We start from the raw sequence: 288,358 nt of genomic DNA, 5'->3' as shown, positions 1-288,358 counted from the left end.
ACAAAAGATCTGTAGATGATATGTTGTTCCTGGAACTTCTGAACCATAGCGAAATTTGTAGTTTGCAGATCTCATGATAAGATAATCAGAGTCGAAGAGCCAGAAAGTCAGAGGGTCAGCGAGTTGGATAGTCAGCGAGTCAGAGAGTCATTGAGTTGGAGAACCAGAGAGTAGAGAGCAAGAGAGTCAAAGAGTCGAAGAATTAAAGAGTCAGAAAGTAAGATAGTCAAAGAATCACAAATTCAGAGAGTCAGGCAGTACGAAAATCAGACAGCTATGGAGATTGGAAAATCAGAGAGTCAGAAAGTTAAAAAGTAATAAAATTAGAAAGTCAGATAGTCAGACAGTCAGAGATTCAGAGAGTTGCAGAGATAGGGATTCTAAGAATCAGCGAGTCAGAAAGTCAGAAAGTCGAAGAGCCAGAAAGTCAAAGAAACAGAAAGTCATAGAGACAGAAAGTCGTATATAAAGAAAGTCAGAGAGAAAAAAAAAAGAATCACGGAATTAGAGAGTCATAAAGTCAGAGAGTCAGTAAGACTGAGTGCCAGAAAGTAATAAGTAAAGGAAGCATGGAATCAGGGAATCAAAGAGTAAGAAATTCAAGGAATCAGAGAATCAGTAAATCATATAGTTAGATACTTGAAGGTCGAAAAGTAAGAGAAACAGGTGGTAAGAGTCAAATCAAAGTCAAAGTTTAAAAGATAGTCAAAAGCAGAACCAAAGACAGAGATTGAGTTAAAATCAGATTTTGATTCTGATTCTGATTCTGATTCTGATTCTGATTCTGATTCTGATTCTGATTCTGATTCTGATTCTGATTCTGATTCTGATTCTGATTCTGATTCTGATTCTGATTCTGATTCTGATTGATTCTGATTCTGATTCTGATTCTGATTCTGATTCTGATTCTGATTCTGATTCTGATTCTGATTCTGATTCTGATTCTGATTCTGATTCTGATTCTGATTCTGATTCTGATTCTGATTCTGATTCTGATTCTGATTCTGATTCTGATTCTGATTCTGATTCTGATTCTGATTCTGATTCTGATTCTGATTCTGATTCTGATTCTGATTCTGATTCTGATTCTGATTCTGATTCTGATTCTGATTCTGATTCTGATTCTGATTCTGATTCTGATTCTGATTCTGATTCTGATTCTGATTCTGATTCTGATTCTGATTCTGATTCTGATTCTGATTCTGATTCTGATTCTGATTCTGATTCTGATTCTGATTCTGATTCTGATTCTGATTCTGATTCTGATTCTGATTCTGATTCTGATTCTGATTCTGATTCTGATTCTGATTCTGATTCTGATTCTGATTCTGATTCTGATTCTGATTCTGATTCTGATTCTGATTCTGATTCTGATTCTGATTCTGATTCTGATTCTGATTCTGATTCTGATTCTGATTCTGATTCTGATTCTGATTCTGATTCTGATTCTGATTCTGATTCTGATTCTGATTCTGATTCTGATTCTGATTCTGATTCTGATTCTGATTCTGATTCTGATTCTGATTCTGATTCTGATTCTGATTCTGATTCTGATTCTGATTCTGATTCTGATTCTGATTCTGATTCTGATTCTGATTCTGATTCTGATTCTGATTCTGATTCTGATTCTGATTCTGATTCTGATTCTGATTCTGATTCTGATTCTGATTCTGATTCTGATTCTGATTCTGATTCTGATTCTGATTCTGATTCTGATTCTGATTCTGATTCTGATTCTGATTCTGATTCTGATTCTGATTCTGATTCTGATTCTGATTCTGATTCTGATTCTGATTCTGATTCTGATTCTGATTCTGATTCTGATTCTGATTCTGATTCTGATTCTGATTCTGATTCTGATTCTGATTCTGATTCTGATTCTGATTCTGATTCTGATTCTGATTCTGATTCTGATTCTGATTCTGATTCTGATTCTGATTCTGATTCTGATTCTGATTCTGATTCTGATTCTGATTCTGATTCTGATTCTGATTCTGATTCTGATTCTGATTCTGATTCTGATTCTGATTCTGATTCTGATTCTGATTCTGATTCTGATTCTGATTCTGATTCTGATTCTGATTCTGATTCTGATTCTGATTCTGATTCTGATTCTGATTCTGATTCTGATTCTGATTCTGATTCTGATTCTGATTCTGATTCTGATTCTGATTCTGATTCTGATTCTGATTCTGATTCTGATTCTGATTCTGATTCTGATTCTGATTCTGATTCTGATTCTGATTCTGATTCTGATTCTGATTCTGATTCTGATTCTGATTCTGATTCTGATTCTGATTCTGATTCTGATTCTGATTCTGATTCTGATTCTGATTCTGATTCTGATTCTGATTCTGATTCTGATTCTGATTCTGATTCTGATTCTGATTCTGATTCTGATTCTGATTCTGATTCTGATTCTGATTCTGATTCTGATTCTGATTCTGATTCTGATTCTGATTCTGATTCTGATTCTGATTCTGATTCTGATTCTGATTCTGATTCTGATTCTGATTCTGATTCTGATTCTGATTCTGATTCTGATTCTGATTCTGATTCTGATTCTGATTCTGATTCTGATTCTGATTCTGATTCTGATTCTGATTCTGATTCTGATTCTGATTCTGATTCTGATTCTGATTCTGATTCTGATTCTGATTCTGATTCTGATTCTGATTCTGATTCTGATTCTGATTCTGATTCTGATTCTGATTCTGATTCTGATTCTGATTCTGATTCTGATTCTGATTCTGATTCTGATTCTGATTCTGATTCTGATTCTGATTCTGATTCTGATTCTGATTCTGATTCTGATTCTGATTCTGATTCTGATTCTGATTCTGATTCTGATTCTGATTCTGATTCTGATTCTGATTCTGATTCTGATTCTGATTCTGATTCTGATTCTGATTCTGATTCTGATTCTGATTCTGATTCTGATTCTGATTCTGATTCTGATTCTGATTCTGATTCTGATTCTGATTCTGATTCTGATTCTGATTCTGATTCTGATTCTGATTCTGATTCTGATTCTGATTCTGATTCTGATTCTGATTCTGATTCTGATTCTGATTCTGATTCTGATTCTGATTCTGATTCTGATTCTGATTCTGATTCTGATTCTGATTCTGATTCTGATTCTGATTCTGATTCTGATTCTGATTCTGATTCTGATTCTGATTCTGATTCTGATTCTGATCTGATTCTGATTCTGATTCTGATTCTGATTCTGATTCTGATTCTGATTCTGATTCTGATTCTGATTCTGATTCTGATTCTGATTCTGATTCTGATTCTGATTCTGATTCTGATTCTGATTCTGATTCTGATTCTGATTCTGATTCTGATTCTGATTCTGATTCTGATTCTGATTCTGATTCTGATTCTGATTCTGATTCTGATTCTGATTCTGATTCTGATTCTGATTCTGATTCTGATTCTGATTCTGATTCTGATTCTGATTCTGATTCTGATTCTGATTCTGATTCTGATTCTGATTCTGATTCTGATTCTGATTCTGATTCTGATTCTGATTCTGATTCTGATTCTGATTCTGATTCTGATTCTGATTCTGATTCTGATTCTGATTCTGATTCTGATTCTGATTCTGATTCTGATTCTGATTCTGATTCTGATTCTGATTCTGATTCTGATTCTGATTCTGATTCTGATTCTGATTCTGATTCTGATGATTCTGATTCTGATTCTGATTCTGATCCGGATCCGGATTCGGATTCGGATTCGGAATAGGATTCGGATTCGGATTCTTATTCGGATTCGGATTCGGATTCGGATTCGGATTCTGATTCGGATTCGGATTCGGATTCGAATTTGGATTCGGATTCGGATTCGGATTCGGATTCGGATTCGGATTCGGATTCGGATTCGGTTTCGGATTCGGATTCGGATTCGGATTCGGATTCGGATTCAGACTTAGATTCAGATTCAAATATCAGAATCAGATGGACACTGACTTTGTCTTAACAGACGAAACATTTGACCCATACAATTCATATCCTGAACGCGCTTCCGAACCACTGGGAAACCACCAAAGAAATCGTGCCAATGTGACACTCAAGCTAGAACTGTATTTAATCGCTCCGGAAATTTAGCGCTGTATTCTAAAGTCAAGGAATCCACTCCACAGATGCACACATACAAACATACTCGTGCAGCCATATTGGGTCCCGGAAAGTTTATGTGCCACGACGAGTGTGATAAATTGTCATAAAAATATGAAGTGACAGGTAATTTCGGCGTACTTTTCTGTTTCTGTTGGCCTTTTCAAACGCCCCATTTCGGTTCAGCTATACGCCATCAAGTTGTTGCGAGTGGTATAAAATACTGCATTAGGAAAGGGCAACTGTAGTTATTCTTGGCCCCAAAGGTTGGTGCTTGATCTACAGTATAGGACAAAACATTTGTAATATTTTAGAATTTACATACAAAATGGATATTTCACTTATTTATAAACTTTTTACGAAAAATCATAAGAGATTTGTCTCTAAATAGAAAAGCCTTCTATTTACTTAAAAAAACTTGCAGAACGTAGCATTAATGCATGTCTTTATTTTATTGAATTATTTCAATTTGTCAAAAAAAACGCTTTAGCCAAAACGTTATTGCTTTTGAACTCTTCGTTGGAAGAATTACTCAAAAATATAAATTGAAATTCATGTTCTGTCTGAAAAAAATGTGAAAGTCTGTTCATGAATAACTAGGAGCTATTCCTCTAAATGTGACAAATTTGTATGACAAATCAAAAAAGTCGCAAACATATTGTCCATTACTTTATATAATACGACTAAAAGTAGCAAAATTCAGTTGATTTGATTTCGAAAAAAAAAAATATGCCTACAAGATGAAAACAGGCATAGCTACCCTTTGTTGTGTGCACTCATGTGTGTGCGTTAACCTACGCGTGTCACTGAGACAAGGGGAATGGAAAAGGACATTTCACGGGCGTAGGAGTTTTAGCATGAGTTGGCACTTGGTAGCAGCGAATATTTAATTTTATTCCATATTTTACGAATTTTTATGGTTGTTCCAGTGCTTTTTATGGCGTTAGTGCCTGGCAATGTCGTTATTTTAATGGAAATGCGCTCGCGTGATTGGAGTGTCCCTACACTGTTGGGGGCTGGAGGAGAGGTCCTCTTCTATATCGTTTCTTACCACCAAACGGAAGGTGATTACCTTAAGTGCCTATGTGCGTTTTTTCGGAGCGCCATAAAGTGAAGTGAAACGATATCCTCTAGCTCGGAGAAATGGATGTGGATTCGGTTTCGGGTAATTATTTTGTCGCTGTTTGAACATAAATGCCAAGCGGAACGTTTAATATGTTATACTTTATACGTGAAGACGTATCAAATCAGCTGGATTTGAAGCTTTTCAAAATTCCATTGTTAAATAAATTTCATATAGACGTTTTTAATTTGTATTTATTGTTGAAATTGGTCGAAAATCGACCTTACAATGCATGTTTTATATGAAGAATCCATCACTTTAAAAACAAATTCTCGTGACGAAGTGAATCAATAGTGTTGAGAATAGAACTGATATAACAATTTACAGGAAATTCTTTGAAAACCTCTTAGCGAACTGAACTCAACTCTCAGAGAACAATTTTAATGTGGACTTGCTATTTAAATTACTATTTCATTTTGGAGAATTTCTGAAAGTAAATGTGTTTGAAACATTAAGTGGATATCCTTCCTTGATTTCAGCGTTATAAATAACAAATATAACAAATAATAAACTAAAATTGCCAAGTTTGCGATTCCGTCACAGGCCGTAGCGACGGAAAAATGAAAGAGAATTTGCTGAATAGCTGCGCGTTTACCGCTACGGCTACCCTAATAGAGGTACATAACAGAAATATAATGAAATTTTATCAGAATATGATGTGCATATCTTATTATGGTATAATTATGTTATATATATTATAAATATATCATATTGTGTTATATTTATTTTGAATATATTTCTTTGTATTTATTTTTAACAATTTTATAATAAAATTAAATTCACATATGTGCAGTTTAATCAAATTGAAATATATAGCTTTTATTTGGGAATAATAAAAAAAATCTCTTGGGTTTGTAAAACCAGCCAAGCCAATAAAATGCTATGATCTTAATTTAATTATTGACTAACTACAAGTGATTAAAAAGAGACTTGTTGCGACTTGAAATTGCTTGTTTTATATAAAAAAAATACATTTTTCTTCCTATTGCACCATATATGAAGTTTTATTAGAATGTTTATATATGTACTAGGAGCAAGATTGCTTGTAGCGATAAGTTCAATTGTGATGAAGAAGCGTTTTCTTTGGACTTATTCGAATGCAGTTGTGTCATCGGTGAAATCAGGCGTTATAAACCATTAGTGGCTCATCGTGTCGGAGAGAAACCTAGTAAAACAAGTCCGGAAGATTGGCGATGGGTACCCTCGAAACACAATCCTGCAGATGATGTTATCAGATGGGGAGAAGCGACACAACTAAGTTCCAACAATCGATGGTTTTGTGGTCCTGAATTTCTGTATTAAACAGAAGACAACTGGCCAGTACAGAAGTGGGATTCGTTAGAAATTGAGGAAGAATTACGAGCTAATGTGCTATTTCATGCCATAGTTTTGCCAAATGTGGTGTTACCAAGGGTGGAACACATTGCCAAGTGGAAAATGCTTGTTTGGATTGTGGCAAAAAATATCGTTTCGTTTCGAACTGTCGACGAAAAATCGATAAACAACCGAATGAAGTCTTGCCTATAACAAAAAAGGGGCTTGCAAATACTCCAGAAAAACAAGTTCCTTTAAGTCAGGAGGAGTATCTGTTAGCAGAAAATTTAATTTGGCGTGTAACGCAGGGTGAAGCCTTCGCAGACGAGGTGAAGACGTTAATCAAGAATCAAGATTCATCTGTTAACCAATTTGGAGCAATTGAGAAGAGCAATCTGGAGTAGTGTGAATGGAAGGTAGAACAACAGCAGCTAACTACGCAACTTTTGATGTGTGGTTTCCAGTAATTTTACCGAAAGAACATATCATTGCCCGAAAATTGGTGGAGTTTTACCACCAACAGTGTGCCCACGGTAGCCGAGAAATGATGGTGAATGAAATCCTTCAGTGATTCTACATTCCAGGGCTGAGATCATTAGTTGGAAGTGTTACAATAGACTGCATATGGTGCAAGGTTCAAAAGGCGAAACCAGTTGTTCCTAGAATGGCTCCACTTCCACCATAACGGATGGCTGTGAGAGAACATCCATTTTCTTACGTTGGCGTAGATTATTTTGGGCCGGTGGAGGTAGCTGTTGGGCGCAGACGTGAGAAACGTTGGGTGGCATTATTTACGTGTATGACAATACGTGCCGTATACGGTACACCTACAAGTAGTCTACAGCCTGACAACACAGTCATGTAAAATGGCAATTCGCAGATTCGTGAAACGACGTGGAAGCCCGATTGAGATCTTTTCAGACAACGGGACCAATTTTGTTGGAGCGAGCAAAGACTTAGCAGAACAAATCCGAGCTATCAACTCAGAATGCGCTGATACATTCAATGGAGCGCAAGAGCAAAATGGACGTTCAACCCACCTTCGGGTGGTGTTTGGGAGCGCATGGTACGGTCAGTAAAAGAGGCGATGCAAGTACTTGCGTATGGAGAAAGATTGACAGATGAAATTCTGTAGACAACTCTTGTAGAAGCAGAAAACCTAATTAACTATCGTCCGTTAACATATGGGTCTACGAACGTACAGGAAGACAAGGAAGCCATTACACCGAATCAATTCTTGACAAGTTGTCCTTTGGGTGGATTGCATGCCTTCGAGAAGTTCAACAGAGCTAGCTGATCGACTACGGAACAGTTATAGCCAAGTATTTGGCAGACGAATTGTGGGAACGTTGATAACGGGAGTATCTACCCACAATGAACCGGAGAACGAAGTGGTATAAGCAGTGTTGTGAAATACTCAATTTCTCACAACTCACGCTTGAGATTTTTCATGTGTGAGTTGTCAATCATACAACTCAGCAGTCAAAAAATCATGGATGAGTTGGTTCACCTTTTTGACTCATTGTCTCGTATTTCCACAGTTTACTCACACACGGCAATTATTTCTTGTTAATCTGGTAAAATTATGTTAATACTTTCTAACGTAAACAACAACATTCGGGTTTCACGAATTTTTGCCGGGTTTTGCGACTGAATCATTTTTTACGGTTTGAGTTGATTGAGTTGATTTTGCAACAAAATCTCAAGCGTGAGATTTGCGAAGCAGATCTCTAATGAGTTTGCTCTCACGGGAGAGCGTATTGATTGAGATTTTGAGTGTGAGTCTATCAACACTGGGTATAAGGAAAGCAAATCTTCGGCTGTTGGAGATTTGGTATATGTTGCAGATTCGGAGAAGCGAAGGGCCTGGAAACGTGGAGTAATTGAAGAAGTTTTTGCTGGAGACGATGGAAGAATACGGTCGGCGATAGTGCGTACTAGTGATCCTTTATAGAGAGATAAGCGGAAGTAAAATGGAATGATTTGGCAACAGACCAGCAGTGCTGATTTTGCTCGGCGTCGAGAATAATATTGTAACACGGACATGACTTCCTCATTGCTATAAAGTGTATTTTGTTTCGTTATAGATCTTTGAGCTACATATCAAAACTAATAAACAGCCGAAAAAAACAAAAACTAGAAATCGCATTGACAAAAATTTAAAAAAGTAAAAAATTTCATTTGTATTTTTGCTTCATGCAAAATTATTTTTACCGAAATAATTTTAAGGGGATTACATTACTCCTCAAGAAAAGTTCAAAACAAACATAACGCATGTTCGTTTGGCTCACACTTTGACAGCTCTCGCTGCTCGATTGGCTCACACTTTGACAGAAATGTCAGCTTCCGCGAATCTCTCTTATAGGCCTTTTCATGTGACAGATCCGTCTATGCATTTGTTTACATCGGTGGAGGACCGGTGCTAACACGGGCCTGTCATTTTCATAGAAGAAATGTCAAAGTGCTTCCTGATCAGCTGATTTGAGACGTCATTTGAATAGGCCTATAAAGGATTTCTAGTGCGTACCAAAACAGGGCAGAAGAAGCGAGCAGTAGCAAAATTAGCAGTTTTGGAGATCGGAGCCTAGGAGTGATAAGCACAGTAGTGACTACCATCAACTACAGGGCTTACGGGTCGGGGAGATGTTACGCCGGGATAGGAAGGGTTCACTCCGTGCACGCGACCATGAAAACGTTGGTTTAACTGAGAGCGTGACGGAGATTATAAACAGATGGAATGACTGTCAAACCGTAGGGCGCTGACATATTAGTTGAATGCTAGTTGGAAGAGTTGAAACTGAAGTGTAAGAATATTGAATTTATATAAGATATATTGGAAATATTAGATAAATAGGATTGTTCCTGAAATTTATTTACGTGTTGAATGTTTTACGTGAGCAGTGTTGCCAGTTTCAAAGCAATTGTATTTTATTTAAACTTATTTCTACCTTTCTGAAAACCTGATTTCGCAAATTTGCTGTGAATTTATGACTTCGACTTTGTGAATGGGTAAATTGAAAGCAACAACTACCTGATCTATCTTCAATATTTAATTAAATTCTAATATAACACGCCTGAACTCGACCAGACAAAAGTGTTCGCCAAAAATTGACTTTAAGCCGGATATTTTTTTTTTGAAACTTTCAGGGAATAAACTAAAACATATGGATTACATTTCGGCATAACTACTTTATTCAATGTCCTTTCCTTCGCTGAAAGCCCGGACCTTTCCCTTAAGACCCCTCATTACAATTTGTGCACTGGTGGAACCAACCTTTTTGGTCATCCATGTTTTCTTGAATTTCAGCTAGTTTTTAAACACCTTGGACGATTTTCGTACCTTGGCCTTCATTACAGCCCAAAATCTTTCCACCGGACGAATTTCTGGTGAATTTGGGGGGGTTGGCGGTTTTTGGTAGAAAACCAACATTATTATCTCTGTACCAATCCAACGTCGATTGCGGATCGCGCGTGATGGCATGATGCCAAATCCGGCCAAAATAATGTCTCGCCTCCGTGAGACCGCAAGAAGATGCATCTGGAACCACTCGGTGCGGTAAATTTCGCTGTTGATCGGGCACCATTGTAATCTACGGTTTACTCAATTTACCGCAATGGCATATGGCCTGCCAGAGCAAGTATTTTTTGGCGAATTTTTCATTTTTTTTTCTTCCTTATGTCTTCCTTTCTTCAAACCATGATTTGGCAACGTAAAACACCAGCCCCGGATCTGCTTTGATATAGGTTTCGTCATCCATAACCCCACATTTCGGATTCGTTAACTACTCTCGATACAGCTTCCTTGCGCGGAATTTGGCCGCCGTGTTTTGTTAATTACACCGGTTCGGTGACTCCCGGAACTTGAATACACGGAGCCCAGCTCATTTCATGGTTTGCTGAACGAATCAGGCGGTACACTTGGTCTGCAGAGCCGCGTTGTGAATTAAAAGGTTCGGATTACGCTTAAAATAATCCAACACCTTCCGGGCCTCACAAGGTCAGCTGTCTTCGATTTTCTTCCACTTCCAGCCCGTCGCTCGGACATGTGGGACTCGTAAAAAGATGTTAACACTTCAGTCGTCGCGCTGTTGTATTTTGTACAACACTGGTTGAAAAACCTCGCTCTTCGTTCCCAACAGCAGCCTGGTGGTTCTGACGGTGGCAAACCGCGCGACGACTGGAAGGTTAACACCCGAGACACAGTTGTACGGGTGATTCCCAGTTATCTTCCGATCCATCTCATGCGCGCAGTCGGATTTTCCATGACTCCAAAATTCTCCGGCGATTTTTTTGTTTTGTTTTGCAGCCATCTCAATAATCAATAATTCAAGCGTGTGCTAGATTAAGGGCGTAAGTCGCATGATCGATTTCTCTTCATCGATTCTCTCTCTTCTGTGAATGAAGGTGACAAGATGCAGGTTTGTCAGCATTTTTTCACCTCAGGACGCAAGATTGCATCGCTGCCTAGCGTCCTGAAGTGAAAAAATGCTAACAAACCCGCTTCTTGTCACCTTTATTCACAGAAGAAAGAATCGATGAAGAGAAATCGATCATGCGACTTACGCCCTTATTCTAGCACACGCTTCAATTTTGGACATGTAAACAATACACTCCAATCTAGTAATACCCAGATTTTTATTAATTTTTTCCCAAGGACAAAAAAGTCACACACGGATAAATAAGGAGCATTTTTTATCGAGTACAGGCCTTATACAGGGTATAGGAGTATCATAATCATGACTCACTATTAGTGAGTAGCTTGATTAATAGCTAATAATTTCTAGTATTTTTAAACAGAATCGTGCTCCCATTTTTACCGATTTTTTTGTGGGAAGTCGTATAGATTTCTGGTAGCAAGATATCGAAAGTTCTTTGGAAATTCACTGAAAATCACTAAAACATTGTTGGTAAATTTCTTGGGAGATCTAAGTAGTTTTCTTATTGGGATCATGGATAGACTTATGACGTATTCCTGTTTAGTGGATTCCTGGAGATACTAATACTGATTCATGATGAATCCTTGTTTGGAATACTAGCTTGGCTACTCCTTGATCCATGTGCTTATGACGATGTTCTGTACAGATTTCAATGTTTCAACAGTGAATTATTCAAATCATTATCCGTGGTTTTTTTTTGTGAGATCTTCAATAGATTTATGACGAAGTCCCTTATGTATTCTTGGCCAGATTTTTGTTTAACCCTTGGCAAAATCTTTTCTGTATATATGGGAAAATACTTTGTTGAAATTATGTCCTGTTGTCATGCTTCATAGGAGAGCATGTCTAACACATCATTTCGAAGGTATTTTCAGAAGATTTTGTGGAACAATGATGTAATTTTAGATACAAAACGGATTTTCTTTTTTCAAACAATTCATGAATTTAAAAGGGTTTACGGCATTGACAGTTTCAAAATAAATACAACAAAGTCTTTTTACACGGTTTTTTTTTTTTGCACGTTTTATTTTTACACGGCTTTTCGACACGCCTTTCGGAATTTACAGGGTATTTTTTTTTGCACGGAATTCGGAATTATCACGGTTTTTTAACTTATTTACACGGATTTTGGAATTAACACGGCTTTTTCTCTTATTTACACGGATTTCAGAATTAACACGGTACTTTTTCCACGGATTTCAGAATTAACACTGTTTATTTTTACTCAGATTCCGGAATTAGCATGGTTTTTTTACGTGGGATTTTTTTGCACGGCACGGGGAACCGTGGTAAAAAAGACCTTAGTGTACAAGAATACGATGAATCCATAAGTTCTTAGTGATTGTTCAACAAAAAAAAATAACTCGATGGAGAAAATATGTTTTGGAAACTCCTAAAAGTTTCTAGGAAGAAATTTGATTATGATCGTTCAGAGTTTTCAACAAAAATCGTATTTATCGTTTGTCAAAAATGCTTTCGAATTTAAAACAATATTAAAAAAGCATTAAAATTAATTCTTATATAACTTAAATATGGTCCTCTGAACTTTATTATTTTAATAAGGAAATGTTTCTGATTAAAAGTTTTCAAACCGTATAGGCCTGAATGAAAGCAAAAAATGTAAAACCCTCACCGCTCAGCGAATTCTTGATGGATTCAAATGATTTTTTGTCAGTATACTGGCACATATATCTAGTTTTTAAAAGTGGACAGAGGATCGCGCAAATTTTCCTGTGTTCAGAAAATGTGATGGTCTGGGGGTGTTTTTCATGGAGTGGAGTAGGAAGCCCCGTGAAAACCGACGGAATAATGACGGCAGATTCCTACATCAACATCTTGCGGGAAAATCTGAAGGTTTCGCTGATCCACACGGGCCTTGAAGAGAAATTCATATTTCTCTAGAACAATGACCCGAAGCATACTGCCAAGAAGACCAAGTCTTTCTTCCGGTCTTGTCAGATTAAACCGCTGGAATGGCCTCCACAAAGCCCAGACCTCAACCCCATCGAGAATTTGTTGGCGATTCTCGATACCAGGGTTGGCAAAATAATTATTTTGAAGCCTTGGAGCGCGCCTGGGAAGAACTAGAACCACAACACCTACAAAACCTGGTGAAAAGCATGCCGAAGCGCCTTCAGCAAGTCCTTAAGGCCAAAGGAGGACACATTAACTATTAAATTGCTTTTTATTTTTCTTAAATCATCTTTTCTGGGGCCGAGAAGGACGTTGTCACTTTATTTTGTCACTATTTTTTTTGTCAATACAAATTGATTTTCTTTTTCTTTGAGTAAAATTCTTTTTTTTTATCAAAATTTCGTAAGTGTTACTTTAAAAGAATATCAAAAATAAAATATCAAAAGAAATTTAAGTGTGTTAACTTTAATTTGAACCAAATCAATGAGAGAAATTCGAAAACTGGTAAGGTGGGCACTTTATTTTGCCTATCAGTGTATGGTTGAACTGCATAAAGTTTTATACCGGTGAAAAAAAACGTATAAATTTGAAGACATTGCTTCAAAAGACATGTAGTTTGAAATCAAATATTTTGAAAACAAAATCAAACATCAAAATTTTCTATTGAAAATTTGAAAAATATCGAACAAAAGGATCACGATGTGAACCGATTCAAAAATTTTAGACATCCGGGAAAATCAGGGAATTGGAAACTGATTTTAGTAGATCTATTTTTCATGCTTGGTGGATTAGATCACTAAATAGTTTGATAAATCATACTTTAAATTTTATGTTAACATTAATGAAATCAGTGCACTGTAGTTTTTGATACAATTTTGGCAACCTGTAGCTCAAAATTGTAACGTGATTTGATCTTTGAGGCACGCAAAAATGTTTTTTCTGTTACGCTATGGTGTACTTGTCAGCTTGTGTTTCACCCAAAAAGGGTCCTAAAGCCCTGTCCCAATTTTAGTACCAAACGCTTAAGTTTAGGCCAAAAACACATGTTTACTCAATTTTCTAATGTTTTCCGTTGGTTTAAGCCCAAAAAAACATTTTTTCAGATTTTGTCACATTCTTTGGCTTAAACTCAAATTTTGGATGTATTTTGTTTTCCGTGTCCCTTACGAAATGTCAGATAGGAACAACCCCAGTGGTCGAACTAAAACCCCTGTGGTGTTTTTGTCGACTAAGCGAACGTCAAACATGATCAAAAGTGTCAAGGTTCATTTATGGACCAAATTTTTAAATTAAAGTTTAAACATGTTATAGCCATTATTTGAGCGGGAAAAAATGCTAAAGTAGATACAGTAACATGCTTTTTCGTGTTATTAAATAAAAACAAGATCTCATTAAAAATTTTAGGACCCAATTGGGAAACATTTTTTGCTAATAGCAGATATAACTAGAATCAGAAAGACACTGCAGCACAGATTAAATAGTGGAAGCAGTGCCGCAAACATTCGACACTTTGCGTGATGTTCGTTTTGTTGCCATGGTCAGCAGTCACAACACGAGCTTTCGAATGAACGTCGTTAAACACAAAAAAAGTGTCAATTGAATGTCGTCTGACACGATGACATTTGCATAAATCATAAGTTTTGCATAGATTTCATACATCGGATCATAAACAACATGAACAGTTTGTTCTTGCCTGTTATGTTGAATGTGACCCACATACAGTGAAAGCAGAACAGGAACAAACAAAACCGAAACGTTTCCTAACGAAGCTATCGTGGTCAGTGCCATTCAATTGACATTTTCCTTTTCGACATTCGTTTGATCGCTCGTGTTGAGAATGTTCATGGGAAGCGATGCCGAATATCAGCGAAAACGTGTCGACTCAACTCAGCGAAAACGTGTCGATTGCCTTACAACACTGAGTGAAAGTGAAGAACTTTTCGTCGTTAGAACACAATTCAATTGTTCTTATTATATATGAGAATTGGAACATCGCTAGTTGCAATCACGCTTGAACTTTTCCATTACCTGATTAGAGTAATTAATTATCGGTTTGCTGTTTACAAAACCATAGCATATTAGCATTTTGAATCAGAATAAAAACTAAATGCGTCGAGAACCATCTATTTTATAATTAATTTAATGGACAGCTATGGGAAGCAGTAAAGTGCATCTGTCTGACTAAAGTGTTGAATGTTGCAATTCGCAGAAGAGAAAAAACGGTAGGGTATAGAACTACTTGGGCATCTCCTTGATTTGTTTGTCTGAAACTAATGCACCAGATACACCTTTATTCAAAGAATCCCATTTGGACCCCATAGCTTCTAGGAAACCTCTATGACAAAGTGTATCAAGAGTGCCGGAAATAGGACACGTCTTTCTACTAGAAGTACGTTCACTATTTTAATTAGCGCAAAAATGCTTCGAAGCTATCGCCGGTGACGTTGACAACGTTCGTTGTGCCTCGATGATATCCTCTATGTTATGGTTCGTTGCAGGATGTGATAAATCGTAAAAACACATCCATTATTTTTTCTGGTTTCCCATTGTTGTTTCTCCGTATAGAAAAAGTGTTGGAATCAAACAAGTTGAATGATGTCAATAGCGACAAATGGGTTGTTTGGTGAAAACAATGTCAGTTCATCCTGATGTATAACTACTTACTTCTAAAAAAATCGAATTGTAGAAAAAAAATGAAAGAATTTCGACACGGACTTAGACATAGAAATGATTCACAAACATCAAGTCTATTGTTTAGAACATACCATGAAAATGGATTCCGGTAACAAGTGAATTAATCTGCCCGTCTCTCTTTCTCCCTTTGTAGTTGTGCCGACTGTCATCCCTCCTGTATGACGTGCAACGGATCGTCCGAGTCGCAGTGCATCCTGTGCCGAGCTGGCCGGTTTGCTCACGAGGGCCGGTGCCTCAATGCCTGCCCGGATGGGTTCTTTGGGGACAAAAAACGGCACGAGTGCATGCCGTGTCCGATTGGGTGCTCGACGTGCAGCAGCGGCTCCATCTGTACGGCCTGCCGGGACAACTGGACCATGAACAAGAAGGCCAAATGCATCGCCAACGGGAGCAATAACTGTGACGAATGTGAGTATCAATGTGGGGGAACGGGATGAGGTACGGGATCAAGGTACCTTCCACGATGATGGGTTCGTGTTTGATTGGTGATGGGTTATGATGGTTCTTTTTTGAAGGCAATGACCGGCAATTTGTTGAACATGGTCTCTATAGATCCAGAGGGATTCTAATTGTAAAAAATGACGAGAATTTGAAACTTATATTTGTGGAAAACCTGCTCTCTTGTCGTTTTCATTCAGTTCGTACAGTACATATTTTTTACCTTCCTGAAAACTTCGCCTATCTAGAAAGGTGATTGATACTGAGGGATCCAAACTTCAGATTACACGCAGGCTTTTTCTTTTCGCGGAGAGGTCTGTGTCATCTACAGGCAAGGTTTTTCGACATCCCTGAGTTAGCTCAGTAAAGCCATATGTTAAAATATTGTACTATTTGATCCCAGAATACTGCCTTGATGGCACCAGCTCTTACAGGACATCTCTCTGACTTAAAGTTCTGATAAATATCCTGAAAACTTTGAATTATTCTAACAATGTTTGTTGGAAAATCAAAGTTTTTGAATGGATAATGGAAATTTCCTTGACTTCCCTGGGCATAGAGTATCATCGTACCTGCCACACGATAAACGAATGCTAAAAAGGCAACTTTGGTAAAGAAAGCTCTCAGTTAATAACTGTGGAAGTGCTCATACTAACACTTAGCTGAGAAGCAGGCTCTGTCCCAGTTAGGACGTTAATGCCAAGAAGAAGAGAAGTGCTCATTCAACACTATGCTGAGAAGCAGGATCTGTCCCAGTAGGGACGTAATGCCAAGAATAATAAGAAGAAGAACCATCGAATCACCTTTCACTCTCCATGAATTCTTTCCCAGTCGCATTCGTTAATCCAATAAACACGAATACAACTTCCTATCCTCCATACAGCGGAATACTACGAGAACGGTCACTGTCACTCGTGCCACTCGACGTGCGAAACCTGCACAGGTCCAACGGAGCACGAGTGTCTAACCTGCGCATCGCCGTTGCTGCTGCAGAACCAACGCTGCGTCAACGAGTGCGACGAGGGCTACTACATGGAGGTGGGCGTCTGTGCCAAGTGTTTGCACACCTGTACCCAGTGTGTGTCGCGCATGAACTGCACTTCCTGCCAGAAGGGACTGCAGCTGCAGAGTGGCGAGTGCCGAACGACCTGTGCCGACGGGTGGGTTTCAGTGAAGCTTCTACACGAGTTTGTTAGATAGATTGACACTTTTCTTCGCTCTTACAGATATTACAGCGATCGTGGAACCTGCGCCAAGTGCTACCTGAGCTGCAACACGTGCAGCGGACCGCGCCGGGATCAGTGCGTGACGTGTCCCGAAGGTTGGCAGCTTGCTGGAGGCGAGTGCCATCCCGAGTGCCCCGAAGGATTCTTCAAGACCAAATTCGGCTGCCAAAAGTGCCATCACTATTGCAAAACCTGTAACGGTAAGCTGGATGACCACGGTTTTGAGTTGCTTCATCATATGTAATTGATGATTTCTGTTATAGCCGCTGGCCCACTGGCCTGTACTTCCTGTCCGTCGCACTTCATGCTCGACGGAGGCCTCTGTATCGAGTGTCTCGGATCACAGTTCTACGATCCACCAACGCAGACGTGCAAGACCTGTCACGATAGCTGCCGGTCTTGTAGCGGTCCCGGTCAGTATTCGTGTGTAACGTGCGCCTTCCCGCTGCATCTGGATCGTCTCAACAACCAGTGTGTGCCTTGCTGTGCCAGCGATGCCTCGCCCGAAGATCAAAGCTGCTGCCATTGCGACAAAGAAACCGGTAGGAGTAGATGCTGCTCAAAATAGTGACCTAGTCGTAAAAAGATGTTTGTGTTTTTGTTCAAATTTGTACAGGTGGCTGCATCAATTCATCGCCGGCTGGAAAACGGCGTATCGGTGCCGAACAGCAGTTGCTTCAGTTTGGTGAGGAAGCAGCAAATAGCGCAAGCGATAGCAACGCTGCCGAAACCAGCGATTCAAGTCTACGGCGGTTCCTACAGGGAGCATCGCCCTCGGCCGTCACCGTCGTAGCCGTCTCCGGTTGTTTGCTGATCGTGACATTGTTCGCCATCATTTTCACCGTACTACAGGTGGGTACTCATTGCTGTACAGTTCTATTTAGCAAGTAGCCTGGCCGCATCAATAATATAATTGGATATTACAGTAATGATGCCATTGTTCTCTCTTATGAGCACAATTCCAAATTTTTATTATTGTCGAATACCAGTTTTGATATTTACAAGTTTTGTAAACAAGTGAACGGAAATCACGGATGCTCTCACAAGGCCAAGAAAGGCTGTAATATCCAAACTGGATAGGTATGACATACTTAGGTTATATTACTGGGGTCGGTAAAATTTTACTGGGTTTTGGAACTACCGAAAAAGTCAGTAAAATGAAAACTGTCGCCACGCGTAATTGAAAAGCTAATTTCACCATGTTTTATTTTTTATCGATATATGATATAAAAAGAAAGCTCTCTACAAAATTTCAGTGAAAAATCTCTGTTTTTCGATTTCTGACAATTTTTTTTAGTTTACTGACTCTTTCAGTAATTCAAAAACCTTGTTATTTTTACCGAACAGATTGAGTGTGGAGACTAAACGAAAGCATCAAGAATTCCAAATCGTTTTTAGAAACATTAATGGACCCGCAGAAACCTCGCAGTGATTTTGAAAGGATTTCAAAGAGTTTTCAGAAGTTCCTAAATAGTTTCTAGCAGATTCAAAGAGTTCAAGAGGAGCTTCCGAGGTTTAAAGGTGTTCATAAGCGGTTTCAATAAGTTATATATGTTTTTCGGTTCTCAAAAGTTACTTACAACTTTTTAGACCATCCAAATCGGATTTTAGGATTATTCAGGAGTTCCAAAGAAGTTCTTTTGGCTTCCAGTGGTACCCAGAAGTTTTCCTAGAAAAACCACTGAAAACCCCTTGAAAAAACATGTTACACTCTGATAAATCATGATAGAGTCTATGAGAATCGCTTGAAATCTGACTGGAAGGCTTTGAGAACCTAAACCAACGTTTTGAGAATCACAGGCCACCTCTGAAAGCCCCTCGGGGTACTTATATTCTTAACTCAAGCTTCGGACTTCAGCCTATGGAAGAATTATTCCACTCCAAAGAGAATAGCATCCTTTGAACCCTACAGCATTCGCATCGAATACATCGCAATGCGTAAAATCCATTACCCAAACTGCAACCGCAAGCCAATCCTTGCTGCAAAATTTAATCATCTTACAACGTTCCATTTAAACGATTAAATTCCCAACAAATCACAGCATTTGGCAACGCAATCAGCCCCACCAGCAAGCCAATGATGTTGTGCTTGCCCGGATTTGGAATTTACTCAATCATTGAAAAACCCCCGCCAGAAGGCATGGGTACGGTACGGAATCATCTCCTTTCGTTAGAAATCATCCTTCCTAGTTGAGTTGGTACTTGTTAGTTGGGAGTAGTCGATCCGGATACCATCGAGCGACTTCCTCGGCCCATGACAAACAAAATGTCGCCAAACGGCGCGGCGGCGATGGAATCCACGGTAAACCAATTCACGACCACAAATCAATCTGGAAATCCCTTCATCGCAAAACCGTAAAGCGGGGTAACATTGATGAGCATAGCCGATCCCGTAAAAAATTGGCTCACCTTTTTTTGTAGAAACAAAAATATAAACGATCTGCAACTTTTGAAGATAATTTAGGTCGGGTTCAAGAAAATATCAAATATTTTTCTAAACTGCAAAAAGAATTTTTGAAAAAAATGTACAAGACATTTCAGGATATCCGGAGGAGTTCTAAAAACGAAATTTTTTAATGATAAGTGTATTTGTTGCAGATTTTTTTGGCAGTTTGTAGATATAAGTCAAATTTAGGTTGAATTCCTGGCAGAACAAGATGTTTCAGGCTTACCATTTATTATAGTTTTCTAGTTACTTTAAAATGTCCACCATCAACTTATTCATTATCTCAGAAAATGGGTTTTTCTTTTAATCGTAGACATCTAGAAATTGATGAGAATTTTTAAAAGTTGTAATAGATATTGAGATCTTTATGATCACTGATGCATCAAAACTTAACACTTCAGATATGTTGCGATCGCGAAACACTTTGTTTTGGACTCGTTTGGATTACTCCCGGATGCCGAGAATCCGTGGAATAAAAAAAATATAAAAATCATGGTAAATTTGACATTTTCTTGAGTTCAACTAAAAATTTAACTTGTGCCAAATAATATTGTGGAAAAATGTTCGCCTTAGAAATTTATCTTGTTTTAGAATTTTCTAGAGTTCGTTTCTAGAGTTCATATTTAACCTTACGATCGATATCTATATAAATAAAAATGGAATGGCGTTTGTATGTCACGCAATGTCTTGAATACGGGTGACTAGACATACATAACTCTTTCACTGTTGCATTCGGCCAGAGATTCGACGTGTTTGTAAGAAGAAAAAGTTTTTGAAAGTCTCCGAAACAGTGGGAAAAACGGAAGAATACTAATCTGTCATTTTCTTCAGAAGACTTCATGACGTGTTTCAACAGCCTATTTGACGGCAAGACAATGTTTGCCGGGACCACTAGATCTGAAAAATGTCTGGAGCCCACTTCTGGCAAAGACATTACCAAAAATCGTTCAAATGGATCTAGTTAAGATTCTGCCAAAATTAGATAAGAAACTCAAAGCATGATGCTAAGGATCTGCTAAGTCATATTATTTTAGAATTTTTCGAAGAATTCGTTAAGGTATTTATTTTGGAATAGCTCCACACATTTCCCAAGAATTCTTCTTGCGATTCCTGTTCGTATTCATATGAACGTTTTTCTTTATATTCCTTAAGAAATATCTTCAAATCAAGGGTTTGTTCTGGTTCACGCAATGCAAAATGTAGCACGCAAAATGTGGCTAAAGGTTTTCCGTCTCCAGTTCCGTTCCCTGGCTTAAAAACGAACGGCTTAAGCGCCACCTCCGAAGAGGACCTTCTGTCGAGTTATGAAACCCAACTTCAGGGCGGGTTTGTTTTATAAGAGTTCAAACAGCAATTTAGGAAACAAAACATGATACTCAAATATGGTGAATCGAAATTTCTCAGATATAGAGGTCGTCTTAAGCGATTTTCAAAAAAAGGTAATGCTGACACACAAAGACACCACTCACGAGTATCATCACTGGAAGAACTCACTAATTCAAATTTCCCTGTCCGCTACTGAAACGTGAGTGCATAGACTGTATCCTAGGCAGTCCATCTTGGCGTAGAGGAAGACGGGGTAAGAGCGCCCGCCGGGGTAAGACGGACCACCCCCAGTTTGGCATGAAAATGGCGGTTTTCTTGAATGTTCAGCAAGCACTTTGCATAAACACAAGATTTCTAACATTCAAAAGCATTTAGGGTATCAGAAGGCCGGCTCCAAAGGCACGTTCCCCACCAGTTGGGAGATTTGTGCCATCGCCATATTTGAGCCTATTTCATCATCTACCCGATGGGAGAGGAAAGGGAAGGGAAAGATGGGAGGAAATAGGAGTGGGGTCCCTTGAAGAGGGAAGATCGCATAAGCGAAATGAGAGCATGTAGCTCCATACCACAATGGGTTCGAACAGCGCCCTAAAAAGGGCACTGCAAAACGCATGAGCGTAAAGAGAGCCTATAGCTTATTACCACAGCGGGTTAAGAATAACAGGATGTCCTGAAGATTCAGGCTTCTGAATTCAGTTTCACTTAATAAGTGTTTACCAAGTAATTGGAATCGCATTTGCGCAAAAACTGGACAGTTACATATCAGGTGATACGAAGTTCCATAATCGGAGTCACAACTATCACACACAAATGAGTCAGCACGCTGAATATTTGCCATGTGATAGTTGAGTCGGCAGTGGCCTGTCAACGCTCTGACCAAGAGACTGCAATTCTGCTTTTACAGATTTGTTAAATACTTCGCCACCTTTGGAGATGGCTCAGTAATATACAATTTTGTTTGACGACACGACTCCAAACTATTCCAATATTGCTTGTGCTGAGTTGCCGCCCAAGAGTTTATCTGAAGTTTCACCCAGCACTTCGAAATTGGAATAGCCGGCTCAGGGCCAATGAAGTTATGCGATGCTCCATCGCGAGCTAGCTCATCAGCCAATTCATTTCCAGCGATGGAAGAATGGCCAGGTACCCATACAAGGTTTACAGAGTTGACTGAATTCAGTTCCTCAATTTGAGTTCGACATGCGATAACAAGCTTCGACCTTGAGTTGGCCGAAGCGAGAGCTTTTATAGCAGCCTGACTATCTGAACAGAAGTATATGACTTTACCCATTACGCGCTGTTGAAGTGCTGATTGCACTCCACACATAAGCGCAAATATTTCCGCCTGAAAAACGGTGCAGTTTCTACCAAGTGAGTAAAACTGATTCAGCCTTAGCTCACGAGAATATACTCCTGCACCAGCTTTACCTTCAAGAAGGGAGCCATCAGTGTAACATACTATATTGTTTGATATACTTCTTTCCAAATAGCCAGACGTCCACTCTTCCCGTGAAGGGAATTGTGTGGTAAATGTCCTGTAAGGAAAGTTACAAGCAATTGTGAGATCACTTGGAGCAAGGACAATTTTGTCCCAATTCACCAAAAGTGGAAACAACGAAGTGTGTGTAGATCTACGATTTACTGGATTTTTCTCCAGTAGATCCAGTACCCATAAACGGTAAGAGCAAGAAAGTGCTTCTTGTTTAAGATATATGTGTAGTGGCGCAACGTCGAAAAGGGCCTCGAGCGCTGCTGTGGGAGTTGTAGAGAACGCACCAGACATCGCCATCAAGCACATCCTTTGGAGATGGCCCAATTTTGATTGGATTGTTCTCACTTCGCCCTTTTGCCACCACACAAGACATCCATATGCCAATATTGGTCGAACAACTGTTGTGTAAATCCATTTGATATATTTGGGTTTGAGGCCCCAAGTTTTACCAAAGGTTCGCCGGCATTGACCGAAGGCCATGCAAGCTTTTTTGACTCTGAAATCAATGTGAGGTGTCCATGAAAGTTTGGAATCTAAAATGACTCCGACATACTTTACTTGATCAGTCATATTAATCTCAGTGCCAAAAAGACGTAAAGGTCGAATTCCATCGCGGTTTCGTCTTTCCGTAAAAAGAACAATAGATGTTTTATTCGGGTTAACCGAAAGGCCATATTGGCGACACCAACTCTCGACTACCTGAAGAGCACTTTGCATCAGGTCGAATAGGGTGCTTATGCACATACCAACTATCAGAGCTAGATAGTCGTCGGCAAATCCATAAGTTGGAAAACCGCAATTATTGAGTTGCCTCAATAGCGTATCTGCTACGAGATTCCACAAAAGTGGTGACAAGACTCCCCCTTGGGGGCATCCGCAAACACTCAATTTTCGAATCGCTGCTTGACGCAATGTCGAGAAGAGATGTCGGTTTTTGAGCATTTGATGAATCCAATTGGTAATCATTGTAGGTAGCCCATGGTTTCGTGCGGCTTCCAATATGGCATCGAAAGACACGTTATCAAAGGCACCCTCAATATCCAAGAAAACACCCAAGCAGGATTGCTTCTGAGCGAATGCTTTCTCGATATCGTATACAACTTTGTGTAAAAGAGTCACAGTGGACTTTCCAGATTGGTAAGCATGTTGATTCACATGAAGAGGCATGTTTGCCAAATAAACATCACGGATGTGATGATCGATAATGCGTTCCAGACATTTCAGAAGAAAAGAGGTCAGACTGATTGGTCTAAAACTCTTCGCTTCCTCATACGACGCACGGCCTCCTTTCGGGATAAACTTTACAGTAATATCACGCCAGGATCTGGGAATATACCCGGTAGCAAAACTGCTTACAAGTAGCTTTTTCAAAACATGTTTGATAGACTCAAATCCCTTTTGGAGCAGAACAGGATAAATCCCATCCGCTCCTGGAGATTTGAAAGGAGCAAAACTATTAAGTGCCCATTGAATCGATTCAGTAGTTACGATACTGCGAGCCGAGGCCAGAGACTCGTAACTACATGAAAAGACATTTGGTTCATCCGTAGATGCTATGTCCACACATCCGGGGAAGTGTGTATTGAATAAACATTCTAAAACTTCTTCATCGGAAGAAGTAAAGTCACCATTAGGTAAGCGAATTTCGTTCACTTAGAAATCCTTAGATTTTGCAAGAATTTTGTTCAACCGACTGACTTCACTCAAACTGGAAACATTTGCACAAAGGTTTTTCCAGCCGGATCGTTCAGCAGAACGAAGAGCCTTCTTGTAAGCCTTGCGAGCCGACTTGAACGACTCTGATCCAGCTGAACGGCGTCTGTTCCAACTCCTTCTACATTGTTTCCTGAGTCTAGTCAGATCGGAATTCCACCATGGGGTCCCTCTTGTAGTCTTTACAGACCGCAGAGGACATGCTTCTTCAAAAGCTTCCATAATGTAGGATGTTGTAGTATCAACGGCATCATCCAGATCACTTGGATTTTCAATGGACGGAGAATATCCATGAAATTTGGTCGCAACCAATTCAATATAGAGTTCCCAGTTTGTTGACCGGGGATTCCTAAAACGCAAAGTCTGCGCAGTTACATTTGAATGTTCAAAGAAGATGTAGCGATGATCAGATAATGATTCCTCATCTGATACATGCCAATTCGTCAACTCGTGACTGATTCTATTCGAGCAGAGCGTTATGTCTAACACTTCTTCTCTATTAGAAACCATGAAGGTTGGGCGATTGCCTATGTTAAGTAATCCAAGGTCTGTACTACTTAAGTATTCCATCAGACTGGAGCCTCTCAAATTGATATCCGAGCTGCCCCAGATGATGTGATGAGCATTGGCATCACTGCCCACAATCAGCGGAAGGCCTTTTGTTACGCAGTGTACGACAACTCGTTTGAAGTCATCCGTTGGGGATGGTTCATCATGTGGTAAATATACCGAACAATGACGTATTTCCTGTTGAGGTCACCAACAGAAACATCGATTGTGACAGCACATACATCTCTGGTAGTTAACTCAGAAATGAGTGTAGCAACGATTGCTTTATTAACGAGCACGCATGCGCGGGGCATGAAGCGCGAGTTTGCCATTTCAAGCTTGCTAAAAGTAGCAAAAACTGGGTCCACAAGGTTACCTAGATAGAAGTTCCCTCTACGAAAGTAGGGTTCTTGAACTAGCGCCACTTGGGCTGCACCATTTTGCATGAGTCTGCAAAGATTGATCGTTGCTGTTCTTTTATGCTGAAGATTGATCTGAGCTAACCTAACCGTAGCCACTACCCAAACTAGGCAGGATTAAGCTTTTTGCAATCTCAGCACGAAAAAGACCAGCAACGAAAAAACCAGATCGGTATCTATTTAAAGTCGCCAAAGGCGAAAGAGCACAGAATACACTGTGTAAAACGCATAATGCGAATCCATATAGGTGATAATTTAAATTAAATGTCAACATATTCATAATCCCACCCTTATTAAGCCTCAAGATAGAGACTGAAGAAGGGCAGCCGATTATCTCGGAGAAACACAAGGTCACCTGCACCATTGCTCCGGGTAGCACAGGAAGGACTCAATACTGTGGAGGGCGCCCTGGTACCCCACAGGCTCCGTTTGCGGTTAGGTTTTATTTAGACCCCCCTAACCATTCATTCTTAGGCACGGTACGCATCACACCATAAATTAGGGGTCACCTGTGAGGTGGACTTTTACCACCGGAACAGGCAGTCCGTAGTGTTAATTCTTAGCCAGTTGAAACAACCGCTACCGACACTACGCGGCTATCTAGGCTGCTCGGGAAAAGGAGGTTAATATTGATGATTAACTCCTGACGTGCCCAAGCAGCCAAAAAGAAGCACGCAAAATGTGGCTAAAGGTTTTCCGTCTCCAGTTCCGTTCCCTGGCTTAAAAACGAACGGCTTAAGCGCCACCTCCGAAGAGGACCTTCTGTCGAGTTATGAAACCCAATTTCAGGGCGGGTTTGTTTTATAAGAGTTCAAACAGCAATTTAGGAAACAAAACATGATACTCAAATATGGTGAATCGAAATTTCTCAGATATAGAGGTCGTCTTAAACGATTTTCAAAAAAAGGTAATGCTGACACACAAAGACACCACTCACGAGTATCATCACTGGAAGAACTCACTAATTCAAATTTCCCTGTCCGCTACTGAAACGTGAGTGCATAGACTGTATCCTAGGCAGTCCATCTTGGCGTAGAGGAAGACGGGGTAAGAGCGCCCGCCGGGGTAAGACGGACCACCCCCAGTTTGGCATGAAAATGGCGGTTTTCTTGAATGTTCAGCAAGCACTTTGCATAAACACAAGATTTCTAACATTCCAAAGCATTTAGGGTAATACCAACATTATTTTTTCAATGACAAATATCAAAAACAAAGTTTTTGCTCGTAGAATTTGAATTTGATCTAATTTTAACAGATGCTCACTTAAGGATTTCGGCAGGGATTTTTTTTTTGTTAAAACATAACAAATTACCCGTCTATGCTCTAACATAAATGTGAAATATGCTTCAGTGAAGTGAAATATGAATTGTAAATATTAAGCTTTGAAATAAGGTCCTACTTGTGAAAATTGCGCAAGCGGGGTAAAACCGACCACTGTTGATGTGGTAATATCGCCACTCCTAATTTATATCAAATAAAATGTCTAAACCATTTTATTTGTTGTAACTAAGTTGTACATTACTATTCAAGTAAAATAAAATCAATTTTGTTAAAAATACAAACCAAATCCGCATACTTTTCCAAAATATGGGCGTCTAAAGGTAATGATAAGTATATATCTAAGTTTTTTTAACTAATTATCCTTATGAAGAATTCATAAAGCAATATACTTTTTAGAATAACAGGGAACTGATGTATTTTTTCGTAAAATTGTGATCGAAAATTAAGGTGGTCACTTTTACCCCGGACGAGACTCGCTAAGACGGTCTTCTTTTTCTGTGATTGCTGAGTTTTTTTCTTATTCCACTTTGTGTTTATACCAATTATGCGCAAGACGTTCAAACCCTCACATGAACCTTTCAGCAAAAAATGATTGAGTTTACATCACATCGAATCATACATAGCCGTTTGAGTGAAATTTCGTGCCAGCAAACGTAGTAGACATTAGAAATAATTAATCTTCTGCTAAGATTTATCATCAACTTTAGAAAAAAACTGCTCCGCTGACTGAGGTTTTTAATAACAGTTTACTTTGAACACAATACTTTTCACTTTTTCAGCCATAAAAATGGTGGGCTGTATTTGACGTTTCGTGAGAGGGGAATCTGGGCTGCATATGTACATATATACGTTGATATTTTTCCCTTGGCGAGTCTCTCTCAGGTATTACCCTGTCGCTAAAAATAATCGTGATAAGAAATCACTTTTTCAAGCTTCAAGAAATAATTAATTTTTTACAAATACAACATCTGCGATATTTTTTGATCATCCCCAAGGCTAATAAAACGACATGCTGCGTCGAAAAAGGATTTATTGATTCTTGATTTTGACATGTGAATTTAATTGCTTAGGCGGGCGGTCTTACTCCGTCTTCCCCTACAAGAAAAAAAAACAGGTTGAACGACGCGAAACGTATGAAATCTCGAAGATCAAAAAACTGTTACATAATTTGTGAAAGTAAACAGCGAAAAAATTTGAACGTTTATTCAAATTTTATAACCGAGATTTTATTCATGTCATATATCCTAGCTTTCCTCAATGTATGTACACGGAAAAAATGAAGTACTCAAATGTAAGTTCATTCCACTCAACTCGGGGGGTTCGTGCGTTTTCTTTATTTTGAGTTGGTGGGGTAGAAGTTGTTTTCATTTGCAGCCATGCAAAAAATACCTTCTGAATAAGTTTCTTTCACTCAACCAGATCAAATAACTCAACTTTCAGTACTATACCACTTACTCAAATTTGAGGTAACGCTTCGATAAGGTTCGATTTTTTTGGTTGTTTTGCTCTTCGCACTCTGATAACAAGGAGCGAATGAAACAGAGAGAAAAGTAGCTCAAAAGTAAGTTAAAATATACTCAAATATGAATTTTTTGTTTTCTCCGTGTACTTCTATCGACATTCATAGATCATTTTCTACTTCTCTTCACGCAGCGAACTGGAATTTTGATATGCATACATCTTCCCTTATGAAAGGTGGTATAATTATTGTAATACGCTCAGGCCTATTGATGGCAAAATACTTGGTTCGATTCCAGGTTGCTGCGTAAACATTTTTTATTTTCAAATTCTGGTTTCAAAAGGCTAATTTATGAAATTCATCACGATTTCTTAAGGCAAATTTTCGGTAGGTGTATTTCGATAGTCCATTTGCCTCAGTGTTCGAGCTCGATTAGTTGTGTGCAAGGTACGTGCATTGTACACGGAGAAATATTTTTACCTAATTTTTGAGTTTACTTTACCCAAAATTAAGTATATCGATTATAGTTTCAACCCAAAATATCTCGGTTTTCTCTTTCTCCCACACGAATGTTGTCGAAAATAGAGAGAGCTGCATCTACCCAATGGGGGTACTTTGGCCCAATAAGCCAAATTTGGGTAAATGCAAGGTTTCTTATGTTTGGGTCGAAAAAACTCAATTTTGCGTTAAATCAACCCAAAATTGAGTATATTTTTCTAATGGAATTAAAGCCAAACTACCTAGTGGGGACCTTGGAAATTTAGCCAAAATTGAGTTATTGGGCTCAACTACGGAATTGCGTTGAAACAACCCAAAATTGAGATGAATTCCGTCTCCGTGTACTCTGTATCCAGAGTGCACCCGCCTTGGTTGTGTGGAGTACTTAACGCATACGCATGTGCCTATGCTATAAATCGTTTGTTTTTTACTGTGCGCCCTGTTTTCAAGTTACACGTATGAGAGAGCGAGACAGCACCAGCAGAAGCGACGACAATGAATGCACTGGCAAAGCAGAAGTGCCGGACGAATAATGCGACGACAAAGCTGAACTCCAGTTGTAGCGCATTGACGATAGTGGTATTGCGACTACCACTCCAAATACGGCGACGAAATGCGACTTTTTGGGTTTACCAGATAATAATGTGTCGCACGCAAGTAATCGCATGCGTTGGAGCCGGTTGGTGCACGGTGGGGATCGTCGATGACTTAACCTTAACACATTGCCTGTCTACGTGCCAATAGAAAATGGCGATGGCTGCTCTGTCGGAACGGTTCGTTCCCTTCCGGCCTTCTCCTCAAACCAGGACTTTTTAACGCTGAGGCTTGGGGTCGAGAGTAGCTTTTAGCGAGTTGATGCGCTGTGCCGAGTTTGATCGGAGATCGCTTGACGCAGATCCTGGATAAATATCAGTCGAATGTTTTTTTCTATTCACAATCGCACACACAAACTACCGCACTTAGCCTTTTGGCGGTAGGTTAACGACCTTCTTCTTCTTTCTGGCATTACGTCCCAACTGGGACAGAGCCTGCTTCTCAGCTTAGTGTTCTTATGAGCACTTCCACAGTTATTAACTGAGAGCTTACTGTGCCAATGACAATTTTTGCATGCGTATATCGTGTGGCAGGTACGAAGATACTCTATGCCCTGGGAATCGAGAAAATTTCCTTTACGGAAAAATCCTCGACCAGCGGAATTCGAACCCACAACCCTCAGCATGGTCATGCTGAATAGCTGCGCGTTTACCGCTACGGCTATCTGGGCCCCAGGTTAACGACCTATACTTGTCGAATTAAACACACCGTGACACTAAAAGAATTAACATGCACTCTTGTCTCTTCCTCCGATCTATTTTTAACGATTGTAAACGTTCGGGCTTGAACTTTGAACCTTGGGCTTATTCGTGTTTCATGGTGTAGTGTGTGAGGCGACAGGACTTCTTTCATGAACTCCTCCAATAATTTATGTGGAATAGGTAACTCTAGAAAGGATTTCTCTCAACACGCCTTTATGAATTTATCTATGGAGTCAGTTTTTTTTGCGAAACATAAGGAATTGATGTCTCAATAGTTTTAGGAATGCTAATATGGAACATATTGGGAAGTTATACCTCCAAGTATTCGTCTTCACCTTGGATACCTCCTGGGTGGATTCGTCTAAAATAACACTTTTTGCAATTCCGTTGCAAATTAGTTTATTTTTATCAAAAGAATGGACAACATAACGGCCTACTTTTCCTACGGAAAGAAACAGTGCTGAAAAGTGCTACTTTTCAGCACCAATATCAGTATCGAAAAGTAGCACTTAGTTATCAAAATGACGTCGGGTTGCATTCATACGTTATTTAATCATACTTTATTGTTCTGAATGCTCAATGACTTAGTCAACTAGGTTCTGATTCCACATCCGTATGATGAACCGAATATACTCGGATTCGAATTGTAGATTCGGATTTATAATCAGAAGCTGGTTGACTGTGAGGGATTCTGAGTTGAAATAGGATGCATCTTTATGGGGCAGTAGAATATGTAAGCTCACAAAAAACGTAAGAGGTTGTTTCCGAGATACAACCGCCAAGTTGACGTTGGATAACGTTAGCTTCTTCTATTTCCTGGCTTGAGACCCTCATAAACTTATGAAGGATTTCTACTGATAAAAATCCAATCAATTTACATACTATTTGTTGCATGTCAATTCTAACCTATTATGGACATTGTGTGTTATTATTTGGTTGGTTCGGTTAACACTTTAACACCGATAGAATCGGTCGATGGAAGAAGAAGCAGCATGAGCGGTAACTCTTGTTTCCCAAATAAATATTCCAGTTGATCGTTAGGTCCACGCATGATCCACAAAGATTGGTTGTTTTAGTGGGTTCCGAAGCCAGTTTGAGGTTGAGGTACTTCTCCATGAAGTCCGCGAGCTCCATGTTCTCCTCTTTGCTCAAATCGATGTTAAAGTTGTCAGTCACGATGATTGGCATGATCTTTTGATACTCGAAGAAGTTCCGCACCATGAAAACTTCTTCTGCTTCGTCGTGGTATCCGGGGAAATCTAGAGGCAAATATGCGATTCCAGAGCTCGGCCGTCATGGTCCTGCAGGAAGCGAGTGGCCTAACTGATCGGTTTGTTTGAGAATACCAACCTGTGCGTGATCCTCGCAAAGCGTGTCAGCATCATGCCGAAGGACATCCAGCTGACTCGTCGTATCCGTGGAGAACGCGCTTTAATTGAATTGCAGCACAATTTCAAACAAAATAGCCCTTTTCAGGGTCACAACAATGCATTCGACGTAAAAGAGTTACCCAGACAACCAAAATGTACGTATAAAGAAATCACCAGGAGGCTTTGTATGTGCAAAATTTCACTTATAAGATGTCGCGAAAAGGCCTTCTACGTACAAAAGTGGAGGCGATATACGTGCATATATAATGTGATGAATAACAGCATACAGTATTGGACAAAACATTTGCAACTTTTTCGATTTTCCATACAAAATGACCAACTTTGAGTGCGTCGAGAAAGTCCGAACAGTGCATCGAGAACGCCCGAGAAGTCGTCAGTTTTTTTTCCCTCTCGGGTGACGCGTTCTTTTCTGCTGGGCAGTGCATCAAGAACGCCCGAGAAGTCGTCAGTTTTTTTCCCTCTCGGGTGACGCGTTCTTTTCTGCTGGGCAGTGCGTCGAGAAAGCCCGAGAAGTCGTCAGTTTTTTTCCCTCTCGGGTGACGCGTTCTTTTCTGCCGGGCAGTGCGTCGAGAAAGTCCGAACAGTGCATCGAGAACGCCCGAGAAGTCGTCAGTTTTTTTTTCCCTCTCGGGTGACGCGTTCTTTTCTGCTGGGCAGTGCGTCGAGAAAGCCCGAGAAGTCGTCAGTTTTTTTCCCTCACGGGTGACGCGTTCTTTTCTGCTGGGCAGTGCATCGAGAACGCCCGAGAAGTCGTCAGTTTTTTTCCCTCTCGGGTGACGCGTTCTTTTCTGCCGGGCAGTGCGTCGAGAAAGTCCGAACAGTGCATCGAGAACGCCCGAGAAGTCGTCAGTTTTTTTTCCCTCTCGGGTGACGCGTTCTTTTCTGCTGGGCAGTGCGTCGAGAAAGCCCGAGAAGTCGTCAGTTTTTTCCCTCTAGGATGACGCGTTCTTTTCTGCCGGACAGTGCGTCGAGAAAGTCCGAGAAGTCGTCAGTTTTTTTTCCTCTCAGGTGACGCGTTTTTTTTCTGAGTGCTTTTATATGGCCGAGCACACGAGTGAAGCTGAAAGTGAATTGTGGCTGCTCAATCAAGGATGAAGGATCAATCGGTGAGCTCGTTTCATGCTTTTTTTTTTAAGTCTATAAAATATGTATGACCGCACATTTAATCGTTACATAAATATGATTTTTCAACAAACTATGAATGGTTCGTCACTGTAAGTGTCGGCATCAACTCTTATTCATAACTTTATTGTGTTATATTTTTTGTATTAAAACACTTACCTTTATTTTTATACATAAAAAAATGCTTTGAATGGTTTGGTCTGTGCTAGAAGTGTAGACTTGCAAAACGTTCATTTTATTTAAAAAACTTTGAATGGTTCGCCACTGTAAGTGTCGGCATAAGAATATTATGTGATGGTCTAGCCAATCGATATTTTTTTTTTCAATTTGAGTAAAATATCCTGTAGGAATGTTGCTTTTAGCTATTTGTTCAACAAACTTTGAATGGTTCGTCACTTCAAGTAACGGCATTATTTTCTCATACTTGAAAATTTTTCATGTCAATCGAAAATTTTATATTTCTAAGCATGTTTATATCTCACAAATAATCGTTTATCATGGTCTAATCGCTTATCAAAGTGAATCCTGTGACCCAACGATCCTCCCCATTAACAAACATCCCTCCCAGTAACCTTTGCGGAGATGCAGAGGCAAACACGGTCTCCTAATAGCAAAGGTTACACACTAACATTCCTTCCCCCAATCCCACCTGACTGCAAGGACGTGGCCGGCGCCGTTATTGACCCTGTATAAATAGAAGCACTGAATTATGCACACTGAAGAAGATTATGGCCAATCCCAGCCGAACTTCTAGTTGATTCTTTGTGCATTTTCACTGACTTCGGTTAATCACGGAATAGCAACCATTGATATGTGTAGTCAGTCTAAGCTAAGCTAAGCTAAGCTTTCCATACAAAATGACCAACTTTGGTAAGCTAGATCTCAGTTATTTATCGTCCGATTTGAATGAAATTTTCACAGAACATCAGATATAACTTGAATATTAACATATATTTTGGAATGATTTTTCCAATCACGGGTTTATAAATTATAACGGTTTATCTAAAGTGTAATTTTCGACGAAAAATTCAAAACTATTTATCTCAAAATCTGATAGCCCTACACAAAAACTGTCTTCAGCAAACTTGTTCACCTCGTTAAAATCTACAACTTTGCTGAAGATACCATGAAGCTATTCCTTCAATATGTTTAGTTATGTCAATTATAAAAAATCGTCAAAAAATTGACTTTAGTCAAACCGTTACTGCTTTTGAACTTGTGATTGGAAAAATTACTCAAAAATATATGTTAAAATTCAAGTCATGTCTGATGTTCTGTCAAAATTTCATTCAAATCGGTCTTTAAATAACTGAGATATAGCTTACCAAAGTTGGTCATTTTGTATGGAAAATCGAAAAAGTTGCAAATGTTTTGTCCAATACTGTACAATGCGAGTGTATAAATTTTATACAGAACTAACCTGTGATCTTATGCGACGTAACTAATGATAACAAATGTTGATTTGACAGCTGCTACGGATTGATGCGACGTACTATGTACGATTGTACGTGACGAAACAAAATGTATAAATGCGAGGAAGCTTGTCAATCTGACGATTTTCTCCACCATGTTTTGCGGGTTTGATATAATTTGTATGAATTAACGAGTTATAACATGAACTTGTATGCGATTTCTGGTTGTCTGGGTACAACCAGAGACATTTTATCTATTACTATTAATTGATTAAATAATTTATTTATTTATCAATTATAATTTTGGATGATTAGTTTTCAACGGAGATAAATGGCAAACAAAGTTTAACCTAGGTTCCCGTCGCTCGGGTCAGGCGGCATTTTTGCAGTCTTCTTTGTGTGCATTTACATGTAGATAGCGATGACGACAACGACATTATTCAAAATAAGTAAAGTTTGTAAGGATGCTTAAAATATATCTCCGAGCCTGATTTCATCTTCTAAACTCGTACCAATTAGCTTATACGGTTGAAACAATTATAATTCGGTTAGATTTCAGAGATTTTATCTAGGAAATTGCCTACATTTAGGCGTTTTCATTGCAATTCTTGAAATTAACTATTCATTATTTCTTTAAATATTGCATTATTAAGAATTTTGCAAGCATATTCGGATTCAGGGAGCTCATATTTATTATGTAGGGTCGTTTCAAAAATTAACAATAATCGCATTGATAAGAGATCAATTTCACCGCGAAATAAGATTCCACGTTTTTTTATTTAGAGGATGATTTTGAGCACTAAAAACACACTTGTTAGAAAATTTTGGTACAGGAGCCAAGGAGGCTGACCGTCGTACTTGTATTACTGCATTCAGTTGTTTGGCATTTTCAACATTATTGAAAACAGACAAGACAAATCATGAAAAATGATCAGTTTCACCCGAAATTACGGTACCTACATGTAAACTTCAAAACGTCAAAACCTTATAACAGCACGAATAATTTGCTTTTCTATGAAAAATAAGACATGCCTCGATGTTTATTGGAGTAGATTCGTAGAAAGATTTCCAATCGATTGGTGCAAGAATCTTGAAAATGTATGCGGGCGTTAGTAAGTCATTAGCAGTCAAAATCTAACAACTTTTCGTGACGCGAGCAATTTTTCGTTTTTCGAAATTGTACCCCAGTATGTTGCCGTAAGACGTTATCCAACGTCAAAAAAAAAAGGACCAATGCTACCCCGAATCACGGTACATCCCAATTCCACGCTTGCAGCTGGCATTGAGTGCCTATACAGAAGACTACGACCGCCTACCGTTTGCGATTCCGCAACAGATTTCCCAGAAATGAATATCAATCAAAACAACAACCGACAACGACGGCGACTACGACGACGAATACTCCCCGATGTCGTTCGTTGGCGTGGGCTTGGTGTGAACCGGCCAACTCCCTCGAGGACTGACTTTTTCGGTTTTGATTAACCAACCAACCAGCGGAAACGCAAGCTAGCAGCAGTGGTGTGAGATTGACCCAGTTGAACTCTTCTACGGATCGGTGCTTTTTGCCACATGCGATGGCAAAAGGAGGGCTGGATCCGTGGAAAGGATTCGCCGGCAGGCCTACAACTCACGACCCACGTCGACGACGGCCACTATGCGGTATCAGAGGATAGGTAACACGATGGATGGCGGCTGTTGAACCGTTCGTGTTGGAAAATTCAGACCAATACGAAAGCAATGAAATTCTGAACGAAAGGACGGATTAATTATCCGCAAGCCGCGAGCGTTGATGAAGCTGATGATGGTTGTGGTTGCTGTGGGTACCTCATAAATTTAGGTGAAATAGATGTGGGGCGAAAGGACCTGCAAGGTATATTCGCTTAAAATCATTTGACATATCAATGTTATAGAACACATATGTCAGATTGAATTATGAAGGGTCTGTAAGAAATAGTTATAAAACTTTTCACACAGATTCGTAGTCTGTAAAGAAATTTGCACAAAAAAAAACACTGTACTTATGCAATAATTCAACCTGGAATGTCTACATGTTCAAGAAATTGACATGTACTTGTATGTACTTTCTTAAATTGAATTGAATAGTTTTTGAAATGAGGCAGTAAACGCGCAGCTATTCAGCAAGATCAAGCTAACGGTTTTGGGTTCAAATCACGTCTTTCGAGTAGGAAATTTTCTCGACTTCCAAGGGCAAAGAGCTACTTCATACACTAAGCCAAGCTAAGCTCCCAGTTGGGACGTAACACCAGAAAGAAGAAGATGAATTTTAATTGCTTGGGTTAATTACCAATTATTGTACGGTTGTTCGTCACGAAAGGAGAACTACCGCGCCAACTATTTTTGAACAGCAAATAGAAGCCGCCCTTTGTTCGTTGATAGCATTTATTGAAAAGTGTGTAATGACGTTGTGCGAAACTTCAGGAATTTCTAAATAGATTCTATCAGGATATTTTTTCCGTAGATTCCACCAGGAATTCCTCTAGACATTTTAAAAGAGATTACTCAAGAAATAACTTTCAAGAAATTAATACAAGAATTTCATCAAAAATTCTACCAAGAATTTCCACCAGGAATTACTCCTATCTCAAATCTTTCAGTGATTCTTTTAGTGATTTCCCTAGGAATCTGTGAAGGAATGATTCCTCCGGAAAATACTTCACCGTTTTTCTCTACAAATTTCTTCAAAAATACCTGCATATTTATTCCAGGAACTCTCACAATGATTCTACCCAGAATTTTCCAAAGAGTCATCAAGAAGTTCATCCAGGAATTCCACCGAGAATACCTTCAAGGATTCCACCAGGAAGCCTTCATGGATTCCACGAGAAATACTGCAAAAGAATTCATCAATACTTTCTACAGAAGAATTCCTGGTAGAATCCCTGGCAGAACTTCAAATAGAATCCCAGAAGGTGTTCATGATGGAATCTCAGGAGGATTTTATAATGAAATCTAAGACTATTTTCTAACGGAATCCATGGAAGGACTACTGATGAAATCCCTCCAGAAACCAATTAAATCTATTGAAGAACACCTGTTGAAATCCCTAGAGAAACTTCTTATGGAATCCTTGGAAGAACTTGTGATGTATTCCTTGGAAGAATTCCTGATGGAATCATTAGAGGAACTCCTGATAGAATTCCTGTAGAAATTTCATGTAGAATCTCTTAAGGAACTCCTAATGAAAATCATGGAGGAACTCCTGCTATAATCCCTTGAGGTTCTTCTGATGTAATCCCTAGAGGAACTTCTGAATGAACCCCTGTAGGAATTCCTGGTAGAACTACTGATGGAATCTATGAAAAACATATTGATGTAATCCCTAGAAGAACTTTTGTCTTTGTAGGAATGCCTAGTTGAATCTCTATAGGAACTCCTGATGAAATCCCTTGGGAACTACTGATGAAATCCCAGCAAGAACTCCTGATGAAATCCCTACAGAAACTTTTGATACAATCCCTGAAGAAATTCCAGGTGAAATATCTAAAAAAATGCTAATTAAATCCCTAAAGAAACGTCTGATGAAACCCCTAAATAAACTTCTGATGTAATCCCTGGAAGAGCTCCTGAGGTTATCCCTAGCAAAACTCTGGAGGAGTTTCAAATGGAATATCCGAAGAAACTTCTGATATAATGAAATGTCTGTAGAAACTTCTGTTGAAATTTCTGAAGAAATTAATGATAAGGTTCCTGAAGAAATTTCTGACGGAATCCCTAGAGGAACTCCTCTCTCCTCCCTCCTCAGATGCATTCCTGATATAATCTCTGGAAGAATTCCAGGTGGAATCTCTGAAGAAACTTCTATTCCATCCCTATAGAAACTCGATGAAATCCCTGGAGGAATTCCTGATAAAATTGCTGAGGGCACTCCAGATAGAATCTCTAGAGAAATTCCTTATCACTTACCTACAAAAAAATCCTTATGGAATTCCTTGAGGAACTCCTGATGTAGCTCTTGATGGAACCCTTGGAGGAATTCCTAAAGATATTCATGAAGGAGCTCCTAATAGAATCGTTGGAGCTACAGCTGATGAATCCCTAGAGGAACTCCTTGTTATATTCTTAGTTAAAATATTGATAGAATTCCTCGAGGAACTCCTGATATAATCTCTAGAGGAGCTGCTGATAGAATATCATGAGGAATTCCAAGGGAATCTTCAGAAGAAACTCTTGATAAAAACCCTGGAGGAACTCCTGATGAAATCCCCAGAAGAACTCTGATGAAAGCCCTCTAGGTACTCCCTGGAGGAAATTCTGAAGATATTCTCTTGGAGGAATTTCTAAAGATATTCTCGAAGAGTAGAATCATTGGAGGAACTCCTGATGAAATTCCTAGAAGTCCCAATGGAATCCCTAGAGGAACTCCTGATAGAATCCATGGAGGAACTCCAGGTGGAATCTCTGAAATAACCTCTGATGGTGTGTAGCATGCATGTACATAGATCGTATGATTGTGTGTATTTCGCCGAATATAGAGACTTCTGCTTTATCGACTGCGAGCTTCGAGCGTGGTCATCGCACAAGATAACATGGACCAATAGGTATTCAAATAAGTATTCTTTGAGTGCATACGTAGGCTGTGACTAGCATCGCACCACAAAAAAAGATCCTCTCTGTTTTCGGACTTGACAGTGTGGTCACGAGCAAGTAATATCACTGCTTAAAATCAATCATTGGTTCTGGCCGATCTCTTCTCCTATAACACAGAAATGCATAGATGGAATCCTTGGAGAAGCTTCTGATGGAATTGCTAGAGGAACTTCTGATGGAATCTCTGGATGAATTCCAGATTCCCTAGAACAATATCTGATAAATTGTCCAGAAGAACTCCCGATGGAATCCCTAGAGGAACTTCGGATAGAATTCATAGATGGGCTCCTGATAGAGCTCCTGAACGAATCTTTCGTGGAACTCATGATTGAATCTTTTGAAGTACCCCTAATGGAATTCATGGAGGAATTTTTGATGGAGTTCCTGTTGGAATCCTCACAATAACTTCTGATGGAAACTTTTGAGTTCTCCTGATGGAATCCCTGGAAGAACTTTTTCGGGAATCCGTAGGCAAACTCCTGATGAGGAGCTCCTGGTGGAATCCCATGGGAAATTCCAGCAGAACTTTCGGAAGTAATTTCTAAGGGAGTTTTTATAGGAATTGCTTGAAAAATCACTGGACAAAATCTTGATTAAATTTCTGGATGAACACCTAGTGGAATTATGAAGGAATTACCGATGAAATCCATGAAGAAAGTTTGGTAAAATTCATAATGAAATTTCTGCAGCTTTACCTGGAGGAATTCCAGGGAAATTCCTGATAGGTTCCTTGTAGGAATTCCTGGTACAATCCCTGGAGGAATACCTTATTGAACTGTCAAATTGGCAACATGCTGAATCTGCTGATGATGGATGGATTTTAATGGAATTTGTACTAAGTGTTACGTCTGTTTGTCTGTGAATATAGTGTACAATTTCATCTTTAAAAACTAGCACATGGCATCTGATAATCTGTTCAGCAATCAATAAAACCAGATGTTTTGATTATCAAAATTATTTGAAATATTGAGGGGAATCCGAATCGCGGTCTTATATGCGAGAGTCACGATCATAAGCGACTCAGTTTACGTTCTGTGCAGAATCGGAATAATTTACGTCCGTCAATATGAGTAATAGCGGTTTGACTAAAGTGAGTTTCAGCCAAACTTCTTTTTACGCTCCCTGTTTTTGCGCCCCCTCCATTTACGCTCCAAAAATTCCAACTTACGCTCCTGCCTGCCACTTTTAATCTGAACACTTTTTAATCTGTACCCCGCTAATTTGCACATCGTTCAAATTAAAAATTATTCAAACGTCATTTAGCTCATGGAACGGAGTGAAGTGAGATGGAACGCCGTGGAACGGAATGCAGAATCAAAACAAAATAGTGAAAGAGGTAACCAGAAACACGTTTCTAGGGTGACTAGATGTTCAAATTACAAATAAACCCCGATGGTTTGCATGAGGTACCGTTCAAATTAGCGGGGGTGCACGGTAGTAATGCGTATTTTTGGAACGGGGCCAATGAGTAGATGACGAAAATCGATGTCTGACGCCATTTTGGAATCCAAGATCACGACTTCCGGTTTGTGAAAATCACTTGAAACCCACTAAATAACGGTATTTTTGGAACGTGACCGATGGGTAGATGAAGGTAATCGATGTCTGACGTCATTTTGAATCTTGAATTTTAAATTTTGAGTCACCATCTCGAATTTCAGAACGGCGTCAGACATTGATTTAAGGCATATACTCTTTTGTGCCGTTCCAAAAATACCCATATTGCATGGGTTTCGAGAGTAGAAGCATTAACCTAAGAATGCTAATGTCGCTGCTGTTCGTGTTACCAACATCTAGTTTGCCACGAATTGACAGCCTGAGTACCGGGCATCAAAGTGTCAAATCAATTATAAAAACATAAACAACAACAAGGCATTGAACAAACAATGAAAAACCATAATTAAAGGTAATTTTAATTAAAATCTGTTTTGTGACATCAGCGCTACTAGCGTTCTACTACTAATATTTCTATTGTTTCGAGTGATTCTCACAAACCGGAAGTCGCCATCTTAAATTCCAAAATAACGTCGGACATCGATTTCCGTCATGTACTCATCTGTCGCATTTCAAAAATACCCATATTGCATGGGTTTAAAGTGATTTTCACGAAGCAGAAGTCGCCATCAGGCGCCATGGCGTCAGACTATGGTTTACGTCATCCCTATTGAGAAGTACCACGGATAAACAAACCCAACCTCTTCGCAAAACTTCTCGAGAAAAAAAGAAAAGCTTCATTACCGGTACGCTTCTAATTCTTTTCACGCTCAAAATTCAAACTTACGCTCCCTCTTTTTACGCTCAGAATTCCAACTCACGCTCCCTCCTTTTGCGCTCTCCCAGTTACGGGCGTAAAAAGAGGTTTAGCTGTATTCGAATAATTTCAATAAGTGACTTGACTCAAAAAATATAAGTATGGACCGATGCACGATTTCACTAGTTTGACGTTTGAGCGGTGCCGAATTCACTCGTTGCCATGGTCACTTAAATAACACGGCACCGCTCAAACGTCAGATAGTGAACTCGTGCATCGGTCCATTGTCCAATGGACCAATGCACGGGTTCACTAATTTGACGTTTGAGCGGTGCCGAATTCACTCGTTGCCACGGTTACATAAATAACACGGCACCGCTTAAACGTCAAATAGTGAACTCGTGCATCGGTCCATGGACCAATGCACGAGTTCACTCGTTGACGTTTGAGCGGTGCCTTGTTATTTATGTGACCATGGAAACGAATGAATTTGGCACTGCTCAAACGTCAAATTCGTGAACTGGTGCATTGATCCATACAGTATGGCATACAAGAAGATCTTCCATACACGGAGAAAATGAAGTACTCAAAAGTGAGTTCATTCCACTCCATTCGGGGGGTTCGTGCGATAACCTAAATTTGAGTTGATGGGGTAGAAGTTGTTTTCATTTGCAGCCATGCGAAAAAATACTTATTATTATTTTTGTTTCAGTAGAAAGTCTTCATAGTCCTTCGTCATCCTTCATCGTAAAATGGTCCGAGAATCGGTTGAATTTCTTATACTAAGGGTTCATTCACAAATTTCATAACGCCGGAAATGGTCATTTTCGACACCCACCCATCCCCTTGTAACAGTTTTTGCATGAATGTTCTACAAATTTTGTGTGAGCTGTAACATTTTTAGGACACCCATCCACCCCTTTCAGCGTTATGAAATTTGTGAATAGGCCCTAATCCAAAGAGAAAGCTGATGAAGTAAAATCGATCACTACAGATATGCCTGTTTGATATTCAACGCGAGAGTTGTACGTGGTACATGGACGGCCCCATTTCAGCTTTATAATAACAGCTGAACCCTATGTTGATTGAGAAAAATCGCAATATGTCTACTGTTTGAAGGCTGACTACCTTCTGTGCTCCATAACAATTTGAGGTCATATTACACTTCATATTTGAAGTTCTAGGTAGCGTGACGATAATTGTGAAACCTAAGAAGCAATTCCATAAAATACATAATAGCATCCAAGCTCTTTTTTGACCTCATTCCTTAACAACAGTGCTACTATAAAATGAACATTTCTGCCCTTTACTCAAGACAATTTTCTCTCATTCTATTTCGTTCCATGTCGCACTGGTTACATCTTGGACCTCGAATGTCGTCGTCTCTTGCGGCCATCCTTTCGGAACCACAAATCACGTTCTTCAACCTCGGCGAAATGCACCGTCACAAAATTAAAAATCCATGCCAAACCCACATCATTCGTAATCGTAATCGTGCCGTGTGCGCCAAACCGCATTGGGATCGATTCGTACTGCAGAAACGGAACCGTAACGTTTACACCGGCGTCCGGTACAACAAACTATCCAGCGGAAGTGGCGGAGGAAGTGGTTCCCGAACCACAAAGATATCAATACCAGCCGATGGTGATGATTTATTAGAACCAATTGTAAATAATTCCGAAGACGTGGACGACGAGGAGGACGATGATGATGAGAATGGGAAGGGCCAGGGCGAGAAGGGCGACCACGTGTACCACGACGATGACCACGAACTGCACGATGGTGCAATGGTTACCAGCAGCAGTACCAGAAACAGCGGAGCAGGCCACAGCAGGCAGAACCGGTTTGTGGCCACAGGACATCACGGGGCATCACGGCGAGGGACAAGGCCACAGCCGGACTCGATACGGTTTGCAAGGACTTGAAAATGGAAAACGCGAACGTAGTTCCCTCCCCCCAACTGCGGAGATGAGGGAAAACGGTAAACTGTGTGCTATAATAGGCGATAACAAATTATTATAAATATTTACTTAAGTGAGGTCGGAAGCGGAAGCAACGGGGCTTGAAGCCGTCTCAATAGCTGGGATTGGGCAGCCGTCCGTTCTTCCTTAGATTCGCCTCAGATTTGTTATACTGGAAGCCTTGGTTGGGGGAATTGAGGGAAGAATGAGAAACAAGTGCGAGTGGAAACAAGATGCGATCGAAAATAAAATTTGGAGAAAAAACACAAACGAAATGATGTTCATGATGTTGATGACGATGGCTGACGGAATGATGACGATGAGGCAATTGGGGGCGATAAAGTAAGTGTGTTTGTGGATATGTGGGAGTGTGGGTATTTGGGGTAAACAATCTTTTGATTTGGAAATAAAGGAAAATTAAGAACTTTTTTGTTACTTTTTATACACTATTATTGCCGTAGTCGATAGGAATTCGGGCAAAATGGCGATTACGCGTCTTGGAAGAGAAAGGGAGATTTAGATGTACAGTGTTAAGGCACTTTTCAAATTCCGATGACATAAAAATGGAGCAGTTAGACGACGAAAGCATGAGGGAAGCTGAGGAAAAGCTGCTTATTGGAGATGAAAAGAAAGGTTGTTGTTAGACAGGGGAACAAACAGAGCGATTGGTGACCATTGCATTGGCTTCAGCTTATGTCTTCAAAATAATAGTCTTGTTAATGGCGACAACAGTAAAATAAGAAACATCATACGCCTGTGAAATGCGAGCAAAAGAAATGAGTGTTCCGAATTATTCTCCCTCCATTACTTCATTGCGTTATTCCATCTTTAAGACAGAACCTGCTCCTCTCGACTATGTTTTGTCCCTTTTCCAGATAATTATGTTTTGCGGATTTTTCTCGCAAAGCACAATTATTGTAAAATCGAAACACTGTGAGCTCTTTCATTGCCATATGTTTAAAATATCACAGATAACACACGTCGTTTTCAAAACATCGGATCATCGAGAAACAGAGTGAACAGTGGGAGGTAAGTGGTACAGAATTACATCCATTGTGAAAATATTTATGCTAGAATTGGACTGATCTAAATGCATAAAATCGATCGTGATTTTACAATTTTTTGTTTTTATGATTAGATATAAAGATATTGTCAACAAAATTTCAACAAAACCAATACTTCGTTGATCTCTATCATATAAAATAACGTAAACATAGCATTAAACTAGTTTGAAGATTAAAAATTTGAAATGATTCACTGAGGTAAAATTGATCATTAAAAACAGACTTAAGATCCTTAGCTACTTTTTGGGTTCACTGATTCAAAAAACGACGTCAAACGATAACGATTTTATGCATTGTTATGCAGATTGATTTCAAGAACTAATTCAGTAGTTCACACTTAAGCTTACAAAAAAAATCATATTCTTTATGTTGCAAACCCATCTATTCCGGGATAAATAGCGCCGCCTGGAAGAGTTGGAGTGCGAAGAGATGGAGCAGTTGTATCGTTCTCAAGAAACACGTATCAGGTATCAGAAGGCCGGCTCCAAAGGCACGTTCCCCACCAGTTGGGAGATTTGTGCCATCGCCATATTTGAGCTTATTTCATCATCTACCCGATGGGAGAGGAAAGGGAAGGGAAAGATGGGAGGAAATAGGAGTGGGGTCCCTTGAAGAGGGAAGATCGCATTAGCGAAATGAGAGCATGTAGCTCCATACCACAATGGGTTCGAACAGCGCCCTGAAAAGGGCACTGCAAAACGCATGAGACACATTCCACGCACATCAAAAATTCAAACTCTGAAATATTTCCAAAGCTATGCAGAACATAAAAGACAATATATTGGATTGTATAAAAAACATAAATATGATTAAAAATACAATGAAAAACATACCTGAAAAGTTATATAAAGTTTATATAATTTATTGGTGAGAAATTGAGACATTAAACAACTTTTTCATAATAGCCCTGTATCATAGTTTATCAAGTGTAATATGATTGTCTTATCCGTTAACTAGAAGGGTATTAGATGACATTGTTATGTGCGGGTTTAATTTTTTCAAACGAATTATTGGTTCTTTGAAAACGTATTTTTTCAAATAGTCACATTATTATGGTGTCGCGTTACGAAAATAGCCTTATTTTTGACATTGTAAAATAAATACTTCTTATAGAACTCTTATATTTTGGATTCTCTTCCTACTCGTCAAGAGACGTGTTTCCATAAAAAAAGATTTAAAATCGGACCATTCTTCGAAAAGTTACACTAGGTGCAAAGTTTTGGTGTCGCGTTACGTTAATTTTTTCCGTAAATTTTCAGGATGAAACTACAAATTTCAAAATGCTCGTTCTTAGCAATGCTACAACCGATTTTCGAAATTTTTGATTTTTAGTAGATGGAAATAGGTATACTAGCATCCAGCGTTGGTGCCACCCCACTAAAACCCTCCCCGTTTTTGTAAAATGTAGGTATGTCTGTTTTCTCTTGTTTTTCAATTAAAATCTGATCAAGTAGCTCTGGTTTTTAATGGCTAGTGACCTAAATCTTATCAGACAGGTGCCGTTTAGTACAGGAATAGTCTCTTACATGTTGTGGAATACTTGGCTTCGATGGTAAACAACGTGGTTCTCCAGCGGATATTCCGGAATATCCGTAAAAATGGTCAATTCATGAAAATAATCCAAGACAGATTTTTTTTTGCGAACTCACCAGAACTCCTTATTATAAAACCCAATAGATTATTTGAATTGTTCATGGACCTAGGTGGTCACAATAATGACCTCCGGAAGATCCGGAACATCCGTAAACATGGTCATTTCGTGAAAATCATCCTGAATCACTGCGCTTTTTTTCAAAACATATCAGAAATCAATTACTAAACATAACGGATGATTGAGATTGTTCTTGAATATAGGTTGCCTCTCGTAAAAATGAACTTAGACACGTAGTTTTTTTTTTTCAAATCTTCTGGATGCCTTGTAATGACATTTATCTATGTTGACATTCATCCTCTACGTTGTATGATAATTAATTTGATTAATTTTGCAATAAACTTCGGTGATCAAGGTGGTGTTTAATTTCAATACAAATTATACTTCTTCTTCTTCCTGGCGTTACGTCCTCACTGGGACAGAGCCTGCTTCTCAGTTTAGTGTTCTTATGATACTTCCACAGTTGTTAACTGAGAGCTTTCTTTGCTAAAGTTGTAATTTTCACATTCGTATATCGTGTGACACGTACGATTATACTCTATGCACAGGGATGTCAAGTAAATTTCCTTTACGAAAAGATCCTGGACCGACCGGGAATCGAACACAGACATGTCTTTGCTTTGTAGCCGCGGACTCTAACCACTCGGCTAAGAAATGCCCCCAATTATACGTGTATTACAAATTTTATTTGTTCTATAATTATGATTTTTTACGTGTTAAAAAAACCGCGCAGTGGTCTAGGATGATTTTAACGACCAGTTTTGTGGATTTTACGAAGGGAGTTGTAGTGGCCCATGGCAGCCCTGATTGGATGATTTTATAAATTGATATTTTTTATGAATATTAACCAACCAAAACCAGACCTAAAACCAGAGCTTTGTGCAAAAAAAAAGAAACATAGGGGAAGTGTACCAGTTATGGCTATAGTAGTTCCCTATTTGGCCATATGTAAATTTTAATAACTATCACATTTTAAATTTTTTGAGTGTTTTTACATCAAGATATATGTTAAATCTATCTACTACAACACACAAACATTTTCAAAATTTGAAGACATTAAAGTAATCACGTATGGCGAAATAGGGACTCACTATGTCCATAACTGGTACACCTACCCTATTTATCTCTCACTAAGACGTTGAAGGTTTCAGAAGAATTGCGCCAACGCTTAAATCTGGTACAACTATTTCCTTTCAATGAAAGCTCAAACAATCGGTTGAATAATTGAGGAACTGAATTTTATGAGTTAAAATGTATTCACAGTTTTGCCTAATAATCTGATTCAATAACTCTTCTGTGCGGTAGAATTCCATGATATTCAGATCACTATTTTGAGACCATAAACATCCTTAACAATTTTGCTAAAACATGATCCTCAAAACACTACATGGCTACGTTGAAATATTATTGGCCCAATATCTGGTTCAATTACACCCCTGTGCCACAAAATTCTGTATCCTTCAGACCACCATTAGTAAATCATAAACACTTGCATACGCTATGTCTGAACCAGCAGATTATAAAAATCGAATGTACATCGGATATTCTCATCATCTTCAAAAACAGATCAAAGGAACGGTTAAAAAATTTAACCCAAAAAAAGTCCAATTACCCCACTGTACAGCAGCTCTACATATTTTTCGTCCCATCATTGGGAAGCTTTTATGGTCGTATACAAATTTCTGAAACAATATTCTCAAAATAATTCATTAAATCTTTTTAATAATTTTTTTCATTGAATTTCGGATAGTTCCAACAACCATAAATGTCTGCTTATCAACTTTGCCGAAAGCATAGTTTTAAAAGTACATCGTTGAAAGGTTTACATAATTTTATTTTACAATTAAATTCAATCATTCTAACATGTATCAAAGTTCAAGATTATTCGCGCCGCCATCCGAAAGCACTATACCGGAAACATTCTTAAAAATCACAGAAATATCTTAACATTGTTGCAAAGAATTAAGTCAAATTTATATGGTGACCACAAGCGCCATCTACGCTTTTACAAAGCACGACATTCTCAAAAGGTTTCACAGAAACATTAAATTAATTTTAACCAGTGTCGGATCAAATTACCCCACTGTGAGGCAGAATGTCGAATGTATTAAACAAATAACAATACTTGATATACATTTTTTGTGAAACCCGAAAGTAACATTACAATCGGTAAAAATAAAAAATGCTTTTTGCGTAACGCGACACCATTTGCAGAACCCTGTTGGAAGATAAACGTAACGCGGCGCTCATAAAATGAAATCAATGATTTCTGCAATTATTCAATATTTCCATTCAGTTTGAAGTCACACTCTGATTCTTATCAATACATAGAAGGATTGCCTAGAACAAAGCCGGATTGTAAAAATTATAGCAGAGCAGATATAGGTGATTATAGAGTGATGTTTAAAAAAGTGCATTTCAGCGATGGTGTCGCGTTACGAAATGCAACTGCTTTTAATTGCCATATATGCGGTGTTATGTTTCAAAATGAATGTCACAACATCAAGTACATTTAATATGCATGATATAAAACCTGTTTTATCACATGGTCACAATGCATATTTCCGAGAACATGCCTAATTTGATAATGAAAGTCGGTTCCTCGTGGTGTCGCGTTACGCTGGAATGTGTCTGTAGGGACGATGGAAATTGGCGATTTCGCGGAAGCCGCGAATTGCGGCCTTTGCCGCAAAATTTAGGGCATCCCGCGAAATGCCGCGAAATAAGATAAATTTGGAGATATTTTATGAAAATCACAGTGAATTCCAGTTTTTAATTATAAGATTGGTTTTTTCATCTTGAAGTCCAAGTTCCACCAAATTTTATAACCGTTTACCACTTATTATCTTAATTCGTAAAATAAAAAAAATCAATGAAATTCCGCGAAATTTTTAAGTGTAAAACTATTTTTAATGAAAATGTGTAATTTTGTGTAAAATATGAGCAAAAGTAAGCGTCGCGAAATTTTGTATTTATCGCCTTGGTAGCACGCGAAATTTTAAGAATTTTGCCGCGAATTTCCATTGTCCCTAGTTATTTGGCATATAGCTCTCATTAGGACAACAGCTAAAAAGAACAATTCAATGCAAACATTTCTACCCAGCGTTAGGTTTTGAAGTATCCGTAGTGGATTGAAAGAACTTAACTTTAGGTCAACTCGAAAGAACCCAAATTTGGCTTATTTCACTGACACTCGACGCTGGGTTATTACGTCTCTCTCTGTTTTTGACATCATTGCTGATGCGAGAAAGGCAAAACAACCCAACTAAATGCAGTTTACCCAAATTTGAGTTTAGAGAACTTATTTTTAAACATAGAAGATCACCAGTACTTATACACTGAGGGTGTCTATTAGCCCCAAGCATCTAGCGATATTGTTTGTATCGAAACTTATCGAGTAGCCGTATTCTGCAAAATAGCGTACTTTAACGATATCTAATAGTTCTTAGGACATTCTAAAACTATAAAATCAAAACTGCAAAAAATATTTCGAAAAACCGAGGGACTACTGGTACTAGAGACCGAATACCCCTGCATCTCCACAGTTGTCATGAAGAAGAGATTGTGTAATTGGAAGAGGTGGTAAGGATATGAGATTCACTTTCGGATAGCGATGCGATTCATGATGCACTTACTCGATACTTGATGGCTTTAATGTTAAGAAATTCATTTAACTTAATTGCCGGAGCTAGGGAAGGTCATTTGTGACAGTAATACTTGATGAGCCACAATCCATAACGTTGAATCTACGCCGAAAGGATAATACTTCTCCACTGGACTCGGAAATGGATTTCCATCCTTCCTTGGTGGGCACCTACTTGCAAAGTCTTCAACATATCTGCTGCAACAAAGGTGAACGCAAATTCCACAACATTTTTGTCTGGCTGTCTCACAACATGTCCTTCCCAACGTATCCTTCTAGCTTTTGCTACCTTCAGAAAAATATGTTCAGCGCAGAGTTCAGTGAGCTCATCGTGCATTCTGACCAGAGAGAAAGGAAGACGAATTTTGTTGCCTTTATCTCGCCAACTGTAGACCCGTACATATTATTTCATTTACGCTAGTACACGTGGGAATGTATAGTTTTGAAGGTAGTGATTCATGGCAAAAGCTTGCTTTGATCAACAATGCCAATGAACCAGGAATAGGGAAAAGAAGGCCATAATGGTGGAACATTGGACGCGAAGGAACCTGACTCTTGTCCATGTTCAGTAAGTAGTGAATCAAAAGGGCCTTGAATTGAATCAGCAGAAACCCCCACATTTCTGTTCATCATTTGGTGAGCGTTGCACATTTTCTATTTGTCCAACCTGGGATTTCAAATCTCCAAAGACGATCTTGATACTACTTCACAGCGATGATTACAGTTCCATAAATTGGTGACATATTTTCGGAGAATCATTTAAAAGGCGTGTTACTAATTATATTATTGATACCCAGTCTCGCGTGTTTACCATAAAACTAATTATCCAGATAATTAGGATGATCAAACCATGAAGAAGGCATATGAATTATCAACAGATAACGCAATTATAATTTCGAAAACATTATTTATCTTTTTATTCACTTGAAAAAAAAAAATCTTGCTTTGAAGATAAAATGTGGGAAATTAATTACTTTGCGGGATGTGTTCTAAATCATTTTCTTGGTAAATTTATACTACATTATCGAAGAGTTTTCGAACTGTTTAGCATAATGCTTCTTTGAATGGTGAATCCAATCGCCACTAACTTGAGAGCACGGAAATTAATCGCACTGTTTGGTCCATGAACAACCTGTTTATTCGCTAAAGCAAAGTATGTAACTTAAGACACGATGTAAAAATGTATATAAATGTAAAATTGTTAAAGTAAACTGTAACATACGGAATTTAAAAGGCACAAGAGTGCAATTTCAAATGGAATTCTAATCAAAATTTACTTGCTTTTTCCACCAGTGTTTAACACAAATTTTCCTACTATCGGCTTCAATTGATGAAAAAAGCTTATTTTCTTTTATTTTGTAGAAATACAAATGATATTTGACCTGATTTGTATTTGTCAATATTTTTGAAACAACTCATTTGGTAGAAACCAAATACACAGTTAATTTCCTTATATAGGCACTATAATTGGAGTATACCCCATTAGGCATAAAGACGTTTGGCATAAGGACGTTAGGCATAAGTATGTTAAGCATAATGGACGTTAGGCATAAAGACATTAGGCATAATGGATGTTAGGCATAAAATACGTTAGACATAATGGACGTTTGGCATAAAATTACTTGCGTGTGTGCCATTCAAAACTCTTGTCATTTCGAAAATTGTTTGGGTCCATTTGGGGGTGGGTGGGTGTTCTCAAGATGTGACAGCTCATAAGTGAACATTCCATAATTAATTGGTTAGTTATAAATTACTATTTTCGGTGTTTTGAAATATGACAATTATTCCATTATCGTAAGATATGGAATAAGATTGTTGTCATGGTCATTGTTATCATTCTAAAGTCTAGCTAAATACATTATTGTAAGTATGCATTCATGTTTGCGATGTGCAAGTGTTATTAATTTCTAGAAATGTTCGTTTTGGTGAGTATATGCCATATTTTGTTATATTTCTCTTACATAATTGCGTTAATTCTAAAGAAGATTTCCATATAATTTTAGTACTTGATTAACTTGAAGACAACAATCTAGAGTTAAGTCAATAATTCATATTATGAACTTCAACAATAATATTCTGGTAGTGTGACACCAAGAAGAGCGCTACATTCCAACTCCGAGTCTGATCATCAATTTAATGTAGTGAAAACAGTTCCTTTGCCTCTTTTGCCAACAATTTTCGATATTTTCAAACAATTTTGAACAACCACATATATAAGCACCTTGAACATATATGAAATTCATCGAGTTTGAAAAGAAAAATTTGATTTCAAAGTCAATTTATCAGTCAAGTTCAAATTTAACATAGCATAGTACTCAGAACTTAGCATAACGTGCATTTTTTATGGAAATATTTACATCCACAATTCCAAAAACTATTAGAACAGCCAGAATCCACAAAACAGCATATTTTTGGAAGAAGGTGATTTTTAAACAGCCTTCTCTTCCAGATATTAAATTAAACGTATAATTATAAAGAAGAGCCTATGATTCAAAGAAGGGATAATTTATGATGGAAGTATTAAGAGTAATAATGACATTAATTACTGAATAAGTATGTCTCGAAAGAACAGTTTAATTATAAAAGAAAAAAAAATGCTGATTAAAACATTAGCAGCACTAACTCCAGTTATTTTGGCGACAGTATAACTATGAAGAACAGCCTTCAATTTAAAGAAGGGATAATCTCTGATGAAAAAATTGCCAATAATATGTGTACAACCAAACTCAAAAGATGAGCAGCAGTTACAGTGTCGTTCTTATTCTTGGCATTACGCCCCAACCCAAGTTCTTAGTTAAAAGTTCTAGGAGCACTTCCACAGTTAGGGGTCATGTACAAATTATGTAATGCTCCAAGGGGAAGAGGGGGTCAAGCCAAGAGTGACAAGCCTTACAAAATTTTCGAAGGACTCATACAAATAACGTGACAAAAGGGGTGAGGGGATCGAAAAAGTCGAAATTTAAAGTGACATAATTTGTGTACCATCTCTTATTAAGCAAAAGTTTGCTTTGGCAAAGTAATAATTTTTCATTCTTATTTGTGCACGATTATTCATGGCCAAGGACCATGGATCTATTTGGAACCGAACTAAAATACCTTCAGCATGGCTTGACTCTATGGTACCAGAAGTTACCACATGCTAATCATTTAATCAAGTGTTGTCCTAGAAATTGACCTCGAAGGATTCACAACTATGGGACGACTGCAAGACAATCACATTTTAAAGGACACACTGTTATCATTGGAGCCCTCTACAATTACCAAAAAAGTCAGCTCACATTTTTTTACCAATTTCAGTTTTCATTTTGGAAATTATGCCTATCGTCCATTATGCCTAATGACCATTATGCCAAACATCCATTATGCCAAACGTCCATTATGCCTATCGTATTTATGCCTATCGTACTTATGCCTAACGTCCTTATGCCTAACGTATTTATGCCTAACGTCGTGCACCCCTATAATTGCGTTCACGCAAATTCGTATTGTTTGAGAAGCTCAATGGGACGAAACTTATTAAATCTAGGATAAAAATGCACTCCCTTTGCAGCCAGCAGAAACTGATTCGATAGAAGTCATGTTTCCTATGTTGATCAAACTACTACTACTAAATGTGCTGTATACATACTAAACATACCACATAAGGACGAATTCTGGGTGATACGGTGTTAAATAGTTAATTGTTTATAATTTGTATGCATAAAACGGAACATAGGATACAACGGTTCGCCTTAGGATGGACCGAAAAACGAGAGACAGAATGAAACACGTGAATTTGAATCGTGCTTTAAATGTTAAGCGTAACTCGAGAAAATGACCTATGGCAAGGAAATCTAAAATAAAAGCGCTGATCCAGAGAAGAGGAACAATTGAAAAAACGAAAAACTGAAAATAAAAAAAAACGGTTAAGCAAAATACTATTTTGTACAAAAAAAAGTCAATAAAAACATTCAATACAAATGATACTACCGTTAACTGTAATGGAAGGAAAGAACGCCCCCAAATCGATGGCACTTAAATTGGGAATTAAGCGGAATGAGCCACCGAGCAATCTTGTACCAATAAATCGTTTTCCGCCACTCTACCGACAGGGGGAGCACACAATGGGATTAGACTGTCTTGAGGGTATGTGATATGCATTTTTTATGTCGATACTGAACTTTCGACATTAATGAAGACGAAATGAAATGAAATATGAAAATGTTTCGTGAAACTCGATACGAAATCCGAATATTCGAATATATTGCGAAACGAAACGAACTTATGATTTTACTTCTCAAAATCTTTTTGGAAAACAAATGTTTGGTTTCTTCTATATAAGGATTGCGAAATCAAGTTTGACTTAGTTTCTACAAATTTGTTGCCTAGAAATCTCTGCTAATACTAATACGTAGAGTGTCCATCCCGGGACATCCCGGGACAAGAAATCCCGGGATTTGACAAATTTCGGGATTTCCCGTTTTCCGGGATTTTATTTCTGGCATCCCGGGAATCCCGGGATTCCCGAAATGTGCGTAGAATTTGATGAAAACCACTAAATTTCAATGAAAAACAATGTCATTTTTCCTTACTATCAACCTTATTTGATAAAGTAGCATAATGGGAAAGAGAATAAACGAACTATTATTTTCATGAAAAGATTAATTTACCAACTGGTCAGTGTTCAGACAGACCGGACTAAATGATATTTTGGCCTTGTAAAGATATGCCAGGAACTCCGCCGATTCTGATTTTCCCGATGCTATTTTGATACATATGTTTTATCAAACAGATAAGTTCCATTATTATAGCAAAAATATATATTGTTATTCTGGATGCTTGGGGTACGTTTTCCTGAAATCATTTAAAAACCGACCAAGTAAGAAACACATATTTTTATTTGTCTAGTTGCAAAGTTTTAATGCTTTTCTTTCCAACATTAGCCGTTTTTATAAGCCTAAGCTGAGATAAAAAAAAATGGAAGTACACCTAAACCGCCGTAAATCGCATGTCAGTATCATCTGTAAGAAGTAGGCATTGCGAAAATTGACTGAGAAGTTTTTAATCTCATTTTCCATACAAATATTCAAAAAATTCCGGGAGATTGGAACATGTTTCGATCTCAATGAAACTTTTCCAAATCTTTCCTAGAAAAATATAAAGATGACCAAATAACGATTCATGTTTGTGTAACACGATGCGAAAATCTACAGTGGTACTAACATGCGTTTACTTTTCATTATGGGACAATTCGACTTGGTGTTTTTCCTAATTTTACTGAACAAAAAGTGATTTCTCGTTAGTGCAGTTCAAAGATCATAAGAAGATATAATGAAAACTATAGTGAAATATCAACTCAATTTTGACCAAAATGCAGATAGGACGGACTTGCGATTCACAGCAGTGAACTTCAGTCAATAATTTTCAGTAATTAATTTTTAGCATGATCTACAATACCTTCAATGATCTTTAATCGCTTCTTTTGTTTTATAGTTTTTATGACTTTTCAAATGTTTGAAGCAAATTGCTTTAAAATTGTGACTTTTGTTTTGTTTTTATCATACTTCCATTCATATGTGTTATGAAGAATTCGAAAAAATCCATAGAAAATCCGTAATTAGTCAAGCTAAGTTTTAATTTTTGTTAGATTATTTCATCAGAATAAGAAAGTCTTATCTGAAATGTGGTTTGCTATAATTAACATATTATTTTGAAAAGTTACATTATCTGTTTATTTCATTGAAAAAATATTTTATTGTTAAATTTGTACTTCCATTTCAACCGAAATGTTAGTTTTATTGAAAATTTGAAAAATCCCGGGATCCCGGGATTTCCCGGGACGAGCATAGATATTTGTCCCGAATCCCGGGACGAGCAAATTGGCCGGGAAATGGACACTCTACTAATACGGGATATGTAAAGTTTCGAATAATATTACGAATTTGATATTATTCTCAAAAGAAAACCAAGCTTTCCCAAAATCTTTTTATAGATTTACAAAACATTCCTAAGGGTTTTCAGGCTCTTTTCTGAAATAATAACCTTGGATATATCCTTGCGATGTACAGGGAAACTATTGGAAGTTACTATGAGACGTTTCAAGAGATGTTGGAAAAATCCTGTGATGGTTTATCGGATTTCTGCGAAACACGTGAACTTCGTTTGGAAACCCTGGAATATTCTTGATCCCTTGGTAGCCACTGGGAATTCACAAAAATCCCATAGGTATCTTTGAAAATCCCTGTAAAAAGTCCTTTGAATCTTTTGGAAATTTTCTTGGAAACCCCTAGGAACTTCTGTGAACACTCCATGAATACCAGGGGTAACTGCTGGTATGCCTAGAAAACCTCTTAAGTACAGTTAAGTTGCTGGGCACTCCTTGGTAGTAGCCTCTAAGAATCGGTTAGGAACCACTGACAAAATTTATGAGGCCCACCCTGGGAAGCCCCAAGAAACTAAAAATCTCTTAAGCTTTCCTGAAATTCTCCAGGGATCTCCTGAAAATCCTTTGGGAACTTTTTTGAAACCGTGATGGACCAAATATAGGTCTTTATGTTTTTTTTAATCCCTCGAGAAGACTATGTGGAATGAAAATCAATTAGAACCTTTCCCAAACAACCAGAAGTCACATGAAAACTCACTTAATGACTCATTTATTCATACAAATTACATCAAACCCGCAAAACAAACTGCATGAAATCAGAACTAATCAGATTGATTAGTTTCCTCGCATAAAACGCTTTTTTCTGAGTTCATCTGTACATTTTGTGTCGTCCCGTACACTCGTACAATACAAAGTAAGTTGAATCATTCCGTAGCAGCTGTTAAATCAACATTTGCTATCATAAATTATGTCGTATAAGATCACAGGTTAGTTCGGAAGAAAATTTATACAGTCGCATTATATGCTATTATTCATCACATAACCCAAGTAACCAGTAAGCACGATAATGCGGCACGGTAACAGCATTATATGCGCATATAGGGTAATCATTTGATGCATGGCAGTTTTATATACGCATATAATGCTATTATAATGCCAGAAGAGGCGAAATAGCGTGCCATTACAGTGCCAAGATATAACCGTGCTTCTCTGCACCACTAATGCTGATATAAGACCACGTGAGAAACGTCAGTTGTTTTCGCCAGGTTTTTAGGGCGAATATTTTGTGCTTTCGCGTACGCAGCCAGAGAGCTTTCACGTATGCGGCCAAGCAACTGGTACACGAGGTAAATAAATGAATGAATAAAAACGGAAACCTCTAATAGTATGCAAAAAATGTAATAAAATGATACAGATAGTACTTCTCCGTATCGGACATATTCGTTTTGGTAGTTTTCATCCTTTTGAGGACTTGCAATTGCCACATTTTGATACTCGTTTTAAGATGATGAAATTCCTCATTTTACGTCTTGAACCTGCGACACCCGTATTGTTGAGTTGTTGTCCTGCTCCTTTGCTCCTACGGCCAAATAAGATGAATAGTAATGGAAAGAAAAGTGGCCAATTTAAACCATCACTTTTCCCCTTCATAAAACCTGCAATTGAAGTAGTGAGAAGATTTATGTTTGACTCCCTCTTACACACAAAGCACGTGGTATATCTGTCAAAACACTGGATGGCATTTAAACATGCCCTGTATTCGAATATAAAGCCAATATAGTGCTTATTTAATGCCTGTATGCATCAGGCATAGAAGCATTAATGATGCTGTAATAGGGTTTTTATGCAGCGGAAGTGCTGTTATAAGGTGTGTAAGCATTTGTGGTGCTATTATAATGCATGTACGCATCTATGATGCTGATTAAGGGCTTATTATTAGTGCTAATGGTTACTTGGGAATGTATGCACGTATATCGCCTCCACTATTGTACGTAGCAGGCCTTTTCGCGACATCTTATAAGTGGAATTTTGCACATGCAAGGCCTCCAAGTGATTTCGTTATACGTACATTTTGGTTGTCTGGGTTGGAAGATAAATCATATAGTTTCGAAGGATATTAGACGAAGCCGTCCGAAATATCGCATACCCTTATTTGACTGGAGGAATCTTCCCCAGCGCAAAACCGGAAACGAGCAAGACCAAATTATCTCTATACGAAACGGTTTGTTCTCCTTCAAGCATATCGACAGTGTTGGAATGTTTTCAGTAATACGAGAGCATCACAGAGGGCAAATCAGATGGTTCTCGCTGTTTGGCTGTTTTTAGCAGGAAGTCTGCCAGTCTGCCAGTGAGGGTTGTTTTCCCAGAAATTAATGTACTTAACACGACGAGCGGGGATTATAAATTTAACGGAACCGTGATTCCTTTCGCTCTGAAATCAAGCAACAACGTGCTGGGTTTATTGCTTCTTTGGGGGGCATGGTGATGCTTCAACAGAAGTGCAATTATTTGCTGCTTTATATTGGATTAAAGCGCGATACCGGTTATAAATGGATCAGTTTATAATTATTGGTATTAGATAATATCAACCAAAACTCTTATGGGAAATTCAATTACTGTAAAAAAGTTTAAAATTGATCAGTGGAGTTTTAAGTTTTCTTCTGATACACCATCTTGATTGGATTGGATGATTTCTCAATCTTTCAACTTTGTCCGGTATTGGGTGCTGTCCGATACTGGAGGATATCCCCTCATCAAACACGGGAAACACATTTTTTTAACTTTCCATTATTTTGAGTAGATACACTCGACATCAAAATATCAATTTTAACGTGAAAATAGTAAAACACAACAATCTACGTGACACATTTTGAAAAGGTTTTATTCCGTTTTTTTACGAGGGCGATGCGTACCGCATAAAAAGCCTCGGTGGTTCTTGACGAATCATAAAATAATAAGACTTTTTATTAGTTGTTTTTTATATATATGTAGGGTCAGGCGGGGCAAGATGAGCACCCTAAGGATAAGTGCGATTTAAGCCTACTTAAACGTTATTATTTTGGTAAAATTGGTAACCATCCTTATCTTTTACATTATTACTTTGACCTCCAACCATTAAAAGTTTTAAAAAGTGATAAATAGTTTTCTAAATAACACTTTAAAAAATAGCTTTTTTATCATCGGTCAAAAAAACTGCGGGGCAAGATGGGCACCCCATAAAAAGATGCAATTTACTAAAGAAAACTATTATTTTTCAATGCTTGCAATATCCCAAGATATTATCTTTAATATCTGATAATATTTATCTTCAACTAGCTTAGTTTTTGAAACTTTTATCAGAAAATAAATAACTTTTCATAAATTGCTGAGATTTTACTTAAAAAACGATTAAATTTGTTGTTTGCTTGTATTTTTTTTAGAAAAATTGTTTTGTGCAAAGTAGATACCGGTTTTTACCGTGCATAAGTGTAAAAGGCATGCAATTATTCGGTTATATAAAATTTATTATTATGTTGGATTTAAACTACTTCATATTTAGTTTTTGAGTAAATATGGAATGGTTTGAACAAAACAGTCAAACCTCTTATAACGATTTTAATGAAAAATAAAAATTTAGGTAATTTTTAAATTTTTTTGGTTTTCATTGTAAATGAAGATTTGAATACTCTTAAAAATGAGTACGCACACTACTAGCAACATAGTTGCCCCACCAACAACGTTTCTTCAAGATACAAAATTAAATCATGACGAAAACTATACGCACGGTGAATGGTGCACTAGGTGCACGGTAAATGGTGACATAGAACGGTACGAGGCGACCTTAACATGACATTTTCAAACAAAATTTTTGAGTAACTTTTTGTTACGCATCACTAGTTTTAGATTTTTCCCTGAATTATTATATAATAGCACGCTACGTAGTGATATTCTAGTGCGCTCCAAATTATTTGGAAAAATTATATGAAATTTTTCTTAAATGCACGGTGAATGGTAGCTTGACGGTACTTAATTTTGAACATGGTGCTCATCTTGCCCCAAGGGTGTAAATTTATTAATATAATCAAAACAATTGAAATATTTTTTAAATTTGATAAAAATTTTTGTTCCTGATTATCTACAGAAGATTATTCTATAACTATACGGCCAAAAACGTATGAATTAATTTGTTTACGCAACAAAAATATCACTTTTAAATGAACAAATCTTATATGAAAATGTAAATTTTTGGACTTCTATGTATTTTGGACATTATTTACGTTGTGCTGTTGATTTTTTAGCTAAAATTTATGGCCATCATATCAATTTAATGATATTCATCAGAACCCTAAATAATGTATTGAAAAAAAAATCGGTAGGAACGACACAAACTAGGGGTGCCCATCTTGCCCCGGGTGCTCATCTTGCCCCACATTCCCCTATGTACCGCGTAATCCAAAGCCTCATGAAAAATGAAAGCCACGTCAAAAAATACCTAACGGATGAAAATAATGAATATTTGTAAGAGATTATATTTTTTTTCTTGAAAATATCGAGTTATGGAGATAAACTTGCTTAGGAAACAGATAGTATTGAGTTAGAGACGAACCGACTTACATAGGGTCAAAGTACGGTAGATTTATTGGTTAGAGCATTAAATTGAGTTAGATGAAATTTCGGGTTAAAGAATATCGTGAAACGAAAAGTTAACTGTAATACAATTTTCATCGAATTCAATTTTTATTTTTCATTTTATGCAATAATGTTTCTTAACATACTAATTGAAATTATAATAAAGTGTATGTGAACATCAAGTATAAGATTCATCTTTCAAACTTCTTTGAAATCAATTTTCTTGATAAGATCCTGGTTCAGACGAATCTATTCAGCTGAAGTATCCTCTCCAAGCAACGTGCGTAGCTTCGTCAGAACCAGGGCCAATGCGCTGAATGATAGCTCAACACTCACTTGAGTGCATAGAATACCTAAGAATACAGATCTGGATTGGAGGGATTCATCTGCACCCAATAATCCAGGATTCCATCCGACTACGATACTTCTGAGCTTAGCTTCAAACGAGGACCACGGGACAAATTTATCAAATCATCGCGAATATCACTATTTATTACAGAATCACATTGCTCATCAAGCGATGCTAAATAAGCTTCAAATGAGTTTCACCGGATTTTTTGTAATCTTAGCTAATCTAAGCGCTTGCACAGCCAATATAGAAAAACATCCTGGAAATACTAGAATATCCTCTAATATTTTCCTGTCAACATTAATATTTGCAGCATATCGAAAATATAATACAAATATTAAAACGGCCAGGCCCACTGTGCAGACTTGGGATTGAAGGTAATTGCAAAATTCACGGCGATCAGATTATCCACGAATGAATAACTTGATAGACGAGAATTTTTCAATTTTACGAAGGAAGAAACGGCGACAACCGTACCAACCGTTTCATTTAGGGGAAGATAGGTCAAATCGTTGGGAGTGGCGTTGCTAAGAAAGTTAATGCACACTCCATTGTTGTAGTTTTCCTGGGATGGGACAAAGGTATTTCTTCCTTATGTCCTGGCTTTACAGCCTAGGCTTAAGCGCCGTTACTCCCTCTCCTGTTATGTCACCCATCCTATAAAATCCCAGAATCTACTCATTTTATTTGGTGTTGAAACGAAGTGTTCTATCCGGGGTACCTATACATTTTTCATAGGCAAATAACTCCCGATAGAATTTTTCCTTCTCGATTTGAAGATTTCTGATTATCGTTACTATTTAGGTGTCTTTTATCCCATGTAACTATGGGATGGTAAATACAAAGATCTCACCAAGTATTCTGTTATGCTTGGACAGCATTGATGTTACGGATTCACTTCACTTAATCCAGGAGTACTAGTAGCTGTCCTGCTTTTTCCTGAATTCCAGTTACCGGCACAATATCAACCTGTTGGCCCCATTTCAATTACAACACTTTTTCATTTGCAAATGAACACAATTTCAATAATTACAAGTTACACTAAATCATAATATTCAGAACTAAATACAGGAAAAATCTTCAGCCTAATGTCAGCCAAAACACCAAATTGTTCATTTTACGCTCGCGTGAAAATTCGTGACAGGAGAAAAAATGAGACCTGCCGCAAGTATAGCTTACTGCGATCTCTCACCGGATGGTCATTTTTGTAATCTAACAAGGGAAGGTCACGATGGTGTTACACGGGGTTTTCAACCGGACTATTTTTGTTAGATTCTACATGTCAAAATATGAAAAACCCCAAAGCCTTTCGGGTGATGGACCAGTGGTGTAGCCAGGAGGGGCTCTGAAAGGGGCAAATTTGTACGTATATTATATTATAAAGCTAATTGGCAATTTGACAAAAATATTTTTTTAGTATCTATTGTGATGGCAGAGAACAGAATTGACATTAATGTATGTTTAAAATGTTTTTTTCCATGCCATTGGCGTAACTAACATGGACTATGGACACCAAAACAAATTTGGTTTTATTAGAATAGTATACAAATACTAAACCCATCCCGATTGCGCCTATGGCATAGAAAATACATTTCAAACATACATTAATGTCAATTCTGTTCTCTGCCATCACAATAGATACTAAAAAAATATTTTTGTCAAATTTCCAATTAGCTTAATAATATAATATACGTACAAAATTGCCCCTTTCAGAGCCCCTCCTGGCTACACCACTGGTCCATCACCCGAAAGGCTTTGGGGTTTTTCTTATTTCGGCATGTAGAATCTAACAAAAATGGTCCGATTGAAAACCCCGTGTAACACCATCGTGACCTTCCCTTGTAAGTCAGAAATTTCCTTACAGCGTTAAACGCCCAGAAGTATGCAACGCCCTATAAATGTTCCGTAATTCAATCAATTTCGTTTCGTTCGATTTAAGCTCCATTATCAAAGTACCCCCAAAACAGAAAACCGACTTTCGATTGTATGAAAAATGATATATCCATTCAGAATAAATCTTATGGCAATCTATCAACCGCATTCGATAGTTAGGATTCCAGTACTTGTTTTAAAAGTATAAATAAGGCTGATACAAATATTAATTTTCTTTTATGTCCGAGACCACTTGGAAAATACGAGGGGGGATAAAAATAAATAAGGAACAAAAAAATTAAAAAGAAAATATAAGTTATTTTAAAAAAAATTATTTATAACGATAGTTGTTAAACTTTTTTTAATCGTCATCTGGATAATTATTTTACCTGGTTTTTACTCTAAAAAATAAAAAAAAAAACAAGCTGATGTCCAAAAAATGATGAATCTTTTTTTTCTCCCCTTCATAATTTTCGAATTTTTAAACCCCCCCCCCCCCCTTTACATAAAAGAAAATTAATATTTGTATCAGCCTTATAATTCTTTGAAACAGCATGCATAAATATTCAAGGTTTCTTCGATAAAACTATCTAATAAACTATCTAATTGTAACATTAAACTGATACTTACCACGGCGATTTCTTTTCTATCTTTGCTTATAAAAGGGCTGTTTTTAAATTTATTCCTCTGGTCTAAATATGTTGCTGCAAGAAACAACGGTTTGTTCATTAGCTTTCTTTCTCCGTTCATCCATTTTCTGCGCAATTATCAATGCCAAAGTATCCTTTGAGTTTTTTAGCTCACAAGTACATTTCTCCCAAATTAAATAAAAATCTTCGAATGTTGTCTGTAAACCTTCCAGTTTCAAGGCTGCTTCAGCTACTGGAGAACACACGGTACAGAAGCGCTCTATAAATTCCCACAAGTTGTCATCTATAATGATTCCCTTTTCTCTCTCTGAAAATGATTTTATGAATGATGATTTTCTAATAACAACCTTTCAAGCATCAAATAGGTACTGTTCCATCGGGTTACACAATCCAGTTTTGGTACTTTCTTCTTACTGACCTTGAACACTCTTTTGTATGGACTTTTTCTAAAGGTTTGAACAGCTCTACAAAACGGGTTTTAAATTTGCCACCTTGTAAGAATCATTCACGGCCAGTTGCAAAGTGTGTTCCGCATATAGTACTCCCTGTGATATTGGCTTTGAAATTTCTATCTTGTTCTCTGTTCTTTCTTCTATATTATTTACGTTTTCGTTATCGTCATCGAGCTCAATATCCATATCGTCATCCTGAGATCTTGTACATCCACCGTATGTTCTGCTATTCTCATCAACGAATCAAAATAATTTAATGCGTCGTACTGTACAAGTTTGAGCCGATTGATTGTAGCAATCATATTGCTCGTGGTCACCGATAAAATTCTTCTCACATCAATGCCATAGGGTTGGAGAATTTTCAGAATTTTGTCTATCAGATTTGTAGCCCTATGGTTATCATGCATTTCAATCATTCCAAGGGATCCAATTAATATTCGATTATTCCTTAAATATTTAATGTTTACATATATGAATTCCTTTTACATTCTTGTAGCCAAATGCATCTTCAAAAGCTCTTCGTTTGATACTATCTGCCTGTGATACATTTTTGATTTTCTGAAAATCATCTGAATTTATTTATTTACTTTTAACTACTAATTAAGAAAGAGGGAAAAACCTCTTTGAGTGATTTTATTTAAAAACTTTCTCAAAAGGGCGTAAAACCTCTTTATCTTTTCAAATACGTTATAAAAAGGAAAAAGTAAAAAAAAACTTTAGTTTTAAACTATTAATTTCACCCCGAAATGGGATTCCTTGATTTTTTTTTTACGTAGAACTACGTCTTTCTTCTCTATACAGGAGGGAAATTGGAATTTCAAAACCAAGAGCGTTATGTTGGCATGAAATATTTTAAACGTTCATAACTACTTGCTGGTTTAACGAAATTCCTTGATAAGCACCTCAATCGAAAGACAATACATCAAAGGTTCATGTCATTCACTCACTGAATCCCACATACCTGTCTAAAAAGTCTACTAACTGTTTTAAAAGAGAACGTTGATTTCAAGCAATTCTATAAATAGGGGTGGTAGAGAAAAGTTGACGTAATTTGTTTTTCACTCTTCGATTGGATCGCATCTCAGCAGGCGTAAAAGAATTTTGACCGGGCGTGCTTTTCAGGCACAGACATCGATAGCGAATGACTCCCCCGTTTGTCTTGCTTTGCTCAAATCAAACTGTCGAGCGAGCGAGAGAAGATGCCGTCCGAAGCCAAAGCCATCACCGCTGCCGCCGTCAAGAAGAAGAAGAGGTCCACAGGAGAATTTGCGGTCGAACTGTGAACACGGTCGGGCGAGTCATTCTCGCTTTGCGGTTCACCGCTTGTTTGCGTTCACCCAATCATCGCCGCCGCAAATTTCATCGGCCGAGGAGCTGTTGAGCCATGCTTCAAGAATTCGACTCGTGATAAAATCAGCATTGGTGGTCAAGAAGCAATCCCGTTAGGAATAAATACCAGAAGCCCCCTGAGCAGTGTTGCCACAAGTACAGATTTATCTGGAAAGGTACAGATTTCTTGATAGTTTTTGGTACAGATTCTGTACGGTACAGATTACAGATTTTTACGAAAAAGTACAGGTTGGTACAGATTTTTGGAATTGGTAATTTTGAGACACAAAATCCAAAAGATACACGAAATTTGTAACTAATTTACACAAAACCTTAATTGAAAGATACAATTTCCATAAAATTGAATAATAATTATATAACTAGTGAAATTATTTCAATAAAAACTATGTTAAATTTCCAAGTTCATTAGGATTTTTATTGGATGTGGTACAGATTTTGGGTACAGATATTTAGAATCTTTGGTACAGATAAAAAAGATTTTTGAGCCTTCGGTACAGATAGAAATGTGGCAACACTGCCCCTGAGTTGCTGGTCCGAGGAGCTGCTTATCAAGCGTTGGACAAGTGAAATCGCTCAAGATTTCAAGAGTGAGCAACGTTTCCAGATTTCGAGTTAAGCCCGGTAATCAACTACTCGTTGCTGTTGTGCGCCATCCACGCCACGAAACATAGAGAAACATAACTTGCTCAAATTAATACATTTGAGTTGAGGATTTCCCGTTTGACCTTGACAATCAACTGATATCATCCCACAGTGTTATTTATCTGTAAGAGCATCGAAGCTAAGAAAGCCATCGGCCCTTTTCAGGGCCATCAAATTAGTGGAAAAGAGTTAAAAGAGAAATATATCCGACTTTATTTATGACTTCTTGTATTCCAAAATCAATTTCACAACTTCACATAAAATTTCATTTGTCCTGAATAATTTATGACTCAAAAATTTGAGACTGTACTCGCGGACGGTGCTGCAGTGCCGTTGCACATAAAAAGGAACTTTTGTGATCAGAAATATTTTAATAATTTTTCTCCATCTAAGTTTTCGCCTGTATGAAAAGCTACGCTAGAAATGCGCACAATCATCAACCATCATCATCGCGAAAACTGACGACGATTATTGAATTCTCCCAGGTCTCCTGTCATTTGACCAGCTTCGTAAAATGGCTCATTGTAAAACGCCCGAATTTGTGCTAGTGTCATTTTCATTTCGCACGTTTCTTAAATGCTGTTATAAAGATCTAATCTCAATAACTACAGCCATATGTGTTGTTATAATGTTCCTTTCTCTGTGAGAGACTGCAGTCGAAAATTTTCGAATATTATTTGAAAATTTGTTGTAGTGCTCTATAACTTATATCGTACAGCTCAATGAAACATTTCGTTGAAATATTTCAGAGCGTTACTAACAGACAAACAACTCTGGGATTTTATAATGATATGATAGATAGATAGATAAGATCACCATAGCTGTAATGCATCTGCGAGGTAAATAAATGATGTGAGCTGTGAGCTTGTAGTAGCCAAGTGGATATTCTGGATTATGAGGCATATAAAAGAAGGTTATGAAGCGTATGCTGCAAATCATGTCATCTGTATCGGATACCGTAAGCAAGATTCAATAATCACGGAAGTTACTGATTACAGGACATATCAAAATGAACTCTGAAATGATCTTGCCAAACTGGAAAAGCTAACTGCAAGCAAACATTGTTGCATATTTTCTCTACATAGAAAAGTAAGTACCATTGAGGGATGAATTCAAACGTCTTTGTATAACTGATCAATTTTAAATCCTTCACAGACAATCAAAACCTTTCCTATACAGATGTGAAACGAGCATACCAAACCGAGAAAAACGATGCCTTGAAGTCCGAAGCGATTCAAGGATCTATGCTGCGTTACTCAAGCATTCGTTGTTGGTCTTCCTTGTTCTGTTTCAGACACACCAACCGAGAAGGAAATGTTGTTCATGTCGTTCAACATAAGTTCTATCAACTAAAAATATATGTATGATATTACTCAAAATATAAACTAAAATTATCAAAATGTGTTTCAGTGTCGAAACAATTAGTAATTTCCAAACACATTAAAGCACGGTTTTTTAACGAGTCTAAAACGTATCCTAATCGAGTTTTGCTATATGCAGTCGAATGTGACGAATCGAATATATACATCACTCACGAAGAACTCACACAATGCTTGAACCTGAGCTTGTCCATAATGTGTACTCAGTAGACTGGCCCTTAAACAAAAAAGTTGTAAAACTCTAAGGGGCACCCCCTAGATATGTGCCTTAGGGTAAGAAAAAAGGTCTCTCAAAATTTCAACTCAATTGGTTGCGCCACCAGCAGGCGCATTCAATTCGAAGTTTGTATGGGATTTTCGTTTCAAATATATTGAAAATAGACCCTTGGTCACTGTTTTGTTCTGTATACTGAATGATCGTGTCCAATTGGGCCCAGAATGACAAATACACTAGCTGATACCTTAATGAACATAATTGCACAAGTTTGTATCTGGATTTAAGCTCATTTTCATTAACATTTCAGTTGTTGAAAGTTAGGCTTAGATCAGATCCCGTACAGTCACATATATGTATGCGTCTTGCGCAGCAGCTCGCCCAGCGTCATAGGTGGCTATGATGCGCCTAGTAGTAACCATCATGCAATGTTGAAGGAATGCAGAGTTGTATTGCAGATCTACTTCAGATAGTTAAAACACCAACTTTGTCACTTTTAATCATGATACAACCTTCTACAATATTGTTCGCTGTGGTATCAAGTAGTGTTTTTGACATTCTGGATTCAATTGAACGCGATCAACGGTTTTCCTGAACCAAACAGTAGATGATGTACTGTTTCTCATATGCTTGAGCTGGGAAACCCATATTAACTTCAATTGAAATGCGCCAGCTCATGGAACGATCAAATGAGCTGAAATTTTCAGGAAGTCTTCCTCTAACCCTAAGGAATAATTCTGGGGGGTGCCCCGTGGAATTATACAACTTTTTTCTTCCATACTTTTTTTCTTCCATACTTCCATACAACATTTTTCTTCCATACTGAGCTGGGCCAGTCTAGTACTCAGGTATGGGACTAACCATTGACCACGTGGTAATTTTTTTCCCCCAAATTTCAATAACCACCTCCACCCCCCGTGGTCATTTGTCCATACAAAAAAATATAAATTTGTATGGACCGTGCTCTTTGGCCAGACACACCCCATCTCCCATAAATGACCACGTGGATTATGGACGACCCTTATGCATCATGAGTTCAACTAAATAATGGAAAAAATAATAAAAATAACTAATTTTTTTGAAAGAATCATCGACGAGACCGGGCTATTTATGTTAGATTCTACAAGTCCGAATATAAAACAAAACCTTTCGGGTGAGGGATCAGTGATGTAGCCAAGGGGGGATCCTAAAAGGGCAATTATATAAGTACCGTAAAACGGGGTACATCTGATAGTTTTTTTTTCGAAGAAAACTTGAATATTAATGTATGCTGGTCAATTTTGAATTTTTATTTTTAAAACAAGTACTGGCATCCTAGCTATCGATTGCAGTTGATAGATTTTCGAAAGATTTATTCAGAATGGATACATAATTTTTCATATAATCGGAAGTCGATTTTCTGTTTTGGATAATGGAGCATAATTCAAACAAAATTGAATGAATTACGGAACATTTGTAGGGCATTGCATACCTCTAAGCGTTTATTGTTATATGGAAATTTCTGACTTAGATTAAAAACATGGTCACAGTTTGTAAAAATGGTTCTTGCTAAGAGATTTGAAATCATTTTCAAGTTCTATTATAACTAGACTATCAAATATAAGTGACCAACTATTCAAAACTACATCAAATAGTGATTGTAGAACAGGTTGTTCGTAAACGTTTCGAAATTGCTAAAATTACATCAATTTTTAATATTCGTATATTAAGTCTCTAATGTTCTCGATTCAAATGAAAGTAGCTCTGACAGGAAGTGTCATACTAATATTCTGTACTTCTGCATTCGTTTTGCTTAACTGATTAACAGATATTATCCTATTTCGTTTTGTATGTGGTGGGTCCCGCACTATCAAAGTTACCCCGTTTTACGGTATATACAGTTAACTCTCCCTTACTCGATATTCCATATCTCGATATCGAGTTATAGAACCATAGTAAAAGTTGGTTTTCATGGCTAACTCGATGGTCCCTCAGATCGCAGTTGCACTGGTTTTGTGTTCTATAACTCGATACCTCCCTAACTCGATGGTCCCTTCAATATCGAGTAAGGGAGAGTTGACTGTAATATTTGGATTGTTGAAAATTCGACAAGAAGAGTATATATTTAGTTCACGTATTTATTGTAAAGGTAACGAAGAAAATTGACATTGGTGTATGTTTATAATGAATATTTATTTATTAATTTAATCAAATTCAGTGTTAATATTCTGCTCACTTCTTGATTTTCTATGTCTTCCATACAGGGCTAGCAGCAGGTTTCTTTTTAGAGATGCAATGTCTCTAAACAAGTCTCTATTTTTAATTAAAGGGCTTCAAAACCACTCTTTTTATTTATGCAGAAGATGGATAGTAACCCTTCGTTGATCCATAACTGTGGGGCGATTGCAAACGGATAAGAAACTGAGACTTTTCACCTTCATCACTCATTTCATCAGTTCCTGCAAGGATTTTCCTACCGATAATAAAGCAGCAAATTCTCAACTCCAAGATAAACCCACTGCTTAATGTTTTAACTAAAGTTCGTTCGGAACAGAATTGCAGAAAATATTGCACGACTATTAATCACCAGTGCGACCGTGCTCCACTATCTATTCAAAACTGGGAAAATACGACGACCGGAATGAAGTCTCGTTCATCAGTCGAGTCGAGAAGTCCAGAAGACGGAGCATACCTCTACGTTCCGAGATGCGATTTCTCTTCGTCCTACGTGGTGTGGGATGCTCAGAGCAAAGCAAAGTCAAACCGCACAGCATTAGGGTGGCCCATTTCTGTATGAGAAAAATCAAACTGTGAAAATCTTAAGGTAATTGTTTTTTTGGACCCCCAGAAGCAATTATGAAAGTTTGAGCGAAATCCGTCAATTCGGGTTTTGGGATCAAAATGAGCTAATTTGAAAAGCCCAACTTAAGGTTTTTGTAGTTCGATCGTTGTGGACCACCCTAGCACAGCATCCTTTCGTTTCCACCCAGATTCTGATTGCTTTCTTCAGTTTCAAACTGAAAGCCCAGAAGCATTCCCCAACGTGAACCGAGCCCTGAGGGCGCGGGGGTGACGCTGTCAAGCGCTAAACTTGATGTGCACTTTGTCAGGACACCATCGTCGTCGTTTTCGTCGTCGTCGTTGGATTCCTTTCACCCTGAAAAGGAGTCCCCAGGCTGCTTTATTATTGTATTATTTATTCATGCTCACTTTTCAGCTTAACTAATAATTCATTTCCCCGAAGCATGATTTCCTCCTGTGGCGATCCGCCATGTCCGATTGCTCGTTTCCTTCGGGTGGTTGGGTGTTTTTGCGAGTCCCTGCTCAATTTGTCCTCGCGCTCACCAGGGGAGTCATTTCCGTTTTTCGTCGTGTTCGCAATAATTGACAATTGTTGAAAGATTCCGGGGGAGTTTCGGCTGAATTAACCCGTAGAGTGCCAGGACGATCTTTCAATGAATTGTCAGCAATAATTTTATTACCATGTCCCCTTAGTTACGGATCAATAAGTCTCCAACCTATTAAATTCAATTAAACAACATAGGCATCATAATTGTTATTTTAAATTTATCCAGAATCACATAAAAATTAAAAAGTCTATCAGTTTTTGAAAACACTATCATAAATCAGTACAAAATCAATAGATTTTCAGCTCAATGTATTCGTATTGCAGTGATTTGGCGAAAGCTAACAGTGCGTCACATCTTATTGCAAACAATAGCAGAGTTGGAGCTGGAAACAAGGGTAAACCTTTCATGGATAGTAGAAGAAGGTATTAGAAATGGATCAATAAATAAATAATTATTCAGATAGTTCACACTCTGAGAAACCCGGCTTTGATCATTCAACCATGGTACACACTCAATCACGATTTGCTTGTTCGATATTTTTTTTACTTTACTGGGTACGAATTGTAAATAATAAAAAATACCGAACTTTCAGCTTTTTGATTGAAAGCTTGTGAGGTTCAGTAATAATTTTTATTTTACTTGACACTACGGTAGCTGTCAGACCCAATTTTGCAACATTACCGAACAGGTCGAAAAGTCAGTAAAAACAATTACCGACTTAATTAACTCATTACGCGTGGTAAAGATGGACAAATTATGGGTGGAATTATGAAAAAAAAATCCACGTGCTCGGCTGGGATTTGAACCCAGAACTCTTGTATGCTAGACGAGCGCTTTACCAACTAAGCTACCGAGCCAATTGGTGACGTAATAACTGAGTTGCTTACAAGTATAGAATTCAAATCTCTACAGACCACGCGGACCCCTTTCATAACCCATATCCATCCATCTCATGTTAAATACACACGCGAGAAGAGCGAGTGCGATTTATTTAGTGTTGAAACTGTTTGCCTATCGTACCTACATCGCTTCCACAACAACTGTATTGTGGAAGAGTAAAGATGTGGGAAGGCTATCAACGTGTCGTTCTCACTCAAGTGACGACATGACTACTACATAGAGGAATTCTAAACTTGTAACCAACTCAGTTATTGGGTCACCAAGAGGTTCGGTAGCTTAGTTGGTAAAGCGCTCGTCTAGCATACAAGAGTCCTGGGTTCAAATTCCAGCCGAGCACGTGGATTTTTTTCATAATTTCACCCATAATTTGTCCATCTTTACCAAGAGTAATGAGTTAATTAATTTAATAACCATGCGGATTGGATTACCGAACAGCTCAATATAAGCGTCAATTTAATTACCGACTATTCAGTAGCTAGTTGATAATTTTTACTGGCTTGTCGTCAAAATTAAATCAAAACAAACTGATGCACATGCGGGAATGTGTCAAATGAGAATCTCCTGCTGTAAAATTATCTGGCGCCAGAAGACACGTCTATGGTAACCAAACTTTTCCTGTACCTATTTTGCGCTTTCTCGTGGTAAGTAGTCGAAATTTAGTGACCAACTCAATTATAAATAATCATGATCAACAATGTTGTAAGAAACAAAAACTCAATTGAACGATTTCGGAAAATAGTGAAAAAAGCCACGTATTTTTGGCTGCCAAAATAACGGTGAAAAAATGTACGGAGAAAAATGGACATCAAAATTTTAGGAAACCACCAACTTGTACCAAGTTTTTGCAAACGAAAACCGTCCAGGGTATTTACGGGTTAAATGATTCACCACGATGCTCATCATTTCAGACAGAAGCAATTTATTACACAACTATATAGTCTATTCCACCACGGATGCAATTAACCATTTCTCGATTACTTTTTCAAATCGACGTAAGTAAGTTTTATACGGGTTTGAGAAAATTAATTAGGAAAAATCACAATCTATCTTCTAAAACTGTTTTAAAATGAATCACCTTTTTAACATTTTTTTGCCGTGTACTTCGCTCAAATTTTGCATACACTCAGCTCATGTTCAAAAACTAGGTAGTTTCTATTATTTCCCACAAAAATAATTATAAGAAAATGATAAGCCGTTTCATTCAGTTACTTTCGACGTTTTTCTACCAGTGTAAAATCGGCTCAAGTAGTGTTTTGTTTTGATTCGTGGTTAAGTCACTTTGTCTCTCCATACAGCGGGGCGGCGAAAGTAGTGGTTAGGTTGCGAAAGTTGAAAATGTTACTTTCGTCGTTTTGTAAATCCGGAAATTAAACGTTCTAAAAGTGAAAAGTTGAGTTGGTACAGAGCGGTACGTATAGATTTCCGCCTGCTTAACACGTAGGATCGATAAAGTAAGTTTGTATACTTTGTTGACTTGAGTCTGTATGAATAAGTTTTCGAGATTTGACACTTTAGCACTTACTTCATTCCCACGCAATGAATTTCCCATCGTTCATCGCCAGCAGTGATCCAAATTGATCAGCCGGGCACCTTCCGATGGTTCCGCCAGGTAGAATCGAGCCCGGTATTTCCCCCCGACTTTGCGCGAATAAATCGTGTCGATTTCCTTGACGGCATCCTCGACGGCACTCTTGTTAAGTAATGTCACGGTACAACCCCCGAATCCACCTCCGGTCATTCGAGTTCCTAGCACACCGGGAGCGCCCAACGTGGCCTCCACCAGGATGTCCAGCTCGTGACAGGAAACGTTGAAATCGTCCCGTAAAGATTTGTGCGATTCGTTCATTAGTTTTCCCATCTTTTGTGTCGGTCCCCGGGCCCCGGAAAGTGACATCGCGCAGTCAGTCACGGACGGCGTGCAGAGCCATTTCCGGAAGTTACAAATGGGGGTCCATTTGTTTTTGTGTTTCGCCGGTTGTCGTTGCGGCACAGGTGTATGTGTATGAATTTGCGGAACATTGTGTGCAGTCATCCATTGTGAGGGTAATGGAGTCGGGGTTGTTTAAAGGTTGCGCACATTGGTTGACGTTGATTGAATGGCGAGAACATGAAAATAAAAAAGAGATGTTGATGATTTATTCGATTTTTGTCAAAGCATTTGAATAATGACTGGGATCGAAATCAGTACATTAAAGGATTGGATATGACAGGGCCCAGATAGCTGTAGCGGTAAACGCGCAGTTATTCTGCATAACCTTGCTGAGGGTCGTGGGTTCGAATCCCGCTGGTCGAGGATCTTTTCGGGTTGGAAATTTTCTCGATTCCCAGGGCATAGAGAGTATCTTCGTACCTCTGCCACACGATATACACATGCAAAAATGGTCAATCGGCAAAGAAAGCTCTCAGTTAATAACTGTTCAAGTGCTCATAAGAACACTAATCTGAGAAGCAGGCTTTGTCCCAGTTGGGACGTAACGCCAGAAAGAAGAAGAAGAAGATATGATAATTATAGGGGAAGGCGGGGTAAAACCTTTGTGATAATTTATCACGATTATTTTTAGCGGCGATTAAACTGCCCACCTACGGGGTAAAAGCGACCGCCACGAGTTTTGTGCATAATTTTGCGAAAAAATATTCACTGTGATTCTAAGAAGTATGATGTTTTATGAATTCTACATTGTTTAACCTAGAAGTTGAATCATTTTACCTCACGTTTACCTCGTTTCGCATTTTTTTCAATTCAGCTGGTGAACATTAGATTCGGTGGAAATATATTTTTCAAACTGATAAAAGTTTTTTTTTTCTTCCTTTCAGAGATTATATCTTAAGACGATTTGTGGAGTTTTTTTTTACTTTTTCTCGATTTGTGCGCGTTTTGCTCAAGAGGGCTTTATGATGGCTCCAGCAATCGAATTGGTTTCGTGCGACTCCTTGTTTTTATCTCCTCACGCTAAACTTGCTCCGCTCAAATATAAGTGCCGAGCGCACAAAATCGGCCTCTTTTCGTGCAGCACATATTCTCTGCAAAGGGGCTATACACAGTTTTGTGCAAACGGTGGTAAACAAAACTGAATAAGTGAATAGCGCACAGAGGAGGAACGCTTGGAATGCGGAATTCACTTCCATGTTTGTTTTGCTTCTGCAAACATTGAGGCCCAAGTAAAAATGGTGCAAAAGTCAAAACTGAAAAAGCAGTTTTCTCTTTTTAAACAGACAAATCGAAGAAAATAAAAACACACAGCTCTTTTATTTGCCAAATAAAATGGCTGTGCATTTTTATTTTCATTATTTTGCTGTGGGTATTGCGTTCAAATCCAGGCATGCAATGAATCATGCCACGTGTATGAGAGGATTGAATCCTAGGATTCAATCCTTGATCGATTGTTAGCCGGGTGAATGAATCGAGTAAGCATTGATACCGTTTTGACTCGAAATCCGGACACTTAAGAGCCAGTTCGCGAGAGCCGCAACCCCATCTTGTATCGATGTTCTCCGATCAGGCTGAAATTTTCAGGGATTGTTATTCTATATAAAAGAGGATGTTTTGCAAAATATTAGATTTTTATATTAGGGGGAAGTGGGACAAAATGACCCCCAATGATTTCATGTCACTAAACATGCAAAATCACAAAAACTGATATAACTTTAGTAAAAGTGCACGGATTATGTTGAAATTTGGCATGATTACTCTACGCCATATATACTTTAAGATAAGCATGGTATATGAATTTTGAAAGAACTTCAAATCGAGAAAAACAAGTTTTTCATAAAAATTTCAGTGATTTTCATACCGATTTTTTTCTTACCAACCGAACTAGGTCAAAAAACTAAATATGGCGTTTTGTAGGGCAACTCATGGGCTTTCATTTGAGGTATGATCTAGACATGCCGTTTCAAAAAATTTCGAAAAAATTTTTTTTTTCGGGCTAGTGCCTTGAATCTGAGCCATTTTGCGAGTACCGCAACCTCCTTGCCCAGAGCGGTTGTATTGATGTTCTCCGATCGAGCTGAAATTTACAGGAGTTGATTTCCTATATAGAAGAATATATTTCGCAAAATTTCAGATTTTTATATTAGGGGTAAGTGGTATAAAATAACCACTAATGATTTTTTCTCAAATACAATATCAATTAAACTGCTTATAGCAATAGTAAAAATGCACGAATTTGTATAAAATTTTGCGTAAAGTAACGTTCTATGAACTTCAAAATGAACATGGTATTTTGATATAAAAAAATGTTTAAAATCGGAAAAAGCTGTTTGTTTTACAAAATTAGTTTTTTATTCAAATCGACTTATTTTTTGTCAACCGAACTAGGTTAATAAAACTGAATACAGTAATTTCTCGATTATATCACGGATCCAAAAAATTTTGGCGTGATATATTGAAACGTGATATAATGAAAATGTTGTTTCTGCCATATAATTTTCATCGAAATTTGAGCTCAAAGTTCTGCAACTAGAGCGAATGAGATGAAAAGCACGTAAGAGATGGATCAAAAAGATATTTGTTGGTTGTTTGGAATTATTTATCAATGTAAAATGTATGAAATTCATACAATTATTGTGGCGTGATAAAATCGAACAGAAAACCATGTTAAAATCTAGAGTGATATAATGAAGCGATATTAAAACGAGCAGTGATAAAATCGAGAAACTACTTTATGAAGTTTTGTAGCACAACTCAAGAGCTTTCATTCACAGTGTACCGTGGTGAATCAAAGTTCGGACGGACACTCTGATATTGCGCATTTCTTCACCACTGGACTATCGCAGAAGTTTTTATAAGTGCGGAAACGCCAATAAAAGTGGGGGGACTTATTCCTTGTAAATCAGAGAATAAGTGCTCTGAAGACACCAACGTGATTCGATGCATTCCCGCACTTTTATTCACTTTTCGCACTTATGAGGCCGCACTTCGCAGTCCAGTGGTGAAAGAAATACACAATAATATTTACCAATAAAATGCTTAATTGAAGGTTAATATGTTTATTTCAATTCTTTCCTTGATATGAACATGAATAAAATACATAATATATATATATATATATATATATATAACAAAATAATACATAATAAAATGATCAATTTAAACGCATATATAATTCAGTTACCATTGACAATTAACTTACAAAAACAAAAAAGTTACTCCAGACGAACTTCTATTCTCCGTGTTTTTTTTCTTTCTTTATTAACGAGATTTTTAGCCCTGGGCTAGTTTCATCTCGGGACCAGCGGCTTTACTTCTCTTCCGAAGGAAGTCGTCACTGAAATTTTTAGTGACTATCTCGGGGATGGGATTCGGTCCCAGGTCCTCAACGCGAGAGGCGTGTGTTCTAACCACTACACCAGGTCCGTCCCTCCTTCTCCGTGGTGAACTTATATTAGTGATAGTGTCGATGAATACTCCTACAACGTATATACAAATTTATTGAATGAAAAATATGATTTTTATATAGTGATTGTAACATAATAATATACAAAGTTATAGTTCAAAAGTTTAGTCACACCACATTGCAAAAATATGCTGTAAATAATAATAATAAGTCGAGTCTAGTACACGACACTGAAGACGGCCTTACAGTTGAGGTCTAAATACGCGTATCTCTCAAAAGAAACAAACTATAGTGGAATTAAATGGTATAGTAATAAATTATGTTATTCATCTACTTGTAAATACACTGTATACGAGCACTCGACACTGAAGAAGTCTGTAAGTCGCAGACGAAATAGACCCAGTGAACCACGTATCGTATAAGGATGTGCGCCAAAAATCTCATATTCATACGTCAAAAATCAGAATCGCACAATATGTCAAATCAAAACGAATAAATGTTAACACAAATTGTATATAATTCTCCACTACGATTCATTGTCGACAAACTTTGTTGACTACAAACCATGCCGTAAATAGTATAATCTAGAATCGTATCAAGTTGTATAAACTGACAGATCATATATCAATGCAGATTAGCATCAAATGAAATCGCAATAACTTAGCAAAATTTGCCACCCGACGTTGGTATCTTCTGGCGGTGGGCTTCAAAGAACAACAAAGCGGGTGTGCTGTATAGCAAACTTCCTTTCATATTGGCAAATAATCACACCTTATTCATGTAGCGGTCTGTGGTGTAGTGGTATGGAATCGGTTTAGGGATCCAAAGGTCCGGTGTTCGAGTCTCACTGGAAACTTTTTTTTTTATTTTTATCGGAATTTTGTGGCAACGTATTGCTGACCATGGAAAGTCTGAAAAAGTCATGGGAAGTGCGTATATGGCCTCCACTTTGGTGTGTATAAAGCGTTTTCATGCATTTTATACGAGTGATTTGATTCATATATAATGATGTATAGCAAAATATATACCAACCGAAATGTTGACTGGGGACCTATCTGTCAAGATAAGCAACATATTAGAGTTTAAAGGTATTTGCTCGCCTTACTAGTGATTTTAGTATTTTATTTTTTCTTTTGCAAAAAGTGTAGTCTTAAAGTTCAATTAGTAGTTTTTTTCTCTTAATCAGGTAACCAAGTTACAATTAGCACAATTTATAGTTTTAAGGGCAAATGACTCTCGGGTTAAAGTCCCCCTCATCAAGCAACAACAACAAAAATTTATACCTTGTCAACTATCTCATAATAATCTATAGTTTTGCAAGATGTGTTTATTACTATTCAAAAAGAAACCTATTTGGCAGAACTATACTTTTCATAAGGAAAAAGTGAGTCAAAATGACCCCCAATATTTTTGTGTCGGAAAATACACAAAATCACAAGAACTACTGTAACGTATAAACGGATTTTACTGAAAAATATGTTTACTATTGTAATAATACACCATTTTCGTGAAAAATGCAATTTTTAACAATCTTCCTCTCTCTTTCACTCTTTCGTGAAATTTTTAAACATCAAGGCTAGTAAAAGTCAAAATTCCATTCAAGATATAAACAGTACAGTGCCTCATAGCAGCCATATGTGCAGTCAGTCTAAACTAAGCTAAACTCAATTATTTATAAAATGATCTCTAGCAGACATATCATCATATAAGGTACACACTCATGTAGCCCTCCCAATCGATCCTATCAAAACATTACCCAAAAAAAAATGCATTAGTTGATTCCCAACCAAACAGCGTGAGATAAAACAACGTTTATTACTAAACCGCCGAGGCTGCTAACGAAAACATTAGCATAATGCCTTATTGTTATCCACATAATCACTTTTACAAGGAAGTAACATTTCTTTCAGATGTGGCAGCGGCAACACGGTATGATATAATCGGTATTACCACTACCGATAAGAGGCTTCCATACGCTGCTCATACCGTCCGGATTATTATTCACCACGGTACACCGCAAATAAAAGCCCCTGCAAAATTTCATATTTAATTTTTTGACCTAGTTAGGTTGACAAAAAATAAGTCGATTTGAAAAAAATCTTATTGTACAAAATAAAACGTTTTTTTTTTATTCAAACACCACGTTTATTTTCAAGTTCTATAACGTAAAGTAAACAAATCCGTACATTTTTACTATAGCTATAAGCAGTTTAATTGATTTTATATTTAAAAAAAAATCATTAGTGGTTATTTTATACCACTTACCCCTAATATAAAAATCTGAAATTTTGCGCAATCTATTCTTCTATATAGGAAATCAACTCCTGTAAATTTCAGCTCGATCGGAGAACATCAATACAACCGCTCTGGGCAAGGAGGTTGCGGTACTCGCAAAATGGCCCAAGTTCAAGACACTAGCCCGAAAAAAAAAAAATTTCGAAATTTTTTGAAACGGCATGTCTGAATCATACCTCAAATGAAAGCCCATGAGTTGCCCTACAAAACGTCATATTTAGTTTTTTGACCTAGTTCGGTTGGTAAGAAAAAAATCGGTATGAAAATCACTGAAATTTTTATGAAAAACTTGTTTTTCTCGATTTGAAGTTCTTTCAAAATTCATATACCATGCTTATCTTAAAGTATATATGGCGTAGAGTAATCATGCCAAATTTCCACATAATCCGTGCACTTTTACTAAAGTTATATCAGTTTTTGTGATTTTGCATGTTTAGTGACATGAAATCATTGGGGGTCATTTTGTCCCACTTCCCCCTAATATAAAAATCTAATATTTTGCAAAACATCCTCTTTTATATAGAATAACGATCCCTGAAAATTTCAGCCTGATCGGAGAACATCAATACAACTTCCCTTGGAAAGGGGGTTGCGGCTCTCGCGAACTGGCTCTTAAGCACCGGGTTAACTTCAAGCACCATTTTTATAATTCATAATTTATATTTCCTTTATTTTTTGTGGTTTATCATGAAGTTAAATGTTTATTCTATTGCATGATGCAATAAAAATAGTGATTTGTTGCACAAAAAACGTTTAAATATGCGAAAACATGAGATGTGTCTTGATTCGAAATCCGGACACTAATAATAGGTTGCTTCGAAATCCGGACACTTTTGATTCGAATCCCGGACACCTCTTTTTGACTAAATATTCGCATATTTCAATAAACAACTCTAAATTCCATAATTATGAACAGTTTACTATATGTAATCACAAAAGTCTCGAGTCGGAAAAACGCTGAAGCTGCCAGAAAGGTACACAAAGTTTTGGCAAAAATTACTTCACTCACCTTATGCTAGCGCCTGTATTCGCAATGCATTACCCCACCTATAGTTTGATTCATGGTCACACTCTTGATTTAATGCATCAGATACAAAAGTAACACAATTTGTTCTTTGTAATGTTCAGAAATTAATGGTTAACTAGACACAACAGCTCCCAATGAACTAGATTAAACTTAGTTTTCTTCAAATATTCGTGTGCGTCCGGCTTTCGAAGCAGTCAAATAATATGCCTCTTAATCCGGACACTGAGAATTTTCCACATAAAACCATTAATCCGAGCATTTTTGGTCATTTCCACTTCACAGCAATAGGGCACAATAGTTAGCTCTTCACTTAAAACGCGATTTCGCACAATAACACTGTTTTCAATTCAATTTATATCGAATCTTCCTTCAACGGCAACTGTAAGATGCAATCTAGCAAGGACTGAAATGTGTAGAGTGTCGAAACGCATTTTGTTTTTATTTTTATTTTTAATATACTGCAGCCTACTGCGATATATTAACAACTATAACATACAATTAAAGTTGAAGAACAGTTTTGTAAAAAAAAGAAAATAGAAAAATTTGAATTCATATTATTTAAAATGTAAAAACAGTCATAGTGTCCGGCTTTCGAAGCGTCCGGCAATTCGAAGCAAAACGGTATTTCATTCCATATCGGTTGACTTTTGACACTTGGAATGTGGCTGAAAGATTTTATCATGCACAGCTGCTTCCAGTGAATGGTATCTGGAAACCAACGACAATTTTAGTTAATGTTCTGCCCTTATGTAATGACGTCTCATGTACACAAGACTTCCATCTCCTAAATAGAAAATATGAGTCAGGTGTTATCAGGAGTTTAAGATTGAATTTCCACATGTCTGTAAGTCAAGTAATACAAATTTGCAGTGGTATGATAGGTACTATTAATGCTCTATTTTTACTTGTTGAATTTAATTGTCCTGCTTACTATTTCATCTCCCGTTCGATATCCAGGTTTTATTTGTCCCAATCCTCTATGAAACGTCAAATATGCCTAACGAAGAGCATTTTCCCTTCATTCGATTGCCTATGAGCATAATGATAGAGAATCAATCATGGGATTGAATCCTAGCATAAATCACGCAAGCTGAGATTAGAAAAATCGGGATTCAAAACGATCCCGCGCATTGAGATGTTTTCAAAGCATGCTTGTTGAAATCTGGGAGCAGAAGGATGCTCTTAGTAAGAAAGTTACATTGCATACTTAGTTTCTTTTTTTATTTCAGTTTTTTTATCTGAACTATCATTTGAAAAGGGCTAACTTTTTTTACCAGTTTTTTAATATTGCAATCGAAAAATGGCAATTCCTACAAAAAAGTGTTGTGTGGGTAACTTGTAGTCAATTGCCTCAATTTTTGATTAAAAATACTAAAAGAATCTTTTGTATCATTTTCAAATAAAGGTAAACAAGGTTTTAAGGTCAGAATTCAATTAAGCTCAATAAGTGTGTAAATTTTGTACAATTATCTTACATTAAATAATTTAGAATTCTGTATGAAAATGACTTCGTAACATTATAATCGGAATTTGGCAGCACTCTCTAAGAATGCAAAAAAAAAATGAATTTAGAACTTTATAGAAAATATTATTCCTTCCCAAGCAGCACATATTGTTACAAGTAGCTTACAGCAACGGCCACTTCACATATTCAATAATTACAATATGATACATTTGAAACATGGAAAAATACTGCTATGTAACCGAAAAAGCGCAAAAAGTCGAGCCTTATGTAACTTGTTTGTTCGTTACATAAGAAGTTTACAAGCGACTGCACTTCCGAATAACTGTTTGAGAACAGCCAATCTAAAATGATGACAACTATGAAAAAGCTGTTAGAGAGGCTGCAAATTGTAAATTCAACAATTTTAATTAATCACTGGAAAAATATTCATGAAAACAATAACTATAGTCATAAAATAGTAAAGTTCTTATATCAAAATTCACAATACGTATGGAAACTTTTGACATGTAGTGTTGACCACTGTCAGCAAGTTACTCGTTTGTTACACATTAGTTACCCAGAAATCTTATGTTATTTTGAAACTGATGTGTAACTATACTGAAACTGCCAATAAATTACACTGCTGTCAATAGGGGAAGGGGTATTGAAATGAACATCTAAACAATATCGTCTTGCTTTTAATAAAAAGTATGAAAATTAAATGCGCCGTCCAAGAAAGCACATGGTTTGTGACGTGCTCAAATGGCTCAAATAACTCGAAAGAAGGCAAATTCAAGCGTGTGCTATAATAAGGGTGCAAGTCGCATGATCGATTTCTCTTCATCGATACTCTCTTCTGTGAATAAAGGTGACAAAATGCGATAAGGAAAATAGCGATTTAGATGTGAAAAACATGCTTTTTTATTATAATCGGATATACAAATATGTTCTCTATCAAATAGTAAAAACAACATCCATCCATTTGAGTATTTCTAGGGTTAATAAATCAATTAAAAAAAACCGTGCTTATGGGTCATCCATAAACCACGTGGTCATTTATTGGGGGAAGGGAGAGATTCTGCCCAATGACCACGGTCCATACAAATTGTAAATTTTGTGTATGGACAAATGACTACTAGGGGAAAGGTGGGTCTTAAATTGAGAAAAAATAACCGCGTTGCTAATGGTAGCCCCTTGTGCATTTCTGTGCTGTCACTTCAATAGGGATTAACTAACATAGGTATTCTACTAAACAGCTCGAAGATTTATTAAAATCATGGGAGAAATTCTATGGAATAACTGCAAACTCCCGAATTCCTGATTAATATTTCAGCAGAATCTTGATGTTTAAAATGTTTGATCTAACTTCAAAACAGGCGCGAGAATGTTGCCAACATTGTAATTGTTTAACCCGTATAGGCCTGAGTGAAAGCAAAACTAAAACCCCTACCACTCAGCGAATACTTAACGAATTCAAATATTTTTTTGTCAGTATACTGGCCCACATATCTAGTTTCTGGAAGTGGCCAGACGAACTCGGGAATACTCCTGTAGCCGGAGTTATTGCGGTGGTTTACTGGGTCAAGTCGGGTAGAAAAAGACGATTTTTTGGCACATGCAAAGTTATCTTTGTTTATTTCCAATGACAATCATTTTAATTTGCAGAAATCAGTAAGATCGGATATTCTACATAATAAATAAATAGTTTTGCACCGTTTAGAGTGTACCAGACGCGACTACTCGGATTTAATTCCCTGGAAAACTGGCTCTAGATTTGTTAGGTATTAAACCGTTTCAAATCTCTATATGTGTAGATCGAACATAATAGTTCACTAAAATGCGTTCCCATAAGCTTGACACATATGTTAAGATACAAATTTGAGGCATATTGGGGACCCGAAAATGGTCATTTATAGGATCAATCAAATGCAGTTGACATAATTATTCAATTTAATCGATTATCAGAAGGTTCACGCTGATGCGTTTTTCTTAAAACTCATTAATATGGTGGCCACATAATAGCCGGTTCTGGAAATTATCAGTGACTTGAAAATTGCCTACCTCCAGGGGTACAGAAGAACAGAACCCTTGTCACTCGAACTGACCCAGTGATCCACCGCAATAACTCCGGCCCCATGAACATTTCCGAAATCCTTTGGCCACTTTTAGAAACTAGATATGTGTGCCAGTATACTAACAAAAAATAATTCAAATCCGTTGAGTACTCGCTAAGCGGTGAGATTTTTAGTAATCTTTCTTTCATTCAGGCCTATACGGGTTAAACATTATGTCCAGGAGCAGGTTCTGTCTCAGTGACGATGTAATGCCAAGAAGAAAAAGATATTCGCGGAATTCCTGGTGTTTGACGCATGTACAAGCAAAAGTTTTTCATTATTTCAAAATGTTCAATAATAAGCTGACGTGGAATATTTGACAAATTTTGGCAGAAATTTCAAATACGTTTAATCATTAAATTTTAATGCTTACAGCATCATTATTTCCTTTGTGAAGTTAAAAAATTTTTTTTTACACGGAAAGTTCAATTTTCTGCTTCTTCTTGCCAATTGACCATTTTTGCATTGTGGCAAAAATAGCCAATTGGCAGTTTGATTCCTGCTGGGTTTGATTCCAGGTCGGTTCAGGATCTTTTCTTCTTCTTCTCTCGTACATCTCATTGACTTCCCTGGGCATAGGTGTATAATCGTACCTGCTACAAAATATACTATGGCGAAAATGGCAACTTATTCTTTGCCTAAGTTGCCATTTATCAGTTAATAACTATGGAAGTGCTCAATCAACACTAAGCTGAGAAGCAGGCTCTTTTCTAGTAAGAACGTAATGCCAAGAAGAAGATGAAGAATACGACGATTCTATCCCTACTCTACGTATGAATCTCCAGCTCCGTATGTTTACTAATACTCGTTATTTTCAGAACTATTATTATACATTCATTATAAGACAAATCTTATAGTACTGTTGAATTCCCGTCCTTCGGATAAAACTACAACTAAGCTCAATTAACATCCTGTTCCCGCAGTGCCACATTCATTTCCAAACAAGACGCTTCCATTTTACAATCCCACCCAGCACACAGTATTTATAGTATAACAAACTCACCCGCTCGAAATCGTTCGCTCGAAGCGCGTCAGCTGCGGCGGTTGTGCGCTTGATCTCGGTGATGACGTGGCGGGCCCTTTTCAGCAACACCTCGTCGGCACCCTTCAGTGCTGTTTAGGAGCCGGGTGGTTTGTTGCCACAGGAAATTCCGTGAGGTTTGCCGCATAATTGTGCCCCGTGGTGTGGAGTCATCCGCCCGTCACCAAGTGAATAGGTGCGCGAGTGTGTGTCGGTTCGCATCCACGTCACGGAGCCACCAGGTGCAGAGGCGAAGGATACCAGGCAGCAGCAGGAGCAGCAGGAGCAGCGTTCCACAGGATGTTGACATGAGGTGCAAATTTATTTGGCATCGCAGTGTTAATGAGCATCACCGCAACAGAAGAAGCGTAGGAGATTTTTCCATGTTGGGAAAAACAGTAGTAGGAAAAGTTCGTCATTAGTGGGGAAAGTACTTATAAAGGGCTGTTTCGGTGGATAAAAAATGGAGCAGTACGGTGTGTACTTGTTAGTTGCAACATTGTGTACGCTTATTATGGCGCCTATTTGGGTGTCCCAGAAAACGAAATCAATGTTAGAAAAATCACGGTTCCCTAGAGTGACAGATATGCTTATATGTGAAAAAAATCAACTTTCTAAATAACGGTTTAGAGTTCCGCCACACCGATTTATGACCATCTTCTAAAAATGTTCAATAATTATAATATTATGATATAAATAAAATGGAATGGTGTTTGTATGGCACGAATTGGATTAAGGACGGTTCAATAGAATCGCATATTTCTTTCACTGTTGCATTCGTCCAAGATTCCGATGTGTTTGTGTTAGTAAAAAGTTCAGATAATGCACTTGTAACATTTGCGATTCCGACTGAATTCCTTATGAATTCAACTTGAATCTTTGTGAATGTGACTGGAATTCATTCGAATCAATCGCATTAAACTGGAAACCGACTGGAATACTCGTGAACTAGACTGAATTTTTTTTCAATCTGACTGGAATTCTTGCAAGTCTGATCCTTGCGAATCCAACTGGAATTTTTGTAAAACCGACTGCAGTCTTTGCGAATCGGACTGAAATGCTTGAGAATCTGACTGGAATCCTTTTGAAAACCACTGGAATCCTTAAAAATCTTACTAAAATACTTGCGAATCCGACAGGAATCCTTGAAAACCCGATTGGAATTCCTGAGAACTCGGCTGAAATCCTAGCAAATCCAATTGAAATTCTTGTGAATATTACTGGAATCCTTGCGATTCCGACTAGAATCCATGAGAATCCGACTGGATTGCTTGCGTATCCTAATGAAATCCATCCTTGCGAATATGATTAAAATCCCATTTCATCTAGAGATTTCCGTCTTAGAATCCTTTCCTTGATATCCTGAAAAGATTCCAGTAGGATTCCTAAAGATTTCAGGTCAGAATCACAAGAATGCCAGTGAACATTCCAGTTGGAATCTAAGCATTCCAGACGGAATCCCAAGGATTCCAGTTGAATTTGCAAAGATTTCATTAGGATTCGCATAATATCCGAAATAGTCGTAATCTCATGGCTTCTCGTCGGATTTGCAAAGATTACAGTCGAATGCGCAAGGATTCCAGTAGAATTTGCAAGGATTCCAGTCAGATTTCCAAAGATCTCATCTTCCTTGACCTTGTAAAAAGTTTCAAAATAATAGGTTATCGTTAATAAACATACAAATACAAATACAAAGATTTAGAGCGGAATCCCAAGGATTTCAGTTGAAACATCAAATATTCTAGTAGGAATTCCAGAATTTACGTATACGATATGTTTGTTCGAATTCTAAGAATTTCAGTGGAAATATAGGGTATTCCAGAGGAAAATAGTTATTTAAATAAAACTATAATACAAGAATCTCACTGAAATCAAGAATATCAACCAAAAACCAACCATTCTTTGAAATCGAAAATTTCAAGAACTTCTACCGGATTTCCAATATTTTTGAAAGCGGCGCTGTCTTTTTACTACCGTACTACAGCTTAGTCAAGCACCGTTTAAGTTGCTCTAACACAAAAATCTTCACAACACATTTTTTGACAGTGTTTAAGACAGACAATGCTAATATACTACAGGTTAATCAAGAAATAAAATCGCGTGACATGGTGATCAATTTGACCCTACTGAAGAATGTCACCGGCATTGGTTTAGGGACAAAATGTCGAAAGACAAAACGTCGAAACCTTAAACGTCGAAAGCAGTCATTTTTTTAGCGAAGTTTTATTAATAACTAACGTTGCTGAGGAAAAAAATGATTGCAAAGCAAGCGTTGGAAACAACGAAATTAAATTTTCCATCGAAGTTATAAGCGTGAAATAAATATTGAGGAAAATGTCATTACTGACGAAATAAGGAGCAGAGAAAGAAAAAGTTTGAGAAGAAAATTGAAATTGATGCCTGAGATATGTTGACCTTGACAATGTGTGAAAATGAAGATATGTTCAAATAGGGGGTCATGCACAAATAACGTCACGCTCCAAGGGGTGGGAGGGGGTCATGCCAAGCGTGACAAGCCTTACAAAATTTTCGTAGGACTCATACAAAACCCGTGACAAAGGGGGGGGGGAGGTGTCAAACAAGTTGGAATTTACCGTGACATAATTTGTGTACCATCCCTAGGTAAGGTAACCTATGACCTATGACTAATCTAATTTATTGCAGAAGTCTTGATAAGGCAACCGCAAAAATAAAACCAAGTCTGCTAATGCATACGACTGATAGCAGAATGAAAGAGAGGACTATCTTCCTTTCGACGTACTTCTGGATTCATATAACGGCAGATAAAGAATCCCAACAGCAAAAAAAACAAGCGTGTTCACCTCAATAAGCTTAAATGTTTCTTATTAATTTGTTGATTTATTTTCAGTCAAATAACTTCTTGAAAATTGATGCAGCAATTGTTTTTAGGTGAAATGGATTTCTACTGGTAAGGCTATCTGTTGGTAAATAGTGATTCATTTATTCTTATAAAACTCATACATTTTTTTAACAAACTAGTAACAATAATTTCATCAAATTTACAACTATTATTTATTCTTCAAAATTTTACTGATTCCTTTGTCGAACAATTGACTAAATTTATTAATTAACTTTCGAGAACAGATATGCTCCAACGGGACATCCAGCATTTTTTTTCTATTAGTACTACACGGTGTGCTGAAACACACATATTATCGAACATGCATGAACCTCCGATCTTTTTTCACTAAAAGTTAGCTTTGATAGTCATAAAACGCTTGCGGAATATTAAAAAATCTTTCATCGGCAAAAAATTGAAAAAAGTCGATTTTTGTATTTTTACTCTTCTTTCATATATGAGTTCATAGGAGAATATTAGAGTTCCACTAATTTTGATGCATTGCAACAGCTCAAAGACTTTTTTGATATAGGTACCTTGATAACGAATTGATTACAGACGTTTCAAATTGAGCATAATTTTTACCTACATTCACACAATGTGACCAGCCCATGGTAGTATGCCGTTTATTAACGAATTCGCATTTTTACATAATTTTTTTAAGGTAAACATAATACAACTTATCAAATTTCCATTAATGTTTCCAATTCTACTGAATAATTGAAATCATTGGAGTTCGTTATTGAACATGAAGCTTTTTAAAGATAGCAGACAATTATATAATGACATACAATCATTAAAATAAACAGCCATACAGTTATATAGGGCAATGTACTGTTTCAATTTTGTATGTTATTTCATTCTAGCTGGTCTTGTTATTGTTTTGATTGAAAGATGGAGGAAGATTTTACGCAAACCTGTATACGGTGTGTCTACATCCAGAACTAGAACGCATACAAATATTGTAAAATATCGTTACATATTACATATTATCGTTACATATAAAACCTCACATCATTAACATATCCTTAGTCATATTCACCTCCTTAAAACTAAATACATAACATAAAACGGGGTAATTTTGATAGTTTTTTGAGAGAAAATCTAAATATGTTATTTTTTAATTTGTAAAAGAAGCACCGGTATGTTAGTTACCGATTGCACATGAAAGATAGCATAACGGTTCCATCTGAATGAATCTATAATTTTTCATTTATCAATGGGGTAATATTGATTATGAGTAGATAAGCACATGAAAATCCACAACAATCTATTTGTTATTTCAACTACTAACTATATAACAAATGATTCCAAATTGTAAATCTGTTTTTCGCTATGAGGTTTGATACTGGATTCATGTTCTACTATAGCTAGGCCATCAAGTATACGCACCGAACTCATTATAATTTATCAAATAGTGATCGTAAAACAGATTGTTTGTGAGCGTGAGAGTGCTAGAATCTCATCATTTTTTAATATTCGAATATAAAGCCTCAAATACTCTCGATTGGCACGAAAAAAGCTCCAAGATGAAGTGTCACACTGATACTCCTTACTTTCGCATTCGTTTTCCTTAACTGAATAACATAATGTTTGAGATTTCGTTTTGTACGTTGCGGATCCCGCACTATCAAAGTTACCCGCATTATCTAAGATACCTCGTTTCACGATACTAAAATGTATGTGTCCATGTTGGTTATTAAAATTGTTGTGTCTATTCGAAAAATGTGCCCTCTATAAGTGCAAAGTCGTGAATAAAAGTGCGTGATAACGTCGGATCGATTTGTTATCTTCGCCACATTTAATTTTTATTACAAACAATTGGAGTGATGACATAATGTCGATCCGAAGTAATCCAGCCCTTTTATTCAAAATCAGACACTTCAAACCCCAAATATAATGTGCGCATTACTTATGAGTAGATAAGTGATTGCACAAAACTTGTTTCACGATGAGATTGAGACCACATTAAGGCTATATAAGCCATTTACTGTTAATCATGTTATAGTGAACCCTCTTTCAAGACTTTAGCGCGTATAAGCACATGAATACAGCCTATACTGCCATGTGTATCCATTTCTTGGAATTCCTATTCTTATTGAAAAACTATGCCGCATACTTAAAATATTACTGATTAGATTCAGAAAGAAGAATACAAAGCGTTCGTATGAGCTTTATAAAATACGGCATACTACCATGGGCTGGTCATATTGTGTGAGTGTATGTAGAAAATGATGCTTAATTTAAAACATCTAAGTATTCATTCATGTTAAAGATATGTCAAATTGGACTTTAAGCCGTTAAAAGTCATCATATTAGTGTAAATCTAATATTCTCCTATGAACCCATGTATGGGCAAGGGCCAAAAATACAAAAATCGACTTTATTCAAATTTTTGCCGATGAAAGATTTTTTAATATGCCGCAAGCTTATTTTGACTACCAAGGCTAACTTTTAGTGAAAAAAGATCGGAGGTTCATGCAAGTTCGATAATATGTGTGTTTCAGCACACCGTGATACTATTGAAATGATTTTTTTTTGTATGAAGAATATATAAAGTTCTATCGATTAAGCATAAACAACCAGGGATTGAATTCTGAGAAATTAAGAGAATCGCTCCCGTATCGCTCTCTGTAACTATCATAATATGCAGCACATCATGAGAGACAGTTTATCATATACTGCTACAACTTTGATCAGATTGGGGGGTTAGCAGTGCATGATAAACACCGTCTAAACAAGCTCCAAACCTGGGGGGATTGTTTATCGTGTAATTAAAGTAAAAAACCAACCCCAGCTTTCTTTCGCTGCTCCTATTTATCAGACATGTTACAACTTGCGATATATTGCCGATCATGGGCCGCAACAGATGGGATGATTTTCTTCGCTTGCTTTGATCGTGCTTCAAAATCAAATGAGAGCAAATTCTGTAATGGCTGGTACCAACTTAAGCATTAATAGATAAGTAAATGGAAACTGAATTTAGTACGATATCATTAAATTTCATGCCTTTTGCCTGATAATTTGATAAAATTACTAAAACATCTCTGACAAGTTGAGGCTATATTGATTTTTTCTATTATCACTTCAAAGACCTGCTCAAAATTACGGTATAGCGGTGATAACATAGGAAAAAAATGTATTTTTCGCTGCCTTGACAGTTCAAAATATTGTTTAATATTTGGATTCGATGTTTTATCCTTCCGACGTTTTAGCATTCGACATTTTGGCATTCGAAATTTTGGCTTTCGGCATTTTGTCTTTCGACGTTTTGTCACCCAACCGAGGAAAATCAATACCAATAATAACTATGAGTAATGATTGCACAAAACCAGAAAAAAAGTCGAAATACTGGATGATATCAAACGGGTAAAAACATCCATTATTGGAATTCCATTCCATTTGTTATCAATGATAAGCGAAAAATAATATTTTTTTATCATTGTATCCGTGACAGAAATGTTTGACAACAGGTTGATAACAAAATATGTTATCACACATCTTTTCCATAAAATTTTCATAAAGCGTGCTATAATAAACAAAGTAGACTTTTCGTAATATAACATTTTCTAAAATAGTTTAAAGCGTAATTTCAATCCAGAAATGCGATTTTACACATTAAGTTATCAACTTGATTTCAATGCTAACAGAATTGACTGTTACTTTGTTATTCGGCGAACATATTTGAGTTCTTATTTTTGTTATGTTGATTGTTAATTCAGTCAAGATTATAAGAAAATCAATTATCAATTGATTATAGCCGGGTAACAAGATTTCTTATCATTTTGTTGTTTACCATTGCTCGGGTATAGTGCGGCTTATTTTTCGGAAGTTCATAAAATCAAAATTCGTGTGCTCTTTTGAAATCAAATCACATGAAAAGCGAAACCTGAAATTTTAAGTCAAACATATTACGATTAAGAGTTGGCCCAAATGACTTGAAGGTGCAATTTTAAGTTATAAAATATAGCCTTCAGTAAAGTTGTCATAACTGTGTTATTTTCTAACCAATTTTAAAGCTCTTAGCATCATTCTTTTCAAACTAAAATTTACAAAGAGTCTTACAAGCGAAGGTCACGTTGGTAAGTATTACACGGGCTTTTCAACCGGGCTATTTTTGTTAGATTCTACATGCCGAAATATGAAAAACCCCAAAGCCTTTCAGGTGATGGATTAGTGGTGTAGCCAGAAGGGGCTCAGAAAGGGTCGATTTTGTACGTGATCAGTACGCTGATCAATTGTACATATGTGTAAATAATTGTAAATAGTCTTAGATTTACGTAACCCTGAACTCCACCACAAACTGAAATCAAATCCATTGAATTAGTATACAAACTGTCACCACAAACATCATAACCACTGTAATAGGAGCAATTTGCAAATCCCATACCCAATTCGCAAAGAAGAATGAAACCCCACACCCAATCCAATAAAGAACAGTACAAAATAGACACCCAAAGCGACCGGTAGCGTGTATTATTTCCCTCGTCCGTTCTTCCTTGCAATAAATTGAAGTACAGTGCAGTGCAATTAAACCACAATTTCTCTCTCGATTCCGAAAACATATCTTCGGCTGTGGCCAACGGTGGCAATCATCAACCCATTCTCGAGAAGAGATCGCGCACTAATTATTTGCGGCAATCAGTGAAATTTAGTGCAAACTGTAGATCCGTTTTCGGTGGATAACCGCCACTTGAAGTACGCGGTGAAGTGCTGTGGTAGTGAAGTTCACGTTCCCGTGATTTGGTGCGCCGCTATTGGACATAGCGGGTAGTAAAATCTCCGGTGGCCGGCAATTAGAGCTCCACGCTCGATCAGAAGGTCAACAGTGAGAGTTGAAACAGTGTGGCCGTTTCAAGGTGGCCGGAATGATCAGTATGCTGATCAAATGTATATAATTGTAAATAGTTATAAATAGTTCTAGAGTTAAGATCTTTGAATTCAAAAACGACCCTGAATTTGAAACAATCAACCCGTCACCATAATTGTATGACCCACTGTAAAGGCAAATTGTTAACACACTACACACCACCGTACCCATTAAATCATATGCAAATTGTTACGTAACATACCCAATACTCAGCATCAAGAAATAGTACAAAATAGACTAGCAAAACGATCGGTAGCATTTTCTTCCCGTCCGTTCTTCGAGCAATAAAAAGTAGTGCAGTGTAACTACAATCAAATCTCTATCTCGAATCCGAAATAATATCTTCGGCTGTGGCCAACGGTGGCAAAAATCAACCCTTTACGAGTAGAGATCGCGCGCGTAATTCCCGGTAACCAGGTGTCGTGCACCAAAGTGAAATTTAGTGCAAATTGTGGGACCGATTTTGGTGGATAACCGCCACTTTAACTACGCGGTGAAGTGCTGTGATAGTGAAGTTCACGTTCCCGTGTTTTTGTGCACCGCTTTTAGCGATAGCGGGTAGAAAAACCTCCGGTGGCCGGCAATCTTGAGCTCCACGCTCGAACAGTACGAATATAATATTATTGAGTCAATTGGAAATTTGTCAAAAAGTTTTTTCTCAGTATTTATTACGATATTAATGAACAGAATTGACATCAATGTATGTATTTGTAATGTATTTTTAAGACATTGGCGTAACTTACATGGAATATGAAGTTTATATGGGAATTACTATGGGAAAAGCAAGCAGTTCATACAATCGGTCATAGTGTTTGCCCATGTGCTCTTGGGGATTAGAACTACGTTGATACTGTGAGATACAATAGTCAGCTACAACTTTGCCGAAGACCGTTATTAAATCGGACGCCCCAGTAATTAGTTATTGATTTTTGAATGAGTTGTAAAACTTTGGCTATAATTATTGGACTGTTCTGCGGGCATCACTGGATATATGCAGTAAAACATAGTAGCCATGATTTGTGCGTGCTATCTTTAGCGCCAAGTGCAGCAATGTTGCCTGTTCAGAAGTTAAATGAGCACTGCTGAAGAATTTGTGACTGGACATAAATCAATAACTAATTACTGAGGCGTCCGATTTGAAAACGGTCTTCAGCAAAGTCTGCTTCTCAGATTAGTGTTCTTATGAGCACTTCCACAGTTATTAACTGAGAGCTTTCTTTGCCGATTGACCATTTTTGCATGTGTATATCGTGTGGCAGGTACGAAGATACTCTATGCCCTGGGAATCGAGAAAATTTCCAACCCGAAAAGATCCTCGACCAGCGGGATTCGAACCCACGACCCTCAGCATGGTCATGCTGAATAGCTGCGCGTTTACCGCTACGGCTATCTGGGGCCCACAAAGCAAAGTTGTAGCTGATGAATGTATCTCACAGTATCAATGTAGCTCTAATCCTCAAGAGCACATGGGCAAAAACTATGACGGATTGAATGAATTGCTTGCTTTTCCCATAGTAATTCCCATTTAAACTTCAATGGACTTGTGCAGTCTCAGTTTTCATCCAAATGAGTTCAAATTTTGGGTGGCCACTCAGAATTTGATCTAGAATCGAATGAGCAGTGTGGAGCAAAAACGATTTTTTGAACCACTCTAATGAGTATTCATAAAGAGGGAAATTTTGAGAAAACTACTTTTAACTAAGGCTGGTTTTGATTTAAGAAAAATTTGGTATTCTAAAAATTTAAATTTAATTTTGAAGGATGATCCTATAGCTTCAAGATTGGTTAAAAAATGACAAGGTAATGGAGACCTTGCTGAAATTCATATTTTATAACTTGAAAATTCTCTGTCAAGTCGCTTGCGCGGCCTCTAATTCTTAACATTTTTGGATCAAAATTTCAGGTCTCTCTTTTTGAGTGATTTGTATCCAGAAAAGCACACGAATTTTTGTTTTGGAGAACTTAAAAAAAGTCACACCCTACTGCATAACAACAAGATGATTTATTTTAATAGTAAATGTATAACGAAACATTGCAAAATTTTTCGGTATTATATAACAAGTCCAATCTTGACCTGATTTTATTGCAAAAATAGTTTGTAAACATCTAATTCTGTTATTGTAGCATAATATGGTTTTCATCAGCTCTCTATACGTATCCATTAGCCTGGGACACGGTTGTATGAAAAATTTAGATTCTCGCTCCAGTCCACTTTTTGGATTGCATTTAGGTCCCATAATAACTGTGCGAAATTTCAGCTCGATCGGATAAACTATATTTTACGCCTGCCGTTCAAAGTCTGTATGGGATTTACTATGGGAAAACTTACTTTTGCAAAGAAAAATCGCCAGAGCCCACCCATTGACCTCTATAAAAACTCTGAACACAGATCTCGATAGGTACTTCTACGATGAACAACATTGCCGAAGACCGCAAAGCAATCCGATGCTTGTGAAAAAAGTTATTAAGCATAGACTATTCCGAAATTTTGCCAGATTTTGTTATTATTGTTATTCCTTTACGGGTTAACCAACGTCACGTTGCCAATAGGTTTTCATTGAATAATTTTTTTAACAAGTGTCTGATTGTTTCGCGGTCTTCGGCAATATTCTTCATCGTAAAAATACTTATCGAGGTCTGTGTTCAGAATTTTTATAGAGTTCAATGGGCGACCTCTGGCGATTTTTCTTTGCAAAAGTAAGTTTTCCTATAGTAAATCCCATACAAACTTTGAACGGCTGGCGCTAAAATATAGTTTATCCGATCGAGCTGACATTTTGCACAGTTGTTATGGGGCCTAAATGCAATCCAAAAAGTGGACTGGAGCAAGAATCAATATTTTGTCCCACACTAGTATCCATATGTTGAAAAGCAAGAAAAATAGGTCGAGGTATTCTAACATATTTCGGTAAGAGATTGTTATAGGCTTGCTATTTTCATCAGGTTAGGTTGCCTCAAGTGATTATTTTCCATTCACATTTCTCCAGTTGTTACTCGAAATTCCAAAAAATCCTGAAATCCTTATTCTAGAGTTTTTTTTAAGACTTCGTATAAGGATTTTTCCAGGAAACCTTACAATTTCTTTTATAATTTCTTCAGCATTGCAACCACTTATTACTCGTGCATATTTTCAAAAATTTCTCGAGAAATTCCTTAAGTTAAATCTCTATTTGCCTTCAAAATATCTCTTAAAGTTTTACATCACATTAAACAATTACTTCATAGATTACGTCGATCATTCCGATACAATTTGTTAAACAAATCCAAGGAAGTATCTTTGGAAATATTCTTGAAGTGATTTTCCTGAAATTTCTAACGTCTTACAGCAATCCTGAACAATAATTTTGGAGGGGATTCTAATAAATCTCGAAATTACTGGTTGAATTTTTCCAAGATGTCTTCAGGCTTTCATTCAAACATCAGCAATTATTAAAATTGAGAAAAAAGCAGTCTTGTTAAAATTTAGAAATATATTTATGACAATCATGGCCCTGCATTTCAGATGATAAGGGCAATCAATTGATAAATTTTCATGAACATTGTTTTTATTGTGAGCGAAAATGGTTTAGAACATTTGTCAAGCGAACAATTTCCACAAACATTTCCGGAGAAAAAAAAACTCTAGGTCAAGTTCTTGAAGATATCTTGTGTCTTAATATTTTTAAGGAAATGCATAAAAAGTCCGTTAAAGAATCAACTAAGGAGCTCCTGAACAAATCATCGGAGTAATACATGAAGAGAAATTTGGGCATATGGTAAATGTTCCAATAGTGGAGGTACTAAGCTCGGTTTAACTTCATTTAACCGCTAAAACTTCAAGAAGTGTCATAATTATTAGAGTAGTTCATAAATTCCACACCACTCGATTCTAGAACAAACTCTGAGTGTCCTCCCAAAATTTGAGCTCATTCGGATGAGAACTGAGACTGCACAAGCCCTTCAAAATTTATATGGGAATTCCTATGGGAAAAGCAAGCAATTCATTCAATCGGTCATAGTGTTTGCCCATGTGCTCATGGGTTTCGTTGATACTGTGAGATAACAACAGCTATAACTTTGCCGAAGACTGTTTTCAAGTCGGACGCCTCAATAATTAGTTATTGATTTTTGTATCAGTTGTAAAACTTTGGCTATATTAATTGGGCTGTTCTGCAGGCATCACTGGATATATGCAGTAAAATATAGTAGCCACGATTTGTGCATGCTATCTTTTGCGCCAGATGCAGCAGGTTAATTAGGCACTGTTAATGAATTTGTGAGTGAATATAAATCAATAACTAATTACTAAAACGGCTATAGCACTATAACCGGTTGAATGAATTGCTTGCTTTTCCCATAGCGATTCCCATACAAACTTTGAAGGGCTTGTGTAGTTTCAGTTTTTATCCGAATGAGCTCAAATTTTGAGAGGATACTCAGAATTTGATCTAAAATCGAATGAGCGGAGTGGAGCAAAAACGATTTTTTGATCCACTCTAATAAATATTCATATTACTGTTGTAACGGGAAGTAATGCCCATTAACTTAATGAGAAATTTCATCGCAGTAACCAATGACCGTGTCAGTGAAAAATATACCTCCACTATTGGTACACTGTTCCTTTAGTTGCGGTATTCGTTGTTTAGTAATGGGATCCTCCATTATAGGAACACTTTACCACAACTATTGGTACATGTGAGAATAGTTTCATCAATTTTGAAGCAATTTGAACTGTTTTCCACGATTTCGTGTATCAACAAGCCAACACGTAGATTGGTAGTGTCGGTTCTGTGACTGTTTCAATGAAATCAGTATAAATGGCACTACCGCAACTATAGGAACACCCACAACTAATGGACACTTACCCTCTACCTGATATAACTTTTCATGAAATTCCTGGAGAAGTTATGAAAAACTGCGTTCAGCAATAATATTTGATGTACGAGGACTTAACAAAACTAATTCCTGTTTGATTTCATTCTGTTTGTTGATTCATGTTCAGTCTCTGTTGTTTGCTATTTGGTTATTTTTGTATTTTTGTGGGCATGAAGTCTCCCAAATTTTCTTTTTTATCATTGAATGCCCCCCGGCGGTAGTTTTCATATTTTGACGTTTTGAGCAAAAGTTTCGAAGAAAATATTATTTTTCATTTTGATGTTGCCGAAGCTCCAAACTATTTTCTTATAAAAAATCATTTGTAGTACAAAAGTGCATATCTTACATTCGAAGGTTGTGCTTCATGACTTTTCGAACATTGATTTTTTTTTTCTGGGACGCCCTAGCGGCCACACAATGTCCTATAAATATTCGTGGGAACTAAAAAGCTATAATTCTGCATTTGGCGTTTGCATTTCACAGAAGTTTGAAAATATACAATACACACAGATTACTTTTATTGCAGTCAACGACTCTCCAATTAGAGGAAACACAATGAGCAAAAAAAAAATTATACTGCGAAAAATGCAATGTAACGAAATACTTCCAGAAGAGCTCTTAATAATGCATCAAACCATACATTCTTTAATTGCATTCGTGAAATAATAACATTTGCGCAATCATACAATATGTGACCTACGTACCTTCAAGGCTCTTCTCTGTGGCATCTCGATAGCTCTTGAGTCCCATCAGTTCCAGTGCTTGTTGACATTGCTTACGTCGGACGGGATATTCGCTGGATGAAAGTTCATGTTTGACGTTGGAGTTGCAAATAAGTACTGCTAGGCCTGCTACTTCGAATGGAATCAGCTCTGTGGTTAGATATCTATGTTGAAGAAATAATAGAATTAAATGAAACACGCTATTGATTATTGTCGACTGCACATTTGTTAAGTAGTTCATATCTTGATACTATTTCACCTAAATAATAGTTTAGGCAACCACACGTCGTTACTTTTAAAAGATTTCATTACTCGTTGATATGCTAGTTCAATTCAAGGAGACAGAAGAGCGAAAAGAAACAGAAGAGATAGAAGATACAGAAGAGACAGGAGAGGTTGAAGAGATGTAAGAGACAGAAGAGACGGACTAGATCATATTTTGACGTTGTAAGATATTTCAAAAACTGCATAAATGTTGCTTTTGATACTATTTCGCTACAGATGTCTCATTAAATTTAATAATTTCAATATTACGGTAAATACTTTGCTGTTCAGAATGCATGGAGTAGTTCTTCTTCTTCTTTCTGGCGTTACGTCCCAACTGGGACAAAGCCTGCTTCTCAGATAAGTGTTCTTATGAGCATGGAGTAGTTACGTGTTCTTAAAATCATTGAAAAAAACATCGATTCGGGCTGATTGAACACCGACCATATGGCCTCAGAATTTATAATGCATATTGCATAAGAACTATCAAACTCCCAGTCGATGGATAATCTTTTGTTTTATACACACCTGATGAATTCCTTCAGCAAGGGCAATAAACCCTAAAGAAGATAGGGTCTTAGAAACCTGTTCAGCGTTCTGCATTCAACCACCACCAGTAAAGTTTCGTCAAGAATATGTGTAATCATGTGTAGTATAGTTCTTTACTACTTCACACATAAGACATTTGAATTTACCCTACCTAGAAGCAATCGAAGTGCGAGAGGGTATAAGGCAAGCTGATCCGCCGGCAGCTTAGTTTGTTGTTCTCGGATCGTTCCTTGTTTCATCAAAAGTGCCCCCAGTCTTAACACTCCTGTACTCGGTTAGTTCGTTGCTAATCGTCTTGCATTGGCTGGCAACAAACTACAGGCATAACAACAGAACATTGTTCCGAGTCTCACTAATCCGTTTGGTAGCGGAAGCCGAAGGCAACTAACTTCCTCTCGGTTGGCTCCTGTGCTCGCGCCAACAAAGAAAGTCACATGAATAATTTGTAACCGTTGAGACGAGAGGTTAACTTGCTACCTTCATATAGTAGGTGTACCCGAAAAGGATGCAATATCGAAATCAATAAATATTAAAACTGACTATCGGAAAATTACTCGCAATAAATCTTGCAATAAGTTTACTGATAGAGTCTTCATGGAACCATTCTAAAAACAAGTCCAACGGCGGGATCTAATTTGAAAAAAGCTGTCCAGGATATTTCAACACCCCGATAATCACATTTGTTTTTTTTTTTTTCCTAGAAACTCTTCTACAATTGAATTGATCTTAATCGAGTCAAGACAAAATCTGCAAAATAAAGTAGAAAAAATTTTTTTTAGTTGAGAAGAATAAAAATTATTCAAAAATTGAAAAAAATTCTAAAGCCAATTCCGGTGCTGAAACAGGAAAATAAAATATTGCTATTATTGCATAAAATCTCAAAAACTTGCTATGGAGTTGGAAAGCGCAGGTAATTTAAATTCAGGACACAACTGGAAATGAAGCAGTTGCATTTAAGAGAATGTTTTTGACAGTTCGTGGAAAACTAATTTGGCAGAAATAAGATCAATTTGTCAAAAAAAAAAAAAAAAACACTAAAACATAAAATAAGCCGCTGGAAATGATGGAATTTGCAGCTAAATCTTGAATTTTTTGGTCGGGTAAATGAGTTGCCTTTGTTTTCACTTACTCTCGTTGTCGCTCGTCACTGTCTTCGGTGTTGAGCTTTCCCCTTACAAGGAGACCACTGCTGATAATCTAAAAGAGCAGCAGCAGCAAACGTACAATTGCAAACACAGGTGCCACTAAACTCAGCTCCTCCGTATTGATGTTAATTTCCTTGTAAGATTCTTTGAAGAGACAGATACTGGGATGAGCTGCCAGCAGGGCGAAGACATGTGACAAATTGCTTTCGGTTTGCCTGACTGGTAAAAAATCTGTCTGCAGCTTTGTGGATGGTTGGGTCTTAACCACGCCACCGACCGAGCAAACAGACGACCTTCTTCGGATGGAAATCTTAATCCAGCAGAGCGGAGGCACGCAGGGAAAATCTGAGAAATGTGAAAATCTAAGATTTACAAATGTTGTTTCCGGAAGTATTTAGTCGGTATTGTTACTACGTAATAAGTGATTTCTGATCAAACCATTATTTTTCTGGAGATCTTCAAACCCTTATGTTCTGAGTGTCCATTTCCATGGTAATATCTAATATATGTGCGGCTAGTGGAAATAAATGACATCCTTTCCATGGATACGCCGTCCAAACTCCAGAATCCATCCATCGTGGCATTCTCAAATAATACAATCTCGGTAGGTACAAGCGAACAGCAGAACACCACACAATGAGGGACACAGGATGTCAGAATTCATTTGTGTACCTTAATTAAAGAGATATGCATCAAACAATTTAGTCTCGTTTGTACAGGTCATGTAGAAGATGATAACTTCTTCCACAAAACCCAGCTCAAATATAAACAACTTTGTGTCCTGAGACTGACGGGTGCCCTTCTCTCTCTGTGTCTCTCGCTCGTGCACGTGAAGTTTACATTGTGCAAGCATTACAAAACAGCACTGCTCTCCAATTCGTGCTGGGATTAAACGGGTAGGATAAAGTGGTTCGTAATGCACTCATGGGGCAAAATGACTCAGTTTACATATTAACGCAATTATCATGTATACCCGGTAGGTGATAATAGAAAATACTCTAAATCACTCCATTGATAGTATAGTATCATTCATAAAACTTTATTATCTCATGCTTGAATTATTTAACGCGTGAGTTTTCGATCACGCAACTCAAGACCCAAAACATCACGCACAAGTTGTTGACTCATCCGTTGTTTGACTCATTAGCTTGTATTTCCAAAGTTTTCTTATACAAAGCAATGACCCTTGGTTTTCCAATGGTTCCTTCCAACGTATACAAAAACATAGACAGATTTTTGACGGGTTTATTGTTGAATCATTTTTGACGACTCACGATCGAGCAGATGATTTTGCATAAAAATCTTAATCGAATTTCAAATTATTTTGTTTTTACGGGAGAACCTAATGATTGAGATTTGAGTGTAAGAATATTGCAAATTTTAGTTGCTTTTAGTGAACTCATCCCAACTCAGATCCCAAAAACAGGTTTTAACGATATTAAATAGCAAATTATTGCTCACATATTTTCTTACAGTGCACCATCTTGCTCTAACATACCATTTTTATTAATTTTGTTTGATTATAGACGTTCTTTTGACAACGAAATTTATGACTAAAATAAATAATCTGTGAATTCATTTAAAACCAAAGATTGAACACTGAGGAAATTGAGAGTATCTCTCACTTATCGCTCTCTGTAAAAATCATGATCCGCAGCACATCTTGAGAGTCTGTTTATCATCTTCTGCTACAGCTCTGATTGAATCGGGGGGATAAAAAATGTAAACAAGCTCCAAACCTGAGGGACAGTATTGCTATCGAATGTTCGAGAATTGTTTATCATGTCAGTAAAATAAAACGCGGACCAATGGTAAATAAGGGAGAGAAATGGGATTTATCATTGCTCCCTCCTTGGGGCTCTTGTTCACTGCTGTTATTTATCAAGTTTGTTACAACTGGCGTAACATTGCTGATCATGGACCGATACAAATGGGATGTTTTTCTTCGCTTGCGTTGGTAGTGCTTCATAATCATATGAGAACGAATTCTTCAATAAAGGAACATTCAGACCAAATACTTTTATATTTAGGGTACCGGTGCTAAAAGTGAATTACCTAAGCAATAAAAAATCATAACATATTAACGAAAAGCCAACAACAAAGATTTTTCGGCATCAACAGAAAGATTACAACATCTACTATATGGGAAAAATATAAGAAGAATGTTTAAATTATTTTTTGATCATAAAATCGCTTGAGCCACTATTGGTACCGTAAAACGGGGTAACTTTGATAATGCGGGTAACTTTGATAGCGCGAGACCCCCAACATAGTAAACGAAATATCGAAGTTTCTGTCAATTAGTTAAGGAAAACGAATGCAAAAGTAAAGAGTATTAGTATGACACTTCATGTCAAAGCTATTTTCGTTGAAATCAAGTGCATTTGAGGAGTTTTATGCAAATATTAAAAATTTACAAGATTTTAGCATTTTTGCAACGCTTACAAACAATCTGTTTTACGACCACTATTTGATAAAGTCATAATGAGTTCGTCACTTACCCATGACAGCCTAGTTATAGTAGTACATGAATTCAGTCTCAAATCTCATAGCGAAAACCATTTTTACAAACTGGGACCATTTTTGTAATCCAAGTCAGAAATTTCCATATAGCGTTAAACGCCTAGAGGTATGCAACGCCCTATAAATGTTCCGCGATTCATTCAATCTTGTTCGATTTATACTCCATTATCAAAGTTACCCCAAAACAGAAAACCGACTTTCGATTATATGAAAAATTATATATTCATTCAGAATAAATCTTTTGGCAATCTATCAAGTGCAATCGATAGCTAGGATGTCAGTACTTGTTTTAAAAATATTAATTGTAATTCTTTGAAACAGCATGCACAAATATTGAAGTTTTCTTCGAAAAAAACTATCAAAGTTACCCCGTTTTACGGTACCGTAATTTCGGGTGAAATTGATCATTTTTCACTGCTTTCTTGGTATGCTTCCTAAAATTTTCTCAATACCATACAACTAAATGCAGGAAAACAAGTACGACGGTGAACCTCATTGGCCCACGCACCGAAATTTTCTAACAAATGTGATGTTAATGCCAAAAATCAGCTCTAATATTAAAAATCGGGGAATTCCATTTCGGGGTGAAATTGATCACTTGTCAATGTGATTATTGTTAGTTCTGAAATAAACTTTACATACTTAATTTGGGCCTTCTAAATTCAAATATGCTTGCCAAATTCTTAACGAGACAATATATATGAAAATAATGAATAATTAAATTTTAAGAATACCGCAATAAACGCCTACATGTAGGCAATTTTCAACGGATTTCTCTACTTTGTAGCAGAAAATCATTTTTTTTTCAACAAAACGAACAAATTGGTAAGAGTTTTGATATTAAAATCTGTTTTGGAGATATATTTTCAGCATCCTTACAAACTTTCAGGTTTAAACCATGTCCAAACCCTTGTTTAGAACTATAAGTTTATGGATGTCTATCAATTTCACACCAAACTTGATTCTGGAATTTTACATTATTTTCATAGAAATACACATTCTGTAACACAAAAAACTTCACCATACACAAATATACATTATTTAAGACAAACACCGTTCTTTTACTATAGGTTACAACGAATTTGGTACACTAATAGTAAGAAATAAAATCGCGTGACACGGTGATCAATTTCACCCTACTGATCAATTACACCCGAATTTACGGTACACGTGTTTCATTAGTTACGCTAGTGCTCTAGTAGTAGACGTTCGGGAACGATACAAGGAATTTTAAACAAAGAAGTGACTTTTTATAGGTTAAACATTTTTCCCTCATAGCAACAACTAAAATCGTGCGAAAATCTATAAAAAAAAGCTATAAAAAATGAACAAACGTCTCTGGGGAATTTCTTTATTTTTATATAGCTTTTGAAAAACTGCTTCCGTCAGTTGATCCACTACTGAAACACGACGGCAACTACTAGTGCATTTTTATTGTTAAAACCTAGTTATTTATATTACATTTTATAGAAATAAAAAGCTGAAGTATGGCAATACAATTAAACTAGAGGGGATCAATCCACCAAAAATGCGCATGTCGTTTTTGTCGAAAAATACACGTTTTTTCATAGTCCAATCTACTGGTACATTACAACCATTGATAACGGCACCCAACTCATTTTTTTGTGATTGGGAATGGGTTCCAAGGGGGCATATTGAATTCCAGTAGGGGCGTCAGGGGGAAACTAACTGATTTTTTTTTATTTTTTTGTTGCTTCCTAATATTTACCATATTTTGCAATTGAAAATCTATTGCCTATCTCTTTAAGTTCCAATTCATTATGACCCCTTTTCAATTCACCCTTTTATAAGGTTCAAAGGAAGTTTATTGATGTCCGAAAGAGTTTAGGGTAACATGACCAGTGGGTTGTAATAGTTTTGTTACTTAGTAAGCGCATTTTTGCTTGCAAATTATGTTGGCTGGTTAGCAGTTAGAATAATAAAAATTATAACACAATTGCTTCTACACTAAACAAAATATGTTATGATTTAAACAAAAATATTTCACATTATATTTTAAATCTAACAAAAATATAACTAATTTTATTATTTTCCATAAGTGAATTATAAAAAAATCTGTTATTTTCTTTGCTATCAATTTTTTTACAACAATTTGTGGGTAAATTCACTTAAAAACTAAAACAAATTTGAAACAGCTTTTGTTTTTTATAACCAGTGCAGTTTTAATTGAGTTATAATTTTTTCCATCAACTCAAAGTGCTTCTAGCAAAAATGAAACAAAATTTGTTATTTGTAACAAATTTTGATATATTTGATATATAATTTTGTTGTTATCCACTGGTCGAGAACACATAATGTGTTTCAGAACTGTTTAAAGGTTTTCTAGGGGGATATACTAGGTTCCAGGAATTCTTAAGGTTATAAAAATTAAATTCCATGGCCGTTTGATGGATTTTTCAGGAGAAGGAGCGGAAGGAAATTCCGGTAGGGGTCTAGATGAAGAGTTTCAGCTCATGTGTCAGTAAATCCTTAACGTTATTTTATGATTTCCACTTGCCAGATTTTAGTTTTTAAAACAAGCAATTGCTTTATGAAATCCAAAAATTTGATTTATTTAGGATTTTTTCCAGTACTCGCGCATTTTTCTCGGACTATACTTCAAATATATCCAGGCATCAGATGAAAAGATCTTTCGGCGATTCCTACAGAAATTTCTCCAAACAATCATTGGGATGACACCAGAGCTTTCTCAATAATGGAGTCCTAAAATATTTAATGAATTCTTATTATTATTTCGTAATACAAAAGAGCATGTTCTTGCAACTGCTTTAGCAATTTTTTTAACTCAAATACCGGCTATAACAAATTTAAAATTCAATTTTAAAAAAGAATTCCAAATATGAACCTTGACACTTTTGATCATGTTTGACGTTCACTTTGTCGACAAAAATGCCACATTTTGGAAGCGACACGGAAAACAAAATATACCCAAAATTTCAGTTTAAACCAAAGGGTGTGTCAAAATCTCAAAAATTGTAAAAACATGTTTTTTGGACTTAAACCATCTGATTCTGAAAAATTCAAAGGAAATTTCTCGACATACTGCTTCTTGGATAACACAAGTTTCTGCAAAGGATATAAAAAACACTGGAGAAATTTTTGGAGAAGTTTCCGAAAGATTTTCTAAAGTTTTTCTAAAATAAATTCCTCAAAAATAATCTGGATGAAAATTCGTAGCACATTTTGAACATATATGTAGAAATCTTTGGATAATATTCTGCAAAAATTATAAAAACATTAATTGGAAAATGCTGGATGAAACAGCTGGTGAAATTCTAGAAATAACTTCAAAAGGATGCATTATAAAATAAGTTCTCTACAAGTTTTTATGAGAACCCTCTTGAGAAATTACACGGCCTTAGACAGTGACTTCACACGTAAGATCGACAAATAAAACAAAGATAAACGACACGAATTTAAATTGTAAACTCTTTGTTGAAATACAGCAGGAAATCTTTGGAGGAAGAACATTTTCGCATGGCGAAATAGGGAACCATTGTGGCCATAACTGATACACCTACACTATTTCTATATTTTCGCAATCTCGTGATGTCAAATCATTAGCCCATACCGGAAGTTTATGTTAACGCCTGAACTAAATTGTAACCCATATGGAAGACCTTATCTTCTCGAGCAACTTGGGCGCAGACAGAATCCTTTTATATGCTCGCAATCTCGAGATATCGCATAACTAAGCCCTTACTGGAAGTTCATATCGACACCAGCACCACGTGATGGTCGAATCCTGAGTTAACTTGTTATCCGTTCGAAAGTTCTTGGTTCCCGAAGCAAGTTTGTCAAAGACAGTACCTTCTCATAAGGTGTGGCCCGTTTAGAATTGGAACATACACAAATTGGAATAAATTGGATATAATCATCAAAAATGAATTCTGTTTTAACTCAAATGTTGCATTGCTTGTAAGCTTCAAAGGAAAAATTTAAAAAAATATCCTCTTTTATAAGAAGTTGTCGGACTTTTCCCGGAATACGGTTAATTAATTTGCGCACTCTATTTTCATCCATATTTTTGACAAGTTCATCCCATTTAGTTTACAGTTCATCGATGTATTGGCGATACTTTGATTCCCTGTTAGTTTCCGCTTCATAATAAGTCAAAATCTCTTAATTGGGCTGAGTTGGTGTCAATTACGTGGGTATCACCTATCATGAAAAAATCCTTAAATTTCGTCCACACTTGATCAAACAACTTCATGGTACGGAATTTGGCCACATTTCTCTCATATTGTTAACAATTTGGTTGTCTGCAGACACGGTATGATCGGAGGCTTCAATATCCGAAGTCAAATCCATTACACGATACAGCACGGCAAAAAGTTCGGTGTTGGCCTAATCACTGTCTAAAATGTTTGGATTTGAATCAATGATTCTGATTTTAATCCACATCTGACGGTGCAGATAACTGCCTGACGCTTCCTTTGTGGCTTGCGATCCGTCAAAATAGTTATTTCGTACTTATTAAGTACGAGTCACACAGTATTTATTGAAAAACCTCATTCTTTTGCAATTTCTTTCCTGATCAAGTCGGTTTTTTTATTCAAAATTTTGGGCGCAATTATTTCCCTTCTCTCTTCTTCCATGTTGAATTTCTCAGCAGTGCGTTCGAATTTAGCTGTGAAAAAAATCATGTGATGTTAATATTGTTATGGAGCACACATGGACGGTTCAGCTTCTAAATTGGACCACTAGAGTCTTTGTGAGAACCAAAGGTGTTTGTTCAAATTCTAAGTGGGCCACACCTTATGGTCTGCATCTCGACCAATTTGGTGATGACTGCAGCTTTCTGGACTGAGTATACTGTAATTCCACATGTGTGGGGAGAAGTTGATTATTCCCGGACCCACTTGTATAGACTGTTAAAAGAGCTATGACCCGATTTCAATTGTCACATTTTCTAAGTTGTGACATTACCTGATAGCTACTCTTGATTATGTAGTTATACCATATTATAAATTTTTGATGAACTGTTGAAAGGTTTTCCACCAAACAATCGATTTTTTACACGGCTATATGAAGCCACCATTTAAATAAACTGTTTCATACTTTCCACATATGTTTTGTGCACTCAGTTTTAAATTTGAATTGATGATAAAAATTCTCTTTCAGAGAAAAAATATGTTATTTTTGCAAGCGGGATGAAAATTTCGAAAAAAAAAAAGTACATACCTTTGGGCGTATAATGTGGTGTAATTCAACACATTCAATTCTAAAATTGATCGATTTATCAACAGCTTTTTTAAGACTTGATTCAGATTCGGTGACCCCGAATTTATTGAATAGCATGTTTTTTATTTTAGGAAACCTATTTTAGTAATTAATCAACTTAACCCCGGAATCACAAACTCTAGTTTTTGATTTCTTAAATATGTTTTTGATATTATGATAATATTTCGTCCAAATTTCTTTTTAATAATTCGATAAGCATTAATCCAGAACAGGTTTTAAAAAATATTTGGATGATAATACATGCATCCTACTAGGAATTATAAGTTAGAATCGCTTAAAAGTGATCAACTTCACCCCAGTTTACGGTACCCTTCGTAGTAGATTCCCGGTGGTTGTTATTTCGCTGATTTATAGCGGTATACATTTCTGGTATTTTGTTGGTTTTGTGCTTCGTTTTCACAAAACATCAAAAATCAGGAAGTTTCTAAAAGATCCGATTAAAAATATTGCAGGTTAAAATCCGATTTTGGGTCATTATTACCCCAGTATCGGAATTAGATTAAAGTTCCTTCCATATATAAGCCATTGTTTGGACAAAATACAATCGCTGAGCTCTATCTCCTCCTATATTACTGACACAAGATATGTCATACTGTACATAACGTAGGCACAAGTAAATTGCATTGTATTGTGCTCTGTACAGTTAATGTAATACAAATATGAAAAAGTGTTTTATCTCTTGTTATTCTCGCATGGATATGATCGACTTATTCATCCTGCTACTAGTCCGATCAACCAGAAATTACCATAATCCAATCCTACGTTCGTCAGTTACTTCGGTTACTTGTGATTCTAGATTTTTTATTAGTTCATCTATCACTAGCGATCAGAGTAGTGACGACAGTACGCCTCCTTGTGGACATCTTCATTCTGCAACTTGTGGCGTAAACTAATATTCTGGAAATATGTTTGATTTGGCAAAAGGAAATGTTGTGAACTACAAGGTGTCTTACAAAACTTTGCTGTACCTCTTCTTCTTCTTCTTCTTCTTTTTCTTCTTCTTCTTTTTCTTCTTGGCATTACGTCCCCACTGGTACAGAGCCTGCTTCTAAGCTAAGTATTGTTATGAACACTTCAACAGTTATTAACTAAGAGCTTTCTTTGCCAAACTTGACGTATTCGTGTATCGTGTGGCAGGTACGATAATACTTTATGCCCAGGGAAGTCAAGATAATTTCCATTACGCGGACTCTAACCACTCGGCTAAGAAAGGTCCCTGCGTCTCTATAAAATTCGATTGAGCTTAAGTGGTCCTTTCGAACCATCTTCCCCTATCTTGGCCACAACACAATTTCGTTCGAACACACCCAACATCCATCCGTTGGTCCAGGTAAACCTAACCACCCCCAATAAAATTTCTTATTCCCTGGTATCAACTCACCGACAGTCAATCAACAGTGCCCGGTTCTTTTGTCCACACACCGAGATAAGCTGGTCCATAATACCGCAGGGCATGTTTGCAAACGTGTGCTCCGCTTTCTGGCAAATCAGGGCCTTATCGCTGTCCCTGTGAAAGCAAACATATGCAAAGCGCAATCATTTACCTTACCTACCAGTTACTGCTTGTGTTCAGCACACAAATTTACGCACCGAATCAGATTCGAATACGATACCGCAACCAGTGCGGACAACTTGTCTGTGACTTACGTTTCGATTTTGCGGGCCGTCAATTGCTGCAGGAAAGTTATGGTGGCCACTTCCAAGGCGGCGCTGCTTGAAAGGCCTCCACCAACGGGAACGTTGGAATGTATGACTGCGTTGAAGCCGGGAACCGTTTGACCGAAGTGGAACATCACACCCTTCACGTAGTTGAGCCATCTAGAAAGGAAAGTATAAACAATAGGATTTGTTCAATTGGAATTTCGAAATGAAGATAGTTCTGGCTCAGGACATACAATATCTAATCCTTAACTGGTCGCTAAAAACCGATTTGCTTTTCTTAATTCTTTATTGGTCTCATTCCAAACATTACATTCATTTCTTATTTCTAGGTGTTCTGTGTTTGAACACGCCATCATTCTAACTTGGTAAAACTAAATTTTGCATTTATTAACATTTTGTTGACATCAAAATATCCAAACTTTTGTTGGAATCTACTACAAATGACACGCAGGCATCGTCCTTTGTGTCATCCGCAAACAAAGATTTTTGACATCCCCTCCAAATAAAACATTTCCTCCAGAGATTTTTATAAAAAAAATTTCAAAGATTTTTTCAGAAATTTCTCTAGAAGTTAGGTCTAAGGATTCCATCACGCGTTACCCAGGAATCAAATCACGAATTCTTTCAGATACCTCTCAAGGAATTTCTCAAGAATTTCTTCACCAGAAATTCCCCCAAGGACTTTTTCAAGAGCTTGCTCCTAAACTGCTTCTTAAATTCCACAAGGAGTTACTTCAGAAAATCCACTAGGAATTTCTTCAGTGATTCTTTCTAGTAATTTTGAACAGTGTTTTCCAGGGATCTATACAAATACTTCCCAAAGGATTTCTCCAGTGGTTCGTTCAATGCTTTCTTCAAGAATTCCACCAAAAAATCCCCAATGATTTATTAAAGAATCCTCCAGAAAACATCAGGCATTTCTATACAGATACTACCCAAAATTTATCCAAGAATTCATCAAGTTGCTCCAGGGGTTTCAACATGAATTGCACGAAGGATTCCACCAGAAAGCCTTCAAAGATTCCAAGAGAAATACTGCAAAATAATACATCAAAACTTTGTACACGGGATATCAGCAGGAATTCCCTTAGAGATTTCACTTGCAATTTTTTGAGAGGATGCTCCAGGTTATCATTTGGTATTCCTCTAGATAATCTCCAATAAATTCTTTTATAAATTCCACCAGTATTTCCTCCAAAGATTCTTGCTTGTATCTCTGAAGAGACCCTACGAGGCATGCGTCCTGGTATTTCTACAGGAATTACTTCAATAATCTAATATAAATTTCTCCGAGGATTCCTAAATGAATTTATCCATCGATTCCATCCAGTATTTCTTAAAGGATTTTTTTCAAGGAATCCATCAGGAGTTACCTAAGAGAATCTTTCAGAAGCACCTTCAGGGATTGCTTTAAAAGTTCTTCCAGAAATATATTAAGGAATCTCTCCAGGTAATTCTCTGGAAATTTCTCCATTGATTCTTTGGTGATACCTCCAAGGATTTCTAAAGAAATTTCTCCATGTTTTTTTTTTTCAAAAATAAAAAAAAAAAACCTTTTAGGTCCACTTTAGGCATTCATCCTGAAGGCATTCAAAAAAATGTGTTTGATCCATGAGTAAATATCAGTTAACTACCTGGGGGAATTTCTGATAATCATGAAGCACATTCCTAGTAGCCAGTAGCGCAACCAGGATTTGGTTGGTTGCAAATTTCAAAATACTTTTTGAAAAGACATTTTAGGAATGGATTTATTTGGATTGCAAAATGAAAAAATAAATATTACAATACATTAGTGTGATACCATTCCACCACTCTTCTTCTACCTTGCGCTTTAATTATGTTTTGGAGATTTTTACCAATGAAAATTAATTCAAGAATAATCGCTGAGCGCAGCAATTTGCAATAGAAATCATTGACAATATTGTTGCAATAGGTCGAAAATAGATCAGCACTTTAAAACTAAACTGACGGAAGTAGACTAATTGTTACATCTTACAGAATTGACATCCTAGAAAATCGAGTCCAAAGGTCAAAATCAGTTCTGCTTTCATTGTGAAGATTTTATGACCAAATATGTGATAACAACCTTAGATTTTTAATACGAACATTAAACTTTGTTTTTGGATAACTTTGTAAAAGAGCATATTGATTTGCTATTGCAGTGGGACGCCAATGCGTTCATATTTTTAACCCGAGTCACATTTTTCCAACTTCTTTCGAATGAACCCCCTATTTGTATGGTTTACCCAATATATTGAATGTAATTCATGATCCACACGTAGAAAATCCTAAAATTGTTTGAAATTTGTTACGGAACCGAAATGCATCCACTGGCAGATAAGTACTTCAATAGCATTCGCTGATATGTTTTTCTCCTTTTTTATAAATCAAGGAATTCGTATGTTCAGACTGTTGGCACAACGCTTTCAGTAAAGTTAGGAATTTTTGTTATTTCTAAGCATGTTATAGTAGTATTTACCAGTTAATTTTGTTTTTTTTTCAAACTCCACAAAGAGTTTAAGAATAAAACCACACAACACAAAATAATATAACTGAAAATCACTTACATTCACATTGTTTATACGAATTAAAATAAAATATTGCTTTGTAGTTGTATGATGTGTAGTACTGAATTTCACAAGAATATTTAGCAAGCCTTTAAAATTTTTCGGCTCTGGGGGGGGGGGGGTATTTGACCCCCAAAACCCCCCTTTGGTTGCGCCACTGCTAGTAGCACCTCTGAAGTATTTTATGGTTGAACTTTTAGCAAAACTCTGGTAAATTTTTTTGGTGGTAATTCTAGCGAAACTTTGGTGATAACGCTAGAAGAACTCCTTATGAAATTCCTTAAAAAACTTTTCTCATGAAAAATTACAGGTGATATAATTAGGGAAAATACTGTTGCAGTAGAATCTTTATAGGAAGTTGTGGTCAAATCGCACAGGAAATTCGTTATTGAATCATTGGAGCTCGTTTTGGTGGCATTCACGAAGGAACTTCTGGTGAAATGCCTAGAGGAACCTCTGGTGAAATTCCCAGTGGAAGAAGGAATTCCTGTTTTGAATCTCAGGAGGAATTCCTGAAAGTCACTGGATGATATACTGGTGGATTCCCAAATTACACGTAAAACTATTATAATAAATTTCTGGTAAAATCGCTGGAGGATTTCCTAAAAACCTCCAAGATTGATTCCTTAAGGAAATCTGGGAGGAACCCCACGATGAATTCCGCGAGGAATCCTTTGAGAAAATCCGGAAGGAATCTCCTGAGTAATTCCGGTAATGTAATCTTTAAAAGAAATTCCTGATAAAATCCCTGGAGGAATTCCTGATAATCCTCAAGAATCGTTGGAGATATTGCGGTAGGAATTCCTTGAGGATTGACTCCTCGAGGAATTTCGGGAGGTATCCCTTGGTTAATTCCGGGAGAAATCCCTTTAAGAATTCCGGGAGGAACCCCTAAGGAATTCCAGGAGGACTACCTAGAAGAGTTCCTGACAGAACTTCTGATGGAATCCCAGGAGGATTTTATAATAAAGACTTAGAAGTTTTTCTAATGGAATTCAGGAAAGAACTTTCGATGGAATCCCTGCAGAAACTTATTGAAGAACTCATTTGGATGGAATTATCGGAAAAACTTGTGATGTAATCTTTGGATTAATTCCTGATGGAATCTTTAGAGAAACTCTTGATCGAATCCCAGAAGAAATTCCAGGTGGAATGTCTAAAGAAAATGCTAATGAAACCCGAACTCCTGATGTAATTACCAGAAGAGATCCTGATGTTATCCATAGAAGAAACTTCTGATATAATCCCTGGAATTTGCTAAAGAAAACGGTTAGAGATTGATGGAAATGATAGCGGAATATATAGAAACAGCTCAAGAGTGCGCATTTGATAGATCACTATGGCACTGACGCTGCGTAAATTCACGCATTTTGACTTTCCACCCATCTGCATCGGCAGTTCATGGGACGTCGAAGCTTCAATTTGACATGATGACGTCGATGTTCGTGCAACATCCCTACAGGTACGATCGGCTCGTCAAACATTAAGCTCCACACACCGGTAATTTGAGAAAAATTAAACTCGTTTGATTTTGGCCAAACGATTCGTCAACCGTCAAATCGGTTTCACAAACTGTCAAATTGGTTCGCCAAGCAGCATCACACACGGTCAAACATAGCACCAACATGAGCATCAACCCGGGGGGCGGAGTCAATGTTGGTCAAACCGTCTGAGCATTTGTGGGGTGCATTAGGTAACTAGGGTAAGTCAGTTGTGAAAATAATGTATAATATTGGTCCCCAAAATGCTGCCAAACACCAGCTCTTATAGGAAGTCTTTCAGACTTGGAGTTCTAATAGTTAACCTAAAGTGTACAATTTGACAGATAGCTTTGGATTATTCTTACAATGTATGTTGGAAATTAAAGTGCCAAACACTGTCGAATGTTTTTTCTATGTTTAGAATAGTAAGACCAGTAGGCCTTCAGATTTGTTTGGTCGAATGTCCATGGCGGAATTCGAACTGTTCATTGACAAAAATTGAATTTTCATTTATGTGGACCATCATTCTGTTCACAATGACCTCTTCAAAAAGTTTACTGATAGAGGAAAGCAAGCTAATTGGACAGCTGGAAGCTTCTGCAGAATGTTTGTCTGGTTTCAAAATTGGTACAGCCCTGTCATTTTTCCATTTGTCGCAATATTTCTGGGTTGTTCTTTCATCCAATCGCATAAATAACATAATATTTTAAAACGAGCTTAATCTTAGATCCCATAATATGTTTCTAGAATAAAAAATGCTAAGAAACTTCAACTTTTCCCCTCACACCTTTGCTTCTAACCACCTCAATTGTGAATTTACACAAAAGTCGGAAGCACAGTCCGAAATCAACTGCAGCGACCAATATTTACGGTTGGCCCCCGCGATAAGGGCTACCATATTGTGCATGAAATTAATCAATTTTCCAACCAGATATTACCGATGTTTGTACAGTAGCAACAGCAGCAGCTCGATATATTTTCGAAAGATCTGCACATCTGCTTTTTTGCACACATAACATACGCACTACAATGCACTATGCAGCAGAGCTTCCCACACTTGGGTGATGGTATGTAGGTACAGGGCAACAACGAAAGCCAACCCTTTCCACGCCTTGCACGATATAATATTTAACAACAGAAACAGCAGCAACAACGCACCTTTTGAGTTATGCTTACTCAACGACAGGCGGGAATCAAATAATAATGGATTCGAGATAATTGATGATGTGACTAGAAAATGCTATCAAACCTTCCTTTGAGTTCATTACACATTAAAAGTCCACAAAAAATGAACATGTATACGTGTATACGTGTCGATCATCACTGATTTTGACCAAATTTTTGTCAAAAATTCATTCACTTGACACATGGAAAAGCCCAATTGTTATGCCTATCGAATTGCTAATTTGACAAACCTTCTCAAATTTATATCTAATGGCTACCGCTTCTGCTTCATTTGCGTCCTTTGTGGTTGTATCTTTCACTTGCCTCTATTTCCTACTTTCAATTTATCAAAGTTGATCTATTCCTTCATAGCATTTGCTAAAACCAGAGACGGACAAAAAATCGTTTCCCTACGGTTCCGTTCTTCCATCGTCAAAGCACGTCTTCCCTTACGCCTGATGCATGGGCAGTAGCCTGAGACACGGTTATATGAAAAAATTAGATTCTCGCTCCAGTCCACTTTTTAAATTGCATTTAAGTCCCATAACAACTGTGCAAAGTTTCAGCTCGATCGGTGAAACTATATTTTAGCGCCAGCCGTTCAAAGTTTGTGTGGAATTAACTATGGGAAAACTTAGGTACTTTCGCAAAGAAAAATCGCCCGAGTTCGCCTATTGCTCTCTATAAAAATTCGGAACACTTATCTCGATGGGTATTTCTACGATGAACAACATTGCTGAAGACCGCAAAGCAATCCGTTGTTTGTGACAAAAGTTATTAAGCATAGACTATTTGGAAGTTTTGCTTGATTTTGTTATTATTGTTATTCCTTTACGTGTTACGTCGCCTTGCCAATAGCTTTTCATTGAATAACTTTTTTCACAAGTGTCGGATTGTTTCGCGGTCTTCGGCAATATTCTGTATCGTTAAAAAAACTATAAAGGTATGTGTTCAGAATTTTTATAGAGGTCAAAAGGCGACCTCTGGCAATTTTTCTTTGCAAAAATAAGTTTTCCCATAGTAAATCCCATACAAACTTTGAACAGCTGGCGCTAAAATATAGTTTCTCTGATCGAGCTGAAATTTTGCACAGTTGTTATGGGACCTAAATGCAATCCAAAAAGTGGACTGGAGCGAGAATATAAATTTTGTCCCACACTAATGGGCAGTCTGCTAACCAAACAGCAAGCCTCTCTGCTATAATATTACCAACCCTACACCTTCCCGTATGAACTGGCGTAGATGCAGGGGTATATCCAGTCTACTTTGGGTTAGTTTTAAATGCATTATAAATTCCTCCCCCTTCCCCTCATTGGCCAGCATTTTGACGTGGCAGGCCCCATTTTCTGCCTGAAAATAGAAGATCACCAGCACTTATACACTGAAGGTATCTGTTAGTCCCAAGCATTCATCTGGTAGGTTCCTTTGTAAGTGCAGCTGATCTGGCGATATTGGAGTAGCAACCACGGGCGTCCAATCAAGCTGAAGCTCAAGCTCAATGAACATTTGACCAGTAACAAGGACCGATTGTAACAGGTGGTGGTGGATTACAAGTAGATACTGTGGACACTTGTTGTGAAATGATTCCTATACTAATAAAGACAGAATAATATATCCTGTATCAATTCAAAAAGTTAAACTCATCGCGAAATTCGATGCCATACTGTAAATACAATTGCCGGCCCGGTAAACAGAGGCGCATCCTCATCCGACGACTGAGCAACTAGGACCACCAAGTCCTGCGCTTCCGTAGGCCTCTGCCCGAGCTGCCGACCGATATTGTGCAGTGTGTTCTGTTTTTATACGGGGAGATGCGCGGTCGCCTAAAATTTGCATGAATTATGAACACGTTTGCACATTCATTATGCGAAATTTTCCGCGAGTTTTGATGTCGTATTATTTAATTTAAATACATGAATATGAAAATGAGACGGCCATCAGCCTATGCCGCCGAGGAGACGGTGTAGTGTTCGTTTCCCAGTTGGTGTCCTAGGAAAATGTGATGTTTCTCGGTTTTCCATTATTATCTCACCACATACATAGATCGGCCGGCCGGTTGGTACACAGTGTATGATTACAGTCGCTGGCCTGGTCTACAGAAGTCTAGGAGGGCTCCCGACAGGAGTTGCGATTCGCGCGAAAATTGCTTGATGGAAGACCTGTGTTTTGTAGCGGCAGATAATAAATCCGTACAGCTGAAATGCTGTTCGGTAAGGTTGTTTGACAAATAGGGAATATCTTGTAAAATATATGTTGGGAAAGTTACTTGGCTAACATATGAACCAACGGAATAGATGGTTAGTTAATAGTGAGAGTATTGTCCGCAGAATTGAAGAATGGTTTGAGAACTCTTCAAAATAATCATATCTGCTTTCATGTTTACATAACAACACTGCTGAATTGGTCAGCGTTAAATCAGATGGATCAAGTGCAAAACTTGGGAAAAGGAATTATTCTTTCATTAAATGCAGAATTATCTTAGTTCCATTTTACTTTGATCAGATTTGATGAATGTTATAAAATGTAACGAATTTGCTTTGGATGATCAATAAAAATCGATAAGAGTGTCAGTGTGGACCAAGTTTTATCAAAATAAGAAAAAATATCAACGCACGGAGGAGTGCGAGAAAATACAAGACAGTCCAAGTGATTTGAATTTGACATTGTTTTCAGCATCAAATATTTCTTCTGCTCATCCATCAATAGAAATTTATAAATATTACATAATTTGATGTATCTGATTTTGATTTCTGGTCATTTATGGTTATATGGAGTCTGTGTGGAGTATTCTAGGACCCGCTTATTGGAAGAATATATTTTGACCAGTACTCAAGATTTTTGCTTGGTCCACCCTGACTGAGTGCATATTTGAATGTTTCATCAATGCCCTGAGCCAATAAAATTTTTGTTCGTAATATAGTATCGTAATGTCACTGATTTCTGAATTAAAGATATGTATTCATGAAGAATTGAGATGAAAAGAAAAGAGTTGTGGGAAGTAATGATAAAACATGGTTTTCTGATGAAGCTGATAAGACTGATTCGTGCAACGTCGGAAGGATCGAAATTAAGTCCACCCGATTCTGTTTTTGCACGGATTTTTTTACACGGCCGTACAAAAAAAGTTTCCATACATTTTTTTCCGCCAAAACCTTATTTTTGCATGGAACGTCGAGAAATGGTGTTACTTTTTTTTGCACGGTTTTTGAAATTTTGAACTGAAAACTTTTTTTGCACGGTACGCATCCCCCGTGCAAAAACAGAATCGGGTGTATACGGGTTGCGGATGAGATTTCAACATCCTTCGTAACCTTAGACGGATTGAAGCAGGGCGCAATAAGAAGAACTTGCGCGCATAGGAATGGCACTATTATCATACGTTCGTATATGCTCCTTGGTTTTGCGGACGATATCGACATAATCGGGATTGATCGCCGAGTTGTGGAAGAGACATACGTGCCTTTTAAAAGGTAGACAATGCTGATTGGGCTCATTATTAACACCACAAAGCCAAAGTACATGGTCGCTGGTAGACACCATGGGCCCATAGGTGATGTTGGTAGTGAGGTGGTTATAGGTGGTGATACTTTTGAAGTACCGTAAAACGGGGTAACTTTGATAATGCGGGTAACTTTGATAATACGAGACTCTCAACATACTAAACGAAATAACAAAGTTCCTATTAATCTGTTAAGCAAAACGAATGCAAAAGTAAAGAGTATTAGTATGACACTTCATGTTAAAGCTATTTCCGTTGCAATCAAGTACATTTGATGATTTATATGCAAATATGGAAAATTAATAAGATTTTAGCAACTTTGAAATGCTCTCAAACAATCTGTTCTACGATCACTATTTGATGAAGTCATAATGGATTCGTCACTTATACTTGACAGCCTAGTTATAGTAGAACTCGAATTCGGTCTCAAAACTCTTAGCGAATACTATTTTTACAAACTGGGGCCATTTTTGTAATCTAAGTCAGAAATTTACATATAGCGTTAAACGCCTAAAGATATGCAACGCCCTACAAATGTTCTGTAATTCATTCAATTTTGTTCGAGTGATGCTCCATTATCAAAGTTACCCCAGAACAGAAAACCGACTTTCGATTATATGAAAAATTATATACCCATTTAGAATAAATCTTTTTGGAAATCTAACAGCTGGAATCGATAGTTAGGATACCAGTACTTGTTTTAAAAATATGAATTAAAATTCTTTGAAACAGCATGCATAAATATTCAAGTTTTATTCGAAAAAACTATCAAAGTTACCCCGTTTTACGGTAGTTGAAGAATTTGTGTACCTAGGAACTCTAGTGACTTACGATAATGATGTTACCTGCGAGGTAAAAAGGCGTATTACAGCTGCGAGTCAGGCTTTTTACGGACTGTGTCGAAGGTAGTTGAGTTGAAGGTATGTTTGTTTTCTTGGGATTCTCCAGGAATTCTTCTTAAGACCTTCACGAAACGCGACGTGAGATAAGACATAACACTTATAGTTCTTACAAACGTCAAGAAAAATAAAAAATTAAAACTCCTTTCAACAGTTTTCTGTTGTTATTCCATAAATTTCTTTGAAACATTTCCAAGAATTGAATTGGCCTACAATAGCTGTTTCCGTGAACCTTTTGAAAATATTTATTCAATACATTCCCACCTGACTGTTATTATCAGTCTGTGCTCACCAGTTGTTTTCTGTAGGTAAGCTGCATCTCTGGGCAAAGTTAAAAACATATCATAGGGCCTGTTTTGAAGTTACGCCCTTTTGATTGTATAAGTCTACTAATGCAAAGGAAATCGGCGATTGGCACTGATTATCAGAAGAAATATACTACCAAATTTGGCTCAAAATTGGTTTGTTTAGTTATTTGTAACATCTTGGTGAAGTTTTGAATGAGAAAATAGATGAAATTTGGAGTTACACCTTTTTTGCGGTGTAACCATTGAAAACACTTATTTTAAATAGTATAATTGGGCATTCTAATACCGTTGAGCATGTTCAAATGTTTCCAATGAAACGTTGCACTTACATGCTGCAAAAGTCATTTACAATCAACTGATTTTTGTAACACAATCTTCTGGTTAGATTGGTGAACCCATGTACTCACGATTTAGATTATGTCACATGCTACTGATTGTTACCTGTTGTTTATCGAAGCGAAGCATACGTCAAGTCGAGCACTCGGCATTGAAGAAGTCTGTAAGGCGCAGACGAAATAGGCCTATCTGTCAAGATAAGCATCATATTGGAGTTTAAAAGTGTTTGCTTGCCTTACTAGTGGTTTTTAATATTTTATTTTTTTCTTATGCAAGGCACAGAAAAATTTACATTTATGATTTTCCGGTAACCAAAACCATTTATTTACGTGGAATCCATGAACAACTCTATTTTTATCATTTTCAAAATTATACCCCTTAACTTTGAATTCCGTTACCTGAAGACCATAGCCGCGAATTTGAGTTCCTAGAATGGCATTACTTCGAATTCCATTATCACGGGACAATGTCATTCAAGGTAATAATATGTTCGGAACAATGGCATTCAGCGTAACAGTGCGTTCAGTGTGATAACACTCGGGCTAAAGAAATTCGGAGTTTTGAATCTTCTCAAGAGAGTATAGATACTTATGAAGGACGTGTTACATTAAGCTCTGCAAGTGTCATGATTTTAAAATCAATGAAACCAAATAATAACGCATTTTTCTTACTTTTTTTAAACGTATTTCAAGTACTGGGTCTATCTCTTCACGAGTTAGCTTGAGAATGAGTTAAATGATTTATACAATTCGTTCACTATTGTATTTAGCCCGGGCTCTTATGTGTTTGTGTAATCAAAAAGACCGGGAAACCCAAAAGAAAAATTGTAGATTTAAGCTAAATCTGAATGTAGTAATGTATGCTACAAACAAGCCAGACAATGGTCACCGTCAAATGGAAAAAGTTGGCGTCAAAACTAAAAGAAGCATCGTCATCGCCACTCAACCAGCATCGGATGACGATTTGCCGCAGAGATCCGATTACATGGGCTCGGCGTCATGACGAACAAATACGATTCTTTCGTTACGGGCGAATCTTCGTTCGGGTGCACGGAGCCGACTAAAAATATGAAACAAAAACAAAGCAACAAAACGTCTGGAATCGAACATACGATCTCTAAATCTTCAACTCCACGCGCTGATTCACTTCATTTTCAATTGATTCATGCTTTATGTACGTGTTTCAGGTTTAATTAGTACAGTATCCAAGTGATTGATGTTTGATTTTTGAAGTAAATTTAAGGCATTCAGGTCACATTCAAGTGTTTCAGATTTGATTAGCTCCATATCCAAGAGACTCATGTCCAATAGACTGGCCCTTAAAAAAAAAGTTGTAAAACTCAACGGGGCACCCCCTAGATATGAGCCTTAGGGAAAGAAAAACGCTCTCTCAAAATTTCAACTCAATTGGTTGCTTCACCAGCTGGCGCATTCGATTTGAAGTTTGTATGGGATATTCATCTCAAATATATTGAAAATTGATCCTATGTCACTGTTTCGTTCCGTATACTAATTGTTCGCGTTCAAATAAGCCCAGAATGACAAATACACTAGTTGATACCCCAATGAACATAATTGCAGAAGGTTGTATGTGGATTTAATCACATTTTCATTACTCTTTCAGTTGTTGAAAGTTAGGCTTAGATCAGCACTCCCGTAAAGTCACTTATATGCATGCGACATGTGCCTCAGCTCGCCCACGGTCATAGGTGGCTATGATGCGCTTAGTGGCTACCTTCAAGCTATGTTGAAGAAATGCAAGCAGTGTTGCATGATATACTTCAGATAGTTAAAACACCAACTTTATTAATTTTGATCATGGTACAATCCTCTACAATATTCTTCGCTATTACATCAAGTAGTGTTTTTGACATTCTGGGTCCAATTGATCATCAATTTTCTTGAACCAAACAGTACATGATGTGCTGTTGCTCATATGTTTCAGCTGAAAATCCCATATTAACTTCAATTCAAATGCGCCAGCTCATGGAACGACCAAATGAGCTGAATTTTTCAGAAAGGCTTCGTCCAACCCCAAGAAATAATTCTGGGAGGTGCCCCGTGGAATCATACAACTTTATTTTTCTCCCATACTGAGCTGGGCCAGTCTAATGTCCAATTCACTTCATATTCAAGTGTTCCAGGTGAGAATCACTTCATGTCTGATTCGCTTCATAGTCAATTATTTAAGGTAATATTCACTTCATATACAAGTAATTCAGGACCGATTAACTTCTTGTTCAATTTATTCAGATATGATTCGCATTATATCCCAATGGTTCATGTTATGTGACACTTCATTTTTTGAAGAATGAAGTACTGATTCATTTTATATTCAAATGATTCAGGTCCGATTCACTTCATTTTCAAATGTTTCAGTTTTGGTAAGCTCATATTCAAGTGATTCACATCTATCAATTCATTCATATTCAAGGGTTTTAGATCTAGTTTTCTTCATATTCAAATGTTTCAGAGATAATTAGTTCCATATCGATTCATCTGATATCAAAATTCATCTTTATATTCAAGTGAATCGTGTCTGAGTTAATTCATATTCAATTGATTCAGGTGTCACACACCCAGACTACAGTTATTCCTGTTTGTTTCGTCTTGTTATTCAATTATTAAAGTTTATTTTATTTCCCGTCTCAGTACTTCAGAGCTTATTTACTCATTTTAATGTGGTTCATGTCTGATTCATTTCATATTCAAGTGTTTCAGATTTAATTCACTTAATATTCAAGTGATTCACTAGCACCACCTAGTGGCAAAATAGCGAACCAAACTGTTTGTCTTCCGGATATTCTTGACCTTCTAATCAACTTTGCCGAAGACCCGAACTTTCTATCTCTTATGAATCACAAGCTAGATCTAGTTTATATGCTCAATTTTACATGCTCACTAGTGCCACCTAGCGGCAAAATCGCGAACTAAATTGTTTGCTTTCCAGATGTCCTTGAACCCTTGAGCAAATTTGCTCAAGACCCGAACTTTCTATCTCTTGTAAATCACAAGCTAGAAATAGTTTGAAATGCTCAGCTTTACATGCTCACTAGCGCTACCTAGCGGCAAATTCGCGAACCAAACTATTTGCTTTCCGGATTTCCTTGAACCACTGAACAACTTTGTTGAAGATCGCTTCTTTGCAAGTCGTAAGGATCTCGAGATATAGCAATGTGAATTTACCTATTTTGAGGTGATGCTAAACTTTTCAGGGTGATTCAATATTCAGCTGAGTGTTGCAATACTTATTTTGATGAGTCCGTATTTATGACGGCTAGTGTATAACGCATTAATCGTGCCAATAGAAGATTGTAACGATTTTTGCCTGAAATCATCAATTATATTATTTGACATTTGTTCCAATGTTTAATCATTGGATATTCTATGTAACTCATTGGTACTATACCAGGGAGAAAGCTTCAAAATCATTTTCAAAATTTTATCTTGGATTCTCTGCAGAGCTTTCTTCCTGGTATTACAACAGCTTGTCCATATTGGTACAGCATACAACATAGAAATGTGAACATATTGTATAAAATTGGCCCCAAAGAGCTGTCTTAGGGAACTGACAGGAAGTCTTTCAGATCTGGAGTTCTGATAATTAACCTGAAGTGTACGATTTGACAGATAACTTTGAATTATTCTAATAATGTTTGTTGGAAAATTAAAGTTTTTTAATTTAACGATCAAACCTTCATGCCAAACACTGTCGAATGCTTTTTCTATGTCTAGAAGAGCAAGACCAGTAGAACAGCCTTCAGATTTGTTGGAACGAATCAAATTTGTTACACGTAAAAGTTGATGAGTGGTCGAATGTCCATAGCGGAATCCAAACTGTTCATTGGATACAAGCAAATATGTGAAGGCATTCGTTGGTTGGTGCGAAGCAAACGAATAATTTGATGGTATATTTCTTCTGATAATCACGGACAATGACAATCCGTTCGAATATCTCAGATTTCCTTTGAAATAGTAGACTTAAACAATTAAAAGGGCGTAATTTTTCCCAGACATGCAGACTAAGCTATAGAAAACAACTGTAGAGCATAGATTTGATGGAGATTTTTTTCTGATATTAACGCACACTGTAGCCGTCGCTGAAAAAACGTGATCGAAATTGTTTTGACCTTGAAAACATGATTTTAGTACTATAGTGTCTTCGGGAATGTTTTTCCATAAAATAATCGCTATTTTATGAAAGTGTCAATTTGGTGATTAATCCACCTAAAACTGAGAACGAAATTTTATTTTTCGTATTTATGAATTTAAAAATAAACTTTATTCGGGAAAGTTGTAGGTAATATTAGAAGAAACAACTTTGCTGAAGACACCGTATGCATATTTTTTTATTTTCATGTACATTTATGGAATTTTTTGTGGAACGCCCCTAAAAATTACTTTTTTTATCATAACTTGGTTGGATGATTTTGTACAATTTTCAATTGTTCTAGTGTTATTTGTTACTTGCAAAAACGCATAACTTTCTCCAAAAATGCATATTTTTATCTCTCATACTTTTCGAGTTTTTGAAGGTTTCATAAACAATTTCGCACCTTTTTGACAATAAAAATCATTAGGTTGCGCACATTTCCGCAGTCTGAAACATGCTCATCCAATGGTTTGAAACTAATACTATGAAATGAAAAAAAGCCACTTTTAGCCTGCTTTAGCCTGACGGTCAAAAGAAAGTCTGAAAAAATGTTTACTTACATGCAGATATAATTTACACTTATTCACTACCCCCTATATTGGCTTAACTTGAATATCTGGCATCACTGTATCGAATTTTATGCAATCAAATCAACAATGACATCAATCAACAACATATCGGAATAATCTGTTCAGACAGGTTTACCACAGACAAACAGACTAAATATCATAGCTCTTTTCATCGTTCACTTTTCTAACGTTTGCTCCATATATGAAGTAGGTGGTCAATTAGCGATTCCGGCTCCGACTACTTTTGCTGAATAACAATGCAACGGTACTACATCGATCAGTATTGGTAGGGTTTATAGACAAAAGGTCGAAAGACAAAACGTCGAAAGGACAAAAGGTCGAAAGGATTTTGTTGAATTTGTTCATTTGTGGTGATCGAACCCATGTATAAAAGGGACCATTAATAAATTACAACCTGCTTACACTGCTCATCTACACTTACTTGTCCCATTTTCTATGTAAACCTTATGAGCTGCGAGCCAAATATGCGTAGAACGGCAGTACACGAAGGCGATTGTGGATTGTTTCTTCATAATTGTGTAAATATGTTTTAATGCGAGAAAATCGGTAAGTGTGCATTTCAAACTGTTCAATTGCTTCTTGGTTTATACGAGTGGCACCCAATATTAGCATCCGTACTAGCTTTGGCTGAGTTTAAATTGATATTTCGAATATTTAAGTTGTCATTACGATTAATCGATATTTTGAATTGATGTTTGGAGCATCTAGAATCGAATGAATTGATTTTCTTAATTCGAGTTTTTGATTCGATTCATTTTGTAGAGATCGATAAATATTTCTTAACGAATTGATGGGAGAGAAACCAAATTTTTTATTAGTGAATTTGTTGTATCGAATATGAAAACTGATTTTATTGAAAGATGTTGGTGTCGACTGCTAATTCATTTCATCCCAACCCAAACTTCATAAATTTCAATTCAAATATATAGATGCAAAGGATTCGATTAAATCAATAAATAGATTCGACAGTTCAAATGTGAATCGATTCAGTAACATCGATGCTATGGAGAAATTTGCTCAACGCTTTGTACATTGAATCCTTATACGAGGAAGTGAGGTAATTTCTTTCTTGGTCTCTATTGGACAGTTGACCGAAGAGGCTCAAGAGGATGTGACAAGGATATTAAGAATTGCAGGGAGGATCTCCAGAATTGATACTGTCTAAGAATTATTACACTGTTTGTTGGCGACATCAAATCCTGTGATTACATCTATTAGAGCATTCCCGAGAAAAAAATGTTTCCTTATCAGGATGGGAAAATCTTTTGGTTAAAAAAGATAACGAACAAACCAGTGGTAGCGAAGCTAAAAATAATGATGATAATCTTAAACATTAATATTTACTGATTTATGGATTGCATATGAATTTTAAAGGAAAAAAATAAATGTTTCATAGTTATATTATACATTTCAGTTTTTGTTGCGAGCTCCGAAAAATTCTCAAGAAAGGACTGAGACTTCCTGCAGAAAAAATAGCAATAAGTGTATTTCTGCAAAAAAAATAAACAGCTAACGTTGGAAAGGTGAACGACGAAAAGTGTGTTGGATATGTTGTCTGTGATAAACTTGCCTGAACAGATTATTCCGACCTTTTGTTGATTGATTATATTGTTGACTTAATTGCATAAAATTCGATACAGTGATGCCAGATATTCAAGTTAAGCCAATATAGGGTGTAGTGAATAAGTGTAAATTATTGAGCTTCTTGAGAATTTTTAGCATTTCGATCACTTCCTCTTTACTTTGAATGTTACGCGCCATGGTCTGGTACTAGTTGGGCACTTTGCGAATCTTTTCTCAAAACCGCAGGCCACCAAATAAGTTGCGCGCCGATCGATTATGCGCCGAGTTGTGAGTCGGTCAAAACGATTTCAATCGCTTGCAACTTGAACACAAGAAGGTACGAACTATTTTATTCCATATGTTTTGTATCGATAAAACAATTATGATCGCTCTCCAGTTTAGGTCTCGAGCCCTAAAAGCGATTCACTTCCTCGGCGAGATATTTTGACATTTCTTTATTTACTTTTTGGCTGGCGCACAACTCGGCGCATGGGCCACCAGCGCGCAACTTGTTGGACAGTCTGCGGATTTAAGTAAAGATTCGCAATATATCTGCATGTAAGTAAACATTTTTTCAGACTTTCTTTTGACCGTCAGGCTAAAGCAGGCTAAAAGCGGCTTTCTCTGCATTTCAAAATATTAGTTTCAAACCATTGGATGAACATGTTTCAGACTGCGGAAATGTGCGCGACCTAATGATTTTCAGTGTCAAAAAGGTGCAAAATTTTATATGAAACCTTCAAAAACTCGAAAAGTATGAGAGATAAAAATATGCTCTTTTGGAGAAAGTGTTGCGTTATGCGTTGTTGCAAGTAACAAATAACACTAGAACAATTGAAAATTGTACAAAATCATCCAACCAAGTTATGATAAAAAAATAATTTTTAGGGGCGTTCCACAAAAAACTCCACAAATGTACATGAAAATCAAAAAATATGCATACGGTATCTTCAGCAAAGTTGTTTCTTCTAATATTACCCACAACTTTCCCGAATAAAGTTTATTTTAAATTCATAAATACGAAAAATAAAATTTCGTTCTCAGTTTTAGGTGGATTAATCACCAAATTGACACTTTCATAAAATAGCGATTATTTTATGGAAAAACTTTCCCGAAGACACTATAGTACTAAAATCATGTTTTCAAGGTCAAAACAATTTCGATCACATTTTTTCAGCGACGGCTACAGTGGTGTAACGGTCAGGGGAGTACCGTGATTCCCACATGTTTGTATTGCTTTCAAACAATGTAATGTGAAATAATATTCATGAAGAAACATAAATCAAACTTCTAAAAAAAAACAGTTTTCTGCAGACCATGGTGCAGACTTGGTTCATTATGATTGAACTAAAGAAAACTATACGGAGATTATGTTCACTCTGACTGAACTAAGGAGTCGATGCCGGTTATGGACCCTTTGCGTATTATTGACCCCCTACACAAAAACATAAAATTAACACTCAAAGTTACCTTATTCATATGAAAATCCACCGGGAGAACTTCGCTTGCATTGTTAGTCAGCAATTTCAGGCAAAATATTTGGTTTGAGACGCATAAATACAGATATTGGAACAGTTTTGTAAATGAAACCACACAAGAGGGTCCATAATACGCATTTCCAGGTGGGTCCATAACCAAATGGAGGGATCATAATAGGAAACGTCAAATTTGTAAACATTCCGCATTCGGACAACAGTTTTTCAAAATGTATATTTCGCTGGAAAAATCGAATGATTTGGTATGTTCCATAGGCGTACTATGAAGTAAAGACATTTAATTTGTTGTTAGACTCCACAAAACATATATGCGTCTGAGATATCATTGCGGAAAAAGCGTCTAGAATGAATTCCAGCTACTAAGGGGTCCATTACTATCATTGAAGGGGGAGGGACGTTTCGCATAAAGACGTTTCGCATAAGGACGTTTCGCATAATTTTATGGGTGGACGTTTCGCATAATGGACGTTTGGCATAAAGAGAATTATATGCCTTCTTCACAATGCTACCTGTTCTTATATGAAACTGCTTTATGCGAAACGTCCATTATGCGAAACGTCCACCCATAAAATTATGCGAAACGAGATGGAATAAATTGGCTCATTGTTGATGATGTTGGCGTATGATTTATGCCGAGGTGGTCATAAGCTTGCTTCTGCTAAGACCCTACTCCACAACATGTTCGAACGAAATTTTGCGAAAAACGGCCACAGTCTGGCGGTGCTTAGTTTACTTTGAGTGGTTGAGCAGTGGAGCATTACTACATCATTACAAACATATTTCAATACTATTAATTTTATAAAACAGCAAAAAACTATTAAACAAATGTTATCTTGAAAACAACAACGACGAAAAACAAATTGAAAAAATATATGCACAGGTCAAAACTTTGTGAAATGTGAATTACTAGTACAATCATACATCACATATTCACGTAGAACTATCAACCAGATTATTCATAATGCAACAGCATGAGCATGACATAGATGACCGTACAATTTGTAGTTGCTGCTATGAAGAACAGTCGAAGTAAAACAGAGCCCTAATTTATGGGGCTTGGGAATAGCTTACCATTGTCAATGGGAAATACTTGAATCGATAGCTCAAAACTTGACTGTTTATAACAGTGCCGACCACGTTCTAACGGTTATCGGGGAAGAAAAGGAATTTAAGTAAGACAACCATTGTTACTATACAGACCGAAGAATCTTCTGCTGGAGCCAGAGTTGCGATCAAAGGATCGATCACTACTCAAACAGTGTGTGCAAATTTTGAAAGGCAAACATATAAATTGTTTTATTGTCGTTATGTGGTTAGCTCTATTCCTTTAATTATCAATATTGGCCTACAAAATCTTCATATCATTCCACAGCTTTTTCTGCAAACAATGAGATTTTGCAATGGTGTGGTAATATATAGATGAAACCTACACGTTTGTATTGGTTACATAGCTTAATAAATTATAATTGACTACAATCATTCAGACTGTTACCTTCCGTGAAGTATTTCTCTAACCTATTCAACTGAATATCTACCAGCTTGTGTTACCGTCTATTATTAATCATTGAGATCAATGTTTTACTTACTTTGGATTGCCTTTGGCAATGCTGGTGCTTTCAAACTGAGCACGTTTCTCCTCTCGGATTCCATCGAAGCAGGTAAGGACATCGCAGGTAGACGCGGTGTAGTTTTTCTTACCAACAATCACCGTCACCATCGGTAAGGCCTGAAACGATAACAGTTGCAAATTAGTATAGTAACAGAGATGCAGATGTCACATCATTGTTCATCGACCACCTTTTGAACGGTCGATTTAAATATATGGTAGTGAGTCAATATGACATCCACATCGTTTGCGTCTTTTTTATTCCTGTTTGACGTTTACACGTAACCTTTGCTCTCTGGAGACCGTGTTTACCACTGCATCTTCGCAAAAAATAATAAGAGGGTTGTTTGTTAATGTGGAGGATCGTTGAGTCACAGGACTCACTTTTAAAAGCAATTAGACTATGATAAACAATTGTTGGGCCCAGATAGCCGTAGCGGTAAACGCGCAGCTATTCAGCATGACCATGCTGAGGGTCGTGGGTTCGAATCCCGCTGGTCGAGGGACTTTTCGTAAAGGAAATTTTCTCGATTCCCAGGGCATAGAGTATCTTCGTACCTGCCACACGATATACACTTGCAAAAATGGTCAATCGGCAAAGAAAGCTCTCAGTTAATAACTGTGGAAGTGCTCATAAGAACACTAATCTGAGAAGCAGGCTTTGTCCCAGTTAGGACGTAACGCCAGAAAGAAGAAGAAACAATTGTTTGTGAAATATAAACATGCTTATAAATAATATTTTCAATTGATATGAACAATTTCCAAGCAGAAGAAAATAATGTCGACATTTGAAGTGATGAACTAGTTGAACAAAAAAGGTACCGTGGGGTGAGTGGATACATAAAAATGAATAGTCATCTACATTGTTATGTCCAGCTCACGTGAATAATGTAACTCAAACTTTTTGCTGTAGATAACAAATGAGGGACTAATTTACATCAAATCGTCATTTATTTCGATTTTTTTTATTGTTATGTATTGAGTATGGAGGACTTGCAAATTTGCGCCAAATGATCCACTTGCCCCACTTGCTTGTTGAAAAAAGCTTTTATTTGATTGATGGAAAACAATTTTGAAATTAATTCATTTTTGCAGCTAAAAAGTTTGCTTATGTTGATGCACGTATAGTACCAGTTTTGCAATAGTATCAGTGTTAACGTAAGAACATAACCTAAAACGAAGCAATGATGCGAAAGCATTCAACATATTTAAATATTTATGCTTAATATGGACAGTTCCCCCACTGTACCTTACCTAAAACATTCATACCGATGTCAGGACAAAAGCATATTGTGCACAGTGGCGAACCATTCATAGTTTGTTTAAAAAATCATATATATGTCGCACCGTTATAAAGATTAAATGTGCAGTCATACACACTAAGCTCATTTTACCGGAATCCGTCAATTTCATTTAATCTCAACAGCTGAACTGTTCGGTGAAATAAAACATAGAAATTCCGTCGAAATTTTACAGATTCCGGTGATTTTTTTTACCGAATACTGTAAAAACTTACCGTATTCCGTTAACTTATTTTACCAAACTATTCAACTGTTGAGATTTCACAGGAATCCGTAAAATAATTTAAGTTTGTACATATTTTACAGATTTGAAATAAAAGCATGAAACCAGCTCACCAATTGATCCATCATGATTCCTACAGGAGCATGCATGAAATCGCAAGACCACACACTACTTATGCGATTTTTTTCCGCACTCATACAACGCGGACATACAACCCCTACAGGAGCATACAATGGAATCGAAAGACCACACTTTACTCTTGCGTGAAGTGCTGCGGATAATACACTGCAAACCAGAACATAGTGTGTGGTGCAGAGACATAAACCACGAGCTATTTCAAGTGTATTAAGCAATTATTTACTATTAGGCTAGTAAAGTACGGCAGATTCCAGTCAGCTTGTCACTTGGTGCGAATATTACAAGACATTTTGCCTAGAATATATTCAGCAGGAAACCAGGTAGAAATCGGCAACATCCTGAAAGGCCACGAGCTGTAAGCAGTGGAAGTGAACTTGGGAAACTGGAGAAGTATTCACCAATGATTGAGGGACAAGTTTCGAAAGACATAAAGTCGAATGCTAAAACGTTGAAAAGACAAAAAGTCGAAAAAAAAAATCAAAAACACAAACCGTAGTCAATTTTCTAGCAGAGATTTGAATTGTTCTCCAGATTTCTCTTTCACATACAGGGTGTCCGCAAATTATCCGTACAAACTTTGAAGACATGGTTCTATACAATCAAGCATAATAAATTCAATATTCTTGCATGGTTTTAAACATTGCCTTATTAAATTCTTAAGAAGTAAGTTTGACACATTTCCGATTTCAAATAATTGCACAATCAACCCAAATGTATTGAGGTGTCTTAAAGGGAGCTGTTTTCCAAGCTTTATGACGGAAGAGAAATGTCCATACAACTCACTGGATTTGAACCGTACAATTTTCTATTTCCAGTCTAACTTGAAGCCACTAGCCTGTAGATTACTTCAAATAATAAAAGGACATTTGGATTCATCTCTTTTAGGTTTAAGGGATAACACATCTCCAGTATGACTAGCGGCCCTCAGGAAAAACGTCTCCGAAAAATTTAAATTTGCCTATCTCAGTAACAAGCAATTATTTCGAATTTTTTTAAAATTGTATTTTGTGTAAACATATAGATATATTATAAAAGGTAGGGTAGAAGCACCGGTTTTGGCCATACGCCAGTTGTAGCCATAGTGGATTATACACCGTTTTACATAGCCAAGCAGCATGAAACCTTTTTTGTTCAGTAGATCACATTCATATGATAGTGCTACATTCATTTTCTCGTCCAAATTGATTCAAAGCATAAGAAAAACAATTCATTTCCTTATAATTTTAACTCCCATACACCTAATTTGGCCAGGGCACTTCTAGTTTGGCCACTCTCATGAGAAATCAATGCAATTGGCCAATTTAGGAACCGAAGTTAAATCTCTGGCCGAAACTGGTTCCGTTGGCCTATATTGACCAACGGGATTTTTAAAGCGAAAAATGGTTCTAGCTCATTTTTGATATTTTACACACATAATATGGATTGAAAGCTTACATTTTACTTATTTGTAGTATAAACACGGCTTCCCATTTAATTTTTATTGACATTTTCTCTTAGGCTGGCCAAAACCGGTGCCTTTACCCTACATGGACATTGATTTTTCAATGTTTTCAATGCAAGATCATCTTTCCAATATTTTCCTGTTCGGATAATTTGCGGACACCCTGTATGTGTGATTCAGTATGCTATGAATCAATGCTTTCGGAAGATAATCATTCGTGCAAGAAATTTTCGTTTTATTCCAATTCTCTTCTTTCAATGTTTTGTCCGTACGAGGTTTTTTAGCCGTTTTGGTATCCATTCGACGTTCCTCTTCTCTAAGAGTGTAGTTAGGCACCCTATTTCATAAGCCAAATTGTTCCAAACGACTCTTCTGGAGTCACTTTCGACAAAAAAAAAAAAAAACACCTAATACGATTATATCACTCGAGTTTTTTTCATAGTTGTAACTCCATGCAACTGGATTACTACGGATATCGACGGGTGGCTTATGAAATATGTTTGGTTAGGGCTGTTCAAAATTTAAACAAGTTTGGAAATCCAATCTCCCAAATCTACTTAACCATCCTTACCATGAAAATAGTGTTCTGTGAAATTTTCAGCTCTCTAGATGGTGATTTAAAGGTGGCCCAAAGACGATATAGGTTTATATGGAAATTACCATGGAGAAATTTTCATAAATGTTTCAAAAACGTTAGTACTGGAATGTACGTATAAATGTATCATCCCATAGTAAGAACTCATTCTTCACTCCATAATAAAGAAATTATGTTCATAAGTTTGTTTGCTATTATTTAGCTTCATATTGGATTATAGCCCTGCAAACATCTACAAAAATCCTAAACAAAATTAACTCAAAAAAGATTTGTTTCTTCTGCAACATCCTTCATTAAGATTGCAAGAATGAGTTTTCAAGATGGGATAATAAGCTTGTGCTTACATTACAGTCCTAAAGTGTTTGGAACATTTTTCAAAATTTCTCCATAGTAATTTCCATATAAACCTATATCGTCTTTGGGCCACCTTTAAATCACCACCTAAAAAGCTGAAAATTTCACAGAACACTATTTTTATGGTAAGAATGGTAAGAAAGATATGGGAGATTAGATTTTCATTTCAGACGATTCACATAATTCAGCTCAATTTATTAAAAGGCCTCTTATTATATTACAATTTGACTTAAGGTGAAGATGCATCGAAGACAAACCTCAAATTTTCAAAAGCACAAATCTAGAGAACTAAACAGCCATTCAAGCTGAAAACTTAATCGTTTGGTCACCACCAGCATGGGACCAATCGATTAAGTTTTCAGCTTGAATGGCTGTTTAGTTCTCTAGATATGTGCTTTTGAAAATTTGAGGTTTAGCTTCGATGCATCTTCACGTTAAGTACATCATGCTTGCTCCAACTTCCAACTGATAGCATTTGGTCAATTCATCAAGCAGTTAATCATCAGTTAGAAAGTTGATAATAGTGTTGAATTTGTTATCTGTGACACAGCGGAATGCTTACCAAGTGATGATAACCTAATCAAAGCTTTTGAATAATCTCACTGATATGGAACTAATACGCTCTCAGTCAAAGCAATGATCATATTGATAACACAAAGCAAACTTGATATCAATTTATCGACGTTCCATAAACGTGTATGTGCTACCATAAATCCTCACCCATTTTTTGTTCACTACCTCCTGATAACATGTGTTCAAACTAATAGCTTACAACAATAACATGTTGCCCCAGGACAGAGTGAACTGGAAAGTACTTGACCTGTAAGAAAAGTTCGAACTCCCACGTCCCGAACCAAAACGGACAGGTCTGTTGATGGATGGTAGTTCATTATTGCTTTGTTGCCCCCCCGTTGCCTTCGTCGTTTGAAATGTTCAATCAGACGTGGAAATTGGTGATTTATTTGATCGTTTGCCATTTGCAGGTAGGTAACTGTTGAAACTATATGAAGCGAATCATTTCGCTTCAAGGAATTCCGACTCCGTTGGCACTTTCTCGCATCCGAGCGTTCATTTACATTCAGTCAAACTATTGCCATTTCGATTCCACCACCCCTAAAGCGCCATAAAGGGAACATCTTTGAAATGGTATCTTGTTTCCATTTGACACTGAATGGAAGAACTGAGTCTGAGTTCCGAATTGAGACGACCACCGTGAAGATACAGTATTGGACATATTGAAGTACACATTTGCCATTTTGGTTGTACAAAATGAATAAATTTTCTAGTGCTTCGATAAACCAGAAGTTTAAGCTGCAGCTTGAAAATAACTTGCAATTCGCTCAGCAGAAAATTCACAGCTTTTCATTAGATGTTTGAGGTAATCAAAATTCAGATGATTTCAGTTTATACAGGTGAACATTTTAAATCCAGGCCATGACAAACATGACCATTTCGTAAGAAAAATAAAACGTCAAATGCACATCTTATTTTGTCCAGCACTGTATACAGCCAAACCTCTTTTTGCGCTCACTTTTTTTACGCTCCCTCTTTTTGCGCCCCCTCCATTTACGCTCCAAATTCCAACTTACGCTCCCTCTTTTTGCGCTCGAAATTCCAAATAACGCTCCCTCTTTTTACGCTCCAAAAATTCCATTTACGCTCCTGCCTGATAACGACCCACGAGAACCAATTTAGTAGCGTATTTTTGGAACGGGACCGATGGGTAGATGCCGGAAATCGATGTCCGATGCCATTTTGAATCCAAGATGGCGACTTCCGGTTTGGGAAAATCACTTGAAACCCACTATATATGGGTATTTTTGGAACGGTACCGACGAGTAGATGGCGGAAATCGATGTCCGACGCCATTTTTTATCCAAGATGGCGACTTCCGGTTTGGGAAAATCACTTGAAACCCACTATATATGAGTATTTTTGGAGCGGGACCGACGAGTAGATGACGGAAATCGATGTCTGACGCCATTTTGAATCCAAGATGGCGACTTCCGGTTTGGGAAAATCACTTGCAACCCACTATATATGGGTATTTTTAGAACGGGACCGACGAGTAGATGACGGAAATCGATGTCCGACGCCATTTTGAATCCAAGATGGCGACTTCCGGTTTGGGAAACTCACTTGAAACCCACTATATATGGGTATTTTTGGAACGGTACCGACGAGTAGATGGCGGAAATCGATGTCCGACGCCATTTTTTATCCAAGATGGCGACTTCCGGTTTGGGAAAATCACTTGAAACCCACTATATATGGGTATTTTTGGAGCGGGACCGACGAGTAGATGACGGAAATCGATGTCTGACGCCATTTTGAATCCAAGATGGCGACTTCCGGTTTGGGAAAATCACTTGAAACCCACTATATATGGGTATTTTGGAACGGGACCGACGAGTAGATGACGGAAATCGATGTCCGACGCCATTTTGAATCCAAGATGGCGACTTCCGGTTTGGGAAAATCACTTGAAACCCACTATATATGGGTATTTTTGGAACGGTACCGACGAGTAGATGGCGGAAATCGATGTCCGACGCCATTTTTTATCCAAGATGGCGACTTCCGGTTTGGGAAAATCACTTGAAACCCACTATATATGGGTATTTTTGGAACGGGACCGACGAGTAGATGACGGAAATCGATGTCCGACGCCATTTTGAATCCAAGATGGCGACTTCCGGTTTGGGAAAATCACTTGAAACCCACTATATATGGGTATTTTTGGAACGGTACCGACGAGTAGATGGCGGAAATCGATGTCCGACGCCATTTTTTATCAAAGATGGCGACTTCCGGTTTGGGAAAATCACTTGAAACCCACTATATATGGGTATTTTTGGAACGGGACCGACGAGTAGATGACGGAAATCGATGTCTGACGCCATTTTGAATCCAAGATGGCGACTTCCGGTTTGGGAAAATCACTTGAAACCCACTATATATGGGTATTTTTGGAACGGGACCGACGAGTAGATGACGGAAATCGATGTCCGACGCCATTTTGAATCCAAGATGGCGACATCCTGGGTTTTAATCGATTTTCCCCGTTCCAAAACCAAACCGGAAGTCACCATCTCGGATTCCAGAATGTCGTGAGACATCGATTTCAGGTATCTACTCTGCTGTCCCTGTTCCAAAAATATCCATATTGCATTGGTTTCAAGTGACTTTCCCAAACCGGAAGTCGCCATCTTGGATTCAAAATGGCGTCAGACATCGATTTCCGTCATCTACTCGTCGGTCCCGTTCCAAAAATACCCATGTATAGTGGGTTTCAAGTGATTTTCCCAAACCGGAAGTCGCCACCTTGGATAAAAAATGGCGTCGGACATTGATTTCCGTCATCTACTCGTCGGTCCCGTTCCAAAAATACCCATATATAGTGGGTTTCAAGTGATTTTCCCAAACCGGAAGTCGCCATCTTGGATTTAAAATGGCGTCGGACAGCGGTTTCCGTCATCTACTCGTCGGTCTCGTTCCAAAAATACCCATATATAGTGGGTTTCAAGTGATTTTCCCAAACCGGAAGTCGCCATCTTGGATTCAAAATGGCGTCGGACAGCGATTTACGTCATCTTCTCATCGGTCCCGCTCCTAAAATACCCATATATAGTGGGTTTCAAGAGATTTTCACAAACCGGAAGTTGCCATCTTGGATTCAAAATGGCGTCGGACATCGACTTCCGTCATCTACTCGTCGGTCCCGTTCCAAAAATACCCATATATAGTGGGTTTCAATTGATTTTCACAAACCGGAAGTCGCCATCTTGGATTCAAAATGGCGTCGGACAGCGATTTCCGTCATCTACTCGTCGGTCTCGTTCCAAAAATACCCATATATAGTGGGTTTCAAGTGATTTTCACAAACCGGAAGTCGCCATCTTGGATTCAAAATGGCGTCGGACAGCGATTTACGTCATCTTCTCATCGGTCCCGCTCCTAAAATACCCATATAGGGTAGGTGTACCAGTTATGGCCATAGTGGTTCCCTATTTCGCCATACGTGATATCTTGAACGCCTTCACATTTAGAAAAAAAATTCGTGTTTTGACAGTAAAATAGAGGATAAATCTTGATGTTAAAACATTCAAAAAGATTAAAAATGTAAAAGTTATTCAAATTTTGCATATGGCCAAATAGGGAACCACTATGGCCATAACTGGTACACTTTCCCTATAGTGGGTTTCAAGAGATTTTCACAAACCGGAAGTCGCCATCTTGGATTCAAAATGGCGTCGGACATCGACTTCCGTCATCTACTCGTCGGTCCCGTTCCAAAAATACCCATATATAGTGGGTTTCAATTGATTTTCACAAACCGGAAGTTGCCATCTTGGATTCAAAATGGCGTCGGACATCGATTTCCGTCATCTACTCATCGGTCCCGTTCCAAAAATACCCATATATAGTGGGTTTCAAGTGATTTTCCCAAACCGGAAGTCGCCATCTTGGATTTAAAATGGCATCGGACATCGATTTCCGTCATCTACCCATCGGTCCCGTTCCAAAAATACCCATATATAGTGGGTTTCAAGAGATTTTCACAAACCGGAAGTCGCCATCTTGGATTCAAAATGGCGTCAGACATCGATTTCCGTCATCTACTCGTCGGTCCCGTTCCAAAAATACCCATATATAGTGGGTTTCAAGTGATTTTCCCAAACCGGAAGTCGCCATCTTGGATTCAAAATTGCGTCGGACATCGATTTCCGACATCTACTCGTCGGTCCCGTTCCAAAAATACCCATATATAGTGGGTTTCAAGTGATTTTCACAAACCGGAAGTCGCCATCTTGGATTCAAAATTGCGTCGGACATCGATTTCCGACATCTACTCGTCGGTCCCGTTCCAAAAATACCCATATATAGTGGGTTTCAAGTGATTTTCACAAACCGGAAGTTGCCATCTTGGATTCAAAATGGCGTCGGACTATGATTTACGTCATCCCTATTGATACCCTCGAGAAGTACCACGGATAAACCCCACCTCTTCGCAAAACTTCTCGAGAAAAAAAAGAAAAGCTTTATGACGCCTCTAATTCTTTTTACGCTCAAAATTCGAACTTACGCTCCCTCTTTTTACGCTCCAAATTCCAACTTACGCTCCCTCTTTTTACGCTCCGAATTCCAACTTACGCTCCCTCCTTTTGCGCTCCGATTCTTTTTGCGCTCCCCCAGTTAGGGGCGCAAAAAGAGGTTTGGCTGTATATACTTAGCACACAGACGACGAGCACAGCTCAACACACGGACGACGGCATGCCCTGGAACATTACACTTACCATTGGCAGGACGAAACCATCGTTGTAGTCCACATGCTCCCCGATCAGGTTGACACGGCCCGGTGCACAGGCGGCAATGTCCGGTTCCGAGCCGAATGTGTTCCGGAATGTTTCAATTGATGTTTTAACAACCTCATCAAAACTAATTACTTTGGAGACCATTTTAGTGTCGTCTTTATTTCTGCAATTACACAAATTTCAAAACGGAAAAGCAGGTTAGTGGTGCTCGATGAGGTGCTGTGGGTTATGGCAGTAGCAGCGTGTCGGAAAACTGTATACGATTGTGAAATGAGAAAGTTTTTCGTCTTTGCTGATGATGTGACTCGGAAGGATAAACCTTGGAAAAATGCGTTTCAAGTTAGTGCGGCAAGACAAAGTGCAAGTAATCCAATTTAATTAATTGCTAGTTAATCAAGATTGAGTAAGATTGGCCTGTAACTTGTAACGTAGCTAACATTGGAATGGTAGATGGCGACGAAATATTTATCGTATGAAATAGAGATGAGCGTTAAACTCACGAATTATTCAATAAAATTGGCCAAGAGTTACGATTCAATAGAACCAAGAGCCAACAAATTTGACAGATGTATAGTTTCAGGATTGAGTTTGCATAGTCACACACATTACAAATTTGAAGCATTTCAATAAATACAAATTGTTAATAGAATGAACAGTGCTCTTAAAACCTTATACCCGATTAGGATTTTTTAAGGTTTTTCAATGGATGGGTTGGAAGAGCAAATCAAAAATATGATTCTAGTTAAAACTAAGTTGTGGTAATGCGTTTTTTTCGGGATTTTTTTTTTCAAATTTTCGAAACAATGAATTCCGTGATAAAGAATAACACTACCGTATATTCATATTTTACATGAGTTCTGGAAAAAAAAAATAGGAAATTAAATGTGTTTCTTATTAAAACAGCATCGCCTAAACCTAAAACGATCCCCTTGAAAACATTATCATAAGTATTTTAACGGCGTGTTCTATTGCAACTGTTAAGTAATTTTCCCACATGATCAAAAGGAAGATAGCCTAACTAGCTAATCGGCAGGCAATAGCGATGTTGGAATCCCTGGCCGCATAAAATGTCGATGACGGTTACACTCATAGCGATCATCAAGCGATTTGCCACAGTATATTGTTTGGCGAGCGGATACTATTGCGCATTTCTTTCACCACTGGACTATCGCAGAAGTGTTTACAAGTGCGGAAACGCTAATAAAAGTGCGCAATTACATCAAATCGGGTAGATGTCTTCGGGGGACTTATTTTTTGTAAATCAAAGAATAAGTGCTCTGAAGACACCAACAGGATTGAATGCAATCCCGCACTTTTATTCTCACTTTCGCACTTATGAGGCCGCACTTCGCAGTCCAGTAGTGAAAGAAATACACAATACTCTAGTCTTCTCTAGCCTCTAGTCCGACGTTGGAAAACAGCGCTCTTCGTGCGCTTCGTCTGCCTCCGGGCTATACGAAAATCGCAACGCACACGCACAGAAGCACAGAACGAAGAAGGCAGTACAGCATTCAGAGATCAAGGTTAGCTCTTAAAAAGATATTGAAGAGTCGGGAACGGGCATGCTTCGATGCCACAGTGCTAACTCGAGTCCGTGACTCGACACCTATAGACTGCTATTTTTTCAGTTTTAGAAGATGGAAATTTGCATTTACCAACGAACCCAGCGATCACGTTCGATATGGAGACTAGTCATATCGAATTCGCATCGTGCACCAGAGTGTCAGACTCGTTTCTTCGTTTCTCTGCTGCAACGCGTTTGGGGTTGGCATTTCGCCGGACCCCTGCGTAACTTATGCGCCTGCTTCTAATGCGTTGATTCTCGAGATCTCCAAGATGGACCAGTTGGATGCTGAGGTCGTTCCATCAATTCCGTTTGGAGGGTAGCTTCCGGTTCACTGGCGCCCCGACGATCCAAAGCTGGTGATTTGTCACGATCGCTACCCGCATAAATCCAAAGTACAACCAAACCGCACTGAATATGGTTTATGGTTCACTTTCAACCATTTTCAGAATGGTACATTTAACCATAAGCCTACTATTACTGAGTAATGCTTCTACTGTAATAGCTAAGGTTTTCGAAGATACGACCATATGATCAATGGGTTGTTAAGATTGTTTACCGTTCCGAAATTCATTTATTCTCGAACAAATTTCAGGCAACAACCACAACGGAAGCATATCTAATACTGTAAAAACATTTAGTATAAGAAGTATAAGAACTATAGTTGGGGTACAATCCTACAATAACAAGAAACAGTGTTGCTCAGACTCATTTCCTCGAAAATAACATTTTCCGAACTACGAAGCCACGAACTACTACAACCATGCTCTATCCTCCTAAGATAGAAAAGCAGATGGTTAAGCTTGAGTACTGCACACAAAAACGATCAATTTTGATCCCAGAGCGCCACAATTCAAGTTTCGGTGAAATGAAATGAGTGAGTGAGTGAGTGCGAATCATTTCACCGAAACTTTAATTGCGGCCTACCGAGATCAAAACTGTCGGATCCCATGTGCAACACTCAAGCCCAACCACCTCCCCCTCCATCTCAGGAATACAACGCACAGTTATTACAGTTCATGGCTTCACAATTCGAATTTCGGGGAAATTAGTCTGGTCAACACTGACAAGAAACATTAGGTGATATGGTTCATGAATAATTTTTTTCTCATATTTACAACAAAGTCAAAACAAAATGTAGTTTGAAGCATTCAAAATTTATTTATTTTATATACTCGCACTGCAACACACATCCTTTTTAAAAATCCGAAATTGCTCCACGGTTTTCCAAGGTAGGTACTACAGATGAATGGTAAACGCTGGGGCGCTTCTGTCTGTCCTGTGCTACTGTTCATACTACTGGAGCTGTCGAAATCCGAAATATCCTAAGGGCACTGCGTGTTGGTTCTTTTTTTTTAAAAAAAAATAGCATTTGTTGCTTTAGTATTTACTTCAAACTTACCGGAACCCTTTGAAAGCTTTTGAAAAACGATAGTTCAAATATCGCAGTACTCAATCGGTGAAAATTACTTGATTATGGAGGATCTCGAGATCGTTGAAACGAGTGAACGAAATCAATATGACGACAAAAATAAACTGCTGCTATCCAGCGGTAGACCACAGCTCGTACGGTGCAAAAAAGGTTGCCGTATAGTTGACACATTTCAACCTGATTGTTACCATATCAGATCATTTGTAAACTTTAATTGATTAGAATAATGTGGGGCAAAAGTTCGAGTGGGGCAAGAGTTTTCTTTTCAAGATTTCAAACTCAATTCACAATAAAACTTATAAATGTCATGGTGGTTCGAATGCTATTCAAGTAGGAGACTTTCACTCCAAATATCATAAAAATCGGTTAAGATTTGGAAAAGTTATGGCTATTTGTTGTTTTTTTTTATGTGAATATTGTAATTTTTGGTCAAACTTTCGTTTCACGGAACCAAATAAAGATAAAATCTTTTTCAATATTTTATGTAAGGGCGTTCCTGGGCCTACCATAAGGATGCTTTGAGGTGTATTAGTTTTTGCATAAATGCTTGGAAACAACTTTAGCCGATAGTGGGGCAAAAGTTCGAATCAGCGGGGAAAAAGTTCGACCCATGTATAAAATTACGAAAAAGAATTCAAGTTGCCCAAAATCCACATATTATCTTCAAATTTAACGAAATCTGCCTGATTGTGCGAAAAATGTCACCAAGATTTTACATTTTCCCTTAGTTTTGCGAAAAACTGCTTTTTTTTGGGTATATTAATTTTAACCATGTTTTGGGCAAATTTTGGTGAAAATTTAGTGTGTATTTTCCGGCAAACATAAGTTTACGGCTGGTATAAAGTATGCCTGTCATAAAAGTATCAATATTTAGTGTTTTAGCCAGCGAACTTTTGCCCCACACTAGGTTCAAACTCTTGCCCTACCAGTGGGGCAAAAGTTCGTTTAAAACAACCAATTTTGGAACTGTTATAACTAAAAATGGGTGAATATTTTGACACAAGTATGTTTAGCAAAATTATAGCCAATATGTTGAAGGTTCACTGTGTGGTATTTATTTTGCTTCAACGACTATTGTTTTTCTGAAAACTTTGATTATACCACTAAGGTCGAACTTTTGCCCCACCTTACTCTATGTTACAGTAGTGCTTGCTGTCTGGCTATGGTTTTACCGTAAAAGGAAGAACACATGTGAACCATAACCAACATAAGTAACCGTTGGCATTATGTTCATAAAACAGTTTGTCTAGTTTAAAGAATGGTAATTTTCTATGCGGGTACTTGGCATAGTCCTCGACGGTGGATCTATCCTACTCCGACGAAGATTTTCCCGACGGTGGAAGATATCCCCAACCGATGCCGAGGTTGGTCCTGCGATTCCGGCGGAAAGAAACTTCCGGTTCGCAGGCGCCTCGACGACCATTTGTCGGTGCTGTTTCGCGATCTACTCAGCTAGTCACCGGCGGAAGGACATAGCCTACTCCAACATCACATCGGTTAAGTTCCGAGGTCGGTCCTGCAATTACGGTTGGAAGAAGACTTCCGATTTGCAGGCGTCTCGACGACTTATTACCGAAACTACGCTAAGCCCACTCTACTCGGTCTAGTCCCCGACAGAGGATCTAGCCTACTCCGGTCGCGCACGTTGGTCTCTTTCATATGCTCGCTTCAACAGACTAACTGGTCGCCGTTAAGTCAGAGGGGACCAAGTACAAAACTTGAGAAAATTGGATTATTCTCTCATTAGATGCAAAATTACTTTACTTCCGTTACACTTTGATCAGACTTGAAGAATGCTGTAAACTACGAGAGATATGTAATAAATTTACTTTGGATGATCAACAAAAATCGATAAAGTGTGCAGTCAGAATGGACCAAGTGCTCATTACCATAACAGCGAAAATGATCAGCGCGCTTAGGAATGCGAGGAAATGAAAGACATTTCAGAAGATTTGTCAGATTTTTCGACATCGAATCATTCTTCTACTTATCCATCAATAGAAATTTAAAAATATTACATGATTCGATGCATTTGATTTTGATTTTTGACAATTTACCACATTAGGATGGGTGGTCATAAATTGCAACAAATTCTGTGCAGACAGAGCGGACCAAGTGTTGAAAATCAATAAAATGATTGATTACTGCATTTTTTGAGTCAATTTCAGAGTCCGATAGAAGTTTACGGTACTTCTATGGTGTATGTATGGCATGTCCTACAATCCGCTTATTGGACCAGCATATTTTGGTCGGTACTCAAGATTTTCACTTGGTCCACTCTGACTGAACGCATATTTGAATATTTCTGGTCTTCAACGCTCTGACCCTGCGACACCTTAATTTTCAAGCTATCGTAATGCCACTGATTTTAGTATGTACTATATGGGTTATTTAAGAATTTACGATAATGGTGTCGAAGGGTCTTGATAATCTGTTTATCTTAGAGATATGCACCCAATTTGACCATGCAAGCAATCAATGATTTTTATTTTTCAAGAAATTGTTCAGTCAGAGTGAACCAGCTCACTGAACGGTGGTTTTTGGCTCAGTCAGAGTGGACCAAGTACACATAGTCCATAAAAAAATCGTTCTATTAGAGGTTTGGATTATGATTTGTCATGATTATCACTTCACATTATATTGTTTGAAAGTAACATAAAGACGTGTAAAAATATTGAACCGAAATTTAAACGACTTCAAAAATTACAGAGCGTTAGACTTTAAACCCATTTTTCTCAAAATATCAAAAATGTCACTTGGTCCACTGACTTAACGCCGACCAACTAGTCAAGTGCCGAAGTCGGTCCGACGATACCGGCTGCCTATTTTTCTTCGTCAGTACACATTTTTTGGAAGATATTGTGCACATTAACGTCATTGCCGGCGACGGATCTCATCTCGGCTCGCTCATTAGGGTGGGGCTTATTTCCAAAAATCTTCCGTAGTCAGGATTTACAAAGTGGAAAATGATCATCGGTCCCAAAATAACATCCTGTGAAAAAATGAGAATTTTTGGTGAAGGTTTAGAGGTGGCGCAAAGGGCGTAAGTGCAGTTTTACCATTTTAGTGAACTCTGAAAAAATTTGGTATGCTTTTCAGCTTGTTTTGGTGATTTTAGGACCCTTAAGGGCAAAAAATCACCTCAAATTGCGATATCTCTACTCCTTTAGATGATATTTGACAAAATATATTTTATGCATGCGATTTTTGGCCCTTGAATAGGTTACGCTGGCTGATTAATATGAACCCGAATAAGCATATGAATAGTTGGGGAGAATTCCTATGCTGGTAGAATGGAACAAAGAGCAAAGAAGAATGAGAGAAAGAACAAAGAACACTGAAGAATGTGAAGGAGGGTGGGTTAAACAGGTGGGAGGGTGAAACTAGTGATGCCTTGAGCGTAACTGAGGAATCTAGAAAACGATGATTATATTTATTGACTTCATTTTTTTAAATTTTTTTTCTCGGGCATGGGATTCGATCCCAGATCCTCAGCGTGAAAGGTGTGTGTTCTAACCACTACACCAGGTCCGACCCCTTGACTTCTATTTAATATTACCTACTTCAGAAATATTTCGAGCAATTTTTCTTCAAGTAGGGGAAGAGCACCAATTTTTTAACCATCTCTAGTTTTCGACCCATGTATACGATTTTATTGGAACTTATTGCAATTTCATTGGACTTTATGGAAAAATTTCAATAACGGCTAAAATGTTATTATTTCCATGCGAAGTTTCATAATTATTCTCCTGGTAGATATAGATAAATGCACGTCACTTTACTGCTTTAGTTCAAAAATCGTTTGGTTGTTTTTTTTTCCTGAATGACGATAGCAATATATCGAAAGGGACCGTTGCAAAATTTGCATCCTGGAAATTCAGCCTCACGCAGTATCTATTAAAGTCATAATTAATTTATATAATTATTTATACATACATAGGACATCTTGTGAAAATTCCTTCATGTAGCTCTGTCCTAAAAAATATGTTTCAGAACTGTGATGACTTAAATTTGGTTATATTTGAGAGGTTTTCAATCTGAAGTGCTTTATCTCTTGCACCCTATAGAAACTCGTGCACTAATTTGAATTTTGACTACCGATTTATTTTCCTTCTGCTGTTGTTTATACACATCGATTTCAAATACAGATGTAGAACGATGTATTGAACTTCATCTGCATTTTCGTTTGTCCGAAGTTATGTTGAAGGTGTTGTGGCGAAAGTGAAGTATTGGAACCCCAAACGCAATTAATTGCTGAAATGGCAAATAATCCAGAAATTCCAGTGGAAATTCTAACAAGAAGTGTTATTGCTGGAAAGCAAAAATCGTTTATGGATTTACCTAACAAGGATATATCGTGTGGGATCAAAATCCGAACACCTAAGAAATGAATCTAAACCCTTCCACTTCATATAAAACTCCTTCTATTTGTATGAAGGGTACGGATTTTGAGCCTGTATGGATTTGGGCCCCTCTTGAATAACTTTCAGATTATAAAAGCAATTGCTGGAGTTATATCAAACGGACATTCTAAAATACTAAATGAGTGTTAAACTTGCATATAATCACATCTCATACATCCAACCGAGATATTTTCACGGCTCCATAGTTGATTCTAATATAATATCGTCAGTTACACCCTCCCCTCTGTTTAACCCACCCCACCTTACATTCTTCTGTGTTCTTTGTTCTTTCTATCATTCTTCTTTGCTCTTTGTTCCATTCTACAAGCATAGGAATCCTCCCTAGCTATTCATATGCTTATTTGGGTTCATATTAATCAGCCAGCGTAACCTATTCAAGGGCCAAAAATCGCAATCATAAAATATATTTCGTCGAATATCACCTAAAGGAGTGGAGATATCGCAATTTGAGGTGATTTATAAGGGTCCTAAAATCACCAAAACAAGCTAAAAAGCATACCAAAATTTTTCAGAGTTCACTAAAATGGGAAAACTGCACATACGCCCTTTGCGCCACCTCTAAACCTTCACCAAAAATTCTCATTTTTTCACAGGATGTTATTTTGGGACCGATGATCATTTTCCACTTTGTAAATCCTGACTACGAAAGATTTTTGGAAATAAGCCCCACCCTACTCGCTCATGCTCAAAGCGCGGACATTGGAAGACCACGTGCTCAGGGGTTTCATCAACATCGCTGCACCCGGTGCATAACGGCCACCTTGCGTGTCCAAAGACAAAAACTGCGTCAAGTGGAAATTCACTTCTCCGTGTTTTCTGCTTACCCACATCGATGGCAGGGAATTAGTCGGTGAGTCCATCTACCGTTCTCAGCGCTATTCCACTGGTTTCCTCATGGTTTCATCTCTGGCTCTTTTTCGAATTCCCCGCGTGTCTCGGTCCCTGAAGCACTCGCCGTCCTCTTCGAGTTGAAGGCTTATAGGGATCGCATGGCCAAGTACTGTTCAGTCGGGAGCTTACAGGTTCCTCTCCGTCTGCAGTGCTGTTACCCACACGGGGCCAGTGTATCTGAGTATCGATTACACGTTCGCCAGTAGTCGCTGCTGCTGATCGCTGAATTGCTGGGCATGATCCGGGATAAAGCTCACCTTCACAGCCCTGTAACATGCATAATCGACATGGCTGTTCAAGCTCAGCTGATCATACATCATCACTCCTAGGTGTCTAATTTTCCGCTTTGAGTCGATGGTACACTGTCCAACCGGAATTCTCGCATGCTGTACTGCCATTCGGTTGCTTATCATCACTACTTCGGTTTTGTGATGGGCTAAGACAAGCTTCTTCCCTCGAATCCATTCTTCCATGGCGTCTACTGCTTCAGTAGCAAGTATCTCTACCTCCTCTAGTGATTCGCCGATGACGACCGCGAAGCTGACAATCTTCACAGCTCAGCTTCAACACGGACATGTTCAGAATTACGATCAAGGGGTCTTCCCGGATTAATGGAAACGACAGATATTGGTGCTACTACCAAATGCGGGAAAACTGGTTGGGTGACAAAACGTCGAAAGACAAAATGTCGAAAGACAAAATGTCGAATGCCAAAACGTTGAAAGGACAAAACGTCGAAGGGACAAAACGTCGAAAATACAAAATGTCGAAACACAAAATGCGGAATGCCAAAACGTCGAAAGGACAAACTGTTAAATATATAAGTAATGTCTAACAAAATGTCGATTTATTTGATTAATAAACTGCCGTTATACGCATAATTGTCCCATGTTACTTTTTATGTATTTCGACTTTTCGCCATCAAACAGTTTATTTTTACGTATAGTTTTAGAAAACACTTACCAAAAATTAACTTTGTTCGGAAACTCAATGAAAAGCAAGCCAAGTCAATTTGTCCCATTGATGAATTTCTACGCATAACTGTCCCACTACTATATTTCTACGCATAACTGTCACACTATACAATTCGCTGCGCGGATCTCGAACAAAATATTTAGTAGGCAGTTTTTATTTAGCTGGAGTTAGGGAAAATCGTTTTGAATATCTTCTTACGTTGGCTTTACATCCCATGTGGAACACAACCTGTTTTATCTGGTTGTATTATCGGGATGCATTCATCATTCATGCGTGCCCAACGTCAAATTTGATTGAAATTTTCAATATCAATATATTATTTCTCATCCGTTTTTCAATGAATTTCAGTTGAATTTTCAGGATCAATCACAAAATTCTTCTTGTTTTTGGAACCGCGGTCATCAATTATAAATTTACCGTAATTTTGAATTCATCGCGGGGAGTACTGAAGTAATCCCACTTGAAGAATCTGTAATCACTATAATTTCTAGTCCATAGCGACAAATCAACTTTATGATTTAGCAAACCAAGTCTAAATAAAAATGGTTCGACCGTTTTTGGATGACTTTGCCACATGCTGGGTTGTTCCGAAGACCGGTTCACTGGTGGAAGTGGTCATTACATTGGCGAATCAGAAAACTTGGCTTGCGACATATCAATTTTCATGAATTTTCAAATTAAAAAGGTGGTTCAGATGTATTTGAATGACTTGACCACATGTCGGATTTTTTCGAATTTCCGGTTTCCTGGGGGCCACTAAATTGTCGGTTCTGAAACATAGCTGGTAACATCAAACTTCATAAGTTCCCAAACTTCATGAATTTGGAAATCAAGTCAAAACAAGAATAGTTCAAGAGGTTTTGGATGACCTGGCCACATACTGGGTTATTCTAGATAACTGATTCTTCGGTGCAAGTGGCAAATATGTTGTCGGTTCTAAAACTTAATTTGTGATGATTTTGAATCGTGTGAAGATTTGTTTCGTGAATTTTGAGTTGGATATTTACTCCGCTGAATAACCTTGAATTCGTCGACGAGTTTCTGTCAAACCTGCAGCTGGAAGAGTCGATATAGGAATTTATTACATCTTATAAACTCTCTAACTTACTCATCCACTCTTTCTTTTACTAACTCCTACATTTTCTCATTATCACAAAAACAGAAAACTTTGCCTTCCATCCCAAACCATAAAATCGTATATCTTCACTTCCCCACACGTGGCTCCGTTTGGCACATCTCACTTGAGCCTTCATTAGGTGCCTTAATATAGTCTTGAGGATATACGTCCTCCACATTCGGTACAATATATACGTAAGAACGGTTATCTACAGCAGTATGCTTAGCACATAATTGGTCACTACTATCAGTGGGACTGTTATGCGTAGAAATTCACCGAAAACCCCGTAATTCTAGGCATAACAGTCCCACTATGAATTTCGCAGCTAAATTTACCTTTTTCCCATAACAAAAACTCTTGACTCTAATGAACATGCTATTCTTTATACTATTGTAAAGATTTTAATTTAATTTACGACACACCTGGTAAATACGAGGCCATAATGTGTTAAAATCTTTAAACGCGTTTTTCTCGATTGCATATTTTGGAACATGGGACAATTATGCGTATAACGGCAGTAAAGAAACGATAAAAACCGATAAAAATGTAACGAAAAATCCAAATACTAAACAATGTTTTGAGCAGTTACAGCAGTGAAAAATACAGTATTGAACAGTTTAATGTACAAATTGGCCATTTGTCATACAAAATGGATAGATCTCGGTTTCTGATGGTCCTATTGAGATGAAATTTTCACCGCAGTTCTGAAATAACATGAATTTCACTTATTTGGAAAACCATAATAATTGACCAACAAAATTCAACGGTTTTACTCAATCATCATCAGTTTTACTCAAAAATCTTATTTTACAAAATCATGTGGCTTATCAAATGAAACTTTTTTTTGCAGAAGGGCATATAGCTCCAAGTTTTTCCATTTGAAAACAATTTTCAATTCAAAACTTTTATCGTTTTTGTTAAAATTGCTAATTAGCAATTACTCAGAAGTTTGATTATGAAATGTTATGAGTTTTGAACTACGGTGAAAATTTCACTAGACTGTCCACTAGAAGCCGAGATCCATGTTTTCAAACTTGACCATTTTGTATGGAAAAATGACCAATGTGTACTTTATTCTGTCCAGTATTTTCAATGCTATCATCGTGAAATTGTAATTTTTAGCTGGATTAAAAAGCGACAATAAAAAAACATGAAAATTAGGTTCGGAATTCATCAAGTTTTGTAAGTATATATCATATGTTAAAACTTGCTAGGTGTCCTGCTGAAAGATTTCTGTTTCGAAAAGCGAAATAAAAAATCGAGTTGATTATTGTTATTCGTGGGAAGAACGAATATTTTTTAAAGAATGAAGAATTTACTTATTGCAAAAATCTAGTAATTAATTTGTTAAAAGAATGAGTGTATATCAAAAGAATAAAAAAGATACACTATTTGTCAACAGATATCAAATCCAATTCACTTTAAAGATGCTGCAACGATTTAAAAAAAAATATTTAATTGAAAAATAATCACCAAAAAAACTATTTAAGCTTAATTTAGAAAATTGTTGGAGTTACCACATTCTGATGCACCTGGTGCAAAAAAAAAAATATTTTGTTTACCCACGAAGAATAGAAAAAATAAATAGTGGACTGCTATCGGGATGCATTTCCTCTGCCGTTATGTTAGTCCAGAAGAACGGCGAAAGAAGGCTAAACCAAGGGTGGAGGGCGGCTGTCAACTGGGAGTAAAATTGAAAAGCCGCCAACTTAAGTCCAGAACCAGTTTTAAGGCTTAACGCGGAAAAGTAAAAATAATTATTCGTAAAATTACAGGTAATCAATGCGTTTAAAAGATATTGTTTGCAAGTAGTTATTTGCTACGTGCTACTGCAGTGCGCTGTTGGCAATTTAATCAGCAAATTCTGCAAAATTCCCAGAATGAGTGTTTTTGAGAAAATTGATTACGCCTCAACCATTGTTTGGTCGTAATTTTGTATGGTTGTTTACTTTTTAGAACCAGCGACACGTTGGGGTAGCAGTAAAGAGCCGCCAGTACCTCCCTTGGGCTAAACGGCTTGGTGTTTTTCATACTTTTATCGTTGTTGCTTCTACCTCAGGCTTCATTTTCAATTTTCTTCTTGAGGTGCTGCAGTGCTTCTTCTGTAGTCCGAACTGAGTGTAAGATTGACATTTTTGTGAAAATTTGTTCCATGCTTACTTTGATGAACATTGCAAATTTTGCAGTATCCAACGCCGTTCGTATCGCAACCATATTTTCCTTGACAACGTTATAATTGCTTGGAAAGTGACTGCTTTCGACGTTTTGTCCCTTTCAACGCTTTGGGATTCGACATTTTGGCATTCGACATTTTGGCATTCGACGTTTTGTCTTTCGACATTTTGTCCCTAAACCGGGAAAACTACCTGGTGACCCGTCGACGTATAGAGCTATCTGTCTACTAGATAAGACGGGTAAATTGTTGGAGAGGTTGATCCTCAACAGGTTAGTACCGTATACGGAAGGTGCGGATGGCCTATCGGGCAACCAGTTTGGAATCAAAAAAGGCAAATTTACTCTAGACGCTATCCATTCGGTCGTTGAGAGCTTAACAGGGGTGGAATCCGTTCCTGCGTGGCTGTCACTCTGGATGTGAAGAATGCGTTCCACAGCGTGAGCTGGAAAAACGAATCTCGTTTTTCCTGCTTTATGGAAAGAAGCGTCTATTACTTCAATTCACAAATCGGGCTACCTAACGAATGCTGAAAATTACCGTGGTATTTCAATTCTGAGCTGTTTTTCCAAGATTCTCGAATGCTTCTTCCATGAGGCCTTGTATCGAGCCGTTTTGTCAGTCATTCCGGAGGTACAGCACGGTTTTGTCAAAAACAGATCTACAACGACGAATCTAATGATGCCGTATATATCGATTTTGCAAAGGCTTTCGATAGAGTACCTCACGGATTATTGTAAAGCTACAAAAAATTGGCCTCCCCGAGTGGGCAACATCTTGGTTACGCTCATATTTGCACGCTGAGCTTTCGTCAAAATTGATGGTATTAAGTCATTCCGTTTCAGGGTACCTTCGGGTGTTCCTCAGGGAAGTCATCTGGGACCGCTGGTTTTCATTTTGTTCACTGCCGATCTGTGTGGTCTAATTCAATCAGAAAAATTGTTTTTCGCCGATGACCTGAAAATCTTCCGAGCGATACTATCCCGTATCGACTGTTGTATTATACTACGATATTGGGATGCGATCGTGAAGTGGTGTCACGCCAACGGAATGGAAGTAAATGCAGACAAATGTAAATGTATTTCATTTTCACGCTCACGTTCCCCGATGCAACAAAATTACGAAATGGCATCTCAAACACTTAAACGTGTCAGTTCTATTAAGGATCTTGGAGTGATTGTCGATAGCAGGATGAACTTCAATGAGCATATTGCTACTACTACGGCGAAAGCGTTTTCCTTACTAGGATTCGTATGAAGGATCACAAAACCGTTTCGGGATGTTTATGCGATGAAATCTATCTACTGTGCAGTAGTTCGCAGTGCGTTGGAGTACGCCGTACAAGTCTGGGCACCGTATCATCAAGTTCAAGCTGACAGAATCGAACGGGTGTGGCGTTTTTTGTGCGTTTTTTTTGCATCAATTACCGTTGAATGATGCCATCAGATTACCTCCCTACGATCACCGTTGCAGGCTAATAGGATCGGACACGTTAGCGTCGCTAAAAGTTATGGCACAACGAATCTTCTGCTTTGACTTACTGACAGGAATCATCGACTGCGCAAATCTTCTTCGACAGATGAATTTCCATGCTCCGGTTCGTCGTCTACGACAAAATACGTTATTTTATCTACCAACGCATCGTACTCTTTACGGTCATAATAATCCTCTCCATAGCTGCTATAGATATTTCGATGAAGTGCATGACAAGGGGCCCAGATAGCCGTAGCGGTAAACGCGCAGCTATTCAGCAAGACCAAGCTGAGGGTTGTGGGTTCGAATCCCACCGGTCGAGGATCTTTTCGGGTTGGAAATTTTCTCGAATTCCCTGGGCATAGAGTATCATTGTACCTGCCACACGATATACGCATGCAAAAATGGTCAATCGGCATAGAAAGCTCTCAGTTAATAACTGTGGAAGTGCCCATAAGAACACTAAGCTGATGAGCAGGCTCTGTCCCAGTTGGGATGTAACGCCAGAAAGAAGAAGAAGCATGACAAGTTCGATTTTAATATAACAAAGACGACATTTAAAAGTATGATAAGATAATTGATTTAAGCTACAGTCTGTGCAACCATTGAGTTGAAGGCAGAGAAGAATAAATAAATAAATAACTATATATCCTACGTACCGTCGTGCGGGGTGACATTGGTCCATAAGGGTGACTTTGGGCCAATATTTTTACAGCAAGCTAATGCCAGAATAATGAAGACAATGTGTCGAGTTGCAAGAATACGTTATACACTCCCGTGCAAAAGTTTGGGTTAACTCCCTCAAAAACATACAAAAGTGTTCTGTCCGTATCTCTGTGATTACACGTCCAATTTAAACTCTTTAAGCCGCATTCAAAAGGCAAAGAGTTATTCTTACTTTGTATTTATTTTTTCAAAAACATTTTTTTCAATTGTGTATACTAAATTTGTACTTAAAGTTGTGACATTTTTCAAAAAACACACTGAAAAATCATAACTAATTTCCTCAGTATTGGGTCGACCAAAATTTTTAATCAAAGTGTCATTAAAATCGTTATCTTAAATTCTTTGAAGAACGCTCATGAAATTTTGGCGGAAAAATCTGGAAAGTATTCAAAACCAATGAAACAATCAGTCAAGTCATCGTGCAAAAGTTTGGGTTCACCCCTCAGTATGATGCAAATCGTGCAAAAGTTTGGGTTCACCTGAGCCACACGCACATCATTTTTGTCAATATCTCTGCCATTTTTCAACCAATTTTAATAGTTTAAAGCTTTTTTGAGCGCAAATAATGGCGCGTACATGATTGGTTTGAGATTTCACAGATTTATGTAAGTTCAGGTGAACCCAAACTTTTGCACGATACACTATACTGAGGGGTGAACCCAAACTTTTGCACGATGACTTGACTGACTGTTTTATTTATTTTGAATACTTTTCCGATTTTTCCGCAAAAATTTCATGAATGCTCTTCAAAGAATATAAGATTACGATTCTAAAGACACCTTGTTTTAAAATTTTTGTCAATCCAATGCTGAAGAAATTAGTAATGTTTTTCAGTGTGTTTTTTGAAAAATGTCACAACTTTAAGTACAAATTTAGTATACAAAGTTCAAAGAATGTTTTTGGAAAAATACATACGAAGTAAGAATAACTCTTTGCCTTTCGAATGCGGCTTAAAGAGTTTGAATTGGACTTGTAATCACAGAGATATGGACTGAACACTTTTGCATGTTTTTTAGGGGGTGAACCCAAACTTATGCACGGGAGTGTATATAGCTAATAGATGGTCATAGATTAGTTTTTGGCGCTTCTACTAATCATGAGATGCATCGAAAGAGGCGGTCAAAGTAACCCCCTAGGCCCAATGTCACCCCGCACGGCGGTACTTTATCGCCTCAAGGTACAGGTGCAGTTGTGCAAGCTTCTAGAAATCTATTTTGATGATAGGATTCTACTATATGATACAGAGGAGGCCCCAAGTTATGGCATGCGATGCACGATGGCGTACTGAGGCTTCCTCTTCCGACGGGTGTTAGGATTGTTGGCTTTGCCAATGAAATCACCTTAGTGGTCTATGGCGAATCAATGGAGGAAGTAGAGTTTACAGCAGCGCACTCTATTTCCATTGTTGAGGAATGGATGAAGTCTAGGAAACTAGGACTGGTCCGTCACAAGATTGAGGTGGTGGTGGTCAACAACCGCAAGTCCAAACAACGTGCGCTTATCTCAATAGATGATTGCCCCGTAGAGTCCTAGCGATCCCTTCCTTAGGCATCTTGGGGTAATGATCGATGACTAGCTCGGCTTCGCTAGCCACGTTGTAAAAGGGCATCTACGGCTATAGCGGCGCTATCGAGGATGATGTCTAACAGCTGTGCTGTAATTGCCAGCAAACGCAAGCTCCTGGCAAGCGTGGCGCTATTCATACTAAGGTATGGTGGTCCAATCTGATCAAAAGTGCTTAGAATAAGCAGAAACCTGAAGCGGTTGGGGAAGCACGTACAGGATCATGTGGTTAAGAGTAGCAAGTGCATACCGAACGGTATCTAAAGAGGCCGTGGCTCATCATCAATGAAGATGTTCTATGCTTCAACCAAAGAGGAGTCCGAAACGCGTATAAAGAGGCAACGCTCAGAGGTTGGCAGCAGGAATGGGATAACTGCACTAATTGTGCTGGTGTATAGGAAACAGCGGAGCATGTCGTGTTCGATTGTCTGCGTTTCATTGCTGCAAGGGACCACATGCTCGCTACGGGGACGTGTTCTCGGAAAATTGCTTGCAAGCGCATGGGAACGCTATACATTGTGAGATCTTTTTTGGTGCGCCTCATTTTTCTTGAGATGTGTCTCACTGCGGTCTCATGCGCTCCATCACATGTGCTGTTTAAAATTCAGCTCAATAATTGAAGTGATTACAAAAGTTTTTAACGAGGATCGAAATTGTAACTCTTGGGTCGCGAGTCTTCGACCATATTATGTAGGCCATCTAGACACCTGCATCACAGATAAAAAGACGTCACACTCTCGATGCTGTCCATCGACCAACTTTTTAACGATTGATTCGAATATATGGTAGGTGGTCAATCGACCACCCGCAGTACTCACGTCGTTCTTGTTCGTGTTTAATGTTTACACACTACCGCCACCTGTTTGTCCATCGACCACCTACAGTGCTTTTAGCATTGGGCGTACATGTTTTCGCGACTATGATTTTGATCGCGATTTGTTCTAAGTGTTACGTCTGTTTCTCTGTGCCTGCATGATGAGGCGAAAATAGTTATAGAGACTCTTCGTTACTGAGCAGCTGTTTCACAACTTGGATACCCAGGGCGAGCCGTAGCGCCGAGCAGCACATAAGACGAGTCTCCCCGAGAGCACATCAGCAAGCGCGCTTTTGGAATTTTCGTTAGCCTACGTTTAGCACAATTGCGATTCCGATGCGCTTAGAGACGGTTTGGTTGGAGACTCGTCAGTACATTTATGTGCTACTGACCCCTCCCCGAAGAAATGCCGTGAGTTGGTTCCGGAGAGATGAGGGTCTGAGGCCAAGAGTACACTACATACAGTGCATATACTGGCACATATCATAAAAATTACATAAAACATGTTTTTAATATTTTTAAAACTTCCAGAAATCGAAATACAGTATATGATCACGAGCGATGGATGTCAGTACTTGTTTTAAAAATATAAATCTTACAACAATTGCATTTTCAAATAAAAAAAAAAACAATGATCAACTGATAATGGTATCTAATTTATAACAGCACATATACCAAATTCTTCTGCGATTATGATTCTACTTCGTCAAGGATCTCTCAATGGATGCAACAAAAGTCTTACTTGGATAATATAAATTCACCTAAACAGAAATGTTTGACTTATAATTTAAATTAATCTCTAGGGAAACTTCTTGTATAGCTAATCCAAATATTTCTATCCTAAAATAACGTTTAAAACATATTATCAACTTACGGAACAAACTCCATTTTATTGCAGATGTGTTCAGCTTTATCTCTTCCGAATTTCTAATCTACACAACACCGTTACGCACAAATAATTCCCCCGCAGTACTTGTTTTTCTTCCTCAAACTGTTTACGCACAGAGAAAAAATATTAATTAAAAGTCTAAATTATTTGCAAACATTCACCAATACATGTACACGCGCACACTTCCTTCCGTACTCGCGTAATTCAATTTGGCGGCGTGCAATTCACGGCCAGAAGAGGGGCTTCACAAACAATTTGAATATCGCATATGACCAAACGGAACCGCAGCGAACAGACTGTTTCACAAAAATTAATTACCATCCCGCACTGTGGGCTGGAAATTGAAGTTTCACCACAAAATTCGAAAACACTTTTTTTTAATTCGAAATGAAAAATTTCTCAATAATGAGAAAATTAATAGAACAATTTCCTGAATTCTAATCGTAATGGAAATTTCCTCGACATCCCTGAGCATAGAGTATCGTCGTGCCTGTCGATATACGAATGCGAAAATGGAAACATTGACAAAGAAAGCTCTCACTTAATAACTGTGGAATTGCTCATAAGAATATAAGCTGAGAAGCAGGCTATGTCCCAGTGCAAATAATACAAATCTGGACAAACATTTGAAAAGGGCCCAAGAGGTCTTGAGCCTTTTTTTGGAAACGTTGCTGTTGAGCCCTTTTTAGCCCGCCCACGCAAACTAACACCACTATCAGGAAGATTGGTGTTAGCTCTTCCTGATAGTGGTATTGGTGTGCGTTTCCGAGTTGAATTAGGCTCAACAGCGTCCTGCAAAGCCAATGTTTACCAGTGTCGATGTTTACCAGTGTCGATTTCAAACATAGAATTATATAGTAGAGTCCAAGAGCTATTAGCTTGGAATCCAAGAAGTCATTATGGCTGGGATTTTTTTTCGCGAAATTCCGATTTCTGGCCCACAGTGCTCCGGCACAAACAAACGGCGCACTTCGACCCGGCGGGAGCACAATATAAGTCCACGAATCACAGGATCAACACTTGCCGTGTGCCGAACCGTCGAAAATCTCGTCGACCCGAACGAAAAACAATTGCACAAATTTTTTAAAACAACGCCCGATTGTTTTTTTTCTTATTCCTACGCTTTTTTTCGTTATCATTCAAGCGCGATTCTTTTTTTCTCACTTTTGTTTTGAATCTTCCGCGACCGCTTTCGAGAGATGAGAGAATTAGTGGAAATAATAAAAAATTGCGAGTGGAGTGGATCCCTCCGGACAACGACAGCTCTGCCAGTGCACTGGTTTTCGTATCTCTTTCGTGGAGAGTGGCCGACGGGGAAGATTTCCTACAATGATATGCAATATGGAGTTCCCCGCATTTCGCTGGCCCCTATCCAACGAACGGATGGATGAATGTGTAGTGTGGTCATAAAATATTATCAGTAAGTACAGGTCAATGCGTGAGCCAACGGAGCACACACAAGTAGGCTCTTTGACTGCCACTTGTGATGATGGCGAGAATGGTGGATAATTGAATCCGAAAGCTTTGTGCATATGTTGGGTTGAGTACAGGGATGAACTTTGCGATGGCTTGCTCTTGAAATTATTGGAGTAGGGGATGGGGCACACATTATGTCTCGTAAATTTGGGACTTATTCGACCCTCTTCTTCTTTCTTGTCACGATTTTAGCATGGGACTTCCAAAAATGTTGTAAGGGTTGTCACGCTATGTCTGATTCCCTCCCCTCTTGAAGCATCACATAATTTGTGCAAGATCCTTAAAAGAATTTTAGTACTTATACAACTTCGAAAAGTGAGATGTTTAACGATACCAAAACGTTAATATTTTAAAGATATATAAATTTTAGGTAATAATCAGTTTGAATACATACTAATTTGTAGCTAAAATGCTAATTATTCTCAAAAAATCAATTATCCATGAAATAAGACTTTTCAGAATAGTGGAAACCGTGTGGGTATCGTGGTCGTGCGGTTAGTTTCCGTCCGTCAAGATGCTCCCATCCTTATCCCGGCACATTTCAGCTCGCGGCACAAAGCCTTTGCGGGATGTGTTGAGCTTCTGATAGAATTTTCGCGTTTCTTGATGACGGTACAGCAACTCCATCTCTTGGCATTCCACCTCTTCCAGGCGGCGCTATTTGTCCCGGAATAGGCGGGTTTGATGTTTCCGCTTTTGTCTGTATCGTTCCACGTTTTATCGCGTACCATACTGCAGCATTGCAGCCCGCGCTGCATTCTTCTCCTCTAAAACCTTCTGGCCCTCCTCGTCGAACCGATCGTTTCTTGAGCTCCGTTCCACATATCCGACAATGCTTTCGTCAGCGTCGTTAATGGCTGCTTTGACAGTCTTCCAACAGTCCCCAAGAGGGGCCCTATCGAACTTGCCCTCATCCGGCAACGCTATCTCAAGATGTTGCGCGTATGCATTGGCGACATTCAGTGGTTTCAGTAGCGCTAGATTGTACCGAGACGGGCGTCGGTACCGTACATGGTTGATGACGGATAGTTTTGGACGCAGGTTCACCATCACCAGGTAGTGGTCGGAGTCAATGTTAGCGCCACGATAGGTTCTGACGTCGGTTATGTGGAACTCCTCCTCCTGGCCAATCTGAGCGTTCCAATCACCTATGATGATCTTGACGTCGTGGATTGGGCAGCGGTCGAGCTGCGCGTAAAATGCGTCCTTGTCATCATCAGTGCTTCCGGAGTGAAAGGTATGCACGTTTATGATGCTAAAGTTGAAGAACCGGCCTTTGAGCCTCAACTGGCACATTCTTTCGTTGATCGGCCACCACCCGATCACGCGCCTTTGCATATCACCCATCACTATAAAAGCTGTTCCCAGCTCACTTGTGTTGCCGCAGCTCTGATAGATTGTATGGTTACCTCTAAACGTTCGCACCATCGAACTTGTCCAGCACACCTCCTGCAGCGCTACGATGCTGAAATCACGGACCTTCAGTACATCGGAGAGTATGCGTGTGCTTTCGATGAAGTTGAGAGATTTGTAGTTCCATGTACCGACCAGTTCTGCTAGTCCATTTCTTTAGCTGTGGTCTTTGCCGATTGTTCCGGTCCGTATTCTCTCGTTAATTATTCGTTGCTTGTTTTTTTACAGCTGGCTTGCAGGTCCTGACACCAACCCCTAGATTTCCGGAGAACCATTCCCCCTAAATGTTCGGAGGACCATAGTGCAGAGTTTAGCTTAGAGTCCTTCTCTGGCACTCGGACGATGATCAGCAGCCCCTGACATGGGGAACAGTTGCTGTTGTGAGCCGCTCCTAATATGGAGTGCAGACGCTCTAGGTTTGCTGAAGCACAAGCAAAAGCAAACCCCCCCCCCCTTCACTGTCAACATACGACCAGAGTTCCCACCGGAGTTGGTTACCCGATCTTCCCTAAGGTTACTCGTACCCCGGCCAGTACCACGAGGAGTAGGGATAGGAGTTGCTGGGCAAGAGGCTAAGGACCACACAAAGGGGTCTATTTTATACCTGCAGGTACGCGAGGTACCAATGGTACGCCATATCCAGCCGTTTATTGTGCCACTATTGAAAACTACTATTTTTTCAAAATGATTTCTAAATATATTTTTTTGAAAATGATTTTTTTAAAATATAAAACGGCAATATATTGTGGTGGAACAACAGAATGTCTGAGATTTTAGCTATAGAAACATTGAGTTAATAAATGAAACCAACTATTAGGAAAAAGAAACGTACTTACAGTTATAGACAATTTGAAAAATGTAAATCATGTTTATTTTGGAAAAGTTGATCATCGAAAAACTTTGAACAAATCATCTGATAGAATGTAATATTTTATCTGATAAGAAATTCAGAAAATAAATTTCATTTATTAGGCTGTTATGTATTGGAGCGTCCATAAATCACGTGGTAATTTATAGGTAGGAGAAGTTTGGCTAAAGACCACGATCCATAAAAAATCATTCCATCATCTAATACCCTCCAATCTATTTGTCTGGGTGGTCTGAAATTCCAGAAAATGATCACTAGGTTTATGAACAGCCTCTTATATTTTATCCAATTAAATATAACAATTATTTGGGGCTAAATTGGCCTATGACCATGTAGAAGAGAAATATTTAACAATATGAACACTCAGCTTGAATACAACCATGATATAAGCAGGTACACTTGACAGCAGTTAATACTATACAAACTATACGGACAGATAGTGATATCAGGAACAAACATCATGTTGTATCTAGTGAGTGTAACTGACCAACTGATATTACAGATGCCTGTATTTACATACATATGGTTCGGTTTTTGTACAATATTTATTCCTATAAGAATCTAATGATGGATAATATTCATTGAACTATGTTGTTTTTTATATTATACTGAGTTAAAGACATATTGTTCGAAGTCTAATGAGTATTGAATATTTAGGATCACACAACACATTCGACTTGAAACAAAAACTCAGAATAATAAGTACCTACTACTCCCTCTAGAATGGGTCATCTTGTCCCATAATAACGTGACCTCTGTGTACCAAACATATGGCCAATGAACAAAATAAGTCAAGAAAATCAACGATATGAATATGCTCAATTGAGTTGGTTCATTTGATCAGATACGCTTTTCAAGTTTGTACCGATAATTTTCGAATACCCTGTAGACCCGCAATCGCCTAAAGGTATGCTTCTTACGGATCAAGATATCCCAAATCAATATCATTCGTACTGCTGACGGTGTAATGAAAACAGTGGACGGTATGTTTGCGACTATACGTTGTATAGTTGGCGCAAATGCCCGACTACTGTTGGATCATACAGAATATAACAGTTGGGGCAATAGTTAAAAAGTCAAATGATTAGTATTCAGTCTCGTTTTTTTTTTATATCAAAACCTCATAAGTATCATAATGGCATTATAGCAGTGATCGGTTTTCTCTTTCGGTAATAACTTCGCCAGGATAATGAAACAATAAACTTATGAAGAATGAATCTAGCAGCAGTACTATTTTACGTATTTGTTTTGTGTTCTATAAGAAGCTTTAGGGATGGTACACAAATTATGTCACGCAAAATTTCAACTTTTTGGACCCCCTCCCCCCCTTTGTGACGTTTTTTGTATGAGTCCTCTGACAATTTTGAAAGGCTTGTCACGCTTGGCTTGACCCCCTCCCCCCCCTTGGAGCGTGACGTAATTTGTGCATGACCCCTTACAATAAAACGGGTTCTGTAGCTTACTAGTTTTTGATAACCTCCTTCGAATATATGCATAAATAGTACACTATTGCGACAACCATTTTAGGGATCCGTGATCTTCAACCATAGAGCTTAAACTATTAAAATTTTATTAATTACAGATGACTAATTGATAGATAACGAAAACCAGTTCTCTGACAGACTGACAGAACTGTAACTCACCCAATCCAGAAAAAGGTAAAAATTTGGAGCTCGTGGGAAACGAAACGACAAAAAATAAGGACCAATAATGAAGTTAAAACACATAACCGTTGATGATGATGCATTGTCACAGTTTGGAAACCATCACAGTCGCACATGCAAACCTTTGACGGGAGTCAGCAATTGGACATGCGGTAATTGGTTGCCAAGGGATTCTCATTTTCAATTAAGCACCAAATTGCGACACATGTAGGGCACCGGTTGATTGGCACTGTCGTACCTAGCTTCTGCCACGGTTTTATAATATGTTATGTTTGGTGTTATTTGACTCAATTTTTGACATGATTTTGAATAAATCAAACGGGTACAATATCTAGTAAAATAGTTACAAAACTTGAAACCAAGAAGTAATAACGAACTTGGTAAAAGTGTTGTAATAATAAAAAGTATTAAACATTAACTGGGCTTTTGATGTTCCACTTAAACACACTATATTAAAAAAAAACTAATTGAACTTCACTTGTTTTACAAGCTGGGAAAGAAAAAAATATACTGAATATCATTAATAAGACGAGCAAATAACATTAAATTCTGAGCAACTAAGAAACGCTGCAAGAAATTTGTAATCTAAAAAAAATCGTGCGAATCAAATCATGTCCTACAATTCAATGTCAATATCCTACATGAAAGTTTAAGTCCTATTTTGCCTGCTAGATGGATTAGTTCACTAAAATATTGATAAATCTTTTTTATTTGAATTTGATGTAAACAATCACAAAACTAGTGTTGTTTTCTGGTATTTTTCCGCTTATGCAGTACTGCTTAGTTTTACCATTAGTCAGGTCTTGAGTATTTGAAATAGCTTTGATTAAGGTGATTATAAAACGAAGCCACACCTCAAATTTTCAAGAGCACAAGACTTGAGAACCAAACAGCGCTCCGCATTGAAAATTTATTCCATTACTCACCACCAGCAAGCAAGTAATTTGATTGATTTTCAACGCGAACTGTTGTTAGATTCTCCAGTCTTGTGCACTTGAAAATTCAAAGTTTGGCTTCGTTTTATAATCACCTTAAATACCCTAAATGATTAATGATGTAATTTTGTACTGCTCCATTATATTCCTCTGAAAGATCACTGGTTGCGCTAGAAATAATAAATAATAATCAATTATTTTTAATTTTAGGCAAAAATTGTTCCAATCTTCGATTGTCATCATTAATGCGTTATATTTTTAGGTTAAGTTAATCGAAGGTGACTGTTTTCTCTAATAAGCAGATGATTACAATTCACAACACGTAATGTAAATTTCCTTGAATTCCCTGCCACACGATATACGAATGCGAAAATGGCAACTTTGGCAAAGAAAGCTCTCAGTTAACAACTGTGGAAGTGCTCATAAGAACATAAGTTGAGAAGCAGGGTCTGTCCTAATGAGAACGTTAATGCCATGAAGAAGAAGAAGCGTTACCAAATTAGGATGATAATGTTCCCTAACACAGAACACCTAGACATAAGAAATGAATGTTATGTTTGGAATGATAAGAATAAAGGAATTAAATGCTTTCGAACTCTCACTGTTGGCTGACTTCAACTTATATACACCCAAAAATGTGTGCACTTTGTAAAGCTGTGTAATCAGTCATTATGGGCAATTATTTTATCTGTTTCCGATATTTTTCTAGTAGTATCCCACTCGTCTTCACTTGTCGCCCATCGATAGGCGGAAGCAGCATTAAACCGCATAGTTTGCATTTTTATGTCCATTCTCCACTGCATTAAATGTAGGTACGCTTTTTGCTACCCCAGTGCAGTGGCAGTTGCCCTTCAATTGGAACGACTTTACATTTTATGGGGCTCTCTTCTGAAGCCGGTCGTCGTCATACAGCCAAAGTGGCGGTCAATGCGCCGACGCCCCGACAGACTCGCTTTCGCTTGTTTTCGTTTACAAACTTGTTCTCTCTGTGCCTGACCACCAACTTGAACTAGACCAATCAGCAGGCACCTTAACTAACTAGCTACAACAACACCAGCTGCGAGCATTGGTACAGCATTTGTCAAAAGGTTGAGGAACACTCAACTAAACATATTTTTTTTAAATTATATGTTAATTCTTAATGAGTATCATTCCAAACATTACTTTTTTTTGTTTTTTAATTGCATATAACTATTATTGCAAACATTAGGGGAATTCGGGGTAAAACCGACACCCTAAGCTTATCTATCTATCTATCTATATAAATAAAAATGGAATGGTGTTTGTATGTCACGAAATGGCTTCAGAACGGGTGATTGGACTTACATGATTCCTCCACTGTTGAATTCGTCCAGAGCTCCGAACGTGTTTGTGCGAAGAAAAAGTTTAGGAAAGTCATCGGGATAGTGGAGAAAACGGGAGAAATCTTGTCATTTTCCACACGGGACTTGCATGGTTTTTCAACAGCCTACTTGATGGCAAGACGAAGTTTGCCGGGACCACTAGTTGATAATATTTTTGTACTTTCGCTTGTTAAACGAACCTAAAATTCTTGTCGAATCACATATTGGTATTAAATCTATCAACCCTTGCGATCGCTGGATGATATATTAGGGTTTATAGTGATTTTAATCAAATTGAAATTTCAGGTTTTTTTTTGAGGTGAGACAATTGAGAGTGCGGGTAAGATCGATACCCTGTTGGGGTAAAAACCGACACATGCACTTTGAGTGGAATTTATACGTTGTGATCATCACCATCACATGGCATATTAAGAAGAATGCTAAAACATGACTTTTAACTTTGATGACCCCTAGATCTAAAGATTATACACATAATACGTAAATTATTGAGGAGAGGCCAAATATCCACTGAATTTATGGGAAAATTTCAAAATGTCCCATGCTAAGACTATAAAGTTGGGATGAAATACACATGGATATAATTAATTTGTGTTCATGGAATGTTTGCGACGATGAAGTTGTGGCGAATGATTGGTTGTGAAAATAATACTGTTTTATTTTAATAAAACAAAAAAGTGTAATTATTTTTAGAAATAAAAACTGTCGAGCCTCATGATTTGTAAATAATCAACAAGATTATTTATGGGAAATTGCAATGTTTTCACATAAAGTAATCTATTTATTCTATTAATTCTTTAATTTTAAATAAAAAAAATCCTTCACGCTTTATCAAATAAGTTTAAACGTAATAACATAGACATATTTTTTTGAATGCCTAATGATAGCATGTGGCAAATCATATAGTGTCATATTTTACATGTTAATAAGTTCGCCATCCATGAATTTCACTGGAATTCCAAAATAAAGACTCACATAAACTACAAAGAAAGTCTTCCGACCAAGAAAGATTCCCTGAAGCTAGATTATGAAGCAATGAAAGGTGTCGATTTTACCCCAAATGAAAGTGTCGATATTACCCCGATTGGACATTTATTTTTAAATGGCGTTCATGGCGTCAAAAAAACAAAAAAATAAATTTTGCTTCATGTTGTATCAACGTAAAAATAGTATATGATAAATGTAGACGCAGAACAAATAATCACATTTAAAAATTTCACTGCGAAATAGTTAAAGAATAACAGCGAAATATTGCAACTGCTGTTGCTTCTATGTATCCAACATATTTTTTTGTTTATTTTGGTAGTTTATTTGGTAGTGTCAGTTGTGATGTCATTCGAAACACAACATTTCAACAAGTAAAGAAGAGCATGGTGGAAAACTGCATAAAAATCTGCTCAAAACATGGAAAAATCAAAGGGTGTTGATCTTAGATTGTTATGATTTTTGCCTGAAATTATTAATTATTTTATTTGATATTTGTTCCAATGTTGAAACATTGGATATTCTATGTAGCTCATTGGTACTATACCAGGGAGAAGCTTCAAGAATCATTTTCAAAAATTTTATTTAGAATTCTCTGCAGAGCTTTCGTCCTGGTATTACAACAGCAAGTCCATATTGGTACAGCATACAACATGACTGGCCTGATAATTTGTTTAAATATCAAAAGCTTGTTCTTAAGACAAAGTTTTGATTTTATATTAATAAGGGGATAGAGACATTTTACATATTTATTACATTTGGCTTGAATGCCCTCAATGTGATTTTTGAAAGTTAAATTCTTATCTAGCATGAGCCCTAGATACTTAACTTCATCTGACCAATTTATTGGAACCCCTCTCATCGTGACAACATGTCTACTTGAAGGTTTCAAATAAAGAGCTTTTGGTGTATGTGAGAATATTATAAGTTGAGTTTTGGAAGCATTAGGAGAAATCTTTAGTGCGCATTGTACCTTCATGCTACACGTACACGAATTCTCTCTGCTCTTGGAAGTTTTTTAAAAAACGTTTCTCCGGAATGCGAACTTTCTTCCAAGGGTGAAATGAATAGTAATGATAATTGTATCGAAATGAGCAATCAGTTCGATACTCTAGACAAATTTTCCGAAAACCAAGTCGAAGCAGCCTCTAGCCCAGGCTCTTTGATTCAAGTGAGGAAGCAAAGAGTGCCGCCTATCGTGGTCAGTTGTTCCGAATTTGGGGATTTAGGCAGGAGATCTTGAACTCCATTAGGGAAATCAAGGTTTCGTTCCAAATCGCAAAGAAAGGAGACTGTCGCGTTTTGCCGGAAACTCGTAAAGATCGCGAACTTCTTCTCAAACATCTTGAAAAGAAGAAGCACATTTTTTTCACTTATGATGACAAAACTGAACGTTTGTTCAAAGTCGTCTTGAAAGGTCTCTTTAGTGACTATAATTCACCTGAAGAGATCAAAAGTGGAATTAATGATTTACTTGGATTTTCTTCAGTCCAAGTAATCATTATGAAGAAGAGAACCCAATCTGGCATTGTTCGGAAAGGGCTTTCTCAAGAATTTTATTTAAATAATATTAAAGCTTTAGAAAACAGCAAAACTTTTGTTCGATGTCCGTGTGACGTGAGAACATTTCCAGAAACCTGGAGGAAATTACCAGAACCCCACTCAGTGCCGTCGGTGCCAAAAGTGGGGTCATGGTACAAAAAATTGTCGCATGGATGCTAAATGCATGATTTGCGGAGGTTCTTCTCACGCCAAGGACGTCTATCCAGTGAAGGAAGATACCACCAAGTTCATATGCTCTAATTGCGGGACAAATAAAAAGTCAATTTTTGGGATTGTCCTTCGCGCGTTGAGGCTCATGCCAGGCAGATGAAGAATAATGTCCGTTTTGATAACGGTCGTTTCCGGAATTTGCCTGGTAGAGTATCGAACAATGCTCATTTTTCAGTTAAACCGTCGGGTAGCCGTTCGAATCTTTCAATTTCGAATGTATCTCACGGTAAATCGAATATATCCACGGTAAATCCTTTGCCGATATCGTAGCAGGTAATTTGAACCCCCCCCCCCCCCCCCCTATTCGTACTATGAGTACCCATTCTACTTGTTTCAAATCAAATGAAAAAAAACCTACCGCCACAGGTAACTCCTACTCCGCTTCTTCGTCTACCGAAAATTCTAATGGGAAATCATCAAATGTACCCACTTCAAGTGATATGTCTGCCTCTGATTTTAATTTTCTAACTAAACAATTAAATCTAATCATTGATGCAATGTTTAAAGCCGCCACTATTACTCAAGCAGTCCAAATTTACAAATCAAATTGTTATTGGATTACGTTTTTCTAATGGATCCAAATAATAATTTAGATATTTTAAATTGGAATGCTCGTTCTTTGAATGGTAAAGAGAACGAGCTGTTTAATTTTCTTACGGTTAATAACGTGCATATAGCAGTTATTACCGAAACGTATTTAAAACCTGGATCTAAACTTAAAAGAGATCCTAACTTTTTTGTTTATCGTAATGATCGACTTGATGGTGCATGTGGGGGAGTTGCAATCATCATTCATAGGCGTATAAAACATCAACTGTTTTCGTCATTTGAAACAAAAGTTTTTGAAACTTTAGGTGTTTCAGTTGAAACACAGTTTGGTAAATATACTTTCATAGCTGCCTATTTGGCGCGGTAAATGGCTCGGCATGGCGTACCATTGGTACCTCGCGTACCTGCAGGAATATAATATACCCCTTTGTGTGGTCCTTAGCCTCTTGCCCAGCAACTCCTATCCCTACCTCCTCGTGGTACTGGCCGGGGTACAAGTAACCTTGGGGAAGATCGGGTAACCAACCCACGGTGGGAACTTTGGTCGTTTGCTGACAGGGAAGGGGGGGTTTGCTTTTGCTTTTGCAAACCTGGAGCGTCTGTACTCCATGTTAGGAGCGGCTCACAACAGCGTCTGTACCCCATGTCAGGGGTGGCTGATCATCGTCCGAGTGCCAGAGAAGGACTCTAAGCTACACTGCGCACTATGGTCCTCCGAACATCGGCAAAGACCACAGCGACGAAAAAGGACTAGATTGGAAACTCGGTACGTGGAACTGCAAATCTCTCAACTTCACTGGAAGTACTCGCATACTCTCCGATGTACTGAAGACCCGCGGTTTCGACATCGTAGCGCTGCAGGAGGTGTGCTGGACAGGAGCATTGGTGCGAACGTTTAGAGGCAATCATACCATCTACCAGAGCTGCGGCAACACACGCGAGCTGGGAACAGCTTTCATAGTGATGGGTGATATGCAAAGGCGCGTGATCGGGTGGTGGCCGATCAATGAACGAATGTGCAAGTTAAGAATCAAAGACCGATTCTTTAACTTCAGCATAATCAACGTGCATAGCCCACACTCCGGAAGCACTGATGATAACAAGGACGCATTTAACGCGCATTTCAAACGCGAGTACGACCGCTGCCCAAGCCACGACGTCAAGATCATCATAGGAGATTTGAACGCTCAGGTTGGCCAGGAGGAGGAGTTCAGACCGACGATTGGAAAGTTCAGCGCCCACCGGCTGACGAACGAGAACGGCCTACGACTGATCGATTTTGCCGCCTCCAAGAATATGGCCATTCGTAGTGCCTATTTCCAGCACAGCCTCCCGTATCGGTACACCTGGAGATCACCTCAGCAGACAGAATCGCAAATCGACCACGTTCTGATCGATGGACGGCACTTCTCCGACATAACCGACGTCAGAACCTATCGTGGCGCTAACATTGACTCCGACCACTACCTGGTGATGGTGAAACTGTGTCCAAAACTATCCGTCATCAACCATGTACGGTACCGACGCCCGCCTCGGTACAATCTAGCGCGACTGAAACAGCCGGATGTCGCCAATGCGTACGCGCAGCATCTTGAAGCAGCGTTGCCGGATGAGGGCGAGCTCGATAGGGCCCCTCTTGAGGACTGCTGGAGCATAGTCAAAGCAGCCATTAACGACGCTGCCGAAAGCATTGTCGGATATGTGCTCAAGAAACGATTGGTTCGACGAGGAGTGCCAGGACACGGTGCTCCCCTGACCGTTATTATCAGAAAAAAATCTCCATCAAATCTGTGCTCACCAGTCGTTTTCTATAGTTAAGCTGCATGTCTGGGCAAAATTTTAAAAAAATCGTAGGGCCCATTTTGAAGTTACGTCCTTATGATTGTTTAAGTCCACAATTTCAAAGAAAATCTGAAATATTTAAATGAGGTCTCATTCACCGTGATTATTAGAATAAATATATTGCTATAATTTGAATCAAAGTTGGTTTATATAGTTATTTGTAACTTATGGGCGACGTTTGAAATGAGAAAACCCACAGAATTTAGAGTTACGCCCTTTTGAAGGTGTAATCATTAAAAACACTAATGTGAAATAGAATTATCAGGCATTCTAATATCGTTAATCATGTTCAAATGTTTTCAATAACACATTGTGCTTATATGCCGCCAAAGTGTTTCACAATTAGCTGATTTTACTTAGGCTCAAGTGCTATAAGGAATTTCACAATGTAACCAAATTAGTTTTTGTGGCACAATATTCTGGCTAGTTTGGTGAACCCATGTACTTACTATTTAGATTAGTTTTCATGCAAATCATTGGTACATGTTGTGTAACGAAACGCATGTATACGTACAGTGGGGGACCGAAATCCGTACAAGCTCAGAATACTTCATACAAATAGTAGGCGTTATGGGTAGCAGTAGCAGAACAAAATTTACAACGTAGAAAACAGCGATACAAAATGAAAGAAAATAATGCAAAGTTTAGAGCATCCGTTATCATTTTGAATAATGGAATTTAAAATCTCAGCACTTACAGAGCTTAATTTTAATTGTTTTGTCTTCGTCAGCTTGGAAAAGTTTGGGTCGCCCCCAAAGTATGATTTTTGTTTGTGCAGGGTTAAGCAGCTGGTGAGTCTTTACAAAGATTCAAACTATGTTATGATTAGTAGAGCAGCAAGTAACTAACAGGGCCACAGAACAATTAACAATTTTTCGGTAACCTAAACTGGGATTTACGCAGAATTCACGATGAACTCTGTTTTTACCATATGTTATAAATCTTTTTTTTTTAATATACCCCTTAACTCTGAATTCCATTACCCCAAATACTATAAACCTGAAGACCATTACATCGAGTTCCAGTTCGTTGAATGGTATTACTTCCAATTCCATTATCACGGGGCATTTCAAAGTATTTATATATTCCGGTCAATAGCATTCAGCGTAATAGTGCGTTCAGTGTGATGACACTTGGATTAATGATATTCGGGGAAATGAAATTCGAGGTTAAGTTATAGAATCATCTCAAGAGAGTTTTGATTGTTAATGTAGACAAGTAAAATAAGGCTTTTACTATTGTATTTATCTAGGACTTTTACGTGTTTGTGTAATCGAAAAGACCGGGAACATATATGTAAAGTTGAAGATTTGTGAAAAATCTAAATGAATTTGTGAAAAATGCTATAAATGAGAACATAAGTATTGACACTGGTCTTGACTGACATAGTTTAGTCAATACTACATTACTCGGCAATTGAAGTTTTTGTTCTGGGTAGTACAAAGTTAGCCGGAAAAGCCGAGGGGATAGCTAGTTGAGCTATAGCAGTTCATACATACACAGACAAACATACGTAACACTCTTTTTTTTTTCATAGCACAGCAGAATAGCGCCCAATTCAAATATTTTGTAGTTGGCCGACATGCCAATCGTGGCGCTCGCATCACTTTTGTTCGAGTTTGGCGTTTGCTCACTACCGCCACCTAGTTCGCGGTTGGCCAAATGAAGTATTTTTAGCATTGGGCGTAAATGTTCACGTGATTATGATTTAAATTGATTATTGTTCTAGTTGTTACGTCTGTTTGTATGTGCTACATAATTGGCTCCGTAATGCCTTATAGCACTTGAGCCTATGAAAAATCAGTTAATGGTGAAACACTTTTGCTGCATGTAAATGCAATGTGCCATTGAAAACATTTGAACATGCTTAATGGTATTAGAATGCCTAATTATTCTATTTAAAATTAGTGTTTTTAATTATTACACCTCCAAAAGGGCGTAACTCCAAATTTTGTTGATTTTCTCATTCAAAACTCCACCCATAAGTTACAAATAAATAAATAAACCAACTAATTACCAAATTTTGATGGTATATTGCTTCTGGTAGTCACGGCTAATGAAAACCCGTTCAAATATTTCAGATTTCCTTTGAATTTGTGGACTTAAACAATCAAAAGGGCGTAACTTAAAAACGGGCCCTACGATTTTTTTAAAATTTTGCCCAGACATGCAGCTTAGCTATAGAAAACGACTGGTGAGCACAGATTTGATGGAGATTTTTTTCTGATAATAACGGTCAGGGGAGCACCGTGAGGAGGTTTTAGAGGAGAAGAATGCAGCGCGGGCTGCAATGCTGCAGCATGGTACGCGGCAAAACGTGGAACGATACAGACTGAAGCGGAAACAGCAAACCCGCCTATTCCGGGACAAAAAGCGCCGCCTGGAAGAGGTGGAATGCCAAGAGATGGAGTTGCTGTACCGTTCTCAAGAAACGCGGAAGTTGTATCAGAAGCTCAACACATCCCGCAAAGGCTTCGTACCGCGAGCTGAGATGTGCCAGGATAAGGATGGGAGCATCTTGACGGACCGACGCGAGGTGATCGAAAGGTGAAAGCAAAACTACGATGAACACCTGAATGGCGCTGAGAACACAGGTCAGGACAACGAAGGCGATGGCTACGTCAGCACAGCGGACAGCGGAAACCAACCAGCTCCCACGATGGGGGAAGTTAAGGATGCCATTCAACAGCTCAAGAACAACAAGGCCGCTGGCAAGGATGTATCGGAGCCGAACTCATCAAGATGGGCCCGGACAGGTTGGCCGCTTGTCTGCATCGGCTGATAGTCAGAATCTGTGAAACGGAACAACTACCGGAGGAGTGGAAGCAAGGCGTTATATGCCCTATCTACAAAAAGGGCGACAAACTGGAGTGTGAAAATTATCGTGCAATCACCATCCTAAACGCCGCCTACAAAGTGCTATCCCAGATTCTCTTCCGTCGTCTATCACCTACAGCAAACGAGTTCGTGGGAAGTTATCAAGCAGGTTTCATCGACGGCCGCTCGACAACGGACCAGATCTTTTCCGTGCGGCAAATCCTCCAGAAATGCCGTGAGTACCAGGTCCCTACGCACCATTTGTTCATCGATTTCAAGGCGGCATACGACAGTATTGACCACGTAGAGCTATGGAAAATCATGGACGAGAACAGCTTTCCCGGGAAGCTCACAAGATTGATCAGAGCAACGATGGACGGTGTGCAAAACTGCGTGAAGATCTCGGGCGAACACTCCAGTTCGTTTGAGTCTCGGCGGGGACTACGACAAGGCGATGGACTTTCGTGCCTGTTGTTCAATATTGCGCTTGAAGGTGTTATGCGGAGAGCCGGACTTAACAGTCGAGGCACGATTTCAACGAGATCCGGACAATTTGTTTGCTTCGCGGACGACATGGATATTATTGGGAGAAAATTTGAAACGGTGGCAGATTTGTTCACCCGCCTAAAACGCGAGCAACAAGAGTCGGACTAACGGTGAATGCGTCGAAAACAAAGTACATGCTGGTTGGCGGAACTGAGCGCGACAGGACCCGCCTAGGAAGCAGTGCTGCGATAGACGGAGATACCTTCGAGGTGGTGGACGAGTTCGTCTACCTCGGATCCTTGTTGACGGCTGACAACAATGTTAGTCAGGACATACGAAGGCGCATCATCAGCGGAAGTCGTGCCTACTATGAGCTCCAGAAGAAACTGCGGTCAAGAAAGATTCACCCCCGCACCAAATGTACGATGTACAAAACGCTCATAAGACCGGTAGTCCTCTACGGGCATGAGGCGTGGACTATGCTCGAGGAGGACTTGCAAGCTCTTGGGGTTTTCGAACTTCGGCGGCGTACAGGAGAACGGCGTGTGGCGGCGAAGGATGAGCCACGAGCTCGCTCAACTCTACGGCGAACCCAGTATCGTGAAGGTAGCTAAAGCTGGAAGGATACGCTGGGCAGGGCATGTTGCAAGAATGCCGGACAACAACCCTGTAAAGATGGTGTTCGCTACGAATCCGGTCGGAACAAGAAGGCGTGGGCGCAGCGAGCTAGGTGGATTGACCAGGTGCACCAGGACCTGGAGAGTGTGGGTCACAGTCGAGGATGGAGAGAAGCGGCCATGAACCGAGTGAATTTGCGAATTATTGTTGGCGAGGCTTTATCAAGATAATTGATGTAAAGCCAAATAATGCTAGCTGCCTTTTCAGTGCTCTAGCAAGTTGATTTGCTCCAAACTGACTTGCGAGAATTGACTCGCAATAAGTCAAAATTTTTTGTCATTGGTGACTTTAAAGCCAAACATCGGTCATCGAAAAATTCTCAAAGTAATTCCAACGGCAGAATTTTATTTGATGAGTGCTCTTCAGGATATTTCTCAATTCAATACCCTGATATCCCTACGTGTTTTTCCTCTTCTAGAAATCCATCTACGATTGACTTGGTCTTAACCGCCTCTAGTTATTTCGTAGCCAAGCGAGTCCAGCTTAGAAATCTTTAAATGATTTCAGCATAGCATGAAAATAGGAATCCTTTCAGAATTTGCTCAAAGAAATCGTTTACCATTTGAGGATATGGGAGTACTCTTCAAATTTTCCCAGAAATTGTAACTGAATTTTAGATTTTTTTTTTTTAAAGTATTCTTCCACCGATTTCTTCAGTTATTACTATTTTAGAGTAATAACTGGAGAAAGACTTTTAAAAGAATGCTTCCGAGAAGTTTGCAATTCTGGGTCGAAGAAATTCTTGGAGAATATGTTCCGAACAAATCATCTAAGAATTCTCCGAAAATCTCTCATGTCAATGTTTTTCCATTAATTTTAGGATCCATTCCTTCAAGGATTACCCCCACAGATTATCACAGGAATTGTTCCATAAATCCTACCTGGGTTTATTCCACAAAATCTACCAAAAATTTTGCATTGTATTAAAGGATTTTTCTATAAAACATCTTAAAAAAAGCTCAATGGATTCTTCAATCTCATAGTTCATTTATAAATTGAGACCACAAAATGCTAAAGAAATTATTCCTGTAATTACCTCAGAGTTCCACTACATAATTTCTAGGGAACTCTAGAATATCCTGCAGGAAATTATGTAGAGTTTTCTGGAGACCCATCCAAGACTTTATACTGAGTCCAGAAGAAATCTGGAGATTTTTCAAAGGCTTCTCCCTTGTAGTAATATATCGTGTATTTACCAGGATCAGTGATATCTTGAGGATTTTATTTTTAAACAAGTTCTTTGAGAACTTCTTTTAGAAGTTTTGTATGAACCTGTTGGAAAATTTCTGAAAAAAAAAGATGGGGAATAATCTATTAAGATAGCCTTTAGATTTTTTTTTCTGGACGAAAATAACAAGATATGCAAAACAACCTCGCTAGGGAATAATGGAGTTATTTGTGAATTCTATGGAGAATCGCTGAATATGTTCCGAGAAACCGTTGGTTCCTCGAGTAACGTATCTTTGAAAAAAAAAAATCTTAATTCCAAGGTATCCAGAAAATTTCTGCTAGGATTCTTGGGAAGTTCGTGGTGAAATCGTCCAAAGAAATCCTTAAGAATTCTTCGATTTAATAATAACTGAAGAAACTTTACGTAAATAACTGAATTACATTCTTAGAAAATATTTGGCGTATCGTCCCCACAAAAACAATTTAGAAAAGGTCATTTGAGAGATGTCTGATTGAATTATCCGAGAATCGTTTACAAACGGTGTTCTCTGTTCAGTCCTCTTTTGGTCACGTTTTTCAGGCATAAGGTCATAGAGTTTATATTTTAACACACCTAGCCACAAACCAGCCCTGAAAGTGATCGTATCGACATATTGCTCTTCACTAATTGACACTTTGATTTTTCAATGAAAAGTTAAAAACGACTTGAAGAAAAGGTGAAAACCAATTTTTTTATTTTCAATCACTAATTTTAACCCCTCTACCTGGTAGCTGATTTTTTCACCACAAAAAATTCAAATTGTGATAACTGTTATTGTTTGTCATTATTTTTCCACCATTTTTTCAAGTTTCCAAAAAAAATTTTCTATATTTGAAGTCTGTACCAGTTTTGATCATTGATCACCTTGTTTCCATCATTGATCATCTGAATCCGAAGAGATTCCAAAATTCCTTGGGGACCGACGTGTAGCAATAACTTTCGTAAATATCTCAGTCTAAAGATTTCCTCTCATATATGGATATTAACTATTTCAAAACTATGATGATATGAGTATATTGATGAGAGTATATTGTGAAAAATGAAAACAAATACGTGAAATCGTTTTTAGTAATAAGCTTTTATGGTTTTGGTATCACTCCAGGCGTAACAAGATCTTAAAAACTTAAAAATATCAGATTTTACTTTAGAGATTTCTCGCACCTATTTTTTCAAAGAAACTTCTTATTAACCTGATATTGTTTAGCCCATTTTTTATGTTTTTTATTAAATGAGTAAAAACAAATGCCGCGCTAAATAAATTTTATATGGGAAGTTTCGGTCCCCAAGGAATACCGGAATATGTACTAAACCAGATGACAAATGGTTAATTCCGAAACAGATTCAAAAAGTTGAAGTTTTTGAGAACTTGTGATAAAAGGCGCAAAAAATATTTGAGAAACAAAAAAGTTATCATAATTCGAATATTTTTGTGTGGTTAAAATATGAAGCTGCCGGTAGAGGGGTTAATGTTGATAGGAAAGCTGAGAAGCACACGGGTAAAAATCAGAATCCAAAAAAACAAGATTATGACTCATGATATCATGATTTCAGAGTGTTTTCAGCTTATGAAAATACACCATGATTTGGACTTATGATATCATGAGCATATTGACGTAACGCAACACACGCGTTATGCTTTTGTCGCGGATTGCTCGGAACCATGAATCACATGCCTAAAATCATGAGCCGCGCATTCATTTATGATCGACCAAAACCAAAAACTAGAGCGAGAATTCGAACCAAGAACGTTTTGATTAAGAGTCCCGTATTATACCATACTACCACTTTATCATGTTGAACTGGAGGAGATCGAAACGAATCAAATGATGCAAAGCACCCCGTTTAGTGTTAATACTCTGATGTTACGCATATGAGAAATCATGATTATGACTCCAGGAACCATGATTTGTGGTCCTGGTATCATGACTTATCCAAATTATGAATTTCATGACTTGTAAGTCATGATTTAGAAATCAGATTTTTATCATGGTGTCAGTGGATGCGGGGAGTGGTAAACAGTGGAGGGTGGAAAATGACAGCTGGCGAGTCGGCGAGCTGGCTGATTCGTTTATGTGATTTTCCCCTCTAGTGGTTGCTATCGTTTCATAGGATTGTTTTTTATTGATCGTAGTTCTTTGATAATGAGAATCAAATCTTAAAGCATTTGCAAGTAAGTCATTGATAATATGTATTATCTGAAATATAATTTTGATTTTGCTATTTTTAGACTAACAATAAAATCCATATAGTAGAAAGACTCAGTTTAGAGTTGCTTCCTTCCAGGGGACCGGCCAGGACAACTGCATTAAATGGAGGCTGTTACCCGTAGGCGATGGGCTACGACAGAAAGAGGAGTGCCCCGAAATTTCGCGGTATGCCGTACCATCGACTGATGAACAGAATCCCATGGATGAGGAGAGCTTTGAAATTATTTACACTACCTTTTGGCTAACCATTATTTTAATTTTTAGCAAACAAACGTGAACGTAACAGATAGATGGCAGTGTTACATTGACTTAACCGATGAAACTGTCGAGTGCGTTGGTTCTCTTTTAAACGGGTGCCGGTCATACATGGAAGCCAATTTACTGTAAAATGGAATGAAAGCTGTTGTAATTTTGAGTATTTTTTATTGTTCAGACATTTTGTTTAACTAAAAATGCTTTGACCAGTAATACATATGTAACTAAATAAAATGAAATTAAATTTTTGTATGAAGTTTTTTAGATTTTGTTAATGCATTCCGGTTGTTTATTCATCTCAACTTCGATTATCGTGGTGTTGGGGCTCATTCGCACATTTCATAACGCTGATATAAAGACTGTTCATTTAGAAAGTGGACACCTAAATATTAGCATTTTGGTGTAAAAATTCCATGAAAACAAATAAAATTTTGTTTCAGTGTGATCTCAAGTGTTTATTTTGACAGCAGACAAAAGTTGACATAACAAAATTATAAATTCTAAACGATGGGTCGAATTGACATGGCGACTCTCAATTTTTTCTGCACAAATGGTGTACAGAAAAACTGCCGTTCCGAGATTTGGCTTAAATCGCGAAGTGTCCAAATTGAATTTTTTCAACGCTGTGCCAAAACAGATATTCCTGACGACGTACGATACATCCCAACAGAAAAATTTGGGAAAAATGATTTGGTATGGCAAGCAATTTGCTCCTGCGGTATGAAAGTACTTTATATTTCATGACGGGTTCAATCAGAACTGAAAGCATTAAAAAATGGCTTCTGCCCATCTACTGAAAGTATACCATGCCTCCATTGTTTTTGCCAGACCTAGCATCGGCTCACTATGCTTCAGCTACTTTGGAGATGCTCAAGAAGGATAAGTCGAATTTGTAGAAAAATGATCGAATCCATCAAATTGCTCAGAACTACGCCTCATTGAAACATATTGGGCAATAATCAAGACGGCATCTTAAGAAGGATGGAAGAGAAGCAAGCTCCATCGATTTTTTCAAGAAAATGTGGTCAGCAGTTCAAAAAGCAGTTCGAAAAGTTCCGAAAAAAGTTGTGCAGAATTTTATGGGAGGTATCAAAAAGAAAAGTAAGAGCATTCTCCAGCAATGCTCAATAAATGTTCAAATTTATGTGATTTGATCGAAATTACGTTGATTTCCATGTATTTTAGGTAAACTCATGAATTTGTTCGAAAATTAACAGTTTACTGTAAAAAAACACGTGTCCACTTTCTTAAATGAACAGTCCTTAGAACGTTTTTTTTTAACACCTATCCACCTCCTTGTAACGCTTTTTGTATGATAATTCTACAGTTTTTGTATAAAGCTAAGTATGCTGTTCGGCTCAAGAAAAGTAAAAATTTCTGCCCAAGAAATGCTCAAGAAATTTCCTACAGTGAGCTCCATTTGAATTGACATTTCTTTTCAACTACGTACTGCGATCAAAGAAAAAAGTTTTTCTTGAGCATTTCTTGCAAGAAACTTCCCACGCATCGAGATAGGCGATTACTTTTCAGATGAAGTGCATACTTCGCTTAAGCCGTAACAACTTGAGGACGTCCAACCACCTATTTCTGCGTTATGAAATTTGTGAATGGGCCATTGTATTTTGTTCAACACTTTTTTCAACCCGCGTGGTGAAAATCCACTTTCAATCGTAATTCAAGATTGGCATGATGCTTGTGTACTGTGGAATTGTTCCAGAAAATTTGAATCAACTAAAAACATAACTGACGTTTTCCAAAACAAAATGAATTGAGGGGAAAAGCTTGTTTTAGTATCATGGCTTGCTGATTTATTCAAGCATAACAAACCTGCCAGCTGATATCTTTTTCTCCAATATGGCGGAATGCTCTATTTGACACATCGATCTACCTCCCTTCTACTACCTTGGCACCGACGGCACTGATTTGGTCTCTGGACGATCGCAGCAAGCTGTGCGTGCGGCAAGCTGTGCGATTCAGCCGGTGAAATATTGAAAAGGATGATGGTGCTATGCCACCCGAAAATTATTCTGGAGGAAGTTTTAACACAGTGATTTTTGTGATGTTATGAAAAACGACAATTCAAGTGAGAGTGCATTGAACTTAGGCTTTTTAAATGCTGCAATCGGGCGCGTTCTGTGTTCAATTGAGAGCAGAAATGGTGTTTCGGAGATCCGGCGGTTGTCGGATAACTAGCGTGCTGGACGTTGAACGGTGGACCAGTATGAATAAGGCGCTTTTATCAAGAAATGACAGGCATCCGGTGAGTTCGTCCCCTTATAACAAGAACCGCATTTCAGATGTTAAGATCGTCGTGTTCAGGTTTTCGCTTTTCATGAAACATAATTCTGGACGGATTGTATTTGTCATTTCAGCCGGTCGCTAGTTGCAAAGCTTGTTATGCGTAGTAGCCGTTTTCTTTTGTTTTCCCGGATCGCTTTTTTTTTTTTTCTTTTCCTTAGGGTCAGTGTTCCCTTAGTGGACTGTCCCCTATAGTCGCACTAGTGGCTTTTTACGGCCGTTTTGCTATGAATCTTTTCAAAATATTTTTTGACATGAAGGTCAGGAGCTATTTATCTAAGTACCATTGATACACAGCTTGATTTTGTTCAAAAAATGATCGAAATAATTAGTTTTGCTTAAAATTTGAGCTCCTTGCGCCTATAGTTAACCTATTGTTCCTATAGTACCACAACTGAGAGAAACTATTTTTTATTATACGAAATAGTTAATGAATTAAGAACTTTTTTTACATCAAACGAAAGCTTTTGATCCACACTGTGAAGGAAAAATATAAAAGCTTTGTGAAAATACGGTTTTGATTAGTATTTTGCCAATGCCGTGATGCTAGTGCTACTATAGGAACAGAAATTAGAAATAGTGCTACTATAGGCACATGTATTCCTATAGTGGCACAAGCGATAATAAATGCAAACATATGAATTTTCGCAGTTTTCATATTTTTCCCACAAAACCAAGATAAAAAGCTTTCAGATGATGTAAAAATAATGACGCTAGCGTTATTTTTCGATTTTATACGAATATTTGTTCTTAGCTATGCGGCTATTGGTACATCGACCCTATATTTGCGCGTTTTTTATCAGTTTGTTTATTACTGAACCCTCGTTCTTTTTTACGGTACAATCCGATGACCCTAGAGGGATCGGTGCTGATTTTTTAATGTTTAACAAGCGTGAAACGGTGAAACGCGAAATCGACTTAATTTTCACGAAATAATGTTCTCTACACTGTAAGTAAAATGCCAGCATTCAACAGATTAAAATACTAACCATTAAACAACAAATTCCCTGGGTCCATCGCCAGCTTTTCAGGCGAATCCTGACCTAATACCCCTTTCATCCCCCACCTCCGTAGCACTTATGAGGGTGTCGCTGAGTCGGAGGCCTCTCGTTAAGTATGTGCTACATCAACATTTCCTTCCCCAATCCCAAGTTACGGTAAAGATGGGCGTGGCCGGGAATAGTGATATTTATGGTTTGAATATTTTTGTTTAAGATTGGATCAAGGTTAACTCCAAAGCCTTGTTCCTGAGAGTGGTCTAAATAAGACTATCAAACAAAAAACATATATGGCTAGTATCCAATCTATGAAGTATACCGTAACTACGCTAATGCTTTCTTCCATTCTTGCCTCGTTTAGTGGCAGTTTTAAACCCCACTTTTTTGGAGGAAGATGTGATTTCACAGATTCACCTTTCCTGTTGCCCGTGGTTGCAATTATGTTCAGTGAATAAACGAAAGAAGAAGTGACCTTCTTAGAGGTTTTTTTTCCAAAGACGTTGTCCAAGAAGGATTGAAACCGTTCGCTTTCGGCACGGGTCCAAACAAGGATCGAAAAGGAACCAATAGGATTAAAAAGTAGCATTTGAAAGTACTGTTTTATTGCCCTTAAGTTAGTTAAAAGACTTCCGAGGACAGAAAAAAGTACAGGTTTGGTTTGCATAATTACTATTATATGTATGGTTTGCTAAATGCTAACTTAATCAGTGTTCAAAAACTTCCAATCCATCGTTTACTGCACTGTGCGTATAACCTTTTTTGCACCGTCCATGTTGCTGCCCGGTATAAGCGCGGTACCGATAATGGAATTTGTCGCGCTTTCAGCAATGGGCCCCGGCTGGCTGGGTGGCCCAGTCCAAATCGCAAAAACCGATTCCAAAGCCGGCTGTTTGGCGAAGCACGCTGTGGTTGTTCAGCAGGGTGCTGCAGTTGGTGGGTGTTGGGTTGGCGCAATTGAACTTCGTCAAGGATCGTTGGAAACCTGTTTTACTAGATAGTAGCCATCGTCACGGCGCACAGCAGTAGCTAGTCTAGAGCAGTGCGGTTGATACGATTGTCGGCTACTGCCGGAATACAATGAACCGTTAAGTGGTTTTTCGCACTACCGGCATCTGTAGGTCGGCGTTGAACAGTGGAGTATGGTCGGGAAAAATTGTATAATTGAAGTTCTTGAAATTGCCTGTGGATTCTTTTGTTGATTTGTCCCCAAAGTTTCAAATTGAACAGCTTTGTCGTCTGTTCAAAAGACCTACCCAAAGAATATCAGAATTTTAAATCAAGTTAAGTGGGTAAACTATCGCTTTCACACGATCTGGGACTTTTTTGATTTTTGTCCGAATTCTGAACAACGGCGCACCACTGTGCGTCGTGAACAAGCTTGGACGATGATAGCCGGGAATTTGGGAATTTGTATGGAACCCACCAAACGCAATCAGTGTTCGGGCAAAATGTTTACATTGACGTGTATGGTCATGATTGTGTGCCGATGAAAGGATGTATGTTATTACATTCACTGGATTGATTATTATCATTCAGGTCTTATCATTTTGGAAAGTACCTTCCTGTGAACAATCAAGCTTTGCATAACCCAATCAATCGACGCCTCGTCAACAGTACAGGTCGGACTCGATTATCCGGAGTATCGATTTTTTTTTCACTCCGGATAATCGAATCCTCCGGATAATCGAATCACTAAGAAAAAATGAAATCTACGATAAAAGAACATAAATATTATCTTTTCTTGTTTTTTTTATTTATATGATGCGGTGACGTAGCCTGATATTATCTCTAGGAACAGTAGGAGTCTTTACAAGAAAAAAACCTTTATTTTACCAGCATACACAAAAACTACTTTTTCAGACCCCCCTGTTCTTAAATACGTTCAAAACTGCAAAACCATTCATGTCGTATGTTGCAAAACCAAATTATCTCAGATTTATGCATTAAAATTGAAAAACAAGAACATCAAAAATCAAATTCCGGATAATCGAGTCTAAAATTCCGGATAATCGAATCCCGGATAATCGAGTCCCCGGATAATCGAGTCTCCGGATAATCGAGTCCGACCTGTACCACAATTTACATCTCCATCAATGAGTGTATGTACTTTAGATAGCAACCTTCTAGCGCAAAAATGAAAATCAATTACATAAAATGCAATAAAAGCAACAGGCGAATGATTTCCCTCGATAGGCACTGTTTGAAGGGGCACGTAATGGCAATCAGCAACTGAAGCTCGAACCATGTCGAGTAGGCAACATTTGTCGATATCAATATGACCCTGCTGTGGAAGTTGCCACTACTGACACAGTAACTGCAGTTAGTATCCACTTGCTGCTTATATCGGCTAAAAATGGCAAATGATATCACACTCTGGCACCGTTTGTCGTACTCAAGCCGTTACGTTGCAGTTGTGGGAAGGGATAGCTGCGATAAAATTCAAAGCCCATGCCCGCCATGCAATGCATACACAAATGAATCGGCCGCCTCCCACATCGCGAATCATGAGTGATTTCCAATTTTATTTTTGTGTGAATTGATTCCCATGTACACTTTTGTTCTATTGAATCATTTTGTAATCACTATGATTTGCTTGGCATTAATAAAGATTGTAAAGTACATTAAACCGTAAAACAAAATTGTAGGGAAGACATTCAAGTTATCTCGTATGGCCAAATAGGGAACCATTATAGCCTTAACTGGTACACCCGCCCTAACTGTAAAAAAATAAGTAGAGCAAAATATACTTTCACGACCGCCCAGAGGGCGTGAGTTCAAATTTCAAGTATTAGAAACGCTATTTTAAATTAGAAGCATTGTTTACCAATCCGTGGATTCTCAAGAAGTGACCTCCTCAAGTGTTTTTACAGCATGTCTCTGCAGAAGTTTTCATAGATCCCTTCACGGGAGTCACAATAAAGGTCAATGGTGTTTGCAGTGTTCAGGAGCTCTGCAAGAGTCTACAGAAGGATCTCCACAAGTTTCTCCACAACAAGCACATAATTTTTCCCAGTAATCTCCAAAGAGCTTCCCACAAATGTCTTCATTAAGATATCCGTAGGAGGAGGTGGAACATTTCGCAAAGAGACGTTTCGCATACGGACGTTTAACATAATCAGAATTATATGCCTTCTTTAAAATGCTACCTGTTCATGTATGAAATTGCATTATGTGAAACGTCCATTATGCCAATCGTCCGTATGCGAAACGTCTTTATGCAAAATGAGTCACCCCCTTCGTAGGAGAGTTGTGTTTGATCCTTCGACCTTGACGCTTGCTCCTGTGGGGGCCGGCGATGAGTGCAGGATCAAACATGTCGCGCAGCGGTCGAGTAAAGTGAAAAAGTGCCCGCGTTCGATTAGTTCTTTTTTATCTTTCGACGTTGATGCTTGCTCCTGGGCAGTGCGTCAAGAAAGCCCGAGCAGTCGTCAGTTATTTTCCCTCGCGGGTCGCGCGCCTATTTTCTATGAGTGCTTTTATATAGCCGAGCAAACGAGTGCAGCTGAAAGTGGATTGTTGCTGCTCAAGGATGACGGATCAATTTGCGAGCTCGTTTCATGCTACTATTTCTAATCTATAAAATATGTATGACTGCACCTTTAATCGTTACAACGGTGAGACGTAAATATGATTTTTCAACAAACTATGAAAGGTTCGTCACTGTGAGTGTCGACATAAACTCTGATTCATAAATTATTTATGTCTAATTTATTTTTCAAAACACCTTTTTCTTTTACCTTTATTTTTGTAATTAAAAAAAAACTTTGAATGGTTCGACACTACGAGTGTAGACTTGCGAGAGGTTCACTTTATTCAACAAACTTTGAAAGGTTCGTCACGTCAAGTGTTGGCATAATTTTTCTCTACATAGATATTGTTCATATCAAATGAAAATATTATATTTACATATAACATTTGTGGAGATGCAGAGGCAAACACGGTCTCCAAATAGCAAAGGTTACACACTAACATTCCTTCCCCCAATCCCACCTGACTGCAAGGACGTGGCCGGCGCCGTTATTGACCATGTATTAATAGAGGCACTGAATTATGCACACTGAAGAAGATTATGGCCAATCCCAGCCGATCTTCTAGTTCATTCTTTGTGCATTTTCACTGACTTCGGTCAATCACGGAATAGCAACCATTGATATGTGTAGTCAGTCTAAGCTAAGCTAAGCTAATGAGTCACCCCCTTCGTAGGACTCTTAGCAGAAGTCTGTATGAGTAAAAGTCTGTACAGAACTTCCATAGATGTAGGCTTATCCCCCAACACCTTTTCAAAAAGCAAGATAACATTTAGCAAAGCTAGGCAACACAGCCGAGATTGCTGATGAGCATAGGACCACGAACCAGTAGAAGTTGTGCAAGACTCCGATGTTAAACCTGTTTCAACAAGTCGTCGCAGAGACACTCCACTGAAATAGTAGTGATGAAGAAGCGATGTAAAGGATAGAGTCACGAGGTAGTCCCATAGAAGTTTTGACAAATGAGGGGGTTAGAAGCAAGTGTGTAAGTGACAAAAAACTATAAGAAAATTGAATTTTCAAAAATCGAAGTTTTTTCAGCAATTTTTCATCCCATACAAATTGTATGTGAGCAACAAAAATAAGGCAATATTTCTATGAATTATGTTTTTTTTTTATTTGACGGAAAAATCACCTGAAATTACAATTAAAATGTATGGAAACAGTAGAATTTTCCTGTATACTCGAACTAAAAGCGACTAAAATGTCACTTACACCCTTTTGAATTTAGGCCACTCAAATGAGTACCGTAAACCGGAGGCAAATTGACCACTCTTTACAATTTTTAGTTGTTCTATCCTTAGGAATTATGTTATTGTCAATTTTCTTTTGAAAACAACATTCAATAGCATAGTTTAGCATTAATGAATGTACATATCGTGGGTGGCTGTACAATGCTCAGCTCTATCGGTTTTGAGAAATCTATATGTACTGTCGCAAAAAAAAAAACGTTTGGGATGAACGTCTTTTTCTACATAATAGAAATAAACAAAACAAGCATCACATTGTAACCTGATCACGTCCTTACAATCGCTGGGGGAAGGGAAGGAATGTTAGTTCAACGTCTACTTAAGAAGATACAGGGGACCCAAACTATCTTCATAGACTTCACGGGGTAGGGATATTGTGTTAGTAGGGTGGGGTGTATAGGATGATAGGCTCATTCGATAATTAAGAGCAATATTGGTAACATGTGATAATAAGTACATAATTTTCTTCACCGAATCACTACTGAAATGAACTTTTAGGAAAAGGACACATAATTTCACTGCACAACGCGAACAATACTCTATCACAATTCCACAGCATAACGCGAACGACGCAAGTAACACGATTAATCCACTTCGCCCAAGCAAGCGTCGCGGTCTACACACACGTGGTCTAAAAATACACACTGAGCCAAATTGATCACCTTATAACAAAACAGATGAATAGAATAAAAAAAAACATTATCTACTGAATAAGATTCCCAGATTCGAAAAATGTTAAAGTTTAACTATGAAAATTAGCATAATACGCCCAAATTTAAGCAATTGCCCTTGAAATAAATAGAAACGTTTTTTCGAGAATAGACGGTCTTACGATTGGAAAACTTTGCCTTTACGTCTGCATGATCGTACACATAAATTGTGTAGTTCACTTTTAAGCTAAAACAATAATTCAGACACATTTTTTTGTGCAGGCTTACATGTAGGCAGCAGTGGATTGTTTATTACTGACTTTTGCAGTAGTATTGGTTACACTTTCAAAAACTGTAAATAATTCAATGCAAAACGAACTTTGAAATCAAATGAAAAAAAAAACATGTGATGTTTGTTTCTAGGCATACAACATTCTCAGAAAAAAATGATATTGATATTCGACATGATTAAATTCAGCTCAGTGTCAAATTGATCACCTAGATTATTAGAAATCTTAATAGAACATTTGCGCCATGAGAAACTCTCTGAAAACTATCTAAACAAAAAATCAGGGTTCTTCCTGAAATCTCATCACACATTTTTATATTTGTCGATTTTCGTAGAATAACATAAATGTGAAGGGAACCGTTGAGGCAATTATTGCATCTTTAAATTGGATTTCTGAGTTCACTCCAAGCTGCTTTGATCTTTGGAGGCCTTTTGTTTTACATATTAGAAGGAATTCCTATATAGAGAAATTCCTTAAACACTTTGGCGAATTCCTTTATATGAACATTGAATCAATTTCTCGAAAAACACGGAAGTATTGCCGGAGGATTTAATTTTGGAAGCCTTGATTAAACTTCTGGGTCAGTCATTTGAGTGAATACTGGAGAAAACAAAGTCCTCTAAATGAGTTACAACAGTAACCTTTGGATGTATTGCTAGAGAAATCCTCGAAAAAAAAAATAATCGAAATTCAAAATTAGTATTTCTTGTTGATTTCCTGGCGGAATTTCAACAGGAATCTGTTCTCAAATTTCTTTAGGAATTTGTGTCTGTGGCAATCGCTAGGTAATATCTTAAAAACAATCTTGAACTTAGCCTGCGAGAAATCTTCAAGCAATTTATGTTGACAGGGATTTCGCAGCTCTTGAAGAAATCCTTGAAGTAAATAACTGAAAGTATGGGTGAAAGATTCTAGTCATGCTTGAAAGCTGTCCTAGAAAAATACTTGGAATGACTATGATGGGACCTCTGGAGAGTTATCTTTGAAAATCCTATAAGAGCTTTCTTGGAAATTCTCACAAAATGGAGGCACATGAGGCTAGAAAATAAACGAGATAATTAAAATAACAACTGCCATGATGTTATTAGCAGAATTACTCATAATACATCAGGAAGAAGATGTTATAGTTATCTTTGAATATATCCAGAGGGATGCATGTAAAAATTTATGAACAAATACCTAGACTCATTTCTGTAAAAATTTCTTCTAGAATTTTTGAATCACTGAACGAATTACATTTCATGATGTAAAAAATTTGAGTTTGTTGTGAAATCTTTGGAAGAACCGTAATAGATATTTTTGAAATAATGATTGTTATTCAAAAAAAAAAAAAAAAAAAAGAATGTCTTCGAAAAACCTTAGAGAATTTTTTTTAAAGAAAACAGTTTGTATAAACCCAGCAGAGAATCTTGATGAGTGATCTCGAGAAATAATCAAGGAATTCTTTGAATCATTCCCTGAGAAAATGCTAAAACTATTCTCGAAGGAATCTCAGAGCGACCTGCTCTGAAACAGTTCCTAAAGGGTAGTTGAGGTAGTTCCAGCGGAGAAGAGCGATCAAATCAGGATCAAACTTGTTCGACATGCAAAGCAATGATCGAGTAATATCGCGAATCCGATGAGGTGTGATTATATCATCAATAATCGCATCACACGCCAATTACAATTCCCAGATCCTTGCCTCTAACGGCTAATCCCCTGGTAGCTGTGGAGATGCAGAGGTATTCTCGGTTTCTTGTAACAATGGATACCCAACTTCTACATTGTGAGCTCTTGATTTGTGCGAATTGGTTGCTTATCACAAGCCCCTTTTCAAATAAATCTCCAATGTCAAATATAGTAATTATTATAATCAAATAATAATATTATAATAAAATAATAATATAGTAATAACATAATAATATAATAATAAAATTCAAATAATTCTTTGAATTAATAAATCTAAATTAATTAACATCATTAGTGGACAAACATGAATAAAACGCTTTTCAATTGAGAACCTCTGCAACCGACAACAACCGCAGGCTGCACAGTGCACTTCGCGTGTGAGTGCAGATATGCAAATAAAATCAATTTTCAAGTTTACATGTTTAGTAAGTCAAGATCAAATGCACAACACAACCATTCCCACTAGCTGTGTCCATCCATGTGTGCAGGCAGGAGGACAATGAAGTTGTTTCGTGTAAACGTCGTCAAAATAGGAACCGCGACCAACCGGTTGATGGAAGGAATAGCTACAGCTGGCCTAGCTACTCAACCATATGAGTGTATTTACTTCAAAGTAAACTGGTCTTGTCGTCGGTAAAAGTGCAAAAAGTGACCGGCACTGCGGGGCTTGAACCGGCGAAGAAAAACTTGTATTCGGCTACCGGTGCCGGTTGTTTCGCCTTTCTTGGCGTTTTGTCATCAAACTGATGAAATGTTTTGCCGGTAAATGGTGGGAAAGGTAAACAGTATTGGCAACTAGTCGCTAGTTACCGTAATCTATGTTTAGAATGTGCTCAATGAATTTAAATTATCTTATTCAAACTCTTAACATTCTTGTATCACGTAAATTACTCGAAAGATTTCTCATGAAATTTTATATTTTCAGAGAAATTGAAATTTTTGTTTTAGAACTATTATGCTAAACACTGTGAATGTCGACGTACCTTTTTAAATCTTCAACCCATTACGAGATAAAAATGAAAAACTAGTCGTATTTTCTCTCCTTATCCATAGATCGCATCACCATTCAAAGGTGACTCCCAAATCTGTTTACTCCCTCACTAATAATCACCCTCCCCGTGGTGATTGTGGAGATGCAGAGGTTTTCTCGGTCTTAAAAGCAACATCGTTACACACCGTTATTCTTACTTACTATAAGGACTTGTCCGGACTATCAATAATATAAGATCTGCTTAAATGTGCACTTGAAGAATATGCGGAAAGTCCCATCCCAAACTAAAAATTACTTTGTTAACTTAAAAATAAATTCTATTGAGTGTTTTTAACACATAAAGTGTTGATCATGTGGTGTTCGAAGCAATTAAATCCTCGTACAAGCTGGTAAACTTGCATGTAAGTTGATTGAGATCGTCAAAAAGCGCGTTTTCAACAGCGAATATCTCAAAATCTAGACGTGCTATGAAATATTTAAAATGGCAATGAATTTATCAGCCCTTAATTAAGTGAATTTTAATGCTTGAACTAGGGTCCAGATAGCCGTAGCGGTAAACGCGCAGCTATTCAGCAAGACCAAGCTGAGGGTCGTGGGTTCGAATCCCACCGGTCGAGGATCTTTTCGGGTTGGAAATTTTCTCGACTTCCCAGGGCATAGAGTATCTTCGTACTTACCACACGATATACGCATGCAAAAATAGTCATTGGCACAGTAAGCTCTCAGTTAATAACTGTGAAAGTGCTCATAAGAACACTAAGCTGAGAAGCAGGCTCTGTCCCAGTGGGGGCGTAATGCCAGAAAGAAGAAGTATGCTTGAACTGAAAAAAATCGCAGCGTAATCTCAACAGTTTTAATTTTGTACAATAAGAGCATGTTGGATTCACAAAATATGTGTTGTTCATACCGGAAGAGGACCAAATATCCAAAATTCGGATTAGAAGAGAAATCGTCCTCTGGGAACAACACTTCATAAAGAAGAATGATACAAATGTTTTCATACTCATCATGCAACATGCCTGCTAACGATCGATCCGATTTGAAATCATATTGTTTTCAAAAAACCTCATGTCGAAAGTCAATCAATTTCCGTTCGTACCTACACCGCATGATACGTTGCTACCGAAAACGTCGATTCCCTTCCCCTGACAGATAGCACCAGCAGTTCCACAGAGCCTGTGAATTTTATTATGTTGCACGTCCGATAATTTGATTTGTTTCGATGGCTATTCCACACCGACACGCCGACCAAACGCTGCTCAAACTGTTGTGTTTCCGTTTGTTTGGCTTTCTGATAAGCAGCTCGCTCTGCTGGCAAACGATGGCCAAGCGAAAACATTGAACTGCATAATGCATCGCACCTACACTACCGTGCAAAAACTTGAGGTTAGCCCATTAAAAACATACAAAAACATCTCTTGGATTGAATTTCTCTTCGGCTCATTCGATAGGCAACAATCTCTCATTATTAAGGTGTATGTTTTTTTCAGTGTAGTATTTGAAAACCACCATAAATTTAAGTAAACATTTAGTACACTTATTTCAAAAACGTTTTTGGTCAAAACATCTACGAAGTAAGGTTAACTAACTCAAGGCCTTTTGGATAAACCATAGAGAGTTTCAATTAGACTTGTAATCACAGACATAAAGCCAAAACACTTTTGTACGGTTTTAAGGAAGTGACCCCAAACTTTCGTACGGAACTGTGCCTATAATCTCTGCCGGACGCTTTGGACAGCTGGGAGTGGGAGTGGTGGTGGTGCCCGCGCATAAAACAATGCAAACTTTGACTTAGATGTGTTCGTATAATTTTTCTCCATTGTTTTTGCAGAGAAGCCAAGTTTGTTTTGCTTTTTGCAGCTTGTTTGGAGCGTTTTCCAGCAACGATTTGCCGTGAGGCACACCTTGCATCGGGGTTGTTGCTGTACCAGTGTAGGACTTTGGTGCAAATTTTTCAAATGCAGTAGCATAACTCAATCTAGGTGTGCGCCATGGTGGGATACGTGGTAATCGAAAGTTTGTAGGAACAAAAGTTTTCATAATCTTTCTAATGAAAACGGCCAAACGCGTTCACGATTAACCTGTGGAATGATACGTAATTTTTTGAAGTCGAAAAAATTTCAGAAAGCTTGAAAATATGATTGTAACTATGATTAAAAAAAATAGTTTTACACAGTTGTCATTTTATTATCATAAAATTCAATATGAAGCCGAGAAAATTACCAATTCGAAAAGATCATCTAAGGCAGGCCTGCCCAACCTTTTTGAGCCGTGGGCCATATCTCAGCAACATGAACAGGTGGCGGGCCAAATTTCATTTTCACAAAATCGAACAAAATTAAGTTGATAAAAGAGCTTTCTTTGGGGGTCATACAAAAATTTGAGCATCTTACCGAAGATCAGGTGAGAACTATGCTTCGGATTATATAATCTAGATGAGTTTCTTGTATCAATCTTGCCATTAAGTATATCAGAATAGAGTCCAAGGTTATATTAGAAACCAAATTGGAATTCTGTCAGAATCTTACCTATCCATAAGAGCCCTGCTAAGAATTCAAATAGAATCATGTCCTGATTGTTTTGAGAATGCAGTATAAGATTTTGTGATAATTTCGCCTAGGATTAAATAAGGTGCTGGATTCTTCGAATTCAGAATCGTGCTCGATGTATATTCTATAACTAGCAAACCCGACGTGGCTAGCCACATTCCAACGAAACTTTAAAGCGAAAAGTCACGTATAATCTTTCAAATCGCATGATACTGATGACCGCAAAATCGCCTAAATTTATGCTCTGGCCATACTCCATTGAGCAGGTGGCCTCAATACTGTTGTAGTGTTTTAATCTGATATCTTCTTCTTTCTGGCGTTACGTCCCCACTGGGACAGAGCCTGCTTCTCAGCTTAGTGTTCTTATGAGCGCTTCCACAGTTATTAGCTGAGAGCTTACTGTGCCAATGACCATTTTAGCATGCGTATATCGTGTGGCAGGTGCGAAGATACTCTATGCCCTGGGAAGTCGAGATAATTTCCAACCCGAAAAGATCCTCGACCGGTGGGATTCGAACCCACGACCCTCAGCTTGGTCTTGCTGAATAGCTGCGCGTTTACCGCTACGGCTATCTGGGCCCCATAATCTGATATAGAAATAGCTTTATATGCTGTTGTAGTGCTTCTTCTGTAGTGAAATATTTCAAAAGTTCCAGAAGATGCTATGAATTAGAGAGTAGAAACATACCAAAAATTCTAGCTTATGTTCCCGAATAGCTGCTGCAGTGTAGTATGATTCATTGTCATTTTTCAAAATCACAGGTGGTGAATAGACCATCGACTCAGGGAAATATCAAGTCAAGTTATCTAGGAAAGCTGTTTGAAGGGATCATCGTAGTAAGCATAAAATTTTGTTTTAAGTATGCTTCCATGAGTCGATACCGAGTAATTGAACATTGACTCATGAAGGTTTCACTGTAAAATAATAAAACTCAATTATTTCGTGCACATTCATCTCATTCATGTCCTTATCTTGCATTTAAATATGTCCAACTCGTTTTTGAACCTGAGTTGGAACTGGAGAAACCCGTTTCACATTTTCAACTCCAACTCGATTCAAGTTCATCCGAATTACAATTTGCTTGAAGTTGATTTGTTCACTTTTTAGTCACCAGAAAAAAAAAACTCCTAAACAGACGACAATGATGAAGGGTTCAGTTCGAGAATATTCTACGAATTGGAATGAACAAAGTTCCAGAGAACTACAGAATATTCTGTCAATGAGGTATTGTAGTGCTCCACAATTTGCAGTTGTAATGTTCGTTTATTAAAATTGACCATTGTAGTGCTCTTAAATTGCTGTTGTAGTGTTCAACGAAACTTTTCAATGAAACATTTCAAAGCGTTACTGACAGACAGACAACTCTGGGATTTTTTATATATGATGATGATCCTGTCCAAGAATCTGGGAAATTGTAGTATGAAATTTGTATGAATTTTGTTCGGAATTCTTTCAGAATCCCATCTTTTTTTTTTTTTGTTTTTTTTACAAGGGGGAAATCTGCAAACAGATCCCCTGAGAAGATAACTCAGGGAATGCGGGGATGACGCACCAACGACGACCCGCTAAAACCAGCCTATGCACTGTGCATGAGCAATTCATTTAGAATTGCTCAAGTGGTGAACAGTGCATCGACATGACCCTTGGACTCAGACCCTCATCTCCCCGGAACCACCTTACGGTATTTCTTCGGGAAGGGACCAGTGCATATAGCACAACACGTGTAGCAGAAGTAGCCTAGGCAAACTGCTTCTCCTAGCCGACTTAAACAATGTTACAAGGGACCAGCCTCGGCAGGGCTAATCCTCTGCAGCCAACTCTTGGTCGGCGCGCCATAGACGCTGCAATTCTAACATAATGTGAGTGACAGCCGTAGTTACTGCATTCCAGCACTCGGCATCCGCACACATTCTCTCTATAATATTGTCGGGGGACGTGTCCCCTCCGCATGTAGTGAGCATGCGACCTCTCACAACAATGAAACGGGGGCAATCGAACACGACATGCTCCGCTGTTTCCTCTACACCAGCACAATTGGGGCACGCAGGAGATTCTGAGTGCCCGAACCTATGCAGGTACTGTCTATAGCAACCATGTCCTGACAGAAACTGCGTCAGGTGGAAGTTCACTTCCCCATGGCTTCTACCATACCAATCTGACACATTTGGTATAAGTCGATGGGTCCATCTACCCTTAGTGGAGTTATCCCATTCCTGCTGCCAGCTTCTGAGCGTTTCCGTTTCAAGAAGTTTTCAAGATCCTGTTACGGCTAGAGTGGTACCAAAACATAAAAGCTCATTGCTCAAAAACAGTTACACCGTTTGTTTAATTTCTTCACAATTCGAGTGGACGAAGGTACGGTGCTGCCATCTGGGAAAAGTTTGCTCGATGCGTGAAGCGTCGAAAATTTTACCCGGCAAGGTATATGAAGCGAAATTTCAATGCTCATATAAAATTAACTACAATAGTTATTTAAAATCTTTTCAGTATATGTTGATATACTTTTGATGGGCTACTTATAGGCATATAATATCGAGTTTTATATTTTTTCTCATCTGCTGCTGATTCTATAGTTGATCAATAGTCTAACCCCGTACACTTAGCAGAATTTAATTAAAAAAGTGTTTGGAATTTTTAGAAGCATTTGAAAATTGACTTCCTATGCTTCGCCATGTAAAATAATCGGAGCTTCACGCATAGGGGTCAACTGTGGTAATTACCTTCGTAGACGCGAATAGACTTTCATCAAAGTATAGTTTGAAAAGCGAATAACCGAATATGAGAAAAAACTGTAGCCAGAGATAATTAAGAGAGTTATGCTATGCGTCGGTCCCCCAAGGAATTTTGGAATATCTCCGAATATAGATGACCAATGCTCAAACCCATTTTAGCCTCATGATGTTAGTTTCTGATCTTTCATAAGCACTGTGCCATTGGGAAAATAACATAAAAAATAAAAATTTGAAACTTCTCAAATACCATCCAAATTAGCGTATTTTTCAGCACCATGGGGCAAGTATATTACATGCCTTATAACAAGGTTTATCACATGCGAAGCCCTCTGCTAGTTAATTCGAATAACTGAAATTGTGTTGTTTGAAAGGCGGATAAGTCACTTTTGTATCTACGAGTAAAAAGAGAAATCTCGCATAATTTATGATCTCGTCCTAAAAGCCATAGCTTGTTATTACTGAGCAAACGAATGGATTTACACTTTATTTCACAATGCTACGATGAAGAGAAGATCCTCCTCTATCTCCCAGCGGTGACAGTTTTTATTTTGGTCCGTTTATCTGCTTAATAACAACGAGCTACATACTCAGTACCAATGGTTTTAAGGGTAAAGATACATAGAGGCCAAACCTCGATTTTCAAAAGCACAAGTCTAGAGAAGCAGACAACCAGTAACTCACTAGTCACTCGCTGGTGGCGAGCAATCAATAAAATGTTCGACGTAAAAGGTTGTCTGGTTCTCTAGATTTGTGCTCTTGAAAATTCGAGTTTGACTTCGATGCATCTTCACCTTAGGACGAGATCATAAGTTATGCGAGAAATATTTCCTAATAACTTCTTACATCATTATGATCAATTTAGTACGAATTTCAAGGGTTTTCGTGGAAATAATTAAAATGATGCTTGAGACAGTTTTGCGATTATGCGTATATCATATGTCATTTATGCTTATTACAGCTCTTTTGACCAAGAACAACTTTAATTTCCATGCCAAGTTATTCAAATTCTTTACACGTGTCGCGGACTCCTCTGGTACCCCTTTGGTTGAAGCATTGAACATCTTCCTTGATGATGAGCCCGATGGGCGTCATCCCGGCTATGATGCACACGGCCTCTTTAGATACCGTCCGGTATGCACTTGCTACTCTTAAGCACATTATCCTGTACGTGCTTTCCAACCGCTTTAGGTTTCTGTTCGTTCTAAGCGCTTTTGACCAGATTGGTCCTCCATACCTTAGTATGGATAGCGCCACGCTTGCCAGCAGCTTGCGTTTGCTGGCAATTACACAGAGCTGTTAGACATCATCCTCGAAAGCGCCGCTATAGCCGTAGATGCCCTTTTACAGGCATATTCAACGTGGCTAGCGAAGCTCAGCTTGTCATCGATCATTACCCCAAGATGCCTAAGGGATCGCTTGGACTCTATGGTGCAATCACCTACCGAGATAAGCGCCCGTTGCTCGGACTTGCGGTTGTTGACCACCACCACCTCAGTCTTGTGACGGGCCAGTCCTAGTTTCCTAGACTTCATCCATTCCTCAACCAGGGAAATAGAGTGCGCTGCTGTCAACTCTACTTCCTCCATCGATTCACCATAGACCACTAGGGTGATATCGTCGGCGAAGCCAACAATCTTAACACCCGTCGGAAGGGGCAGCCTCAGTACGTCATCGTACATCGCATTCCATAACAGCGGGCCCAGGATTGAACCTTGAGGTACTCCCGCGGTAATTCGAACGCTTTTCTGCCCCTCCTCTGTGTCATACAGTAGAATCCTACCATCAAAATAGCTTTCTAGAAGCTTACACAACTGCACCGGTACCTTGAGGCGGTGAAGCGCGTGTGCTATTGCTTCCCAGCTTGCGCTGTTGAACGCATTCTTCACATCCAGAGTGACAACCGCGCAGTAACGGATGCCGCTCCTTTTATGCTCGATTGCCAACTCAGCTGTTTGAACGACCGACTGGATGGCGTCCAGAGTAGATTTACCTTTTCTGAATCCAAACTGGTTGTTGGACAGGCCGTCCGCACTCTCCGTATACGGTACTAGTCTGTTGAGAATCAACCTCTCCAATAACTTGCCCGTCGTATCTAGTAGACAGATAGGTCTATACGCCGACGGGTCACCTGGTGGTTTCCCCGCCTTTGGTAGTAGCACCAATTTCTGTCGCTTCCATACATCCGGGAAGATTCCTTGATCAATGCAGCGTTGCATCGTGGTTCTGAACATGTCCGGATCCGTGTTCACTGCCGCTTTTAAGGCAACATTCGGGATACCATCGGGTCCCAGTGCCTTGTTTGACGCGAATGATTTCACGACTTCTGCCAGCTCTTCGTTCGTCACTCTCGCCACTTCTTCTCCTTCATCTGCCGCATACGGCGCTGGGGGCCATGGGCTTATGGGATGGTGCGGGAAGAGTACATCGATTATCGATCGCAGCAACTCGGGCGATTTCTCTTGGGGCGCTATGGCTCCTTTGGTCTTAGCCATTACCACTCTGTAGGCGTCACCCCATGGACTAGAATTGGCACTCTCGCATAGACTTTCAAAGCATGCCCGTTTTCGACTCTTGATTTCCTTTTTGAGAGCCAACTTTGCCTCTCTGAATGCTGCACCGCGTTCCTCTCTTTGTGCTTCTGTGCGTGCGCGTTGCATTCTTCGTCTAGCCCGAAGGCAGATTGCTCGAAGATTTGCAATTGATTCGCACCACCAATACACTGGCGGCCTGTTCTCTCTAGGAGGGGCTTTTCTCGGCATGGAAGCATCACACGCTCGTGATATCATAGCAACTAGCTCTTCACCGTTTAGGTCCAGAGTGTTTCGTTCGCGCCTCAGGGCTTCAGTGAATATTTCGCCGTCGAAGCGCGCTGTTTTCCATCCTCGGGCTTGGGTCGAGTTACATCGCGCTGCCTTCTGCCCGCCTGGTATTATACTATAGCGAATCGATTGATGATCGCTATGAGTATAACCGTCATCAACGCGCCAGTTCATGGTACCTAAAAGGTTAGGACTACAAAACGTCACGTCGATGATCGATTCTGCACCATTTCTGCGGAAGGTACTCACTGTACCCACATTTGCCAGCTCTACATTTAATGCGGCCAGGGATTCCAACAATAGCTGGCCTCTTTGATTGGTGCAGCGGCTACCCCACTCCACTGCCCATGCATTAAAGTCGCCAGCTATCACTACTGGCTGCCGATTAGCTAGTTCGGCCATCATCCTGTCAACCATGTGGGAAAATTCCTCAATCGACCACCTTGGGGGCGCGTAACAACTGCAATAGAACACGCCGTTGATTTTTGCTATCGCAAAACCGTCATTTGAGCTAGAGACTACTTCTTGGATTGGGTATCGTCCTGTCGTCCCTATAGCTGCTAGCTGTTGAGACCTATCCGCCACCCAGTTCCCGTTGTTGGCTGGTATGCGGTATGGGTCCGATAATAACACCACGTCAGTCTTGGTTTCCGAGACTGACTGCCAAAGCAGCTGCTGGGCTGCATCACAGTGGTTTAAATTTAACTGTGTTACTTCCGTTTTGGCTGCTTTGATACTCCGCTTGTGCCCGGACATTTGGGCCCGCCCGTTAAGTGTCCGTTGTCTGCTCTGTCGACACATATTAGGCACTTAGCGATTTGCTTACAATCGCTTGCCCTATGGCCTTCAGCGCCGCATTTTCTGCACATCTTACTTCTGTCGGGACCATTGCAATTCCACGACTTATGGCCCTTCCCGAAACACTTGAAGCAAACTTCAGGAGGCTGTTGTATGCTCAGCCGGTAAACCGACCAGCCTACCTTGAGTATGCCCAAGTTCTTCGCTTTGTTGGCCTCTGCGACCGGCAGCCTGATCGCCGCCACCTGGGTGCGGGCCCTTTCTAAGGTGGATGGCCTTACTGGCTACGTCGATGTCACACTGCTCTTTGAGGGCAGCCGAGACCTCCGCTGCATCGGTGACCTCATCCAGATTTTTACACTGGAGAGTCGCTTCAGCAGTAAGGGATCTTACATCAACCTCGTCACCAAGTACTTCTTGTGCCAGTTGCTTATAGACTGCACCCTTTTCCTTGGCGTCCTTCTTTAAGACTAGGATCATTTCACCAATCCTAGTTCGCCTTATGCTTCGCACGTCTGCGCCCAATGGCGATAGCTTCTCTGTGCTTCGCATCACCTTCAGAACCTCGGCGTATTTTGCTTCCTCCGTTTTGATAACGAGGGCTTCGCCTAAATTCCTACGTTTCTCTGTTTTCGGTTTAGCGCTTTCCTTGGGCTCCGTTTTCGGTTTCCTCTGTTTTTTCTTATTTCCAACTCGTATCCACGGGTTGCTGTTGCCTTGCGCCCGTGGTTCCTGTGGATGCACTGCCTGGTTCCGGTTAACCCGTGGCTCCTTTTTCTTGGCTTTCTTGGCCTTAGGATTGGTGTTGGCCTCTCCTTTGTTGCCATGTCCTCTTGATCGCGGGGCTTGGCTCGTGCCAGCTTTTCCGCTTTGGAGGACGGCCGCGTAGGTCACTTTTCCCTTAGCAACCATACGTCTTTTCGCCACGTATTCATCACCGGAAGCTTCCCTCTTCCGCATCGCGTATCGAATAATATCATCAGATATATTCGCGTTGCCTGTGAAGGAAAACACTTCGGTCTGACACGACCTAGTGTCTTTTTGGCCTTCTACCTTGCCCAGTTGTTCCTTGGCTTTCTCGTAGTCCTGCTTTGCAGCTAGGACTGATTGTCGCAATTTCAGTAGACTTGTTTTCAAGTCTTTGCTGATATTTGTTTTGCTTTTAACATATTCGATGATGACATCAAGTTGCTCAGCATTTTAGGGAGGTACTCCCTATTGCGATCCATGGCCTCGATTAGTCCCGGGCCATCGGTCACCACACATGTTGCACTGGAGCGGCCAGTGCCTGCCGTCGTCACAGTATCTAGGCTTTTGCCCACACTGTTTTCAATAAAGTTGGTCGCCTCCTTCCTTGGCGGGAACCTTAGCCGGTTACTGATAGGTCCAGAAGCCTCTCCTTCACATTCCGCTAGTTGTTTGTTTTGGTTGATCATCTCCCTAAGAGCCGCTATCCATCTCCGCTGGAATAGTCGCCTTTATAATCCCATGGTTATCTATGCAAGCAGGGAGGCCATGCTAGGGTTGACATAGTCCTTTATGGGGTACTATGTTCAGAGCCGGATCGGCGCAGGTCAGGTAATGGCATCTGAGCCTACTCCCGCCCAGTTGGAACAACCAGGCGACGGATTTGGAACGTACTCTAAGGCCTGCCACGGTTTTACGGGACGGGGGCAGCCTGCGCCATTAACCCACTCGCCGTTTCGGGCCAGTGTCACCCGACCCTACTAAGGGAGTAGAATGTCGCCGCTGTCAGCCTCAAAGCATATTATCCAGTACATATACCGTTACTTGTCCTTTGTCGTGCGCTGCCAGTATACATAATTGGGGCCGTACTGGCGTTGGTCCCAATGTGCTCGAAGCACTCCTACTCGTAATTCCATGCCTTGTCCGTTTGTATCGCGACCAGTATGCCATAATCAGGATCTCACTGGTATCAATCCTGATGTGCCGGTTGGCACTCCTGTTAGTTTGGGCTAGGGTACTTTAAGCGGCACCGGTCGCTGTGACAGAGTTGCATTCGGATTTTTGTGGTTTTTATGAAGGTTCATCAGAGCCCACTGCGAACTTCACCACATCCTGGGCAACTCCCCAACTCGCAGAGGTCCTGGGGGGGGTCCGTTAAGCCCCTGGACTGTCGTCCCTGCTGCCCCAACAAAAAAAACGCATAATGCGAAGCCATAAGGGTGAAAAATTTAAACTAATTTACAACATCCTTATAATCCCACCCTTATTTAGCCTCAGGTTTGAGACTGAAGAAGGGAAGCCGATTGTCTCGGAGAAACACAAGGTCACCTGCACCATTGCTCCGGGTAGCACAGGAAGGGCACAATACTGTAGAGGGCGCCCTGGTACTCCACAGGCTCCGTTTGCGGTTAGGTTTTTTTTAGACCCCCCTAACCATTCATTCTTAGGCACGGTAAGCTTAAAGCGGCATGAATTAGGGGTCACCTGTGAGATGGACTTATACCACCGGAACAGGCAGTCCGTAGTGTTAATTCTTAGCCAATTGAAACAATCGCTACCGACACTACACGGCTATCTAGGCTGTTCGGGAAAAGGAAGTTAACATTGATGATTAACTCCTGACGTGCCCAAACAGCCCAATTCAGAATCCCATCTAGGATTGTGTGAATGTTCTGTCCAGGATTTTGTGATAGGTATGGTCCAAATGCAAGCGTTCAGTTCGCATTCTAGTTTAAACTTTTGCACCAGAGATCAAGTAGGCTTGAACATTGAGCAGTTCATAAATTTAAACTTGTGCGATCTGAAAATTGAACGTGAAATAAAAACGGTCTCTTCATGGCAGATACTCGGAATATTTCATTGCAGAAGTTTAGCAACGGTGTTAAGAAATATTCAAAATTCTGTAGTTGAAGTTCTGATGTAGTTTTTTTCGGGTTTTCAGCTCCATTGTGCATTTTGAAATGCACGGACCGTTCATGAGCAGGTGCAGAATCTTGCACGAGATTTCAATGTTTACTAGGTTCTCGTGCAGAATTAGAACGCGTTCAGTTCACTTTCGGCTCGCGTTCAGTTTAAAATGCATCACTGCTACCATGGCATAATTGCGCCCCTATAATCCATGACGTGTGAAAATTTTTCCGAAAATCTACCCTCATTGAGTTAAATCGTCGAGTGAAAATCACGCCCATTTGATTGAGGAATTATAACCCTTTTACATCAGCTTCCCCGATGAAAAATATCAAATCATGAAAATTGTGGCCCATATGGAATTATAGCTTAGTAATCGTTCCAATTTTATTATTCCCTTTTCACTGATCCCTTGATTTCTGGCGATTTATTTCACTCATTTCTCAAAAGGGTATTCTTTTCACATGAACATTGCGCTCCGTTTACTGTACAACAGAATTCTGTTATGAAATGAGAAATATCTTTTTAACTTGTATTATATAATGAAAATTGCTTCTTCATGATTTTGTATGTATGACCTTTTATTGTATTCCACATACAGAGTGTTGCCCCTGTGATTCTGGTGATAAAATAAGTTTATTTCGTCCACTTCTTTATTGAATAATTTCATGTGACTAAAATTGCTCCCAAATACAAAAATTATGACGATATTTTCGCCCATTTCCTTATTGAGTAACATCGTGAAATAAAAATTGCGTTCCAATGATTCAGAAATTAAGACAATCTTCCAGGTCCAGGTCGTAAATTGAGTTGGTGCGTAAGTTGAATCAGTGCGTAAAACGAGGGAGCTTAGTTCGTAAAACAGGGTTTTGCCTTTTGGAGTCTACTTGTATGCAGTAATGGAAAGTGGCGAACATTTCTGCTGAACTGGAACAAAAACAAAACCAAACGCTTCCGAGCGTCAGAGCACTGGTTTACACGCATCCGTCGTGCTCCCGAGTAACCGAAGCTAAAAGTGATTCGCGAACGTGTTCAGAGCTGTTCAGAGTCATATTGTGCTTTTGGTAAGAAAGTTGCTTCCCATCCAAGATTTATGTTTTCCAAAGGTTTTTGACTACAAACTAGTAGTTTACTGTCGATTTGATGGTTATACAATTAATTTGTCTGTCAACACCATATTAAATCACGTCTTGCTCGGTTACTCGCGAGTAAACGTTCCAGAGCTTGTTGCTACTTCTTTTGACATGTTCTCCCGAGCAAGCGGGTGCGGACTTACTCACACCTAGCTAGTTCGCGAGTCTGTGATGGTTTGTTATGCGTTGGAATACACTCGTTAGCTGCTTCGTGATGCGAACTTTTCCACCACTGCTTGTATGAACATAATTTATATTATTTAAAGAAATTATGCTCATATAGCATCATTAACATATTATTGATATACTAGGTTCTTAATCAGGCTAGAATGTGTACAAGTTAAGGTCTTCAAACAACTCTTTTTGGGCATATGATTCTAAATGAGTTAACGGAGATCAATTAATCATTTCTAAACAGACTAACATCTCACAATATTGGACAATAGAAGATTGTTATATTTTGAAAAAGAGTTTGGATTCTCAGATCCGAGTTTGGTAACTAAGTGAGTGCAGGTGTTCTAGTTGGTCCAAAAACTTCCTGGAATATATAACTGCAATGTACTGGCTAAATACGATCCTTTGATTTTTTTATGGCTTTATTTATTCATAGCAGTAAAATGAATATTGGTTAAATCTGTACCGATACCCTAGCTCCTCCAAGGACTTCATTTAAGTCATCGGAATATTTTATTTGTTTGTACGGATGTTTATGGTCCTCCAAGGACTTCATAGAATATAGGCCTTGGAACCTACGACCGTAATAAGTGATGAGAGGATAGTTTTCAAATATTCCAAAGGCCCCAACCATTCATGTGAGTAAACTGTGTATTGTATTAATTTGGGCAGATGTCCTAGGTCCTCCAATATCTATATCGCGTATAGGCCTTAGGATCTACAAGCGTAACCAATTATCAATGGATGCTTTTTTGATATGGCACAGGCCCTCATCTATTCATAGCAGTAAAATGAGTATTGTTGTATTGTGAGTGTTGTCGCAACAAATTATTTGCGATGTCCTGGGTCCTCCAAGGATTCCATTGAATATAGGCATTGGGATTTATGACCGTAATAAGTGATTAAAAATAAATTTTCAAATACTCCATGGGCCCCCAAACATTTCTGTGAGTAAACGGTATATTGTAATAATATGTGCGGATGCTCTAGGCCCTCCGTAATATGTAATAAGTAGTTAGTTTTCAAATACTTCAAAGGCCCCTAACCATTTTTGCCTCTTTTCCATCCGTTACCAGAGCCAAAGGTTTGGGACGAATCCTTGAGTCTTAGACAAGATTGACTCATCCTCCAACAGTCGAGGGCTGTCCCGGCCACATCCTTGCGAATGCTAAGGAATGGGAAGGAATGATAAATTGAACACCTACTTAAGAAAGATGCAGAGAACTCTACGACCTTTCATAGGTGTTACGGGATATTGTGGAATATGGAAAAGGGCCATAGGATACGTTTGGTAAACGTTCTTACACATATAAATAATATTTGGGCATTGGTTCATATTGGAACAAACTCACCGAATTCTGCATTTGCATCCTGTCTGTAATTCTTCGATCAATCTATCGTCCAAATAAAACATGTCTACACACGGGTTTGAGCAAACGATCGTGATGGCATGGATCGCATTCGCAAAACACGGGAAAAAATCATTCCGGCGACGCACAAAACCGAACTTGCTTGCTTGGGCTCTCGGAAGCATACTCGCGCCCCTATTATTCAGGAATTGTGACAATTTTTTCGCCCACCTACCTTTTGTGAATAGTATCGTATGATGAAAATTTAAGCCTTTAATTACCTTCTCAAAAGGGTTCTATTATACAATGAAAATAGCGGCCTCAAGATCCAGGAATTGTGATATTTTTCCGCGTATATCCCAATTATATAAAATCATGCAAGGAAAATTGCACCCCTAGAGGTCAGGAGTTCTAACGATTTATTTCACTCACTTCCAAAAAGGGAACTCTCTTCTTATGAAAATTGCGCTCGGTTCACTACACAACAGAATATGACAATCAAAAGAGAACTGTGCTTCATGATTTTTTATTTTATCTCATAAACAAAATTCTGCCCCTATGATCCAGGTATTATAACAAGTTTTTATTTTCACCTTTTCATTGAATAAGTCAATGGGTTGCTGTAATGTTATGAAAATAGTGCCCCTACTATCCAGGAAATGTGGCTGGAACTGAAGCTTCAAAAATTGTGTGATGTTGTTGCAAAATTCAATTGAAATTGGTTAAAAATTATGCATCAACAACAAAGGCTTTCATTTTGCTTCAAGAACCCTTTGTTTCACTGTGGCTCACCGCAGCACCCAGCTATGCTGCGTTTCGGATTTCCCTTGGTTTTCGCGGGCGTCGAACGAGTGCAGCTACGGCATGGGAGAGAAAACCTCCACCCACAGCCACAGCCAACATTTTGCAGCTAGCTTTAGTGCAGCATGCAGCCGGAAAATGCCGACCAAGTCCTCCCTCGACTTCAAGGTAAGCCGTCTTGTGGCTTCGCGGAGGGTGTTGATTTGACGATTGCAAAAAGGCTTTAGTCGTACCAAAGCAATCGAATGTGATAACCATTGGGTTTTGGGATCGTCTTTTTTTTTGTTTCGTTAGTTCACATTATGTGTTTCGTCCTTGCGCGAGTGATATCGGATCAGTTCGCATATCCACCATGGTTGTGGGATTCGGGATTGTGATGATGTTTTATGTTGTATCAGCACCAGCAGCAGCAGCAGTCGGAGCATGTGAATAGGATTACTGGGTGTGTGGTGTGCCTGTTCGGAGACAGAAGGTCGAACGAACGAAGAAAAAAAAGCATTCCGGTCATCAATCATTCGAACCACCGATCCTATTAGTATGCTCGGTTCGTGAGCCCTTCCGGAATCCGGATCAGCCTGAAATGTGTGAAATCTCGGCAACTCTCCGCCTCTTCCGTAACGGTTTTTATGTTGTTGGGTCACGGTGCTTCCCAGACCGATTATCAGGAAAAAACTGCATCAAACCTTTGCTCATCAGTCGTTTTCTGGACAAAACTTAAAAAAATGTAGTGTCCGCTTTGAAGTTAAGCAACCTTGAAGGAAATCAATGCACTATGGTCCAGAAATCAGTTTTACGCGGAAAGATGCATTTTGAGTTTTAGAATGAAACATTAGACAAAAACAGTCTTCTACAAAGTTGTTTGTATTAGTAAGGCCCTTTGTTTGGTGTTATTGAAAATTAGGGTGGACCACATTTTCATAGAAATTGTGTAACTAACTTTCTTATTTGTAGAAATTATATTATACATGCTTCAGCAAAGTTGTAGACCATTCAATTTCAAGCAACTTTGCCAAAAAACTTTTTTTGTATCTCTTAAATTGACCGATTTAGAGCTATTTTCCTACGGTGACATAGAGTGGTCTGAACAAAACTGGTTTTTTGGCTCTAGAGTTTTCAATTCAAATTTCTCATCAAAATTTCTACGAAACACTTTTAGAGCTTTGAAAAATGCGTAATTTGGTGAGTGAAGAAACTCTCTATCTCCTTCCGTTTGGGAGTTATTGTTGTTTTACTATCAAAAACATGCGTACTTTGATTGAGAATATCTCTGATTGGGGCAAACATAAAACATATCTTTTTACGGCATTCGAAAGATAAAATAAAATTGTATATTATATCAGAAAATTACAAATGTGTTATTTTTGTAACTCTAAAAAATTGTCTTGAAAAACAAATATTTTTTACCACAAAAACTTTAATAACTTTTGAACTAAAATAGATATCAACAATCTTTTTGTATGAAAATTTGCGTTTTGTTAAGTTCTTAAAGTCGTTCATAGATGACTTTGACGAGAAATTAGTATTAAAAAAATAGAGTTAAAAAACTTATTTTTGTTGGACCACTCTGCGATGATTAGGAAAAAATGCTCTAGATTGGTCAAATTTTGAGCTACAGAAAAACTTTTTTGGCAAAGTTGATCAAAATTTCATGTTCTACCGCTCTGTCTAAGAGTATATACCAGTATTTTTGCAAATAAAAAAGTTGATTATATGATTTGAGTAATATTGTGGACCACCCAAGTTTTAAATGACACAGCATGGAAGCTTACATTTTTAGAAACATTTTATTAGAGTTACAAAAATAACACATCTGTAATTTTTTGATATAATATACAATTTTATTTTATCTTTTGAATGCCGTCAAAAGATATTTTTTATGTTTGCCCCAATCAGAGATATTCTCAATCAAAGTAGGCATGTTTTTGAGAGTAAAACAACAATAACTCCCAAACGGAACGAGATAGAGAGTTTCTTCACTCACCAAATTACGCATTTTTCAAAGCTCTAAAAGTGTTTCATAGACTACTTTGATGAGAAATTTGAATTGAAAACTCTAGAGCCAGAAAACCAGTTTTGTTCGGACCACCCTATGCCGCCGTAGGAAAAAAGCTCTAAATCGGTCAATTTGAGAGATACAAAAAAAGTTTTTTGGCAAAGTTGCTTGAAATTGAATGGTCTACAGTAGACCTGTTCATATTTAAAAAAATGTCTGGAAATCTACCGTTCAAGCAGTATTCGGAATTCTCATGCTAAGAACAATGTCTGGTCAAATTTTCAGCTCATTTGATAAAGATTTCAGTATGCTTCAAGTTAAAAATGTGTTTTTGGGCTTATTTCAAGGTTTGAAAAATCATAACCAGCATGTGGAAAATCAAAACCACTTGCTATTACCACTATTTGAAAGCTAATTCTATTCTGTTAAAGTTTGTCGAACACGCTAACAAGATTAAATTGAGTTTTAACATTGTTTGATCCAAATTTGTACTCCGCTGTACCCAGAAATTACAGTTTTCTCAATATACATGGTATATAAAACATGCATTGGTATTATTTTTTCAGGCCCTAGTCAACGGGAATCAAACATAATACATTTATGAATTCATTGACCATCAACAGATTACATGTTGCTAAAGGCAATAAATTACAATAAATGCCCAAAGATCGAGCACCGCATCGCAACCTGATGATAGTCAAATCATGCATGACACATGTACCCGAAACGAATGAATTGAACAAGTTAGCATTGCTTTTTCTTTCTGAGTGATGATTGTTTTAATCGTATTTCACTGATCATTTAGAACGATTTGAAAACAATCATCATCATCGACTGAGAAAAGGCAGTGCTAACGTGTTCATTTTTTGTATTCATTGAAGCTCACGGTGGTGCTCTTGGCTCACCCACAGTGGATTTACAAATGTGCTTCATAATTACCTATTTTTTACAATTTATTTTCGTAAGATAAATGGTTACTTTGAACGGGATTGACTTTTAGATATGCATTGTCATCATGTCTGGAAATTAAAAATCCGAAATTTTTATGCAGGCATGCTGTTCAGTGAAAACAATTCCCGAAAAAAGAGATTTTCAAGAACCTCGATATACAAACCTCAACCAAACTATGTTAAAACTTGCTCCAATCATAAAATTGTGTTGGGCAAAAGTTCGTAGAATTGGATAAACTACTATGTAGAAGTATTTCCTATAAATTTTGATGTTTCGTTCAGTAGTTATGATTTTTTAAAGCTTGAAAATAGCCCAAAAACACATAATTGATTTGAAGCACAATTAAATTTACTCTAAATTGAGTGAAATTTTGGCCAGAAATTCATTTCGCAATGAAAAATCAAAGTATTGGTTGACTGGGGAGTTTCCAGACATTTTTGAAAATATGAATAGGTCTAGTCTACAGCTTTGCTGAAGCATGTAAAATATGATTTCTACAAATAAGAAAATTAGTTACACAATTTCTATGAAAATGTGGTCCACCCTAATTTTCAATAACACCAAACAAAGGGCCTTACTAATACAAACAACTTTGTAGAAGACCGTTTTTGTCTAATGTTTCAATCTAAAGCTCAAAATGCATCTTTCCGCGTAAAACGGATTCCTGGACCACTGTGCAATGGTATTTAAATTGATAATAAATTTAATTGAGCTGTTGGTTTTCAGAAGAAATATGGCATCGGAATTCAGTTCATAGTTTGCTTTTTAAGTTGTTTGTTACTTTTGGGCGGAGTTTTGGGTAAGAAGATCAATAAAATTTTTAGATTGCTCTTTATGCGACTTAACAATTAAGAGAACAACTTTTGCATAGTTCAATGAGGCATTATTATACTGGTAACTACAATATGAATGAGAAGTTTAAGGTTTAAGTTTAATTCGGATGAGCCAAATACAATCCTGTATTCTGAGTAATCGTCACATACAGAATACAAAGCTTTATTTTACTAATATTTTATTTCTTGGGATTCGGTTTGATTGCCGATCAATTCATATTGAATTGGGTGTTCACACGGAAAAATTCAAGCAAATCACAAGTCAAAGAAAGCCATTAAAAAAAAATTGGACTTACATACAAATACTATGATTATTAAGTTATGCTTCATATATTGCGATTCTTTTGAAAATTTTCCGATCTGCGGTAGCCGACAAGTTTTACCATAGGTATCAAAGTTCTACCGCAGGCTTGTGAAGCATTGTGTCATTGAACAAAAACATCTAATCAAAGTATGCTAGTAGGGTCAAGTCTTTAGAGTCAGTTGGGATGGGAAAGGAATGTTAGGGTGTAATGATTGTTGCTTCTAGATACCAGGAATACCTCTGCATCTCCACCAGGCTTGCGACCTGAGAGGGAAAACAACTGACGACTGCTCGGGCTTTCTTGACGCACTGCCCAGGAGCAAGCGTCAAGGTCGAAGGATCAAAAAGAACTAATCGGACGCGGCACTTTTTCACTTTACTCGACCGACGCGCGACATGTTGATCCTGCCCTCATCGCCCGCCCCCGCAGGAGCAAGCGTCAAGGTCGAAAGATCGAACACTACTCTAAAATGCATTATCCTTGCTAGATGAATGATAAAGCTAATCAAATAAAACGTGAGTAACGAATTTTATTGTAGTCAAAGAAAATCTGCTGCATTTTTTTTTATAAAAGTTTTAAATACAAGTGATTTGGTGAATCTCTCACATGGGACATTTTAGAAGTTAGGCTTCTGTTTTGTTTACTTCTCAGTTCTTCGCGTACAAAGTGCTTCGATTTGGACATTTGTCTACATTATCAGTTAAAATAAAGTATCTCGAACTTTTTTTAACCAGTTGTTGATAAATGGCTAAGTTTCAAGAAATAATGGAGAATCTCAATATGAAACACCTTAAGTTGAAGCAAGACTTGCCTTCAAGGTGGAACTCTACTGACGATATGCTTAAACGTATTTTGGCAAATAAGAAAGCTATTGTTTCAACCTTGGCTTTGTAGGAATCAAAACTACGCTTGGATACCCGCGATTGGGACGTTATTGAGGGCTCAATTAAAATTGTCTATGCAGTCACGAAGGAGATTTCTGCAGAAAACAACGTATCTTTATCGAAAAGTATTGTTTTGGCTCGAATCATGCAACGACAAGTTCATCTAAACTTGTACCAAGTACCATCACTTCCTGCGAGTGTGCGTAAGCAAGGACAAGAACTTCTTAGCGGAATCATGAAACGGTTTGGAAATATAGAAGATAACGAACCCGTTGGCTAGGCTGTTTTTTTGCACCCTAGGTTCCAGAAGCAAGGGTTTGATGATGAGACAAATTTCAATCAAATACATAAATCGCTGATTCGGATGATACTACAAAACGACCCGGGCGTTTCGACTGATCAACAAACAAATGCTAAGGACCTGGGGATAGTTTACCAAAGTCTCTTGTTTGGGAAGATTTTGAAGCTGAAGTTATTAAACTACAAAGCAATACGGATCCGGAATCGTAGGCAACGCATTAAATCGAAAAATATTTGGCTAACCCAATCCTCGCGCGAAACAAGGATCCATTTGAGTGGTGGGAAATGAGAAAAGTTTATTATCTTTATTTGTAAGGCATAACCCAGTGAACCACGTATCGTATAAGAATGTGCAACTAAAATCACATATTCATGCGTCCAAAATCAGAATCACACAAGATGCCATATTAAGCGTTATCAATGTCAATACAAGTTGTATATAAATCTCCAATACGATTCATAAACGATAATCTGTGTTGACAACAAAACATGTCGTAAATAGTGCAACATAGAATCGCGTTATGTTATATAAACTGACAGATCATATATCAATCCAGAAAGCATCGTATGAAATCGCAATAACTTAGCAAAAATTGCCATCCAAACTTTGTCTATCTGTTGACGATGGGCCTCAAAGAACAACAAAGTATGTGTCGCTGTACATGAAACATGTTTTAATGTTGGCAAATAATCACCCTTCGGATATGGAACCCTTGGTGGTACAGTGGTTAGGTGCCTGATTCCTGATCCAGAGGTCCCGCGTTCGAGACTCGCTGGAAACTTATTTTTAATATTTTCATCCAAATTTTGTGGCATCGTATATCTGATCACAGAAAGTCCGAAAAAGTCGTGCAAAGTACGCATATAGCCTCCACTTTGGTAGGTATATAGCCTTTTCGTGCATTCTATACGATTGAATTGATTCATATAGAATGATGTATAACAAAAGTTATACCAACCAAAATGTTGACTGGGAATGCAAAAACGACTGTGTATTCCAACAACATCAGTTCCATGCGAACGCCTGTTTTCAAATCCAGGTCAAATTTGGTAGGAAACCCGTAGCCGGCTTTGCCCAAAGAACATTTCGCAAATCTTGTTTGTTAGCCACAATGCATCATGACTTTGAAAGATTACAAAGCTAAAACAGATAAATATATGACTATATTAACGTTACTCTTAATTATGTTTTTATTTTTATGAATTTGAAAATTTCGGGGAAACCTTTCTGAATGAACCGGATCCGATCCGTTCTTTAAAGTGACCCTTTTGCCCATCACTTATGTTAACTCAATGCTACAGAAAGTGTGAATTCGGTTACATATCACCGGTCACGGTCTTCTCCAAATTTTGACAATTAAACAGATCAAATCAATGTTTTGCATTTCCACCGGAGCGGTCTAAATTAAAATTTCGAACAGTTTCGTTTCGAATAAAATTAATTGGCATACGCTTTGTTTCTATTTCTGCAAAGTTTGGAACAGAAGTCAGTCCGTTCCAAATTGTTCTGGGATTACTGAATAGATGTTTTCTAGGACTATAGAAATCAAGAAATTGTTTAAGGCATTCTCCCAAGGTCTTATCCAAGAATTACTACATGGTTATCTATAGGAATTTATTTTTGTATTACCTAGAGATTCCTCTTAGAATTGAGACAAATTTCTCCATTAATGATTTAAAACAAATCTTAGAGGAATACTGAAAATTTCAATTAATATAGCAAACATGATAATTCGTTTGACTTAGGTTTTCTTCGAGGGACTTTTTCAGTAATTCATCTACGGATTCTTCTAGTGATTCACCCAGGGATGGCTCCATGAACTTCTTCAGCAATTACTTCAAGAATTCTTCAACAGATTCCTAAAGTAATTTCTTCTGAGATTTGTCTTGGAATTTCTTCACGGATTCCTCAAAAAATCCTCCGGAAATTCTTTTAAAGATTCCACCAGGAAATTATCCACATTTTTTCAATAAATTCCTCCAGATGGAAGATCTGACTAGTTCCTCTAAATGTTCCGTCGTTGGGGGTGACAATGGGTCAAAAAGGGATGTGTACGAATTATTTATTGAATAACTATCGCAATTTAACTCCAATAAACTTCAAATTTGGTGTGTATGTACTTTGATGGTACATTAACAACTGTTCAAAACATTAAAGAAAAATATTTATCTACAGCGGCCCCACAAGTGAATGAAAAATGACCCAATCTCACCCCATAGAGGGGGTGACATTGGGTCACTGTAATTGAAATAACTTGTTTTTGATAATATGGTTGCAAAACCATTCACAGCTGACGAATATTGATGAAATACGATGCAAACAAGATGAAAAGATATCTAAGATGTTTCACAAGTATGATAAACCCAAAATAACGATTATACCAAAAAATTGAAGAGCTATGAGAAAAAATATGTAAACACAACATTAAGTTTACATAAATTTTCTATTTTTTTTCCCTCGAATTGTCTTCAAAGTCTCATCCCCATTGCCATGAAGCCTATTGAGTTTCCCCAAAGGTGTACTGAAACAGTGATTATTTTAATTCTTCGCAAATAGTTAAATTTCGGAGCGACATTTAACGATCAATACATTTCAGGCAAATGTTGATGTCATAATCACGATATTTCAGTGTTCCAACTCATTTGTACATCCAGGAGATGTTTCTATAATATGAAAACACTGATAAATAATTAAATAAAAAAAAAAACAATCCATTTGATAAAATTTTGCGATGTTGCTGCGCACGGAACACAGTTGCTGGATTGAGAAGTTGTCAAAATGCGTTGCATTGTTATTCAATGTACGGAATCCTCAAATAGACTAGTTTGATGTTTCAGAGATGCTGTATTTAGAAAGAATAAACACATCTTAACACTTGTCCGCCTAAGATATTCGTCACTTACACGGACGACGAAGCCTCAAAATCAGTTGGAACGCTAAATTCAACCCACTATATCTCGGCTGTCCTAAGACCGATTTACAAAATTTTGGCACCTACAGAAATGTATGGGCTTCAAGATTCATGTCAGATTTTTGAAGTATTTTTGGGAACTACTGTTTGATTTGTAGTACTTAAAACACCGGAGCAAGTCCTTAAAAAAATTTCTAACCGGCGGTAATTGGTAGATAACTTAGAATTTATCGCGATAGCCTATAGATTTTTTTATTGTATGATGATCGTATTAGTGTAATCTAACAATTGGCATTGAATTTTTGATTGTTAGCCGTTCAAAGAACTACAATATATTCACAAAACTGCGTAGAATACAGAAAACAATACATTTTCAATTATAACTTGAAATTCATCGCGATGACCCAAACATTTTATGATCTTAAAATATACTCATATTTAAGGCCATCAAATTTGCAGAACACTGATAATATATTTCTGTTGGAAGAACTACAATATTTTCACAAAATAGTGAAAAATACAGGAAAATTCAGGTTTTCTACAGTAATTTCATATTTATCGCAATGAATCATCAGTTTTATAATTTTAATCTCATTGTTTGTTCATGAGAAACAAATTTTCTGAACATTTTTGATCGCTGTTTGTTCAAAGAACTACAATATATTCACAAAACTGCGTAGAATTCAGAAAAAAATACATTTTCAACTATAACTTGAAATTTATCGCTATGACCCAAAAGTTTTATGATCTTAAAATATAATCATATTTAAGGCCATCAAATTTGCAGAACACTGATAATGAATTTCTGTTGGAAAAACTACAATATTTTCACAAAATAGTGAAAAATGCAGAAAAATACAGGTTTTCTACAATAATTTCATATTTATCGCAATGACTCATCAGTTTTATAATTTTGATCTCTTTGTATGTTCATGAGAAACAAATTTTCTGAACATCGTTGATAGCTGTTTGTTCAAAGAACTACAATGCTTTCACAAAATCTTGTTTTGTAATTTTCTGTATTAAATTCTGAAATTTCTTTTACAATTTATTGGTTGTCTCTAGACCTTATCAATTTAAAGACAATGCTTCAATTGTGAGATATAAAAATAAACATATTTTAAAACATTTTTTATGTTTTTCAAAGAACGACAATTTTTTCGCAAAACTGGAAAAATACGATCTTAACAACAGTTTGATTTTTTTTGCAATGAACCATGGGTTTTTTTAATTTTAAAATATTCTCATATTTAGGGTTGTCAAGTTTGCACAACATAATCGATGAAATTTTATTGAAAGAACAAAGTTTGAACATTTTATCATCTGTATAATTTTCTAAATTGTTGTAAATTTTCAAGAAAAATAAGTGTGCTCGAAAATCATGTATAATACAGAAACATTTAAAATTTCTCCTGTAATTTCAAAATTGCTGCATTTTCTTATAATCTCCCCGGTTTAGAATTTTTCAGATTCATATATAAATTGATAGAACACAACAACAAACGTTGAATGTCAAAACGTCGAAAGGAATAACACATCGAAAAGAAAAAAATATGGAATTATTTATTCTTTCGGAAGAGAATAATTCTTCCAAGATCATTTCGTTCTCTTCCAATTCCCACCTTTCGACGTTTTGTCAGCCAAATGCATATAACTGATTGCCTCCAGACCATATAATTTTAAGGGTTTGGAGCATAATTATATATAAAAGTAAATATATCTACAGAACATTTTTAGTGATTTCTGAAGAACTAAAACATTTACACAAAACTGTGGAAAATACCAAAAAAGTTAGATCATAATAAAAACCTGAAATTGACCACAATGTTCCATGGATTTTATGATTTGAAAATGTTAAATAAAATGTTTTCATTTAGAGTTGGTAAGCTTGTATAAATTAGCCGATGAAATTTCGTTAGAAAATTTCGATAATTTCCCAAAATACCATGTAATACAAGAATATACTATTGCTTTTCTTGTTTCATATTATTCAAGATGACTAATTGATTTTATTATTCGAAACCGTTATTAAGTTTTGAAAAAAAAAAACTTTCTCAACAATTATAATGGCTATTTGCTCTAAGAACTAACAATATTTTCACAAAATCACGAATAATACAGAACAGTTTCTGACTATGGTTGCGTTTTCATAATAGTTGTGTTCACGATTTGAAATATTCTCAACAAACAGTTTACAAAATTGGTAATACAGTCAACTTTCCCTAACTCGATATTGAAGGGACCATCGAGTAAGGGAGGTATCGAGTTACAGAACACAAAACCAGTGCAAATGCAATCCAAGGGACCATCGAGGTAGCCATGAAAACCAACTTTTACTATGGTTCTCTAACTCGATATCGAGATACAGAATATCGAGTAAGGGAGAGTTAACTGTATAACAATTTCTATTTATTGATAATATTTGCACAAATCATGTCTATGTATTATTATGTATTATAACAGAAATGGGGCCCAGATAGCCGTAGCGATAAACGCGCAGCTATTCAGCAAGACCAAGCTGAGGGTTGTGGGTTCGAATCCCACCGGTCGAGGATCTTTTCGGGTTGGAAATTTTCTCGACATCCCAGGGCATAGAGTATCTTCGTACCTGCCACACGATATACACATGCAAAAATGGTCAATCGGCATAGAAAGCTCTTAGTTAATAACTGTGGAAGTGCTCATAAGAACAATCTACAAATTACCGCCGGTTAGAATTTTTTTTAGGACTTGCTCCGGTGTTTTAAGTACTACAAATCAAACAGTAGTTCCCAAAAATATTTCAAAAATCTGACATGAATCTAGAAGCCCATACATTTCTGTACGTGCCAAAATTTTGTAAATCGGGCTTAGGACAGCCGAGATATAGTGGGTTGAATTTAGCGTTCCAACTGATTTTGAGGCTTCGTCCTCGGTGTGTTAATGTAAAAGAGAACTACCGGCACCGTAAAATGTCAAAAAAGTGGACTTGCAATTTCATTTACTGTTGTTCTTGCTTGACCCAATCTCACCCCCATTTTTGATGTTTTAGACACCGTACCGAAAAAAATAAAATTTTTGTTGAAAAATCAAATACATTCCGGAAAATACGTGTGAAGTGTAATGAAAATACTTTAAACCTTCTACTAATATAACGGTAGAGGTTAAAGTACATGCGTGATACTTTGCACAGGAGAAATTTAATGTTGTAAATTTTATCTAATTTCAACATACAAGTTCATTGATATAGTAAACAAAAACTACTATTTCTAAAAATGTATATTGTGATGGATTATGTGTATTAATATGTTCCCTAACATATGAATTATTAATTTTAGTAATATCACCGTTATTAGCTGAAATATTTCATAAATCATATTTTTCCGTTTTGACCCAATCTCACCCCCCAGACCCATTGTCACCCCCATCGACGGTTCCTTATTTATTTTGAAATTCGTGTAAAAATCCGTTCAGAAATTCCTTCCGGATTTCTTCACAGTAATTTCTTCATTTTTTCCAGGGATTCTACCAAGAACTCCTTAAAGCATTTCCCGAACAATCCGTTCAAAAATTACTGCAAAGATCTAGCCTAAAAATAATTCACATATTATTCAAAATAATTTTCCTTGGATTCTTCCAAATATTTTTCAAGGATTCTTGCATTCTTCAAAGAGCTCCTTCAATAATGACTTAAAAAATCCTTCATACGGTCCTCTAATAATTTCTTTAAGGATTTGTCCATCATTTTTCCAAAGAAAAAAAATCCCAGGACATCTAGTGTTTCCTTGAAAGCACCCCATCAAAAATATCTCATAAAGATTCCGCTAAATATTTTGTATGAAAAAAAAAAATTAAATTGTATGACACGTAAGAAATCTCATACCTACGTTGGGGATTGATGGACGGCCCCCAAGTATTTTTTCAGGAATGCCTACAGGGATTCTTCCAGGAATGTCCCAAGGGTTTCTTCCAAGAACCCTTCAAAAATTTCTCGGGGGATTCTCTCTGAATTTCCTTCAGGGATTTCTTCAAGAATTACTCAAAGGATTCCTTAATGTCCTAATTTATTCCTCACGTCACTATTGGTGGATTCTTGCTAATATTACTAGAGGATTCTCAGATAGATTCCCGATGGAACCCTGACAAGGTCATAAACAGTGCTCTGGGAACATTTTATCAAAACCCATGATAGGTTCCTACCGTTCCTTACAATCCCTTTCGAGAAATTTAGCGAATTCAAGACACATTTCTAGATGTTTTCCAGGCAAGGTTTTTGTAAGATTTCTGATCGTATCTTTGCGAATTTCTAATAATATCTAGCAACGAAGTACCATCATTAAAAAAATTCCAATGAAACTGATTCCTTGGAATGCATTTTTATTATTTATTTGAATGTTTTAACAATGAACACGTTCTACACTTTTGACGGTTACAATAAGTTTTCCAGGGCTGAAATTATTTGCACCCAGGAATAAAATTAAATGAATTGTAGGAAAAAGTTATCTTTCATAAAAAACACTGTCGGTTCAGTGGGAGATGTATTGTACAAATTCACAACATTTTCACAGTTAATTCTTTATCAGAACATAATTACACATTTATGGTTTTAAAAATTAGCGCGTTCTGTTTTTTCAACAAAAAAAATTGTGAATTGTTCCATCATCTACATGAATTTTGAACAACCCATACCCTTTCACAAAAATTGAGTTTTATTTAAAACAATGTCTCACATAAAATGTGTAGGAGCTGCGAAACATTCGTAGAATCTCAAGAGGGTTGGGACTCTCAAAAGATTGGAAACCAATTAAATCTAGTAAATTTGTAACTTCTTGTGTAAGCAAAATTCACAAGATTTGATTTTTGATTAAGATATGTTGAATCAAGGTCTGCAAGTGATACGATAATAAGTTAAATGGAACTGGATATTCCTCAATGTTCGTAGACACGTGTTAATACTAAAGATGGGCAAAAAGAATCGGAGCCGTTCAAAACATCCGGCTTACCGAAAAGAGCTCTTTTTTGGCGAGAGTCGGTTCATTTGATCAGCATGGATCAGAGAAAAAGTGACCCGGAAAAATAACGAACTGATTCTTTTTCCCTATTCTCCTCGTTCGTTTCTCGGCTTTATTATAACGCTTGACACGTGCCTTGCTTTTCGCGCCATGTCACACGTGCAAGCAGTTTTCTGCTGCTCCTTGCTCTCAGCGCTCTCAGCATAGAGAGACAAATTTGCCCCGCCCACTGGCAAACAGGCTAAAATAGATAGTAAAATTGTCCACTTGAATAGGCCAGGAGAAGTGGATGAACTTGTCATTCAGTTTCCTGTCAATTTTAATAAAAAAAAACTACTTTTTCTTTGCTATAAATTTACTCTAGATGAACCACTTTCCCTGGCCTATGACAAAGCATAAATGCTTTTTCCTTTTGGTTTGGGTAGGGGAAATCGGATCGTGAGTTTCTGGGGAATAATGAAAGAGCGAAAGGTACGAAAGGTACGACGCATGTCGCGCAACAGGGAGTGAATCGCTCTTTTTTCCGTTCGTTCGGTTCAGTTCGCTTTTTCTTTGCGAGTCGCTGAGCCACTAAACCGTTCAAAAGATCCTGTTCACTGAAATGAGTGATTCGGACCGGATCCGATCACTAAAATGAGCCGTTTTGCCCATCTCTAGTTAATGTTGTTGCTGTCTCTCCTTCAATTTTTATTCTAGCACGCCTTATCGGAGCAACACACAATCGAAAAGATTATTATCACAAAGAAGGATTCAGTATAGAAAGATGGCTGGCAGCAAACAATCGTAAGCTTAAGTTTGAAACATTATTTGAAGCAAACAAAAAATAAAGGAATATTGCAGTTTTTCATTAACTACATTTGATTAACGGTATAAGATGAATTATTTATACATTTAAAAATAATGCTAATGGTGGTAACGTCTCAAAACTGACTTTATTTGGAATTTTATCAAATTCTCATTAAAACTCCGTCTATAAGTAACAAATAACTAAACTATCTGCATTGAATTATGTTTTTTTGGTATATTTCTAATGGGAGACACGCCAAATCAAAACCCGTTTTAATATCTCTGAGTTTCTTTGAATTTGCGAACGTATATTATAAAAGGGGCGTAACCTCAAAACGGGCTCTACGAGTTTCTTGATATTTTGCATAGTCATGCAGCTAAACCATAAAAAACGACTAATGAACACAGATCTGATGAAGATTTTTCCTGATAATAACGGTGTTGGGAGCACCGTGGGGCAGCACGCAATGCTGGTAACCGCGATTGATTGTCCGCGCATTGGACGGGAAAGTGATAAGATAACCCCCAGCACAATTCGGATCTCATCCATCCAGGTCTACTCGTGGTTCGTTCCAAGAGTTGATGGATCGGACAGGCTGACGCTATTCTACACGCCACCGCCGCCGCCCCACCCTCTATGGAAGCTCCAGCCGATAGTGCGGTGGTGTTTTGTGGCGATGCTCAGTGTGTGTTATTTTTTTCGTTATCGTGAGCAGTTTATTTCTTTTTAATTCGTATGAATATTTCGCCCGCGTTTGTTCGATTGAGTGAATAAACGGAAAAAAAGCGATCAAAAACATCACCAAGCCTCAACGAACAACGAACGCTAGCGGGGCGGCAGCAGCAAAAAAAATGTTTTGCCATGAGTGGGAAAATCCATATGCTGGCCAATTGAGAGACGGCCCCTCAGCGGACGAACTTTGAATACAGGTATGGCTCAATTTATGAATGGTTTCATTGGAATTGAAACCCCAATTCGAGGTTTGAAACTATCTATTCTCATATCTTACTAAATTTGGGAAGTTATTTTCCTAGAATCATCGTTATTTTCGTTATGGCAAAAAAAACTTTTTCCTTCTTGCATATATCGAAGACAGATTATTTTTCCTCTTGGAAGTACACCTCAATTTTATTCACATCTCTATTAACTGAGAGCTTTCTTCGCATGAGTTGTCATTTTCGTATACTTATAGCGTGTGGCAGGCACGATGATAATCTATACTCTGTAAAATAGGTATTGAATCCTGAGAGAATATCTCTCATTTATCGCTCTATGTGACAATCATGATCCGCAACACATCATGAGAGTCTGGTTATGGTCTACTGCTACAGCTCTGATTATATCGGAGGGATAACAGTGTATGAAAAAAAACCTAAATAAGCTCCAAACCTGGGGGCAGTAGATGAATTAGGCAACACCAAAAAAAGTAGTGAACATAAAATCGTGATTCACCTGTACCCCAGTGGAATGTAGTGCGAAAACTGTCTGCCACCGACAGACACCGTCATCGGCTGAGCGAATGAATAAATGGAAAAGCGCCAGAAGAAGTTGAATCAGTGTGATGGAAGGAAGGAAAAAATATCAGCTGAAGATAACGCTGCCCATCGCCCGGTTGGTTCGGTGTACCCTCCTTCCACTTGAGGTTGCATTTGCTACTGACGGGTATCGGACCCCTTGACTGACTGCGCCGGTTTGTGGGGGTGTGTGCTAAGGTGGCCCATTTTTTTGTGAAGAAAATTAAACTGTAAAAATCTTAAGTTACACTCCCCAAATTTGTTCATTTGGATCCCCAGAATCTTCTGAGAAGATTTGAACAGAATTTGTCAACTCTAAACGGGGATTAATCTGGTTTGTTGCAATCTCCTTTACGTTTATTGAAGAATATTCAAATTATTAATGGAAAAAAATCATCGATTACTGCCCAATCTACGAGCAAAAATGTAATTGGAATCATTTTTCCCATATAGCTAAGCTTCCAGCTTAGAGTTGACGGATTATACACACATTTTCACGCAGCTTCTTCCAAATGAACAAATTATCGGGGTCTAAATCAAGATTTTTGCGTTTCGATTATCATGGACCACCCTAGTTGTGGGTGCAATAGATTGCATTCTGATGCGGCACCAGTCATGCATTGGATGGCTGTTTAATTTCAAGCTCGCAAGTAAAAGTGCTCCATGATTAATTGCTGACTGCATTCAGCAGCAACGACAAAGCAATTTCATTAAGCTGCGTGGATCGAGAGAAATGAAGGGCCAATGGAAGAGATGAATGGCAGCGACGGTATTGCGCGCATCCAATCACTCGCAATGATGAGCTGGGTCTCAATTGATTGAAAAACGGAGGGAAATTATGAAACTAGCTTGTTTGCTGGTCTGCAATTGACAGTCTTTGACTTCTAGATGGTGCTCGGTATCGTGATTACGTGGGCAGTGGAAGGAGCTTTCGACGGTTGATTTTCTTTTTGACTAGTTTAGGGTTTCGATATATGTACCGTTAAGTCACCAGTCACCGTGCGGCCTCCATTCACCGTGCACATATACAAATTCCTACAGAATATTCATACAATTTTTACAAATTATTCTTTTGTCAGCAAAATAAGATAAAACTGATGAAATGAAGTAGTTTTGTCACAAAGCATTTTGAAAAACCTAGTTTATGTAGTCAAAATCATGTGAATTCTGTTTGATAATGATATTTTTCAATACTCTTAGTAGAAACGCCAAAAAATCACATTTTTCATTTTAACGATAGAGTATGAAATTTTTTAAAATTTCAACAATTTTTCACTGTGGGTACTATTTGTAAGACGTTTTTCATCGTATAAGCAATAAGATTTTATGCAAATCAGATTTTTTTTTATTTTGTTCCAGTCGAAACCCAAATGCACGGTGAATGGACCCTTTTCTATATATGTATATGGTTCCTATAACCGTGCATTAGTGTAAAAGGCATGAAACTATTCGGCAATATTCCAATATTAGATTTATTGTTATGTTGTCATTGAACTACTTCATACTTAGTTTTTGAGTGAATATGGAATGGTTTGGACAATACAGTCAAACCTCCTATAACGGTTTTAATGAAAAAATAATGATTTAGACAATTTTAATTTTTTTAAGGTTTTTATTGTAAATGATGATTTGAATACTCTTAAAAATGAATGCGCACACTACTAGCAACATAGTTGCACCATCAACAATGTTTCTTCGAGATACAAAATTAAATCATGACGAAAACTATACGCACGGTGAATGGTGACATAGAACGGTACGAAGCGCAATTATGTTTGAAAATGTAATGTTAAGTTACATTTTCAAACATAATTTTTGAGTATTTTTTATTATGCATCACTAGTTTTAGATTTTTCCCTGAATTATTATATAATTGCACGCTACGTAGTGGTATTCTAGTGCGCTTCAAATTATTTGGAAAAGTTATATAATTTTTTGAAGTGCAAATTTTTCTTAAATGCACGGTGAATGGTAGCTTGACGGTATTTCTTTTTAAAGATTCGCTTATTAACCCAATGATTAATTAGGGTTTTATTGCGATTTCAATTGATGAAATTTGATTTTATAAACTTCAAAATTGGAAATGTTACTTGAGTCAATAGATTATTTGCCATCATTAAACTATTTAGAAAACAATTGATTTTTGCTAGAAAAAATAATATTATGACAACAAATGAGTTTTTAAACGGCAGTTTAATTTATCAAGAAATAAGAGACTTGTACCACCCACAATGTTTTTAGTAACGGAATTGAAACACGAAACGGCTTCACTCTCAGGGACATTTGGTCACATGATAAAAGCGATACGGATTACATCAAAGGAATTAGTATTTGCATCACTGTTGCAAATAAAACAAATTACATATACACACTGAAACCTTAATTTACGCAATGGGCCGGGGGAACGTGAATAGAATGTTACGTAAAAAAAAGTTGTTAGACTTGTTGGGGGGCCCAGATAGCCGTAGCGGTAAACGCGCAGCTATTCTGCAAGACCAAGCTGTGGGTCGTGGGTTCGAATCCCACTGGTCGAGGATCTTTTCGGGTTGGAAATTTTCTCGACTTCCCAGGGCATAGAGTATCTTCGTACCTGCCACACGATATACGTATGTAAAAATGGTCATTGACACAATAAACTCTCAGTTAATAACTGTAGAAGTACTCATAAGAACACTAAGCTGAGAAGCAGGCTCTGTCCCAGTGAGAACGTAATGCCAAGAAGAAGCAGAAGACTATTCAACTGGTTCTTTAAAAACATCTACTCAGATTGTCTGAGGAAAAGCATCAGAAATTATCATATTGATTCCTCGAGAAATTTCATTCTTCTTGGCATTAACGTCCCCACTGGGACAGTGCCGGCTACTCAGCTTAGTGTTCTTATGAGCACTTCCACAGTTATTAACTAAGAGCTTCCTTTGCCAAAGTTGCCATTTTCGCATTCGTATATCGTGTGGCAGGTACGATGATACTCTATGCCCAGGGAAGTCAAGGAAATTTCTATTACGAAAAGATCCTTGACCGACCGGGAATTGAACCCAGACACCTTCAGCATGGTTTTGCTTTGTAGTCGCGGATTCTAACCACTCGACTAAGGATTTCATTAAGAATACTTTCAAGGACTTCTGCAAGAATCCTCCCTAGATATTCCTCAGCTAATTCTACCAGGAAAGCTTCAAGGGATTTTTCAAAAGATGCGGGTGATAGATGAAATCTCGAATGGGTTCCAATTTAGATAATTGCTGGCTAGATTATTGTTTAATTTCAGATGAAATCCTGAACATATTCTAAGCAACATTTATATTCTGTTGCACGTGGAATCCCTCCATTCATAAATAAGCGGTACGATTGACGGAACCGACGTTTGTTCGAATTTACTCTTATTTAAACGGGCAATAGGTTGTTCTTTTTTCATACTGTTCAAACAATTATTGGCAGTAAATATGCCAAAGGTTCGTAAGCCAAAGGGATTTCATAAATCATAAGACTGTTTTTATGGTGTAGCCATGAGGAGTTCCAAAGCGAATTCCTTTTAAGTTTTTATCAACAAATTTATTGAGAACCCTGAGTAATTAATAGAAAAATTTTCTTCGAAGTTTGCAATAGATTCTTGGTGACATTCTAGTCAAAACCTTTTTAGGATTCTTGTTGGATTTCTGATGATGTTCGAAACAAAGTTCTGGTGGATTCCTTGTTAGTTTTCTTCTCAGCTTTCTGCTGAGTTTCAACTAGTTGCTCAGTGCATTCCTGGCGTATTCATGAAGATCTGAATAACAGATTTTCCAAAAATTGTGGAAAACATCTGTTCAGAAAGATCCTGCCTAAGACTGCATCAGTGAAGAGGAGCCACAGCGAAACCTATTCCTTGTGCTCTGGAGAAGCCAGATCTGTTGATAGCGAGGTAATTCTTCATTTATTGACATATGTTTTCCTTCAAATAACGGTAACGTCATTAAATAGGCCTTTCTGGAACCTGTACGTGATGCTCAGGAGTGAAAACACAGGGTCTATTCCTCATTAATTGACATGTTCTGTCGAATTCATGTAGATTGAAACGTTGCACAATAGGCTTTGGACATGAAACTGAAATGTCCCCTAAGAGGCCTTGGCGGAACCAGTACCAGGTGCTTAGGAGTGACCTAATTAGTTGATACCAAGTTCATACTTCATTAATTGACATGTTCTTTCAAATTCACGAAGATTGACACGTCACACGGTTTGTTATGGATATAAAACAGAAATATCTCCAAGGAGGTTCTAGTGCAACCTGTGCTTGGAGCTATGGAGTGGCCACATCACATATTAATAGGTTGATTCTTCTTTTATAGACATGTTTTTTTTATAATTTACAAAGATTGAGACAAAAGCAGAAATATTTCCAAAGAAGCCCTTATGGAACCTGTGGCCGAAGCTCTGAAGTGGCCAAATCTTTTATTGCCGTGTTATTTTTCATTTATTGACAAGTTATTTAAAATTCATTAAGATTGAGAATGTATGTTTTTGCACATAAAATGGAAATGTTCCCTCGTGGAACCTGTGTCTGGAGATCTGGAGTGGCCATATCTGTTTTACTGGGGTTTTTCTTCTTTATTGACAAGTTCTCTCGAATTCACGAAGATTGATAAGTCGCACGGTATGTTTCCGACAAAATACGGTAATGTCCTCAAAGAGGCACTGGCGGAACCTGTGTCAGGTGCTCTGGAGTGGCCAAATCTATTGAAATTTAGTTTATTCTTCCTTTATTGACAGGTTCTCCCGAATTCATGAAGATTGAGACGTCGCACGGTATGTTTTGGACATGAAAAGGAAATGTCCCCAAACTGGCCCTAGCGGAACCATCTACGATGTTCCGGAACGGTCTACTTATTCAAATTATGTTTTAATGATGACAATCGACCATTATCTCACGTTTTACATAAAAACTTAAGTGTTGTAGATGAAATAAGTAAAAATAAATATTACATTTCCCGAATTTGGCACCCTTATGACCCCAGTACAACCCGGAATATTTCCAGCATGGGGTTTCAGAATTGTCCATTTATGACAAATAACTGAAACCTTTTTAAAGTAAACTGAGGGTAGTTTAACCGAATGGAAATTGGCGAAATGGCAGCTATTTGAAAATGCATTGTCGGAGGCGTAAAAAATAAGGTACGTAAAAGTTAAGTACCTCATCATATTCTAGAGGCTCTTCTACATTCGATACAATCGTGAGAATGGTAATCTACAGCAGTATGCTTAGCACATAATTGGTTACTACTGTCAGCGGGACTGTTATGCGTAGGAATACAGTCATACATAACAGTCCTAGTTTGAATTTCGCAGCTAAATTTACTTTTTCCAATAATCAAAACCCTCGATTCTAATGAACACGATATTCTTTATAATATTGCAACGATATTATTTTAATTTATTACAAACCTGGTCAATATGAGGCCTAAATGTGTTTAAATCCTTAAACGTTTTTTTCTCGATGGAAACATTTTGGAATATGGGACAATTATGCGTGTAACAACAGTGCAGAAATCTCTTCAGAAAACCTCTACGCATCCTCCCTGCTATCAGGATTTTTTCAAAGGATACCTTAAGGAATTTTTTTACAAAATTTTCTCCATTGAATCCTTGAGCACTAGTAGTACCTCTAGCAATTTCCTCAAGGATTACTTTGAATTTTTCTTCCAAAGATTATCCTAAGATTTTTGAAAAAAAATCTAATCTTTTCTTTTGGAAATTTTGAAATAAACTCTTGTGAATTCTTTTGGAACAATTGAATATCTATAGATATTTCTTTTAGAAATGGGCAAAATGAATCGGAACTTTATCCACTGGTTCTTCCAAGAAATGTTAAAAAAATTCATTCGAGGAAATAGGTGAAGATTATTTCCAAGAATTATTCGGAAATTCAACCTGGTACTCATCATTAATATATCTTGATATTTTAGGGAATTCAACAGATTTCTAATAAAATTCCCCATGGAATCTTCGTAAGATTATGTAAGGTTCCACTCATATTGACACAACTGCAATTTTTTCAGGAAATCCTCCGATCATCCTCACATAAACTTCTTTGAGGATTCCTTCCGATTTTTTTCAAGAATTTTGTTAAGAAAATTCTACGGAATATTATCTAGAGATTCAAATGTTTCTTTTTTCAATCTATGCAAGTTATTTAGATAATAAATCTTCAATCTGTTTAGTGAAATTTCGTGCCGCCGATGTCTTCAGAGAAATTATTCGAAATGGAGTTTTGCATCTTCTAAGACAAAATTATAATCTAGGGTAGTCCTTATTTAAGTGTAAATTTTAACTTTTTTGTGTGATGAAATTTGTGGCTACGCTTTTCAGCAAACTTTAAGAATATGTTGTTTTGAACAACTTTGTCAAAGACACTTTTGATCTAACTCTTTGATTGAGCTAAGTAAATTGATTCTGAAAGTTTTAATTTAGGTTTGGGTCCAGAGTACCGTGGCGCGCAAAGCAAGGCACGTGTCAAGCGTTATAATAAACCGAGATACGAATAAAGGAGAATAGGGCTTATTCACAAATTTCATAACGCTAAAAGGGGTGGGTGGGTGTCCTCAAATTGTTACGGTTCATACAAAATTTGTGAAATGTTCATACAACAAAGCGTTACAAGGGGGTGGGTGGGTGTCAAAAATTGCCATTTTCGGCGTTATGAAATATGTGAATGAATCCATAGAGGAAATAATCGATTCATTGATTTGCTGGGCACTTTTTGTCTGATCCACGCTGATCAAATGGATCGACTCTCGCCAAAAAAGAGCCACGGATCACTCGTTCTTTTGACTGATCCGGATCTATTGAACGGCTCCGATTCTTTTTGCCCATCTCTAGTTGAGTCTAACATTTTTGTTTTCAGTTTTACGTGAATGTGTTCTTCAGAAGTGTTGTAGAGGAAGTAAAGATACTCATGAGTATGTTTTTTAGGTGATTTTTTTTTTCAATTTACAAGAATGACGTTCTCACAGTTTTAACAGCAAACGTTGTTTTATGAATGGCCTTTCGAATGCTGCTGAAAGGAAAGAAATATCGAACCAACTCCATGAGTTATGAGCACTTAAAGGTTTCATACTTTTTCATTTAAATTTGCTCATAACTTGAAATTATAAGAATTACAAACATGTAATGTTCAGCAAAAAAAGGTATCATGACTTCTTCTACAACTCTTCTCCATACCACATTCATGTAAAACTGAACGAAAAAGTTAGACCAAAATAATTGATTTCTCGAGTCCATCCTAAATTGAAACTTTCAGAATCAATTTGCTTAGCTCTAACGAAAAGTTAGAACAAAAGTGCCTTCGACAAAGCTGTTCAAAATAACATTTTTTAAAAGTTTCCAATCACATATTTCATCGAACAAAAAAGTTTTAGTAAAAATTTACACCTAAACAAGGGCCACCCTATTCAACTTAGAAGATGCAAAACATAATCACGAATAACATCTCTAAAAACATGGAACGTCTTAAATCGACGAGAACAGAGAAAGCACTTTACCCTGCTAAATTGTCGATACGGACCATTGGGTCAAGTAAGACCAGTGTCTGGAACTCGAAGCATTTAGGCAATTCTTAAAAACATGGTATTGGTAAGTAAATCAAACCCGAAAGTAATCTAGGGAATCTTCCCTAGAGTTTATAAGTTTTTTCAGACACTCTTTTTTATCAAGGGTGAACTTCAACAAGTTTCATCAGAGGTTACTTAAAAATTTTCAAAAATTCCCCACGGATATTTTATTAAATTGCTTTAATAGTTTCTGAACAAAATCTTTGACAAAAAATCTCCAGAGAAATTGAAAAACTGCTGAAAAAGCTTAAATCTATGAAGGCTTCCATTGAAAATATTTGAAAGAATTATTGGAGGAATATCGATAGAATTTTTTTGTAAAGTAATTCCTGAATGTCTTCTTAGAGAATATCCAAGTTGAAATCTGAGAAAAATCCCAAAAAATAAAGGGAATGCCAAAAAATCACTAAAGATTTTTTTGGAAAAGCTTGTGGTTGAATTTTTGAAGATGTTTTAAACGGGAGCCTTGAATCGGGAAATCGATGGGATCGCTGGAAAAATTCATGAATAAATTTAAAGTGCTTATTTATTTTGAAAAATATATAAAAGAATTTATGGAATTTTTGAGATTATTCCTGTGAAATTATTCACGGTGAAAAAAAAACTTGGGGGAATTTTATAAAAAAAAATAATTAACAGAAGAATCCTTAATAATTCTTCGGAGTAATATTCGAATCTTTGAGAAGATACCTTATAGTTATCTGATGAAATTCTAAGTTAAAATCATGAAAAATGCATACTGTACATAATATCGGCAGGGGCCTTCCTTAGTCGAGTGGTTAGAGTCCGCGGCTACAAAGCAAAGCCATGCTGAAGGTGTCTGGGTTCGATTCCCGGTCGGTCCAGGATCTTTTCGTAATGGAAATTTCCTTGGCTATCTTCGGCAAAGAGTAAAATCGTACCTGCCACACGATGTACGAATGCGAAAATGACAACTTTGACAATAAGAATATCAGCAGTATCACTGCGTGACACTTCCTCAAAGGAAGCTTTCGTGAAAGTTATCTGTCAAAGGAATCTGACAATAATTAGTTAGGGGTATGGAGTTTGCTTTTACTTTAATGAAGGCTTTTTTAAAACAATTCATTACGCATTTCATATAATTATAGATTGATAAGGAAGTTCAATATAATTAGAAATGTTATAAACACAAAAATTTTAAATGTTGTACATTAATAAACTAACAGCGAAGCACAAGAATTTCTTTGCTAAAAATAGCAGTCACTAAAAGCTAAAATTAACGAAGTCTTTTTTACGCAAATTCAATTCGCATAACTTTTTATTACGAAGTAAATTCAAAGAGTTCTTGAAAGACCTTAACTTGAACACATTCTTGCCTGATTAAGATCCAAATAGAAGTCAGGCTCGTTTATCCAGAGTAACGATTTTTTTCCCTTCGGATAATCGAATCACTAAAAGAAAAATTAAAATCTGCGATAACATAACTTAAGGATTATCATTTTTCGTTGTTTTATTTATATAATGCCATGGTTTATAAAAAATTATATATTTTTTTTAAATTATAGCTTACTAGCACCTGAACATGAGTTTGCAATGTGCTCAAAGAAATAAGTTTCCAACTCCATTGCGGTAAGCAAAAAAAGTCATCTAAGAACTACATGGAATACCATTTACAAGATCTACTAGCTTAACGAGTGACGAGTTATGGATGTGACGAATGACTCAAATCTTTCAGGAACATTGCCATGTTTGGGAGTTTTGGACTGTGAATCGCATGCATAAACCTCTAAGAGATCATATGAACGAGTTTCTGAGCAATCGTTTGATTCGAATAGCGATAGATTAGGGAAAGTGTACCAGTTATGGCCATAGTGGTTCCCTATTTGGCCATATGCATTATTTCGATAACTTTCACATTTTCAATTTTTTCGAATGTTTTAACATCAAGAAAAATCCTATATCTTACTGCTAAAACACACGAAACTTTTCAAAATGTGGACACATTCAAGTTATCACGTATGGCGAAATAGGGAACCACTATGGCCATAACTGGTACACTTACCCTATGTATGTTTGAGCCTGTTTGAGTATGAGTCGTATGTAACATTTAAGCTTCGAGAGCCTTCGTATCTACAGGGCATTGGCGACGCGATAGATTCGATGTTCTGTATACAGATTTGAATAATTTCACAATGTCTTTGTACTCAAATATGAGGTCATGGAGTTCAATGAAAAGGCCAAATGAGTGTAAACCTCATTTATTTATCTTCAAGAAATAACTGATTACGTTTGTTGATCCGATGATTCTTATTCAGCATAGTTTCTTGACAACCCTAGTCATCCGTTAGACTCAAAACTTGATAGATTATGTTTGATTGGTTCTGTATATGTATGAAACGGGCCCAGATAGCCGTAGCGGTAAACGCGCAGCTATTCAGCAAGACCAAGCTGAGGGTCGTGGGTTCGAATCCCACCGGTCGAGGATCTTTTCGGGTTGGAAATTTTCTCGACTTCCCAGGGCATAGAGTATCTTCGTACCTGCCACACGATATACGCATGCAAAAATGGTCATTGGCATAGTAAGCTCTCAGTTAATAACTGTGGAAGTGCTCATAAGAACACTAAGCTGAGAACAGAGCCTGCTTCAGGAGGACGTAACGCCAGAAAAGAAGAAGAAGATGTATGAAACTTATTCATATACCTCCGAAAGATCTATGGTTACCAAGGTTAGATTCAAAGGCCTTTACTTAAAGTAGTTTTTGGATATACGCGAACAATTGTTGAACTCGAAGCTTGATAGAACTCATTTCATTGAGCCTCATTTCAGAATGCTTTTTTGATGAAAATGGAATTAAAAAAATAGAATTCACATAAATAGAAACTAAGTAAATGGAGATTTTAGTGTAAATGTATATTCGGGAATACCTAAAAGTGCTTACCAACCACCAGATAACGTGGGGTACATGTGTTGCCGGATACTGTGTAGCAATTCACAAATTAATACCTTCGCATAATTGAGTATCCCTCCTCTCCGTCCCCAACCTTTCACTCCTTTATCGCCATTTTTGGAATTACTCATACTCAAATGACCATCAAAGGGTCGACGGAACATGGTTACGATGGGTTGATTTCGATAGCGTCGATTTCATTACGCACGTGACTGATCAAAGTGAATTTCCGGCAGGCACATTATCCGCAATAAAAACGTGATCCTTGCACTATCCACCGATGATGGAGGATGGAGTTGCACCTGAAGGTGGGAGAGCATCCGATGGGTCGATCCGAGGGCGGCAAAGGTGTGGTAAATTAACTTATAAATTCCAACACGTGCCTGGCGAAAGGCAGTTTTCATCCCGTTGGATATAGGAGTAACGGGACCAAATCCGTGGCTAAAAGTTAAAGTAGTTTAAATTGTCTATTATACATTTATTAGCTGTACCAACATAATCATATAATTTTGGACAAATTTTGAAATAGAATTCAAACATTATTCATAGCAAGTCATTAGCTGACATTACAAAGACAGTTTTTTGAAGATGCTCATTAACTTTCATCAATGAAGTGATTGGGATTTGTGGGTTAATTTGTTTAATAATAATTTGTGGAAGACCTTGGATCAGTTCATTTCCTATGAAAAAAAGTTATAGAGCTATTACCATTTAGAAATTCGTAACCTCATCATTTGGAACATAATTTTACAACATGGTCAGAACAACTTCTAATGTTTTGCTTTAATCTTGTTGAATTAATAAAAATTAAAAAAAAACTAAATTACTAAATAGATAAAACGAAAATGGTTACGGAAATCAATTGAGTTTCACCACAAAATATACATACAAAATTCTTGGTTTGTACTTCAATCAAGGGGCACAAAAACACCTTTGGCCAGGAATTTACCCAGTTCCTCCTATGTGCGGAGGGCGATAGAATCTGTGACCATTGTCCAGCTAGCAGGAGGGTGAAAATTGTTGGTGAGCATGCAAAGCACACCACTTGTTAATGATTAATTTGACCATTCCAATTGTGGAGTGGGTGCGTTGTTTGCGAAAATGAATGCGGTTTACTGTTCGGAATTTGCAATGATTTGTTTCATAAGCAGGAACATTATTAACTAAAATTGAAAAGGGGTTCAATTAGTTTTGAATAAAATTTGACTCGACAATAACTGTGGTGTAGACGCGGTTTTGTGGATTACCAGAGTATGTTTTACGGCGAGAATAATTGCAATGATTTGTTTTTGCTATTAGTTTTGCAAGGAACATTTGAATAAAGTCATGGCTTATTACACGTAATTTGACTTCAAATGACCAAATGATCATGTATTGCATATAGCTTGAATTCTACATTTACATGGGTGAAATTTTCTTTGAAAAATGTTAAAAGGATTTTTTTTTCGATTCAATAGCATGTTGAGTGCTTCAAGTTACCACATATTCTGGATGGCTTGAAATACGCATAAGTTTGGTCCCTTCTAACTCAAGGAAGCTTGAAATATTATCATACTGGTAAAGAGACGATGAACTTGAGAGACGATGAAATTGAACTTGAAATTTTGATTTTCTACAATTTGAAAAGCTTATAAAGATAAAGACCGAGATTTGGGGTAAAACACTAATTTTTTCCACTCTTCTAAATAGTTTAACACCGTTTTAAACTGCACCATTAAACATTGCTGCAACGGAACCGTAAAATAGAGCTACAGTTTGTGACACAAAAAGCAAACTAATTATTTTTAATGAACAAACTGGGAAAAATCCTCATCAAATCGTACCGGTTCTGGCCCCAAACAAAGCATCGTCGATCGTCATAGACAGTATGGATTTCCCATTGATTGGTTTCCTAGAAAAGAGCTAACCGTGTTGTGTGCAAATTTTCGACCGGATCCAGTTCAGGCCACACCAAGAACGCAAAAACGCAAAACATTCTTTGTATTTCCCACCTCCTCGGTACGCACAGTGTCGAGTTCCTCAGAGTCAATCACTCCATCGCATAGGCGCTCGCGCTTTGAAAGCATTTGAGCTCTCTGCGTTCAGCACACCACGGTGTGTCTTCAAACATTCTTATCAAAAAAATACCACCTATTTATTCGACATCCAGCATTCGAAAAATAAAGTATTCAAATAATAAATTTGAAAATATTTCATAAAAAACCAGAGTTATTGTGGAATGAAGGTTTTGGGCTATTTTGAAGCGATATTATCATGGATTAAAATATTCCCTAAAAATGTATATCAATCATGTACCAATCAAGTTCGCATTAAGCATTCAAAAGATATGGTATCTAAGCATCTTAATCTTCAAATGATTTGATCGAAAAAATCAGGAGTTTCAGTGGTTTGTATGTTTATTATTATTCCAACGAATTTTGATTTAGTGTCCTTTTATATGTCTATGCTAAATCAAGCCGTATCCGCCCAAAATATATAAAAAAAGTTCAGATTGTTGCCATTTTGGCAATACTAGATTACTTTTTAAAATCAACGTAAGTAACATACGATTTTGCAAAAACTAATTAAGACGAATCATAACCAGATTTCTAAAACTGTTCTAAAACGAATCACCTTTTTTATATTTTTTGACCGTGTACATCGCTTAAGTTTTGCATATAACCTTCCATTAAAAAACTGTTTTTTTTTCTATTATTTCGCACAAAAATTTTATGACAAAATTATAAGCCGTTTTATTAAGTTACTCACGATGTTTTTGACTATGTCACTTTGTCTCTCCATACAATGTAGTGTGGAAGTAGCGATTAGGTTGCAAAAGTTGAGAATCTTATTTACGTCATTTTGTAAATCCAGAGAAACGTTCTAAAAGTGAAAGATTGAGTTGGTTACGAGCGGAGCGTGTAGAATTTCGTCTGTGCTTTGGCCTTGGGTATTTTTTCCTGTTGTCCCATAAATGGGTCCCAAATAGATCAAATTTATTTTTCTTTTAAGCAGGCAAATTTAGGTACTGAACATGACCATTTTGAAATACAAGATTAAACGTTATTAAACCAGGGATGGGGTGCGAAACGAATCTCTTTCGTTGCTACACGCGTTACTGCGAGACGGCACCTTTAATTTGAAAGAGACGTGCACGAGTATCGAGTTGTCCAATTTTTGCTCTTTGCATTTCATACACGCGTCAAAATTACCACTTGAATTCATTTCACTAATATGTGACTACCAAAACTCCTAAACACGAGGAACATAATTTATTACCACCTTATTTTTATGATTTTACCATATATATTATTATCCACAACTATAATTTTTTGCAGAGTGCTTATTAAGGTTGCCCGGCTTCAATGCGTACATTACAAATCTGAATAAAAAATGGCAGTCTTAACAATAAGTACACATTTTCATCAAATACATGTATAGTTTTGAAGTTTGGGTTCCTCTTTCGATTGTTCGTCCGTAAAGGCTCGTAATTGAATTTGATTGCACTCTCCAATCAATAAGTATGCGATAAATCCTAATGGTTGCATTTTCACTTTTGGTCAAAATGCCATTAAATGTATGAAGATGATACATGAAGATGCTCTATGTCCTGGAATGTCTAGAAAACTTCCGAAAATCGATAAGGTACCGTGGGGTAAGTGGATACAGCAAAATCAACAGTTAAATTCATTGATATGTACAGCTAACATGAATAATGTAACTCAAACTTTTTTCTGTGGATAACAAATAAGCGACTATTATACTTCAAATCGTCATTTATTTCGAATTTTCTGATTGTTATGTATTGAGTATGAGAGACTTAAAAATTTGCGCCAAATGATTCACTTGCTCCACCATGGTGAAATCTGTTCTCGAAACAAATGTAGTGTGATTATGTTTAACCTTCCGCGGATGTTAAGAAAAACAACTTAATAAGATACTGGGGTCATTATGACCCAGAAATGTATACCCCTATAAATCAACGAAATATCAACCGAATAATGAAATTTATGCCGCATTCGAAAGATATACTCCTCAAGATTCTGATCAGTACCTGGAATACCGGTTCCGGTTCAAGTGGCCACCGGGAATCGGCTACGAAGGGGACCATGTTGGCCACGTGGAATTTCAGTACACCCAGTCCAGAAATCTGCAGTCATCACCAAATTGTATGAGATGCAGGCTATATAGGAACGTACTGCCTTCAGCAAACTTGCTTCAGGGACCAAGAACTTCCACATGGGATACAATTTAGTTCAGAACTCGACCACCGCGTGGCGCTAGCGTCGATACGAACTTCCGGTATGGACTAATTATGCGATAACTCGAGATTGGGAGCATATAGAAGAATGCTGTCTTCGGCAAAGTTGCTAAGAAGGACAAGGGCTTCCACATAAGGTACAATTTAGTTCAGAACTCGACCACCTCGTGGCGCTAGCGTCGACATGAACTTCCGGTAGGGGCTAATTATGCGATAACTCGAGATTGCGAGCACATTGAAGGTTGCTGTCTTCGGCAAAGTTGCTCAGGAGGACAAGGGCTTCCACATAAGGTACAATTTAGTTCAGAACTCGACCACCGCGTGGCGCTAGCGTCGATACGAACTTCCGGTATGGACTAATTATGCGATAACTCTAGATTGGGAGCATATAGAAGAATGCTGTCTTCGGCAAAGTTGCTCAGAAGGACAAGGGCTTCCACATAAGGTACAATTCAGTTTAGAACTCGACCACCGCGTGGCGCTAGCTACGATATGAACTTCCGGTATGGACTATTTATGCGATAACTCGAGATTGCGAGCACATAGAAGGTTGCTGTCTTCGGCAAAGTTGCTCAGAAGGACAAGGGCTTCCACATAAGGTACAATTTAGTTCAGAACTCGACCACCTCGTGGCGCTAGCGTCGACATGAACTTCCGGTAGGGGCTAATTATGCGATAACTCGAGATTGCGAGCACAATGAAGGTTGCTGTCTTCGGCAAAGTTGCTCAGGAGGACAAGGGCTTCCACATAAGGTACAATTCAGTTTAGAACTCGACCACCGCGTGGCGCTAGCTACGATATGAACTTCCGGTATGGACTATTTATGCGATAACTCGAGATTGCGAGCACATAGAAGGTTGCTGTCTTCGGCAAAGTTGCTAAGGAGGATAGGATGCAATTTAGTTCAGAGCTCGACCAACGCGTGGCGCTAGCGTCGATATGAACTTCCGGTATGGACTATTTATGCGATAAATCGAGATTGCGAGCACATAGAAGGTTGCTGTCTTCAGCAAAGTTGCTCAGGAGGATAAGGACTTACACATAGGATACAATTCAGTTCAGAACTCGACCACCGCGTGGCGCTAGCGTCGATATGAACTTTCGGTTGGAGATAATTATGCGATTAGTTGAGATTGCGACCATATAGACGGATTTTTTTTTTCTGTCTGGAACATAACCACTGCGACCAACATTTGATCTATTGTAGTGTATCTCGTGTGTTTTGTTTAGTTCATATCGTTTTACTCTGTCACTATTGAGAAGAGATAAAGTATTCGGTTTTCTTTCAGTTGTAATTTGTAACTCGATCGCTGGAAAGGATTCTAATTGGAAGGTTTCGCTTTTTTTTCCCTTCGAAGAGTGTGGTGAGTGCACCTTTGTCAGTCAAAATCGGATCCTTTGATAAAGCTAAGAAATTACACAGATATTGTCCATGCATCAGAATCCTTGTCCTTACTTTTTCAAACTAGAGAACTAAATGAATAAAGGATTAGAAAACAAATTGTTGAATTAGACTCCATTTTTTTCCGTATCTCGATCATTGTCAGATCTTTCTCGGCAACTGGGAAAACCGAGACTTGTCACTTTTAACAAGGTTTCGAATGTTACAAGGACTAATAAGTGTTCCTTTCATTACTAGAACATCCTGTTCTCTTTGTTTGAAGCAGTCAGTCACTTATCTTTTCCCTATAACGCACCACGAAAAGTTAATGTACCCGCGTTATGGGTCATTTAGAAGGATGCTGTCTTCCGCAAAACTGCTCAGGAGGATAAAGACTTCCACATTGGTTACAATTTAGATCAGAACTTGGCTACTGCGTAGCGCTTGCGTCGGTATCAACTTCCGGTAAGGGCTAGTTATGCGATAACTCAAGATTATGTGCATATAGAAGGATGTATTTGGTAAAGTTGCCCAAGAGGATATTTTTTTGTCTCTTATAATGAGGTTTTTAACCCATATCAAGTTTATGTCGAGACCAACAGCTCCAAAGTGACCATCAGGTTATGTGATTTGATCCCAGGTCTTCAGCGTGAGGGGTTTGTGGACCAACCACAATATTAGAGTCAGTCTCACAAAAGAATAAGGTATTCCACATGGGCCACAGTTCAGTTTAGAACTCGACCACCCGGTGGATTTGACGTCGTTTTCTATTTCCGGTAGAGGTTAATTATTAGAGGGGGGTTTCACATTTTTCGAGCCCAAACCCAACCCGTACTCTACTTACTTTATTTCTTCAAACCCGGAACCGACCCGAACCTGAAAAAATCCTCTGTTCAAATCCGTACTCGACTCGAAACCCAAGAAATTTTTGTAAGAAAAAACAGAGTTTTAAAAATAGATAAATTCATCGTTTCTGATGCATAAGGAAGCTTTCTGGTTGTTAATCTTTCCATAACTTTTACTAAACTCCACCTAAACCCGATTTTTTACAAGCCCGATTCCGACTTAATCGAAAAAAAATTTCTAGCCTGCAAATCCGACCCGAACCGGTCGAGTTCGGGTTTGAAAACCCGAGACCCGACCATCTCTACTGATTATGCGATATATCGAGATTGTGAACTTATAGAAGGATGCTGTCTGCGGCAAAATTGTTCGAGAGAATAAGGAATTCGGCATGAACATACGTTCAAAATTTGACCGGCATGTGGTGCTGGCGTCTATATGCATTTCCCGAAGGAGCTCTCTTTTGAAGGTTTTATCTTCGGCAAACTTGTTAAGTTTTTTTTATTCTGCGTAGTAAATTCCGCGTGACGCTCGTCATAATATTGCTCCTATATGTTATCAACTACACGATCTGAAATGAAGTATATGGTACGATATAAACTATATAATATGAAATGAGCTCTATGATATGATATGAACTATATTGTAGTCACTTCTAAAATTCCAACAAGAGTTAGATACAGATAATGTCATAAAGTTGCGGAAAAAATACTTCTAAATTTCTTTAGAAGTTTTTGCACTACCTGTGCACTTTTTTTTTAATTGGATCCGGAGGAATCTTATGACTTTACACCAGTATTTCCTTCTGGAATTCCTTCAAAAAATCATCTGGATCTCAAGGCGTAGTTCACATCAGAGTTATTCAAAGGAGATAGTCCAGTAACCTTAAATGATTTGTATGATGAATTCTACAGTTTTGTACCGAGAGCTCATCCGATGGTATACAAACTCAAGCCCTTCTGCTCATCATCTTCTACAAATATCTTCAGAGACTCTTCCAGAGATTTCTCCAGGAAATCTTTCGAAGATTCCTCCTGGGATTTTACCAGAAAATAATCCAAGCTGATCTTTACCTTAATCCCTACAGTGATTTCTCCTGGAGATCCACTAGGACTTTTGCCAGAGATTCTACCAGGAAGAACTTTTGTTCGCCATGCATGAAATTGTAGTTATTTGAAGACATTTTCCTCAAAGCAGTTTTTCGAGCTAAGATTATAACTAACTGACAGTATATTTGATTCTTGGTTTCCATACTCATATTTCTCCAGGCCAGGGAGTTGACAAGAAATTTTCACAAGGATTCCTACAAGAAAATATGTACCTTAGCGATTTCGCAAAGATTTCCAGCAGAAATGTCTTTAGTTTTTTTTAAATCTTTATTTGAGTGTATTTTAACGCACGAGGGCTAGTTCTACACTAAATGTCTTTAGTGATTTCTCCATTGATTCCTCCAGAAAAATCTTTACTGGGATTATTTCAGGAATTTCCCCAATGATTCCTCCAGGATTCGTTTCAGGAATGCTTCGAAATTTCTCCGAGAAATCCAGGGATTTTTTAAGTAATTTCTTCTGGCATTCCTTTACAAAACTTTCCACAGACTTTTGCAAGGATTGCTCCAAAAAATGTGTCTACAGGGATTCTTGCACAGATATCTTCAAGGCTTTCTCCAGGAGTTACACTAAAACAATCTCTTCAAGGATTACTAAAGATGTTTCTCTAGTGATTTCTCCAGAATTTATTCCGAGGATTCCTCTACGAATACATACAAAGATATCCCCAAGCAGTTCTCTCGAGATTCGTCCAGAAATTATACCGGAGATTTTTTCCAGGATTCCTCCACGGATCGCTCCAGGGATGATTCTTCGAGGAAATTCTACAAGGATTTCACAAGGAATTTCTGCAGCCGTTCTAAAACTCACAAATTCCTCAAGGAAATTACATGAATTGCCTCAAAGATTTCCCAAGATAATCTTTCAGAATTCCTCAAGAATTTCTTCAGGGATTCGTTCTGGGTCCAATAATACTCCATGAATTCCCCCAAGACTTCTTCTTGAAATTTCTTCAGAGATTCTCCCATAAATTCCTGCTGGAATATTATCAGAACTTATGCTAAATATTTCTCTATGGATTACATTAAAAAAATCTCTACATATAATCCTCCAGTTAAATCTCTACATTTTTTTAAATCTCTTCATGGATTCCTTCGAATATTTCTCCTTAGATTTTTCCAGAATGTTTTTCCATTTAAATATTTCTATAAAGATTCTTCCAGAGATTTTTCCAGAAAAAAATCTATAGGGGATTTTCCAGGGATTTCTCTAACGATTCCACCATCAAAATCTCTATAACGATTCTTCCTGGGATACCTCCAAGGATTCTCCAGTGGTTCCTCCAGATATGTCTCCAGGAGTCCTTCAGTAATTGACTTATAGAATCCTTCATGGATTCTTACAGGAGTTTATCCTAAGGCTCCTCCAGGGATTTCTCTATGCAAATCTTTACAGTTTACTGTAGATATCGTTTCAGGAATGAACTGGTAGAGATTTGACTGTTTATATAAATGAAATATGAGTTTCGTCTACGTAGTCTTTATTATAATTAGAATGTTTAAAAAAATAAAGACTGCGTAACTGAAAAGCATATTTGATGTTCCGGGAATTTTTGTAAGGAATTCCTCCAGAGTTTTCCTCGAGAATCCCTTCTTAGGCTCCTGCAAGAATTTCTTCAGCGATCCCTATAAGAACTCATAAAATAATTTCTTGTAAAATCCCCAATTGAATGGTGGAATCTCTGGAATAATTCGTTATAGAATTCCTGGAGGCAATTTTTGGACTAATTCCTAGAAGAATCTTGAGAGGACTACCTACGGAATGTCTCGAGAAATATCTTAAGTAATCTTCTTGGAGGAATCCTTAGGGGAATCTGTTATTTTTATTGGAGGAATGTCAGGAGAGATAGCTTGAAGAATCTTTGGAATAATCGCTGTAGAAGTCCTTGAAGTAATCTCTGCAATAATGCCTGGAAAAGTTCCATGAGGATGGATTAATTCCCGGAGAAATCTTATAAATCTATAAACTCCCTCAAAAGAGTACCTTTTGAAATTTTCCATAATTTTTATCTGGAGCGAATTCTTCAGAGTTTTTGTAAATCCCTCACAGGTCTTTTTTATTGAATTCTTCTACGATCTGATTTTAAATTGTTTTCGGTATTTCTCAAGTTATTATTTTTCGATTTGACGATTTGAATTTTCTCAAGAGGGTTTTCTTGAAAACACTTCCGGGTACAGTTTAATAATGCGTCCCATTGAAGCTATTTCTGGAATTCCTCCAGCTGCTTTTTCTAGTATTAGTCCAAAAGATGTTTGCAACATTCGTTCAAGTTAATGTATGAATTCCTCCACGGTCATTCTTGGAATTGCTCTGTAAGTCTACTGAAAGTCTCGTTGAAGTTTTACATGAGTTGAATTTGATTCTTCTAATAACTTATTATGGAATTTTACGAGAAAATTGATTTTTTGTACAAATCTTCTTTCAAGATAATGTGATGAAATTTCTCTAAGTTCTTCATGGTAATATTGTTATAATACAAAATTTTTACACTAAATCTTGTACGCAATATATGTTGAAATTTGCAGAAGTTAACGAAGAAGAATTTTTTATGTTGACATTACTATCCTGTTATTTTTTTTTATTTACGCAAAAATAATTTATTCTGAAACAAATCAACTACTTCAGCATTAAATTTAACGTTAGATCAAATTCACGCACCTTTTCATTTTACTATAAACTTGTATTTATCTCAATACAGGTCGGACTCGATAATCCGGAGTATCGATTTTTATTTCATCCTCCGGATAATCGAATCGCTAAAAGAAAAATTTAAATTTGCGATAAAATTACTTAAATATTATCGTTTTTCGTTGTTTTTATTTATATGATGCAGTGGCGTAGCCATAAATTATTTCTAGGTACATTGGGGCTTGAGAAGAAAAAAAATTTGACTAGTATACACAAGAAAAAAACTTTTCTCAAACTCTCGTTTTCTTACCTACGCCCAAAACTGCTTAACCATTTATATTGTATATAACAATACTAAACTATCTCAAATTTATGCATAAAAACTGAAAACAAGAATATCAAAAACAAACTCCGGATAATCGAGTCCGACCTGTAATAACATTGATGATTATCACTATCCGAAAACATTCACATCTTTGTACTTCAAGTCATGCTAGCAAATCTTCTTACTTCTAACTTGCGAAGAATAGTTTAGGTGATAAGATAATCACCATTCACGCAGAGGAATACGTTCAAATTAAAGTTTACGACGTGCACTTTTTTAAGTGAAGGTAAGAAAAGGTAAGAAATATCTTAAGAAAAAAAACAAGCTCAAGAGTTTCTTTCGGAATTCTATCTTTAACTTCTTCTAGGGATACGCCCCAGAATATTTTTTGAGGACATCCTTATAAATTATCTCCTAGGAGAGACGCCCCTAATACTCTTCAAGGCGTAAGTTTATCAATCTATTTATTTTTCCAATGATTTTAAAAATTGCTCCTTACTGTTTAGGTCATTTTGGAGTTTCTCACGGATTTCTTTCAGCAATTTGTTTTTCTGTTTTCATAGAAAATTGTTTGAAAGTTCCTTGCACAAATTATCTACCTATGCATTTCCTTCCACAATCTCTCCAGAAATTGTTTCTTCACTTTTGCAAGAAATAGTTTGCAACTATTGCTAATTTTTTTAATTAGAGGTTTCGTTGGATGTAGTAAATGGGTCCCGCTTTTTGTGATACTTTCATGATTTTTTCTTGATATTTTTCCAGTAATTTTTTCAAGTTCCTCTAGGAGGGTTAAGAAAATCTCGCTTTTGTTAAATATTAGAACACTAAAATGTTCGTACTTGGTAAAATATTTCTTCCTCAAAAATGCATGGTAAGTCTGAAAATTGTCTGAAAAACGAGCATCCTTCTATGTGTATGCAATTTCTTAATATCGCATAACTAGCTCCTATTGTAAGTTCATAAAACGCCAGCAAACCACGGTGGTCAAATTCAGAGCTAAATTGTATCTCATGTGACTTATCATGTAACTTATCCTCCTGAGCAATTTTGCCGAACACATCATCCTTCTATATGCTCACAATCTTGAATTATCGCATAATTAGCCGAAAGTCCAAACCGACGCCAACGCCACGCGGTGGTCGAGTTCTGAACTAAATTGTACCTTATGTGGAAGCCCTTGTCCTCCTGACCAACTTTGCCGAAGACAGCAACCTTCTATGTGATCGCAATCTCGAGTTATCGCATAATTAGTCCCCACCGGAAGTTCATATCGACGCTAGCGCCACGCGGTGATCGGGTTCTGAACTGAATTGTATCCTATGTGGAAGTCCTTATCCTCCTGAGCAACTTTGCCGAAGACAGCAACCTTCTATGTGCTCGCAATCTCGAGTTATCGCATAATTAGCCCCTACCGGAAGTTCATGTCGACGTTAGCGCCACGAGGTGGTCGAGTTCTGAACTGAATTGTACCTTATGTGGAAGCCCTTGTCCTCCTGACCAACTTTGCCGAAGACAGCAACCTTCTATGTGATCGCAATCTCGAGTTATCGCATAATTAGTCCATACCGGAAGTTCATATCGACGCTAGCGCCACGCGGTGGTCGGGTGCTGAACTGAATTGTATCCCATGTGGAAGTCCTTATCCTCCTGAGCAACTTTGCCGAAGACAGCAACCTTCTATGTGCTCGCAATCTCGAGTTATCGCATAATTAGCCCCTACCGGAAGTTCATGTCGACGCTAGCGCCACGCGGTGGTCGAGTTCTGAACTGAATTGTATCCAATGTGGAAGTCCTTATCTTCCTGAGCAACTTTGCCGAAGACAGCAACCTTCTATGTGCTCGCAATCTCGAGTTATCGCATAATTAGCCCCTACCGGAAGTTCATGTCGACGTTAGCGCCACGAGGTGGTCGAGTTCTGAACTGAATTGTACCTTATGTGGAAGCCCTTGTCCTCCTGACCAACTTTGCCGAAGACAGCAACCTTCTATGTGATCGCAATCTCGAGTTATCGCATAATTAGTCCATACCAGAAGTTCATATCGACGCTAGCGCCACGCGGTGGTCGAGTTCTGAACTGAATTGTATCCTATGTGGAAGTCCTTATCCTCCTGTGCAACTTTGCAGAAGACAGCAACCTTCTATGTGATCGCAATCTCGAGTTATCGCATAATTAGCCCCTACCGGAAGTTCATGTCGACGCTAGCGCCACGCGGTGGTCGAGTTCTGAACTGAATTGTATCCTATGTGGAAGTCCTTATCCTCCTGTGCAACTTTGCCGAAGACAGCAACCTTCTATGTGCTCGCAATCTTGAGTTATCGCATAAATAGTCCATACCGGAAGTTCATATCGACGCTAGCGCCACGCGGTGGTCGAGTTCTGAACTAAATTGTACCTTATGTGGAAGCCCTTGTCCTCCTAAGCAACTTTGCCGAAGACAGCAACCTTCTATGTGATCGCAATCTTGAGTTATCGCATAATTAGCCCCTACCGGAAGTTCATGTCGACGCTAGCGCCATGCGGTGGTCGAGTTCTGAACTGAATTGTATCCTATGTGGAAGTCCTTATCCTCCTGAGCAACTTTGCCGAAGACAGCAACCTTCTATTTGCTCGCAATCTCGAGTTATCGCATAATTAGCCCCTACCGAAAGTTCATGTCGACGTTAGTGCCACGAGGTGGTCGAGTTCTGAACTAAATTGTATCCTATGTGGAAGTCCTTATCCTCCTGAGCAACTTTGCCGAAGACAGCAACCTTCTATGTGCTCGCAATCTCGAGTTATCGCATAATTAGTCCATACCAGAAGTTCATATCGACGCTAGCGCCACGCGGTGGTCGAGTTCTGTACTGAATTGTACCTTATGTGGAAGCCCTTGTCCTCCTGACCAACTTTGCCGAAGACAGCAACCTTCTATGTGATCGCAATCTCGAGTTATCGCATAATTAGTCCATACCGGAAGTTCATATCGACGCTAGCGCCACGCGGTGGTCGGGTTCTGAACTGAATTGTATCCTGTGTGGAAGTCCTTATCCTCCTGAGCAACTTTGCCGAAGACAGCAACCTTCTATGTGCTCGCAATCTCGAGTTATCGCATAATTAGTCCCTACCGGAAGTTCATATCGACGCTAGTGCCACGCGGTGGTCGGGTTCTGAACTGAATTGTATCCTGTGTGGAAGTCCTTATCCTCCTGAGCAACTTTGCCGAAGACAGCAACCTTCTATGTGCTCGCAATCTCGAGTTATCGCATAATTAGTCCCTACCGAAAGTTCATATCGACGCTAGCGCCACGCGGTGGTCGAGTTCTGTACTGAATTGTACCTTATGTGGAAGCCCTTGTCCTCCTGACCAACTTTGCCGAAGACAGCAACCTTCTATGTGATCGCAATCTCGAGTTATCGCATAATTAGTCCATACCGGAAGTTCATATCGACGCTAGCGCCACGCGGTGGTCGGGTTCTGAACTGAATTGTATCCTGTGTGGAAGTCCTTATCCTCCTGAGCAACTTTGCCGAAGACAGCAACCTTCTATGTGCTCGCAATCTCGAGTTATCGCATAATTAGTCCCTACCGGAAGTTCATATCGACGCTAGTGCCACGCGGTGGTCGGGTTCTGAACTGAATTGTATCCTGTGTGGAAGTCCTTATCCTCCTGAGCAACTTTGCCGAAGACAGCAACCTTCTATGTGCTCGCAATCTCGAGTTATCGCATAATTAGTCCCTACCGAAAGTTCATATCGACGCTAGCGCCACGCGGTGGTCGAGTTCTGTACTGAATTGTACCTTATGTGGAAGCCCTTGTCCTCCTGACCAACTTTGCCGAAGACAGCAACCTTCTATGTGATCGCAATCTCGAGTTATCGCATAATTAGTCCATACCGGAAGTTCATATCGACGCTAGCGCCACGCGGTGGTCGGGTTCTGAACTGAATTGTATCCTGTGTGGAAGTCCTTATCCTCCTGAGCAACTTTGCCGAAGACAGCAACCTTCTATGTGCTCGCAATCTCGAGTTATCGCATAATTAGTCCCTACCGGAAGTTCATATCGACGCTAGCGCCACGCGGTGGTCGAGTTCTGAACTAAATTGTATCCCATGTGGAAGTTCTTGGTCCCTGAAGCAAGTTTGCTGAAGGCAGTACGTTCCTATATGGCCTGCATCTCATACAATTTGGTGATGACTGCAGATTTCTGGACTGGGTGTACTGAAATTCCACGAGGCCAACATGGTCCCCTTCGTAGCCGATTCCCGGTGGCCACTGGAACCGGAACCGGTATTCCAGGTACTGATCAGAATCTTGAGGAGTATATCTTTTGAATGCGGCATAAATTTCATTATTCGGTTGATATTTCGCTGATTTATAGAGGTATACATTTCTGGGTCATAATGACCCCAGTATCTTATTAAGTTGTTTTTTTGTGGCGCCATCTTAGAATCACCTTAAGAAAAAAAATTTTTGGTCTTGCGCTTCGTTTCCACAAAATATTAAAAGTCAGGAAATTTCAGAAAGATCCGTTTGATAACAACAGAGATATTGCAGGTTGAAATCCGATTTTGGGTCATAATGACCCCAGTATCAAACTAAGGTTAATAAGAATGATATTACCCTCGTTGAAGTTATTAGTGCTAGTAATGTTACATTTTAATACTTTAAAATTAAAATGTACCTTTATTTAATCAAAATATAATAAAAAGTACGTATATATATTAGTTCATACTAATTTGAACAAAAAAAAAACATTGTAACTAGATAAATTTGGAGAAAATTCATCCATTTATACGCATAAGTTATACAGAAGTATTGTAGGATTATTTCTAACGATAAACACTCTTGATTTAAAAATATTAGTTACATTTACTTTTGAATAACAAACTGAAATCCTTCTATTCTATTTCTGAATATATGTGTATCATCTGTCTAGAGCAGTTTATATGGTCAAATAAGGTACGATACTATGCTTTCGATTGGAAAATTAGTATATTTTGCTCTTTTACAACTTAGCTTATACAAACCACGAAAAGTTTCGTGTAAATTTTAAAATTATTATATTTTTTATATTTTTTTATACCCGAAAGGTTAAAAAAAAACTTTTAGGTGGAATAATTCAAATTTTCTATAGTCAATTTGACAACTTCAAGCTGAGAATGGAACAAAATAAAGGAATACAACATTTGCGGATATTAAAGCTTTTTAAAATTCTCGTAAGCAGTCTGCCAATAAATGATAATTATTCTTGATCCACTTACCCCACCCCATTAAAAGTAGGGGTAAGTGTACCATGTCCAATATATTTGTATTTATTTATAAAAATAACATATTTTTCATTGTGATTCATTCAATTAGAACTGAAATGCTCACCATGTGTCGAAAAAAATAATAGAATTCGATTTTAGACAGAGATACAATGGATTTTTGATTGATGGAAAACAATTTTCAAATTAATTACTTTTTGCAGCTAACATGTTTGCTTGTGTTAGTGTACGTGTAGTACCAGTTTTGCAATAGTATCAGTGTTAGCGTAAGAATATAACCTAAAACGAAGCAATGGTGCGAAAACATTCAACATATTCAAGTATTAATGCTTTATATTGACAAATGATCCACTTACCCCACTGATACACTTCCCCCACTGTACCTTAATACAGTGGAACATTTAAAGAAAAAAAAATCACTAATTGAAGTTTAACACTTCAGTACCGAGTGCTCGACTAATAAAAAAGTGTACCGGAACATTATTTTTTCTTGAAGTATCACTTTATTTAATGTCACTGAATCTATTGCCGTTTTCAAGAACGTCCTAGCATGTCTGTTTTTAAAATAAATTATTGGTTTCAGCCAACTTGCAGGCGAGTTTACCGGCTTGTATGTAGATAAATGTGATAAATCTACATCTTATATGAGTTTTTGAATGTTAGTCATTGAATCAATAAAATATGTAATGCTTGCGTTACTACAAAACAGTACTTTTTGATTATTTAAGGAGTATTGTAACTGGCATTTAAAAAAAAACAATTTATTTTGCCTGGAGGATTTTTTATAAATTTAACGACCTCTAGCAACAATTTGTGACTAGTAAATTTCTGTAAGCTGTATTAGATTCAACATTCTAAAATTTCATGAAGATACGTGATTTGATCTTTTAAATAAGCGAGTGTAACATATGTTCCGCAGTGTAACATGTATTTTTGAATGAAAAACATCACTTAAGTGCTTGTTGTTTATTCAGTAAAACTAATGTTGAATATGTTCATTGAAAACAAACATAAATCTCTTGATTTTCAAGTGGAGAAGAGGTGCGTGTCTACTAGAAGATCAGGATCCCAAAAAATGGAATCGGAACGTGCGTGGCGTGGTGAACCTGACGTTAGATCAATAGTCTTTTAAAATTTCAATCATTTCAGCCCTATTCCTTCATCCTCGACGTAAACTTATTTGAGATTCCGAAATATTCAATAGAATGCTAAATTTTACTGATTTTTGTCCTCTCCCCTTTGAAGAAGGACTTTTTCTTTATCTCTGTTAAATTATATCATGTTTGAGACCAAAGAGATAAAACATTATGACAGTTTTTTGTCCAAAATATAACAGGGTCGATAGTCTTTTCAAAAACAAGCTCTATCTTGCGCCGTTACCCCAAACATTCATAGCACTTGAGATACTTGAGCAAAAGCAAAGTGCTTAGAAAAGTGTGCTGTAATCCGTCAAACATGGGTAATGAATTAAGTACTAGAACAGGTACCCAGTTTGAGCTTTACTACAACATCTTTTAAGGGTGTACGGAATCAAATTGCGACACCCACAAATATTTGGTAAAATTCTCACGTTCAATCATTTTCAAACAAGTTATGAATATATTTCATGTTTGTTTTATTGAATTTCAATTCCACATCCAAATGCACGAATTGTTCTATTCACAGTACTTATAAGGTCCATAAGGACCAACTTGTTTTTTGCGTGGCTGTCCATTTTTTCTTCATATTTTCTTTCGCTTTCACTTTCTTAGGATGCTTCCGAAGCGCCTGCTTCACGATGGCCCAGTACTTTTCAATTGGCCGCAGTTCCGGTGCGTTCAGGGGGTTGAGATGCTTCGGCACCAAATTGACCTTCTTAGCATTGTACCTGGGAGGGAGAAACCAATACAAAATTTCTGTGCGTCATAGTGAGCCGAGATTCCGCTGTCACGAACTGTCACTGTGAGCCCAGATCTCAAACATTAGACTAACATGGAAAAAGCGCGTAACAGATTAAAACACATTTTCGCATTTCATCATAAGTGACAAAAATTGAATGAAAATCAATTCATGCACATAATGCAAGTAATGCCACGTGAGCACCTTTCAACTGATTGAATTTAAAGCATTGAAAAACGCATTGTTTTACTTTTTCCAATGAAAATTAATATTTATTGCATAGAAAACTGTGGCCCTTTTTCCATGATTGTCAGGAAAGATCGAAAGTACACAACAAAAGAAAACTAGCGATTTTCCCCAAGCCTGCCTTGATTGTTGTTGGCAAGCTGGAGTTATCTTGCAGGTCAAACAAACGTTGTTATATATTTCGTGTGTAGTATCGGTGCCTCCCTCCCAGCATTGTACCATTCGAAAACCTCTTTCGAGTAGGGGAAGTGGTGGTAAACTGAACAGGGGTGGTAAAATGAACACCGTGCCCTTTACCGAGAAAAAACAAATTTCAATGAATTTTTATCACGCACGGACGATTTATAGCATAATTCCGAGTGTTTGGATTGATACGGAGGTCAATTGAAGTTATAATATCAACGAAAACTAAGATTTTAGAAAATCACGTTTGAAAATTGGAGCTGACGTAACTTTTGGCTCGGAGGTCTTGAGGTTTTTCAGTAATAAGAATATCGTTGTGATGTGATGTCAAACCTGAAACTTTTACATTTCTTTTTGAATGGATTACAATCATCTATAGACAGTGAATCAATTGTCACCCAACACGCAGCAACAAAGACATTGTCATCCCCTATTCTTGTTGCAACAATTTTATTCCGCAACATCAGTTTATCGGCACTTGAACAGAATATGACAATGATCGATCACTACGTGCGCAACGATTTTCTAGGCTTCGCATTGCATTGCGGAGAACTTTCTCCGAGTTGGTAAGCGTTGACACATTATTCGAACAGCATCCATAAAACAAATTTGGTTTTGTGTTTAAAATAACTGATAAATCGCGAGTTGAAAATGTTGCAACAATGTTGCGCTCTGTGATTGTCATGACAATTTTACTTTTTATTGTATCCTTATCCGCAACAGTTGGGACAAACGGTTGTGAGCGAGCTTGCTGCTTCACTGTCTATAGATATGTTTTCGGGAATGCAGCGAAAATTGTTAAAAATATTAGTTTTGTTCACGTTTCTTTGCATGATGTTCATTTTACCACCAACAGCTGTTCATTTTACCCACATAGTGCAGGTAAAATGAACATTTCAATTGGGTTTTGCTAGCGATAAATTTCTTTCTAAAGTTTTATCGGCTCTATCAGTCTTGAGGCAGCTAAAACGACTTTTGCTTCTACTTTTCCGACGTTTCGGCGTATATTTCGCCTTCTTCAAGGGTTTCTACAAACATAAATAAGTGTGGTTATTTATAAAGTACAAAATAAAATTAATACAAATTTTCGAAAAAAACGGTGGTTTTGTTGTGTGACTTACAGAGGCTGCGTTTTGTTGTGTGTATTGGTGTCTTGTCCGACTTGTGACCGTCTAAAATTTCTAATGGCGTCCCACTATGACTGATGTTTCAAAAATTAACTTCAACATTGATCGTTAATATTTCACCTTTTCAACTTACTTTGTGCGTATCATTCTTCGTGGCTCTCACTGTATTACGAAATGTTTCACTGGGCTTTTTAAACTAGCTTTCGCTTGCACCTACGCTTTTCGATAAAAGCTCTACGCGATAATCGCCCGCGCACAGTTGCTTTTGCCTTTCCTAACTGATGGAAATGAGACTAGTATGTGTATGTTCTTGCTTGATGTTGTGTGTGTTTATTGTGTTTGCACATTTTGTGATTGTGTTGGTGGTATATTTGGTATTTGGTATATTTTCTGTTAGTGTTTGTTCTATTCTTGATTGCATGTAGAATGCCTGCATATTTTGCACTTAATCCATCTGTATCTGTTCTTCTGTTGATACTGTGCTCATTGTTTACTATTTGGCATATTTCTAGGAGAGGTAGTTTGTACTGTTTGTTATGTTTATCTAAAATTTTTACTTTTTCTAGGTCGAAACGGTGGTTGTTCTGGATGCTGTGTTCAAGTAATGCTGTTTTCTGGCTGAGGAGGATGATCTGTGGGTCGGTGGTGTTGATGTTTACTGCTTTTAAACGGTCCAGGGTGTTGTAATGTGTTCTGTGGCCGCTCATTCGTGTGTTCAACTTGTTGGTCGTCATTCCTACATAACAGGCTGAACAATCTTTACATGGTATGTTGTAAATGATGTTTGTTTGTTGTCCAGGTGGAATTGGGTCCTTGATGTTGGTGAAAATTTGTTTGACTGTTTTTATGTTGTAGTTTGCTAGTTTGATGTTTGTGTAGTCCTTTTTCAGCAGCCTGTCGATTTTACTCGATAGGCCCGGTATGTATGCCAGCGATCGGTAGGTATGTTCCAGGTGTTGTTCCTCTGCGTTTTTCGGTTGCCTGTGATGACGTCGTTCATTCATCCTGTTCTCAAGTCGGTGGCGAAGAGTTGTTGGATAGTGGTTGATTTGCAGTTGATTGTCAATGATGTTTCGTTTTTCTTCTTCTGTTAGGCCGGTTGATAATCGGTTGACGCGATGAATGAAGTTTTTAGCCACATTCAACTTCATTTTCATTGGATGGTATGATAGGAAGCCAAGAAACCTGCCACTCGCTATCGGTTTGGAATACTATCTAGAAATGTAAGAACAATATTCCCTACACACGAAATTTTCTAATTTTGTGCGAAAGCTGGTTCACAGGACCTGTCATTCAGGTGGCAAATATCCTTCAAATGATTTTCCACGACCATGTCTGAGTCCGCAAGCTTTTTATTACCTAGCTTTCTATAGCCCATATTATATATTTTGGTAAATTGAATAAAAACAAAATGGTGGCTAAAGAAATTTTATATGGAAAATTTTGGTTCCCAAGCAACATAGGGATATCTACAAACCAGATGATCAATATCGCAATATCATCAATATACAAAAAGAAGAGTTTTTTTTTCAGAAATTGTGGAAAAATGGAGCAAAAATATAAAGAAATAAAAAAGTTATAGCGATTTGAATATTTGTAATGGTACCCTGCGGTAGCGGGGTTAACATTGCACACCCTGTTGTTGCCGAGTACGTTTTGTTAATCAGACATACGGGATATGTCCTGAAGCCATTTAAAATATATTGTTTTCAAACAGATCAAACTCTAAAAGTCTTATGTTACACCCCAACATTTATTCATTTGGACCTCCAGAAGCTACTGTGAATTTTTGAGTGGAATCTGTCAACTCTAAGTGGGGGTTGAACGAGCTTGAAGTCTGTATATGAAAAAATACGATTAAAGATATGGTAAAAATTCTCCAATCAAAATAAAAGAGCGCTTATTATTATGTATGTTTGTATGGAATCTAGATGGCCATGTATTTTTGTACAGCCATCATCCTAGATTGAGCCTTAATCTGCAAACGATTCCATTGGATCGCAAGGTAAATTTTCATTATTGATTAGAATTCAAAATACTATATGAAGGGCCAAAAAGGATGTGGCGGACCCTTAAGTAGAGACGTTTACGCAAAACCCGCGAAAAAAATAATATCCTTCAAATAGTATAATCCAATAAATAGAATAATGAGAATCACAGTTGATGTCCAACTATCCATGAGATAGTTTTTATAAGAAGGGAGTATCAAATCCATTCCAAATGATCGTAATGGGCCATTTTAATACACATGTAACACAGAAGGCCAAGATTGGTTGTGCAAATCTCGGTTACAGTTCATTTATTGACATTTCAACAAAATCGGCATTTGAAGACAGCGGCACTCATAGGTAGGTACCGAACTTTTTGCACCGCGGGCCAAATTGATGAAAAACATTAGGCGGTGGGCCAAACTACTCATAGGAAATTTAAGTAATTTTTGTAATATCCACCGTTTCTTTTAGTGAAATTGAGATAAATATAATTGCTTCTGCTCAGGAATATGTAAAATTCAGTCATGGATTTTAAATCAATCTTGACCAAGAATTCATGAAAATCATGAAAAACATCCTGGTCTTGGCATTGTGAGAATAATATCCAAATTGTAAATGGTGTTATTTGAAAAAAAAAACTTGTTTTAAACCTCCGAGAATGCTGTATAGAATCTTGCACAGATTTTTTTTTAGAAATCCAACTAGGATCACATGAATAGAACTCTGTGGAAAATTGCAAACGATTGTATGAAAAAACATCCAAAGTTTACCGAGAAAATCTTGTCCATGGTTTTATGAGAACCCTGTGAAAGATTTTCCGTGAAACCTGTTCATATGTAAATATGTTAATCGCTCTCAGGGTGGTTTGAAATACATGACTAAAATTCTTAGAGAAATCAATGTGAAACTTATCAGTGAGGCGTCTGATTTGAAAACGATCTTTGGCAAAGTTGTAGCTGATGCATGAATCTAACAGTATCAGCGTAGCGCTAACCCCCAAGAGCACATAGGCAAATACTATGAACGATTGAATGAATTGCTTGCTTTTCCCATAGTAATTCCCATACAAACTTTGACTTATGCAGTCTCATTTTTTATCCAAATGAGCTCAATTTTTGAGAGGACACTCAGAATTTTATCTAGAATCGAGTGAGCGGTGTGGAGCGAACACGATTTTCTGAACCATCCTAGTATATAGTATCTTTTGATACCGTACTGCATCGAATTGCCAGACGCTTGGAAAACTGGACAATGGCGTTTTAACGTTTTTTTTACTAAATTGCCAAATTTTCACCAAGAATTCAGATTGAACCGGTTCCAGAGGCTTAGACTGCGAAATGATGATACCATGTGCATTGAGGTAATCGAGTTCAGTTCGCCTCCGAGCGTCGAGGTCTCTCAAGCTTGTAGGTTGAAGCGCCCATATAGCGAATAGGGAGTCAAGGGTTCGATTCCCATCGGAGCATGTGGTTTCTTTTCGCGGTTTTGATTTCAATTTGTACAATTGACTCTTGTTCGTCGTGTACACATAAACTTTGAAACCTTACAACAATTTTGGAGTGATTAAAGGCCGGTATCCGGGGTTCGAAGCGTCCGGGCAATTTGAATGAACACGGTATAACAAAAGCATAAAAATGAGCTCTAATTTTAAATATAACTGCATGGAAATAATGGTTCATGTAAAAATTACTGAAACTCTTGATCTTCGATAAAATTATTTAATATTCACAGAAAATATGTTCATATATCATATTTAATGAATGCTAAATGCAATCCTATAATGTTACTTCTACAATTTTTTACTGAGAGCTTTCCTTGCCAAAGTTGCCATTTTCGCATTCGTATATCGTGTAACAGGTACGATGACACTCTTTGTCCAGGGAATTCAAGGAAATTTCCATTACAAAAAGATCCTGGACCGACTGGGAATCGAACGCAGACACCTTCAGCATGGGTGTGCTTTGTAGCCGCGTACTCAAACCACTCGCCTTAGGAAGGCCCCATGTGAATATTCCTTTAAAATAGCGTAAAATCATCAAATATTGACGGTGGTGCTTAAATACTATATATTTCGAATGCTAGACATTTTTAAGTGAATAATGGTTCCAGAAACACCGTGTACGCAACTTTCAATTCCCCTCTGCTAGCCGAGAGGCCTTCCCGCTTACCCCTTCGTTAACTGAATGGTATGCTTTCGACGCACATATGGTGAAAATTGCATAATCGGTCGGTCATTGCCAATACGAAAAAAGGTATCCATCGGAGAGCAATTACACCGACTAATAGCTGGATTGATGCACCTCGTTCAGCTCGTATATGTGAATTCTTTGGGCTTCCTACGGTACGCTCGCTCGTACGGAACCAAGCACTTTAAAGTACACTTTAAAAGCCTACAAAAAAAATTCTCAGCACTCCAGCGCACCATTGACCGTGGCCGCTATTTCGTGCACTCGGCGCAAACGGTTGAGTGGAGGTTGAGGTAGTGCTACAGAAACAATCACAAACCATTTAGGAAATTTAGTCACGAAAACATGTGTTAACAAACGCCCAGTAATGCGATCCCTCCGCAATTCCAACCGTTTGGCGTGTCTGTGAGAAAACCTTCAAGTCGTCTTCCTTGGTTGGAAAGGTGCTAATTTTGCGCTTTTTTTTTTGCAGAGCTCAGTCCAATATACGTTCAGGTGGAGAGAAGTAACGGAAACCTAAACGAAAGAACGATTCGGAAAATGATCAATCGGGAAGTTGTAAGAACCTGAAGTTGATCACGACTTAAGTTCAATTAACAGTTTTAATGATCAGCATGCAACTATAAAAAGTGTAAACGATACAAATTCGTTTCAAAGCACAAATTAAAGGCCGAAGTTAATTTAAAATAAAAACCAAACCAATCGAAAGATAATCCAATGCCGATCAAGAGCTAACCCAAAGCTAATATAAAGCCAATCTAAAGCAACGTCAAATCCAATCTACGATGTGACTCTGGCGGTCATTGAAAAGTTGAAATGTTCACTGATTCTTCTGATAAGCAAAACTGTCTTTTAATTATACAACTACTAAATGCGTTCCTATATCCCATCATACAATACATGGCAAACCAAAACCAAGAAGCCGAAGTAAATGCTTCCGTACAGCAATTATTTTGTCACAGTCGGTTGCTATCGTTTTGAATTAAAGTGCACCGAGCGGAAAGTTGAGAGCGATCTAATGCCCTCCCAAAAAATGTCCCGCAAAACAGCCCACCTCTCTTCCCACAATTCCTAAACGTGCCATACCATTCCGCTTTGCTACCGTTGCAGTGACTTGACTTAAGTTAATGCCAAGCTGTTCCGCTGCTCAGAATATTTAACACGTTCATTGTTCTGTTCTAATGTTTGTCGTATCACTTTCCTTTGTATTAATGTAGGGAAAAGGTGTTTACGGTGGTGTACTATTAGAAAATGAATCTTGAGCCTGTGAATAAGCTATCAATTATGATAATCCATTGCGAGATCAAAATTCAGGTTCAGAAATATAACATTAATGTACTTATCAACGGTTTTGACGACCCAGTCTTCAAAAGAAGTATAGAACAATATAAACATAACATAGCAGGTGCTTGAAGTTTTGATGAAAATTGTTATGCATCATAACGATAAATGAAGCACCGTGAACGGGAAATGAATGAATTTCAAGTAACCGACACGCTTCTTAGTGCTATTTTGTGATTCTTAAGGTGCTTACCCGTCGTCAATCGGGTGGGATTTTCGGCTTTTTTACGGCGGTGAGCACAAAACTGGCACGAGCACTGAAATGATTCACAAGCAAAATAAAACTGAGCTCGCCAAGAATCCTTGCAGAATCGCATCTCCCTTTAGATTTTGCTCTTGCTCTTATCATCATTGCCCGTGTTTTACTTACTGTTCGGCCGATTAAAACTAGGATTGTTTTGTTCTCTGTGTTTTGTTGCAGTGATAACCTGAATGAACTGAGGAACCGTACAGCGTAGATGTCAAAGGATGATTATTGTTATCGGTGAGTAGGCAGTTTGAATCTGTATGGAATCAGAGTGAAGATAAGGTAAACTGATTGAACGGAGTAGACCAGAAGACTATTTTGAACTAATCTTGGAAGAACTCTACAGCAAGTATTCACATATATGGGATACGTATGATCTTTTTTTAAAATTTCGAGCTAAATTTTTCCACACTGTAGCATTACGTCTCAACTGGGGCAAAGCCAACTCCATACCTTAGATTTCTTTGATCACTTTCAGTAATTTTACTTAAGATTATTCTCTGTAAATTTACCATTCTACTCCTCTCCACGACTACATATGTAGCTATCTACAACAACCTACATAAACCTACATGCAAGTAGTGTCACAAAAGGGAAGGCGAGAATATTGTCGTTCCAAAAAAATGCCCAACAGGACTGATACTCGAGCCCGCAATGATCGTTCTGAATCGTTGTGCGCTAATCGTGACGGCTATTTGGGCCGACAGCTGCATATACAATATATATACTAGTATATAGTATATAGTACTCACAGCGAGCTATCATAATTAAAAAGCTTTCAATGGAAGTTACTGTCGCGCCATGAATCTAACACAAGCAATCACATCAAGCAAAACATTAGCGTTATCAGTATTTTGTTTGAGCCGCCTACCTGCATGGCTAATTGGTTTGTTTGCCTCAGTGGCATAATAATATTTATTAGTTCAGAAAAAAATCACAAAAAATGTCTGCAGCTATAGTAAATGCACATACAAACAGGCGTAACATATTTTATTAAAATCCATCGCCCTCTATACACTAACATACACTGTACACATCATGATCTGGTGAGCATGTTGCATGAAATACTTTTTTGTGCAACAAGACCTTCAGATGGCGGTACTGGGAAACTTCAAATACGCAGAAATACGATACGTGCGCTCCTGGATGTGAGCTTTGAAACATGGTAAATTTAAAATAATTATTAAAATAAAATGGTCGATGGGAATTTCTTAAATGTCACGTCTGTTTGTCAGAGTTCAAAGGAGATTCATAGCCTGTAAGACATTTTCGTTGCAAAGTAGCTATCTTTAATATTAGCCAGGATCCTAAGATAGGATGATTTACGGCTTCGGCACCATTCGACTATTATCGGCAATCAAAATTAAAACACCAAATTCGCAGTATTTTTCTGTCAAAATATACAAATGAAAACATTCAGTTGATTCTTTGTTCTGTCATACGTTGAACAAATGCTCTCGGCAGATATGACATCAATTCAAATGCATACGTCTCAAAATGCGGCTGATTTGAAGCTACTAAAAAGATTCGCCTGTTATTCCTATGATGAAACGGCCAAAGAAAACGAGACTGCCGTCAATAAACACGCTGACATGAGATGCTCGAAATGCTGTGAAAACATTTCTCAAAAGCTTTTATCAAGTCTGTCCCCAAGTAACACAGCTTGTTTTATAAATGTATAAAACACTTGATTCATACAAATCAGTATGTTTTGTGGTGTTTATGAATAACCTTATTTTGTACACTTATATCACCGAAACAGCGCAAAATTTGGCGGCTAATAAAACATCTTTCATGTAAAAGAAGATGTTTCCTAATACATTATTAAAACATACGATTATGTGTTAAAGATATATTAAATAGCATCACTCCCAAGTAGCACTAGTAACAAATGCAATATTTTAGAAAAATAAAACAAATTACATTGCCGTTGCATTTCAGATAATTTGTAGCATATCTTATGATGATTGGTTACTAAACTATTGCATTGTTTCTTACGCTTTGTTTACATTACATAGGTGTTACATTTTTACTTGCATGTAACTTAACCTAGAGCTGTCAAAATAAATAAGTTATATTGAAATTGAATCTGTGGTTGCAAAGAAACAAATAGCACGCTAGGTTACATACAGATTGCTAAGTCACATGTGTGTAACAGCATGAAGTTTGTTTACCATTTGTCATAGGGGAAGGGGTGAAAAAATGAACAGGATGGTAAAATGAACACCGAACTTGTTACGCATGAACAACAAATTTTAATATTTTTTATTACGCACGGATGATTAAGAGCATAAATAAGAGTGTTTTTGTTAATACGGAGATAAATTGAAGTCAGAACCACGTTCAGAAATAAAAACTGATGTAATTTTAGGCACGGAGATGTTGAGGTTTTTCAATGAGGTGAATATCGTAATGACATGATGTCAAAGCAGAAACCTTTAGAACTGTTTTCGAAGGGATTATAATCTTTCATAGATGTTTTTTAGGACTGTGATAAAAAAAATTGAAAATGTTTGTTTTGCTAGTGTATTTTACCACCAACATAAAATGAACATTTCCATAATATTTTAAAGACGATTAAAGTATGTGAAAATTTAGCTGTCTTAGCCTTAATTCGTGTCGCTGCGTTAATTAACATCTCTGATGATGTGCGATAGAACTAGTTATAATTAATAAACAAATTAATAAATAAAGGACAATTTCTGCGAGTAGACATATCACAGGACATCGAGTTACATTTGTAATGTTCTCTTTTCTACTTTTGTGGGGAACGCCAAACTTTGAGCCGATGACACAGAATGACGAGAATTCGTTTAAGGGGGCAGGATCCGTCACCAACTCAATAATTTGCAAAAGCAGTTTTTTCGTTCAAAATCATGAATATATTCATGTGTTCACTGTATTTTATTCTCCAACCGAAACACAGTGAACACATATTCGACGAGTAAATTTCAGTTTTAAACAGAAAAATGGCTGTTGAAGTTTCGATGTCGTAATCAAACGTCATAATTCCACCGCAAAATCGCTAGTGTTTGGAGGTGATGTTTACTTCAAAATTCCGAAATCATCATCTCCAACTTAATTCTAATACCCTCCGGCCACGAATTATTGTGGCGCGTCGATCGTCGCAAGTTTCTCGTTAAACAGTCAATCCCGTAAATGATTGTGTTTTGTTATACTTAATTACTTTTAGACGACAGCAGTCAGTGGCTGTCTTCTTTGTTGAAATTTGTTCTGGGATTCCAACTCCCACAGGGTCCACTTATTCACTGTCATAAAACTTATCGAAGGACCTAAACTCTAATCAACTCGTTGGGACAAAACCCTCACCCCCCTATTTCATAGCACCAAAACAGCTGTTGAATTCAAATTCTACCAAACGTAATGTCACGCTGAAGTAACGCGCAAATTAGAACCTTACAAATGTATTTTTTTCGCATCAGCATGTATCTATTATTGAACAATAACATCAGAACAAACGCCTGTAGGTATGAGAAGAGAAATCACTCATGTTACTTAGGCCTTATTGAAGTGACAGCACAGAGATGCACAAGGGGCTACCATTAACGACGCGGTTATTTCTTCCCAATTTTAGACCCATCTTCCCCCTAGTAGTCATTTGTCCATACACAAAATTTACAAATTGTATGGACCGTGGTAATTGGGCAGAATCTCTCCCCTCCCCCAACAAAAGACTACATGGTTTATGGATGACCCATAAGCACGCATTTTTTGATTGATTTATTAACCCTAGAAATACTCAGATGGATGGATGTTGTTTTTACTATTAGATAGAGAACATATTTATATATCCGATTATAATAAAAATAGCATGTTTTTCTCATCTAAATCGCTATTTTCCTTATCATGGGCATATTACCCTCAGTCCCTAATATTGGCACAAATTGATTAATTTCTAAAATCAATTCGTTGTTTCACCTCAGGACGCAAGATTGCATTACTTCCTAGCGTCTTGTAGTGAAAAATTGTTAACAAACCCGCATCTTGTCACCTTTATTCACAGAAGAGAGGATCGATGAAGAGAAATCGATCACACGAATTGAGCCCTTTTTATAGCACACGCTTGAATTTGCCTTCTTTCGAGCTATTTGAGTCATTTGAGCACATCACAAACCATGTGCTTTCTTGGACAGAGCATTTAATTTTCATACTTTTGTAAGGTTCCAGTCGATTAGCTTAGGAGATTTTTGCACATTATTTGATGATTTATCGCAAATTCATCGTTTTTCCCATTAAAAGCAAGACGATATCGTTTAGGTGTTCATTTTAATACCCCTTCCCCTATTGACAGCTGTGTAATTTATTGGCAGTTTCAGTATAGTTACACATCAGTTTCAAAATAACATAAGCTTTCTGGGTAACTAATGTGTAACAAACGAGTAACTTGCTGACAGTGGACAACACTACATGTCAAAAAATTTCATACGTATTGTGAATTTCTATATAAGAATACTATTTTATGACTAGTTATTGTTTTCATAGATATTTTTCCAGTAGTTAATTAAAATTGTTGAATTTACAATTTGCAGCCTCTCTAACAGCTCTTCAATAGTTTCCATCATTTTAGATTGGCTGTCCTCAAACAGTTATTCGGAAGTGTTTCTGCAGCAAGATGAAATTAAATGGCGATTTATGATAGGCAACCCAGAAAATCCAACTGCGGGACACGAAACAACGTGATTTTAGAATCACAATCTTCACAAACAATTAAATTAAAATCAAAAACACTGCGTTCTAATGGAATAAAATATCAACAATCCAGGTATCACGTGTTATTCAATATAACATTATTATTTTTTTTATGAGCGCGTCAATTTTGAGCAAGTTAAATGATTGATTTCACCACAAATTTAAATCGGCATGTTAAATTTAATATGTACTTGTGAATAATTACGCGTTCGGAAATCATAAGTATTGCTTTTAATGACATTCAATTCTAAAATGGTTGTTCGGTTCCAAAACTGTGAGAAAGTAACAACAACTTCAACGCCGTTTCATTTATTTTGTCGCAGGAAAACCCATGCGTAATCAATAAATTACATAGCAGCCGCTCGTAAACTTCTTATGTAACGAACAAACAAGTTACATAAGGCTCGACTTTTTGCGCTTTTTCGGTTACATAGCAGTATTTTTCCACGTTGCAAATGTATCATATTGTAACTTTTGAATATGTTAAGTAGCCGTTGCTGTAAGCTACTTGTAACAATATGTGCTGCTTGGGCTAATACTTACTTGTTATATTAAACCTAACATTGTATTGTTTTACAAATTACGTCTATTTTTGTTTTGACAGCATCAGTTCAAAATAAAATCAAAATAATGAAAGGTAAAGTTTTTTTTTTAATTTTCATGAATTGCTCATGGTCAAAATATTTTAATATACGATGATTATTACCTATTCTTCTGTTGATTTCCAATAGTGTACCGAAACTGTGTGCTGCTCTAGATTTATTGTGAAATGCACAACTTTATTTATTGTAAATCCATGCGCCTCACATGAAATGGAAAAACATAACAATCTATGTGTCGTCATAGAATTTTTCAGCGGATCTATTCCCAATGTCAGAAACACAATATGGCGTCTTCCTCATGAAGCCTGTAGTGCTGTCAAAAAATGTTCGGGTGTTTATCGTTCAAATATTCTAAACTTTCTATGACAAGCGGCCAACCTGTCCGGGCCCATCTTGATGAGTTCGGCTCCGATACCATCCTTGCCAGCGGCCTTGTTGTTCTTGAGCTGTTGAATGGCACCTCAACTTCCCCCATCGTGGGAGCTGGTTGGTTTCCAATGTCCACTGTGCTGAAGTAGCCATCGCCTTCGCTGTCCTGTTCTCTGCGCCATTCAGGTGTTCGTCGTAGTGATGTTTCCACCTTTCGATCACCTCGCGTCCGTCCGTCAAGATGCTCCCATCCTTATCCCGGCACATTTCAGCTCGCGCCACAAAGCCTTTGCGGGATAAGTTGAGCTTCTGATAGAACTTCCGCGTTTCTTGAGAATGGTACAGCAACTCCATCTCTTGACATTCCAGCTCTTCCAGGCGGCGCTTTTTGTCCCGGATCAGGCGGGTATACTGTTTCCTCTTCAGTCTGTAACGTTCCACGTTTTTTCGCGTACCATGCTGCAGCATTGCAGCCCGCGCTGCATTCTTCTCCTCTAAAACCTCCTGGCACTCTTCGTCGAACCAATCGTTTTTTGAGCTCCGTACCACATATCCGAGAATGCTTTCGGTCGCGTTGTTAATTGCTGCTTTGACTGCCCTACAGCAGTCCTCAAGAGGGGCCCTATCGAGCTCGCCCTCATCCGGCAACGCTGCCTCAAGATGCTGCGCGTACGCATTGGCGACATCCAGCTGTGTCAGTCGCGCTATATTGTACCGAGGCGGGCGTCGGTACCGTATATCGTTGATGACGTATAGTTTTGGGCGCAGTTTCACCATCACCAGGTAGTGGTCGAAGTCAATGTTAGCACCACGATAGGTTCTGACGTCGGTTATGTCGGAGAAGTGCCGTCCATCGATCAAAACGTCGATTTGCGATTCTGTATGCTGAGGTGATCTCCAGGTATACCTATACGGGAGGCTGTGCTGGAAATAGGTGCTACGAATGGCCTTATTGTTTGAGGCGTCAAAATCTATCAGTCATAGGCCGTTCTCGTTCGTCAGTCGGTGGGCGCTGAACTTTCCAATCGTCGATCTGAACTCCTCCTCCTGGCCAACCTGAGCATTCAAATCTCCTACGATGATCTTGACGTCGTGGAGCATTAACGTTATAGTGTCTTTTATTACTTGAACATCTATGGCTTGAGCTTATAATCAAGTCTTAAATATTTTAATCGAATCTCGGATAATCGAGTCACCGGATAATCATATCTCCGGATAATAGAGACCGACCTGTATTTATTTAATTAAGGGTTGCTGAGTCAACTGCCGTTTTCAAGAATACAATACGTCTAGTTTTTAAGGTATTTGCTGTTGAAAATGCAAAATTCGTCTGTTTCATCCTTCTTGCATGCAAGCAATTTATAAGCTTAATTTGTCACAGAATTCATACCTTATGTGTATAAAAATAGATATATAACTCCAATCTACTAGAGACACATAACTAGATCTCTTGATGTCTCAAGACAAATAGAAATGTAATTTTTGTTATACTGTGTAATAATTCTTCGATCTGTTTAGTGGAATGCTTATAACATACTAACCTGTACCTAATGAATAAAAATCGAAGCTAAAGTTCAGTGATTCTTGATGAGAAATTGATGACATTGTTCAGCTGCCCATGATGTTGAAATATGTTTTGCTTCGATCATATGTGTTGCTATAAATCTAATTCTAAACACTTTCTAGATGCAGAATTTTTCAAAATATGAACAGGCATTGCAAAATGAAACATAACAATACTGATAATACTACTTTTGTTCCGATATCAAATTTGCAAACATCAGCGTTAACTCGGAAGCGTTTCATACGGCTGTGTTCGAATCAAAACAACATTCGATACAAAACCTAAACGAGCAACATGTATCGTTTCAATTAATCACCCAATAAATGGCAACATTATTAGCGTAATGCTTTCTCTGCGGTTCATTGCTCCATTCATCAGCAGGATCCAATTAAAATTAACAATTAAAGAAGTAACAGGTATTTCACCGAACAAAAACATCCATACGTTGTGGGTGTCTTGCAACAACGGCCCGTGAGATTTCTTGGCAGCTCCTCAGCGGTACAGATTTACCGCCCTGGGGTAACATTTTTCCTAATAAATCATTTGCCTGGGCAGCCTTTGTTATCTACTACATCTGCGTGCGTTCCAAAAAGGTCGAAATACTGCTAAGGAATGCTTTTCAGTCGTACCTAGGGTCGTCCATAAATTACTTAACATTTGTATACCCCCTCTTTCTCGTAGCTAACTTCAAGATCAGTAAGTTTAAGTCAACGAAAAAAGAGTACCGTTTTATTACTCGGGCTGTATAACGTAAAAAAAATGAAATTTTTATCAAAATTTCTTTCCTGCCTGTTTAAAGTCCATTACTTTACCCTCATCAGACATCGTCAAAAATTCGTCCCTCTTAAATTGCTTCATCTCATGTGGATAACCCCTACTAAGCCACCAATAACTAGATTCAGCTCAATTTGTTAACGTTTGTATCCAGCCACTGAAACTCATCGCATGCGTGTGACAAAATGTTTTGTAGTTGCATGCCACGGGTTCAAGCCAAACGCTAGGTGGTTGTGGATGCTTGCACTGCTGGCTGGTTGCTACAGAAATAAACTGTTTCCAGCGGAACGATTCAATCAACGTCAATTATGGGGCGATCTTTTGTGTACTCGGTTACCAGTACCCAGTAGAGTAGATTTGTTTTGTCTGGTCCAATTGTCAGGAACTGTCGGCTCGGCAGCCTACTAGAACTAATAGGTATTTTCGTGGGACAAATGTGATGACTATTGTATACATACCTACTTAGACTCTGATTTAAGTCTACGGTGCGGGGGAGATCTCAAAGAAAGGAGACTGCCACGCTTACCGGAAACTCTTAAAGATCGCGAACTTATTTTCAAACATCTTGAAAGAAAGAAGCACTACTTTTTTTACTTATGACGACAAAACTGAACGTTTGTTCAAGATCGTCTTGATTTTAAGTCATCTGAAGAGATCAAAAATAAATAAATGATTAAATTGGATTTTACCCAGTCTGAGTAGTCATTATGAAAGAGAGAACCCAATCTAGCATTCTTCGGAAAGGTCATTCGCAAGAACATTATTAAGTTCACTATAACAAAGATGATCTTAATAATATTGAAGCTTTAAAAAAGCAAGACTTATGTTCGATATCCGTGTGACATGGAAAGATTTCCGTAAATAAATTTACCTTTGTGGAGGTTTTTTTCTCACGCTAAGGACGTCTGTCATGAGAAGGTAGATACCAAAAAATGTGCATGCGCAAATTGCGGGGGCAAACATAAGCCTAACTTTTGGAATTGTTCTTCGTGCAAATTAATCGTTAAGGCTCTTGCTAGGCAGAGGAATGCCAACGTTTTTCTTTGTAGCCGGAGTTCCCCAGACAGAATTTCCAAAACAATTCTCATTTTTCAATTAACGATCGCTTGCTTAATAATCATACTAAACTATGATCATGCTCATTCACTAGCCAATTTCCTTCAGTCGGGTAGCCGTTCGAGTTTTTTGATATCGAATGGATTTACCCAAGCAAACTCGTATGCTAAAATTGTAGCAGGCAGTTTCAGCTTATTATTTATTTATTTATTTGGCTTTACATCAATAATCTTGATAAAAACTCGCCAACAACATGTCGCCAATTCACTCGGTTCATGGCCGCTTCTCTCCATCCTCGACTGCGACCCACGCTCTCCAGATCCTGGTGCACCTGGTCAATCCACCTAGCTCGCTGCGCCCCACGTCTTTTGTATCAACCGGATTCGTAGCGAACACCACCTTTACAGGGTTGTTGTCCGGCATTCTTGCAACATGCCCTGCCCAGCGTATCCTTCCAGCTTTAGCTACCTTCACGATCGAGCTCGTGATTCATCCTTCGCCGCCACACGCCGTTCTCCTGCACGTCGCCGAAGATCATCCTTAGCACTCAGCGTTCTAAAACCCCAAGAGCTTGCAAGTCCTCCTCGAGTATAGTCCACGTCTCATGCCCATAGAGAACTACCGGTCTTATGAGCGTTTTGTACATCGTGCATTTGGTGCAGGGGTGAATCTTTCTATGCCGCCTTGAAATCGATGAACAAATGGTGCGTAGGGACCTAGTATCCACGGGATTTCTGGAGGATTTGCCACACGGAAAAGATCTGGTTCGTTGTCGAGCGGCCGTCGATGAAACCTGCTTGATAACTTCCCACGATCTCGTTTGCACGACGAAAGAGAATCTGGGATAGCACTTTGTAAGCGGCGTTTAAGATAGTGATTGCACGATAATTTTCACACTCCAGTTTGTCGCCCTTTTTGAAGATAGGGCATATAACGCCTTGCTTTCACTCCTCCGGTAGCTGTTCCGTTTCCCAGATTCTGACTATCAGCAGATGCAGACAAGCGGCCAACCTGTCCGGGGCCGTCTTGATGAGGTCGGCTCCGATACCATCCTTGCCAGCGGCCTTGTTGTTCTTGAGCTGTTAAATGGCATTCTTAACTTCCCCCATCGTGGGAGCTGGTTGGTTTCCACTGTCCGCTTTGCTGACGTAGCCATCGCCTTCGCTGTCCTGACTTTCTGTGCCTGTGTTCTCTGTGCCATTCAGGTGTTCATTGTAGTGCTGCGTCCACCTTTCGATCACCTCGCGTCCTTCCGTCAAGATGCTCACATCCTTATTCCTGAACATCTCGATTAGTGGTACGAAGCCTCTGCGGGATGTGTTGAGCTTCTGATAGAACTTCCGCGTTTCTTGAGAATGGTACAGCAACTCCATTTCTTGGCATTCCACCTCTTCCAGGCGGCGCCTTTTGTCCCGGAATAGGTGGGTTTGCTGTTTTAGCTTCATTCATTCATTCGCGCTGCATTCTTCTCCTCTAAAACCTTCTGACACTCTTCGACAATGCTTTCGGCCGCGTCGTTAATGGCTGCTTTGACTGTCCTTCTGATAGCCGTAGCGGTAAACGCGCAGCTATTCAGCAAGACCAGCTGAGGGTCATGGGTTCGAATCCCACCGGTCGAGAATCTTTTCGGGTTGGAAATTTTCTCGACCTCCCAGGGCATAGAGTATAATCGTACCTGCCACACGATATACACATGCAAAAATGGTCATTGGCATAGTAAGCTCTCAGTTAATAACTGTGGAAGTGCTCATAAGATCACTAAGCTGAGAAGCAGGCTCTGTCCCAGTGAGGACATAACGCCAGAAAGAAGAAGAAGACTGTCCTTCAGCAGTCCTCAAGAGGGGCCCTATTGAACACGCCCTCATCCGGCAACGCTGCCTCAAGATGCTGCGCGTACGCATTGGCGACATCCGGTTGTTTCAGTCGCGCTTGTTTGTACCGAGGCGGGCGTCGGTATCGTAAATCGTTGATGACGGATAGTTTTGGGCGCAGTTTCACCATCACCAGGTAGTGGTCGGAGTCAATGTCAGCGCCACGATAGGTTCTGACGTCGGTTATGTCGGAGAAGTGCCGTCCATCGATCAAAACGTGGTCGATTTGCTATTCTGGCTGCTGTGGTGATCTCCAGGTATACCGATACGGGAGGCTGTGCTGGAAATAGGTGCTACGAATGGCCATATTCTTGGAAGCGGCAAAATCTATCAGTCGTAGGCCGTTCTCGTTCGTCGGCCGGCGCTGAGCTTTCCAATCGTCGGTCTGAACTCCTCGTCCTGGCCAACCTTAGCGTTCAAATTTCCTATGATGATCTTGACGTCGTGGCTTGGGCAGCGGTCGTACTCGCGTTCGAGCTGCGCGTAAAATGCGTCCTTGTCATCATCAGTGCTTTCGGAGTGTGGGCTATGCACGTTGATTTTGCTGAAGTTAAAGGATCGGCCTTTGATTCTCAACTTGCACATTCTCTCATAGATCGGACACCACTCGATCACGCGACATTGCATATCACCCATCACTATGAAAGCTGTTCCCAGCTCGCGTGTGTTTCCGCAGCTCTGGTAGATGATATGATTACCTCTAAACGTTCGCACCATCGAACTTGTCCAGCACACCTCCTGCAGCGCTACGATGTCTAAACAGTACATCGGAGAGTATGCGTGTGCTTCCGATAAAGTTGAGAGATTTGCAGTCCCACGTATCGAGTTTCCAGTCGCTAGTCCATTTCCGTCGCTGTGGTCTTTGCCGCTCCGTATTCTCTCGTTGACGTTCCTGTGCTGATGTGTTTTCACGGTTGGCTTGCAAGGCCTGACATCAAACCCCTAAATTTCCGGAGGACCATTCCCCCCAAATGTTCGGAGGACCATAGTGCGCAATTTAGCTTTGAGTCCATCTCTGGCACTCGGACGATGATCAGCAGCCCCTGACATGGGGAACAGACGCTGTAGTGAGTCGCTCCTAACATGGAGTACAGACGCTCCAGGTTTGCAGAAGCAAAAGCAAAAGCAAACCCCCCTTTCCTGTCAGCATACGATCAAAGTTCCCACCGGGGATTGGTTACCCGATCTTCCCCAAGGTTACTCGTACCCCGGACCTGTACTACGAGGAGGTAGGGATAGGAGTTGCTGTGCAAGAGGCTAAGGACCGCACAAAGGGGTCTACTTTATTCCTGCAGGTACGCGAGGTACCAATGGTAAGCCATGCCCAGCCATTTACCGTGCCAATTTACAGTCAAATGTGTTTTAGAAAATCATCGATGGAATTGAGAAATTCGCGAAGGAGTAGTAAAAAATTTTGCAAACAATTTGTGATATTTTAGTGTTTCTTGATTGTTTTCTCATTTGGACTAATCCTTGAAACTAATTCCCGTAATCTTATAACAAATAATCTAATCTTTCCTGATGGATTTTTGGAGACAATCAATACTGGAGAGATTAATAAATAATGATAGGTGAAGAACATTCGACGGATTTCACACCAACTCGACAAAGGGATTGGCAGCACCCCTTCAGAATTAAAGGAAACTTTCTGGGTGTGAAGACTATGAGAAACTAAGATACTTGACATACTTTGTTTTTTCAAAATCGATCTAGACTAACATTTGGAAAGGGTCCAAGTTTATTTTTACTTTTTTTATAAACCCGTATAACTCGAAAACGGTAAGAACTACAAAAAAGTGTTGTATGGAGGACTGTCGTGCAATTTCCTGACGTTTTAGAGAAAAATATTAAAAAAATAAAAACACATTTTTACACTGAAAAAAAATATATTCAAAACTTTAAAGTCGTTTTAAAAAAAAGCAAAAAGTTTCGTAATTAAATTTACTAAAAGTCGTCCATACATTGCAAATTGGGCATATTTTAGGGAAAAAAGTTTTTCTATCATCGAATTTTTGAAGTCCCAAAGTTTTTTTTTTACTATTTTTTTTTAAACCTGTATAACTCGAAAACGGTAAGACCCAAAAAAAACTGTTGTATGGGTACTGTCGTGAAATTTCGTCGTGTTGTATGGGACTGTCGTGAAATTTCCTGAAGTTTTAGAAAAAAAAATATTGAAAAAATAAAAACACATTTTCTACACTGAAAAAAAAAATGATCCAAAACTTTAAAGTCGATTTAAAAAAAACGGCCATTTCAGACTTTGTTCATCCTTAAGCAAAAAGTTTCGTAATTAAATTTACTAAAAGTCGTCCATACATTGCAAATTGGGCATATTTTAGGGAAAAAGTTTTTCTAACTTCGAATTTTTTAAGTCCAAAATGAATTTTTTATATTTTTTTTTATTTCGCTTTAAAAAGTCTAGTATGATCATATTTTCAAGTGATAAATGAGTTTTAATCACAAAATAGATTATATTTGTTTTATTGGGAGTAGTTAAAAGAAATAAAACGGAATTATACAGGTTTTTTTTAATTAAATTCAATTGATCTTATATCGACTTTAAAGTTTTGAATATTTTTTTTTTCAGTGTAGAAGATATGTTTTTATTTTTTCAATATGTTTTTCTAAAACTTCAGGAAATTCCACGACAGTCCCCCATACAACACTTTTTTGTAGGTCTTACCGTCTTCGAGTTATACGGGTTTATAAAAAAAGTAAAAAAAAACTTTGGGACTTAAAAAATTCGATGTTAGAAAAACTTTTTCCCTAAAATATGCCCAATTTGCAATGTGTGGACGACTTTTAGTAAATTTAATTACGAATCTTTTTGCTTAAGGGTGATCAAAATCTGAAATGGCAGTTTTTTTTAAATCGACTTTAAAGTTTTGAATATATTTTTTCAGTGTATTAAATGAGTTTTTATTTTTTCAATATTTTTCTCTAAAACGTCAGGAAATTTCACGACAGTCCTCCATACAACACTTTTTTGTAGGTCTTACCGTTTTCGAGTTATACGGGTCTATAAAAAAGTAAAAAAAAATTGACCCCTTCCAAATGTTAGTCTAGATCGATTTTGAAAAAACAAAATATGCAAAGTATCTTAGTTTTACATACTTTTGACATCCAGAAAGTTTCATTGAATTCTGAAGGAGTGCTGCCAATCGCGTGTCGAGTTGGCGTGAAATCCATCATTCACATCACCATAACAAAGGCTCTACTGTATATGTCATTTGAAAATATGATAGATTTAGCTTTTTTTAAGCGTTGATCGTTTCTCCAAACCCACGATGGAGATGTAGCAATGAAGGTTAGGTATGAGCAAATCTACCGCAATGAATGAATTTGAAAGAAATCAGGAAGGAAAATATAGTTTTATTGTAACATTTTTGTATATCTTGTATAGTCTTAAAAATGCGACACTCGCTACCGAATACTTTGAATTCTAATTTTCACTAGTTTATGGATTCCTCGTTATGTTTTTATAAGAGTCTCTTAAATTAGAGTTATTTTCAGTTCCAGTAGGTATCATCGTCTTGTTATGCAAACAGCATGAATCCTAGCTAAGAAAGCTCCCATTTTGCATAAAAGACTTGTCATAGTCAATGTCATACGAGTCAACACTTGCATTATCTATGGGTACTTGCCTTAGTTTTGTTCTCACGATGGACTTCATTCAAACAAAAATGTGCAATGTTTATTACAATTCATTCAATAGTAGGAAGAGCCTTCTAATTTATGCATCTTCGTGTAACATAAAAGAAGTTATTAACGAACATCAGACCACTTAGTGATTATTATCATCCACCCATTAGACTTAAGCATGCACCACTAAACAATAAATCACTTTTCATGAGATTGAGGAAATTTTCGCCCGAAACACACATCTCCATGAGAAAAGTGACATTGCATAATCAGCAACTCCCACAGCCATTTACATTATGCTGCGAGGGGTTTTTCTTACGATAAGCCAAGTGCATGTACTGCAATGTTGAATGTGTGCATCGCAAGTGCAAGTAACGAATTAATTACCCCTAAAATTGGCCAATTTGTTCGTGCTTGCCAAGTTGGTACCACTGCGCTCGTAGAAGTAATCTTCCAACTCCGTATAAGTATTAGCTCAATTGCATATTCCAGTGCTCATTTGCGACACGGCACAATCTTACCTAACTTTTAGGTGTATGCAATATCGAAACTGAGAGTGGAGCTAAGAAATTCTTCTCAAATTACCGGAGTGATCTTCACGGTGTTTGTACTTACCTACTACCTCTTCAGGCCACAGTGGTCAAAAAGAGATAAATTTGGGCCAAAGCTCTAATCTGCTTGGTGTTTTTGTTTTAGAAAATACCATTTACATGCTGCGGAACCTTTTTTGACATGATATTCTTCTTCTTCTTGGCATTACGTCCTCACTGGGACAGAGCCTTCTTCTCTGCTTAGTGTTCAATGAGCACTTTCACAGTTATTAACTGAGAGTTTTCTTTGCCAAAGTTGCCATTTTCGCAATCGTATATTGTGTGGCAGGTACGATTATACTCTATGCCCAGGAAAGTCAAGGAAATTTCCATTACGAAAAGTTCCTGGACCGAGACTAAAACTCAAACGCCTTCAGTATGGTTTTGCTTTGTAGCCGTGGGCTCTAACCGCTCGGCTAATGAAGGCCCGTTTTTTGACATGTTTAAAGATTTTTTTTTTGAAAAACATAAATATTTTGTATAAAATGTTTTCGAAGAGTAGATAATAATGTTTTAAATAAATATAAGTTGAGAAAATAAACGTAAAACATTGAACTTTTCACGCAACTCTAAATTCAAACAATCAAATTTCTGAAAAAATGAACGATTATTGTAAGGTTTCAGATTTTTTATAAATATGTACTATTCAAAATGGCTGTGACATGACGCGAAACGACCAACAAATCAATAAAATAAAAATTTCAGTGCAATTTCAACATTCAAGGAATTTAAGGTATAAGAAATATAAAATAAATATATACAATTCTTATGCTCACTTTTTCCTAAATTTAGTCATCTCTTTACACAAATCCCGACCATTGTGCAGTCTAATGAGCAAAAGATCTTTTGTGTCTTGAGAGATGGTATGTGTCCCCCGTTCAACATCGATGTAATTCTATACCGACTCGGTTCATTGTGAAGCAAACCCAACAATCCATCGACTGTGGGAATGTTATGCAATTTCCAAACATATCTTGATCGCACAAAGAACTGTCTCGAGACCAACCAGTCGTCGCGATGGTCGTCTTTGCTTTTGAGCTGTTTCGTGTTTAAAGAGCTGGCTGGTTGTACTTCATGTTATTTTTATTGTTTTCAAACGCATTTCTATCTGGTTGGTTTTGTTAGCCTTTTTCATCGGATGAGTATGCTGTGAATACAGTTTACCTTGTCGAGAATGTATTCGCCATGAAACAATAATATAGAAGGTAATTTTATCACATGGCTTTCTTGGTTTTAAGAAGAGGAAAAATAAGAAGGGCTTTCAGGTTATTGAATTGAGAAATATCCTGCCGTTGAAATTGCTTTGCGAATTATTCCACGTACGTTGTTTTACATTATAGTCACCAATGACAAAGAAATGACTTATTACGAGTGAATTTCCGCAAGTCAGTTTGAAGCAAATTGTCTTACTTCCCAGTGCATTGTAAATGCAGATAGGCAGCTATGGAAGTAAATTTACCAAGCTTGTTAAAACAAAGCTTCAAAAATTGTGGTTTAAAATAACGAAAAAAAGCTGATGTTTTATACGCCTATGAATGATGATTGCAAATCTACCACATGCTTCTTCCTGTCAATCGTTACGATAAACAACAAAGTTTCAATCTCTTCTGAGCTTGTATTCAGGTTTCAAATAAGTTTCAGTAATAACTGCTTTATGTATAAAATACGTTTTTAGGGCAACTTCACCAGTGGTCCAAATCACGGGCTTGGTCCAAACTTTTGTACTATGTTGAAAATTGGAGCATGCACCGGTGTTGCAAATGATGTTTCATTTACCTATATTTTATAAAATTTTTCTGGACTTTTTTTGTTCCAAATCTGGTTTGACACATGTTTATTTAACAATTCAGATTTTTCTTTCTGAAAAATCGAAGCTCGATTTCCTCCAGAAATTCCTCTAGGGATTTCGTTCAGATATTTGTCCAGTGATTTGCTGCAGGAATTACTCCGAGGAATCGCTCCAGGAATCCCTTTGGGTATGTATCGCGTCTCCAGTTGAAAGCCGGAATCATCGATACGCGAAAACGGATTCTTCTCTAATCTATACGTCGAACCTAACATTGGACATGGTGCGCTGGACAGCTGATCTGGTGTGCTACACTGCGCACCTTGGCTACACAGCGCACCTTGGCTTTTTCCTCCAGGAATTCCTCTGGGGATTTCGTCAGTCAGTCGTCTCAAGAAATTCCTCTAAGACTTTCCTTCAGGGATTCGTCCGGAGATATTCCACTCCTACGATGATATTCTGCCTCTTAAGGCCCAAGTAAAAATTGTACAAAAAGCAAAACTGAAAAAGCAGTTTTCTACATTTAAACTAAAAAATCGAAGAAAATAAAGATATACAGCTAATCTATTTGGTTAATAAAAGAGCTGTGTTTTCTTCTTCGATTTGTCTAATTTAAAAGAGATAACTACTTTTTCAGTTTTTACTTTTGCACCATTTTTACTTGGGCCTTAAGAATTTCATCAGGATTTTCTCCAGAAATTCCTTCAGGAATTTCTCATGGGATTTCCAACAGAAATTTATTCATTCCTCCAGAAATCTATGTGGGGATTTGTTTCAGAAACTCCTACAGGATTCTCTATAGGATTTCCTTCTGGGATTCGCTCCAGAAACTCCTCCGGGGATTTCACCCAGGAATTACTTTTGAGATTTTCACCAAGATTTTTTCCAGAACATCCTCTGGGGATTTCCTTCTGGAATTTTTCATAGGATTTCCACCAGGAATTTTTGCGAAAATTCCTTACAAAAAAACACAGGGATTCCCTCCAGGAATTCCACCGGGAATTTTCTCCATGAATTCAACTGGGGATATCATTCAGGAATTCCTGTAGAGATTTTCATCATGAATAACTCCAAATATTTCTCCGGGGTTTTCCTTCACAAGTCTTTCCGGGATTTCCTCATGAAATTTCTCCGGGCATTTGCTCCAGGAATTCATCCAGAGATTTTGTTCAAAAAATCCTCGGAGGATATCCTGCAGATTTCCTCTGGTAATTCCTCTATGAATTTCTTCAGAGTCTCTCCAGGAATTTATTTGGAGTTCCTTTTAAATTACATCTGGAGCTTCTTCATGAATTCTTTCAGGTTGTTTGCAGTTCGGAGCTACACCGGGAATTCGTTTGGATTTCCTTCATGAATTATCCAGGAATTCTTTCAGAGTTCCTACAGCAATTCCTCGGATTTCCTCCAGGAATTTCTCAGGGCTCACCCAATAATTCCTTTGGAGATCCTCCCTGATTTTGTTCGTAGTTCCCCCGAATTCCCTCCATGGTTCCATTAGGAATTTATCCGGAGTTCCTCTGAAAAAATTTCACACAGCAAATCTTTCGAAATCCCTGCAAGAATTTCTTTGAAAGTCATCCAGTAATTTCTTCAGAATTCCTTCGGGAATTTCTACAGATCTCTTCCAGGGTTATCCAGGAATTCTTCAAAGTTCTAGTAATACCTCGGGAAACCTCCGGTATTTCACTAGGAATTCTTCACGAGTTACTAGTAATACCTACATTCGCAGAGCTTCCCTCTGCCTGGAAACCTGCAAGAATCCCTGAAAAATTACTCCGGGCATTCCTCTAAGACTTTCTTCGAAAATCCTCCAAGATTTGCTCCGGAGTTTCTTCAGGAATTCCTTCGTAGTTCCTCTAGGAATTCTTTCGGAGTTATTCCAGTGATTCCTTCAGAGTTTCTATTGAAATACCTCCAGTGATTCTTTCAAAAATTTTGCCGGCTATACCTTCGGAGCCCCACCGGTAATTCCTTCGGATTTTCTCCATAGATCCTGCAATAATTCTTCGGAAGATTCTCCAAAAATTTCTGCAGAGCTCCTCCACGATGTTTCTCTGAAAATAATTCAGCAGTCCCTCCTGCAAATCCTTCGGAGTTTCCCTCAAAATTTTTAGAGGTCCTCTTAGAATTTCTACAGAGTTCCACATGGATTTTCTTTTATGGAGGTATCACAAAAGAAAAGTCCATGAAGTGTTCGAAGTTTTTGGAAAAACCATATCCCGAATAATCTCGTGAAATAATTCCTTGAAGAAATATTGAAGAAATTCTTGAAATAAATCCTGAAGCGATCATTAGGGAACTTCCATGAAGAATCACTGAATACTCAGAAAATAGAAAAACTTCAAAAGCTGTTAGGACATAAAGATAATAGTTCTAAAAATGCATTCCTTGAAAAACACCTATAGAAAATTCTTATAGAAATTGCTGGATAAATGCCTAGAGAAATCTTCTAAGGTGGTTGTAGGGAAATCCTGTAGGAACTTATGAATGAATGCAAAAAAAAAACCTTTTGAACGATTCCCTGAGATTTCTGGAGGAATTTTTGAATGTAATCATTAACGTTAAATTAAGGGTAATTCCTTGAGGTAGCCTTGAAAGAGTTTCTTGCAGGAACCTCTGAAAGAAATTCCCAATGCATCTTCTGGGGGAATCCCTGGAACAACAATTCCAATAGGAGTCAGTGATTTCCTCTCTCCTTTTCGGAGAAGTTAATGAATTGATGTCAGAAGAACGCTTTTTGGAAAATCAGAAAAAAACTTTGATGAAATTCCTGGAAGAATCTCTGATAGAATAAGTGTTATTTTTACTGGAGGATTTTTCCTGATTTACTACTGTAGGAATTTACTGGAAAAAAATCCTGAAGGAAATTTCTGGAGCAACTTGTAAAGAATATGTATAGGCTACTCCTTTAGGAATAAATTTGTGGAAACTTGTGGTTGTGTGTTTGGAGGGTTTGACGAATTTCTTGAAGGAATTGTGTTAATTTTTTTTCGTATTTTTATGCTTCCTCCCGCCCCTCGTGGTCTTCCCTGTTAAAATGACCACGAGATTTATGGACAATCCCTAAACAATCCCTGAGCGAAATACTGGATGCACCGTTGTAGGGGAGTTAGGGATGGTACACAAATTATGTCACGCTAAATTTCAACTTTTTCGACCCCCTCCCCCCTCCTTTGTCACACTTTTTGTACGAGTCCTCCGAAAATTTTGTAAGGCTTGTCACGCTTCGCTCGACCCCCTCCCCCCCCTTGGAGCGTGACTTAATTTGTGCATGATCCCTTACGTGTAGGAAATTTCTGCATAATTTATCTGAGCAATCACTGAGGGAATGCTTGGGTGAATTCATGGAGAAATTTCTGAGTGATTTACTGGAGCAATGTTTAGGATATAAAATTATTTAGGAAAAACCTAGGAAATATATAATGTTGTCTATCAGTTAGGACGTGAAAAAAGAAGAAAGGCCTATCCTTTCAAGTAGGCTTTAAATTAAATGATTATTAAAGTTAGACACAAATCGTCGCAATCTCCAATTTTCACGATAAGTGCTTTATGTGTTTTATTTAAGTAAGGTTAACTCATTTCAAACATGTGCAGTAAATCCCAAAAATAATCCCAGTTTTTTCCATTATTCTCTAATAATCCAATTTCGCACAAAAGAGGGCCCTGATAGCCGTAGTTATACTAACGCTAGGCAGGGCATGTTGTTAAAACAGCGTTCAGTTCGAAGTCGGTCGGAACAAAAAGGCGAAATAAGTTAGGGTGGTACTGAAAAATCAGTTTTTTCTTGATAGCTTTTTATACGATAATTTCTCGCAAAATGGCAGCCGGTGGTGCTGAAAATGCTTCCAGAAGCATCACCTTTAAAAATATTAATGTTTGATGCCCATATTCATATGGCTCCAGCTATGTTCCTAATTGGCCACTTCCCCCAGGGCACCTGGAACCTTCTATACAGTGGTCAGTCTTATGGTTCTGAAAATGCTGCTAGCATCATTTTGAAAATTGATGCCACTTGGTAATACTGCCATGATTGGTAATACTAACATAACTTTCCCGAACCTAGGAAAATTGCAAACATCTATACAACTTCACACCGCACAAAAAAACAAGCGACAGAAAAAATGCCATTTGGACATGACCTCGGAAAATCCGGAATATCTCCTTTGGCCGGTGGCCAATATCCATGACTAAGCAAGTTCCTGAAACTAGACCAAATTTGCCGTCGACTGCTTACGGAACGGATGAATCGAATTTCGTCAATTTTTCATAAAGTTATAAGCATTTGAATTTAGGTAAAATTTTGCCTATCTCAATCATTTTGCCTATCGCCTGTAAGTCCAAAATGTCTGTCTAAGGTAAGGAACCAGGAGGTGGGCTTTGATCACTTTAAGGTAACACGGGAGACCGTGTTATTTTCCCTATCTTTTGCCTCATTTTTTGTGGGCAGGTCGTTTGGCTGAATGCCTTTAGGCCAAATGTCGTTAGGCCAAATGCCCATAGGCCAAATGCAGTTAGACCGAAAGAGTCGTTCGGCCGAAATAACATTTGACCATTTACTACTTTTTCAATCAGTGTTTTTTCCTTCTTTTAATTAAAGGCTGTTCTATCTAGTTATACATCACAGCGGATATTGTGTGCTTCTAGGTAATGCGAATTATCCTGATCTAACAACTGACTTTTCGTTCGACCTAAAAATTCATTCCGCGGCTCCTAGGTGATGCAAATTGTCCTGACCTAACGATGTTAGTTACCCATTCGACCTTTCGTTTCATTATAAATATCGGTCATTTTCGGCCTAATGACCCTTTCAGCCTACCGACCCTTTCGACCCTACGGGAAAGCACCCATTTTTTTAATCAAAACTTTGCAGAAGCAAATTTCGAGCTGAAAATGTTATGGGTTGTGCACTTCATACATAGAATTACAGTCGACTCTCCACCTCTCGATGTTCTACATCTCGATATCTCTCCCTATGTCGATGATTTCATGAATCCCTTCAGTCTGTATACATTTTCTCTCTCTATATATCGAAATCCTCCTCATCTCGATATCTCCATATCTCGATGTGTATCTGTTGATTGTTTGTTCCCAATGTTCTCTCCGTATGTCGATATGATCAGTATCATAGGTTACTAGACCAAAGTTTTGGGATTCAAAACAAATTAGGAGCGTAAATGGCATCTGTTTGTTTATTACTTTCTTGGCAACAGAGTGTTTTCCAATCAGGTATTCATCAAAAATTTGTTCTTTGTGTCGATCTCTCCCTATCTTGATGGTCCCTTCGATATCGAGATGTGGAGAGGCGACTGTATATGATATTTTTTTTACATCGATACATGTAGTGGTTCTTGAGATTTGCATCTTCAAATGGATAGGGTGATTATATTGACGTCCCATGCGGCCTTAAAACTGCTTCAGTAAATAATTTTCCTTTTTTCAACTCCTCAGATTCCGCTTACTGTGATCGATTTTATATCAACACAAGTGTATTCAATTTTAAAGGACTTTACATACAGTAATTCAGATTGTGCTAGCAAATATCTCTTTTTTTCGCTGTATTACCATATCAATTTCGGTTTATGGTGAATATATCTTAATATGGAGAAACTTTGCCAAAGACACCATACATGTAAAATTGACGGTTTAGGCGCAATCATTTTTGTCTTCCTAGATATGGCTTTGGAACCAATGTGCAATGGTTATTGCTTTCAAAATTTAATTTATGCCTGCTGTGTTCTAAAAATTTCATTCATATCGATTCTTAATCGATTTAATCCTCCAAAGTTAACCATTTTGTATGGGCAACCGAAATAGTTGCCATATTTCAATTATCGTACAGGCAAACCCCAATAGTTCAACAAAAAAATAAACAAACTCGTTTCGGCATCATCAAGCGCTACTAATGTACTTGATGCAAGCAAATTGAAAGTTCGAGGGCAATCTCCATATGCATTTAAAAAGGGGGATTTGGTTGATTAACCTCGATTTTACAATTGATATCTTGGTAAGGTACATACGTCCGACGTACCACACGCCAAGTTCAATCTAGGATTGGAAAATTGAAATATAAAAACAGACAACAGTAATCCACCTTGCCGGCCAAAAAGTTTAACCGTGGCCGGCAAAAAGTGTATCGAGCGCCGCGTTGAGAGCAATTGATCCAGTTAATTGAAGGCATCACACGGTGCGGATACAGGTTCGATTCGATTCGATTCGATTCACACCTTCCATACATACGGGTCAACGGCGGGAGAAATATTATTATGCCCTAGGAAAAAGGCAGCCGTTGCATGGTTATCTGAAAACAGCCATAGAAATAATGTAAAACAAGCAAAAATTTAGTGGGAATTAATAATCAAAAATTCCAAAGCAGTTTTTAAGAAAATGTTTTTCCCTCATAAAAAATCAAAAGCATTTCAGAAGAGAATAACACTCAAAAATAACTTAGAATTAGCACCACAATATTGGAGTTTGTTGGCATTTTTATTTTTTTTAGTAATTTTTTAGTGAAAATTACTTTTTTTCTCTTGGAATATTTTATTTTTAGTACTAATTTTAATTGATTAAACTGTTCAAGCTTAAGCAAGTCTAATTATTTTATTAGCTACTTTTTGGTACAACACAGAGTATTTCGCTTCTTTACATGCTTGATAATCTGCCTCACGTCAACAGCTGGTAGAAATGCGGGCGGCACAGCAGCGGATCAATTCAACCGGCAGCTGTTTGGGGAAAGTAAAGTAAAGCTTTGGAACTCGCGAACTTCTCAATTATCATTATTTAGACAAAACAAACTTTACGGGGCGGCCAATCACGGAATCGATTACCTACCCAACGGTGCTAATGGGAAGTGTTTACCCTTGATTGGTCCAGATGCAATGTCGGACCGTGGCAATCGAATTTCGGAACCGTGGGAAACGATGAGGTGTCGGCATGGAAGATGACCTTAATTGTTTTGAAGATTTGCGCTTGGTGCCTTTTATTAGACCTATGGGGGCAATATAGGAATCAAGCAACATTCTCAAAGCTGGTACAGATTTATTTACGTTTTATAAAAGTTTTACGACGTTTGTGCATAAAACCATTATCTGCAAATTATCTCGCAAATTTATGCATGGGTCGAACTAGTAATCCTTTATAAGAGAGATTCGCGGAAGCGGACATTTCTGTCAAAGCCAATCGAGCAGCGAGAGCTGTCAAAGTGTGGTTATGTTTGTCTTGAACTTTTCTTGAGGAGTAATGTAATCCGCTTGAAATTATTTCGGTAAAAGTAATTTTGCATGAAGCGAACAAATGAAATATTTTTCTTGCTTAAAATTTTGTCAATGCGATTTTTAGTTGTTGATTTTTTCGGCTGTTTATTAGTTTGGATATGTAGCTCAAAGATATATAACGAAACAAAAAACACTTTTTAGCAATTAGGAAGTCATGTCCGTGTTACAATATTATTCTTGACGCCGAGTAAATCAGCACTGCTAGTCTGTTGCCAAATTATTCCATTTTGCTTCCGCTTATCTCTCTATAAAGGATCACTAGGTCGAACCTTTGCCTCGCTTACCCATATAATCAGCTAGCACTTTAATTCGCCCTGCATGATGATATAGTGCTGTTATACAGCTGACATGTCCTACATTAGCCGTATAATAGCCCTATTAGCTCAAAAAGGCAAATACTAGCGTTCTAGCGGTTACTTGGGTACTTGAATAGCAATTGAACTAGAAATTTTAAAAAGAAACTTTTGCTTCACTTTACTCTATACAAAAAGCGTAACGAAAAATAAAATTAGCTTCCTTAGGGAAATTCTCCTGGAAATCTCCTGTGAAATTAACCAACATCTAGTGTTGCTAAATGTTTAGCAAAAGTTGTTTAATTGTTGATAATCAGTTGTGAAAATGTTTAAAAAAAATTTCATCGTGGTGATTCATTTATTCAATAAAAAAATATTGAAAAACAACAATCAAATATTTTAGAATTTTTGCCATTTATCTTCCAAGTATGTAATGATACTATGATACAAACGTGTTCCATTTTCTCTAGCTTTGGTCAATTTTTTTTCCTTCGCTTATACAATTGCCCTGAACTGTACCACGGAAGCCCTTTCATTTCCATTAAAATCATTTCGACTGTACTCAACTGCAATCAATTGCACATCACAAATCTCACTTTTCAATTACCCATGCAATCAGAAAGCTCTCCTTACATTGCACAACCTCTGCTGCTAGTGCACTCTCCAATCTTGATCGAGTGATCTTCACTGGAGCACATTTCACCCGTGCTGAAGCCAGCCGTAAATTTGCGTTGTCGGTACTCATTAAGTGGCACAGTCACCTCGGGACCGGAAGTTTTATAATGCACACTTCAATCAACTTTGAGAACATACGTCATTCGAACCTTTTGGGGCGGTATGAGCACCCTAAAGTTTAAAAACCATACCACAGACAAACAGATATGGAACTGACGTTCCATAGATCCCTCTATTAACGATCATTTAAAATTCGTTATATTTCAAAACATCATAACCAGAGGCGCACGCATTGGTTTTCTTTGAGATTGACATTTCACACCATCTGTAGTTCTTATGCACAAAACAGTAGTACGTGCAACAAACTCAGATGGTGAGTGATAGTTTTTGAAGAAATTTGTTCCAAGTATTAAATCTGTTTGTCTATGACCAAACTGTGACGTCGTGTCTTTGGTGACAGCAGCTATGAAAGATAAATGCTTCATGCGTTGTGAAGCGTGCGACTCATTTTGGAAGATCAGATTGTTTTAAAGGGTGATGTTCATTCAACGCGGGAAGGTACCTACCTAAGTGGTGTTATTTTTCCGGAGAACATTAGAAGCAACGGCACGCTCTAGTTTTTGACACGACCCGACCGACTCATAAATGCATTCAGCGCCCGATTCGGCACTTTTGATATTTTTAATTGTGTGGTCATAACTGAAGAAATACTGACACATACATAAAACAAAAGAGATTACCGCTTGATGAGAGAGATGCTCGAATGGTGACCATCTACCTAAATGGGAACATAGATCATGGAGTTTAATTAGTCGACTATCGTTTCAACAATCAACGAGAATGGTGTTACGTTGCTAAATACGTGGTTACATATACTTGTGATCAAGATCTAGGGATGAAGATCAAGATCTGGCTTCCTTAAGCAAGATACTGCTTCAAAGATTTCTCTTAATAACTCTCTCGATGTTCTGTCATAACTTTCTCCATGAACTCTTAAAACATCCCTCGAAAAATTATTTTTATTAAAATTTTCTCTGGGAGTTCTTGACATTTTGAAACCTGAAACTAATAAAACAAACTATTCAGAGGTACCGCTGAGTACTCCTTTTAAGAACTATTTTTGAGATTCTTCCAGATTTCAATTAATTTTCATATCTACTAAAATTCTCACAAAATTTAAATAAAAATTAATTCTAGAAATAATGTATAGAGAAATTCTTGGTTGCAATTTATTAAGAATCGCAAGAGAAATAACTTTGAGCATTTTTGTAGAACAAGTAAACTTTCTAAGAAATCGTTCAGAAGCTGCACCAGATCGATTAACCTTCCCGGAGTCACGCGGTTGACCACCGCCAGAAGTACCACGCTGATGATGTGTAGGAAAAGCGAGGTATTTTCAATAATGTTGTACAAAATACAACATTGCGACTATTGAAGTGTTATTAGAAAATTGTCATTTTTGATTAGAATTGTTATTTGTGCAAATGTTTCTAAGGCCTACTGCTATTATAAGGTATGGAAGTTTTTTTTTAAGTTTATATGTACACGACGAAACACGAGTCAAATGTACAGATATAAATTGAAACTAAGAGAAACCACATGTTCCGGTGGGGATCGAATACACGACAACTCATTCGCTAGATGGGCGCTTCAACCAACAAGATGCGTCAAAAAGCATCTTTCAACAAAACTTATATTTAATATTACATTCCTTCAGAAATGTATCTAGGCAGCATCCATTTATTATTTAACGCTAAAATATGAATTTTCTTTATCCCCCCCTCCGTAAGGCTACTTTCATGCAAAAATAAAACAAATTTTTGTATGAGCCGTAACGCTTGAGCCTACTCCCTCCCTCCCCGTAGAGCGTTACATCGTTTGTGGACGGTGCCCTAGAAATTGCTTCAGGAATTCGTTCAAACAGTTCTTCTGAAATTTCTCCAGTTATTTCTTTATTAAATCTCCTAAGAATTTCTTTATTAAATCTTCTAGTATTTTTTTATATTTCTATCAAGAATATCACTTGAAATTCTTCCAATTCTTCCTTCAAACATCCTTTGGAAAATCCTCCAGAAATCCTGAACATATTCCCTCAGAAACACCTCAAGGAATCTCTACAACAATTTCTCCAGAATTACTTTAAAAAAATCCAGGGTTTTCTCCAAAAAATTCTACAGAGAATTTCAGACAAGCGTCTGGACAAACTTCCAGAAGTTACAAGATTCGTTTTCCAAGAAATCCAAACATTGTTTAAGGTGTTAGTTCAAAAATTCCTTTAGAAATTCTTACATAGCTTTCTGTATGATATGCTCGAAGGATTACTTCAGGAAACCTTCACGGCATTCCTCCAGATTACAGTTGAAGATTTTAGATTATAGAAGAATTTCTCCCAGTTATTCCTCCAGGGATTCCTCAAAACGTGTCTATTGGAATTTCTCCAGAGATTTATTCAGGAGTTACTACAGGAATTATGTCAAAAAATCCTCCGAGGATTTTTTAAGAAGTTACATAAATTAGAAGTATCATGGAAATATCACTGTAAGAATCCCATGAAAAGTACCTGGGAAAGAACTTCTGAAGTAATTTCTGAATAGCTTTAAAATCGGTTTACACATCTCCTGAGGAATTTCCGGCGGTGGTATACCTGGGGGAATCTTTTGGTGAGTTTCTTAAGATGTTTCTGGAAAATACCTTCGTGAACAATTTTGAAAATACTTCTGAAGGAGTACCTGGAAGAATTCCTGCAGGATTCTATGAAACAATTAATTAAAAATTTGATTTCCTTGCTGAAATCATGAAGTAATTACTAGAGGAATGTTTAGAGAAATTTATAGTGGAAAAAGTATAAGAAATAACTAGAAGAATTTATGAAGTAATTTTTGAATAAATCTTTTGAAGAATTTCGAAAGAAGTTCCGAAGCTACTCCTGGAGAAATCATTGCAAATACTCTGAGAAGAGTCTCTGGAGGAATTTCTGAAAGACTCTGAAATCCCTTGATGAATTTCCGGAGAAATTCCTTACGATGATATACCTGGGGGAATCCTTGAAAGAAATTCAAAAGGGAATTCCGGATGAATATCCGGAGGAATTCCAGGAACTATGTCTGCAGTATTTTCGGAGTAATCGCTGGAAAAATTTCTATAGGAAAAACCGAAAAAATATGATATAATTAATGGCTATTTCTCTAAAAAAAAATATATGAAAAAATTCCTGGATGATTACCTGGAGAAATATCTAGAAGGAATTTCTGAAGCAATCCAATGATTTTTTTTTTGCTGAAAAGTAGTATTGAAGCTTATTTCAGTTCAATATACTATTGTTCAGTTACTAATGTGACATGGGAATTCCTGAATGATTTACAAGAAAATTTGTGAAGAAATATCTTTAAGTCTCTTCTGCAAGAATACATAGAGGAGTTTCTGAAGTACCTTCTTGAAATATTTCTGGACGAATCTATGACATTTGGTCAAAAGACTTTTAGTCAAATGACATTAAGTCGAATGACGTTTGGTCGAAAGTACATTTGGTCGAACGAACATTTCATCAAATGGACATTGGTCGAAAAGGTTTAATTGCAACAGAAACCATAAGACATTTGATCGAACCGACATTTCGTGGAAAGGATGCCTCCATCAGATGAAGATCAGCAGTTCATTGCGAAGAACGATGACATTTAAAACGAATAGTTAATTCAGCGAATCATCATGTTCACATCGTTGAGCAGTTTGGCAAAGAATGATGATAGTTTAAAGGAATAAAAAAATCACTAGTTCTAAATATTTCAGTCAATGAACAAAAAACTACCTCTATAAAGATCATTTGAATAATCAACGAAATTTTAGCTATTAGCATAACTTTAAATCACTTACAAATACATAGATGAATGGAATTGAAAATATGACCACAAAAAATTTCCCGTTTTTCTTTCAACAACAGGTAATAATTAAGATTATTCAAAAGAATACATTATCTTACCGACTTTGCAAAACTAAGAAAAAATAATCAATTTTACCAAATGATCTTTGAATAAACCATTTTAAAATAAGCTTTCGACCAACTGTCCATTCAACTAAATATCCTTTCGACCAAATGTACTTTTGACCAAATGTCATTCGACCAAAAGTCATTCGACGAAATTTTCTAAAGCCTTTCTGGACGTATCCCTGGTGGAATCTCGTGAAAACCCTTGCAGCAATTCCTACAAAAAATACATTGAGCAAATCGTAGAAGAGTTTATGGAAACAATCTGAAGGAATTAGTTTTTAACGGTTCGTTTCTGTTAGGCCGAATGCCGTTAGGCGGAAAGGGTAGTCAGGCCGAACGGATCTTTAGGCCGGAAATGACTGACAGTTTTAATGAACTGTATGTTTGAATAGATAACTAACAAGGATATGTCAGGATAATTTGCGTTACCTAGAAGCGCGTTTCCTTGAAGCCGCCGAATGAGTTTTCAGGTCGAATGAATTGTAAGTTTTCGATCAGGATAACCTAGAAGCCCACAATATCCTTTGTGAAATATAACTAGAGAGAACAGCCTTTGATGAAAGAAGGAAAAAACACTGATGAATGTTTTAGCCATATGAAATAATAGTAAATGATCAAATGTAATAGGGGCTTTCCTTAGCCGAGTGGTTAGCGTCCGCGGCTACATAGCAAAGCCATGCTGAAGGTGTCTTCTTTTCGTAATGGAAAAGTTTTTGACTTCCCTGGGCATAGAGTATCATCGTACCTGCCACACGATATACGAATGCAAAAATGGCAACTTTGGCAAAGAAAGCTCTCAGTTAATAACTGTGCAAATGCTCATAAAGGCACTAATCTGAGAAGCAGGCTCTGTCCCAATGAGGACGTTAAAAGCCAAGAAGAAGAAGAAGATCAAATGTAACTTCGGCCTAACGACATTAGACCTAACGGCATTCCGCCTAGTGACCTGCACTCGTTTTGATGCGGAATATTTCCAGAAGGAATCACTAGAGAATTATGTATAAGTGGAATCTATTAAAGAATAACTAAGAAACTTCTGGTAAAACTGTTGTAATAATTAAAGAAGGAATGACTGGATCCCTAAATTATTTTCAAGAAGAATTCCTGAATGAAGAATACCTTGAAAAATTTGTTGAGGATGTTTTGTAGAAATCTTTGGAGAATTTCCTGAAGGAATTCCCAGAACATTTGCTGAAGGAATCTCTGAGAGATTTTGTTTAGGAATTTCTAAAGCAATCACTGACAGAAATGTTGGAGGATTTTCCTGAGGAAATCATGATAGAATTCGTGGATGCATTGTTTGTGTCATATCTCAGAGAGTCTTAAAAAATCTCTGATGATCACTCTGTAGGATTTTTCGCTGGGATCCTGCGCATGAAAAAAATGTAGAGGAGTTTCTGAAGGATTCCCTGTAGAATTTTTTGAAGAAACTCTCAAAGAAATGCCTGGAAGAATCTCTGGATACATTCCCAGAGGAATTTAAAAACGAGGAGGAGTTTCTGGAGGAATATGTCTAGAAAGTTATTTAAGGAAATCAGGTGGAAGCTATGTAGTAATTTAAGAAGAAACTCTGTAGTCAATTTATAAATAATTCTCTGGATTAATCGCTTACGTAAATCTCAGGAGCAATCTCTGGAGGAATTTCTGAAGTAATTTCCCAAGTAATCTCTGAATAAATCTCTGGAAAATTATCTGCATGAACTCTCAGTGAAATTTCTGAAGGAATATCTTATGGTAACTTGTTTAGGAATTCCTGGCGAAACTTCTGCAAAAAATTCTAGATGAATCACTAAAGACATTTCTGGAGGAATGCGTAATAGTTCCAGAAGAAATCCCTGGAGAATTATGTATAAGTGGAATCTATTAAAGAATCACCTTGAAACTTCGGGTAAAACCATTGAAATAATTTAAGAAGAAATGCCTGAAAGATTATCTGGAGGAATCCCTGAAGTATTTTCAAGAAGAATTCCTGAATGAGACATTCCTCAAGGTATTTCTCATTCAAGAATTCTTCCTGAAAATACTTCAGGGATTCCTCCAGATAATCTTCCAGGCATTTCTTCGTAAATTATTTCAATGGTTTTACCCGAAGTTTCATGGTGATTCCTTAATAGATTCCACTTATACATAATTTGGAGGATTTTTGTAGAAATCTTTGGAGAATTTCCTGAAGAAATTCCTAGTAAATTTGCTGAAAGAATCTCTAAGGCATTTTTTTCAGGAATTTCTAAAGAAATCACTGACAGAAATGCTAGGGGATTTTCCTGAGGTTGTAGATTTTTGTGGATGTTTGTGTCATATCTGAGAAAAATTTTCAAAAATCTCGGATGGTCCCTTTGGTGGAACTTTCTAAAAAATGTCTGGCGTTGTTTCTGGAAGAATCTCTGAAGAAATTTCTCGAGGAATCCCTAACGAAATACCTGGAGGAATTCCTGAAGGAATTATCGGAAGAATTTGTGAACAACTTCCTGGTTCAGTTTTTTCGGTGAGTTTAAAAATAGGAAGTTCAGGAAGTTGTCCGAAAATTCAGTGAAGAATTTGTGGAGAAATCCAGGCTTGATAATACTCTTCAACATCATCAGAGTTCGATGACATACTCTAGAGTAGCGTGCTTCCTTTGCCTTTTTGCGAAGGAGTGAAAAAAATGCAAAGCAGAGAGGCAACGAAAAATTAACAAGAAAGATACAGCGCAGAGTAAAATTCCACCAAAAATTAATGTTCGCGCAACTCTACGAGGACTGTCCTGTTCGGGCGGGACACTCAAGAGTTCTTTTGAAGCGTGAGTAGAGGTGAGCATCGCAACAAGGAAGAGAGAGAGTACCCCCCTTTCTGGTGTTACGTCCCAACTGGGACAAAGCCTGCTTCTCAGCTTAGTGTTCTTATGAGCACTTCCACAGTTATTAACTGAGAGCTTTTTTTGCCAATTGACCATTTTTGCATGTGTATATCGTGTGGCAGGTATGAAGATACTCTATGCCCTGGGGAGTCGTGAAAATTTCCAACCCGAAAAGATCCTCGATCGGTGGGATTCGAACCCATGACCCTCAGCTTGGTCTTGCTGAATAGCTGCGTGTTTACCGCTACGGCTATCTGGGCCCCATGAGGATCTTCTTTGCAAATTTTAAGTTCATTTTTTACTCCTCAGAAAAAACGACAAAATCGCCTCTTCTTTGCATCGCAGAGGAGTTTCTGTCAAGCCTGGAGGAATTACCTGTTTATTTGTGGTGGATTATTCTAAAGAATCTCTAGAAAATAATTGCAATTTCCCTGAATTCCTGCTGGAATCTCTGAAAGATTTTCTGGAGGATTTCCTGAAGCCATTTTTTTTAGCCATAGTTTTACTGGTGAAGTCCCTTGTGGATTTTCTGGAATAATTCTTTGAAGAATTGCTCAAGAAATTTTAATCCTCATGCAATAATTTCTATTGGGGTTTCGGCATGAATCGTTGGAGGAATTCCTGGAGGATTTTCCGGATATCTGGAGAATTTTCTGATGAAATTTCTGTAGAAACCCACGGAGGAAGTTTTGGGGGAATCCATTGGTGTAGCTAGGATTTTTTTTCTGGAGGAAGCCTAGGGAGCCAGCAAATGCTTGGTTTACCGAAGTAATGTCGGTCGCAATAATTACGATTTTCACAAATTTCGTAGTTTGCATAGGTTCTTTCCACAAATTCTTCAGAATATGTACCAACAGTTTTTACAAATTTGCCTTTGAGATTCCTTCTAAAGTTTCTCTTCAGATTCCATCAACAAATTTCTTATAAATTCTTCAAAGATTGCTAGAAAAATTCAAGAAATATCTCCTTGCAAAAAAATAAACGATTCTTCCAAGTTACTTTAAGGATTCCTCCTAATATTCCGCACAATTTACATAAAAAGTTGAACAAAATTCAATTGGGAAAATGTTTTCAACTATTTCTCATAGAATCTCTTCACAGATCTATCAACATTTGTTTCGCAGAAAATTTCAATTTTTTTTTAAACAATGCCTACTTTAGATAATTCAAAAAATATCAAACATTCCTAAAAATTTCTAGAGGAATACAATCAACTGTTCTTTCATGAACTCTTCCGCGAAAATTTCCCGAGCAATTTGTTCAGGTATTTTTTCGGAGAATTATTATATTATTATTTCCCTTGGGATGTCGTCCTACGATTCTTCCGAAATTTCACCATAGATGCATCCAAGAATTTTTCAAAAATTTTATTCTTTAGAGATCATTAGCGATTCTTCTGACTATTTTTTCTAAGATTTTTTTCAACATATTCACTTAAGGACTTACTCCATATTTTTTTCCGAATGTAATTCTTCCATAAATAATATCTTGGAATCCTTTCATTTTTTCTATTTGGTTCGAAAACTACTCCAGTGATACCTCAATATTTTTTTTGGGATTTGTTCACAAATAATTCTACGAATCACGCTATATCAATATCAGATTTATATCAGATTTTCAAAGTTTTTGAAGAACGTCTTAAATTTTTGTTGGATGATTTCAGTTTTAATTTGAAAAAAAAAACTAAATTTTCCGACTAGAATTTACTAGTTAGAAAATTAAGAATTCTGAATCTTTTTAATGAAATTTCTGACGATGTGGTTTTTGAAAGCTATTTTTTTCGATTTACTTTTCGTCTTATGGACAATGATTTACTTTAAAACGAACGGGTTTGTATTTGGGTAACGTACGGTATTTGTAGCTAACGTACTATAAAATGTTTTGCATTAACTCCAAAGTTTTATGATACTATGGAGAACAGATCAATGTAAAAGCCAATTCCTTCCTTCTTGCAGAATTTCCAAACAAACTTTTTGGAGGAAGTATTTTTAACTATTGTGGTAGAATTGCTGAACGTGAAGATATTCGCGATATTTGTTGAGAACATTGACAAAGATATCTCATGGTAAAATTCGTAATGCAAAATTTTACCGAAACTAAATCTTGGAGGAAACAAGAATTACTTATGGACTTTCAGAAATCTGGAACAATACGTATGAGAATCCTGCAACTTCTTGAATTAATTTTTACCTCTCAGTACTTTTAAATGTTGCTATATTGGATAAAAGAAACCTCTCTAATGAATTGAAAACAAACAAGTTTCTCAAGAGATCCATCAGAATTATTTTAAGAAATTATCCTTGAAATCGAGCGGAATTTTTTTTTTTCATTTTTGGATTCCCCGGAAATCTGCCAGAACGCCTCTAGGAATTCCGTCTTGGAATTACACAAGAATTCAATTCCAGAATATGGATTTCTGGCAGAATTAATTTCTAAATTAATGTTTTTAAAAGGCCATTACAGATTTTTTATGAATTTCCTAAAAAGTCCCTTCCCAGTTTT

At 37.8% G+C, this 288,358-nt stretch overlaps 2 protein-coding genes across 11 annotated transcripts in view; one reads left to right on the top strand and one right to left on the bottom strand.

Annotated features, from left to right (window-relative positions):
• Positions 1 to 43,682, top strand: part of LOC5573800 (furin-like protease 2) — a 1,094,423-nt gene extending 1,050,741 nt beyond the window's left edge. For both annotated transcript variants that reach the window (XM_021848509.1, XM_021848508.1), the window contains exons 11-16: positions 15,736 to 16,010; positions 16,924 to 17,200; positions 17,267 to 17,466; positions 17,530 to 17,808; positions 17,883 to 18,118; positions 42,067 to 43,682. In XM_021848509.1, coding sequence (XP_021704201.1) covers positions 15,736 to 16,010; positions 16,924 to 17,200; positions 17,267 to 17,466; positions 17,530 to 17,808; positions 17,883 to 18,118; positions 42,067 to 42,453 — 1,654 coding nt within the window. In that variant the 3' untranslated portion in view covers positions 42,454 to 43,682. The remainder of the gene's footprint in view (positions 1 to 15,735; positions 16,011 to 16,923; positions 17,201 to 17,266; positions 17,467 to 17,529; positions 17,809 to 17,882; positions 18,119 to 42,066) is intronic.
• Positions 43,683 to 71,353: 27,671 nt separating this feature from the next.
• On the bottom strand, positions 71,354 to 253,872 carry LOC5576099 (galactokinase). Of its 9 annotated transcripts, none has more exons than XM_021849460.1 (10): positions 156,446 to 156,775; positions 155,461 to 155,577; positions 137,417 to 137,597; positions 128,048 to 128,187; positions 108,392 to 108,562; positions 108,126 to 108,251; positions 96,981 to 97,162; positions 83,675 to 83,784; positions 71,959 to 72,313; positions 71,354 to 71,422 (listed from the first exon to the last, which is right to left on the bottom strand). In XM_021849460.1, exons 2-9 carry the CDS (start codon positions 155,472 to 155,474, stop codon positions 72,008 to 72,010), a joined length of 1,230 nt encoding a protein of 409 aa, XP_021705152.1. In that variant the 5' UTR covers positions 155,475 to 155,577; positions 156,446 to 156,775; the 3' UTR covers positions 71,354 to 71,422; positions 71,959 to 72,007. The 9 variants fall into 9 exon arrangements, with proteins under 9 accessions (XP_021705152.1, XP_021705155.1, XP_021705153.1 ...); XM_021849463.1 differs by lacking the exon at positions 71,354 to 71,422 and adding an exon at positions 155,671 to 155,771 and having other exon boundaries at positions 71,933 to 72,313; positions 156,640 to 156,775; XM_021849461.1 differs by lacking the exon at positions 71,354 to 71,422 and having other exon boundaries at positions 71,933 to 72,313; positions 156,640 to 156,793.
• Between the last annotated feature and the right edge of the window lie 34,486 nt (positions 253,873 to 288,358).

The sequence above is a fragment of the Aedes aegypti genome, chromosome 3 (assembly GCF_002204515.2).
Source record: "Aedes aegypti strain LVP_AGWG chromosome 3, AaegL5.0 Primary Assembly, whole genome shotgun sequence".
NCBI lineage: Eukaryota > Metazoa > Arthropoda > Insecta > Diptera > Culicidae > Aedes > Aedes aegypti.
Note: the sequence above shows the minus strand (reverse complement) of the source record. Positions and strands in the feature narration are given on the sequence as shown.

Bases quoted from the DNA above. Each gene is read 5' to 3' on its own strand.
- LOC5576099 (XM_021849461.1), bottom strand. The intron at 108,563-128,047 runs GTAAGTAAAACA...TTTCCTTTCTAG, and splicing joins ATTGCCAAAGGCAATCCAAA to ATGGCTCAACTACGTGAAGG. The intron at 108,252-108,391 runs GTAAGTCACAGA...TTGCTTTCACAG, and splicing joins ACGGCCCGCAAAATCGAAAC to GGACAGCGATAAGGCCCTGA.